Raw genomic sequence first — 279846 nt, 5'->3', positions numbered from 1 at the left:
GCTCCCGCTAGGCTGCCGGTGGGTGGGGTGGGAGGGCCTTGGACGCAGGCACTGGAGGAATGCTGTGCGTCCCTCCTGGGCTTCCGCCTGCTGCCACCCTAGGCCCGGCTGCCAGGCACATACTCTAGAGGTGACTCTCCCCATTGCAGCAAAGACTGATTGGGGGCACTGTCTCCAGGGCCTCTGTGGCTGTTGCATGATGGACATGGCACCTTCTGAGTCCGGTTCCTGTCTCTGCACGGAGGTTGGAAGTCCACTTCTGTGTGGTTACGGCAGGTCAAACAACTGCACATAGTAGGTGTGCGATAAACGGCCCTATTGCACACAGTAGGTGCATGGTAAACTGCCCTACTCTTATTCCTCTTCCTTCCCTGACAAGGAAGTCCCCAGCAGATGGCCCTCAGGTGGACCCAGTGGCTTCTGCCCCTGACCGCCGATGCTTTCCCCTGCGGACCACTCTGTCTGCACTGGCCTTGCTGCCCAGGGACCTCGCTGGGCCCGGCAGTGGGGTCGAGATGACACCACACCAGGACTCTAAAGGTTGAGTCCCAGCCCTGGTCCCTCCACCAATTAACCACTTCTTCTGGAACGTTCTCCTCTTTCTAGACGTCCGTTTTCCACTCTGTAGAATGAAGGCTCAGATGAAATGCTCTCTCCAACCGCTGTGGTTCCAAGGGGCTCGAGAGCAAGAGCTGAACTTCTCGCCAGGGTTGCTTCCTGGAAGGGATTCCAGCCTGGACCCGCCCTGGGGGCCTTGGACTTGCCTTCAGTCCCCCTCTCTGCCACCAAAGAGTGTTCCGGGGACCATTTACTCTCCGAGGTTCTGGGTGAACGGATGGCAGACAGACAAGCAGACACATGTCTACAACGTGGTGGGAATTGTGGTGAGGGGCTGCACAGAGGACGTCTCAGCCAGGGAGGAGCCAGGGGGCTGGGGCCCGAGCAGCACTCGGAGCTGGCCACGCAGAAGAGGAGGGGCCGAGCGTGGGGGGGCAGAGGGGCGCCTTGCAAAGCCCCAGAGGCCAGAGACGGCCAGAGGAGCTCCAGGGACCAAGAGTGGTTCTACTGAGCTGGGGAAGGGGAGGCGAGGGCCAGAGCATCAGCTGGGCCAGAGTACGAGACGTGCTCGCACTGATCCCGAGAGCCATGGAGGGCTGCCAGCACGTTTTTACAGGGCCTGGGACTAGGACGAGGCCAGCAAGATGCCTGGGGCGCAAAATTTAGGAGACGCTCGCTCTCAGGTTGTACAAGTGCCTGTGTGTTTGGTGGGGGCTCTAGAAAGATGGCGCTGGTGCTGGCTGGAGGAGGGTCCGGCAGGGCCGAGCCTGGAGCCGGGGAGCAGGCAGGGTCAGAAGCCACTGCTGGAATTGAGGACTGACATGGATGTAAGAGGGTGGACGGGGGCTATGAATGGGTTTGGGGTGGTGTGGACAGGGTGACACCAGATATGAGGGTGGCCTTGGGCTGTGGTTTGGTGACGGAGAGGACAGAGAGTTCATTCTTCACAGAGACACAAACTACAGGAAGAAAAAACATGGAAGAAGAGATTTGGGGCATCGACACAGCCAGCGAAATGTGGGGCAGGTGGCTCTCCAGGTGCAGAGCTCAGGAAAGGGGTAGAAGGTGGTGGGCTGGGGACCCACCAGCCCGTGCATGTCCTCGGGACATCACTCAGGGGCTGGCAGTGAAAGCAGAAGGTCACCCAAGACCAGGTTCTGAGGAACGTCCAAGGAGGAGACTCCAGGAGGGGAAGGACCGCTCGAGCCCAAGGGGAAGCAATTCCAAGGACCGGGGAGTGGCCGGCGTGTTGAGAGCTCTGGAGGAGATCAGAAGCGCCGGACCACCGAAGTGTCCATCTGCCTGTCTTAATCACATCTTTTATCCTCTGTATCTCACGATGCTTGCTGGCCGGAGAGAGACTGTCCCTCCCCAGAGGGGAGCTGATTCCTGGAGATGGCAAACGACTTGCCTGCAAGCATGCCTTCCATACACAGACCAACCAATCCAGAGCCTGCAGCCCCAACCCATCCAACTGTCACGCACAGGCCAGGGCTCCCCCTGCCCTGAGTCCCCGGGGCCAGGTACCCGACAGCTAGGGACACCCCTGCAGCCCGGAGCCTGCCAGAGCTATTCCAACCCGCCGGTGCCAAGCTCGCCATGCCTGGCCTCCCCTGCACGCCCAGCCTTCCCTTGGAACCCACGGCGATGGCCCTGGCTCTGCTCTCCTCCCCCTCTGCTCCTGGCTGACCCTGGTGGTCCCTGGGTGGCCCTATGTGGCGTGGCATGGCCTCTCCTCTTGAAAACTCTAATAAACTCTTCTTTCATGTCATCAATGTCTCCATGTTGTCACTCGGTCACCTATAAGTTAGTCCGTCATGCAGTCATGAAACACTGCCCAGTCCACCCTCTCCAGGACGTGTGAGTGGTGCCTCCCCCAGCTTGGTTCTCACGCAGGCGCAGCCCAGACCCCACGCTGGGCAAGCAAGGGGGCCCGTCAATGAACTGGATGCAGACTACGCCCACGGCAAGGATGCGCCACTCTCCTCCACCACCCTGCCTCCCTCCTGTAGCCCTGCTGGGGGCCTGAGGGAGCCCAGACACTTACTGACTCTTTCCTGGTTTTCCCCTTAGTCTTTTGGCCAAAAAATGCCCCAGGATAATGAAGAAATCTATTTACAGTAGCAATATTCTGTCTGGTGCCTTCTGGAATGAATTAGCCACAGGAGGATTTCTGAGTGTTTTTTTTCCTGTTGGTGGACCGGTGCCGCCGATGTGGGAGTGAGCTGTTGGCCGGGCATTTATGGAGCTCCCGTGCTCTGGATCCGCGGTCATGGACCCCGCAGTGGAGCCCGCGCTGTCACCCAGACACCGCACTCGAGGCCCATGGGCCGCCGCTCAACGAGCCCGGTGCTGGTCGTTAACCGCAAAGCCACTCGATGACCTTGAGATTGCAGGGGGCCTGGCCTTCCGCTCCCTTTAATTGTGTCCCTTCGGCTGCTGAAGAACCCATGTTCTGAAAGCAAGTTATTTATATCTGCTCCTCAAGGCAGGCCCAGCAAGACGCCGGGCTGGCGGTCATCCTGGGCCGCTAATCTGTGGCCAGTGTTCAAACAGATTTGGGTTCCCAGAACAAAACAAAACTTTCTTCATTTTCGATGTTCACTAATTCAGCCTGGCTCTGGGCCACAGGCAGAGCTTCCCGGGCTTTGTCTGTGGCCGCCCTCCCTGCCCACCCAGGGCCTCCCTTCCGAGGGAGGGGGCAGAGGCATCAGCCGTGGCCGGGCTCGTCTCCTGCCTCTGTGGATGAATGTGCGACAGGAGCCCCACATCTGCCGTGACTCACTGTGCAAACATCCTCCGCCCGCTGGCCTTGCACCCCCTCCCCCGGCCTCCGGGTCCCCGTGGGTTCCCAGGCCCAGGCCATGCTTGTGCAACACGGTCCAGGCCTCGGGGTGCTCAGATGAGGCTGCCGGATGCCACGTGGACAGTACCGGGCGAGGCACAGAGCCAGCTGGCCCATCTGTTCTGGAAGCCCCTTCCGGATACTCTGAAGTCCACCCACGGCCACCTCTGCTGGGGCCTGGGGGTTCTCCTGAAAAAGTGGGTTGTTTTACATCTGCTCTCAGGCCTGAGAGAGGCCTGACTGTGGGTGGACATCCACGTTCAAGTCAAGCCCCGTCCCCATCATCAGCGTCCATAGACCCCCTGGAGATGTGTCCGCCCCGCTCTGCCTGGCTGGCCCCTTCCCCTCGACACCGCCATCTGGAGCCCCCGCCGTTTGCTGCCCGTGATCCTGCATCTTCTCTGTCCTGGCCGGCTTGATCCCTGCAGTCACTGCCGCCGTCTGCACGGCTGCTGCAGAGCTGAGGCCCCACCCTCCACCCACATCTGGGGCACAGGGCGCCTGAGTCGCTGTCCGATGAGTAACACAGCCAGACGCAACTGTGATAAGCTGTCCCCACACGCTCTCATGTCCTCCGTCCTGTCTCCAGGCTCAGAAGAGCCAGCGTCTCGGCCAGGGACTGTCCCTCCTCCCTCACTTCCTTCTTCTTTTCTTCCTCTCTGTCTCTGTCTGTCTTTCTCTCTGTCTGTCCTTCCCTCTGTCTCTCCTTCTTTTTAGGTTGGTTTCCCTAGTGTTTAGCATAAAATTTAACATATAAAACGTTCTCCAGAAATATTTGTAGAATGACCGAATCAACGAAGGGCGTCGAAGGAGCCTCGTGAGGACTCAGTCTTTCATTCAGCACATATTCAAGAAGCATCTCTTGAGTGCCAGGCACGTACGTGCCGTGCTTGGAACATGCCCGCCCTGCTCTCTAGAGTCCCCTAGGGCGTCCCTGGGTTTATCGCAGAGGGGTGGGGTCCACGTGGGCCTGTACAGCAAGGTCTGTTTTGCATAGTGGTCTCAGAGGCCATCCCCAGGCCCAATGCTGACTTTAGGGTAATTTCATGGTGGGGGAGGTGTTAGGCATCAGAAATCTTCTCCTCGTCCTGCGGGGGTTGACTCCCAACTTGGACCATGCTCTGCTGCTGGGAGCCTGGTCCGATGCGTGCACAAGTCTTGGGGGCAGCCGCCTCTCCAGTCAGGGCAGCTGTGCTGTGAGCCCGTGCCCTTCGGGGCAGCGCTTAGGAAAGACCCTCCCCATGCAGCACAGGGCACAGAGCGACACTTCTTCCTCCACAGGAGGCGTGAAGGCATCACCCATCTAGTCCAGCCAAGCAGTGGCCACAGAGACCTCATCTGCTGGATGGTGGGGGACCCAGCAAGGGCAGGAAGGATGGTGGGGTGTGGAGGAAGCGGGGGGACCTCCAGACCTGGATTTAATCCTCCAATAATACAGCACCGGCCCCCAGGAGTCACGAGGAGCGCCCTCTGTGGACATGGGGTGCACAGGGGAGGGGCACCAGCGAGGCCCATCTCAGAGGATGCTCCGTGCAGGAGCCCAGGATCCATCATCCCTCTGTCTTCCCTGTGGGGCCCCAGCCTGGCCCCCAGCACACACCTGCTTCAGCCCATGCACCCTGCACCCCAGAAAGGACAGGCTCGGTTGATCAATTCGCTGAGCACCATGCGTGCCCAAGGAGTTAAGTCTGAACCCCACCACTGCGCCCGCTCCCACCACGTCACCCTCCCAGGCGGCTGTGCTTGTCCCGCAAGGTTCCGAAATCCTGGGACTCCCTGCCTTGAGCATTACGTGAGGGGTTCCTCTCTCAAGGGCGAGAGCGAGCGCCCGGCTCTCTCCTCCATTGTTGGCGGGTTTAACTCTCACTCGTCATCCTGAACTCGGCTTCAGGTCACTTTCCAGGAAGGCTCCCCTCACCTCCTGCCCATCGGGTCCCCATTGTCCTGCATCCTGGGGCATCTGTGAACGTGTGACTTGTCAGAGACCGTCTGGTGCCCAGCGTGGCGGTTTCCCAGGACCGGTGCGTGTCTGTCTCACCCATCTTTGTATGCTGCACCCTTCCTGTTGAGAGATGGGCTGTCCGCCTGGAGGGTGCACAGGGTGGGGACATCCTGGGGGAGTGGACCTCAGGGAGGGTGCCTGAGGGCTGCCCCACGGCTGGCTCAGCACCATGGAGGCAGGGTTAAGCTGAGACGATGCAATGCCCAGCTTCAGGCGGGCCTGGGTTCACATGCCCGTGCAGCCACGCACCAGCCATTTGACCTTAGCAAAGCTGCTTGTCTGCGTCTCTGTTCTGTCCCCCATCAGCTGCAGGTGACATCAGGACAGGGTTTCCTGGGTCCACTTGGCAAGGCCCTGGAGCCCAGGGTTCCCTCGCACCCTAGTCGAGGTGTTGCCGTGGAGGTATTTTGCAGATGTGATTAAATCATAATCAGTTGGCCTTAAACGAGGGAGATTATCCTTCAATCTAGGGGGCCTGGCCCACCCAGAGCAGAGGCTTCTCTGAAAAAGCAGCAAGCCCGCCCCACTGTCCAGTTTGCCCCCTGGCCCTGTCCGGTAGATTTCCCAGTTGCCTAGCTGGCATCCTCATCCCGTGGGCCAACTCCTCACCATGACTCCAAGTCTCCTGCTGGTTCTGTGTCTCCGGCTGAACCTGGCTGATATGAGGCTCAATGCGCCGCTGGTACAAACCGTGCAGCTGAGTCCCGGCCGACGGCAAGTGCTTGCTGGGCGCCAGCCCCCTGGACTTATTGTGGCTGCATCACTTGAGGCCAGTGGCACGGAGCTCAGGGGGCCCTGCTGAGTGACGTGGGTGTGTGCACAGCCCCCGCTCAACCATCGCTTGTTTGGGAAGAGCTGATGCTCTTTCTGGACCTCTGGCCCCAGTTCTCAGCAGACGGAGGCTGCAGGGCCTGGGGCCGCGCTTCGGCTGCGAGCCAGGCACACCAGGAGCGTAGATTCTAGTGTTCTCACCATGGTCTCGCCTTTTGCCCCAGTTTTGCCCATCTGTAAACCAAGGACAGCAATGCCTGCCTGACGGGCTGGGGTAAATCAGATAAGGAACCTAAGAGTGTGCGAAGTGGCGCCAGGCCCATGTTTGGTGGGCAGGTCTGTCTTCTCCAGGGCTCCTGGGCTCCTGCGCCTGGGCTGTAGCATTTTCCTGGATTAACATTGTAAAGTATCGCCTGTTTATTAAGGGAGACCCCACTAGCAGGGGGAGAACACTAATGCAGGGCCAAAAGTGACCAGTGTATGCCAGACTCAGGTTCACTGTGGATGGTTGTGCAGGTTGTGCACTGCATGACTCCAGGGATCTTTCTGTAGACCATGATGTGACTGGTGCCCCTTGAGTTGTGCAGTGACTGCCTGCACCTCTTCAATAGTCCCCCTGCCATTTCCATCCAGGAGCATGGGAGGGCCAAGGATGGGGTTATGGACTGAATGTTTGCGTCCCCTCCAATTTCATGTGTTGAAGCCCTAAACCCCAACGTGATGGCATTTGGGTGTTGCACCTTTGGGAGGTAATTAGATTTAGATGAGGTCCTGGAGGTGGAGCACCCCTGGTGGGGTTGGTGACCTTGGAGGAAGAGGAAGGGAGACCAGAGCTCGCCCTCTGCCCACCATCTGAGGACACAGTGAGAGGTGGCCACCCACAAACCAGGAGGAGGCCTCGTCCAGAGCCCAACACGCTGGCGCCTTGCTGTGGCCTTCCAGCCTCCAGAACGGGAGGAGCAAATGTGCGCTGTCTAAGGCCCCGGGCTGTGGCGTTCTGTCACAGCAGCCCGAGCTGACCGACACGGTAGTTGTGGTGACCACAGTGCAGGCCACTCTTAGTCTCAACCTCAGTTGCTGCAAGAAAGCTGCGTGCTTGTCCCACGGCCCTTTTCTCTTTCCCCAGTAGGCTAAGATTTAAAGGGAAAGTTCTAGACTAAGAATCAGGAAACCAGACAGAACCGGAGCCTGGTACAAGCAATTCCCCACGTGTGCCTCAGTTTCCCCATCTGTAAAACGAGACCAGTTTCTCGTCTGTGGTCTCTCCTCATGCTAAAGCCCCAGCTCTGCCATCTTGGAGGAGTTGAGGATGAGTGTCCGACTTGCCAAGTGTGCGGATTTGGCTGCTCTGCGTCTTCCGGGACGTACCTGCCTCTCACCCCCTCGTGTCCCAGGTTTCTCTTTGGGGCAGACCCAGAACACGTCCCTCCCCAACCGCACCCTGGAGTCTCAGCCTGCCTTCGGATCAGCGAGTCTTCCTTTCCTCTATCTTTTCCTCATCACGCCAGGGAGGGAAACCTGCAATTTCTTTCGTCGTGCATTTGTGTAAAAGCTGCAATGATTTTCCTCCTTTTTTTCCCTTCCACCTCACACTTTTCAGCCCCGAAAACCTACTCAACAAAGCCGAGATCCAAAGAAATACACAGCCGTAATCCTGTTTGACTCCAGCCTCCCTGTGCCCATGTCACGTGAAGGGCGAACCACACTCGCGTCTCAGGCCGGGAGCACTGACGGTTCCCACGGCCAAGATGGGCTCTGCACACTGCCAGCTAGAAAGGCCACGCATGGCGCTGGAAACTTGCATCAGGCCCACGCTCTGCCCAGACCACAGAAGGACACCTGTGCCTTTGGGTTCTCTGGTGCCAGAGACGGCCCCCGTTGGATGGGAGCGGCCGAGGGCTTGTTTGCTGTGGGATTCAGGACATGGCCGCTCTGAGTCACAGCCCATGTGGGGGGTGAGCGGCCCCCACGTGTCTCCAGCAGGCAGAGCTGGAGGGCATCGCAGCGAACATGACGGCCTGGAGACAGGAGGTTGTTCCATCTGTTGGTGCCCAGACGGGTGGTTCCAGCAGAGTCTGCAGTTGTCATTAGCCCGCTGTCTCCAGCGGACACTGCCAGCTTGTTACCAGGGCTGCCTGGATGGGAGAGTCCGTTTTCCATGAGCAAGGAGGTCTCTGGGCTCCAAGGGGGCTGGAGATCCCAGGGCGCCCGGCTTGGAAGTTCGGGGGTCTGGGTGCTCTGTTCCAGGGTGAGGGTGAACCCCCAGAGGTGGCTCCTGTTCCTATGAGAAGAACGTGTAGTTTTTTCCTAACACACCTAAAACACGTGGATTCTTCAGACCCACAAGCTGGCTGCCTGGGCCTCAGCTTACGTCATGCTGCTGTTGTCTGGCTGGAGAGAGAAAGACAGACACAGACACAGAGTGAGAGATTGAGTGAGAGATGGGGGAGGGGGCGGGAGACCCAGAGACAGAGAGAGACACACAGGGCCAGAGAGACAGAGAGAAGGGAGAGACAGAGCGACCCAGAGAGAGAGGGAACATGAATATAAAGTTCCTGCTGCCTTAGGCGGGGTTCACTGAGACGCCACATCCCGTTCCACGGGACTTTTCACTGGAAACCAGGCTGTCCCACCTAACTTCTGTCACAGCTTGAGCTTCAGGTAAAAACAAGTTGTGTTTAAAAAATCAAAAGGAATCGGGAACTTAGAAAATCAGACAACCCCATTTTTGCCAGGTTGTAACATTCTTCCTTTTTAAAGGAGTGTCTGTTAGTGACGCCAGGCAGAGTGAGCTCCCTGACACACAGTGAGTGAAGGGAGGCGAGGCAGAATTCACTCGGGCGGGTGGGAGGTCAGCAGCAAGAAGGGTGCTGCCCTGCGGGGCTGGCCTGGCCGCCCTGTCAACGTCCTGCTCCCGTGTTTCTTTGGGAATGTGCGCTGGCCCCTAGCCACCCTCAGGCACCATCACCCTGGGCTCCACCTGGGGGTCCAGCAGTGGAGAGAGACCCATCACCCATCATCTGGGCTTTTCCAGCTTCCCATCAGAGTCGACCATGGGGCGGGTCCTGCCTGCAAAGCATTTGGGCTGCCATTTGTGTACAGCGGGTGTCGAGGAGCCTGTTTCCCTCAGTCTCCCTGCTCCTCGCACCGTCTCCGGGGGGCTGTGGCACTCATTCCCACGACTCACCACCGTCAGCTCCTTTCACGCCTGGCAGGGGGACAGCACCTCCTCCCACTGTGGAGTTGAGCGTGGCCACATGGCCTGCTCCAGCCAGTGAAATCCGAGGGGGAACGTCCCGTCTCACTGCTGAGCAGAGGCACCAAGAGAGGAGGCTGGTCGTTTTCCTGTGGTGGAAATGGGCAGTATTCCAGGCGGAGCCTCCAGTGGCCAGCATCACGGAGTGAAGGTGTCAGGAGGGGCCCACAGCACGAGCGAGAAGCAGTCTCTTGTTTTCAACCATAGAGATGTTGGGAGATGTTTGTTTCTCAGCATAACCAGGCCTGCACTAACAGACGCAGGGAGGACCTGGTCCCTCCCTATTAGAAAGGAGTGAAGTGGGTCTGAGAAAGGTGAAGTGATGGTTCAAGGTCACAAACCCAATGAAGGACACAACAATGCCAAGATTGACCCAAGCCTGGCCCTTGACCCAAAGCAGGACCCTGGGAGCTAAGGGGGGTTTTGGGCTGATTCGCTCTTAATTTCCTGGAGGAAACACTCAACCCCCTTCTTAGGGTTTGGTCCTCATGGGGAGGGAAAAAGTTTATTTAGAAAGGAGCAGAAATCAAGTAGGTCTCAAGATTTCTGTGCAACACGAAATGCCAACTGGAGTGACACTTGAAAGATAAAGGTTGTGACCCTAAATTCCATGCCAGGCAAGTTGTCATCCTTGTGTGACGGCAACAGGAAGACATCCTTCTAGTGGCAGCATGTCCTTCTAGAAAGATACTCCTGAAGGGTGCACGCTAGCTGTGCAAGAGAGCAAGATGTAAAGACTCACCAAGGGGAGGTCATGGGGTGAGGGGTGGCAGTGCCAAACTTGTTCCATGTGAATTCTTGCACATTTGGTTATAAAATTGGAAGATGCATACAGGTCTTCAGAAGGTCCTTAAGGAGTAAACTTAATAGTGGAAATTTCTAGAGTGATGCATGTCACGTGGTTTGTGTTGTTGGATATTCTGGGACCCCGAGGTGGGTCCCTTTTCCCTGTTGGGCCTCAATTTCTCTATTTACAAAAGGAAAACGTGGCTTTTCATCTCTCGAGGGCTGCCTTACTCCCCAGCTAGGTTGCTGGCACATCTGTCAATTCTTTGGAGAGGGGACTTTCCTGTGCCCCAACTCTGGTCTCTCACCAACATTCTGAATGTTCTGTGTGATAATTCACTACAGGGCTTTGTGTGCTCGCTTAAGGAACAGTTTTATTCTGGGAATTTCAGGACACCCCTAGAAATCCTTTGAAGCTCCTTAGAGAATTGTAGACCCGGGAGTCAACGGCCATGTTTGTGGTTTGAGACCGTTAACCGGATGAACCCAGATTTCTGGGAAAGTTGACCTGTGACTAAGTCCCATCCAGAGCTTGAAAGCCCCTGCCCAAACCCCCCAGATGGGGCAGATAGGGACGCCACCTGGCCAGCCTCCAGAGCAGCCCCCCTACGTGCCTCCGCCGACGTCCAGATGGGCCCCAAACCTCCCTCGGCTTTGACTCTGCAACTTTTTCCAAACCCGAAGCGTGATTCACATCCCAGACCAACCCATGGAATTTCTGAAAAGCCAGAGCTGAGGAATCCTCTGTGCCCCAGAGAGGTTCCCCAGCTCCCACCTTTGGTGGCAGCCTTAAAAGGGAGCTGGGAAAACATGCGCCACATTCTTCCCGGATGAAGCACCGTCCCCACAGGGGAGGAAGTGATGGCAAATAGCTTGAATAACTCTCGGCATTTCAGCTGGCTCTTTGTCAATTCGCTTAGGCGGATTTTATTTCACAAGCCCAGGAGTTATCTGAACCCACAGGACAGCTCATAGTTCATAATATTGCCATTTGCTGACAAAGACCGTGGATTATCTCTTCTTTTCATCACTGTCCCTTTTCTTCTTGGAGAAAGAAAGTAGAGGCTGGAGCGTAGGTGAGCTGGGTCGACCCCTTGTTCTAGCTACGGACATCACTGCCGTCTCCCAGCAAGGAGGGCCCCTGGGAGGACGCACCGTGCGGACCCTGTGTGCTGGCAGAGCTGGGAAAGAGATGAGGTGCTCCTGTCTAGCTAATTACGATTTAACTTCCCCATGCCAGTGAAAACACAGTGCTTCCATGAAGCCTTTTATCTGAAGTGGGCGTCACCTCTGCCCGAGAGCAGAGTAATGAGAGATAAAGGCCACAGAGAAGCATCAGTTGCCTTGGGCCTCGGAGCCATCTGAGGAGCCACAGGGCCGCCATTGTGCAGGCCACAACCGGCCAGCTGCTGTTCCTGAGCGCGGAGGGCCACGGGGGAGGGACCGACCCGAGGGAGGCAATGGGGAAGAGCTTCCCTGTGGGAACTGAGCACGGCCGGGATTCTGCTGTGTGGTGGTACAAAGGGGCTCACCTCCACGGAGGTGATGGGCACCCCAGGGGAGAAAGGCCGTCTTCCCCAGGAGATGTTCCTTGAGACCCTGAGCCAAGCTTGTTTTATATGCATAGGGTAGACACTGGGGCTGGGTAGAGAAGGAGAGAAGGAGGGAGGAAGGAAGCAGGGAGGGAGGCAGAGAAAGGGGAGAGACAGAGGAGAGAGAAAGTTCAGCGGAAGTGTGTCTTCTCTCTCCCCCTCCTTCTCCATAACTCCTTCGCCTCGTGACTTCCCTCTGTTAAAAAAGATCTAGTCGGCTTTGTTAAATGATTCACGGATCCAGGAGTAATGCATCTGCAAGCAGAGATGTGCTGATGGGTGAGGCCACATGGAAGCCTTTTATAGCAAGGAAGCCAGCACAGCGAAAGGAAGTCATCAGCAAGGAAAACATGAAAGTTCATTGGAGGAAAGTCGTAAAAGTTCAGGTGGCAACAGCATCTCATTGGCTGAGCTGTGGTTTTCTCCGTTGGCTGGGCTGGTCGCTGGGCAAGGAGGAAATCTTCCTTCTGCTGGAGCAGTAAAGTAGTTGGACTTCATGCTTGGGAATGCAAGGTGTGTCTCTTCCTGTCGGGGTCGGTAACTGATGCTTCTAACTGTCGGGGTCAGTAACTGACTGGGGTGGTAGAGCACGCGAGCTCCCTCCGCAGGCCTTCCCAACTCCAATTTGAGTGGAGATTTCTTTTATTACTTTTCACACCTTCTTGGCGTCCCCCATGCTCCCTCCCCAGGTCCGGGTCCCTCGGAAGGGTTTGTGTGGTGTTGGTGTCCATTGTGGATACTCACTGAGCCAAAGTGATTTGCACCTGAAATTAGGAAGAGCAAGTGGACGGCACTTCATAGCTTGCAGGACCCTGCCAAAGGGCAGCATGTTAGCGCCTCCCTCCCGACAGGCAGCCCTCCGAAGGAAGGGCTTTTCATCACCTTCCTTCCCCAGAGCTACCATGTTGCAGAGAAAGGTTAGATCTCTTGTCTGGGGCTAAGCTATTTCTAGGAGGTGGAATTTGCGTTGAGCTTGTCCCGGAATTCAAATTTCATTCATTCGCACTCCATTTCAGTTTCATTCTCAAACATGATTCATCTCTCACACACACACACTCACACGTAAACTAAATAGGGGTCCTCTGTGCTGGGTGCACCATACGCTGCCGCGGTAAGTGTTGTCGAATGGCTCCAGCCCGTCCCACTCCTAGTTTGGAACAGTGCTTCTGTCGCTTCAGATTACACGTGGGCATTTTCCCTGAGCTAAATCGTCCTCAAAGCCTGTTTTTTTAAAAAAAATTTTTTTAATAAGCTTTGTTTTTTCAGAGCAGTTTTAGGTTCATAGCAAAACTGAGTGGGAAGAACAGACGTTGCCCACAACCCTCCTACTCCGCTCCCCACCTCCAACCTGCCCCGTTGCCCACGTCTCCCAGCAGAGTGATAATTTGTTACAGCGGGTGGACCCACAGCGACACGTCATGACCACCCAAAGGCCACAGTTTACGTCAGGGACCTCTCTCGGTGTGGTTGCTTCTATGGGTTTGGACAAACACACCATGACACGTCTCCATCGTGGAGGTCGAGTACAGAGTAGTTTCACTGCCCTAAAGGTCCTCTGTGCCGCCTGCTCACCCCCCACCCACACCCACCCCCGGCAACCCCTGATCTTTTTAGTGTCGGCATAATTTTCCCTTTTCCAGAATGTTGTATAGTTAAAATCGTACAGTCTGTGGGCTTTCAGGTTGGCTTCTTTGACTCGGTCATACGCATTTAAGTTTCCTCCATGTCTTTTCAGGGCTCAATACCTCGTTTCTTCTTAGTGCTGAATGTTACTCCATTGTTTGGAGGGACCAGTTTGTTTATCCATTCCCTTGGCGAAGGGCATCTTGGTTGCTTCCAAGTGTTGCCAATTATGAAAAAGGCTGCTGGAAGCATTGTGTGCAGGTTTTTGTGTGGACAAAGGTTTTAAACTCATTTGGGTAAATACCAGGGAACAACAATGGCTGGATGATACGGGGAGACGATGTTTAGTTTTGGAAGAAACTGCCAGGGTCTTCCAAAGTGGCATGTTGCATTCCACTGGCAATGCGTGAGAGCTCCTATTGCTCCACATTCTTGTCAGCATTTGGTGTTGTCAGTGTTTTTGATTTTGGCCAGTCTAATAGGTGTGTAGTGGTAGCTCATTGTTGTTTTAATTTGCGTTTCCCTGAGGACATGTGATGTGGAGCATCTTTTCAGGGCTTATTTGCCATCTGTGTATCTTCTTTGCTGAGCTCTCTGTTCATGACTTTTGCTCATTTTTAATCAGGTTGTTCATTTTCTGATTGTTGAGTTTCAAGGTTCTTTGTACATTTTGGATGACAGCCCTCTATCAGATGTGTCTTTTGCAAATATTTTCTCCCAGTCTGTGGCTTGTCTTCTCATTCTCTTGACATTGTCTTTTGCAGAGCAGGTTTTTAATTTTAGTCAAGTCCAGCTTATCAATTATTTCTTTCACGGATTGTGCCTTTGGTGGTGTATCTAAAAAGTCATTGCCATCTCAAGGTCATCCAGATTTTCTCCTATGCTATCTTCTAGGAGTTTTATAGTTTCACATTTTACATTTAGGTCTACGACTCATTTTGAGTTACTTTTTGTCAAGATCTGTAAGATCTGTGTCTAGATTCATCTTTTTGCGTGTCAATGTCCATTGTTCCAGCACCATTTTTTGACGCTATCTTTGTCCATGGTGTTGTCTTTGTCCAAAGCCTTTTTTTAATATTTGATTCATCATGTCATATTCTTTGGATACACCATAATATGTTTAGTGAGTTTCTATTTTTGGATACTGATTTTGTGGTTTTACCATTTTGCTAGCGACAATCACGTTGTCACATATTTATCTATGCTTGCTATCTTTGGGATACACTTCCACAAGGGGAATTGCTGGATCAAAGTGTTGGAATCCTTTTATTGCTCCTGTTGCACAATGCCAAATTGTCCTCCAAAAATCACAGGTCAACTTACCACCAGGATGGGAAACACCCATCCACCCAAGGCTTAATCACTGAAAAAATCTGAATGAATCTGGAAGCTGTGCTCTTTTAATGTACATTTCTTTGATTTCTTGTGAACCCGGATGTTTAGTTCAAAAGCTTGTTGAGCATTTTTGGTCTAAAATTTCTTTTCACATCATTTTAAGCCTTTGCTTTATTAATCCATAATAGTTCTTTAAAGGCAAAAACACGAATCTTTGTCTCTGGCATAATTTCCATATATTTTCCCCGGCTTGCCTTTCACTTTGAGTCACCATGGTCTTTGATTAATAGAAGTTTAAATATTTTCTTATTTTGTTTTATATTTTCTTCCTTTGCTTTTTATGCTTACTCATGTCTTTCCCACCTGGAGAGTGTATAAACATTATCCTCTACTTTTAATATTGTTCTACGTTTTCACTTTTTACATCTGACTCTTTAATTTATCCGGACTCTGTTTTGGTGTAAGACAGAGCCCTAACTGACCATTTTTCTAAACAACAAACCAATAATCCAACCACGGGCTCTTTGTTGAAGAATTCTTTCTGTCGCTGCTGATTTGACATGCTGCGACTAGGGGGTCTATTTCCAGACCTTTTATTCACTTTTTCTGATCTCTGCTTGTGACATGAGCTTGTGCCAAACTTTTAAAACTACCGAGGCTTTATATCCTGCTTTAATATGCGCATTAGTCAGAGTTCTCCAGAGAAACAAAACCAATGGGATATACATAGCTATAGGAGAGGAGATTTATTACAGGACCTGGCCTGCATGACTATGGAGTCCATGCAGTCCCGGGATCTGCTGTCTGCAAGCTGCAGAACCAGGAGGGCTGGTGGGAACTTCTGTCCAAGCCCAAAGGCCCTAGGATGGAGGGGCTGACGGTGTAAATCCCAGTCTGAGTCTGAAGATATGAGAACCAGGATGCTGACGTCCGAGGGCAGGGGAAGGCGGACGTCCCAGCTCAAGCAGAGAGCAAATCCACGTCCTCCACCTTTTCTGCCATTTGGGCCCCTGAATGGTGAGAGCATCTTCTTTACTCGGTCCACCAATTCAAGCGCTAATCTCTTCCAGAAACATCCTCACAGACACACCCAGAAATAGTGTTTCAACAGCTCTCTGGGCATCCCTCAGCCCAGTCAAGTTGACACAGACAATCAACCATCACAATGCGGGACAGTGTATGTCATGACTCACTATTATTTTTCCAAAAAGGCCTTGGCTACGATTCCCACCCGTTTATTCTTCAAAATTAATTTTAGAATCACTTTGTCCAAGTGCCCCTTTGGGAAGAAAGTGGGGATTGTCTGAAGCCAAGCGACTCAGCACAAGTGGGAGCCTCTGTACCAGAAGGGGCCTTGACCATGGCGACCTTACGTGAATGTCACCTTCTTCATTCGTGGCCTGCCAGGGGTCAGAGGACAGTGAGAGGCCACAGCCTGTCCAACGAGGAGATTCTAACAGAGCCGTTTCTGCAATTCCAAAGACTCCCAGGGTGGTTAGACACACCCCTGACATACCCTGGGGCAGCCAGGAAAGCCATCGATGGAGAATTTGGCACTGAGGGGAGAAAAACTTCTCCCTGAGAATTTGTAACCACAAGCCAGCCCTCACGCGGTCTGCAGCTCGAGTCCACACAACCTGGGTGGTCCGAAGAGCCTCAACCTGAAAATTTAGTCCAGAGTGCTCATGGGTTGGCAACACTTTGAAGTACTTGACAGAAGTGAATGTAAACCCTCTCTGGGGAAATTTACCTTTAAATCAGGCCTCAAAGAATTCCTCAAATAAACCCGCTTCAAAGGCTTAGGGTCTACAGTCAAAATCACATTATGCCCAAGGAAACAGGGCCCTGCTTCAAAATGCAACAGCTGGAGGAACGAGACACACAAGACCTCACATAGTGGAAGTATTAGACAAGAACATAAGTATGTTTAATGTATTTAAAGAAATAAAAGAGGAGATTGAAATATGGATTGAAATTGAAATATAAAGTAAGGAGCAAGATAGTATGAAAAAAACCTGACCAAGCAAATTTGAAAAAGAGCCAAATATAATCACTAAAACTGAAAATCATTTTAACCAAAATTAAAAACCAATGAATGGATTTAAACCACAGATTAGACACAATTAAACAGAAAATCAATAGATGTGGAGACAGAGCTGTAGAAATTACCCTGCATCCAGCTCAGAGAGAAACGCAGCAGAAGATACAAGAGGGATAAAGGATTATGGGAATAGAGTGTGGAGGTTTAACTCACATCTAATCATAGGGAGAAAAGGCAATATTTGGTGAAATAATGGCCAAGAATTCTAAGGAGCGATAAAAGACACCAATCTTCATGATCATGAAACCCATCAAATCCAAAGCAGGACAGATAAAAACCACTCCACACCCAGAGACAGAAGGGTGAAAACACAGAGTCCCAAAGAATAAGAGAAGGTCTTAAAGGTCCCAAATAGAAAAGACAGATTTCCCACAAAGGAATGACAGTCACACTGAACCTACCTTGTCAACATCAATGGTGGAAGCCAGAAGAGAGTGGAACCATGACTTGTTGGGCAAAAAATAATTATCTGCTTTAAGAGTGGATACCCAAAGGAAATATCTTTCAAATTAAGGAGAAAACAAAAACATTTTTAGACAAACCAAAATGTTTCTACCAATGAATCTCCCCTGGAGGAAATTCTAGAGGATGTACGTCAGGGAGAAGGAAAGTAAGTTCAGCAGGGAGAGGAGGTGCAAGGAGAAATAGTGACCAAAGAAACTGGTACGTGCGTGGCAAAGGCGAGTAGACACTGACCATGCAACCCAGTAAAATACCTTATAGAGTTTTAAAAATGACAATAATAGAAAGGTCAGGAGGGAGCAGTTTGAGTTAAAGTGTTTTAAACCTTTATTGTTTGGGAGTAGGGTAAATATATTGATTGACTGAATTTTGATAAGTCCAATGTGTATGTTAAAATGTCTAAGGTACTAGTTGTAGAAATAGTGTGTATGACTATAAAGGCAAAAATTGGAAAAAAATTCAATAAACTGGAAGAAAGTAGAAGAGAAGAAAAAGAAACAAAAGAGACAAAATAAATAAAAAGTACAAATAAACGGCGGAAATAAATCCACATATCAATGATTAACTCTATTAAAAGATAAAAATTACCAAACTATATTTTTTAAAAATTCCACTATAAACTGTTTAAAAGACATATATCTAAAAACTAAGGATAAAGAAAAGTTAATAGCACAGCATGACAGTTAGCAGACAAGCACATATGAACAAAACAATGACCGAGTTGTGTTAATATCTGATAAACAGATTTTAAGACAAAAACAACTTTACTGGAATAATTTACCCCCAAAATGCAAGAATTTTAGACCAGTTTAATCCTGTTTGCGTCCCCACGTCCCCTGGCTGCTGTGGTCATATATTTTGCTTTCACCTGTGTTGTAATACCAAGAAGACGTTACCATTGATATTGTCTTAAACGATCAATATTCATTGCTATCTACCCACATTGTACCTTGGGGGCCCTCTTCATTTCTTCCTGCAGTCCTCTCATTCCATTTGGGACTATTTTCCTCCAGCCAGAAGAACTCCCTTCACTATTTCTTATGGTGTATGCATGCCAGTGACCAGTTCTGTAAGCTTTCTTTTTATTTTATGAAAACTTCTTTATTTCATTTCAATTTGTGAAAGATATTTTCACTGGCTATAGAATCCTATATTGGCACATTTTCCTTTAAGCACTTTAAAGATGCCATTCCACTGTCTGCCGGTTTCCACAGTTTTGTGGAAAAGCCGGTGATCTTGCTCACCGTCGTTCCCTGGAAGATAATATTCTTCCTCACCTCTGGCACTCAGGCTGTTTTTAAGATTTTATTTGTGATTTTTAGCATTTTGACTATAATGTGCTTGAAAGGCTGTAATCAATCAAGAATTCAGTTAAAGTACCCATTTAACTGAACAGTTGATACAGGAGGAAAATGAACTAACAAAAAAATTTTTATGGAGATTTGTAAGTTGATTCTAAAGTTTAAATGGAAATGCAAGGGGCTTAGAATAAATGGCCAAAATAATTTTGGAGAGGAAGAAAACATTGGAGAATTTACGCTCCCAAATTTCAAGACCCATCATAACATTAATGGTCCTTTGGATGGTATGATTTTGGTGAAAGAAGAAACAGGTCAATGGAACAAAATAGAGAATCTACAAATAGATGCACAAAGGCACCATCTGAATTTAGTTGGGCGAATGAAATTCTTTTCAACAAATGGTGTTGAAGTAAGTGGCTGTTGACACAGAAGAAAACAACCCTGACTTCTATGTGAACAAACATTAATTTGAGGTGGATTGTAAACCTAATCATGAAAGCTGACACTACAAAAGAGAACATCTTCATGACCGAGGGGTCGGCAACGATCGCTTGAACAAGACGTGAAAGGCACCGACCGTAAAACTAGTAATTGATATCTTGGATTTTATCAAAATTTAAGACCTCCAGCGTTCAAAAAACGCTGTAGGAAAGTGAAAAGGCAATTGACAGAGATGGAAAGAATATCTTTCCTTGCAAGGACCGCAAAGAATTTAGACCAGAAGATATGAAGAACTCATACAACTCATTCATAAAAAGATAAACAGCCCAAGTTTAAAAACTGAGAAAATAATTGACCAAACTTCCTAATAAAAGTGACCACATAGCCAATAAGCATATGAAAAGATGCTCACCATCATTAGTCACCAGAGAAGTGCAAATATAATCCATAAAGAGATGCAAATCCACCCCCGCCATCCTAATCCAGACCTGAGAAGACGCAGCCCTCACTCCTGGGTGACCAGTCGAGAGAAATGGGTTCTGAGATCCCTCTGTGCTGCTGTGACGTCAGTAGTTTGTTCTGTTTTCTTCCTGGAAAGTATTCCATTTATGAACACACCTCCATCTGCTTATTCCTTCCCCCTTAGCGGGTATTTGCGCTGTTTCCAGTTTGGGGCTACTACGAATAAAGCTTCTATAAATGTTTTGTACAAAAAAATGGGTGCAATCGTATAATTCATTGAGAGGTACCCTAAAGACTTTTGCATTTTACAGTGTTTAATTACACTTTAATAAAAATATTGTTAAAAGTTACTACTAATAATAGCACTTAAAATATAAAATACTTAGAAATGAATCTAGTAATGCATGTGTAATACTTTTTCTGGAGAAAATTGTAAATTTTATTAAGAGACTTTAAAGAGAATCCAAGTAAATGAAGAGATGTGTTTAGGAATGATAGAGTCTTGTGTCAATTCTTCCCTAGTTTATCTGTGGACGATGTGATTCCAATAAAACTCCCAAGTATGTGTGTGTGTGTGTGTGTGCAAGCCGAAAAGCTTCATATCTGAATATTTATATAGAAGATCAAGGAGCATAAACAGCAAAGACACTCCTGATAAGGAACAACTTTGTGGGAGAATTCGACTTTCCAGATCTCAGAATTATTATTAAACTAAAGTAGCTAAGTCTTGTCATGTTACTCTGCAGGAATAAACAGAAGGGCCAGCGGAGCAGGACAGGGATCTCACACATAGAACCTAAGCGTTTGGAAACTCGGTTCGTGGAGAAGACAGCAAGGCAGACCAAGGGAGGAGAGAACGGGCTTTTAAATGAATTATCCAAGGATAGTTGGCTCCCCATATAAAAGTAAAGAAACAAAATAAATGGTACTCTCCCCCCCACACACCTTACACTGAGCAGAAAAATTAATTACAGGTTGATTAAAGATCTAAATTGAAAGGCGAAATTGTACAACACTTAGAAGATAATACAGGACAATATATTTATGACTTCAGGATTGGGAGGGTTTCTTAAACCAGACCAAGCAGCGAACACCATGAGGGAAAGCTGCGTTTCACAGGCAGCATCGAAATTCGGGACTTCTGCTCATTAAACAGAAAAGGAGGGAAGAAACAGCCTCTGACGAAGAAACTCTGCATCTCCCTCATCTCACCAGAAGAGTACTAGTGCCCGAAATTTACAAGGAATTTCTATAAATCAATGAAAATACAAAAATATATCAAAAAATGGTCAAAAGACTTGAAATAGGCACTCTACAAAAGAGGAATCCTGAACGGTCAATAAGCATGTGAAAAGACGTTCAACGTCATTGGTGACGAGGAAACGCAAACGAAATCCAAATTATACGCTTCCACACGTACCATGCTGGTAAAAATAAAAAATCACCGTAATACCAAGTTTGGCAAGGACGTGAAACGGCAAGCACTCTCCTACCTACTCCTGGGAACGTAAACTGGCTCAAGGGTTCGGGGAACAATGGAGCATCATGGTGTAAGGTTGTACAGCGGGCGTCCTCTGACCCTGCAAGTCCGCATGCATGTGCACCAGATGGTGAGCTGCAGGGCCGCTCCAGGATGCACACACGAGTGCTCGCAGCAGTGCCATTCACAATGACACGTTACCAAAAGTCATCCAGATAGCCAGCGGAATGGGCACAGAACACGGATTATATTCGTGTAACGGAATATTGTCCCAGAGCAAAGTTGCACTCCACCAAACAGATGACTCTCAGAAATAAAACGCTGGGCCAAAAATGCAGGAGGAAGAGAAACACACAGAGTAAGAGTCCACTCATAAATTTCAAAAGCACGCCAATCTAAACATACAGAGGGATAAGAACGTGAGTAAGGCTGTACAGAACCATGGGAACGGTACACAGAACGCCAGGAGGGAGGGTCCCTCGGAGGGGGAAAGCCAGGGATGGGGTGAGAAATGGGTTTTTGCTGCAGCTTTTTGTTCCACGTGACAATTACCTAACAAATGCAATTTTATATCAAGCCATTATTTAATGACAACTCTGTTTAATTTATAAAGATGTAAACACGCCCCTCACATCCCCGGACGTACCCTACTTGGTTCTGGCGTGTTAATCATTTCACGTGCTACTCATTTGATTTCTTACCCTTTTTCTCTGGGATTTTTCTGTCTAAATTCATAAGTGAGGCTATTTGTTGTAAGACAATGCTTTGTAGAAATTAAGGCCACAGGCTCTGGCATGTGCCCTCCAGGCTTAAACTCTGCTTTTGACTTGCATCAGCTGTGTGTGTTTAACCTTTCTGTGCCTCAGTTTCCCTTAGGTAAGATGGACGATGATCACTTTACCTGGTTTTTCAACAGTGTTTGACCCCTAGAAGCACTCCTATGCTAGCTTTTATTTTCTATTTGTTTGATTTTGACATAAGGATCATTAGTTCCATAAAATGCATTGAAAAGCTTGCTCTCCTTTTGTGGTTTGGAACCATTTACATAGCCTGGGAATAAAGAATTCTAGTATAATAGAAGTCTAATAAGAATTCTAGAATGTTTGAAAGAACTCTCACAAAACCGCCTTGGCCCAGAGCTTTTTTCCCCTAGGGTATTACTCAGATAAGGCTTTCCCCTACCTTCTTCCCATCTTGAGGATTTCAAGCTCATTAACCAAACTGTTCCAGTGGATGCTGCTAGTCACCTGCCCATGTGTCTCTTTCTTGTCGCTGATTTTCCTTGGAGCGCAGCCTTCTCCGTGCCGTCCATGGCTCAGGGAGTGTGGCGGTCTTAGCTCGAGGCAAAGGGCCACGTGCTACCATTGCGTGTGGTGTGCAACCCCACAGGGCAGACGTGAAGGACAGGGGAGGAGACAGGATCCAGGAAGGCTCACGCCTGGTCTTAGGACAGTCACTCCAGGGAGAGAGAAGGAAGACTTTATCCACCAGCTCTGCTCCCACAGGTCCAAGTCTCACAGTGGGGCATTGACGCCCCCCACCTCCAGGTTGCTCGTGCCTGGGTACCGAGTGGCATCCTGTGGCACCCTGCTCTCTCCTGGACAGGGCAGCCCAAGGCGGGAGGAGGCAGAAGGTCCACAGCTTGGGCGTTAGGACAAGGTCAAGCTGGCCTGGCTGATGTCCCTCAGGGTCCACAGAGAGCTGGCCCGCCTGCCGTGACGGGACCAGCAGACAGGGCGGGCCAAGAGGGGACTCGTCCTTACTTTAAGCCCGTCATGGCGATTCTGCTCTTCTTCCTTGTGACTGGGGTAGGAAGGGCCATGAGGGGAATTCTGCCAGAGAGGGGGTGGAGGGGCGTTCTGGGAAAGGGTCTTACCTCTTAAAGCAATCCTCAGAAAGATCTAGTGCTCTTCTGCCACAGGACATTGGTGCGTAAGATGTGATGCCTGGGGCTGCCCGGGGCCGAGGATGGCAGCGTGGAAAAAGGGAAAGAACCCCAGCCTTGGAGGTGCCACTGAGCTGCTCCGTCAACCAGCCCTGCAGCCGCCTAACCCCAGCACTTCCATGTCCAGGGACCCTAACTCCCCAGGTCCCAGGCCTCTTGGTGGGCATTCTGTGACTGCAGACCATGCCTCCTGGTTGCTAAGACCAGTGCTCCTTCTCATGCAACCCCCCGGGCAGAACTGTCTCCCCTTCTACACCGAGTGTGAGACCCCAAGGCCCCTTCCTTCCGCCAGCTTCATCGCCTTCTGACGTCCAGGCCCCTTCAAGGGCCTGCTGGTCCAGGCTTCTTGGCCCAGGAGAGCTTATCTCAAGTTCCTGGCTGTTGATCTCGGGAGAGGCAGAACAGAACAGACCCTCCATCCCCTGTCCTGTGGTCACTGGAGACCCCAGATGTGGTGCCCTGGGAGAGGTGGAGCCAAAGGGCTGCCTGCAAAGCCCTCTCTCCTCCTGTCCTGCATCGCTCAGGCCATTTCCCTCCCCACTTTCCAACTTAGAACCAGTCGCTTTTATGAGCTTCCTCCAGGCCCGCACATGGGGGTTTCCTCGACCGGGAACACCGAGCGCTGGCTCCCCCGCCTGATGCTTCCACCAGCTGCTCTGAAGCCCAGCGGCCGGTGCCGGAACCTTCCTTGGCTCCGCTCAGCCCCTCTCATGGTTCTCCTGCCAGAGAAAGGATCTGATGTTTTCCATTTCCTCAAGTTCATCAGCATTGTTTGTCCTAAGGCATGCGGACTTCCCTTCCTCGGGTCTCTGGACGTGCCTAGGCTGCCCGGCCGCCCCGGTGACCAGGGCGGACATGGAGGCCAGGTGATTCCCATGCAGGGTCAAGCCCCTCACCTACCTCGATCACAAGGGCAGCTTGGGCCAGTCCAGGTGGCTCAAGCTACCTGCAGAGGGGCCCCAGTTCCTTCACAGAGGGAAGAGGGGTCAGACAGATTTTGGGGGGCGTGGGTTCCAGGTCCTAGAAGGATGATCCAGCTTCCTAGAGAAGGGTGTGGGGAAGAAAAATTGTGTGCAGGATGTGGCATGGAGGAGGCAGGGATGCTGGCGGGAGGGAGGCACGGCCGAGGCAGGGTGCGAGGCCGGCCCCTCTGCTCTGGGCTCCCGCTGCCACTGGCACCACGACCGCGTGTCAGGCTTTTACCGGCCCAGGGTGCAGTCACGCGCTCCAGCTATTCTGTGTGGCACCCCACCTGTGGTGTCGCTGTTCTTTCCATGGCATCTCACAGATGTGCTGGGGGGACCTCGCCGTCAGTCCTCGGTCAGCCGCAGGGCCGGGGTTCACCCAGATCTCACAGGGCACCTCACGGATCCCTCTCACCTTCTCCACCGTGGCGGGTTCTAATCATCTACGTCTCTCCTGAGCCAGACAGGAGCTCCCTGCAGGCGGGGGCTGTGCCGTGCCACCCTGCAACCCAGGGTGGGTGACAACACCTGTAAATTCCAGGAGCTCGGTAGCTGTCTGTGGCGACTGAGCTGGGTCAGGATGTAGGGGACGTGAGTGCCAGGCTAGGAGTGCCAGCCTTGTCCTGTAAGGCCAGGGCCTGGAGGGACATACAGGGACGTGGGGCTGACAGTATTTGTGGCACCCTTTCTATTCATCTCCAAGGCAATCAGCTTGGACAGGATGCAGCAACAGGATGCAGACCCCATGAGGGGGTCTGAGAGCAGTCTCCCTCCATATTGCAGGAGGCAGGTCCCCCTGGGTGTGACGAGGGCCTCCCGCCTGTGCTCCTGGTGCGGGGGCTTGGAGGAGACAGTCATCTGGAAAGAGACTCTCAGCGTTGGTCGCCCCCTGCCCACCCCCATCACAAATCACCCTTGACACTTAGGGGTTAGACAAAGTGGTGGTTCACGAAGACCAGATGCAGCCTGAGGCTCCCTGGGGGGACAGAGGGACAGAGGGGCTCAGTGGGCTCAGCAGGTGACTGGGCGCCACCCGTTGGACATGCGTCTCTTGGGCACTGGGATCCTCTTCACTCTCGGGCTCCGGGAGGAGACGTGTCCTGAGGGACACAGGGGAGCTGTCTGATGCCAAGCGCCTGTCTACCGCCTGTGCCAGCAGCTCCCCGTGGGCCATCCGCTCCCACTTCTGGGATCAGACTTGAGAAGGGCGGGGTGGTGGGCTCATTTGCAGGGCAGTATTGTAGCTGGACCCCAGAACCAGCTAATCCAATCTCCCCTTTTGTGGTCAGGAGAAAGAGGGCCCAAAGTAGTGGCCTGATGTGCCCAAGGTCCCCGGCCAGCTGATGGCTGGGACGGTGCTGGGCCTGGCTGCCATCAGGCTGAGCTGACACCAGGTGCCCAGCCTGTGTTTGATGTCCCTCCCCAGTCTTCCCACCGTCGCCTGGGCTTCTCTGGCATGACATACATTCAGGCGTCTCTGTGGCATGTCTAGCTCTTCAAACTGACAGGGAGATCCTTGTCAAGGGGCCCTGTGTCCTCTCTGTCAAGCTCGGGGGCTGGAACCGCCCAGAGCAGGCGCTGGGCTGCTGAGAATGCTAGGTGGATGCGCTGTTTCTTGTGGCCCCTTGGCACAGGAGGTGGGGCGCGTTCTGTCCATCGCTGTGGGTGCTGGGGGCAGAGCCTGCACTGCGCCCAGTGCTGCGCGCACAGTGGGCCTCGGTCAGGGCAGCTCAGGGCCCTGCAACAGGCCTGGGTTTTGGCCAGTGGAGCTCACCCAGGGCCGCCTTGGCGTCCTCTCTGATGCTGCCCGCCCACACGACCTCCCGGCCCCACCCTGGCCCACAGCTGACGTGTCCTGCCCTCGGTTGAAGGCCCCGGGCTGCTGCCTGCCTGAGGTCCTAATTGGGTCCCCGCCTCGGCAGCCCCAGATGGGGAGTCTGGCAATTGTGGTTCTTGGCCCTCCCTCCACTGACCTTCAAGTACCGGTTTGCAAGGAGAAATTTATGGCTGGGCGTGAAATTGCCATCTTGAGAGGGCACAAGCAGAGCTATAAATAGGGCGGCCTGTCCCCGGAGGCTAGAGCCCTTTTGGGGTGAGGGTGTCTCAGACCAGGGCTGTGCCTCAGGGCAGAACAGCACAGCTGTTGAGACAGGCCCCAGCGGACCCCTTGCCCCTGCAGGGAAGTTATCTTTCCTCCCACCAGATGTGCTGAGTGGTCCCTGGTTCTGATAAACCCACAGGCTGTCCTGACACTGCTGTCACATCTTTGCTGACTTTTCTCACTGAGGGGATTAACTCTGGGTACTAATTAATCCAGATTTTCCTGTCAGTTCCTTCCCACTCGCCACCAGACACCCCCTGCCTTTCCAGGAACAGAGCTGTGTCTCCAGCTTCAAGGAGGTCCCGGGACAGAGGCAACTGAGCTGAGCCCCACTCCAGCATCAGGACATGTGATCCAGGGCTGGGGGGACAGGCTGCAGTGGGAGGACCAGGGGCATTGGGACAGTCGTCCAGGGCTGCCACAATGGCGTCATGAAAGGACAAATCCACTGGTGCATCTGCCAAAGGATGTGCTTGGGCCGGACAGGGTCAGCAGACTGTGGCCCCCCGGGCCAAGTCCACCTGCTGCCTGTGTTAGTGCAGCCTATGGGCTGAAAACGGTTTTTCCATTTTTAAATGGTTGGAAAAAAAGAAGATGACGACAACTATTTTATGACACGTAAAAATTATATGAAATTCAAATTTCAGGGGCCATGAATAAAGTCTTGTTGGACGCCCGTCATTAATTATCATCTGTGGCTGCTTCCACCACAACCACAGAGCTGAGTAGTTACAACAGAGACTGACCGTAGGGCCCGCGAGATGGAAAGTATTTACCGCTAACCCTTTACAGACAAAGTCCCTGACATTTCTAGGTCACGGGTCTGAACCGTTAGGGGCTGTGGGCCCTAAGTGCATCTGCTAGGAGTAATGGTCCCTCTCCCTAGAAAATGACCTGTGTCCCCGAGATACATGTGTGCGTGCAGCTCCCGGGGCGTTGTGGCCTGCCAGGAAGGCCAGCCAAGGACCCCCCAGGTCCATGGATATCAGCGGTTCCCAAGCCAGTTTTGCCCCAGGGGACATGTGACAATGTCTAGAGGTGCTTTTTTTTTTGCTACAAATGGGAGGATGCCACCAGCGTGGCTGAAGGGAGGCCTGGGATGGTGCTGAACATCCTACAGGGTCCGGGACGCCCCCAACACAGAGTTGTCAGGCCCCAAACGTCAACAGTGCTGTAGAGAAACAGGATGCCAGTCCATGCGCGAGCCTGCAGGCCAGACCTGCCTCAGGAGCCAGCGGTCAAGATGGAGCCGGATGAGGCAGAAACGGATCATGAGGCAGGCTGGCGGCAGACCCTGTGGGGACCAGCTGTCTCGGGAGCACCCGGGTGGGGTGTGATGAGCTGACCCATGGGATGGGGGTGGTCTCCGCTTCCATCTGACGGCCACGAGCCTTTCGAGGTGACTCTCCGATGCCTGTGTGCTGGGCCTGAGCTCCCCTGAGGAGGAGGGTACGAAAGGAAGGGGGCTCGTGCTTTTGGTTCATTTTAATGACAGTTGGGGGACAAAAGCCTTGCCACTGGTGGCAGACAAGGTCCTTTGTGGTTCACAGCCCCATGCATACCTTTGCCTCCCACGGCCTCTCCATCCTAAACACTGATGCCCATGAATGGCCCTGGGAGGCCCTCTTTACCCCGTTTGTCGTGGGAACCTCCATGGGTCCTTTAAGCCTTCTGGTCGTTCATTCAGCACGGGCGTATCTTCCTCTGAAAGCCTCTGGATTGCCTCCCTCTCTCTCCCCCCCTCTCTCCTTCCCCCCTCCTCCAGCCTTCCCTCCTCCGTCCTTCCTCCCTCCTCCTGCCCTCTCTCCTCCCCTCTCTGTTTCTCCCCTCCCTCCTCCTTCCTCCCTCTCAATTTCCCTCCCTCCCTCCCTCCATCTTCCTTCCCCCAGAGTTAGTCTCTGCCTCCTCTGGGCACACACACCGCTTTGTATGAACCTCTGAGATGGAGCTTCTTGGGTGCACGGTAGTGAGCTGCTGATGGCGCCCCTCCGAGGCAGGGCCTGTTCTCTGGCCCCCTGTGTAGCGGCAGTGCCTAGCTCCAGACCTGGCCCAGACAGATGCTCTTCAGCTCTCTGATGACTGAATGGGAACCTGGAGCAATCTGACCTCATACGGAATCAGAATATGGTCACATGAGAGAGGCTGGCTATGGCTGGGAGACCACCGTGGGCTCCCCTTAACTGGGGGAAGCTCCTCGGCAAAGGTTGCCAGCCGTGGGAGGAAGGGCACAGCTGCCCTGGGCTGGACGGGCAGCAAGAGACATTCAGAGCCTTCCTCTGGGTCACACTGATGAATTTTCCAGAACTCAAATGAATCCAGAGCAGACTTTACAAACTGAATGGACAGAAATAAACATTGGTTGTGCAGAGACCAAGGGCCTGACTCAAGCCAGACTACATGATTCATTTTCAAGAACCCAGCTCTTGGCTCCCTTGCTGGTTTTCTCCATTTGAAAGTCATTTCCACTAAAGCGTTCTGAAGGGTTGAGGATATTTTTCAGGGGACAGGGCCCATGCTGAGCTCTCCGACAATTATCGCTTTGCTGAGCCACTGGGTTTAACGTGACGTGACTGGTTCCATCACCCAGTGTGGCGCCCAGAGGGCAGCACACTGCAAATTGGGGCAGAGAAGTCCAGGGTGAGTCCCTTTTGCCCGGCAAACAAGGCGGCCTCGGAGACGCAGATGGAAAGTGGACGGGACCTTTGGGTCACCGACTGCTCAGGGGCTGAAGGACCCGCGTGAGAGGGATCCTGGAGCAGAGCCCCCTGGACGGGTGGTTCCTGCACCAGCTACGGGGTCTTGGCAGGCTGTGGCCTTCAGTTGCCTCATCTTGTGGAGCGTCTATTAGTTCAGGATGTTGCTCATCAGAATCACTCAGCAGCTTCTTAAACACGTAAACCCTGGCCTCCAGGCTCTGGGCTCCTCTGAGTAGGGTCTCTGGGGTGGAGCCCAGTGATCTGCAGTTTAAAGCCGTGTCCTAGCTAATTGGAGGCCTACTGAGGTTCTGGATCAGCACTGACCGGTGTCCAATAGAACACCGTGCGTTGATGGAAACGTTCCGCACCTGTGCTGTGCAGTCGATAGCTACCTGTGGCCACTGGACACTTGAAATGTGGCCAGTGCAACTGAGGAACTGAATTTTAAATTGCATTTAATTTGAATGAATTTTAAATTGATATTTAAATAGCCAAAGGTGGGCCAGCCCTGGTGGCCTAGTGGTTAAGTTTGGCACGCTCTGCTCCAGTGGCCTGGGCTCAGTTCCTGAGCACAGACCTACACCACTTGTCTGTTAGTGTCCATGCTGTGGTCGTGGCTCACACACAAAAAAAGAGGAAGATTGGGAGCAGATGTTAGCTCAGGGCAAATCTTCCTCAGCAAAAAAAAAAAAAAAAAAGGAAAAACAAGCCACCTGTGGCTAGTGGCTATGACATTGCACAGCACAGCTGTAGAACCGCCATACTGGTCAGACCCAAGGTCTCGGGCAGCACTAACCCTCCGTCAGGTATGAAGTTTGCAGCTGAGACTCGCAGAGCACATACTCCATGCTCGGCACCAGAGAAGCTCACGGTGTGAGTTATTCCAGTTCGTCCCCACCGGTACCCAGGAGGCGGAGGCAGAAGTTCAGAGGGGATAAGGAAGTTGCTCAAGGCCACAGGGCCAGCCCAGATTAAGCGGGGGGGCGGGGGAGGCTTGTTCATCTGTCTCTCAAACCTTGGAATGCCCCCTGCAGTGTAGGAAGGCCACGGTCAGCTGTTTTACGTTTGGACATTCTGATTCTCTCAGAGAGATTCTTTCTTCAGAACCATAAAAAAGAAAAAAGTCCTCCAACCCTACAAAAGAGAATGGGACCAAAAAATCATCTGGCCATCTGGTCTACCTCTCAAGCCATCTGTGCACAAAGGGACTGTCAGCGTCCCAGAAGCCTCCACGATATTCCAGAAGCCCCATAGCAGCCACTGCATGGTTTCAGGAAAGCCAGTCCCATCCAGGCTCACCCTCTGGCATTCTACCCAAATGTTGGTCAACTTGACTCCATATTCCAGTGTCCTGTATCGCTCCAAACCGGCCACTCCCAGTTCAGGGTCTACCTACCTTGAGATCTGCAAGACCCTATGCCCATGAGTCACCAGCCGGCCCTGCTAGCGGGACTGGGATGTGAGCTGTCTGTTGACTTTCCACCCTCCAGCCATTGAAAGCAGTCTCTCTCTGCAGAGGACAGACCCCCCACTCCCCCACCTTCCCCTGCAGCACGATTGCTCATCGCTGAGGGTGACTGAGCCTTTCCTGCTGATTAACCCACTCGGCCCGGAGCGGGCAGAACAGTGAGTCTCCTCGCAAAGAGGAGGTGAAACAGATCAGCTGAGGGAATTAGGCAACCCGTGGACCGCATAGGCGCTCCTGCCTCCGAAGCTAACACTTGCTCAGATAGATCCAGCACCTCTCACATTCACACCTACATGTGCACTCGAACCGAAGCCCGCACGTTCCGTCTGCTCCAGTGGCACGGTCCCCCCTGACCCCAGCGCAGGTCAACGGGGGGTCTCCGCATGGGAGAGAACTAGTTCGGGCGACCTCGCCAATGAGGGCGCGAGGGTGTAAAGACTGAGAGGAAAAGCACAGCCGTGCAGCTGGGAGGTCTTGGTCCAGATTCCAGCCTGGATGTGTCCTTCCCTCCCTAAGCCTCAGGTTTCATCTGTGAAGCAGAGGTGACAGCCTCCTGGTTCCAGGATTGTTGCAAGAATAAAATAACGATTTTGTGTCTTAAGTACCTAAACAGTGCCTGGCAGATACCAGATGCTCAGTTCGCGGGATCTAGCATTTGGGCTCTGCCGTCACTTTCTGTGTTTTGGAATAGCCATTCTACCCAGGAACAAAGACTGTCCCAGGCGCCGGGAGCCCAGAGCCCTTCCCCTGGCTCTGCCCCACACAGCGCTGAGATTAGGGGCAAGCCTTGGCTTCCATGTGTCTTCCTTATTCTTCTTGTGAGTTTCTTGTGAAGTACAAGAGAGATGATGTGTTTTGAAAGCATTGTATAAACTGCAAACAATAAGCACGTAGAAGGAAATTTGATATTCATTGGACAATGACTGTCCTTTTTCCGTGGCATTAACTTACCATCGATCTTCAGGCAAATGCAGCTATTGCCTCCCCAAAAGACTCTTAATCAACCCAATTTTAAATCTATTGCTGATTGTTTTAATTTGTTTAAAAAGTAAACAAAACAAACCAGCACGCTTTGTATCCAGGACGTCCAGTTGCTGGTCTGAAGGAAAGCCAATAGTTCGGCTGCTTACAAACCAGCCCAGACCCCAGCGGGCAGGAGATGAGAGCCGCGTCGTCCCAGCGGCCTCGGCTGTGGGCTGTCATGAGGAGATGGTCGTCCTGGGTGTTTGCTGAGAGCTAAAGTGATGGTGTGGGCACTTGGCCACCTCTGAGAGCCCGCCCAGCTTTGAAGTTCCACAATTTGGTGCAAACAAGGGGCCTGTTGGTCACTGTACCTTGGACTCTTGCTATGGGCCAGGCCTGTGCAAAGAGCTCTGCAGGTGTTATGTTGTCCCGGGAGGACGTCTGGGTGACAAAAACAGGAGGCACTGGGCACGGGAGGGGAGAGCATCTCCTTTCACTGTGAGAGCATCTCCTTGCTCTGAAGATGAGCTGCGCTTCGAGGGATCTTCAGAAAGCGAACACCCTGTGAAGGGTCCCTCTGCCTCTCAGGCACATGTGGAAGGAAGAGGAAACTGTCCCCCAGCTTCTACCCAGTGGGCCTCTGCTCTGCCCTGGGCCTGAATGGAGTCCTTCCTTTTCCACGTGATGGTCCCTCGAAAATCTGAAGACAGCTGTTTAGGAAAGCAGATGGCCACCCCACAGGAAATCTGCGCTTTTAAAATGCATGAGGGGAAGCTCTTTCTCTCTCCTCCCCTCAGGGCCCGATACATCCCTGAGACACTTGGGGAAAGGTGGCAGCTGGCCCTCCATCTCACAGAAGGAGACAAAGTTCAGATCCCTGCTTAGGGAGACCCAGTGGGGTGCTGGTGGATGTTTAATGACTGACTCTTTAAGGAAAAAGGCCCTGATCTGTAGCTTTTGCCAGCTTCTGTGGTGTGAACACGTAGTGTGATCTTAAGAAGCACACGGCCGGCTGTTGCGAGCCGGGACAAGCCAGCTCCAGCCGCCGCTGGTCCTCTCCTAACTTCTGGCAAGCAGACAGGATTCTGGCGAAACAGTCAGGGTCAAGATTAGGTTTTAAAGGAGAGGGGCAGGCGGGGTGGCTTGGTCTCTGGGACAGTAGTAGGAAAGGGGCTCTCACCAGCCGGGAAGTTATTACCAGCCTCCTCCTGAGTGTCCCAGGTTTGCCTGCCAGCCAGTTCAGAAACAAACATGCCACCAAGAGCACGTCACCAAAGCCTGATTGATATTAGCCAGCGTGAGCTGAGCACACTCTGTGCCGGATTCTGAGGACGTGTTTTATCTCATTGAATCCTCATGGCAGCCCTATGAGGTTGCCCGGTATACAGATGAGGAAACTGAGGCACAGAGCATCTTGGCCAAGGTTTGCAATCAGCTTGCAGGAAGCCCTTCTGTTCCTGATGCCTCCCTCTCACACGTCAGGGAAAGGAGCCAGCGTCCGTCCTCTGTCCTGCGGTCAGTGCAGAGAGAGAGCAGCGAGTAGACGGTGAGCTAAGGGCGAGCTGCAGGATGGGGCACAGCGGCCAGGAGAGAGACAGAGTGGGCCCTGCTGCATCCCAGGTCTCTGCTCCCGGGGTGCCCTCCTCTTCCCCCTCCTTCCCTCCCTCCATCCCCTGGTCCAGCAAATTTGCAGCTGTCCTGCCTGGGGTGGGAAGCCAGGCCGCTGCTGTCGAGACCAGCAGGAGTGGAAAATCTGCAACCTGGATTCTGCTGGTTCCCATTAAAACAAATCTCCTTGTTGACAAAAATAAAGAGAACTGAACCGTCGCCAGCATGTGGTCAGGCCCAGCTTTCATTCTCCTGCAGGAGCTGGACCCCATGCTCCAAGCTGGCACAGGCCCGCCGGCTTCAAAGCGGAAATTCCGAACGGGGTAGGGGCTTTGGCAGGGTGCCCTGGTGAGTGGAAGTGCCTCCCTGGGTGGAGCGGCCCCCAGATGCCCACGCCCAGCATCTCATTAGCGCCCTGCTCGTTCTGTTTCATTTTCCTTGGCATGCAGTCTGGATTTTCCTGAGCTGAGAGGTGGGACGTGAGTGCAAGCTCAGCTGCAGAGCTGGCGTTTTCTGAGCTCAGGCAGGTTGACAAGTCTGACATGCCACCAAGGGGCAGTTGGCTCATGGTGCCAGGCACCCAAGAGGGTGGACCTTGCATCACCCCGGCTCCAGTGGGAATGCAGCTGGTCTCACATCTTTGAGCTTCGGGTCCTTAGAGGAGGAAGTGGGAACCCACCTTGCCCAGTGTATTCATTTCCTGCAGCCACTGCAACAAAGGACCACGACCTGGTGGCTGAAAACAACAGGAATTTATTATCTCCCTGTTCTGGAGGCCAGACTCTGCAATCAAGGTGTCACAGGGCCACACTCCATCCAGAGGCTCAAGGGGAGGGTCCTTCCTGCCTCTTCCAGCTCCCGGTGGCCCCAGGCACTGCTTGGCTTGTGGCAGCATCACTCCAGTCTCTGTCTCTGTGACCACATGGCCTCTCCTCTTCCCCTTGTGTCTCTTATAAGGATCCTTGTCATTGGATTTAGGGCCCATCCTCTCTGAGCCCGTCCTCTTCTCCCACGAGTCCAGCCCTGAGTGGCAGCAGGTGTGCAGACCTCTCGGGCTGGCACTCCGTCCCTTGCATGTTTAGGGCTGGCCCAGAACCCCTGCCTTCTCCCACATCCATCCCTTTGTCAAAGGGAGAGGACAGGTGTCCCACGGGCTGAGTCACTGGGCCTTGTCAGCTAAGGGTCTGAACTCAAGCCAGACATGCCACCTGTATGTCCCACCTCCCCTGGTCCCTCTCCAGGTGCCCCATGCTCTGGGCCTGCCCACCTGGCCTGGAGGTCTCAGAAGGCCCATGTATTAGTGTCCCATGGCTGCCATAACAAAGGACCGCAAACCAGGCGGCTTAAATCACGAAGATTCATTCTTTCACCGTTCCGGAGGCCAGAAGCCCCGGGTCACGGGGTTGCAGGGCCTGCGGAGGCTGTAGAGGAGGCCCCTCCTTGTCTCCTCCAGCTCCCAGTGGCTCCAGGTGTTTCTTGGCTTACGGCCATGTCACTCAGTCTCTGCCTCAGTCTTCCCATCGCCTTCTCTCCTGTTTGCCTCATTTAAAATCTCCCTGTCTTCTTCTTCTAAGGACAATTTCTGTGGTATTTAGGGCCCCTCTGGCTAAACCAAGATGATCCCCTTATCTCCAAGTCCTTAACTTAAGCATCTCAGACAGACCCTTTTTCCAAATAAGGTCACACTCCCAGGTTCTGGAGATTAGAGAGTGGACCTGTCTTTCAGAGCCATTGTCAGCCTCCACAGCCAGACCTACCCGGGTCCCCCAACATTAGCCCTGTCCCCACTCCTCCCTGAGGCTCCTGCCCTGGCCCACATCAAGCCCCGACGGCCAGCGAGGATCTGACAGGAACTGTTTCTGTTGGGGGGCTGCACAGAAAGAGCATGCATCCCGGGTGGACAAGCTTGGAATGGGATCCTGGCTCCTCCACTCGGGAACTCAACGGCCCTGGGGCCCATTTCTAAATGTTCTGAGCTTGAATTCTCACCTGCAAATTGGGGATGCTCTTTGTTTCATGGTGTGAGTGAGTGAGGTCAAAGAAGGTCATGCATGTCAAGGCAGCCACCCATGCCAGTGCTTCCAACATCACCGCCCCCCTCCCCTTCCCCGCCTCCTGCCATCTCGAGTCACGTGCATCCTTACAGCGGCTCAGCTGACAGACTGTGCTCACAGAGGAACGAATGAATTCGATTTCTGGGTGGGACTCCAGTTTGGGAGACTCACTTTAAATTCTATATTCCCTTTTATTTCCTCTTATGGAAGAAAATCTAGCCTGGGAGCTATTTCCATTGAAAACATTGGTTTAATGCTAAAAAGGAAAACAAATAAAACTAGCCTCTACTGGAAAAAACAACAGTCCCAGCCGGCGTTGGGCACACCCGGGCAACGTGCCGTCGCATGCAGGGCGCCACTGAGCTCCGTTGTCCTCTCGCCAGCTTGAGCCCTGCGTGGGGGACGTGCTCCGGGGACGTGGGAAAGGAGGTGGGGTTTCTGTACTTGCACCGGGATGCACAGCAGGTACCATTGACCCCCCGTTCCAAACCGTGGCTGGCTCTGGTGTCTTCTCGGCCTCCAGGTTGGGAGTGCGTGAAGACTCTGGGCACAGAGCCCTGCTGTCTTGTGTCCAGGACTGTGGCAGGTTGAATGGTGGCCCCTTGTGGGTGTGACTTTATTGGAAAAAGGGTCTTTGCAGATGTAATTAGGTTAAGGATCTGGAGATGAAGATATCGTTCGGATCATCCAGGTGGGCCCTCAGTGCCATCACAGGTACCCTTATAAGAGACAGGCAGAGGGAGATCGAAGAACAGACACACACAGGAGGAGGCCATGTGAAGACCGTGCAGAGACTGGGGTGATGTGGCCACAAACCAACGGACACCCGGATCCCTAGGAAGCTGGAAGAGGGCTGGGACAGATCTCGCCTGGAGCCGCTGGAGGAGCGTGGCCCTGCCGACACGTGGATTTCAGCTTTCCGGCCTCCAGAACCAGGAGAGGACGAATTTCTGTTGTTTTAATCATCCAGTTTGTGGTCGTTTGTTACTGCAGCCCTAGGACACTGAGACAAGGACCAAGATGAAGCTGGTGCGGCCACAGGACTGGAGCTTTTTAAAAACCAGGCTTGGCTGTTTCGAGGAGCGGGCCGGGTGTGTTTGGCCCCACCTGGACGCTATCCCCCTACGGCCGCCCCAGTTCCCCGAGAGACGGGGCCTGTGCACACGTGAAGAAAACACATCTGTGGGCTTTCATGCTAAATTAGCATCTAGTTTATTTTTCAGGTACGCCTTGGTGCCAATAAGGACAGAAATATGCATCCCACCAGGAAGTTGGGCGCTGCCCTCCCCCTGGGGAAGCTCTGGCATGCAGCTGACCTGGGGGACGGGTGGGGAGGAGGTCAGGACCACTCAGGCTCCAGTCCCACAGCCCCATATCCTCCGGTACGATGTGGCCCAGCGCCGCGGTCTCCCTCGGTTCCCACCTGTGGAGCTGGCGGGAGGGTGGGGTGAGGCAGAAGGCCCGTGCGGTCAGGATTTACTCAGAAGCAGGCTGCCCTGCTGCTCCGAGGGAAGGATCCTCAATCCCATCCGTCAGTGGTGGGGGATCTGTGGGGAGAGCAGTGGTCTGGGGTCAGAGACCTGCTAGAACGCACGGTCTGCTGGTCGCCTCTCAGGTCCTCGGGGTTTCTCCTGTGAAATGGGAGCAGGGGCCTTGACTCCTCACAGGACACAGATGATGAAGTGCCAAGGGCCAGGCAAATGGGGAGCTGGGGCGGCTGTGTGGGGGAACACGAGAAGGCGGTGCTCATGTGGAGAAACCGGAGTATGGAGCCTGCCTTCCTGGGGATGTGGCCCTGGCACTGGTGAACCTCCCCAGGCCTCGGTTCCTACCTCTGTGAACGGGCATGGACACCACACCTGCCTCATGTGTGTGATGGGGGAGTCCCCTTGTGGTGCCTGCCCCCACACGTGTGCTCTGCGGTGGTCAGCGTCCATGATGAGTGCTGGTCACGGGCGGGTCAGCTTCCAGGCTCAGCCCTGGGCTCCTGGGAAGTCCCAGGCCCACTCTAGCCCCTGCTCACCAAGTCCAGCTGACTTCACGCCCGCCTCCCTGTGTCTATCTCCATCCCCACTCTGGGCATCTTCATCTTTGTCCTGACCCGGCTCCCCACGTCCACTCTTGCCCCTCTGACCAGTTCTCCACCCAGCAATCAGAGATCTTTCTGGAATGCAGCTCTGATGTAGCCTTCTTCTCTTAAAACCCTGTACATGTCCCATTCTCCTTGGGAAGAGTCACTCCCTGCCTGGACCAACAAGGCCCCCAGGCTCCCGGCTCCCAGGCCTCCTCTGCTCTCCCTTCCACGTTGTGCACAGTGTGGCCCCTGCAGGGTGGCCCCCGAATGCCTTCCTCTGGGCCTGGGCGTGTGCTGGGCCTCTGCTCGTGCAGGAAGGTGCAGGGAAGGCATTCCTGAGAGGTTGCACCAGACCCTGAGCGACTCTTCCCGGCCCTCAAGGTCTGAGCTTCAGTGTCACCTTCTTGGGGAGCCCCTTTGCCCCCGGCAGTTTGAGCCCTGAGCTGTGCATCCACAGCAGCCTCTGCTTCTCTCACCAGGGCACTGCCCCTGAGCCCCAGGCTCTGAGTGCCCGCTGCTGCCTGTCTGCATGGAGGACTACTTAGGGAGATAGTGTCTGGGCTGCGATCCCGACTCTGAGCCTGGGGGTCCGCACACAGGGGCTCACAGGCAGGGCTCGGGAGCAACGCCTGCCTGCGTAGCGAGGGCAGCAGGCCCAGGCCAAGGTCCAGGCAGTTGCAGAAAAGGCCCTTTAGAGGCGTCCCGAGTCCAGGCAAGGCGACAGGGCCTGGACCCACCCGCCAGCCAGGCCTTGGAGTGGCCTCCCTGGCAGGGAGGGGTCAGGAACTCAGCCAGGGCCGTCAACAGCCAACGCTCCTGGCAGGAGCCCAGGAGAGTCCAATCCGAAGGGGACTCTGGGTGGCACTTCAGCGTCCACTGCAGATGGGAGCGGGAACCTCTCGCGTTTACGAGGAATTCCCCCACGGTTCACGGAGTGCCTCTCTGCCGTGTCACCTCTGTCTGTGCTCACAGACCTGAGAGGAGCCCCCAGCGCTGCGGCCAGTGGAACAGCCTGCGCTCAGATGAGGGGCCGGGCTCCCCGCAATGCCTCCACCTCCTGGTTAACTTGTTCACCCCTCTGAGGTTGGGTTCCTCGATGGTGAAGCTGAGGAAACAGGACGGATGAACTTGTCCTGAACACGTGCTCTGTGCCCAGAGCGGTCCATGCACCATCTCACACAAACCTCCCCCAGCCCACGAAGGGGTGCTCTCCTGGCGCCACCTTCCAGAGGAGAAGCTGGGCTCACAAGGCCCTTTGCTCAGGGCTCCATAGATCCTTCCACCTTCACCCCCCAAAGTGGGGGGTCCCCAGCTGGCCGGCAGGGAAGATACAATGAGATCCAATGTGGGGTGCTGTCACAGGCACCATGGAAGTTCTCTTTGAGTCTGGGGGGCATCCCACTGGCTGGTGGGGAGCTCTCTGCACCCACACAGATGGTCCTTTACAGAGGTTAACAGCAAGGATTTTTCCAAGTCACATTTTTCCTGGGCAGCAAACTCAATCTTTGTCTGTAAAACATTCTCCTGGAGGGTAACATGCCCAGCTAGGCAGAGTCTGGAGAACGTGTGTCCACATCCCACTGTCTAACTACAGACTCACTCTACGTGTCCACAGTCCGTGCGGCGTATGTCGTGGGCCGTTCTGCCTAGAAAATCCATTATTTTGCAAAGTTTGCTTGGCCCCGATAGGAACATCAAGGTTCAGTGAAACCAGGCCTTCGTGGACACGAGAGGGAAACCCAGCCGTGTGGCACGCAGCAGGGAGATGGCCAGACGCAGCGTTGGGTGGCCAGGGCTGCCTCCCCCATCACGTCACGGCCGGCCCTGGGCGCGCTCCCTGCGGGCTCTGATTTATGCTGAACCCCAGCCTCCCGGTAGACTTGTGTGTTGGGCTGAGTGACAATGGCCGGCGCCTGCTGCCTGGGTTGGTCGTGCAGGGCTGGGGGTCCTGGTGCCTCGAGCCCTGGACGTGGGCTCTAGGAGGAGAGTGGCCCCTTTGCTGGATTCTGGGATGGGGAGGCTGGAGGTGCGTGGGAGAGGAAGAGGCCTTCACTTCTCGGAGTTGTGATGTTTCGACATGGGTGGCGGAAGGCTTCACGGCAAACTGTTCGAGTAAACCCATATAATTTTGGGTGGAATCATGGGGCCCTGGAGTTCCATGTGATAAGGACCAGAGGACAAGCTTCCCCTTCCTGATTCCCTGTGCCGGCTCTTTCCAGCACAGCCCCATGCACTCTCTGGTTCACCCAGCAAATCTGGGTGGAGCACAGATGATGGGCTGGCCCGGATACCGAGATCAGCGCTAGTGGCTACCCTGCTGGAGGTGGAGGGTGACGCATACATGACCACATGGCGTTCCAGGCCCGGCTCCCACCCACGTGGATGTGCACACCTGTCACAAAGACTGCGACGCATTCCCCTGCACCCCCTGGGCACCTGGATGGGGGCTCTCCTAATGCTGGCTAAGGGGCATGCATTCACAGAAAGGGATGCTGGAGAAGAGAGGCACTCAGCAGGGCTGGACGACGGCCACAGTGAGACGCCATCAGAGGTCCCTCCTGCTAGACAGGTCCCGTCCCTACTCCCACAGGCCTCAGAATGTCCCTATTGTTCTGGGAAACAGAAGGCCTGAATCTCTGGATTTCTCCAGAAGGCCCACGGACTGAGATGTTCAAGGTGTGATGGGCTGACTTGTGTCCCTCCAAATTCGTATGTTGAGGCCTCAACCCCCAGCACCTCAGAACGAGACAGTCTTTGGTGACAGGGTCTTCAAAGAGGTGATTCATTTTAGCGTGGACCCGTCCACTATGACTGGTATCCTCCTAAGAAGAGGAGATCAGGACAACACACGCAGAGGGACGACCCTGTGAGGACACGGGGAGGAGACGGCCATCTCCAAGTCCAGGAGGGAGGCCAGGAGGGACAACCAGCCGTGCCCACACTTGATGTCGGACGTCCAGCCTCCAGGGTGTGAGAGAAGACCCTTCCGCTGTGCAGCCTCCAGCCCCTGGTGCTTTGTGATGGCGGCACAAGCAAGCCGATCCCGCGGGAGCCGGGCCGCCTCAGGAGCCGCCCTGGGCTGGTCGGCCGGCCCACCGAGCCGTCTCTCCCGTCCTCCTCTGCCGCAACAAAGTGGAATGAAGAATGCTCTGAAGACAGGATGGTGGACATGCTTTGTCCTAGGGCTTTAAGGTGGTCCATTTTCCCTAATAATTGTTCAGAGATTCCCCTGGGATCAACAGCCCCCCATTCCCTGCCCAGCATGGAGGGCGGGCCTGGCTGGCTCTGTGGGCAGGCGGCACCCCTGCTGTGCTGAGCGGTGGGCAGGGCTGAGGGGCCGGAAGGTAAGCCAGGGCAGCGCTGGCAGAAGCGGGGGCTCCTGGAGCCCGAAGGATGCTTCTGTCTGCCGACGGCTGGCCCTCAAACAACCATCTTCCTCTTTCTGGATGACAGTGTCCCATGGGGGCTGAGGGCTGAGGCAGGAATGTCTGGGTTCAAGTCTGGGGGGGCCAGACCCTGCCGTTGGACCTCTCTGACCTCCATGTCCCCTATCTCAAAGGGAGGGCGATTGCATGATTGGAGGAGACCACGCTGGTAAACAGGGTGAAGGGATGGAAGAGGCTTGGAGGGGTGGGGAGGAAGACCACCCAGCTGCAGGATGCAGGGAGCGGGGGAGGGGAGGACACTGGTCTCCTCCGATACCCAGTGTGGGCCGGGCCTTCCTGGCCTAACTTCTCATCGAAGCTCCACAGGGTCCCAGAGGTCAGACTCGTCATCCCCACTTCACAGATAACAAAACCAAGGATTGAGGGGAAGAACTCACTTGCCCAAGTTCCCCTGGCCGGGGACTGCTGCCTTGGGGGTTCTAGCCAAGTCTGTGCCCCTGGCGTTGGCCTGGTCCCAGGACACCAACTGCAGGAGGTCTGAGATGCAGGTTTGGAGCATCCTCCTTGGGCAGCTCCAAGGTACCCCCGCTTGTGTGGGTGAGTGTTGGGGCAGCTCCAGCCACTCCTCTGCTGGGTGGCAGCTCACTCAGTCCCTTCTGGGCCCCCCTTGGTGCCCTGCGGCCTGTGAACTCTCAGAGGGCAAGAGGACAATTGGTTCCTCCACCTCCTCCATGGTCGATGAGCTTCTGCCCAAGAGGGGGAAGGAGAGAGGGCCCCCGGCTGCCTTGGAGGGCTTCCCCTAGGGAACGGGTCCTTTCCAGCAGGCAAGGACTCTGGGAGTCTGGGTGATCCCTTAGGATGGGAGGGTGGGGGATGAAACCTCAGCTCACGAGAGGGCAACACGATGCTCTTCCTGGATGCTCTGTGGGGAACCACGACTGTGCCACTTAAGCAATAAATGAGAAGCTCCTACAGCACTGGAAGGAGAAGTTGGGCAGTCAGATCCCTGGTGCAGACCTCAGGCACACCTGGCCTGCCCCTCTCTCTGCTAGGCACCGTGGGAAACACACAGCCATGGGTGGTGGCGCTCACAGTGGACCGGGATGCACAGAGCCCTGGATAGTGGTCAGTGCCTTCCACGGTGGCGCCATGTGCAGAAGTATGAGCACTGAACTTGGAATTCATTGCAGAAGATGAGAACAGCGCACCTGCAAACAAATGGTCACTGGCCACAGAGGTTTTGGAGTCATTACCTAGCATTCAAGGTCAGTGCGGAGGAGACTCGAGGTGTCTTGCTCCTTGCAGGCTCCTGGAGCCGAGAGTGGCGTTGGCAGAGTACGAGCACAGTGAACAGTTTTCAAAGGACCCTCCCTTTCAATCAGTTGCAAGAGAGCTGGGGGAGGCTGGGATTGGGGTCAACCATCACCAGCCACCGGTGCACGAATCTGGGCAAGGTGATCAGCCTCTGTCCCACCTGATGGCAAACCTGGGTCAAATTCTGGCCCCACCACAGGTGAGCTCCTTCGGGTGAGTTCCTTACCCTCTGGATCCTCAATTTCCTTATCTGTAATGGGGAGAGATGCTGTTCTCCCTACTGCAGCGTGTGACCCAACCAAGTGTGGATCCATGGCCAGTTCACACGGCCAAGCACGCTAGGGTTGTAATCGTCATCTGGACAGTCACGTTGTTCTCCTGCAGTCCTGGGCTGATGGGGCAGGCTGCCCAGCTTGGGGACTTTTCTCTGAGTTTCCAGGTGGGATAGAAATTTGCCTCCCCATCCCCCTCCAGGCTTGCATGGGGTGGAAGCCCGCCTCTGTCAGCTTGGACAAGCCATCGCCCCCTCGCCCTCCAGCAGAGGATAAAATGGGTCTGCCCCGCCTGCTCACAGCTGTCACGTGCAGCTGCTTCTCATTCCTGAGGGGTCAGCTTTCTGGGGGACCTTGGGTGGTCACTTGAGGAGCCATCGGTGTTAACCAAGGCCAAAGCTGAGATGGCTGTTCTGGGTTCCAGGTGTTGGCAGGGTGGCTGACAGGCACAGAGGCACATGTGGACATCGGAGAAGGAGCCCCACGTATGTGTCCTTGTGGAAGAGCTGGAACCCTGAAAGTCTGTGCTATCTTCTGATACCTGGGCCACTGACCTGTGTCAGCACCCCGAGTCATGGGGAGAAGCTGGCTTTCCCACTGCTGGGGGCGCTCCAGGGGCCTGGCGAGGCTGGGGGCTCAGGGGGTGTCAGACGGAATTTCTCTCTCATTAAGTCGCATAGGAATGTACAGGACCAGGGGCTGTAGCTTAACCAACACACACACAACTCACACATGCACACGACTCACACACACATGCATTTGCCCTGATTGTGTATATAATTTATACAAGTTGTAAAACACATACATATAAAAACCAGAAATAACGGTTTGCCCTCCCTAATGCGTCTCGACCATCTCTCCGTGCCTATGTGTGCAGCCCGTCTCCTGTCTTTTATTTCTGTGTAGTGTTTGCTGCCCACAGAGCACCCATGGCAGATTGGAACCTAACCCTGAAGTGAGCACCAGCCACCAGCCGCCCAGCTCAGGAGGAAGCACGTGGCCATCCCAGCAAGGCTAACCTCTGACTGCCTCGCCTCCCCTCCTGTTGTCCTGTTTCCAGAATGATGAGAATTAACGAGCATTTGGGGAATGTCCCGCCCAGGCTGGAGGTGTAACTGGAGACAGGGAGCTGGGGTCCCAACCCGTTTCAGTCATTGCTGAACTGTTTGTTTAGAGGCATGGATGGCTCAGGCTTGAAAGGGCCTCTTAATTCACCTCCACTCCTTCTCTTTCTAAAAACCAGCCCTGCAGCTCTCAGAGCAAGGGTGTGGGCCGGGCTCCAGCAGGCTTTGTGGGGCAGCTTTCTGGGCCCGGGGAGCCTTATGGAAGGGACACCTACGACCCCAGCCTGGCTGGAGGCAGACCTCCTCACGGCTTAAAGATGTGAATGCAGGAAGGCAGGGCCAGGGCGGTCCCCAGGGCGGCAGGTCCCAATCCCTCACTGCCTTACCCGCTGTCAACTCCCAAAGGGGTGTCATGGCTCCTTTTGTTTGCAGGGGGTCACCAGGGAGAAGGCAGGAGTGAGGAGGGGGAGAGAGGGGTTCGGGCAACTTCGCCTGATTAATATCCCAGATGTGCAACATCCCAGCTGGTTTCGGGACCTCTTAGGAGGTTAGACGCTAACTTGGGCGCAGATGCCCAATCCGCAGTTAGGGGGAAGGTGGAGGGGGAGTCCTCTGTCCAGGTTGACATGTCGGCCACAGTCTTGGGCGCCCCGATCTGGCTGGATTGGAAGTTCAGTCTCCACCCAGAAGAGGAGCTCTGAACTCCTCCACGTAAAAGAAAAAGTTAGGCGGGGTGAGCTGTAACTTTCTTTTTTTTTTCAACCCAAAGCGATCCAACTCGGTGCCCCTCCACTCTGTTTCCCGGGGCTCTGCCAGGTGCGGGCACCGGGACGGGAAGAGCTGGGGGCCAGAGTGGGCTGCGGGGCTCCGAGGCCGGCCCCCTCTCCCATCCGCGCGCGCGCTCCAGAGAACCGGGGCGCCGCCCCCGCCCCACGTCCGCTCCCGCCCCGGGCCGGCCCCTCCGTCGCCGCGACTCGCCCGCTGTCCCCACCCCCTCGCCCGCAGCGCCCAGTGGGAGGCGGGGGCCGGCCCGGCCGAGGCCAGCGCCGGGCTCTGATTTGCTGCGGGCAGTGGGGATCGACAGCCTCCGCGGGTGCCTTCCAGGAGAGAGGGAGGGAGGAACGGGCGAGAAAAGTGCACGGCGCCCCAGGCGAGGTCCGCACTCCTCGTCCCCGCGGCTGGCGCAGGACCTCACTCGAGCGGAGCGCCCACGGGGAGCGGGTCGCGGGGCGGCGGCGGCGAGGAGGAGGCGAGAAGGAGTTGGAGGAGGCGAGGGCGAGCGAGCCGAGCGGGGTCCGGGCCGCCCCGCGGGCCAAGGTCGAGCCCTCCCGCCCGTGGTGGGCGAGCGCGCCAGCCGACCCCTGCCAGAGAGCCACCGCCACAAAGAGAACGGGCCGGCGCCTGCTCCCCATGACTTCCTGAAGTTGTGCCGTCCCCGCCGAGTCCGCTGCCCCGGCCGTGCCCCGCGCGCCCGTGCGTCCCCGCGCGCCCCGACCCGCGCCCCGCCGGCATGGACGTCCACACCCGCTGGAAAGCGCGCAGCCCGCTCCGCCCGGGCGCCCCGCTGCTGTCCCCGCTGCTGCTGCTGCTGCTGCTGTGGGCGCCGCCTCCGAGCCGCGCAGGTAAGGGCGCGGGGCGCGGGGCGCGGGGTGCGAGGGGCGCGGGGCCGGGCGCGGCTGTCATTCCCGGGCGCCGCGCCGGCCGCTTCTGCGCCTGCACAGCCTTCCCCCCTCGGCTGTGGAATGCATGGGCAGAGGCTCCGAATGCCACTACTTGGGGGCCCTGGAAGGGAAACGCGCCAACACAATACCCCGCGGGCCAAACGGGGCGGCCGGGTGGGGATTGCGTGTTGGATCAGCCAGAGGGGTTGTCCACGAGGCGGGGAAACTTTCGGCCCCAAACTTTGTGTTCTCTGTCCCACATCACAAGCGCCGGCTCTGGCCCACACAGCCCTGCAGCAGAACTTCCTCTTCTGAAAACCGGGAGGGGTCGCCCCCTAGAGTCACAGTCGGTCAAATTCGGCCCGGGCTCCTGGGCTTGGGGGCCGCTGGGGGCAGTCCCAGAAGCTCGAGCCCCCAGCCCAGGACTTCCCCCCAGGCACACTCTCCCTCTGCCTCTGGACCACACTGGCTCCCTGCTTTCCCAGGGAATAGAGTTTCTTGCAATCCTGGCCACCTAAGTGCTCAGTGATACTGAGGAGCCCTGGAGGATGGTAGACCAGCCCTGCTCCTAATCCTACCCACAAACCTCCTGAGCCCCCTGGGAGGCAGTTTTTCTTGGATTTGCAGCCCAGGGATGGGATTTGTGGAGCACAGCCAGGAGATGGGCTCAGAGTCCGGGCTGTGAGCCGTTCAGATGATGCACAGATGTGGGGCTCCTTCTGCCAGAGGTCTGCCCTTAGAAGGAGCCTTGGCCTGTGGGCGGGCTCTGCCAGGCGGGCGCTGACCTGTGGCTGCCTGGACTTGCGCAGCTCCTACTGAGCTTCCTGATGGGACAGTGGCTTTATAAGTGTCGCCTTTGGTGGTTACCCATGGGATGGGTCTTCACACACCATCAGACATTGGAGCCCGAGGCCCTGGAAGGTCCCCAGAGGCCCAGTTAACAGGTGGGGAGATGAGGCTCAGAGGGAATGACTGCAGAGGGATGGAGCAGTGGCCTCAGTGGCCAGCTGGACCAGCCAGCCGTCCCGGGAGAAGGCTCTGCTTCTCCACTCTCCTCCATCTCTGCTCCACTTCGTAATTTGAAGACATGTGGGAACAATCACTTTGCATGTTCCGCTTGCCGGTTAGGATATTGTTTCCCCTTTTCTTGGCATAGTGAGTGGTTGGTGGGACGCAGAGGGTGAACAGGAGTCAGAGTGTCCGGTGAGCCATCAGGGGATCGGGGGAGGGGAGGGGAGCCTGGCCTGGCTCCGGGGACCTGGGGTCTTATACCTGAGCTGCCACCAACATGCCCAGGCTAACTGGCTGTGTGTTTCTCCCCAGTCATTTGAAGATGGGGGACATAGAGGCCACCAGGAGACTGAGTGGATCGGGGTGGGGGATGTGCTCAGGGGACCCTCTGGTTGCCCAGGGACTTGGCCCTGTCCCAGCTCCTCCAATGGGCTTTCCCGCAGGACCTCAGGAGGGAATCCTTCAGGGGAGTCGCCTCCCCAGAAAGCTGGGGCTGGGCACTGGCGGGCAGCACGCGGAGCCTGCATTCGCCTGGCTTTGGGGCTGGCTCTTTGCTCCTCTCCCCATCTCTGCCTACCGCCTCTCGCCCCTGCTCTCTCTCTGATTTCCTTTCCCAACTGAGGGGCGGCCCCTTGGAAGTAGAAGCCTGGAGCTGGCACAGGGTCGGTCGCTGCCTGGACCGTGGCTGTGCACTTGGACATTTTGCTTATGTCAAAAAGATGTTCAGAAGCGCGTGAAGAAGCCGCATCTCTGGGTGGGACGCACAGACCTCTCCACCTCCCAGGGTGGGACCGTTTTGAAGTCATCCTCCGTGCGTGGCCAGAAGGGGTGGCTGTCCCCTCGAGGTGCAGGGGAGGCCCCTCAGCAGGCGCCTTTTCTTGTCTCCATTTTGGGATCCGCCAGATGTTTTCCGAGTTTTCTCCGAACATGGCTCTTTTTCCTACCTTCCTCTCGGCCAAGTGTGTGAAGGAATGAAAAGTTAGATTCCATTTGGGGCCGTTTAACGTTGTAACGGGCAAAGGAGAGTATGTGAAATGAAACATGACCCCAATATTTGGAAATTGAGGTCATCTCCTGGGCACGTCATTGGTCGGCTCCAGTCACGTGACTGCTTTTTGCAATAATTTGTGGGAAGAGTTGTCCAAGTTTTGTGGGACTTGACAGATACCAAATGGTTAAATTTCCTCTGACTCAATCAAGTTGGCTGGAAAGACATCCTTTTCCATCCTCTGCCCCCCTTCCCCCTGCTCCCATAAAAGAACAGTCAGTGGGAGGAGTTCCCAAGCAGCCAGGCTGTTCCCTGAAGTCCTGTCTCTCATCTGGTCTGGATTTCAGTGGCCCGAGGGCTTGGAGCTGCCGTCGCTGCCCAGCGGCTGTGACCACCGGCAGTGGCTGTGGGCAGGAGTTGCTTCTTGGTGCCAAGGCACAAGTACCTTCTTGGAGGATGTGGCTCCAGGGCTGTTCCTGGGGTGCCGGCCAGAGCCTGAGCCTGCCTGTTACCCCACCCTTCAGACATTTCTGGACTCTCACCAGGGCCACGCCCTTAGCAGACCGAGCACAGCTGATGCCGGCCTGCCCCGCCCCTGCCCTCTGGCTGTCTGGCCCTGTCTCCTGTCCCTGCCTCCTCCCTGGGTCACAGACATTGCTGGGTGGAGCAGGGGGTGTGGGGAAGAGACACCCGCTGCCCCCCCATCCCTCACTTTTAACAGAGACCATGAGAGGGCAGACCAGGGTCGAGCCCCCCAGGGTCAAAGATGAGTCACCTACGGCCCTGAGGGACTGCTGCTGTGCCCACTCCGGAGCCCTGGGTTTGCATGGAAGGAGCAGGGCAAGGTGCCTCCCCTCAGAGGCCATCACGGGTGGTGACGGTTGTCGTGGATTTGCAGGCACTCGCCAGGCCCGTGCTAAGCCCCGTGCCCACAGCATCTCATTGGGCCCTCACACGGGCCTCGGAGGAGGAGATGCTTGGAGAGGAAGTGGGGAGCAGGGACCAAGGGGAGATCTGGGGAAGCTCCCTGGAGGAGGTGATGGCTCACCTTGGCCTTCCCCTCCTCTTCCTCCCTTCCTTTTATTCCAGAAATGCACCGACATGCACCTCCCAGGCGGGTGCCCTCATCCACCTCTGGTTTTAGCCTCCTCTGTCCCTCCTTCCTGGCAGGACATCCACCCTCTGCTCCAGTGTTCTCCGGGCCGGCTTCCCTTGGCTGGAAAGCCCCTCATTAGCTTGGTTGGCGCCGCGCCCCCAGCACACGCTTGCCCGGGAGTGCTGTGCCAGCAGAAGTGGCTGTGAGAGAAGGAGGGGGTCTCTGAGGGGGACAAGTGGGAGACCGGGGGCTTCCTTAACCCGTTCACTGCCCTGGCACATGGGGTTGGGCTGTGCGGTGAGAGCAGTCTGCTCTGTTGTGCAGACAGACTGACAGACGCCAGCCGCTGTGGCGGGGGTAGGGGACCTCTGGCTGCGACTTTGGGTTCCTGTGCTGGGGGACAGGCAAGCGGGCGTGGGAGGGGACAATCCTTGGCTATCTGATTGTTGAACTCAGGGGCAGTGTGGACAGTGGGGAGGCCCGTGCAAAGTGAATTTCCTGCCTTCGAGAGATGCTCGGGGGCGGTGGGCTGGGGCCAGGGCCAGTGGCCATGCCTCAGCTTCCCTCTCTGGGAAATGGGGGGAGCACGTTACTCGCCTTGAGCGGTGGTTGGGAGGACTGGTGGAGGTGGTAAAGGAAGCAGCGTGGCAGAATGCCTGAGGTATGGTAAGAACCTGATAAACGGAGGGCCTCATGATAACTGCTATTTTTGCAAAAGGGAAATGCACAGTGCAGCCCCATCCTCTGTAAATGTGAGTGTTCCCGCAGAAGCTGTGCTATCCACAGCTGAATCAGTCTGAGCTGCTCCTTCACTGTCCCCTCGTCTGCTTGGTGGTATACTTTCCCATGTTACCTCATGGGGTCGTTGTATGGGTCACAAGAGGCAATGTATGTAAAAATGCTTTATAGGCCCATTTGAGGGCTGTACACACGTGTGTGTGTGCATGCGTGTTGGAGCACATGCATGTCTGTGTGTGCCTGTGTGTGTGATGTGTCCGTGTGTGTGTTTGTGGGCGGACACGTATGTATGAGCGTGCACAGGCATATCTATGCACTGGTACATGTGTTTACAAGGTCTCCCCAGGTGCTTCTGCATGCAGGGCCTGGGGCGTCTGGAACTTGTGGCAGGATGACATTTCTCTTCTTACTGTGACCCGCCCTGCTGGATGGGAGATGAGGAGATGGAATGTGGCCACGGAGCTCACTGCACAGCCCCGAGGTCCTGTGGCCAGGCCAGCTGGGTCCAGCTGGGTCCGATAACTTGATGCATCTTCTTTCACTCACAGGAGGGCGATCTTACCTTATAGTTTCTGCTTTCCCCTCTATGTTCTCCCACAGAATGCACTCATTTGGTGTCAGCACTTTGCCACATGTTGCTTTTAAGATTTCTGGCCTGGCTGGAGATCTGGAGACCCTGAGGGCGGCCGGCTTGGCCCTTCTCACTGGCAGAGCTGCTGCCGCCACAGGACATGGCGTGAAGGTCAAGGCGCGGGTGACGCCGAGGGGCAGGTGGCCTGGGTTCAGATCCTGGCTCTACGCCTACCAGCTGTGCATTTAACCTCCCTGTGCCTCAGTTTCCCTATCTGTAAAAAGCGGGTGATGACAGTAGCTCCTGCAGGATTTTTGTGAGGGTTCAATGCATAACGTGTGCAAAGCACAGAGCGAGCCCCGTGGGAGTCGCTCCTTCTCTCCCTCCCCTGTGAGCAGTCACGTCAGTGCCTCCCTCTCGGCTAAGCACGAGAAGAGGTGACACAAAAAGTGTTCCCTGGGGAATTTCTTGGATCACTTACTGCGACTTCTGCGGTTCCGAGCCCGAGCGTGGAGGGAGTCGTGGAGCCTGCCATGTTCAGCATGGCCCTCCCCTTCCTCCTCAGGCCACCCCCACCTTCGAAGGAGGAATTGGGGTCAGAGACAGGAATGGACTTGCCCACATCCCACCTCAAGGACTCTGGTCTTCTGCCTTTGAGACGTGACCGAGGGTGATGGCTGCTGCCCTGGAAGGGTGCCTTCCCGGGGTGGGCACAGGCGGGGGCTTTGCCAGCTCAGACGCTGTTTCTGTGCCAGCCGGCCCCAGGAGGCTGGACAGCAGTTGAAAGAATGAGTGAATGCAGGTCGGATGCGTGTGGATGCTGGTGTGGGTGATAGGGTGCTTGGGTTATATGCATCACATAGTTGGAGCCATTATCGCATCAGCTTCGACTCACCCGGTAGTTTGTCTGGCAGATTCCAAACCTAAGTAATAACTCACATCAGGAGTAGATGTCGCCACTCTTTGGTGACTCAGACCTAAGAAATGGAACCACAGTCTGACCCACTTTTCTCCAAATTTCATTATACAGACCTCCAGGGGCAGGAGCCAAGCTGGTCTCCTGTGATGTCTTTGTGCATAAAGTGGAGGGAGCCTTAATTTTCTGTTTCCTAGACCTGTGTTCTTCCGGGGAAGTTCACTCTTCTGTCCTGGTTTTTCCCACCGGCACCTTGGCAGTAGGGATTCTAATGACTTCTTTATTTTTTAGATAACTAGCACAAAATGACATCACAATGTGTGTGTGTAGGGTGAGTGATTTAAATGTAAAAACTCTGACCCCTGCATTGGAAAAATAGCAATCTGACAATGAAAAAGAGTGAGCGTTTTAACTTAAATGAAAGGTGGGGAGCGATGTCTTCTATGTTGCTGGTGGTACCTGAGAGGGCGCATGTGCTGGGCAGCGTGTGCAGTTCCTTTCTTGTAGCGGCTGCAGAGGGAACACAGCAGAGGCTGGCCCTTGCTTGGAGAAATCCAGAGTGACAAAGGCTATGCTTGAAGCGTTGCAGACCCCTAACGCGAGTCAGGGCTGTGCTGGGCACGGGGTGACAGGTGCCTAGGTGAGCAGTAGGTGAGCCGGCCCATCCTACAGGAGCTTCCTGTGCTGCGGGGGCAGCAGACCCCTGAACAGGCGATTGTATCCTGTGCAAGTAAAGCAGTGAAACATTCACTAGCTGGAAGGGACGGCCACAGCCGATCAGAGGGAGGCACCTGCCAGACCCAATGGGGAGCCAGCCAATCAGAGGGAGGCACCTGCCAGCTCCAATAGGGCGCTGACCAATCAGAGGCAGGTACCTGCCAGCCCCAGTGGGGAACCAGCCAATCAGAGGGAGGCACCTGCCAGCTCCAATAGGGCGCTTACCAATCAGAGGCAGGTACCTGCCAGCCCCAGTTGGGAACCAGCCAATCAGAGGGAGGCACCTGCCAGCTCCAATAGGGCACTGGCTAATCAGAGGCAGGCACCTGCCAGCCCCAATGGGGCACTGACCAATCAGAGCGAGGCACTTGCCAACCCCAAAGGGGCACCAGCCAGTCAGAAACCAGCCTGCTTTGCCAGTTCTGTGGCTTTTGGGGTCCTCCGCTGGGCAAGTTTGAAGGGAGATGTCCTTTGGTGGATGCAGATGGCACCTTCCTGTGTGTGTCCTTCATATTTAGCTGGACCCTGCTCTGGGGTGTTACCTGTGGGGCCCCGTAGGGCTCTATCCTCACAGGAGCCCTTGGCCGGCTAGGGTTGGCCCCATCCTGCAGACATGCGCATGGAGGCTCTGGGGCCCAGCCGCACAAGGAGTGATGGCCCCCCGCCCTCCGGTGAGAAGCACGCCCCCATTTTGGTGCAGGTCCTTATGTCATATATGCTAATGTGGTTTGCCATTCACAAAGCCCGGGGAAGGGGCTTTGGTCTGCTGTGGGAGAATCCCATGGCAGCCAGGGGCCTTGGGCATCAGAAAGTGGTCGTTGGCCCCTGCCAACTGTGAGTGGCCTTGGTGCCTCCGCCTCGGCTTCAGTGTAGACAGTGCTTTCCTTCTGAGTAGAGGGGACCGCAGCATCCCAGTTGGTTTTATGCAAAGAAGGAGAAAGGGACACTGCCTCTTCTCATGACTTGTAGACTACAGATGTCCACATCGGGAAGGCAGAGGCAAAGGAGGCTGGGAAAGGTGGGATGGAGGTGCAGGGAACAGGGTTTCTAAATGTCGTTATCTTCCAGGGGCTTATTATTAACATTATTTAGGTTCGTGGTTTAAATAATGGTTTTTTAGCTCAGAAAGTCCTGCTTGGGCTGTGGCTGTGTTTCAGTTAGCTCTGGGAACCTGAGCATCCTTGGGTGCTCTGGGATGGTACCGGCATTCAGGTGGGCCCGGGGGTGCTGAGTGCAGGGCTCACACCAGGGCGGAGCTGTGGGGTGGCACTGCTGGGTGATGCCATGCTGCTCCCGGGCACGAGCTGGAGCCAGCCGAGAGGGGAGGGGGTGAGGGAGGGAGGCTAGCAGATCATCCTCCCTCACCTGAAACAGGTGGACTGCAGGGCCTCTCAACCCAGGGTGCCTGCCCCCAGGGGACACGTGGCAATATCTGGGAGCGGTTTTTGATGGTTACAACTGGGAGGGCGGGGCTACGGTAGGCCTCCAGTGGGTTGAGATCAGGGATGCTGCCCGACATCCCACAGGGCACAGGGCAGCCCCTCACCACAAGGAATTATCCAGCCCAAATGTTAGTGGTGCTGGCTTTGTAAATCCTGGGCTAGAGGGGGAAAAGGTGAGATTTCATGGCCCCTCCCGGGGCCTATAATGGTGGCTCCCTTAGATAGGAGGGAGGGTCTCTTGCTTAGACTGGACCCTGGGTTTCTCTTTACGGTGCAGACCAGGTTCTCAAACTTGCCCATGCATCAGAAGCCCCGGGAGGCCTTGTTAAGGCACAGACCGTTGGGCCCTACACACCCCTTCCCCTTAGTTTCTGACTCAGGGGCCTGGGGTGAGCCTGGGAAACTGCATTTTTAATGAGTTCCCAGACCATGCTGATCCTGCGGGTCCGGGGACCACACTTGGAAAACCAAGGTTTAAGGTTCAGCATCCTTGATCCAGTTACTGTGCTTCGGCGTAAGTGATGGGGGTGGGGTCACCCACAGGGGAGAAGCACCAAGAGAGAAAAGAGGGAGGCAGGTGCCCCCCAGGTCCTCCCCCTTCCTTTATGGCAGCCCCACCTTCAAGAACCGTGACGCTGCCGTCTTCCTCCCCTGCCCGGGCCTGAGCTTGCTCTTCTCCAAGGGAAGACTGTTGTCCTGTGGTAACGGCATAGGGAGCAGGGAGCCTGGGAGGTGGGGAAAAGCCAGCTTCAAGAGGAGGGGCTCACCACAGGCTTGGCTCTGAGAGTAGTATTATTGTTGTTGTCGTTGTTGTTAGGGGAAATTTCAAACACAGCACAACAGGTCCCCGCAATCCACCTGGGTTCCACACGGATCCGCCTGTGGCTGACCTCGTGCCACCCAGCCTCCCCGCCCCCCCCCCACTGTGATCCCTTTGAAGCAGATCCCCGACATTACGTCACACGCAGCTTTCTGTACCATGCTCACAGCTGGAGACGGCCCAGCACGTTAAACACGTGCGCTTCCATCTTTGTGACGTGTCAGTGTGGGGGTGGGGACGAGCATCCCCTCTGAGTGACACAGAGATGGCGCTTGGAGAAGTTCACCGCCCTGAGCTGGGAGGGCTGAGCACTGCCCATTCGATTCCGGGCTCTCAGCTCCCTGTAGGGCAGGGCCCTCGCCTCCTACCCATCCCTGTGTGCCTGGGCTCAGTGCGGGTGCTGAGGCACCTAGGAGCACCCTTCTGTGCCTCGGTTTCTCCATCTGTGAAATGGGCATAATACCTGTCTTGGAGGCTTGCAGGGAGGCCATGGAAATTGCTCTGGACTCTTGCGATGCTGGCTCTTGTCACTGTTGTTGCTGTGTGTTAAAGGCGTGACATGGGCACAAGGCCTCCGTGTCGGGGGTACACGGGAGCTCATCCATGCCACATGCAGAGCTGCTTGGGGCTTGTTAAGGTGGACAGGAGAGAGCTCAGGGACCACCCTTCTTTGACCTCTTTAGGCCCAAGGAAGATGTGGAGTGGGCTCATGGTGCAGGCTCCAGCCTCTTGCACCAGCTCCAGCCCCAAGTGGGACACTCCTGAGACATGAGGACACCCCCTTAGTCTGCTGTCGGGAGGGGTCTGCTGTGCACTGCGTGACCTGCCCGTGCATGGCTCGACCACGATGAGGAGTCCCCACCTGCTCAGAGCTGAGCGGCCCGTGTCCCCGGGGGACTCAGGCTGCTGCTGAGAGCTGTCCGGGGCCAAGCAGCAGAGGGGACGACATGTGGCCAGGCTTGGCTCGGCCTGAGGCTGTGGATGAGGACCCAAGGGAGCCGAGGGCCCCATGGGGTGCCTGGCCAGGCTGTCTGTGCACCGTCACTTCAGCTGTAGCAGGGGCTCCCCACGCCCCCTGGGAATGTCCCGGCCCCAAGCGCTGGTCCCAAGACAGCAGCTTTGCTAGCCTTTGGAGAGGGTTGGAGTTCTCTGGGTCTGGGATCGGGAGCAAAGGAGACGGGGAGCAGGTCCGGTTTCCTGTGAGGGGGGCTTTGAGGGGGCTCAGCAAGGGGTCGCTGTAGACGAGAGCCAGAAGATGGAGCGGGGCCCACCACAGCGAGCCTCAGGAGCCACAGAGCCTGCCTCGCAGGTTTGGGTTCCAAGGGCCTGGGGTGGAGCCTGGGGCCTGCCCTCTGAGTTCCGATGCCGCTGACCAGTTGAGGGCACTCTGGGAAACCCTGGGCACAGCAGATGGGGGGTCTGCACATTCTTCTGGCCCTCTGTCTCCCAGCGTGGGGCTAGCCCCCATCACCAGCTCACAGGCAGTTCCTCCTTTGACTTTTGAAAGTTCAGCAGGTGAGGATGGGACCCAGTGATGGGTCAGTGCACAGCGAATAGGAGCCCAAGAAAGCAGAGTTTGGACCCCTGGCTGTGTGACCTTGAACACTTTACTTAACCTCTCTGATCTGAGTTAGCATCTCTGCAAATTGCGGCAATAGTGTTACCTGGGAGGGCCACTCTGAGGATTAACGGAGGTGGCCTGTGGCTATAATGCCCTTAGCAAGTGTCCTGCATCATGTCTTCAATGCCGGATAGCAGGTGCTGGAATCGTGTTAATAACAGTAATCACTATGATCTTTATCATTGTAGTTATTACTGCATAATAATAATAATTACATATTGTTCTTATTTTATATTATTATTATTATTACTGGCAGAGCTCAGGAAGGCGGTAGGTGTAGTTTCTATAAAGTGTGAAAGTGGCCTGAAGAGGAATAAAGCTGTTGCCTGCAAGCTTGCGCCTCCAGCTGGACCTCAGAGGAGCCTGAGCAGTTAGTGCAAAGCGCCCAGTTGGTGACTGAGGGGTGAGCCCAGGTGGGGTGGGGTGAATCTTACAGATAATACCCAGGGGGTACTGTGGAACCTCCCACCGCATGTATGACCAGGGAGCTGCCTTAGGTGCATTTCCTTCACCCAGGAGTGAGGCCCTGCGGGTGGACATGCCCAGCCTCCCGGGCAGGAATCTGTGTCTTTCCAGAAGGGCTCACGGCGTCGGTGGTCTGGTCTCTGGCCTTGGGGTCATTTTGCAGATGAATAAACTCAGATCTGGAGGACGTGGGGTTCCCAGGGTCACAGGCTGCTGAGCAGTGCGGGGACCAGACTGTGGTGTGAGGCCCTGGGCGGGCTTCGGTGCGTGCTGTGGCTGTGCTTGGTGTCTGCAGTGGGAAGGGCATCCGGGGGTCTTGGGGGTGCTGTTGGGGCCTCACAGGTTTGTGCTGAGACTCAGGCCTGGGGTATCTTGGATTCTGTCTCAGGCCTCCTCTGTCCAGGGCAGAGCTGATGACATCATCTGCCAGACACCTTGGGTCGGGGAGCTCACTCCTGTGCAGGCAGACGGCACCCAGACCAGAGAGTGCTGGAACCCGGCCTCCAGAGCCCCCGGTTTTGACCTCTATGCCCCAAAACACAGGCTTGTGCAGTTCTGGAAGGTTCCTTGCTCACTAGAAATAAGATGAAGCCGCTCCGAAGTGGAGATGCTCTCTCTTCTTCCTATCCATGCCTCCCCATCTCCTCCATACCACTAGGACTCTCGTGGGAGGAGGACGCCGGGGGCAGTGCAAGCCGGGCCTGCACTGGGTCCCCCGCATCACAATCAGCCTGTCCTCACACGCCCTGCGGCTCCACGGGCCCCTCCGCGTGGACGGGCCCCCTCCCTTCCTGGGTCAGGGCCTGTCCGATTATAAACAGCTGCCTGGCATGAGCCGAGCTGCAGACTCTGGGGACAGCTGCCGTCCAAGGGCTGGGAGGCCCATGGCGGGGGAGTTCTTCTGCCCCCTGGAGAGCTGGAAGGAGCGGGGCAGGCGGTTGGCTTGACCATCTTGCAGGCTCTCGGGCCACCCACCGCTCTGTGTTCTGGGCGAGGTCAGCTGAGGGACGAGCCGGCTCTGCGCCTGGGCGCCGAGGGGCCACTGGGCTCCGAGCCGGCCCTGGGGTCCCGACACTCTGCCAGGCCCCTCCTGAGTCTGTCACCTGAAGTGTGAAAGACTCAGAAAGAGCGTGTAACATGGGGGGCAGGAGTGTTTGCTGGAGAATTGTCTCTCAAGGGAATACGGTTCTCTGGGACTTTTCTTCTTCTTGTTTTGCCTTATCCGAAGTCCTTTCACTGTTGTTTCATCCTGATGGCATCTTTCCAAGGGAACGAGTCTCACCCTATTTTGCAGGCGGGAAGCCTGAGGCCCACAGAAGCCCCACAGCCAGTAAGTGGCAGAGTTGGAGCCTTTAAAATAGCATTTGAGTTACGGAATGTGATTTTGTCCAGCCTCTTGGGAACAGGCCCGATGCCTAGAGTCAGGGCCTTCAGAGGGCAGACATCACAGCGAGGTGGGGTGTCAGCCGCCTCGGAGGCACGGTCACGTTTTCTTTATCTCCTGGGTCTTCATCATCTTGGCCTCAGGGGACTGAGAGAGGAGGAGGTTAGTGACCACCACGGACGACCTCCCTGCCCTCCATCTGCCTCCCTGCGCCCCGGCTGGTGGCGGGTGCACGGCCCGGTTTCAGGAGGAAGCAGTGTTGTGGTCTCTGTCATTCGGCAGCCATGTTCCAAAGCCAGCCTGGGTCCTGGACCCCACAGGGTCCTCCTCATGCTTCTGGGATGAGCTCTGCAGGATTTGGCCTTGCGCCCGTGTTCAGCTGCAAGGAGAGTGTTTGTCTTAAGCGGGTGAGCTGCCCATGTCTGACTCATTTTTTCCGTTTTAGTGGGAAGGGAAGGGGGATAGGCAGGGATGATGGCCAGGTAGGTCCTGCCTGTTTAATATCAGTTGACACACGATGAAAGCGGTGCGAGGGAACCTGTGCGAGCAAGCCTGAGGCTGTAACAGATAAGGGTGGGCCGTGCTGCGAGCAGCTCCCCCTCCGAGGGCAGGGTGGGGTTGAGCAATCGATCAGATGTTCCAGCAGTTGAGCTGGTATAGCTCAGCCCTAACCTCTCTGGTTCAGGGCAGCTGGACCAGGACACGATCCACGTCTTTAAACCATCAGCATTTCAGAAAAGAAAAAGAAAAAACCCTGAGAGAAGCAATGCCAGAGGCCTGATTTCAGAGCCCGCCCTTTATCTATTAGCGAAATGCCCAGGATGTGTCCAAAAAGCCAGTGAGCAGCCGCAGCCTTGCCAAGGACCAGGCTCAAGGGTTGTCCTCATCGTTTTTCCTTAAAATGGATGAAGAATCCTAGAGGATTGTCACATCTTTCAGAAATTTCATCACTTGGGGAGCCCACCTACCTCGCTGCACGGCCCCGACAGATTCTACTGGGAAAAGTTAGGGAATTTAAATTTATTTGCAACCAAGGGAATAGAGCTTATGCTGCAAATGTGGTCCTAGGCATTTCTGGCTGGAGGGGAGGTCAGTAGGCAGAATTCGCAGTAAACAGCGGTGACGCAAGGGCCTGGTTCGCTGCCATGGCATCGAAGCCTCAAATTTCACGACTAAGGAGGGGAGGGGCTCAGCTAAGGGCCAGAGGAGGTGTCACGTCCCAGCTCTACAAAACTGTGACGATCTAGGCCAGGCTGGGGTCTCTGGTGCTGCCATACTCCCGTGGTGCCACGTCAGAAACGTCGTCTTTCTTCCGTGCCTCAGTTTCTGCATGTGTAAGTTGGAGCTGATGATGTCTACCTCATAGGTCTGTGGTGAGAGTTTAAGGAGGCATGGTGTGGACTTCCATGAAGCAGGCGGGGTCTCGGGGCCTCTGTGACATCTCACCGGGCCTGCAGCAAAGGAGGGAGGGGCTCCGTAAGAGACTGGGGGGTTGAACCAAGAGCGATTCGTCAACTCGGAGGTGTCGGCCAGTGTGTTTTGAGCTGACTCTCCAGGCAGGGTGGGCAGAAATGGGGGGGCCTGGGCTCTTCCAGGGGAGGATGAAGGGTACCCCACTGTTTGGCAGAGGTAGATACTCTGGGCTTGCTGCCCCTGGCGGGGCAAAGGGAGAGAGGGTTTGCCCAGGGTTGCGCTGGAATTGGGTCCTGCAGGTGTGGCAGAACGCCTTCCCGGGTGCTCAGCGCAGGGGGCGTGTCCAGAGCTTGCTGGGTTGGAGTCTGTGGGCTCAGCGCTCTGTTAGGTGGTCCCAGGCTGACATTAATCTGGACTCGGTGGTGTGCCACCATGCCTCGCACAGCAATCTGAGCCACCCCAGTCTCTCTCAAGGGGTCCCCAAGTAAATGACCCCTTTGCACCAGGGAGTGTGTGTGTGTTTGAGCGATGTGTACCTAAGCAGGTATGGCCACCCATCTTCCTGGTGTCCATCCATCTTCCTGGTGTCCCCGGTCCCATGGGCACATCGCTGGCCAATGCACTGAATGCATCCTGTGTGCTGGATGCTTCCAACCCAGGATTTTCACTCCACCCACAGCCTGGTGAGGTCAGTACTGTGAGGACTCGTGCAGGTGACTCGGCTAGCAAGGAGCAGACCTAAGAGTGGGACGTGGCTCTCTGTGATTCTTGAATCCCCCTCTCTGCAGCCCCCAGGCCACCTCCTCCCGCCAGCCCCTCATCCCCCTCCGTCTTCTTGGTAGTTTTCCCAGCTGTCACCCTGCTTCTTAGCTGTAATCTCTCCAGATGAGTCTTTCCAGGTCCCGTAACTCCAAGATCAATCGTCTTACCCTGTGAATAACTTCCAGAAACTCTTTCAGCCGGGTTTTGGAATTCCCTAAACGCTGCCAGCTTCTGCCCGCTCTTCTTCAGACCACTTCTTCACTTCCGAGCCCGATCTTTGAACTGCTTCTGTTCTCCAGGACTCCCAGGCCGGCGATGGGATCCTTCATGCGGAGTCAAGGATACCGCCTCTTCCCTTCCACCCTGCACGGGACTCCAGCATCCGGAGCGCTCCGTGCTCAGAGCTGCCCTGCGGGGGGTGGCTGCCCTTGCAGACCCTGGGCTGACTCCTCTGCGTCCGCCTCCTGGTTTCCATGATCCAGCCCTCCCTCTGCCGAGTTTAAGCCCTGAGAAAACTGTTAGGCTCCAGGCATGTGCCTGTCTCCGTAAACTTTGATGCCTGGTTAATATCTTGGCCAAAAAAAAAAAAAAAAAATCCTCCGGAGGGTTATCTGGTCTCTTTCCAGTCATTTATTAAAATATTTCCTGCTCTGATTTCTGCAGTTGGATAAGCAGGCAGTGAATAATGGCACCCAGGAACGGCCCTGACATCTGTGCTGTGCTGAGCAGCCACCCATCTCTGGGGTATGTCAGGCTTGACGCTTAGCACATTCTTCTCTGACGACTCACTGCCCTCCCTCCGTCTTTGGGCCCAGATCCTTCCTTTCCCCTCGGACTTCCCGGTGCCCTGGGAAGCCCTGAGCTGTTTTCACCCTGACTGTGCCAGCTGGACAGGCTTGGTTCTGCCTCAGAGTCCTCCCTGATACTGGCCAGGTGCACGGTGCTTCCTGCCCAGGGCCTTTCAAGCTTCTCCGACGGGGACATGCACATTCCTGGGGCGACGGGGCAGAGTGAGGGCTGATGCAGGAGGTGGCCTGCTTATCGGGGTCGCTCTCCACCCTCCTGTCATTGCCACCCTTCGGCCCTCATCTTTCCTCTGTCTTGTTCCTGCCTCAGCTTTCACGGCTCAGAAAGGAAGGGAGATGTGGGCGCTGCCAGTTTGGATGGGAAAGAGATAACCGGCACGAAACGCTCTGCTTGGGAAACGGGGCCCTGGACCTGTCGTTAGTTGTGTCATCGCCGGCCTACAAATTCTGCGCCCAAGTCTGTAACTCTAAACTCCAGAGCTGTTGTCGGTGGAAGAAACGTGCTGCCTCCTGAACGGAACCTTATCCGTGTGCACTGCACACCTGCTGTGTGCCCTGCCTGCCGGCTTAGGGAATGTTCTAGAAATGCTGTCTCTGAATTAAACTCTGCGGACGTTCTTGTGGGCATCTGCAATGTTGAAGGCACTGTGCATGGCTTTGCCAAGGGAGTCATTGAAGACACCGCCTTCCTAAAGTGCAGTTCAGCATTTGCCGAGCACCACTGTCTGCACACGGCTGTGCCAGCTGAATCTGGCCCCAGGGGGAAGGGACTGACCCTGAAGCCTGGGAGACCTGGGCTCCCCGTCCTGGAGTCAGTGTGGTGGCCCCTGCATTCCCCAGTCCCAGCAAGTTTCCTCTCCCTTGTGCTGTCCTGTACTCAGGACAGTCCCCAAAGGACGAAGAGCAGTGCCTGCTCAGTTCTGGGGACACTGGGGGTCAGAGGTCAGTCGGACCTGTTGATGGCATGGGGAGGGACCTGGCCCTGACTGTGCAGCTCTGTGTCCCTCTCCCTGTCCTTCCTGAGCCCTCCTGGTCTGCGCCCAGTGGCTCCGAGGCTGTGTTGGGGCCAGGCGGCTGGGCCCCCAGGGCTGTGGAGTTGGGGTTGGGGGGTGAACTCATGCTGCCCAGGGTGTCGGAGGGGACACGTTGCAGATGCTCAGAGGAGAGATGCTTGGCCAGCAGTGTGTGAGGTGGGGCTCCGGCCAGGGCCCGGAGCGGGAGGACTGTGCGGAAATGTTGGCATGCCCTGTTGGGGACCATGGCCACTTGAAGAGGGAGCATCTTTTTGAGTGTCTTCCTCTTTCTTCTTCTTTGATTATTTATATGTTTTTTAATGAAAAAGGATACATGTTCATTGTAGTCATTTTGGAAATTACAAAAAAATATAAAAGTAGAAAATAAAAATCAGCCATAATCCCCAAACTCAAACTCCACTGGGTCTGAGTACCAAGAAGAAAGATGGAGGGAAACACATCACCGTGGCTGACTGGAAACGGGGGCACAGTCCCCACCGGCACCCCTTCCCTGAAGGTCGAGGCCTGGGAGTCCTGACACTGGGGATTTGGACCTTCCTGCTTCTCCTTAGGAGGTAGCCATTCTCTTCATCCGTGATCCTTTAGAAAGCCTAATTCACTTACGGTGTCTCCTGGCGTTGGACATGTGGGTCATTTCCTGTTGTTTTGTTGCTATAAGTGACCAGGCCTTGAGGGGACGTGTGGTCTCATAAGCTGCGTCCACCACAGGCACGTGCGCTGGCCCTCGGGCTGCACCTGTGGGAGGAGAACGTCTTGGGGGTCTGGGTGAGCATCAGCGCCCCCGTGTGTGGGACATGAAGGAGGCGTGTAGCCGCTGCTCCCTGACTTTTAAGGCATGGCACCCATCGGAGCGTAGAGCTTGATGAAGGCAGCATTTCACGTTGGCTGGGAAAGAGAGTGTGAGTCATGGCTGTGGGCTGGAGTGAGGAGGGAGCATCTTGGGAAAAGCAGTTGGATGGTGCCTCCCTCTTGCGCCAGAATGCATTCCAGATGGATCAAAGATGTGAACTTCATGAACGAAACCATGAAACTACTAGAAGAAAACATGGGAGATTGGGTTTTATAGTCTTGGGATGGGAAGGCCATTCTCAGTATGACATAAACCCCAGAAATTATAAAAGAAAAAAAAATTTGACTCCATAAAAGTCAAGATTTTCTCTCTGGCCAAAACAAAACCAAAAAGCAACCAATCATCATAAGGAGAGAATATGAAAATATATGGCAGAAAGGGGATTGATACACTGTAATAGTCAGAGAAGCCCTACAGAAGAATGAGACCGGGAGTCAAACCAAGAAAATGCACCAAAGACATGACTAGTTCTTGGAAAAGAAAATACAAATAGCTTTAAACATGTGAGAAGATGTTTGACTTTACTCACAAGAAAGGAATGCAGGTGAAACCCTGGGGAGATACCACCTGTGACCTGGCCGGGTGGACGAAGGACAGACCCCGAGTACACGCACTGGGGGCCGAGTGAGGGGACGTGGGCGTCCTCACGGATGGCCCTTCGAGAAAGGCATTTGCAGCATCTATCAAAATATTAAAAAGCACATACTCTTTGACCTGCCAGCTCTGCATCTTGGAACGTTTCCCATGGGTACACTCACACGTGTGTGCAGACACCTACGTACAAGAGCAGTCATATAGCACTGTCCGGAAGAGACGAGGATCAAAACAGTCAAATGTCCGTCAAGAGAGCCGTTTACATAAGTGCCTGTGCAGCTACAGCGGAGAACGCAGTGTAGCCGCTCAGAGAATGGGGTTTACGTGACTTCACATTACTGAAATGGATCGATCTCCAAGATACGTTAAGGAAAGACAAGCAAAGTAAAGAATGTTCTTCATCATATGAATCCATCTCTATCAAAAGAAAAAAGACACATAATTCTAGGCTTGTATGTGCATAGATAATAAGGAAGGATGCCCCAAAATTGGGACTCGTGGTTTTCCGTAGAGTGGCAGCTGAGTGCATGGGGGTGCAATTCTCTCTGGCATCTTTGGAACTGGGTGAATGGCTTGTTCAAACACGTGGGTTGGTTGGAAGCTGGGCAGGTGTGTAGATAACAGAGAGGCGAGACTGGGAAGTGAGGGCTGGCTGCTCTGGGAGCTGCATGCCTTTCCTGTTGGCAGGCAGTTGCTTTTGGCTGGAATGACTTAGTCAATTAAAAAAGTTTGTGGTCCCCCCAAAAAAAAGGAAGAAAAGAAAAGAAACAAGACCAAGTCCATCCAGAAGGAACTGGCCAGGTGGATCGTGCGTGTATCATTCGGTGACCCTCTGAAGGTGGGAACATGCACGTGCAGATTTTCGGAACTGAAATTGTCCTCAGCGACCCCCATCCACTCATTTTATAGGTTGAGAAACTGAGGCCAGTACATACCTCCCTAGAGTCATGCAGCAAGTTGGGGCAGAGCTCCATAGACATTGTTTTAATCGTTTGAAGCAGGTGCTGACAATGGGTTCATTTTATAAATGAGGAACATGAAGGAAGTTGCCCAGAACCCAATGGTTGAGAATGGGGGTCTAGGATTCAGGCCGGTGCCTTGCCTGACTCTCGATGCTCACTGTGGACTGAACGCTCACACATTGTACCTCTGTGCGGGTAGCAGCGTCCGTGCCGTGAATGGCATCTGCCCATAGACCGTCTGCAGATGCTGCTTGGCAGGGCACTGGGCATTCTTAGGACCTGGGGCTGCAGAAACGTTTGCATCTGGGGCCTCTCAGGGGGTTGGTGGGAAAGAACGAGGGGCCACGGACATGACGTCTTTAACGTGGGAAAGGTTCTGTGCCGTGGTGCTGGGGCTCGGCACGGGGTAGGGTGGTGGTAGGTGTGGCCCTGTGACCTCGGACTCTGTGAGCGCCATCCCGGCTCAGTGGTCACTCATGACCCTGCGTCATCTTCCCATGCTCCCTCACCTCCTGTCACCAGGCTTGGCCCTTTCCACAGTTCTGAGTCCCTGGGGTCCTTCCAGTCTCCCTGGCTGGCCCCCTGACTCCTGGAAAAGCAGCTCAGACATGAGGCTTTGAGAGTCCCTCATCTGGAGGAGCTCAGGTGTTGACAGTCGGTGGAGGGGTCTTTGTGAGGTCAAGGGACAGCAGAGATTCCTCTGTCCCAGAAAAGAAGCTGAAGTCCCCACTTGTTCCCTAGGGCCCTTCGTGTCTCATTCTGCGAGGTCCCTGCTGGAACGTGAACTTTCCCCCTAAACGTCAGCCACTGTTCTCCTCCCGGGCAGCTGGTCGGTGCTGTCGGGACACGGAGCTGTGAGGGGCGGGGCAAGGAGCTGAGCTTGGCTTGTTCACTCCTCCATCTGATTGTGTTAGGGGTGTGCCAGGCACATTGAGTTAATGGTGGCACCGCTGTCAGAACCTAGAGGATGGAGAGGCTCCCTGGCCTCGAGTCCCGCATCCTGGTGGGATGGGATGGTGGTAGGAGTGTGTGATAGGTCTGTTTGATTGAACCATGGGAAATTGCCATTTTGTGGGCCAAAATGTTGAGTCATTTTACGTGTTTCAATCTAAAGATAGAAGAGTGAGCACTGAGGAGGCCACCGGTCCAGCTGGGGGCTTCAGGGCATCTTTCTCAGAGGCAGCATTGTCTAAGCTGAGGTCTATGGATGAGTAGGGCCTCACCAGCAGTGGAGGCTGGGGGGACAGGGGGATTCCAAGTTTAGGGAACTGAATGTGCAAAGGCCTTGACGCTGTGTCATGTTGGTCTTTGAATGTGGGGTTTAGCTTGACTAGAACATAGCTTGAGTAGGGTGGCAGGAGAAGGGGAGTGGCAAGAGAGGAGGCCTTGGGTGCCTTTAATTCGGTTTAAATTGGCAAAGGTGTATTGTCATTTTTACCCATCCATCTCTGTGTCCGTCCATACCGTTAATCCATCTATCTGTCTATCCATCCATCCATCCATCCATCTAACCTTCTAACCATCCATACAACCATCCATTCATCCAGACCATAAATCCATCCCTCCTTTTACCCACCCACCCACCCATCTATCCACTTATTCATCCATACCATGAATCTACCCACTCACCCCTCCATCCATCCTCCCATCTATCCATACCATAAACCTATTCAGTCACCCACCTATCCATCTAAACCATAAACCCATGCAATCACCTACCCACCCATCCATCCACCCATTGATCCAGACCTTAAATCCATCCACCCACCCACTGATCCATCCATTCCTCCATCACAGTACTGGGCTGCCCCTTCTACTGCACTACTTTCCATTTTTGCCTCAGGGTGATATACAACCACCCCAGACTCCTGCTGTCTACACTAGAGCTCCTTGAGGACAAGCAATGACAGACACACTTCGGCTTCTGCAGCGCTTAGCAGAGTACCAGGCACGACTAGATCCTCGTGCTGTGTTTGTTGGCTTGCACTGAGAGACGAGATCAATCCAGTTGTAGCAGCAGCAGACCGTGCAGTCAGGATAATGACAAGGCGCTGACTGCTCTTTAGGGGTTCAGAGCGGAGGAAGGCCCACGGCTCTGGGGTGGCTGGGGCTGGGGGAGGTAAGCTGGGGCTCTCAGCAGAGGTGGGCCGTGGACAGGTGGGGAGAAGCAACAGAAGCCTTCCAGTTGGCAGTAAAAGAGAAGATCAGCTCTGTCTCGGGACCTGGGAGGTGGAGAGTCCACATGCTCCAGGATATTTGGTTATTGATTCAGAGAGTCTATGAATTCTCCAAATGCCTTTGTCAACTTTTCTTGACTGTAAAAGTAAAGCATGCTCATTATAGCAAATTTGGAAAATATAAAAGTGCCTTTTTCTTTTCTTTTCTGTCTTAATCTGTTCGGGCTGCTGTAACAAAATACCAAAGGCTGGCTGGCTTATAAACAACAGACATATATTTCTCATCGTTCTGGAGGCTGGAAGTCCAGGATCAGGACACCAGCACGGTTGTTGGTGGTGGAGGACCCTTTTTCTGGTTCATAGCTGACGCCTTTTCGCTGTGTCCTCACGTGGTAGGAGGGGCTGGGAGCTCTCTGGGGCATTGTCTTTGGGGGTTAGGATTTCAGCATATGAATTTGGGGGGCGGGGGGCACAAACATTCACACTATAGCGCTTTCTTCCCGTTTTTCCCTTTACGCGGCTGAGCTCACGTATCAAAACAGTGTTGCGTCCCGCTCAGTCACAGCCGCTTCCCGGGTCATTACTTCCCAGGTTGGAACTCTTCGTAAATGTCTTCGCAGCTGCTGGGCATCCCACTGTGTGCTTGCGTTAGGGTTGCTTCCCCACTCCTCTCTCGCTGGAGCTGGGTTCTCTCTGATTGTTTGCTGTTATAAATAACTCTTGGATGAACATCTTTCTGGTAAATCCTTTCTCCTTCTCTGGTTGTTTCCTTAGGGCAGATTTCTAGACGTTGACTCACCCTCACCCTGTTAGAGCACAGGAATGTTTTAAAGCCCTTTTATTGCAGAATGACGTTCCAGCCAACAGTGGGCAATGAGCACCCGAGCTACTGTGCCCTGGCCAGCGGTATCCTCAGGTCCTGGACCCACGTGGACCCCACGTGGTGGAACTGGGGCTCCTCACTGCTCTAAGCCAGTCATCTCCCTCTTTCTGCTCCTGGGAGGCAGCAGGGATGTAATTTACTGCCTGGCACCTGGCTTGGCCATTATGGGGCCCGTGGCTCTCCCTAGGTCACTCGGGCCTCGAGGCTCGCTCCGGCTTCGTCATCTGGAGAACAGAGCAGCGCTTCCTGCCCCACGGGGTTATTCTAAGAAGTTGGGTTATTAACGACAGTTAGAACTCAGCTGTATTCAGAGCTTTAGCTCCCTCCCAGTAGTGAGATGGGTTCCTTGGACTTTACCCACTTCTAAGAGGGCTGACCGAGCTTTCTGAGCCTGTGGCTGTGAACCCTGGGGAGCCGGCAGCTGTCCACCCCCGGGGAGACTGTGAAACTTGACTTCATTAACCCACCGAGTGTGGGGTCTAGGGAAGTCAGCCGGGACTGGCGGCGTAGACCCGTGAGTGATGACTGGGGAACGTCGGTTCCAAGTTGTGCCGCTGGTTTGTGCTGCATCCTTTGGGGGAGTGTCTATGGTCATTGCACAGTTATGTGTGCATTCAGTGTCCACGTAGCTGGTCTTGAGTCATAGTTGGGGTGTTCTGAAGACTTGCATAGCTCTAGTAATTGAAAAATGCCTCCAGGTGCTGGGGGAAGTCATGTAACCTGTCCCTCCAAAGGTCAGAGTGACCCGTGCAATAGTCTTTACTGGAGTCACATAACTGAATAAAATCATTTCAGAGACGAAGACATAGAACGCACGAAAGTCCCCCAGAATCGTGCCGCGGCCTCCGCTCCGAAAGCAGCTCCCTCTGGGGCCCTGGGAGGAGCCACGTGCTGGGTGGGTGTGTGGAGGGGTTGATGGGGAAGACTGGCCTTAATTTGTAACAGGAAATATTCCTTTTAGCTTTATCTATCATGTTGTTTACTTGGTGACACTTATAGGTATTAGACATCTCTAGGGGCCAGTTCCTGTCCTTTTCTAAAGCTGTCTTTTCTAATGAGAATTTCAAGGCAAATACTGCCCGATGCCAGTGCTGGAGGAACAATGCACCAGCAGACACATGTGCCTTTTGTCCACATTTCAGTCCGAAAGGGCAAGGGTGAACCGGACGTGGGCCTTCCCAAGGGGCCCTGTGAGGACTCATGGTGTTGGGTGGCCCACTTCCAATGTCAGACTGGGACATGTAGGCATTCCTGGGAAGTCCAAACGCCGTTTTGTTTTGTAAAGAGCAGTTAAAAATTGCCTGCTTTCAGGACGAAGGCCAAAAGATCTGTGACTGTCTCACAGTTTTAGGTAGACATGGAGAGAGGACAGTGATTTAATTGTGTAGTGCTATTTCCTGCTGGACATTAACTGGCATTTATTATCCCATTAATTTGTTATAAGAGCAATACATGGACATCATAGAAATGTTAAAAGCTACTAAAAAGTATAAAGAATGGAATAAAAGTTAATCATAATCCCTTATTTGTCTAAAGTATGATGCCGATGATTTCTATTTAGTGCAGCCAAATAAATTACTAATTGAACATTTTGATGTCTTTATTTTCCAGTATCTGTTCTATGTCTGTATTTACAAAATAGGGATCATATGCTACTTTGTAATAGTTTTAAACTTAAAATAAGATGAGTAAATCTCAGGAAACTAGGAGTAAAAGGGAACATCCTCAGTCCGATAAAGGACGTCTATGTAAAATGTACATCCTGAAAGCTTTCCCCCCAAGACGGGGAGCAAGGCCAGGGTGTCTGCTCTCACACTCCTGTTCAACATGGTCTGGCGATCCTAGCCTTTGCAATAAGGCAAGAACAGGAAATAGAAGGCATGTAGACTGGAAAGGAAGAATTAAAACTGTCTTTATTTGCAGACCACATGATTATCATGTTAAAAATTCTAAGGAATTTGCAAAAAAAGCTTCTAGAACTAATAAGTAAGTTTAGTGTGGTCACAGGAGTCAAAGTCAATACGCAAAATTCAACTGTGTTTCTAGATGGTCACATGAGCAATTGGAAATAGAAATTTAAGAAGCCGTTACCCTATCATCAAAAATATAAAATACTTAGAGATATGTTTAGCGAAATACCCACACACTGAAAAATTACAAAATGTCTCTTAGAGATATTAAGGAAGATCTAACGAAATGGAGAATATACCACCATTCTCATGGGCAAGGAGACTTTGTATTGTTAAGATATTGTTTTCCCCAAAATTGATCAACAGATTCAGTGCGATGCCAATTAAAATTGCAGCAGGCTTTTTTTGCTTTTAATATAGACGTTGACAAGAGAATTTTGAAATCTATATGGAAATGCAAAGAACCTAAAATAACTCAACCAATTTTGAAAAAGAAGAATATTGGAAGGCTTATGCAATGTGCTTTTAGAACTTAACTACAGAGCTAGGTTGGTCAAGGCATTGTGGTGTTGACTTAAAGACGGGCGTCTAGACCAAGGGGACAGACGGGAGTCCTTAAAGGGACTCACACGCATATATGATCACTTGATGTTTGACAGTGGTGCCAAGATAATTCAGTGGTGAAAGTGCAGTCTTTATCAACAATGGTGCCGGGACAACTAGACATCCATTTGCAAAAAAATAAACCTGGACCCTTACTTCAAATCATGCATAAAAGTTAGGATGGATCATAGACTAAAGCTAAGATTTAAAACTGTAAGTAATAAAACAAGAAAAAGAAAACCCTTTTTATGACCTTGAGTCAGACAAAAATTTCTTAGAAAGTACACAAAAAGTAGGAACCATAAAAAAATTAATAAATTGGACTTCATCAAATTAAAAATGTCTGCTCTTCAAAAGACACCACTAAGAAAATAGAAAGATAAACTACAGACTGGAATAAAATATTTGCAAAACACACGTGTGATAAACGCATATGTCGCATGTGTAAAGGAATATTATAACTCAACAGGGAGAGAGTAGATGATCAGTTTAAAACTGGGAAAAAGAGTTGAACAGACATTTCACCAAAAAGATGTATGAACGGCCAATGTACATATGGCAAGATGCTTTAGTTTTCAGGGAAACACAAATTAAAACCAAGGAGCTACCAGTATACACGCAAGTGTTGGCGAGGACGTGGAAAACTTGTACGCTATTCGTGGGAACGCAAAGTGGTGCAGCTACTTTGGAAAACCGTTTGGCAGGTTTTTATAAGGTTAACCATCTACTTATCATAGGACCCAGCAATTCCACTCCTAGGTATTTGCCCAAGAGAAGTGAAAACGTGTTTAGACAAAGACATAGGTGTGAATGTTCATAGGGCACTTTCTCACCTCACCCTGAAACAACCCAAGTGCCCATCAGCTGGTAGATGGATGAACAGACTGTGGTGCGTCCCTATGATGGAATACTACTCAGCAATAAAAAAGGAATGAATACATGGAAAACGTGAGTACAAAAGCATTATGTTAAGTGAAAAGAGCAGGCAGAAAAGGCTATATATGATAGAATTCCATTTATATGGCATTCGAGAAAAGGCAAAACCATGGGGACAGAAAAAAGATCAGTGGTTGTCAGAGGCCAGCAGCTGGGGAGAGGGAGCTTCCCGAGGTGATGGAAATGTCCTCTGTCTTGACTGTGGTGGTGGTTACAGACCTGTCTGTTTGTCAAAACTCACTGACCTGTCGACTTACAAAGGGTGAATTTTACTGTATGTAAACAATACCTCCAAAAACCTGACTCAAAATTAAAAAACTCATAAGCAATTTCCCCATGATTACATATCCCTTTGTTATTAATATTAATGCTCACTTAATTAATTAGTTAATAACATTAACTGATATTAATATAATTTTCAATACAAATTGATGGCTGTATAGCATTCTGGTGTAGAGATGCGCCATGGCATATTCCATCCCCCCAGGTTGGAACATTAGCTTTCTTTCAGAGTTTTTGGTGTGGTGGGCATCTTTAAGTATTTATTCTTATTTCCACCTCAGTGTTGGAGGCAAATTCCCGTAGAATGAATGCTTTTAAGACTTTCAGCCCCAGGTGTCACATTGCCTCCTAGAAGGGTGTCAGTTTAGACCCTCTGTACCGAGCGAGCTTTCGCTTCCTTGCCAGAATTTGGTACGTAAAAACAATATTTTGCCGATTTGATGGGAGGCAAAGGAGTCTTGATTTAAATTGCGTTTCTCTAGCTACGAGTGACACTGAGTATTATTAATTTGTTTGTCCTGCTCCTTTTTGGTCATAAGAGTTTCCTGAATATGTACCATATATGTCACATGTATGTCTGTTAAGTATCTCCCTGTTTATTGCTTGCTTCTTGTTGCCATTCTCTGTTGCTGCATAACAACCACCCCAAAACTTAGCGTTTAAGAAAACAGCCAGCTTTTACTTTAGCCGTCTTCATTTGCTTCTGAATCTGCATTTGGGGCAGGGCGTGGCAGGGGCCATTTGCTCCCATGGCATCGGCACAATCCATTTCCAAGTGGCTTTCCCATATGGCTGGCCAGTTGGTCCTGGTTATTGGCTGGGTGCTCAGCCGAGGCTGTTGGCTGGGGGCTTGGCTGGGGTTGTTGGCTGGGGGCCTGGGTTTCTCTTCACATGGCACCCTCCAAGGGCCTGCTTGGGCTTCCTCATGGCATGGTGTCTGGTTCTAAGAAAGAGTCTTCTAAGAGACACAGGAAGTAGAACCCCAGTTTCCTAAAGTCTAGATCCGTGAGCTGGCACCATTGCTTCCATCACATTCTACTGGTCACATAGTTGCAGAGCCCACCTTGATTCAAGGGAAGGGGGGACATAGACACCCCAACTATGGCCACTTGTGTTAAAGAATTTGTGGCCATTTTTAAACCACCACACTTAAAAAATGTGTTTTGTTTTTATTCATAAAATTATGCAAGTTTTATGTGGCTATATATTTACAACATTTTTCAAAAGTAGAGGGAGAGAGAGAGAGATGAGCCGACATTCTCTGTCATGTTTCTCCCAGTTCTCAGACCCTTCCCAGACGTGACCCCTTCCCCGTTTGGCTGGCATTGTTCTGGCCATTTTCGTGTGTGCGTTCACATGACGTGGTTTCAGAGCACACAGGGATCTTCTGTTATTTACCATAAAGGGCCAGTGCTCTATAGATGTCTCTGTGGCTTGCCATCTCAGCTGTCTTTCCGTGTCCGACCATGGAGATGAGCACTTCCTGTCTGCCTCTGCAGAGTATGTCAGAGACGCAGCTTTGTGTCTTTAACCAGCTCCCCACTGATGAGCAGTTACCTTGTGTCCAGTTCTTCCCTATTACAGATGACAGCGCCTTGGACGTCCTTGCACATAGACGAGGCTTTCTGCAGGGCTCAGCCCTAAAGGGGTGATGCCAGGTCAGCGCGTGTGCAAATTCTAATTGGGATGCTGCAAAATTGCCTCTCAGAAAGGTTTCCTCTCCCACTGGCACTTACTGCGAGCCCGCTGAATCTGCCTTTCCTTCGTTTGCTCGTTGGTTGGTTTGTTCAGTCCTTGGTTCCTTCGGTCCCTGTCCTGAGCTTCTGCTCTGGCCGAGCTCTCTCCTCCTGCTCTGATTAAGGTCACCCTTGTCCCTTCTCTCAAGGAGCTCCCAGTCTGTCTGGGAAGTGGTGCATCCCTAGGAGCACTTCTTGCCAGTCCAGCGTGGGGGGAGGACATGGCATAGGCAGGAGGCAGCAGGGTGCTGGGGTGACGCAGAGGAAGTCGAGGCCTGTCACGATTTATGGCGAGGCCTCTTGATCTCCTCAAGCTTCATCAAGCGAAGGACTCCCTTTGGGCGCCGCTTTGACTTGTCGTAAGAACTCTCCAGGGAAGGACGGAGCCGGAGACTCTGATGTCATTAGTGCCACTCATTTCAGCTGCCACTCACAGCTTCCCAGGAGAGGCAGATCCCGTTGTTATCCTGCCTTCCCAGCAGGACGGGGCCCATGGCGGTGGAGCTGCTGTTGGTTTGGGGGTCTGCTTGCCTGGTTCCATCGAGCATGTGAATCTGCTTAGTTTGGAGTCTTGAGGACTCCATCAGTACGTGCAGGAAGCTCACGCTCCTCCGGGGGACCTGCCCGCTGGAGGTGCTCAGGTCAGTGCAGCCAGGGCCTCGCTTGGACTCTGAAATGACGGGGGGTTAGTCCAGAAGGGGTGCGGACCTTCACTGTGTCCTTGACACACAGTAGGCGCTCAGGAGAACATTGCTGGATGAACAAAGCCCCAGAGCAGCTCAGGCCAGCCGGAGCGACTGGCGCCGCCTGTCCGTTTCAAGAAGCCGTTTTGGAGTGTGCCCTGAAGCTGGCCGAGTTCTGTAGTTGTGTCATGGCTGCACTCCCCACTTAGCACAAGCCCCTGAGCTCCCTGGTGTGCTGGGCCTGGGTGAGGCCCTGGATGCAGAGGGCCGCCTGCCAGTGTGACCCCAGCTGGCCTGATGGCCGCCAGCCCACCCTCTGGGCCTCCTGGAAGCAGGTGGGGCCATGCGGAAGCTGCCCGTGCGAACACGGCCAACCCCGCAGAGTGGAATCTGGCGCCTGGTGCCATCCCCGCCCCTTTCCTCCAGAACAAGGAGATAAATTACCTCCGAGGAAACTGAGATTAATCGTCTGGTTTCCCATCATGCTTGCGGGCTCTGCTCCTGGCACGGCTCCTGCAGGCAGGCAGTACCTGTGTCTGCACAGCCCGGCCCAGCTCCTCTGCTGCACGCCATCCTGGCAGTTGGCTGCAGGATTAATGTCCAATCATGTTCTATTCTGTTCAGAAGCCTTTGAGGAATGATGGTGGAGAGGACCATATATACCCGTTTGCTTCTGTAAAGACAGATGGAGAGCAGCATTGACCAATGAGAGGAAGAAGGCGCTGAGTGGATGCAGGGAGAAGCTGGACACAATGCTTATTTCTTCGGGGCGGGTTAGAAGGTTTCTTCGTCCTTCAGCTGTGCTGTTTCCTCCCAGTTCTCAGTGTAGAGTCCTGGTCTGGTCTTTAGCACCTGTAGTCATAGGGACAGTGGCAGCCTCTGTGTGGCCTGACTCAACCCAGACCGGGACGTCCTCAAGCTGCACTGTTGGGTGGGTGGATTACCTGAGCCTGGAATGTTCCTTATATGGCCCCAGACAACCCAGTGGGGCTTCTGTAAGCTCCCGATGCCCTGTCTTTCTCTCCACTTCTCTGCAGGACTCCTTCCTGTGTGCTCTGCCCATGTCAACCTGTCCCTCATGTGAGTCACCGTGGGTGGCGTGACTTGCTTTCAAGTAACAGTGTGTGCGTTTTGAGGGTCATCTGCTCATTTGGAGGGGCTGCTAGGCTGGACTGTAGGCGTCCTCAGGCTGGGTGGTGGCACATACATGTGTGTGAGCCCTCCAAGGGCACCTGGCCTGCGTTTGGCCGCAGTCTGGGTGTAGGGGTGAGGGGCAGGCGCCAGGTGTCCAGACCTTCAGGTCAACCTCAGCGAGAGGTGGAAGATGGGTGGTCACAGCCCCGGGGGAGCAAGTCTCAGACCTGTCGCACCTTGACCCTGTAGACGAGAGAGTTGTCTCCCACTGCAGACCCTCCCTAGTGACGTTGTGTTCTTAGTAGGGTGGCGCCCTCCCAGCCCCCGCAGCTGAAACGTCACTGTAAAATCTCCCACCAGTGACACCGTCTGCCAAAGCTTCTCAGAGCTCTTGACTTTCTGGCCAGGAAAGGCAAGCCATCGGGCTGGGCAAGGATGAGGCGTGGGATGATGGACGCTGCTTCCCAACCCCCAGATCTGGGAGTCGGGATGGGGCCACTGGCACCTTTCCCCAGGCCCCTGCTGGTGGTGAGGGCTGGGCAGCAAGTCCTCTCTGTGGTCCATCCTCAACTCCCTCACTCCCCAGCGGGGTGTGGAGCACCAAGAGCATCTGAGCCGCTGAGTGCACGCCACCGGTTACCCCCAGGCAGGCCCCCCTCAGAGGTGCTGAGCCAGGGGGCAGTTGGCCTCTGCTCGAGGAGGCGGTTGCCATGGAATAGGACACGCATGGAGCATAGGATTTCACTCTCTGGTCCAAAAGGAAGAGCGAGGCCACCCAGGCCAGGGAGGTGGTCAGGTGAATGGTTGGTGTCTAAATCTTTGAGAAATTAAAGTTCATCAAATGAGTCTTCAAGATGATGGCATTCCTTCCTTCCTTCACTCACTTGTCCATCCGTCCATCCACGAAGTCCTTCTTCATTCATCCTTCCTTTTTGTCCTCCTTCCATTAATCATCTATCCTTCCGTCCTTTCCTCCATCCATCCATCTTTCTGATCGTGCATTCATCCTTCTGTCCATCCATCCATCCATCCATCCACCCATCCACCCATCCGACTCTCCGTTCTTCCATTTCCTTCATCCATGTGCCCTTGTGTCCATCCTTCCACGAGGGTTTACTGAGTACCCTGTGTGGCGCTTTGTGAAGAGACGGTGAAAACCAGAGGACCGTATCTCTGGGTGCTTTCTCAGTCAGTGTTCACAACAGTATTCTGATGTTGTAGAAAGTGTGACAGGAGAGGCATCTTCTGACCTGTCATTCTTCCGTTAGCCCGGGGCTGTCAGATTCTCTCTAGTCCTTATAGCTCACATGCTGGGGATCTTTTCTCCTCCCAAGGCCTTCCCCAGGTCCTTAACGTCAAGAACAGTTCTGCTCTTCCCTGGAATGAATCTCGCTTTGCCTTTGTCACTGCTCCCGCTCTCTCTGCTAGTCCCTCCCTGTAAGCAGAGTGAGCTCTGCGGCCGTTTGTCTGGTGGCGTGTGGGAAGCATTCTGCCGTCACTCTGCCTCATAGTCTAAGGGACAGAAGGAAGACCTTGGGGCGAAACCGCTGTTGAATGTCACTAGGACCTTGGAGACTGACTTAACCTCCCTCAGCCCATTCCTTATCTACAAAGGAAGGTGCCTACTCTGTGAGCTGCCAGGGCGTGTAAGCACACAGTGGGTACTCAGGGGCCTCAGCTGCCCCCCCCCCCAGGTCACGTAGGCACACAGTGGGTACTCAGGGCCTCAGCGGCACCCCCCCCCCCAGGGTGTGTGGGCACACAGTGGGTGCTCAGGACCTCAGCTGCCCCCCCCAGGTCGTGTAGGCACACAGTGGGTGCTCAGGGGCCTCAGCTGCCCCCCCAGAGTATGTAGGCACACAGTGGGTGCTCAGGGCCTCAGCTGCCCCCCAGAGTGTGTAGGCACACAGTGGGTGCTCAGCTGCCCCCCCAGGGCATGTAGACACACAGTGGGTGCTTGGGCCTCAGCTGCACCCCATGTAGGCTTGTTGCACTAGCTTGCAGCCCCAGTGTCATCTGTTGGGAGATCCCTTGGGGCAGGGCTATCAGTGGTGCCAGCTCGGTTAAGCTGCTTGCGTTCCTGGCCGCGCCTGTCTCTCTCCACGTGCTGCTCTCCTGTGGCCTTTCCAGAGCCTGCTTGCACCCTGGCTGTCGTCACCCCCTAACTGATGTTCACTCCTGTGAACGGTGACAGAGATCCCCGTTTCCTGCCGTGTTGCTGTGACGACAGCTGGAGTGATCCAATGGGACTCGCACCCTCCAGGGCAAAGACAAGGGCAGTGTGAACAAAACAAAGTTGGCAGGAGAGGGCTGGCAGGGGCCGGGGAAGGAGCTGGCGCTAAGTGCCCTGTTAACTGGGCAGCCACTGAAATGCCTGCGTTTCCCGAGGCAGAGCCTGCCGCCCTGGGACTTCTGGGCCCAGAGAATGGAGTGGGGACAGAGTGGTCAGCGTTTCTCGCCTGCTGGCGGAGGGTGTGTCTTCTCTGCGGGCATTCCTGCTTGTGAAACAGAGCTCTGGGCTTTCTGCAGGCCAGGGGCAGCCGAGGCTGGGCTGGGAGGCCAGCTCTGTGCTTTGCACTGTCTGAAATACCTTTCAGGCTTTCTACCCAATTCCTAGCTCGTTCTTCCCCTCACCTTGACTACAAGGCACCCTTAAAACGCCACCCCGATGTCACGATGAGGAGCAGGATTAAACCATTCTTCTTTCCGTCTCTGGGCCTCCTTGTTTTCTCATGGAGGGTACAATTGCTGGGACCACAGTGTGCACCCCGGCGTCCCCACCCTCCTCTCCCAACCCTGTGGGGGTGGCTGTGGGGGCCCTGGGGAGGTGCCCGGTGCTGTCTGCTGGTCAGATCTCAGGCTGGGCACAGGTGAGCTGATGCGGCCACATGCCAGGCTGCGCCCTGCACCTGTGTCGGCCACCATCCTGGTACGGGCTGCTCCTGCACTGGGTCCCTTTCACAGAGTGACAGGGAGGCTCCAGATGGGACCCACTGCGCCCAGGGCCATGGGTCTCCTAACGGAGGGCGGGGGGTCTTCCCAGTGCCCCAGGGCATGTGGCTGTGGCCCAGTCAGGCGGGCCTGCCCCGGGGGCGTTGGCTGTGCGGTCAAGGAGACAGATGCTACATAAATGATTTGCACACACAACCGCGTACTAACAAATGTGGTAAGAACCCGAGGCTGTCTCCTTCAGTGAAAACATCCACCAGGAAGCCATGGTGGTGGGTTCTCAGCTCTTCTCTAGAAACTGAAAAATGGGCCAAAAGCACCTGACAAAGCCCAGAGTTGCTGAGCGTCCCCAGGCCTTAAGCTGGGCTCGGCGGTGGCAGTTCCTCATTCCCATGAAATGGCAGAGGGGGACAGGTGGGCAGGGTTGACGGAGAGAGGCAGGTGGAATTTGCGTGTGTGTGGCGGGGGGGCGAGGCCAGGCAGGCCACTCTCCTCCATGTCTGTGTGTGGCCCTCAGCGCACGGTGGGCAGAGCCAGGCTCGAGTCCAGCCCTGTCCAGCTCCAAAACCAGTGGTCTCTGCTACACCATGCCTGAGTGGGGCCCAGGGTGCTAAGGCCTCGTGGTGTGTCCCTGGGGCCTTGAGCGCGGCAGTTGCGCTATGCACTGCACAGTTCCAGGGGCACTCTTCCCATGGACCATGTAACGCCCTGGCATTGGTGAGGGGATGGCCGGGGAGGGCGGGGTCCCCTGGGCAGGACTGGGGCAGGGGGAGGGTGAGGGTGGGGCCTTGCTGTCGGCAGAGGAGTTGCAAGTTCTGGGGGATGGATGCCACTGAAGAGGGTTGGGGGTGTTTTTAGGGGCACAGGGGACCCCGTTTTCCCAATGTGGCAGTGAGCCTGGCCACAGGCCCCCAGCGCTCAGCGAGTTCAGGTCTGTGCCCCCATGACAGCCCCGGGGTAAGCCCGAGGCGGGAGGGGGAAGACCTTCTGCGGCTCCTGGCTCCTGGGATGGCTCCCCGCCCACCTGCCACCCACTGCCTGGCCTGCCCGAGGCCCTCAGCACATTTTCCTCCCTGGCCTCTCTGCTTTGTTCCCATAGTTTGGTCATTGAAGAAGAATTTCAATTGCAGCCTCTGAGAAGGCCTGTTTGTTTTCCAACCTGCTGGGCTGACCTCGCGGATGGCGCCCGCGCCCTGCAGGGCTGGCTGGTGCAGAGGGGCCTCAGCCACCGGGGAGGGAGCCCCCCTTGCTGGCCCTGCCCTCCATCCTGCCTGAGCCATGGATCTTCTTGTTTCCAGGAAGTGTCACACAGGAACTAGGAAGGATGGCAGTAAGAGCAGGTGCCTTCCACGGGTGGCCCATGCTGGGTGCTCTAGGGCAATGGGAAACGCAGAGTTCGGGACAGTTTCCATGAGTGTCTGTAGGGTCCAGGACCCTGTGGGCCCTGGGCCTCTGCCCTCCTGAGGTCCACAGCCCAGGGAAGCCTGTGTTTTTGTACTTAGAGAACCACAAACGCGATGGGAACAGCGAGATCGGATACCCTGCTGCAGTAGGCATCCTGTCATTAGCTCCGTCTTTCGTCTACCTGTGCCAAGGTGGAGGGACGTTCAGGATTGGGGTGGATCAGAAGCTGAGGATGGCTCCGCTGCAGTCCCAGCTCTGCACTAGCTCACTGTGTGACCTTGAGATGGTCACTCCCCTTCTCTGTCCATTTCCTCTTTCAGAATAAAGGTCATTAGCCTTGATGTTACTTATGACCCCTTCTGGCTCTAAAATTAGTCCTGAGAATTTTGAGGACTTCAACCTTGGTGGCTATTTAGAGGGCTCTTAACATTTTCTCTTGAAGATAATGATGTTGACTTTGCGGGGGCTAAGAGCTCCTCTGGCCCCCCGCCCCCGCCGTTGGCTCGTTCCCTCGGGTTCTTCTGGCTCCCTCTGCAGCCACGGACACTGGGCAGGGCTGGCCCTGGGCTGGGCCCTGGAGGGCTGGGGGCTGTAAGTGTCGGGCTGTGACCTTTGGAGGACGGGCCGTGGAGCGCTAGTGCTGGGGAGGCGTGGGGATCCCGACATGGTGACCACGTGCCCGCAGGAGGGCTCAGCATCTTTCCTGCGGACTCAGCTTACCCAGCAGTGCTGCCTGGCCCCGGGCTCCTGAGCGTGTGTTAAGAGAGCCACGGCCTCCCTTTAGTGGTGAAGGCAGCGTGTGGACAGGGGCTGTGCAGTTGACCGTGGGGAGAGTCAGCCACTATGGAGGGACAGGGTGACAGTCACCCTCTAGAGAGATAAAGGGGATGTTAGTGCTTCACCTCGTCCCTCCGTGTGGCTGGGGTCTGGCAGAATCCTCCTATTTGGGAAAGGACCCGGGGCCTGGAGATCTGGCAGGTAGATGAAACGGCACCATGAGAAGCACCTCTTGATGGTAGAGCAGCCTTGGGCACTGCTCCGGCTTAGGGGGCCACCTGGACTTGGGGGGATGGAGAGAGAGCTCGCCTCCCACTGGGACTCCAGTCCTGAGGGACCTGGTGGAATCCAAGACATGTGATGGATTTGAGACCGAGAGAGCAGATTCTGATGAACCTCCTGACCCGTGCCATGGGGACGGAGGGAACAATGACCCAGCACGCCATCTGGCACGGACATGGGGCCTGGACTTCAAAGGCACTCTCTACTGATAGCAAGTGGTGAGGAACATGCGTCGCTTATTTAGAGAAAAGCAAAAGAGGAGTGGAATTCCAGCAAAAGCCCAGGCACAAGCCCTGGCCGCCCTCGTACAGGAGGCGTGACTGCCTCAGGGCCTTCCTGTGCGGATGGAGTGGCAGCTTGCAGTGCTCCGAGTGAGGCCACTGTGACACGGTGCCCGTAAGGCAGGGTGCCAAGGTGAGGTGGTGCTTTTATTCACAGAAATAGCAGCAGGACTCAGTACTCAGATGTCATTTTCCTCCTTGCCCCTGCTTGTCGTATGTAAGTGCTGTAGGTTCACTCACTCAGTCATTCAACAAACGTGGCTGGGTGCCCTGTATATTCAGGCTCCTGCACCAGTGCGGCTCTGGGCACAGCTGATGACTAAGCCCCACCCACACGAGTGGCTCCGCCCGCCTCCTGCTGCTGTTTTGTATCCCTTCTCCGTCAATTCCTGCTGGGACCTGGGGCTGAGTAACTAAACCTGGAAAGTGCACCCCTACCACGAGGCCTTGGCGCTCAGCTGGGTTTGTTCAGCTGAGACATCTGTCCTGAAGCACCCCGTCCCTGGACCCCTGCACCAGGCCCTGAGGGCTGGGGAGGGCGGGGGGAGGAGGCGCTGGCATCAGCACTTGGGGAGGGCCCCCTCCCTGTGCATTCCCCTGTCCTGGGGCTGGCAGGACGGTGGCTCGGCAGTAGCTGGTGGGAGTATGCTGATTGGGTCCTGACCAGCATCCTTTCTAATGCACGTGGGGACCACAGGCCCTCCTCTGTTCCCCTCCTGGAAGCAGGCCGTGCAGAGAAGTGTTCTCCATGAGGAGTTCCAGGTGCAAAGCAAGGGTGTGGGCCCGGGATGGGCCCTCAAGTCAGGCAGACGGGCGCTTGGCCACTGTCACCTCTTCCTTGTTCTGAGCACCACCGAGGAGGGGTGTCCAGAGCTGCTTGCGTTCCACGAGGAACCAATTTAAATTCCTGCTAAGTGCAGCCGGCTCTTTCCATCCATGGCTCTCGTGGGTGCTGGGTGCCTGAGCCCACCCCAAGAGCTCTGCTGGCCCCGGGGAGGGAAGCACAGGGAAGCTGCCCGGCTGGTCACAGGCAGGCTGGCTGCTGAGGTTGGTCCTTCTCACGGGGCTGTGTGCCACATCCTTGAGGCTCACCGGCGTGGTCTCAGCCCCACCATCTCTGGGTCCCCACGCTGGGGTGCATGAAGCAGCTGCTGGTCTGGCCATGAGTGCCCGGCGTGCTGTGCACGGCAGCCAGTCTGAGGGGTACCCTGGTGCCTCGTGTCCAGCAGCGTGAAATGAGGGCTCCAGGTGATGTGGGCTGCCTTATTCCAGGTCTGGAGTGGGGGGTCACGAGGCTCCCCACTCACGGTGGTGCCACCCATAGTGAGCTGCCACCCAGACTTCAAGAAGCCACTGCTGTGAATGCTGCCGGGTCCCCATGACGCTGGTCTCGGACCCTGCAGGGTGGACCAGACCCTCCCTCTCATATCCCAGCTCCGGGAGACTCTGAGTGGCAGAACCTAATTTGTATCCCGAGCCCTTTCCGAAAGGGGATCTGGGAAAGTTGTTCTCCATTCCCCAGGCTCTGCGGGACAGGAAGGCACCAGAAAACCCAGAAAGGAGGGTGGGCCGGAGCCTGCATGAGCCGAGGTGGGGTGCCCACTGCGCCGGGGCCTCTGCTCCCACGCCATGGGTGATGCCCATCACAGCTAGGGTGACGTGAAGCAGCCAGGCTTTGGAGTGCCCTTGTCCCCATCACCGGTCGTTCTCAGGCACAAAGACTGGCCCCTGGTTGGGTGCGGAGGCCTCACAGTCAATTCCTTTGCTGTTTTCGCTGAGCCGCTGGGATGCACTGTGAGCCCCGAGGGAGCCCATGGGATATTCCCAGCTCGGCCCTCAAGGAGGAGAGAGCGAGAAGGGCAAGCTGTTTGTGGAGCTCCGAGGGGCCTGGAACTGGGCTGGGGGCGTTCTTCACTGTGGTAGCTTCTCTCACTGGCCTCAGGGAGGAAGTGACCCCAAGATCTTCTCCCTGGTGGGCTGACGCTGGGCTCAAACCCACCCACCTGTCCCCAAAGCTGGTGCTGTCTCCCAGTGACATTCTCATCCTGATGGCGAAACTGAGTCCCGGTTTCTCAGGGAAGTGTTTTTGGAGGGAGGGCTCCATGTGGACGAGAAGGAGAGTCCACAGGAGTCCTTCCTGGCTGATCCTCCCAGGCCCTTGCCACACCTTTTATAAAACTTGAAAATAGATTTTTTTTAGCTCTGGCACAGGGAGCTCCTGGCTGGTGGGGCAGGTGGCGTTGGGCCTGGAAAGGTCTGGTGGCCTTTTCAACTTGTTGCAACAGCGATCTATAAACATGTCTCCGAAGATTCCTGGGAAACAGCTCTCTGGGTCAGCAATCGAGAAAACAGCTCTGCAGGCCCGCGCAGCCGGGAGGGGCACCACGGGTCCTTGGCGTGTGAGTCCCAGAAACCGCAGCCGGGATCTTTGATCCGTCCCCTGGCCACTGCCGATCTTGGAGCCGAATCTCAGAGATGAGCCAGCGCTCGGCGCTGTGTCACTGTGGCAGGTGAGCTGGCGGCTGGCACGGCCATGTCTTCCCACAGCCGAGTCCAGGCCTGGGGCTGTGCCGGGCACCTGCGCCTGGCTCTGCTTCTGAGGTCAAGTACACAAGCGTCCAGCGAGGGCTGTGGGGGCTGGGTGGGAGGGGTCGCCGGTGCCGAGGGCTTCAGGGGTGCCACAGCTCTCGGGGGCCGGGCTGTGGGTAGGAGCTGAGAGCCGCTCAGGAACATCAGAGACCATGGGAGGCAGCGACTCTGTACGTGGGCAGAGGCCAGCCTGGACAGAGAGTGCCCTGGGTCCCCACGCTGCCCCTCCAATTGCCGGTCCTGATCATGTCCCTGCAGAGGTGAGAGATCCTCGTCCCTCATGTTTCCGGTCCCTCGATTAAAGTGACAGAGGACTGCAGTGGAGCCGAGCTGTAGAAATGGCCCCGCTGGAGGCAGGGGTCTCAGAGATCTGGAAGCTGCATAGTAGGGCGCCTTGCAGGAAACTCTTGGGGGGGGCGCGCACTTCATGATGGAGAAGAGCAGCGTCCCTTCTCTCCAGCCCCTTTCTCCTCGGAGCCTGGCCTAGGCTGCTGTCTTGCCCTCACTCCCATCTCACTGCGGCAGGGTGGCCACAGGGCACCGTCGGCACCTCCCCCTGGCGCCGTCCATGTGGCCTGCCCTGGACGCCCTGGCCCGGCATCTGCTCCCCTCTGGGCCTGCCCTGGACGGCACCTTGTCTGGGTGGTTCTCTTGTTAGGAGCTTGCTGGATAGGCAGTGAGGCCACACGGCCCCCTGGGCCCCCGCCCTCTCCTGTCTGATGGTTCCGTTGGGCTCCAGGTGCAGGAGCTGGCTGCAGGAGTCCTCGGAAACCAGCCAAGGGGAAGCCAGCCTCCAAACCTCCCGCCCTTGTGAAAAAAGTGGGACTTTGCCTCTGAGTCCCAGGCATTTAATAACCCCTCTGGGGAGCGAGGCCGACGAGCCGGGAACCTGAATAGTCAAGGAGGGCCGGAGACGCAAGGGCCAGCTTGCGTCCATCCTGGGTGCACCCAGCCGTGGCCGCTGGCTTTGTAGTAGCAGGTGTCAGAATCTGACCCAAATTGCCATGAGCATAAGGACACTTACTGGCTCATGTAGGTGAGCCGCCTTTAGGCACAGCTTGATGCAGGAGCCCGGTGTGGCCCGAGTCTGTCTCTCAGATTCCCAGACAGGTGCTCCCCACAGCCCTGGGGGACGGCTGCCCGTGGCTCCAGCTTCGTAGCCCATGCTGTGGACTGTGGAGCCAGCAGAGCAGAGACGATTCCTCTTTCCCAAAGGAAAAAGCCCCAGGATGGAGCTTCGTGGCCTGGCCCGGTCACATGCCCACCCCTGAACCAACCACCTGGGACAGGGCGGTGTTGTGCTCTGGCCACATAGGGCCCATGTGCCGCAGCAAAGTGTCCGTAGCTAGCCCCACCCACACCCGTGCGTGCAGGCGGATGCTGGCCGCTGGGTTCGGGGGGCCCCCGGGCAGCCCCCAGCTCCGTGCTTTGGCTCTTGTCACTTTGACTCCAGGTTTGAGTTTATTGTCTCTGCCTGGCCTCCCAGGGGCCTCCTGTTTGTAGTAACACGAGCTGAACTTTCCACACGAAACTGGCCTTGTTTAGGACAGGCAGGCGGATCCCAAGCCTGCGGTCATCACAGCCTGGGGGTCTGGGGTCCTCATGATGTGAGGGAGGGAGTCATGGGCACATGGCGCCATCCTTTGCGTTTGGGGGGCGGCCGAGGCCTCCAGTGAATACCCCGGCTTCAGTCGGAACGCCAGCTTCTCCCCTGCCCTCAGGCGCAGCTGCCCTTCTCTGCGGAGCCCCTGGATGGGGGGTCAGGAACTTTCCAGAAGGCATGCAGGGACCTCCTCCTCCTTGTCCTTGGCTCTACACTGTCTTGCCCTGAAGGCATGGGTCTTCTGGGGGCAAATGGAAACTGGGTGTTTGCTGTGAACGGTTACAGGAAAATCACATTTTGATCGGATAGCGGTGGGGGACAGAGTGTGCCAGCAGCGTCCCGCCCTTCTCCTTCGTAGCGGTGCCTGAACTCGGGAAGCTGCGTAACAGACTTCACCAGCTGTCCCTCGATCCTGCTTCCTGAGCCCGCCCTCTGTGAGGCTGCGTCCGTCAGCCACGGGGTCTCCCACTGCCTTGCAGCTTCGGTCCGGGGCAGGTGTTCCTGGAACACTGATGAGAAGGCGTGTCCAGGAGCCCGGGGGTTGTCCAGCTCTTGCTGGTTGAGGACTTGGGAGTGAAGGAGCAGCGTGAGTGCAGACTCAGGACGGGAGGCTGTCAGGCGGGGCAAGCGAGGGTTTGCCCCTGGCGTGTGGCTACTTGCAGGATCTGGGACCGGAGTGTGGTTCTGCTGAACTACATGTGTGCGTTTCTCCAAAGTGGTCCACCCCTCCTCCGCCGGGCACCTGGTTTCCTGAGCGGGTCCTCAGCATCTTCCCAGTGTCAGAAATTGGCCATGGTGCGGGTGGGGGGAAGAGGCGAGGGGTTGGTTTCCAATTCTTGTGAACCCTCCGGCGTGCTCCCAAGAAGGCGGGCCTGGGCTGAGCGCTACTGCTCTCCTCTCTGGGGCTAACCGCGCACCTCCTCTTTGTCGTTTCAGCTCAGCCAGCAGATCTCCTGAAGGTTCTAGATTTTCACAACTTGCCTGATGGAATAACAAAGACGACAGGTTTCTGTGCAACGAGACGATCTTCCAAAGGCCCGGATGTTGCCTACAGGGTCACAAAAGATGCTCAGCTCAGTGCACCCACCAAGCAGCTGTACCCTGGTAAGAGATGTCCGTGTGTGTGTTCTGGATGGTGCGTACGGCTCCACCCTCCTGCCTCCAGCCGGGGAGCAGAGCCGGAAGCCTGCGTGGTGGGGAAGCAGCCTCGGTGTTCCAGGAAGCCCGGCTAATGAGCCCGGTTTGATCTCATTATAGTGCAAACACAACCCCAGCAGCCATCACCATCCACCACCAAAGTCGGGTGCGTGAGGCTCATCTGTTCCCATCGATTCTGCAGGCAGGTGTATCTCCAGCTGTAGACAGGCTGCCAGGACTCCAAATGCAACAGGGAGATGGATGGTTCCCTGGTGACAAGGTTAAGAGAAATCTCAGGGTCACGGGAAAGGAAGGGCTTCCGGAGAGAAGCTTAATTGAGGGCAGTGACATTAAGAGACGCATGAATCAAACATCATAGCTCCCAGCTAGAGAGCGCAGGCACACGATCAGAATCAATTGCCAGGCGCCACATCTCTGCTTTTAATCACGTACCCAGAGTGGGAAGCGACGTTAGCTGCTAAGATGCAGCATCCACATTGTCCCTGTCACCTGGCCCTGGGGTAGGACATGACACCCCCTCCTCCCACCCTCTGGGCTTATCTGGATGGGCATAAATACGCCCACGATTGATAACCTCCCCTCTGTCTTAAATGAGCTCCTCGTTGTGATTCAGATCAGAAAGGGACCAGGGGCCCGTGGGCAGGTGAACTCACCTCAGGATTGTTTTGTGATTATTAGAAGAAGACCGTGCACCATCCTTTTGGTGACCCGGATGTGACCCTGACATTGAACCCAGAGTTGGGCAATCTTTTGACAAGTTCTGGCGTCTCTGTTCTCCCACGGGCCCCCTGTGTCCCCGAAGGACACACTCTCAGGGGCTGCATTTCTGCTTCCTCTGACCTTCCACCCATAGCTCTGTGCTTCACCCCAGCTGTTTCCCAGCCTTCCTTGAAACCCATCGGGACTTGTAAAAGTTCGTCTCTGAGAGAGGTGGGGTCACATCATGTCAGGAACATCATTTTGGGCTGATGAGATCGCTCAGAGGCACCGAGTACCTGCAAGGTCTCTTAAGGAGCCCACTTTTGGGGGCCGAGTCCCCCTGGGTGGCAGATGCCCAGCCTCAAGAGCGTCTGACTCGCCCTCACAGACGGAGCTCGCTGCGGGGCTCCCTGCTTCACTCCCACGTGGGGTTTACTCCCCAGGCATCCAGAGGAGCCTTCCTCAGCCTTTGCGATGGATGTATCTTTTAGAATCACCACTGGATGCTCACTTGCATCTTGTCCAGAAGTCGCCTGCTTCTCCCCATGTCCCCGGTTTAGAATTCCTGTCGTAGAGATTCTGGGGGGCGGGGTCCAGGGAAAGACTTGAGGGAGCTGACTGCTCAAGAGCTTGGTGACCCTGTGCGCTAGAATAAATGCCCACCGTACCACGTGTGCATAGTGTCGTCACATTCAAAGGCCGTGCTTGGAAATCAGGAGTCCTACCTTGGAGGGAATCGGTAGTCAGTTGCTGACATTTAGTTTAGTCTGATCTCTGTCACCCAATTCAGGGTCATTGGCACAGCAGACTCGCTGGAATTCGGGTCCTTGTATCCTCTTTCCCCTCTCATTACCCTGTGGCAAGAAAGCGTAGGCTGTCAGAATGCAGGCTCGTTATTGGAGGTCTGGGATGGGTTCCTGAGCAGTAAGGTAGGGAATTGTTTATAAGCCCACGTTCTTCCCAAGCTCTCAAGTTAGTACCTTGATTGGACAAAGAGTTTAAATGGCTCTTACAGGGCCTTCTGGTCGTAATTAGCTCATGTCGTAGCGTGGGTCCATATATAACCATCACCTCATTAAAGCTGAATAAAACGAGCTTGCTGTGGGGTGAGTTAAATGGGCGTCTCTGTGGAGTCCTTTCTGCAGGTCCCAAGGCGTTGAGTCAGTGCCAGCTGTCAGGGGACATTCTTAGAGCTCCTCAGCGGAGCGTGACGCTGTGTGCCTTGGATCTGATGACACAACACGGCTTCTCTGTTCCTCCGTCTCTTGGAAACCTCTGAATGAGCACGCTGCCTGTCATCATTTTTGTTTTGAGGCCCGTCTCCCAGGGAGTGGCCGTGTCCGCCTGCGTTTTAGGTGCCCGTGTCTGCTGGGCAGCTGCCGAGGGAGGGCTGGTGTGGTCAGGTGGCCACGGCAAGGCTGGGGGCACGGTGGCCTGAGTTGAGCACAGATATCTGTAAACGTCTCTTGGTTCGAAGGGAAGCCCATGTGCAGGTGACTTATTCCCATAAGGAGAAGGTCCCCGATTCCTGCCCAGTGGGCTGCTTGGGGTCCCTGAAGATGCAGGCGCCCCCTTCGCAGGTTGAGCGGGCCTGGGTCATGAGTGCTCAGTGGCCAAGGTTGAGCAGGTATTTGGGAACCTTTGAGGGGACGTGTCCGCCTGTCCCCAGCCCAGGCCAGACATGAGTGAACCTCTGGCGTCCACGCACGTTGGCCTCCCCGCTCGCTGATCCTGCAGCTTTGCGGGAGTGGCCTGTGGTCTCCCTTCTCTTGACTGGACAATCGAGGCGCCATGGCTTGAGGCTCTCCCGAGGAATCCTGCCCTTCCATGAGGCGAAGATGAGCAGTTTGTGTTCTCTGCACTTTCTAGCAAGACGGCGACTGGCACTCCGCCCTGATTCTAAGAGGGTTTTCTAGTCATCTGGGTTCTGAGTCAGTGGGACCAGGGAGCTCGGCTCCAAGCCACTGACTTTCTCAGCGGCTGGCACTGGGTGGCCCTGACACCGTGTAAACTAGGCTGTAAGGACTAGAGCAGAACCCAGCACTGATGCTCTGGGGGAGCGGGCACTGTTGACAGAGTAGAGAGGGCTGCACTGCTTGCCTTGGGGGGTCCCCAGGCCTTGTCACCCTCTGCCTGCATGGGGGACATCATGTCAAGGTAAGACTGGCCTGAGACCCTGGAAGAAGCCTTCAGGGATCCTCCTTGACAACAGGAGGCAAGTGTGTCCCCTGAGGAGGCCCTGGCTTCCTGGGAACCCCCGTCTGCCCCAGGGCTCCCATGCTGGGGCGCTGCTACCTCCATCGAACCAGCGCCACCTGCTGCAATCACTCAGGTCCAGGGGTCCCCTCTGGGGGAAACCAGAACAAGGCAGGCTCCCCTGATGGTCACCCGGTCCCCTCTGTTCTCATGCCGACGATTGGGGTCCTCTCTCCATGTCCTCCTGCCCTGGGGGTCTTGGGGCCCCTGAGACCCCCCTCATGATCAGGGTCTGAGGTGGGGGTTGGATGTGACGATGTCCCCCCCAACCCCATCACCTTTACCCCAGGCCTTCCCTCCATGGCAGGGTGTGGGCTCCAGAATCAGCCTCCGTCCAGCAGAACATCCTGTCCCATAACTGTTGGCTTAGTCGGATTCAGTTTAACAGCAGACACATTGATTAAACTCCTACTGTATACCTAACTGCTCTGGTGCCTTTGGGCCCGAGGCTTAGTGAAAAGGAGACGATGCAAGGAAGTAATTGGGCCTCTTGCCAAGCCCACCCCTCAATCATGACTTTGTTCGGAGAAATAAAATATGAAGTGTGGGACGACAGACTCATTTCTCCCCGACTGCCCAGACATTGTGGATTATAAAGTGTGCCGGCATCCTGGCTCGTGTCACGACTAGAATGGACCATCTCTAAAGTGACAATAAATCCATTGTTATTTTGCCAGGAGAGAGATTAATGTTAAACGTAATTTATTCTTTCAGGTTATCTGAGCAGAGAAAATTTGTTACCAGAGAGATTTAAAAATTGGGAAATAGCATCTTACTGAGCCGGGAGAGACGGTTTGTGGTCCCGGGCCACGTCTCACGCTGGAGAGAGTGGGCCCTCTCACTTCCCGGGCTCTTCATTCTTCAAGACAGGACAAGAACTGTCAGTGGCATGGAGTCCTCATGAGATGGGGACATGAGGCAGGTGGCCCTTTGAAATGAGTGCGAGGGAGTCACTGACTCCTCATAATTGCCCAGTCCACCCTGGATGTGGACAGCGAGCTCTGAGATGCTTCAGGACCAACACCACTCCGGCCCTGCCCATTCATTTCCTCAGGGACCAACTGGGCCACCAGGTCCTGCCACTGGCCTGGCGTCTGGGGTCCCTCCTGGGGCTCCCACTCCGTGGCTGTACAGCTCAGGCCATGATCTCTCATCCCCCCTCATATCCCCCCTCACATTTGGAGGGACACAGTGAAGCCGATGGCTGTGTGACAGTTGTGGCCTCAACAAACCTCTTCCCAAATGGCTTCCTGTCCGTAGAAGGACAGCCTGACTCGGTTCCTCAGTGAAACTGGCCTTTCTTCAGACAGATGATCGCACTGACCACCGTCACCTGCCTCCTGGAGCTGTCCCCCTGCACTTGGGAATGGGGGCATTGAGCTGGTCCCCTTGGGGGGTGGGCGGGGCCCTGGCGCTGAGCCCAGAAGCAGACCCCAGCACCCAGCTCCTTAACACGGGGTCCTGAACCCCAGCTGGGAGCCTTGGGCCTTTCCCTACGGGCACCTTAGCCAGATGGGCTTTTCCACCCGCCTCTGTCACAGCATGATCTCTCTGTCAGCCTTTAGAGGCTGGGGGTGGCTTCACCGTCTGAAGCAGCGGTGGCCTCTCCTGCCCTCCCCAGCAAGATCCCGCCCCTCTGGGTCCTACAGAGGGCGGTTTTCTCCTCCACCCCCTGGGAAGCCTCAGGATGCTGTTGTCCTGGTGCCCTGGAGGCAGCTTCTCCCCAGCATGCCACCTGCGGCGCTCTGCTCCAGGGACCAGACGCCCAGGCCAGCTGCCAGGCCGCACGGCGATTCCGTCAGCAGAGGGCGCCCATGGATAGTGTCCTTGCTGGAAGCTGCTCACATCTCTGTTCTGTCACCTGACAGCAAGGCTGGTGGCCTGCTGGGCCATCTGGTTGACCTTGTTGCAATTCTGAAGAAGGGATGGGTCTGACGATGGGTTCTGTTCTTATCCAGGCCCCTAAGCCAGATTCGCAGCCTCTGTAGCGCTCCTGGGCGTGGGGCAGCTGCAGCCTCAGGTCCGGCCCCTTCCTCCAGGCAGAGGTTCCACTTTGACCCCTCTCTCGGTGCAGCTCCTTCTGGCTCCTTCCGAGAAGCACATTGACATTGGCTGAGCGTTTCTGGCTGGCTCGACTGTGCTCGATTGGCCCCCAGGCTCTCTGCAGAATTGTGGGTTGCAAGCGGTGAGAGATGATCACTGACTTCATCTCCAGGACTGATGGGGAGGGGGTGCCGAGAGTGCCTGTCACGTCCCGGATGCAGGGCGCGCCTGTGGAGTCCGGACGTGTAGAGCAGACCTGGGTGCGCTCGGCAGGGCTAACCTGGGTGTGCTTTTTAATGACCTCAGATTGTTTCCGGTCTGTGGTTAAGGAGCGTTCCCTCCTGCCAACACACCAGGGTTTTGTTTTCCTTTTAAAATTTGGATTGGAGTCTTTTGATTTCTCTCTACTTTTTCTCTGTTTTGCATATCAACCAAGAAATGGCAAAAAAAGGTCCAGTTCTAGTCATGCCCCCTGCCTGCTGCCTTCCTGCCCGCTTCTCTCTCCTCCCCGCATCCAGAGGGTGCTGAATGAGACACGAGCTGCTAGACACAACCTGAGGCCCTACAGAGGGTACAAAGATGCCTCGGAAATAGCCCCTGCCCGGAGGAAGCTCACAATCTAGGAGGTTCTAATTAGGATTTATACACAGGTGTATTGAGGTGTGGGAACTGAGAAGATGGCATTGAAGGCTCACAGTTGGAAGGACCAATGAGGTTTGCATTTGAACTGAGCCTCCAAGTGGATAGGCTTGGCCATGTGATGCTAGGAAAGGGCTGCAGGAACTGTTTGATCAAGGTGCAGATGTGCAGCCATGGCTGTGCACATGCAGCAAAGGTTGTCAGATATCTGAGCTGGTTCGGTTGCAGAGACCTGCAGCTGGACACAGTTGGAGATTTCCTAACTGCTTTCTTATGTCTATCCTCTGTTCCAGCATCTGCATTTCCTGAGGATTTCTCCATTCTAACCACTGTGAAAGCCAAGAAAGGCAGCCAGGCCTTCCTGGTCTCCATTTACAACGAGCAGGGCATCCAGCAGATCGGCCTGGAGATGGGCCGCTCTCCTGTCTTCCTCTACGAAGACCACACAGGGAAACCAGGGCCGGAGGACTATCCTCTCTTCAGGGGCATCAACCTGTCAGATGGCAAGTAAGTGAGCACCACTCAGCAGCCCGATCCTTCTCCTGCTGGAGGGGCGGGGCAGGCCACCTGAAGCCCGCTGGCCGGATGGGGATGTTGTAGCAGGGGGTGGGCGCCAGCCCAGAGAGAGGCCTCGGGGGCCTGAGGGCTGGGTCCCTGTCTCGGGTCATCCTTCGTGGCTTTGGGAAGCCCTTTCTTCCCCGTGGACGTCCAGTTCCCATTTGTAAGATGCACTGACGTACATACGATGGTAGCCTCTTGGTGTCAGAAGGGACACAGGAGATCATGCGGTTGCAGTCAGCTTGTTCCAGAAAAGACTTAAGGATGCTTAAGGATACAGACACATGAGATGTGGGGGTGAATGATCAAAACGAAATAAAACAAAGGCACGTCTTTCCAGCGTTCTCTACTGGGTGCGTACCTAAAGCCTGGCGGTTCGAGCGTGGCCTCTCTTGTGGCTGACAGGTCTGAGCCACGTGCAGTGGTCTTTGAAGACCTTCACGACGTGATTCCTGTGTTTTCTCACTCAGAGTTTCAGATAGCTCCATCGGTCCCACCATTTCCCATCAAAATCGGTCTTCTCCAGCAGCCTTCAGCCTGCTGCTGGGGGTTTGGGGGATACCCACCAGGTGGTGCTCCTGTCCCTGCCTGCACTTGGCCCACTGGCCAGCCCACGCCGGGTTTCAGAGCCTGTGCTCAGGGCTTCCCACTGAGTTTACAGGTTCGGACAGCTGACCTCGCCTGAGAGACGAGCAATCTGAGGTTCCCAGAGGTGCAGTGGCTCTCACAGTGGCACGCGTGTGGCTGGGGTCTGTGCCCAGACCATCTGATTGCAGAGGCTCAGCTCCACCGTGGCCGTGCAGGGAAGAGACGGTCTTTCTGCGTGTCTGTACCTTGCAGCAGATGCCTGTATTGCGTCCTGTGATGCACGACCCTCTTCACCCGCCCGGGCTGTCTGTTTCTTTGCAGGTGGCACAGAATTGCTCTCAGTGTCCACAAGAAAAATGTCACCTTGATCCTGGACTGCAAAAAGAAGACCACCAAATTCCTGGACCGCAGTGACCACCCCATGATAGACGTCAACGGCATCATCGTGTTCGGCACCCGGATTCTGGATGAGGAAGTGTTTGAGGTAAGCAGGAGGGCCAGGCCATCCCACAGGCCACCTGGAACAGACGCCAGTGAGCGGTCACTCCTTGGTTAGAGCCACTGAGGCTGCTGTCGGCAGGCCTGTCTCTCCATCAGGGCCAGGCTGCTATTCCGACGTGGCCACGATTTCTGTCGGTCACTGCTGCTGTCCCAAGGGGTGTCTGTGGCCTGTGGGAATGGAGAGGCCATGCGAGGACAGTGGTGGCTAACTCTTCCATGGGGCCCAATACACGTGTCTCCCGGGGACCACCTTGGGCAGGACACGGGGCTTTGGTGAGCCGTGACCCAGGGCTTGTGGAAACAGGCAGATTCCTGCCATCCGATGGCGGAGGGCCATCCTGCGAAGAGGGGACAGCTGCCTTCTGGGTGGCCTTGGAGGCAGAGCTTGGCCAGGGAGTGGAAGCTTCAGGAAGGCACGCACCGCCACAATTCAGAGACGTTCTAAGTCAGTAGTGCCCAGTGGTGTCCAGCTTGGAGCCTGGCTTTCCTGGGAATGCCGGAGATGGGGGACTGAGCAGACTGGGCCCTGGGAACCCCACTGCAGCCCGCGGGGCCCTGCGTTCCTCTCTTTTGTCGACTGGGGTTCAGTGTAAGTTAGCCTTGGAGAAGCAGGTCACCAGGGAGGCCCCGGCGGGGTGTCGGAGTCACCTGGAAACTTTACAAGTTCAGCTTCCTGTGGCAGGGGCCTGGGGGTTCGGGGGTACCCACCAGGCACTTCAGGTCGCGGTTCCTCCCTCTGGCTCAGGCTAGGTGGCGGCCAAGGCCCCTCGGTGGGCTCCCTTTCCTTTGACATAATCAGGCTTTGCAGAGGAAGATTTGGGCCCGCCAAGGGCGCCGTGGCTAAAGCGTGTTTGGAAACCCCCCGGCTGGATGGTCTCTGAGGGCTGTCCTGGCTCTCTTAATTTCACCCTTGGGGTCCCCGGAGACGGAGGACAGGATGAGGCAGCATTTCCTTCGGAAATTCCCGAGAGCTGGCGAGAGTTCCCCGGAACCCCCAGCTCCCCTCTGGGCGGTGTTGGACCGGCCAGCCCCTTTCACCAGTGCTCAAGCCTGGGGTGGGCTCCCTGGGGCCTGTCTCTCCTCTGTGACTTGAGTCCCGCCAGGCCGGACGCGGTTTTGGCTGGACCCCAGCGGTCACTGAGCGCATGGGGGGTGAGAGTGTGTGCCCGTCACTTCATTCTGTCTTCATGGCAGCCGCGATGGCTGCCGGTGGGCAGGGAGGACGGGCGAACAGGCAAGTCTCTTCTTTCTGTGAAGTCGGAATGGGGCCGTGTGGCCTGACTACGGAAGAGAGGTTCAGGAGGGTGGCGGCCTCGAGTCAGACTCTTCGCTCTGTCATGGCCTGGATTCGGGGCCTCCGGCAGGTGGCTCTGTCCCTTCTAAGCTTCTGCTTCTGCTTCTCCACCTGTAAAAGGGAAGCAGAAAGGCAGCTACCTCGTGGAGCTGGGAAGAAAATTCCATGAGGTCGAGTGCTACGAGCAGCAGCATGTGACCTCTCTCACGGTGATGTTTGACAAATGGGAGTTACTTGTCCTCGATGTCAGTGCAGTGTCGCAGCAGGTGGACAGGTGGGGCAGCAACCGGGTGGTCCGATGTGGATAAGCAAGGAGAGATCAGAAGGTGGGAGCAGGCCGGGCCTGTTAGGAGAAGGCTGGGGGCCAGTGTGGAGGGGGGGTCTGTGGGTCCTGCCAAACCGGGCAGCCCTTGTGTGGCCGGAGCAGGTTTCCAGGACACCTGCAGCCTGCAGGACAGCGGGAGGCCTGGGCGCCTGCATCCTGCTGCCTCTGCACCATTTGCAAGTTATGGAGACGCACCCTCTGACCACACTTGCCCAAAGACCTGGGATGAACTGTGGACCTCTGGGCTGTCCTCTGCCCGGCAGGAGGTGGCTTAGGGGCTCTCCTGGGGAGCTGGTGTCAGAGGCTGGCTTGGGGGTCGTGCAGACTGGGATGGAGTTTTTGCCGTTGAGGGCATCCAGGTGAAGCAGGCGACGTTGGTGAGTTGTAGGACTCTCGTTTGTAAAACGTGGGTACCAGTGATGGCGCCTCGAGAGATGCTGGGGGCTGACCAGGGCCCACCTGTGGAGCACTCGGCTTGGATTCCTGCTCAGCGACCCACAGCCAGAGTGGCAGCAGCTGCCCGTTTTCCTGTGGGTTGAAGTTCTGAGCTGCGAAGGTGCGTGTGCTGAGGCTGGGCAGCGGCATTGGGGGTTGGAATTAATTTATTGCGCAGTAGCTTTTCTGCGTGGTACCAAGTCTTTGTAATTTCTGGTGCCTTTTCTGTGCTTACGGTGTGCCTTTTATTGTAAAGGTCCAGGAAAAAGCTTTATCTGTCTTAAAAAAAAAATCAGGATCTTAAAACAAATCCTGCCTCCCTGATTTTCTGACCGAGCCAGAAAAGCTGTTTTCCCATGAGCACAGATACATGAAGAATGCATTGCTGTTGGGCAGCACCGGGAGGGTCGGACTGGTTTTGAATCCCAGCTCACTGTTTACTGGCCGTGAGATCCTGGGCGAGCTGCCCAGCCTGTCAGAGACTCAGTTTTCCCCACTGTGAAATGGGGACAGCCATAGTGCCCAGCCCGTATTTGTGTGTGAGAGGCAGAGGTGAGAGTTCATGCATGTGCGTGGACCCCAGCCGGCGTTTCACGACGTTGCCTACCTTTATTATTAAAGGATGAAACTTATTTAAAAAAAGAAATGGGTCTCCGATGAATAGCCCTGTTTTCCTTCTCCGCTCCTCCCAACAGCGGTGCAGGCCTTGCCGTGTGGCTGAGGGTGGGCAGGCGTTGAGCGAAACAGCCGCTCAGGAATTTGTTCAGAATTGTGGGGACCCATTCTTTCTGGTCATGGCGTTTGATTTCAGCGGGAGTGGCTTCCAGGAAGGAGAGATTTTTGTTGATCACAATTTCGTCACGTTCTGAAGCAGGTTTTCCTAGCCCTGGACGTCCCTAGCTGTTAGATGTACTCCTGTTGGAAAATGCGGCCTGTCGTTCGTAATGAAGACCAGCAGAAGGCGGTGATGTTTTCGGCGGCCCCCGAGCCTGTTTTCCTTTGCTTTTTTCCTTCTCAGTGCGGTGATAAAGTTGGGTGGGTGGGCCTCCCATTCCCAGCTGCCCTTTGTCTCGTGGGGAGCGAGACAGAATTTTTATTTCTTTTGAGATAAAAGTGATTTAGCACTTTGCTTTCCAGCAGGTTTCAAATAATGACACTTGCCATTTTAACCACTTGGCTGCTAGAGAAGTCTCTTGAAAAGGAGGGGGCCGCACCGTTGAAAAATATTTCTCTTGCAGCCACATTCCTCCTCTGGAAGGATGGCTTCCCCTCATTAAAAGCCAATTTGTCCCATGGCTCTGAGAAGCGCTGGCTGAGCCGGAAGGATTCTGGGCACTTTGGGTGGATGGCCAAGTCACTGCTGGCACACACATGCTGAGTTTTGTGCTCAGTGCTCCTTCAGAATAGGGACTTAGCGAATTCTAGAGAGTCTGTTGGGAGCGCCGGGGTTTTTCCTGGGGTGTGCGTGGCCCCACAGAGGCCTCCTTCGTCCCCTGTGAGGAGCCACAGAGGAAGCGAACTGGGGATGGAGACCGTCAGGGCCGAGATAAGTGCTTCTCCTGCAGCGCGGCGCCTAGTTTTAGCCAGACGGCATGGTGCCCGGGGCCCCCCTGGGTGCAGACCCTGGGCCTGGGTGTGTGGTGGAGGCGGGCGTCAGCAGCCTGCGGCTCCCTCGGCCTCCCCAGCCCTGGGGTGAGCCTGGTTCTGACGGGGCCACCCTGGAGGGGTCTGGGGCGTGGGACGGGGTGCTCGGCCTGGGGAGGGCCTCTGTTTAGGGCTCTGTGGTGGAAGGACTGTCCTTCTGGGGGGAGCCGTGTCCAGGAGGGGGGCTGTGGAGCAGAGGAGAGCCGCCCCAGGGGAAGATCTGGGCCTGGAGCCAAATCTCCTTTTAAGCCGTTGAATGTTTAAAGGGGCTACAAGACCAAACAGACTAAACTGGAGCTTTCTCTGCGAAATCCCGGGTGCCGGTGGGAGAATGATGTATTGCGTCCAAGTGACGGTCGTCCGGTCTGCCTGCCCGCCTCTGAGTTGTTCAGAAAGACCCCGTGGCTTACCTAATCGCTGATCCCCTTTTTCCAGGGCCCTGGCTTTTCCACTGACACTTCTTCCTGGAAGTCAGCTTTCCTGGGGTGGGAATGGGGCCTCTCCTGAGAAGGGGCTTTCTTAGCTGTCCACGGAGGCGGCCTGGGCTTCCTCTGGGGGGCGCAGAGCTGCCCTCCCGGGATGTGGATGGAGAATGGCGCCGTCAAGGTCTCTAAGGCCAGAGAACCGTGAGCTTGGCACCAGAGGCCCAGGTCCACGTCCTCATTCCCACTGCCCAGGCCGTGACCGCTGAGCCCCCAGACCCCTCCAGGAGCCATCCTGTCACCTGCTACTTGCTGAGGGCCTCCCTGGGGCGGCCCATGCTGGAGATCACACAGGGCTCAGGAAACCAGAGTCTAGTGGGCTCCAGAGGGAAAGGCTCATCACTGGGCAACGAGGGGCTGTCGGGGCATGAAGAAATGCCGCGGAGACGGCAAAGTGCGAAGGGTTTTGGACGTGGTTAGTGAGCTGCAGGACTGGGGACGAAGGACACTTCCTGGGTGCCCAGACATCTGGGGACTATTTGCCGGAGAAGATGTTCTCTGTGTGGTGGGGAAGGAGCGTGCTCTGCAGCATCTGGGTCGTCCACCTCATTGGGACTATTGTTACTCCATCTCTGACAGCCTCTTCAAGGTTTTGTCAACTTGACCCAAACTTCTCTGTGGAGAGGAACCACAGACACCTTCCAGAATGTGCTTTTCCCTTCTTTGGAAGGGACTGAGGGGCTCATTGGTGGAGCTGGCGGCCAGGGGCTGGCGGGGCCAATTCTGAGTTCCCCTTCGGCATTGAGTTCAGAGGCAAGGCAGATGCTACAGTGGGACAAGGCTGCCGGCGGTGGGCGGCCCTGGGGCTCGCTCAAGCTGTCTCTGTGTCCTCTGTGCTCACCCGTTGATGGTGTCCACAGGCCGGGTGTCCCTCTCGGGTCCATGGATGCTGTTCCAGCAGGTGCTGCTAGTTAGACCCATGCTGGGGACAGGAGGAGCCCAGCTCTGGAGCCTGCTGGATGGGAACAGCAGCTCTGTGTGGAACACCAGCCCGCACGATCCATCCCACGGCTGCAGCAATGAGCAGAGCAGCCCTGGAAGGATCACGTCCTGCCTCCCGGCTCTGTCCCATGAGCCACGTCCGCCCCAGCCGCTGCTCTCTCCTCGGAGTCCATTTGTGCTTTCCCTAGAGGGCCTCCCTGCCGTGCCAGGCCATGCGGGGTGGCCCAGCGCCCAACAGGCAGACCCCTAGGGATGCAGAGGGACATGAGAGAGTCAGGGTCAGAGGCGTCTCGGCCGCCAGGCCCTCAGCTCCGCCTGCTTTGCAGGGACCTTCTCCAATTCCTGGGATGGACAGGGATGTTGCAGTTCTATGAGTTTCGTGTGGCTGGTGGAACAAATGTCCGGGATTTGGTGGCTTAAAAAGACAGAAATTTACTCTCTCCCAGTTTGGAGGCCAGAAATGTGAAATCAAAGGGTCAGCAAGGGGGCCGGCCCCGTGGCCAAGTGGTTAAGTTTGTGCACTCTGCTTCGGCGGCCTGGGGTTCACGAGTTCGGATCCTGGGTGCAGACCTACACACGGCTCATCAGGCCATGCTGTGGCGGCATCCCACATAGAAGAACTAGTATGACTTATATACAGCTGGGATATGCAACTATGTCCTGGGACTTTGGGGAGAAACAAAAGAAAGAGGAAGACTGGCAACAGATGTTAGCTCAGGGCCAATGTTCAAAGAATAAAATAAGAGGGAACCACCTTAAAAAGGTAAAAAGGTGTCAGCAGGGCTGTGCTCCCTCTGGAAGCTCTAGGGGAGAACACTTCCTGCCTCTCCCGGCTCCTGGTGGCCCCAGGTGTCCCTCGGCTTGTGTCCACATCACTCCAGTTTCTGCAGCTGTCTCCACGTGGCCTGTCCTCTTCTCCCTGTGTCTCTCCTCTGTGTGTCTCTTACAGGACACTTGTCATTGGATTTAGGGCCCGCCCTAATCGAGGGTGGTCTTATCTGGAGACCCGTAACTTAATTACGTCTCCAAAGACCCTGTTTTCAAATAAGGTTGCATTCCCAGGTTCCAGGGGTTAGGACCTAGACCTGTCTTGTGGGGTGACAATTCAACTAGAGACCCACACCAGTGTGGAAGGGGGTTTTTCTCCCTGTTAATTCCTGCAGGGTATGTGTGGTTAAGTAAAAGCAAGTTTCTGGGCATGAATCTTTGGTTGGTTTCAGATCAGAGTTTTCTTAGGCTGCTGAGTTGTGTCTGGCAAGGAAGGAAGGAGGGTCTGCTCCTCCCAGCTGAGCTGGACGGGGTGGTCAGGGGCAGCCGTATGCACAGGTCCGAGCGTGGATGGGGGCTGACCGGCCAATGAGGACAATGTGCAGGGAATTTGAAGTGTGTTTTCGTTTCCAGTTCGGGTCCAGGAAGGGCTGGGCAGTGGGTGAGCGTGGGCCTGGCCTCCTTCCTGGTACGGGTGGCTGGCAGCCTGCAGGCTGGGAGCCAGTGACCAGCTGGGCATTGGGGAGGGTGTGGCTGCTTGGCAGAGGCAGGAGCATGTGGCAGTGGCAAAGAGCATGGTCTCAGCTGATGTCCATGCCAAGGGGCTTTGGTCTGGCATCACACCTTGAGTGGTCAGAGGTTTTCAGGGGTGCAGGTCAAGCTCTGAGGACGTGCCCCTGGAGGTGGCCTGGGTTGTGCCAGGTGTTCATGATCCATGTTGAGCCAAGTAGCCCAGAGCGGACCGTCTCTACCTGGGGGGTCTGGCAAGGAGGGGTCCGAGAGAGCCTACAGAATCAGACAGGCCCTGCTGCAGCCCTCGAGCTGGGGACCGGGCCCCTCCGGCTGCCTGGCCCGCGAAGGCTTCAGGTTTGTTCCATGGAAACTGTGATCAGCAGCGCCCGTGCCGGCCCAGACGGGCTGATGCAACGCTGGAGGCCCAGCCTGTGCGATGACCTCATGCCGGCCTACAGTGGACTTTCCGATCTGTGGGTCTCCTGGGAGGATAGGCGCCGTGGCTCCAGAAGGGAATGTCACTGCGCGTCGACCCGCCAAGCTGCAGCGGCTCCGGAAGGAGGGCCCCGGGGACGGGCCGGGTCACAGCCAAGGAGGGAGGAGGGTCATTGGCTTTCCTGAAGGGGCATGGCGTTGTGGCGGAAGCTCCTGGGTGCCGAGTCCCGCCGTCCTGCCTGCAGTGGCGGGGCCAGTGGCCGAGGGAAAGCCACCCGCCCAAGCTCAGGGCTCCTGTGTGGGCGCTGGAGGGCGAGGGGATCCTGTTGCGTTTGTGGGCTTCCTTACCATGTCCAGCCGTCGGGGGATGTGGGGGGACTGCAGCCGAGCCCTGGTCCCCACTTACCTTCTGCGCGGCCTTGGACAAGCCTGGGACTCAGTTTCCTCATCTGGAAAATGGGCTGTAAGGCTTGTGGTGAGGCTGGAAGGAGGCAATGCCTAACAAAGCCCTTAACACGGGGTCCATGACCGGCGAGCCAGCCCGAGGCGTCCATCTGCATCCAGGGATACTGTCTGAGGGCCGCTGGGCATGGGCACACCCATCACGGCCCGTTCTCTGGCTCTCTTGCCCACTCTGGGGAGGGTAGGTGCTTACTATTGTAATGCAGTCGTGATTGTTGTTCCTGCCGGCTTCGGGGAGATTCAGCAGGGGCGTGCAAGGGCCGCACGCTCAGCTGGAGGGTGGAGGGGCTGCGTTCAATCCTCACCTGCATGGTCCCTTGTTCCTGGGCTGCTGTTGCGAGGCTGTGGGGTGCGAGGTGCCCCCTCCGAGGGGCAGGCCGCACAGGAGGGCGGGGAGGGGGCCCTCGGCCTCAGCGTCCCTGTGCCTCCAGGGTGGGAACCACTGGGAAGCCCTTACGTTGCCTCTGGAGACTGGAGGGTGGGCTGGCGGGTGCTGGGTGCCCGGCCCCTGAGCGCGTGTCCCGGGGTGGGAGGGCCGGCGGCCGGCTGACGGCTGTGCGGAGCACCCGCAGGCGGTCTCTGACGCTTTGGCTCTGAGTCTCCGTTTCGGAGAATGTGGACAGTCCATCCTGGGCTCCTTTCCAGTCGGCGCCATCCTGCGTTTATTGGGACGCTCTCTCAGCGCTGGGAAGGGCAGGTGCTCGTGGGGGCCGCACCGGGCGGCCTCTGCTCCCTGAGGAGCCCCAGCGCTGGGCCGGTCAGGGGGGCTGGTTCAGAAAGCCTGAGGCCCCGAGATGGGGCGGGGGGCGGTTGCCTCCACAGGTAATCTCTCCCTTCTGTTTGGAGAAGCAGAGTAACAGTAACGCTCCCTCTTGGTGTCGAGGACGGTGCGTTCCGCCCTCACTGCCTCATAGTCCGGTCCTGATGGTCGACTGGACAGTTCTTCCCAGCAGCCTGTGAGGTGTGCATTGCATTGGCTCCGCAGTACACACGGGAGAACCTGGAGCCCAGAGAGGGAAAGCCACCTGCCCAAAGTCACGTAGCAGGGAAGTACAGGGCTGGATTTTGGGCCCAGGTCTGGACCTTTCCCTGGATCAGGAGGACGTCTTGATTCTCAGGTGAAGGGATGAGGGGCATTGGGTCCCTGATGCCAGATTTCCATCCTTGTCCCTTTAGGCGTCTGCCCTCCAGCCTGACAGAGCCCCTGCCTGCTCACTCCCCTCGCGAGGGTGACCCTCCAGCTGGCCCCTGGGCTCTGTCCCTCCCAGCCCCGAGGCCATGAGTGTCTCCACTCAGAGTGACCTCGCCTCCCTCCCGCCCCTCCCACCCCGGGCCCTGGCACTTCTCGCTTTCCACCTGGAGTCGCTGCCCTCTTCAGTCCCTGCTGGGTTTTCCAGGCCTCCCCAGCCACTCTCTGTCCAGCTGTGGCCAGTCCAGATGGTCTTGGTCCATAAGGAGGTCCTTCAGAAAGGTCTTGGGGTGACCAGGCGGCAGTCAGGACTCGAGGGCCCTGGGAGGACTCTTGACCCTCATGGGGGCCTGGAAATCTACCAATCCGACGTTTGCAGAGCCGAGAGGCCTGCGGGCAGTTAGTGCTTCTGGGAGGCTGTGTGTGTGAAGCCACCTTCCAGAAACTGGGAAGTGCAGATGGTCCCCACGAGTTAGCTGCACTGGCTCACCCCGACCCTCTTGTGTCCGGAGAGCGTTTGCCGTCAGGGTGGCCTGGGGTTGGGGCACAGCCCAGGACCTTGGCCGGGCTTGTGCCACAGGGCCTTCCTGCTCACGATAACTCTGCCTTCTCCATTCGGCTCAGTGCAGAGTCTGCTCTGAGGCGGAGCCGATGGCAGATAGAATTTGGAGCAGCCTGCCTCTAAAATCAGCCCCCACTGCTGCCCGGCCCCCCAGCGGGATGTGCGTGTCCTGCATGCAGGGGGGAAGCCTTCCGCTGGTCGTGGGTTTGCAGAAAGACCCCGAGTCAGGTCTGACTGTCAGCGAGGATGCCAGTTACTCTCCTCTTGACAGAATGAGACTCAGAAAGGTCTTTCAGGCTGGGACCATGTTCTAGAGCCAAGGAAATGAAATTCAGTAAGGATAAATGTGAATTTCTGTAGCTGGGTTCAAAACGATCAATTGTGCAAGTGCAGGGTGGGGAGATGTGGTGGTATATTCTTCCCACGGAGAATGTGGGGATTTGTGGCTGTCCAGCCCGTTAGTGACCATGCTTCACATGTTAGTCATGCGGCTTCACAGTCATACATTCAGAACAGAGGGCAGGATGATCGAGGGTCTGGACCTTGCCCTGCGGAGGCTGAGTTTCAGACCTGAGGTCTGAGTCTAGGATGGGGAAGGCAGGAAGGAGAGGGAGTTGGTGCCCGAGGGTGGAGGGCCTCGTCCGGGGGGATGGGGATGAGGTGGTGGCAGAGTGAGCACCACGAATAGGACCTTCATGAATGTGAACCTTTAGCATCCACCTCCAGGGCCGAGCTCTGAGGCCTCCCCCTCCAGGATGCCTTCCTTGACCTCCCCAGGCAGAGTCAGTTACTCCGTCACCTGGGCTGCCTTCAGAGGACGCACTAAGAGTTTGAGGCTTGAGGTTAGGGATGCTGATTTATTCATCTTGGTGTCCATAGGCTCGTCCTACAGGGGCTAAAAGTGCTGATTGAATGGGAGAAAGAATGAACAGTCACAGCTGACTGCCTTCGTTTGGGAAATGCTTTGGCAGAGCTCGAGAGCTGATGGTGATGGTGATGACGGTGGTCATGGGGGTCGTGGGAGAGTGATGATGGTGATGATGCTAAGAATGATGGTAATGGTGGTGGTGGTGATGGTGGTGATGTTCATGATGGAGATGGTAGTGATGATGATAGTGGTGGTGGTGGTGTGGTGGTAATGGTGGTAGTGATGGTCGTGGTGATATTGCTGATGGTGATGGTAGTAATGGTGGTCATGGTGGTCATGGTAGTGATGATGGTAGTAGTGGTGATGATAGTAATGGTGGCAATGGTAATAATGGTGGTGATAATAGTGATGGTGATGGTGATGATGGTAGCAATGGTAGTGACGGTATTAATGGTGGTGGCAATGATGATAGTAATGGTGGTGATGGTGTTGATGGTGGTAGTGATGATAGTAGTAATGGTGGTGATGGTGGTGGTGGTGATGGTAGTAATGGTGGTCATGGTAGTAATTGTGGTGGTGATGGTAGTAATATGGTGAAGGTAGTAATGGTGGTGATGATGGTAGTAATGGTGATGATGATGGTAGTAACGGTGATGATGGCAGTAATAATGGTGATGGTAGTAATGGTGGTGGTGATGGTGGTAATGGTGGTGATGGGTAGTAATGGTGGTGGTGATGGTGGTAGTAATGGTGGTGATGGTAGTAATAATGGTGATGGTAGTAATGGTGGTGGTGATGGTGATAGTAGTGGTGGTGGTGGTGGTGTAATGATGGTAGGTGGTGATGGCAGTAATGGTGGTGACGATAGTAAGGGTGGTGGTGATGGTGGTAGTAATGGTGGTGATGGTAGTAATAATGGTGATGGTAGTAATGGTGGTGGTGATGGTGGTGGTAATGATGGTAGGTGGTGATGGCAGTAATGGTGGTGACGATAGTAAGGGTGGTGGTGATGGTGGTAGTAATGGTGGTGATGGCAGTAATTGTAGTGGTGATGGTGGTAGTAATGGTGGTGATGACAGTACTCATGGTGGTGATGGTGGCAGTACTAGCAGTGAAGGTAATGATGGTGGCAGTGATGGCGGTTGCTCCTGATTCATCCAGCCCTGACTGAGAGCCAGACCCACCAAGCGTGCCGTGCGTACCGTCACACTTGGTGCTCAGGACACTTCTGTGAGGTGGATTTTATGATTCTCTTTACAAATGAACAGATGGAGGCCTGGAGAGATTAAGTGATGCACTTAAGCCCCCACAGCTGGCAAGGGAGGGATCTGGCACCTAGGCCACTTGTGGTCAATGCCTCACCCCTCTGTGCAGTGGCGCCCAGGGTCCATGTGCCCTCCTCTGAGGAGCTTGTCACAAAGCACGTGTCCCTGTGCTCGGCGATCTCCACGTGCTCCGTATTCAACCCAGTGTCCCCAGGCTTGCTGCTCTGAAAGTCTGGAGGAGAGGAGGGTGGGACAGCTTCACTCATGTGCTGCCCAGGTGACAAGTGTGGACCCTTGGACCTGGGACTTGGCTGGTCATCTAAATGTCCAGAGTGACATCGCTAGAGCCACACAGCTGATGGGGGAAGGATGTGAGGTCTGTGCTGTTTACAGAGTCTCTTGGGTTTTGGGGGAGGTGGGCCTGTCAGCCTGGCCCCTGCCGCTGGCTCTGCTGCCCTGTCCCTTGGTCTGGGGACAAGGTGTCCCCTGTGCCCCTGGCCCTGTCCTGGAGACTCAGGTGTGGGCAGTAGTCATGGTGGTGGTGATGGCAGTAATGGTGGTAGTGATGGTGGTAGTAATGGTGCTGATGTTAGTAATGGTGGTGGTGGTGGTTGTGATGGTGGTAGTAATGGTGGTGATGGCAGTAATGGTGGTGGTGGTGATGGTGGTGATGGCAGTAACGGTGGTAGTGATGGTGGTGATGACAGTTGTCATGGTGGTGATGATGGCAGTAATGGTGGTGATGGCAGTAATGGTGTTGGTGATGGTAGATTAGACCTGCGTTTGACCTGCACAGCACAGGTGTGAGCAGACTCGAGCCCAGACACCCTGGAGCAGCACCTGGCTGGTGGTGCAGGTGAGAACTGGGCTGGGACCAGAGGCGGCCGTGTCGTGGGGGGAAGGTCACAGACGTGGACTGGCGAGGCACGACCTGGGGTGGGGGCAGCAGGAGGTGGTTTCCGACTACGTGGACATCTTTCTTTAACACTCACCTGAATAGTGTTAGACTCGCTCGCAGACTGTGGTACACGGAAAATCATGGCCTCAGTGGTCTCGACCTCCCCTGCCTGGAGGCCCTTCCTCTTCCGTTGTGTGCTGCCTGGATGAAAATCTCACAGCAGGATTTCAAATGTGATTTGTTTGGGCCTCAAGAGCTTGCACAGGGGAATTGGGTGGCCTTTGCTGTGTGAAGTCTCCGGGGACATCAAGGAAGCGACTCATAGAAGGGCCCCCCAGCATCCCCCTGGCCACTGCAGGCTGGTCACGTCTGTCAGAATCCTCCATGTTCCCCGGGGAGGAAATCTTTGCCGGGTGGATGGTGACGGTCCGTGCCTGTGCGCATCCCTGGTGCTCTGCGCATGTGTGAGCTGATTCCCCGGTCCTTCTTGGGCAATGCAGTGCTGCCCCAGCTCCTGTTCGTGGGACCACGGCAGCTCCACCCTCCCCACAGCCCCCCAGGCTGGCGTCACCTCCCCCTTGTTGTGCAGACGTGAAGCCATGGCTCCACACCTTTTGGGAATGCGCCTAAGTTCCTCTGGTCTGGGTGGAAACCCAGGTGTGCTGCCCCCAGAGCCCCGGGGCTCCCACCACCTTCCTCTGCCTGTCTGGAGAGAGCCAGCCAGGGAGGCCTGCACCCTCTCTGAGCCCTGCCCAGGGCACACCGACTCGGACTGGCTGCCTTTTTGCACATCGGTGCAGATTTGTGGCCAGACCCCACGGGCAGCAGGAGAGTCGACGCCTCCCTCTTGGTTCTGCTCCACGGATGGCTGGCTCGCTGGCCACCTCTGCACCCCCCACCCCGCCTGCGCTGCCCCCGGCAGCCTCGAACAAGAAGCGTCTGTCTTCTCGAATTATCTCTGTGTCTCCATTTAGGAGCGTGCCGTGCGCTGGCTAAAATTAGACTGCAGAATCCACGGGAAAGCCGAGCGTGCGGCGCGGTCCCTGGGGGCCTGTTTGGGTTGGACCAGGAGGGTCGTGGTGCCAGGCGGCAGCGGCAGGGCTGGCTTCCCCAGGGACCCGCGGTATTTTTGTTGAAGGGAGGAATGCAGCATCAGATGGCAGGGAAAGGAAATGAAGAGCCGGCTGGCCGTCAGAAGGGGCAGCCGCACGCGCTCGCGGGGCTGGCATATGCCGAGCGAGCGCTTCCCTCATCTGGATGAACCCGACGTTTTCCAGCTCCGCAGCCCCCGAGGTTGCAAAGCTCTCCAACGAAAACTCTGCAATTTCCTCAGCTCAGAGCAGAAACGCGGGCCGGGTGAAATCTCATTATTGGAAAAGGCAGAACTGGTTCCTTCCCCAAAGTGCTCCCGGCTCAGCGAGGGCCAAGGACAACACGCGCCCTGCTGCGTCCACGTGGCTGGTGGCTTCGCGGGCCACCTGGCCTGTCCTCAGCAGGAAGATGGAGGGAGCGCCGATTGCCGCCTGGGGCATCGAGGCCGTGCAGCAGAGCGGAGTGGCTGTGTTGACCACCAGGCATGGTGCAGAAGCTTCTAGGGGCCCAGCAGAGCTTTATTGTCCTGTCGGGGCAGAAATCAGGCATGTGAAGGGAGAAACCAACCCTCCTTAGAGTAAGGATGGAGTTAAACAGCAGGCACCTGCTTCTCTGGGCAGCAATTTGGGCCCCACGGGGGAAGCTGAGCAGGGCACTGGGTCTGGGGCTTGGCATTAGAGCAAAACTGAGTGGCTGAAGGGTCTGGCTTGGAGTCCGAGGCATGGATTCAGAATCAGCCTGCGTTCACGAGGCTGGGGTCTGGTACCTGCCCCCACGGAGGGCTGCCTGGATGAGGTGACAGCGTTCTTTATGGGAACTGGAAGCCCGAGGTGGTCGTATGCACAGGATATGCCACTTGAGCGCCAAGGAGACCATGCAGCTCTGGGGTGGGACCTGCAGCGTGGGGACCCAAGAGCCCCAACTCTGTGCCCGTTGAGAAGGACGCTGCCTCTCTGGGCCTCAGTTTGTGCCATCTGTGAAATGGGGCTGAGAGAGGGGAAATGAGGCTCGGCTCCCTCCTGGAGAGGCTGTGAGTGTGGGCAGGCGCTCACCCCTGTGAGCACAAAGGAGGCAAGAAGGAGTCACTGTCCCCGAGATGCAGTGAGGGCTAGCACCGTGACACACTGAGGCACCTGGCGGGCAGCACAGGCTGAGAAAGGGATCAGGGCGGTACAAGGAGCTGTAGGACCTGGTGGGCTGTTGCTGAGGGAGGGGACTGAGTCCTAGCCCCCTCACTGTCACCCCAGTGCCCTCCGTAGGTCAACAGCCCCCTCTGTGCTGGGGCCCGTATGTGACCTCATGGAATCCTGATGTATGTGGGAGCCAAGACGCCTGTGGTCAGGCGATGAATCGGGCCTGAGTGCCTTCCTGCTCCTGGAGAGAGAAGTGGCGCTGCCAGGAGGCTCAGGGCTGGTGGGAGGAGCTGCCTGCACACCAGGCAGGGAAAGAGCAGCATCAGCGGGTGCTCGGTTGGGAGTGAACTGTAATGTGCGTGCTCACTTTGTCCCGAGGGTCCTCAAGCACGGGGGCCTCTTTCTGTTGCTGTTCAGATGTAGGTCACCCAGACCAGCAGGTCACACAAAGGCCGTCCTCTGCATTGCACGTGCACACTTGCACACATGCATGCACACACACATGCATACACATATGCACACAGGCATGCACACAAGTACACACATGCGTGCGGGTGCACACATTCACGCACAGGCACGCCAGACAACCCCAGATCCTGCAAGTGGGCCATGGGTCTGCGAGTTTGGGGGTTGCTAGGCTGCCTCTGAGGCAGGGAGCAGCAGGCTCTTCCAAGATTGAGGCCAGGTTGCTGGAGGGTTCCTTGGGGTCAGGGCCTCCCCACCCAAGAGGGCTGCTGGATCGGAGAAATCCTGAGGTGCCCTCAGTGTCTCTGGAAGGGCCAGGGTTCTGCCCGCCAGCAACTCTGACCTGTGGCCAGCCTCACAGAGCTGGAGTCCAGCTCCCAAAAGGCCCAGGTGGGGTCCTGAGAGGCTGCAGGCTGGTGCTGCAGGCTACTTGCTGTGTGTGGTCCTTGTAGCCACAGGTGCCCACCCCGACCCAGCCCCGGCTCCAGGCTTCTGCCCAGTCCCCCCAGAACACAGACACACCCGAGCCTGGGGCTGGCCTGCTGACTGTGCCCACTGGTCCCTGATGGGCTGCGGGCTGTGGACAGCAGCGGCCCTTGTTTCCAGGTCCCCAGCACCTCCCACCAGCACCACTGTGAAAGACTCCCTCGGGAGACAGGGCTTGTTGAGTGAGTCTCAGGGTCTGTGGTTTGGAGCTTGGTTGCACGTCACACAAGCATCCTGAAAATGCTCTCAAAACACTGTCACAGAGTTGTGATCCATCCTTTTCACATTTGAAAGGCAGTATGGACCAGAATTAGGGGCCACCGAGGGGGTATGCTGTCTCGGAGTCAGGTGGTGGCTCCCGGAACCCTGGGTTCAGAAGAATTCTGAGGTTGCATCTGGGCTTGACAAGAAAAAGGACAGTGAGAGACAAGCTCTCCGCACAGGGCACACAGGCCTCCAGCCTCCCCACCCCCCAGAACAGACTCCAAGTCCAGGGGAAGTTGAGTTGAATAAGCAGAGCACGCGTCCTGGCTCTGCAGCATCTTGGCAGCAGGGTATTCTCTGCCTGGTCCACACGGGGGTGGAGGCGGCCGGGGGAGGCTGGGGTTCCTTTGGCTCAATGGGGAGATGAGGCTCCCAGAGGCTGCGGCCTGTCTGGGGCTGCTCGGCTGGTGGATGGCTGGGCTGGGACAGTCTCGCACCTGCCCCCTTGCTTCAGAGACAAGTTAGCTGGCTCTGAGTTGATGTTCTAGAAGGAACAGTGCATGCCCAGGAATTCCTGCGGCCTCACTGGGGACGAAAGGATGGTGCTCTCTGGGGGGCTGCCTTTGGCCCGAAATGTAGGGTCAGAGCTTGTCTGAAGACTGTAGGGGCCTTTCTCAGTCCTGCTGCACCTTAAAATGATCAGGGCTCCATGGATCCCGAACCCTACGCTCCGCCCCAGAGCCCGTGTGTCGGAGTCTCTGAGAGGGGCCTCGGTTCCACGGGGGTCCACTGCTGGGCATGGGGCAAGAGAAGATGGGACTTCTCTCTGCCCTGGACCCCTCATGGCATTTACAGGGTCAGTGAAGGTCACGAGTACCCCCTTGACACCTCCTCCAGGAGCGCCCAGTGCCCCCCGTGGTACCCCACCCAAGCATTAACGGTGCCCCCAGCACCCCGTAGTGCTTTTGGGTCCAGCAACCATCTCATCTCTATCAGAACAGTTTTCATCCACAACTGAGGTGAGAGAGCTGGGAGACTCGCCGAGGTCCCACAGCCCCAGGGACAGGGCGGGAGTCGTACCCGGCTCTCTGGCTTTGTGGTCCTCATGGAGCATCCAGGGTGCAGGGCTCCTGTGTGCAGGGAGGAGGCGGTAGGTTGGCTGGAAGGAGCTCTGGAGGAGGCTCTGGGTCCAGAGCTGACCCAGATTCCTTTGGGCTTTGAGCACGAGCCTTAACGTCTGTGCCTCAGTTTCCCCTTCTCCACCATGGGGAGGGGGATGGATAGACCCCTGCCGTCTGAGGGACACGCCCAGAGAACAAATGGGCACGTTTTTTGGTGTGAGACCCCACTGGAGGATTTCGGGGGATTTTACACAGGTCCGGGCATTTGCAGAGGACAGTGAGCACTGGAAACGAAGGGGGCTTCTTGCTTGCATGGGCGGCTGCGCTGGGTCCTCCACTGAGCCCGGTTCACTCTGCTGCAGTCTGGGGGAGTGCACGGCACAGGCAGGGCCCCGGGGCTGGCCGAGAGCTGGATCAGCATGAACGTGCACTTGGATTCCAGAGCCCCGGGGTGAGTCTGTGGGAAGCACCCTGCTCCACGCCCGCCCATGATGTTTATGCCCCAGCCTCTAGCCGTGCTCGCCGCCTGATGTGTGGCAGCGTGTGCCACCTTGTGCAGGATTTCCAAGGTCTGGCGCTGGGTCGGGCGCCCCGGGATACAGGCCGCAGAGATTTGTGGGCACGTCCACAACCCGGGGCTTTGGGCTTTCTGGGGAGCCAGGCCCTTTACCAGACAGGGGTATTCCAGCGTGCTGGCTGCTCGGTCGAGGGGCATCGAGTGCCAGCAGCCCCAGCTGCTCCCCAAATGCCCTGAGCATCCTCTTCCTTCCAGCAACTGCATTTGGAGAACATAGATTCAAATGTCAAGCTGCCAATTGAAAGGAGAAAATATTTTATTTGAATTGGAAGAAATTTGAACTGGAAGTCATGTTTTTTAATAAAAATGTGTGGTTTTGATTCACTATCCTGTCATATGGTTCTCATCTGCTGGAGAGTTTAAAACGTGGGCCAGGAGCCTCTGACATCCAAAGGGAAGAGAGGGAGAGAAGGAGAGAGAGAGAGAGAGTGAATGAGTGGCTCTGCCAGTCAAGGGAGATGGAGAGCATCATGACCTTGGAGAGTGAAGCTTCTGGTTTGGGTGCTGGCCTGGGGAGAACACGTGAAAGGCTTAGGTGTGGGCGAGTGCGGCGCCTCTCCTGCTCTTCCCCCGCATGATGCCCCCAGTTGGCTGTGGTGGGGCCCGGGGGCCAGGGGCAGCAGCAGGCAGCTCCTGCTTCATTCCCACTCTTCCTGAGAGGGACAGGACTAGAGGCAAGATGGCAGAGGGGCTGCAAACTGTGCCCCGTGCGAGCTGTGGCCGGGCTGTGGTCCAGGGACACTGACAGAAGGAGGGTCCGTCTGTGCGCATGGCCAGAGGCAGAGCTGGACGTGCCGGCTGACCCTAGAAAGAGGAGCTCTCCACTCCTCAGAGCCGTCTGTGTGGAGACAGGTCTGCCTGGGGCATTCGGAGCTCCTCGCTCATCATTGGGCGTTTCAAACCTGAGTTGGGGGCCCCATATCTGGAACCATGTCTCAGGATCAGGTAGGAATGGGCCTTTTCTGGACTCGAGGATTGTCACCCAGTTGTCCTGCCGAGTCACCCTACTTCACCCCTTCTCTGGGTCAGTTTTCCCACAGAGCCTTTGGGAGGCTGAGGAGGGTAATGGGTCCTGTCCCCAGAGCAGTGCACACCACCAGCACCTTGTTTCACAGACCCCAGGAGGCCAGTTGGGGACCCATGCTTAGTGACTTTGGATGGCACGCCCCCCTAGCCGTGGTCCAGAGATGAGAGTCCACATCTGGTCCCTTCCTGTGCCTCTCTCTACCTTCCCGGCACAGCCCAGGGTCTGGCACAGAGAAGGGGCTCGCACACCTTCAAATGAAAGGCAGGGAGGATGCAGCGTCCTTGCTGCGGCCTGTGGTTCTGACGTGCAGTATGGACACCACCTCCTTTGGCTCAAGCTCACGGGCCCTGCGTTCTCTTGCTCCACTTGTGGCTCTGCCTTTCAGGAGCAGTCCACGTCTTTTGCTGGACCATGGCAGAGCAGGGCCAGAAAGAGGTGGTGGACTTGTGGGGGCATCAATGAAAGCCAGATGAATACATGGTCTGGGTATGCATGTGATCTTATCTGTGGGATACAAGTTAAGCCCAAGGTGCTCGGGAGAGTGTGGGCACTGCCAGGCAGTGTTCTGGGCCATGACTGCATCTCCCGTGTGTGATGTAGTGGCTGACACTTAGTAGGTGCTCACTAATTGCTGTTGAATGAGTTGATGGATGGTGGGTGGATGGATGAATGGAAGGATGGTTGGATGGATGAATGCGTGGATGGATGGGTGGGTGGGTGGATGGATGCATGGATGATGGGTGGTGGATGAATGCATGCATGGGTGGATGGATGCATGCATGGGTGGATGGATGGATGGTAGATGGATGCATGCATGCGTGGATGGGTAGGTGGTTGGATGGATGGAGGGTGCGTGGATGATGGATGGTGGATGGATGCATGCATGGATGGATGGTGGGTGCGTAAGAAAGAGCTGGGCTCTTTGCCTGCAGTAAACATGCCGGCCTTTTCTCCCCTCCTCGCATGCTGAGAGGCATTTCCTGTTGAGAGCCCTCTGAGCTCCTCTCGCTGGCGCCTTGGCCTCCCCCACTGGCGCCTCCTTGTGAGCCCGTTTGCCTCTCTTTCAGAAGTGTTGCCCTGAATGCAGTGGTCTCCTCCCTTCCCTCCCCACGTGTGTGCTGCCAGGTTCCCGCTCCTCATCCACCTGGGAACTCTGCAGCCTCTGGACTCCTCCAAATCCTCTCTCCCCTCGAGACTTTTTCTGAGCAGCCTGCCCCCCTTGATCTCAGTATCTTTAATCCTTCTTACTGAGCACCTTCTGTATACAAGAGTTTTGCCTGGGGGACTTTTAGCCTCCTCTACTTGGTGAGGTGGATATTACCGCTTTTGTGCTCATTTTTCATGGAGAAAAAGCAGAGCTCAGAGAGGTGAGCAGAATTACTCTGGGCCACACAGCTAGGAAGTGGCTGTGTGGACATGCTCTTGCCCTGTGTGCCCCTGTGGGCTGGGATTCCCTCTGCCCTTGGCAGCCGTTTCATATGCCACGTCATCCCTGGTCTGTCCGGTGGGCAGGTCTCCCCTTCCATCCAAGGTGCAGCGCTGGACCCAAATCAAGGCTCTCCCTGGAGGAGAGCCGTCCCCAATACAACGACTGGGGTGTGCAGACAAGGCTCGCAGCAATGAAGGTCCCCCAGCCCCGCCCAGCCCCTCGCACCCAGGGCCCTAGGCATGCAGGGTGACTTGACGGAGCCGGGAGCACACAGCAGGAAGCTGCCTCAGAGCTTCCGGGTCCGCGAGCCAGAGCAGAGGAGTCTTCCTGGTGGAGGTGAGTCTGTCACCAGGTGCCAGGCCCAGAGGTGGGCCTCTGTGAGGCCTGAGTGAGTGAAGGTGCAGATAAACCATGAGAATGTCCTACCTCCGGGTGCAGCCCGTGGCGCCTTGACCCCGCAACCCACTGGGTGAGGGTTTCACAGCGGCATCAGGGCCTGTCCTTTACTGTCACACATAACGTATTCTGGAAAAAGTGCATGCACGGTGAGCAGCTGCGTTGAGGCGGGCACATGGCGGGACGGGCTCAGGCCCAAGGAATCGACTCCTGGCACAGCTCCCGATCACCCCCGCCTGGGGCCCCCTCTCTGAGACTGAGTGCCAGCAATCGGCACGTTCTTCCACGTTGTTTCCTCCTTCGAGCTCAGCGGGCCATGCAGTGATGGGTGTGTGCGAGCTGCATCAAGCTGGCCCCGCCCAGCTGCTGTGTGACTGCAATGCTGGGCAGGTGACCTCTCGGGGCCTCGGTTTTCTCGGCTGCAGAATGGGAGTTAATAGAACATAATTCATAGGGTTCTTGTGGGCACCAAAGGATGACGGCGTGCACCTCCCTTGCCTCGTGCCTGATCTTTAGTAAACACCATCTAAACGTTAGTCATAATAAAATCTTTACTGTAGCAGTTGGTTTATATCCATCTGATTGGGCCCAAAAGCCCCTCTGCCTCGGGTCTTTGAACGTTTGGTGATGCTTATGAGACCCGGGCTCCTTAGTCCTGGTAGAAGCCCTTTCATGTCTCTACTGTCTGCACGTCTTGGTGAGAGCAGATGGAATAAAATGGTTGCATGCTCTTCCTAGCTGACACGTGGGACTGTTGGCTGCCAGGAGACTGCCTTGAAAAGAACCAGAAAGTTCAGTGGCTGGTGGTGTGGGTTCGTCCATGTTGTGGCGTGTGTTGGTGCTTCATTCCCTTTTACGGCTCATTAATATTCCGTTGCGTTGTCGGACGACACTTGTTTATCCCTTCGTGTGTGGATGGATGCTTGGGCTGTTGTGATTAGAGCTGCTGTGAACATGGGTGTGCAGGACTTGTTGGAGTCCCTGTTTGCAATTCTTTTTTGGGTGAACTCATTTGAGTGAATTGTCCAGGTGCCTGTCTTAGTTCTTAAGCTTGGAATTGCTGGGTCATAGGGCATTTTACTGCTTTAAAAACACACAACGCTCGCCCGTGGTTGGGGGTGATGGGGAAGGAGGGAGGGTACCTCCAAGCCCTCACAGTTTAGGGTGGAGGAGTTCACAGGCTGCGTTTATCACCCATGGTAGACAAAAGGTCTGAGCACTGGCCTGGCACCTGACAGGTGCCCAACAGGCGTCTGATGAAGGGATGGATGGGTGGTTGGGTAGGTGGATGGTAGATGGATAAGTGGGTGGATGGATGGGTTGCTGGCTGAGTGGATGATGGATGGATGGGTAGATGGATGGATAGGTGGGTGGACGGATGTGCAGGTGGGTGGTTGGGTAGATGGATGGGTGTTTGGGTGGGTGGGCAGGCCAGCCTGGCTTGAGTGGCTCTTGGAGCCAGCAGCTCCTGGAGAGGAAGGCTGGCCATCGGGACAAGCTCCTCTGGTCTCCTGGGCCACATGAGTCCACTGTGTGCTGCTTGTTCAAAGGCTTTTGTTCTTTTCCAGGGTGACATCCAGCAGCTGCTCTTCGTCTCAGACCACCGGGCAGCTTATGATTACTGCGAGCACTACAGCCCCGACTGTGACACTGCAGTCCCCGACACCCCCCAGTCGCAGGACCCCAACCCAGATGAATATGTGAGTGAGCTCCAGCTGGATTCCTGGTGGGGGCGTCAGGCAGGCAGGGTGGAGGTGGAGGGACACAGAAGCCGTGGGACCCTTGTCTTAAATAAACGCACTGGGCGAGAATATGAGTTGACCCAGGAGACAACTGCGGGGTGCCTGACTCACTTTCCGAACCAGTCTGTGCTCCCAAAGCGATGCAGGCACAAAGGATATTTGTAAAGAGCCTTCCACACGGGTTTCTAGATGACGAGGGCAAGGTGTCTCTCTTACCTTCTGGCTCACAGCCTGGATGGGGGCTTTGGAGTGGAAATGCCATGGTGTCCTCGTGGACCAGGTCTGCTGGGTGGCTTCTGGAGCTTTCCAAGTAGGGAGGAGCTCAGGACTGTTGGTTGCAGAAGGATGGGTCCTCTGATCCCCAGCGCGGCAGCGCCTGAAGGACAGCCCGCCCCGTGTTCCAGGAGCATGTCCAATACCTTCATCCTCTCACCGTGACCTGCTGTGGCCTGTGGGGCAGCCTTTCTCGTCCAGCTGCCCCCACACACCAGCAGACCCTAGGCTCATTTTACTTGTAGTTCTTTCTGCCGCTTTCCAATGAAAATCCTCTCCCAGCGCCTGCTCAGATTTGACTCCCCTTTCTTTTGGGTAGCGTTCAGTCCTGCTCTGTACCTCTCCTCTGGGCCTCCCTCCTATCGCCCCGAGTCATGAAGCTGCAGGTCCACGGCCCAGGCACGTCCTAGCAACCCCGAGAATGGGCCTGGCTGGTGCGCCCAGCTGGGTTCCTGCGGCCGAGGCCTCCTGGCCGGCCCCTCCCACTTCCTCCAATGGAAATGGCTCTGAGGGCGAGACCTTCTCCTCTGTCACTATGAGGTCCCTCCTGTTGTGGTTTGGGGCTTCAGTGAAGGTCAGGGGGGTATCCTTAGTGACAGTGGCACTGCCAGCGTAGCCCATGGTTTGGCCAGTTGTCCGGCCCTTGGCTCTAAAGGGTCCGAATGTCTGGAGCTTTTAGGACCCAACTCTCCTTGAAGGGGACCTAGGGTCCCCTGTTTCCTCCCCTGGGCTTCTTGTGGGGCTGGCTCAGCTTCCCGAGGAGCTGGAGGGGGAAGAAGCCCATTCAGGGCCTCCTGGGGGACTCGTGCCTGCAGCTGGGCATGACTTTCTGGTGTCTGCTCTTCCCGGCTAAACCCGGAGGGTGAAGAAGGAAGCAGCCTGTCTGTTGATGGAGTCTGTCCTTCCTCACGTGGCCCTGATTTACTTTCAGTACCCGGAAGGAGAGAATGAAGGCGAGACCTATTACTACGAGTATCCCTACTATGAGGACACGGAAGACGTGAGCAAGGAGCCCCCCCCAACCAAGACGCCTGTGGAAGCTGCTAGAGAGACCACAGAGATTGCCGAGGTCAGGGCCAGGCGGGCTGCTGGTCCCTGGAGGCCAGGGTGCGGTGGGGGAGGACAAGAAGGAGCAATGGCGAGGGTGTGGGGGCCGTTTGGTGATGTGTGGAGACTGGGAGGAGGTGGGTGGGTACTCGGCAGGGGAACGAGTGACCCAGTGACCGAGTGACCATTTGTGCTTCGGGCCCCCGGGGAGATGGCTTTCCACAGTGACATGTGACATCAGGAAGCAGAGATGTGAAGGAGAGCAGTCCCCTCCCCAGAGGGTGGCCGGGACACTGGCCCATATTGCTCCAAGAGTCTGGAATGTTCTGTTCCTTTTGTTTTAAATTTCGAGGTACGGTTCACTCTCTGCAAGTGCATTTTGCAGGGTTTCATCCAGGCCCAGCTCTCTCCAGGGCCCACAGTCCCCAGGGCTCCCCGTCGGCCCATCGTTCCGTGCTCGGCCGCTCCCTCTCCAGCCGCAGAGCAAAGCCGAGCCCTGCTACCCGCTCCCTCACCGCCTCTCTCTGCCTGGCTCTCAGGAGCTGACGCTGCCCCCCACGGAAGCCGCTCTGGTGACCGACGCCAGCGAGGGGCCTGGGAAGGAGGACGACGTGGGCATAGAGGACTATGACTATGTGCCCAGCGAGGACTACTACACGCCGCCCCCTTACGAGGACCTCAACTACGGCGAGGGCCTGGAGAACCCTGACGAGAACCCCGACCAGCTGCCCGAAACCAGGGCCAGGGCCGAGGTTCCCACCAGCACCGTCAGCACCTCCAACGGCTCCAACGTAATTGCCTCCCTTCCCATGGGCTTGGCCTGGGGAGGGGCCGGAGGGTCCCCTGGGCTCTCCTCCTCTGCTTCTTGCCTTGGGGATCCTGGGGTGGCTCCCCTGCACCCCGGCCCACCACACCCGGGCCCTTGGGGCCTTTGCCGCTGGGCCGTTGACATGCTCCGCAGGGATGCTGGGCCATTTTGGAAGCCCCGACCTGCCGAGTCGACCTCAGGGTTGTCAGTTTTTCATCTGCAAAATGAGTAGAGTAAGCACCCCCCCCGCCGAGACCGAGATCTCTTAGGGTTCCGTTAGAGACGGATGAGGACATGCATGTTTGCAGACAGTGTCCCTATGTGTGGCCAGGAGGGGTCAGGCTGGGCAGGTACATGAACTGGGGATCTGAGCAGGCGAAGGAGAGGTGAGGTGGGGAGCCCTGGGCCCCACCACGGGCCTTCCCGCCAGGCTCACCTGCCTTGAACTCTCCGCCAGTTCCCTGGAAGGTCGAGTCTGCCTCTCCATCTCGGTGTTCTCCTTATGGCGTGGCGCTAATGACATCCGCCTCTTGGGGCTGTCGCCAAGTGTGCAGACTAGGGAGCAGTTTAGCACAGCCCATTGCACGGAGTGAATGCTTAAAAATAGCCTACGTGATGCTGAAGTCTTGAGGGCCACAGAGCAGACACGCTGGGTCCAAATGGGTCCAAACCCATCTGTCAGCTGGGAGGCGTTAGGGACACGTCACTCCCAGGGTGGAGCCCCTGATGGCGCTGACGTCCCCAGATGCACCGTGCAGCCTGGTGTGGTGTGCCGGTCCCTGTGTAGCCCTAGTTTGCCACGCGGCCTTGGAAGGTTTGGGGTGACACTTTCCTCAATGTGAGAGGAGGAAGATGTGTACAGAGGCCACCAGTGGCCCCAGGACCCTTACCAGCAAGTTAGGCTCCAGGCTCCAGGAGGCCACTGTCCCTGGAGACCCGAGGTTGTTCGGCCTGGAGCCCGAGAAAGGAGGGACGTCTGTGTCCAGTTGCCTGGCGTCCTCCAGTGACGCCAGCTGCCCCCTCCCTCTCAGCCAGCTCCGCCTCCAGAGGAAGGGAGAGATGACCTGGAGGGTGAGTTCACCGAGGAAACCATCAAGAACCTGGACGAAAACTACTACGACCCTTACTACGACCCCACCGTCTCCCCGTCGGAGATCGGGCCGGGCATGCCTGCAAACCAGGACACCATCTACGAAGGGGTGAGTGGCTGGGAGGGTGCAGGCTCAGTGGGGCTCCTTCCAGGGTCCCTGGAGGGTGGCGCAGCTCTCCTGGGGCCCAATGGCAACGTGGTAGCCATCTTGCTCACCTCCCTCTCTGGGCCTGGGGAGGGGGGCCTGGCTGTGAGCAGCCCCCACTGAGTAAGCAAGGTGACTCAGACCTTCTGTTTGCTTCTCTCCCTCTCATTCTCTGTCCATCTGTGTTTGACGATCCCCAGATTGGAGGACCACGGGGCGAGAAAGGTCAGAAAGGAGAGCCCGCTATCATCGAACCAGTAAGGACCTTTCCTCATTCTCTCTCTGAGACTGGCCAGGGTGGGGGTTGCAGCCCAGGGGATGTGCCCACACCTGTGGGACCCCTGTCCCTCTGTGCCCCGGGGCCACTGTGAAGAGCCATGTGACCTTGTGGACTCCACTCGCTGCTTATTGCTGAGAGTTTGGAAAAGCCCTGAGGCTGGGGGAATGTTCTTAGACGTTATGGAGGTGGTGGCTGTGTGGCACGAATTGACCCAAACTCTTTGCCCTGGACACTTAAATCTGAGCGTTGCTTTGCCTGTTGATTTTACCCTGATAAAAAGGAGACTGGGAACTCTGAAAAGGGGGCAGAGTCCCTCTGGAGGGGTCGGAGGGGGCTGGCGGGCACGTGTTGCCAACGGGTGCTACGGATCTAGAGTCGGGATGGTTAACTGACTCTGCTCTCCGTGGCCGCTGTGTAGCCGTGTGGAGCAAGTTTCTGAAACAGGTGAAACATGGATGTGCTTAGAAAACCAAGTCAGGGGAATTTAGTCAAACAGCCCCACGCTGAAGCGCCATTGGGGTAAAACTCGACGATGCTGGGTAACAGGGTCATGGGTGAGCCCAATAGGTACGACTTGAGCCTGTCGTAAAGTGCAGGCCACAAGGAGGAGGCTGCCTCTCGTGGGTCCGTGGGTGTGGGTGGGCCCCACTCTGGGCTGCAGCGTCCTCTGCCCCAGGGAGCTGTGCCTGGCAGGTAGCACCAGGGTCCACCCCGTGGCCTGAGAGCTGCTGAGGTCAGGGCCCTGACCCCCTGGTGGGCGAGGTGCCAGGCAATCGGCTGGGCAGGGCGAGGCTGCTGTAGCCACATGTGGTGGGCACTGCAGTGTGGGCCAGGGAGTGGCTCTGGCCACAAGAGGAGGGGCTGGCTGCCGGGGCCCCCTCTGCCACGTTGCCCAAGTGCTGAAGGGAGGAGGCCGGTGTCCCGCACCGCAGCCGGACACAGGCTGAGGCCGGCTGTGGCTTCTGCTGCCAGGGCTCCGTTCCTGCGGCTGACTCAGGACATGGTCCTGGGGCTCCCAGCACCTCCTGCTCTCGGGGTTCAGGGGATGGAGAATTGCGGGGATCTCCATCCGCCAGGGGAGCTGGGAAGCTTCTTGGAACCCCGACGGGTGGCACGTGGGAAGCGCTTGGCTCCATGGGGAGACCTGAAGCCCAGGGTCCCAGGCAGAGAAGACGTGTCCCATCTCTGGGGTGGAACTCCCAGGGGGCAGAGGTTCAGCAGAGCTCTCCCAGCTTGGCCCTCATCCCCGGCCCGTGGAAGCATCTAGATGACTGCAAAGGCTTGTGTGGCTCTGTGCTCTCCCTCCAGGCCTGTCCCAGGGGTGTGACCTGTTGGCTCCCACTGGGCCGTGGCCACTGGATGCATGTGTCCTTTCCTCAGGCTGGGAACACCCCCTTCCCAGTCCTCTCGGCGGGTCCAGGGAAGACAAGGCTTGTCTGAGGGTGGAGGATGGTGGGTGCAAGAGTGCTGAAGGGGGTGCTATTGCCAGGTGGCCCCTTACTCTGGAACATGAGAAGTCCCCACAGCAAGTCCAGACACAGGGAGAAGGGCCACCCATGGGGGCAGCGAGGTGCAGCCGGCAGCTCGGGTGGGGCCGTCCCAACAGCACGAGGCTGTGGCCGGGACTTGCTCCAGTCGGTGCACTGGGGCATTTGCAGAAGGCAAACCACCTGTGTCGCGTCTCTGTGGTCCGAGCCGTGCCCAGCTCGCAGGGTGTCAGGTCTGACTGTGACATTTTTCCAGCCGCTGACTTGGGGTGTCGTCCATGGTGTCCCCATCACTTCCACGAAAGGGGCGTCTTGCCTGGGAAGAAAGTGGGGCAGGTGGGTGTCCAGGCTCTGTGGAGTCCCGATGCCATCCCCTCGGTCTGGGAGGGGCTAGGCTGGTGCCTCTGTCCGGATAAGCTTCCTGTTCACTCACGTCCCCCAGACTGAGCTGACCCTGTGACCAGAGCTACGGTGTCCCGGCTACGGGGTGGAGTTGGGGTGTGGGTGTTACTTAGGGTGCCCCACTGCCCAGTTTCCACTGCTGAGGGTGGGCCCGAGAGGAGGGCTGAGGACTGAGGAAAAAGACACAGTCCAGCACAGAGAGCCTGTCTCCAGAAAACCCGCCTCATCTTCGTTGGGGGAAAGTGAGCCATGGGGATGCAGTTAGGGAAGTATTCCGCCGCCCCCCCCCCCCCGGCCCTGTTCTGGCCCCGGTGCTCACTCCCACCCGGCCCCAGCCCATTCGGAGTGTCAGGGGGCCCTTGACCAGCCCCGCTGGAGACATCATGTAAACAGTTGAAATGTCTCAACCTGGAGCGTTACCAGCTGTCCTCAAAGTCTTAGCTTCCCATAAACAGATGGCTGAGTCCTGGGAGACGGCCACCATGGGTCTAACCGCTGACCGCGCCGGTGTCCTGGCCCCGTGGAAGTTGGGTGACTGTTTCCTCTGTCCCCCAACCTACCCCAGCAACCTCCCTTTGGGGAGATGTCGCTCGCTGTCAGTTGAGCTCTTGGAACCAGCTCCTCCTCTCCATCCTTACCAGGGCCACGGCCGGCTGTTTCCCACTCGGGTCCGGCACCCTCTGTAATCCATCAGCAACATCAGAGGTTCCTTAAAAGGACAGGAATCCACTCAGCCGAGAGGTTTCAGTTTATCAGCCTCCAGGTGCTCCCGGCGGCCCTGGGACCTCAGGGACCGGGAAGTCCCCAGATTCAGTGGTTTCTGTTGCCTGGGAAATGTCCGTCAGAGATGCAAGATCACACCTGTGGTTTAAAAACTGTGTTTTGAACGTGCTATTTAGCAGATGGATAGACCTCCCCTAAGAACTGTCTTGCGTTCAGTGAAGGCTGAGAGCTCTCCTTGCAGTTCCTCTGCCCGGCTCAATTTCGAGACTGGCGTCTGTACCCGGTGGGGTATGGAAGAGGGCTAGCACTCCGCAGGAACGCCCCTGCTCTCAGTTGTCGTAGTGGGTGGTGGCCATGGGCGCCTTCCCGGCGATGGCTTTGCCTGGGAACGTCCAGGCCTCCCTTCCGCTGGGCTGGCTCATCCAGCTGTTTCCAGCTTCCTTCCCATGCTGACCTGGAATGATCCGGGTTGGCCCTCCCATGAGATCCCTGCCTGGCATCGCCCCAGCTCCCCGAGAACAACAGTTGGTGTGTCTGGGAAGACAGCTGCCATCCCCCAGGCCTTGCAGTGGCCAGTGGCCTCTCCCTTAATCCCAGCTCAGTGCTGAGCCCCCTCGGCTGCCTTTGTCAGAGAACAAAACGGGAAAGCTAGGATTTGGGAAGCTGCTGGGATGAACTCTGGGTAGGTCTCGCGTCCAAATATTTCTCTGAGTGCACATCTGTGTAAACACAGAGTACATCTTCGCAGCGACTGGGGAGCCCTGGTGGGGAGGCTGAGGGCAGTTGGAGGGGCTTTGCAGCCCCCTGAGCGGGTGACTCCCCCAGCCTGATGCCCGACACCTGTGCTGATCTGCGTGTCTTCTGGGCACGTCCTCTTGCTCCTAGGAAGCAATTCCAGGTTTTGCAAGAGGACTGTTCACTTTCGAAGAAAAGTCCAGGGCACTGTGGCCTTGATCGTCCCTAGAGAGAGGTGATCCGTGCTTTCTTGGGTCTGGGCGTTGGAGACAGGAGGTCCACCCAGGGGCCAAGGACATCCAGCCCCTCACCCCTATCCCAGCAGTCACGGAATTAACAGGGAGGAGGGCGTCGCTGTGTCCACTGGCCCCTCATGTGGCTGAAACCTGCCCAGCAGGGCCGGACAGAGCATACCTGGCCCTAGGGCCCCCAGATACTGTCCCCGCTGCCTTCTCAGCCCACAAACCCCTGCAGGGAGTGGGAGACCCTTTACCCCCCGGGAGGTTGTGGCTGCCTCCAACCCCACTGAAGTGGGCCTGACCCTGCGTTGATTGCACAGAAGTGGCGAGAACAGTCCTGTGCTGGGAAGGGGCTGTGCTGAGAGTGGGGAGCACCCCAGGCCAGGGAGCTCTGTCTGGCAGAGACCGGAAGCCCCTGCCTCCCTTGGCTGTCCACATCACCTCGCTGAGGCCCAGGCTGACAGAGGGGCCGGAGGCCTCATCCCATTTAGGGTAAAGACAGCGAGGCCTCAGGGGACCAGAGGCAGGGCAGGCCTCGGCCCGGTGAGTCGAGGAGCTGGAGGAGCAGGATGGAGGGGAAGCGTTTCCCACCTGGAGGGAGGCGGGCTGGAGGCTCAATGTGACCTGTCTGAGCAGAGTCGGGCCCGACGCTTCTCGGGCTTCGGCTTGTGGTGCCTCTTTCCTCCTGTCCCCCTTGTTCCCTGGGCAGCCGTCCCTCCACCTTGACTGGCCCTCATCCCGGGACCCACTCCTCCCCCAGGCAGGTGTTGGGGGAGGAGAGACCGCAGGTGGGGCCAGGAGCTCTGGGTCTCCCTCTTGCCTCTGGGTGTGGGCACCGTGGGGCACTTCTCTTGAAGCTGCTCTGGATGGGAGCCTGCGGGTTGCTGTCCAAGCCTTGTCGCTGAGCCTGGAAATGCTCGGAAGACAGTCACCGTGGCCCTACCACAGCACCCCATCACAGGCACTGCTGCTCAGGACCTCTGCCAGGATGTAGGCGCTGATCCAAGGCCCAGTCTGCGGCCTCTGGTCCACCCACCTGGGCGACTGTCCTCACCGCCTGGGCCTGGCGGGGCCCGGGATCCCTGCTGGGGTCTCGGGAAGGATGAAGCCTTGAGTCTCAGATGCTCTCTTCTTTCTCTTCCAGGGTATGCTGCTCGAGGGGCCGCCGGGCCCAGAAGGACCTGCGGTGAGTGTCACGTTTTATTTTCCCATGACATGTGGGACGTGCTCGGGGTGGGGGTTCAGTGATGCTCCTTACAGTTCCTGGTTGCAAAAGAGGGGGCGCTCACCACCTTTTGCAGACACCCCGGGGCCCAGCACTTCCCCGGCCCCACCTCCTCCCTCCCCTGGCTAGGTGGGAATGGGGTATTGCCCTATGGCTGCAGTTCTGAACTCTGTCCTGATTTTATTTTCAATTCTAGGGTCTCCCAGGACCTCCAGGAACAACAGGTCCCACTGGCCAAGTGGGTGACCCTGGAGAAAGGGTAAGGGGTGACTCGCTCCCTGGGATCCCAGGCTCTGTGGCTTGTCCGTGCATCCTCTCTGCTCTGTGACCAGCGTTGTCCTCCCGTGTACAGATGACAGCTGGCACAGTGACTTCCTTCTCCAGATTGCTCCTGACCCCATTCCATCTCATACCTCCCCCGACTGCATCCAGTCTCTTCACAGATTTAGGGAGGTCGACTGTCACCGGCCCTGAGCTGGGACAGGAGGTGCCTGCAAGAGTAAGACCTGGCTGGGGCCTGTGAGTCCCTCAGAGACTGCAGTGGCCCCTCACAGTGGCGCCCTGCGGCCCGGCATTGATGTAACAACAGCTGCAGGCTGCAGAGCTCCGTGCTGTCCGTGCATCACACAGAACCTGTGTTAGTCCCTCCTCAGGAGGAGGACTGCCTTGGCCTTGACTCCCCCTCCCTCCACCTTGCTTGTTGGAAATCGAGCAACAGACATGGGAGAGTTTGCTCTGGGTCAAAGGGACGTATCCTGGGGTTGCCCTAGTCAATGGGACGTGTCCCGGGGTTGCCTTAGTCAATGGGATGCATCCTGGAAATGCCTTGGTCAAAGGGATGTGTCCCGGGGTTGCCCTGGTCAATGGGATGCGTCCTGGGTTGTCCTGGTGAAAGGGACACGTCCCGGGGTTGCCCTGGCCAAAGGGATGCGTCCTGGGGTTGTCCTGGTGAAAGGGACACGTCCCGGGGTTGCCTTGGTCAATGGGACGCGTCCTGGGTTGTCATGGTGAAAGGGACATGTCCTGGGGTTGCCCTGGTCAAAGGGACAAGTCCCGGGGTTGCCCTGGTCAATGGGTTGCGTCCTGAGGTTGCTCTGGTCAAGGAGACATGCCCTGGGTTGCTGCAGGATCCAGGAGGGCTGCACCCGGCACCCTGCAATTGTGTCCTGACACCTAGTGGGGCTTTGGGGCATTGCAGCCTGTGGGTTCTTGAATGGCTTGGCTTTTTTCTTTTTCTTTCTTTTCATTTTTCCTGCTGCTGGAATGAATATTGATGTGAGCACAGCCAGGTTAAGAGCTAGTAATCGGATGGCTAGGTTGTAGATGAGAGAAACTAGGGCATGTGTGTGTCTTAGTGGACGTTTATCCCCAGGGCCTGGCACACTGCCCAGAGCAGATACAGACCTTGCAGTTTTTGGGTGGGTGGATGGGTGCCCGCTGGGTGGGGTCCTGTGGAAAGGTGGCTGGGGTCTGCTTCCGAGGCAGTGCGGTGGGGAGTCCGTGGGGGTCTTGTCTGTCAGGCACTGGGGGCTTTGGAGCGGTGCTCAGGGCCATGTGGTCGGATGCCCGCAGACAGAGCAGGTGTATGTATGGAGGGTGACCTTTCAGACTGAACAGCGTGGGTCGGCAGTGGGAGAAGGAGGGGCTGTCCTCGTTCCTCGTGGCTGGATGACCTCAGAGAGCAATCAGATCAGCTTCTCCATTACGGTGTTTCTCTAGGGCTGGTGGCTTTGTGGGTGCAGAGTAGGCGGCCAGGGGACCCAGGGGCCCCTGGAAGCCTTGGCCTTCCCACACTGCCCTGTCTTGGCAGCATGCCGCTCCCCTCTCTGCCATAGTTGAAATTCTAGACAAGCGGGTGGGGGGCCACTGTTCTCCCCTCACCCCAGGACCAGCAAAGCTCTGCAGCGGGCTGCCGTCTCTGACCCAGCTCGCTCCGGAGGCCCTTTTCCTGAAGATCTGTGTGAGATGGGGCGACGGCCACGTCCCCCCACAGAGCTGTCATCAGATGGACCCACGAGATTGACTGAGTCCAGACGTCACCGAGAGAGGACCCCATGGCAGAGCAGACGTTGTTTACTCTCTTAGATGTGGGATAGGACGCTGTTCTCAGTGTGCACGGATATCGACTGACCTCCGTCAGCCTCAGGGTTGCTCCGAGTGTCCATCTGTCCACCCATCACACAGATGGTCACTGAGTCCCCATAGTACTAGGACTGGTCCAGCACTGAACGTCTAAATATTTACAAACCAGAGGGACACTTCTCTACCTGGTCCCTGCCTTCGGGCTGAGCCTGGCTCAGGGCCAGTGGGGGGTGGCCCTGCCTGTGCCTGTGCACTGCGGCCTGAGCCAGCGGCTCTGCTGGAGGAGCCAAGGCCCCTGACAGTGGAAGGTCATTGCTTTAAGCAACTGGTGTCTCTTCAGTTCAAGCCAGGGTCCAGGAGCAGAAGGACCGGGGATGGGGTCAGCAGAGAAACCAAGTCCTCCCCCGGGGGAGGGGGGCTGACTGTAGGAGCTGAGCAGTGACCACCCCTCTGAGCCCTGCTTAAGCCAGCCTTGTCTAGGAAGTTGACCCCGCTCACATCTCAGCATCCCCTCAGTGACCAGATCTCCTGGGCATCTGCCAATGAGCTGTGAAAGGACCCTGGATGCAGAGTCTGGATCCTACACTGCCACCTGCCAGTAGGGTGGCCTCAGAATCCCTGTGTAGGGAAGGAAAAACTTTTCCTCCACCCTCTTAGGCTTAACAATTGGGGCCTGCGAATTAAATTGGCAAAAGACAGATTAACAGGAGAAAAGGCATAGAATTTTGTTAATATTTTTAATTTTACATATTCAGGGGCTTCGCAGAAAAGAAGTGAAAACCCAGAGAAGCAGTTAGATTCTATACCATTTTAACGAAGGGCAATAAATCGTGGAGAAGTAACTAGAAAGCATATGGGGGAAACTAATGGAGGATAAGGGTCATTGCAGTAAGGTCTGTGCACACACAGTCTTCTCAGTGCTGGCTCTCTGGTTCCAGTGAGTAGGGTCGCTCTCTGCCTCCTGATCTAGGTTGGGGTGGTGGAGAATTCATGCCACCGTCACAAGGGGAAGCGCGTGCCCCGCTTTTAGGCAGAGAAGGGGAGGGCAGAGAACTTGCCCTCCATCTGTTGTTTCTCAGTTGCCTTCAGCTCAAAATAATCCTTCTGCCAAAGTGGCGTGTTTTGGGGTGGCATGTTCTGAGCCTCTTCACCTGCTCGGCCTCATTGTACGTGAGAGCTTTTCACTGGGTGATCTGGAAGGATCCTGCCCTCCTCCTGCCCCAGCCCCACCATCCTGGGACTCTGCCGTCCTTCCCATGTCTAATTCCTGATTGCATCTTGTTGTCTAACCTTCCTTTCTTTGAGCCTTTTTTCCTAACTGGACGGTGAGTTCCTTGAAGTTCCCCACACCTGCGCTTCTCCTCGCGTCCCCCTCCCTGTGCCATGGATGCAGTGGGCATACCCAGGGCAGCTGCGGGCAGGTGGCTGTGAGCCTGACCCTGTGCCCACAGGCATCACGTTGGGGCAGACGTTCTAACTCCTGCCCTGACCGCCCACTCCAGCCCAGCCAGCCCCATGCTTCTGCTGGACCAGACCCTGTGGCCGCTTCCGTCTCCTGCTCTCGTGCCCCAGGCTGCCCACTTTTCCGGCTGGCCTCCTTGGACCTGTGTTCTGTGCCACCTCTTGGCTGCTCGCTCCTCAAATGCTTTCTTGCTCTGGGACAGTGTCAGAGTTGGGAAGGGCCTGAGCCCCGGAGTTGACAGATGGGCAGGCCCAGGGTGGGTGAGGGGACTCGTTAACGGGAGACGGAGCAGAGCTGGGATTGATCTCCTCTCCCGCTTCTTTCACTGAGGCTCAGAGGAAAACCAAAGACGAGAGAGAGCTGGGCGTCCCGAGGGAGCTGCCTGAGCCACCCAGGGCTGGTGGTCTTCCAGAGCCCCTCGCCAGCATCGATTCTGTGAGGTCTGGCATCTGTGCCTCTTGCTGGTGCATTTTCGTGGATTCCTGGCTCTTTGGGCCTTCCTGGGATATTGTCGACAGACTTCAGTGGGTCTGAAATCCCTGGGGCTGTGCATTCTCAATTCACCATCAACGTCTGTGAACGTTCCCGGTGATTGGATAGCAGCAGAGACCGGGTGCTGAGCATCACCTGCCCCACAGAGCCCTGCCCGGGGCTACGCTGAGCAGGTGGAGGAGCTGGTGGGGGAGCCGGTGGGGCGCACCGTTAAAGATTGGGGCCCGCCTGCCTTCTGTGGACTCCCAGGGCTGCCGGGGCCTGAGACCTGTACCCGCTGGCCTCGATGGAAACACCTGGAAGGCAGGGAGCTGCTCTGTGCTGTCACTGGCATCCCCATGTCCAGCAGGGTGTGTGGCCCAGATCTGGTACTCAGGAAGGGTGTGTGGCCAGAGCGTCTTTGCGTGAATCCCTGCCCTTCCCCATGCACCTGTCTGAGAGCTGCCTGCTTCCGGCGCTCCTCTGTCTCCGGGCAGCTCTGTGAATGCCACCTGAAGTCACAGTGGATCCGGCTGCATTTTAGGGGGCGCTGTGGCTAAGAAACTCCTGACACTTTAAAGTTTTCTGTTAGAAAGAAGCCTATTTCCCTTCTAATGGACTCCCAGGGGTTCCAGCTGGGGTGGGCTGGCCTCCATGACCTGTGACCCTCGGGGTAGGTTGTGCACAGTCTTTCCATTTGTGACAGACTTAACTATTTTCTGTTAAAGCAATCCTCGGTGCTGTTGGGTCTGTGGATGGCTGAGGGGGAAGGTCCCCCCCCGATTAAGGCCTGGGTGCTCCTGGAAGCCTCAGGGGTTCAGTATGCAGGTTTCCTTCCAAGATGCTTCACGGCCATGTGAAGGCCCTTTCCCACAGGGGTGCCTCCCTCCCTGCAGAACCGATGCACTTAATACCCTCAGGGCGGGAGCAGCAGGGGAGGCCCACACCCGCCAGTGGCCGCTGGGTGCCCATGGGGCCCGCAGGAATGACCTGCCTGGCCTGTTCCACCAGCCGTCCTCCCCTTTGGTGGGGCCTCCTTGTGTTTCCAGGGCTGGACATCCCTGGGATCTCGTGTGAGTGCATTTTCTGTGCTTTCAAAGGCTTGGAAGCCATGCCCTGAAGAACAGCGGTTCCTAGCCCACACTCTAGAAAGCATGGTCCGTAGGTGCCGATGTTGTCTCCCCAGGATCCGCCTGGGAACCATGCCCTGCCGTGTCACCACTTTCCCTCCTGGCTGGCTGGATTACGCCCAGGGCCAAGGGAGCAGGCACAGGCCAGGTCCCTGGCGACTTGACCAAGAGGTAGAGTCCGCCGGTGCTTGTCTCCTGCTGCCCGGCCTGGAGGAACGCTTCGAGAAAGGCCGCTGTGAGTGACGGTCACGCAGGCTGCAGCGCAGGGTTCACTGGTTTTTCTGTCTCCCCTCCTCCCGGGGGCAGGGCGTGCGGTCCCTTCTCTCCATCTGAGAGCTGCTGAGAATTCAGATCCTGTCCTTTATGGGGCCACCATTCAACCCCCGACACAAGGCTGTTCATAGGCTCCACATAGCTGGGTGTCTCTGTGATGTCCTGGCGACAAGCCGCGGTGACGCAGCCCTTCTCTGAGTCTGATGGAGCCTCGTCCTGTCCATGACTCGATCGTCCGTCTCTGTGAGACGTCAAAGCTTGAGTCTGGGCCTCTTCTTCATCTCTTGAGCCCCCTGGAAGTCAGAAGGACCCTCTTTCATATTAGGGGCACACGGGGCGAGGCTCCTCTTGAGAGCGGGGACAGGGCTGAACATAGACACAGGCCTCAGTGGCCCCCGCCCGTGTGTCTGCCATCCAGGGCTTGGAAAACCTCAGTGAGGGCAGCGCGGACTCCCGTCTGCTCCAGGGCTGGCCGAGGTGGGCGGGTCGGGTGGGGTGCGTGGGCAAATGTTGGCAGCTTCATTCGAGGCTCTGGCGCCAGCCGCAGGCGCAGTCGCTGAGCCTGGTTTTCAGATCTGCAGCGAGAAGTGACCACTAAGAGCTTTGCTGGCCACTCCGGAGCTGTAATTGCACGGGAGCTGAGCTAAAACGGAAAAACCACTGCATGTTGAGGCTCTAGAGGGATTCATGCCACGCTCTCTCCTTTTCTGGGTCTTTGTAAGAGCATAGGGTAAAATATCTCAGCGTAAAGACTCCTCTGGTCTTCGGGGTCCCCCGCACCCCGCTGTCTTTAGTATGAGAAATGGCTCAGGCTTCTGCTTACTACTTCAGCCCATGTCTCGGCCTGGAGGTGGGCCCAGTGCCTCTCACCTGATGCTGAGCCGAGGGCTCGTGGGTTCAGCTTCTGGTCTGAAGCTGCCGCCACAGCCGATGGCCGCTTTGCCCAGGGTCCGAGCACTGCCCTTCATCTCCGGGCCAGAACGACGCCAGGGCGGCCTCGGACAAACCCCTCATTAAACAGCAGTGACTCCTCAGTGTGAGGTGGGAGCCCCCCTTCTCCACCTGGTCTGGGTGTGACAGCCCCACTCTGCCTGCTGTGCCTTAAACATTTCTATTTTACCAAGTTAATTGGCCCCCACTGATTCGGGGGCCAGCTGGTCAAGTAATACAGAAAAATGCATGAAGGCCAGGCAGCATTTCTTGCTTGACCTCTAACCCGAAGGCTGGAGTGGAGTGAGGTCCTCACGACCTCCCCACCGGACTGCTGGAGCGTCCCTCGGAGTCTGACGCAGGCTGAGTAACAGAGAACCAGCCACATCATTAGCCCGAGTTCAACGTCCTGAAAAGTGGGGTGGCGGCTTTGAGGGAGCCCCATCTTCCAGCCCAGGGGACGGTCTTTCTGTTACACACCTCGGTGCTTGGCAGAGGTTTACTGACAGTTTCATCAAGCTGCAGGAAATGCGGGTTCAGCTGAGCGGCGATGCAGGACTCAGGACAAATTTTGAAACATCGGAAGGACCCATGGGGGTGACTTTTCTCCTCCAAACCGTCCCTTTCTTCCAGGGTTTCCAGGTTTTTGTTGTTCATCTGCTGTCACGCTCTTAGAATCGTTCTGGCTGCAGTTGAGAGGAAGTGCCCCCTTGCAAGGGTGAAACTGAGCTCACAGCCCCCGAGGCTGAATTCTCACCTCTGTGCCTTGGAAGGAGCAAGAGGAGGGATGCTGAGATGAGGCTCTCTGAGGATGGAACAGCGGATGAGGGGCTGCCCTGGCTTCCAGCGCCAGACACATGCACAGACACCACGTGGACGCGTCTGTCCCTGGGAGACATGGACCCTAGGTTTTAAGTCACCGTTGGATTTGGGATCCACTCTGAGGCAGGAAACTCAGCGCTGAGCAGCTCTTGGCATTGGATCCCAAGAGGAAACCTGGGCAGCAAAGCATGTTCTGGATTTTTCTCTTCTAAACAAGTTTTTATCTTCCAAGATAACTGAAACCTCGGATAAGGAGAGGCTACCGTAACTACCGAAGAAAAGACAGGCAAGTGTTAGTTCAGGCCCAGACGGCTCCACACCCTTCTGGATAAGTGCCAGGAAAACCACCAGGTTCTTGGTCTTCTTGGCCAGGAATCAGAATCCGTCTCGTGTTTCCGCGCTGCGAGCATCGAGCTGCGGTGGCGTTGGCTGGCTCGCTGGAGTGTGCCTGCTGTCGGTGCAGAAGACGAGCTGGCAGCCGTCAGTGACACCGCAGTGTGGCCCCTTGGAGTCTCGAGGACGGAGAACTTCCATCTATGCACCGGACAAGCCTCGTCCGCCACAAGCTGGCTGGGGGTCTGCCTGAATTAGGGAAAAAGCCGAGTGGTAAAACAGGTTTTGAAAATAAACTGTGTCACTAGTTTTACACGCATATGGTCCTGAAGCTGGCCAGAGTCACTCCAGGGAATCTGTCGAGGGATGTCTGTCTGGGACCTGCTTTAGGGACCAGATGAGCAGAATTTGTGGAGGGTGTAGCATCATCTCTGTACAAACAGGTTCTAGAAATTGCTCGAGAGGAGTTGTGTTCCCGTGGATGGTCCTCCTGCTTACTCGGGTCCCTCGTGTCTGTGCAAGCAAGCGGGCACTTGGACCCGTCTGTCTGAGCAGCTGTGTGCGCAACTGGGGGGCGGATGGGGAGCGGCATCTCACTGGCGGCGCAAGGGGAGTGGGCCTCTGAGTGGCCAGTGGGGGCCTCCTCTGGGCTGCCCCGCCTGCTTGGCTGGAGACTCAAAGGGCCGCTCCTGGGATGGTGGCAGCCCTGACTCCACCCTTGCCCGCCTCCTGGAGACTCACCTCTGCCCTTGCGGATTGCGATCCCCTGCCTTCCCGTCCCTCTGAATTCCTCTGGATCTAGCTCCTTCCTCATCCCTTTCCCCCAGGAGCCTTTCCTCATCCTCAGCCCCCAGCGACGCCCATCCCTTCTCTGGGCTTGGGTTCTGGAACAGTCCATGCCACAGGGTCTTGCATTGTTCTGTGCCTGTCCAGTGTATTTCCCGACCCCCTCATCCCGCCACAGCCCAGCTCTGTGCTTGTGCACTCTGACCCAGCTCTCTTGGCCCATCTGTTCACAGGGTCCCCCTGGACGCCCAGGCCTTCCGGGTGCTGATGGGCTACCCGGCCCTCCTGGAACCATGCTCATGCTGCCTGTGAGTGTCCGAGGTTGTGGGGGTGGGTGGGCTCAAAACGTGATGGGGAGTGGGCCCTGGGGTATTTCCAAGGGGGGCAATCTCCTGGCCACAGACTTGCCCCAACTTGGGCCAGCCGTCCCGTAGAAATAGGCTTCTTCGGGGATATTCCACAGACGCAGCAGAGTGGACAGTGTGGTCAAGGTCTCCATCTGTCCACCGGCATCCAGGGCTGGCCCATCTGAGAGGGAATCGAGTTCTGGCTCTCTGAAGGAAAGCTGTGTGGCTTTGGCCTCCGTTGTCAAACACCCACCGTCACCACTCGCACCCCAGAGTGGGCATGCTGCCAGCTGGTCCCTCCTTAGGCCTGACCTGCCCGTGACCTTATAGGTGAATGTCACGGGGCCATCTCCTTCACAGGGAGCCCAGGCCTGGGAGGGCGACTAAGTGGAGTGCTGGTCTGGACGTCAGTCTTCTGGCTGATGTCAGTTTTCCCGTGAGCCCCCACTGCCTGCCTCTGATGCCCGGGAGGCTGTGCACAGCTCAGGGAGACCCTGCATGGACCAGGAGCATCCGTGCGAGGCCTCCTCAGGGCAGGCATTGGCATTGGGCCTTTGTATTTTCCTTGCAATAAATAGGGGCCATAGGGTCTCAGGATGAGTTGCTGCAGGTGCTGGAAAGGGCTTTCTGAACAGAGGGAGGATCCCCAGGAGGCCCATGGCTGAAATTGGCAGGTGGGGCTGGGGCAGCTCTGAGCCGGCAGAGTAGGGTGGCGTGTGCAGAGAGGGACTCTGGGGCTAGAAGCTGCCCAACCAGACCCTCCGAGGCTCTGCTGCCACCAAAGAGGCTGATGGGTGCCACCTTGGCCCTGGGGTCCAGCGGGGGCACCCATGTTGGTGCACCCTTGGTGACCCTTATCTTATACCCACAGTTCCGCTTCGGAGGGGGCGGCGATGCGGGCTCCAAAGGCCCGATGGTCTCAGCCCAGGAGTCCCAAGCTCAAGCCATTCTGCAGCAGGCCCGGGTGAGTGGTGCCTGGGCCCCAGGGGGCGGGGAGGGGACAGAGCCCACCATTCTGCAGCAGGCCCAGGGGAGTGGTCCCTATGATGGGGTCTGGCCGAGCTGCACACCTCAGAGAGAGAGCCTGTGGGCCCCAGAGCCCCTTGCTCACCCGGGGACCCCGAGGAGCGTTTGCCTCCCTAGCTCTCTGCTCTTGGCAGATTAGCTGATTAGTGAATTGCGTTTTTAATTGATGAGGCTCCAGATTGCTGATTGCCCGTGATAAGAGCCATCGCCACCGGCAGAGTGAGGAGGGTGATCCTTCAGTGGCACGCCCTTAATAGGGCATCGCAAGGAGCTGCTAGGGAACCCCTTGTTTAGCAATATTTATGCGGCCCTGGCGCAGCAGAGTAGATGTTAGTGATCAGCATGCACGGCTAATTGCAGGACGTTTAAGTGTCGAGCTGTTGCAATGGGACAAATGGCCCGCGTGATGCAATACAGTGCGTATCAAACTCCATTACCTGCCTCTGGATTTATTGACCCAGCCTGCCTGGCTGGCCTTTTAATCTGTATGCATTTTAATTGAATCCAAGTGGGTGATGGGCTTATAAGAAGATTTTATAAGGCAAAAAAATCTTCCAAAATTTAAATGGCACCGTGCGGGGGAAGTGGAGTCATACAACGGGGGCAGAACTGAGGTTCTTGAAGAAAGCAGGTTGAACTGAGCTGCGGCAAGTGGGGGCCTCCTGTCCTCCAGGCGGGGCCTGGGGGACAGAGAGCCAAGGGCCGTATAGGTGGGCAGGTGTCGTGTGGGGTCCGTGTGGCTATTGCTCTGACAGCTGCCTCTTCTGGGGCTTGCTTAGTTTACCCTAGGAGGGCCCCCAGATAGCTCCCGAGCCCCCGGCAGATGCTGGAGTTTCCTCCTGTGGGAAGTAAAATGTTCTTCAGCATGAGCGCCCACATACAAAGTACTCCCCGTCCAGGCCCAGAAAAGGAGGCCGCATTTCCAGCTGCCGAGGGTGAAGGGCTGAGGGCAGGTGCGGGCGTGGGCTCGGGGAAGGTCCTCAGGGGGCTGGAGAGTGGGCCCCCACCTGGCTTCACCTCCTCCTGCTCCGTGCCGTCTGTGGTTGGCTGGGTCTTGGCTCGATCTGACTCCTCCTCCAGAGGCTCCTGTCCTCGCCTCTCACGTCAGTCCCTTCCCACCTGGCCGCATCTTGCCCGTCAGGACCAGTCAGCCAAGCGTTTCTGACTGTGTCCTGTTTTCTCTTGCAGTTGGCATTGAGGGGGCCGGCTGGCCCGATGGGTCTTACGGGGAGACCCGGCCCCATGGTAAGTCGTTGGCCAGAGGGAGCGTGATGGGGAGCAGGTGGCCCCCAAAGCCCGTCACCCTCTGCCCTCTAGGCTCCAAGCTCACCCCAGAGAGGACACACTTTAAGGTGTCATCAACCACCATTTACATCTCTGGCATCTCATCGGGGATGGGGGCCTGGGCAGGAGGGGGGCCTGTGGTGGCCAGGGGGTTGGCTGTGTGATTTTGCCTCATGCCCCGGGGCTCCGACCCTCTTTCTTTCTGGCATCATCATTCTTTACAGTCATGTCTCCAAAGCCAGGCCGCTTCAGTGTGGGGGTGGCCCTAGGATGCCCAGGCTCCCCCGCACCAGCCCCATGTGCGGTGTGTACCGGGCACTCTCAGGGCGGGCAAGTGGGATCTCCAGGGAGAGCGAGCGGTGCTTACAGAGTGCAAGGAGACGGAGGATGCAAACATCCCATGCCCCCACGCCCGTTCCCTGGGAGGGAGTGGGCTCAGCCACTTGGTCTGCGTTCAGTGCCTTCCACATCGGCGCTGGCTCAGGGCTGGTCCCCGCATCTGGGCCTTGCATGGTCCCAGAGGATGTACACACATCGCCCTGAGATGTGGGCTGTGACAGACTGTGGTCATATTCATCCTAGAGAGAGAAACAAACATGGTCGTGAGCTTTGTGGCTTGTGCCCTCACTGTCCAGAAGTTCATTCAAAACTAGGAAGACATCCATGCAGCTGAAAAGTTACCACTTGTCCCTCGGGTTTGTCCGGGGTGGGCAGGCTGGGCTCCACCGGCCGGGCAGAGAGCTCAGCCCTGCCCCTGGGGCTGTCCACCCCCTGCAGCCTTCCTGTGCTGAGCATCGTTAACCCAGACCGTGTCTCCGTAGGGCCCCCCCGGGAGTGGAGGCTTGAAGGGCGAGCCAGGAGACATGGGGCCTCAGGTACGTCGCACTCGCCTTGCTCTTTGAAGGGGCATCTTGTGTGCGCTGGAGGTCGTGACTGCCTGCCCGGCGGTGCCCAAATGCGGCATTTCCCCAAGGAAGTTAGTGGGAACTGTCGCTTTATGCACAGCTGGCAGCGGAACAGAGGTCACTCTGATGCCTGCGGCAGGACAAGCTGGCTGCCCTGTTCTGGGCCCCGACTCAGGGCGGCAGAAACTGTGCGCTGTCCGGGTGCTGCCCACCGTTTGGCAGCTGGGACGGCAAGCCACGGGCAGGTTGATAAGCACGGGGATAAGGCTTTGCTTTTGCCTCTGAAAAACACAGACAATGCCACTGACCCTTTGCCCTCTGATCCCGGACAGGGTCCCCGAGGTGTGCAGGGCCCACCTGGCCCGGCGGGAAAGCCCGGAAGAAGGGTGAGTATTTTGCGGCTCAGTGATGGATGGCAGGTGGGTCACCAAAGGGCCCGAATCTGCAGTGGGTTTGCCCCCTAATGATGAGCGGGCTGCAGAAAGCCCCTTTACTCCCTTCTCTTCTCCCCCTCCCAAGGGCGCGTCTGTCTCCGAGGCTGGGTCCCCTTCCCCGGGGCAGTGAGGCGAGCCAGCTGCCCAGGTGGGTGCTGTGTCCCAGGGCAGAGACAGCTCAGCCGCCTCTGCCAGGGGCCTCTGTCCTGAGCATGTTGATTTTGTTTAACAAACGTTGTTCATTAAGGCAATTTCCCAGGCCCTTTGGGAGTAAGCGTTTGAGAAGACAGAGTTATCAGTGGGCCTCATGTCTTTGGGGGCAGCCTCTCTTTTCCAGAAATGGCCTCAGTTTGGGGGAAATGGCCGGCCCGCTGGTCTGTTCTCCTAGCCACCTGGACTCTTGGCTTGGGATGTAATTCCCAAACAGTGGATGGAACTACTTTGTTTCCGTGCAACCAAGGCTCCTGCGAGAGGGCCTGTGTTTGTAAACTAATATAAATTAATGAACGCCACCCAGACGAGCTGGGGAAACCGGAATGAACCCACATCACGCTCTAACAAGTGGGTCTGTTCAACCAGTGCATGTTTTGAGTGAGTGAAAAAAGAATTTGGTCTCGTGTTGTGTTTGCTTAAGAGTGAACCTCCAGGAATGTTGTCCACTTAGGCGACCAGCTCCTGCTCTAGTTTCAGAATAGACAAGGCAAAAACGAGCGATTGCTCGGTGGTTCTGGATCCTCTGGCCCTGCGTGTTAGCTGCAGCTCGGGGGGAGGCGGCAGGGCCAGCCAGGCACGTGCGGCTGTCTCGTGTGGGCCCATCACGGCCTCGGGTCCACATGTCTGTGGAGCAGATCTGGACACAGACAGGGGTTGGGCACGATGATTCTAAATGGCCACCAACACTGGAATCTGGTAATTCTTGGTCGACAAGTGGTTGATCTCGGATCCGATTGCGAAAGTCTTTTATTTTGTTGTTTTTTTGTGTATCTCCGTGGACGCTTATTGTCAAGTTTCTCCAGAAATGGTTTCTCAGTCAGGATAAGGTAAAAACTGAGAAGAGAAAGGTTTGCGGAGTGGTTTGTAAGGTGACTAATTGCAGAGTTCAGTGGCATCAGGGCCGTGACAACGCCTGTGTTTTAAGGAAGGACATTTTCCCCAAAGATCCCCTGGAGTAGAAGAGGTGGCGGGCGAGGGGCCCGGAGCTGGGGGGTGCTTGCAGTGGTCTGCACATCTGTGCCTCTAGTTCTTTGTCAAGCAGGCTGCAAGGAGCCCATCATTGTGTCATAGAAGCGTGCGGACGTTTTGCTGGGCATGTCATGTTGTGACATCGTGTGAACTTTTCCGACGAATTTCCCTTGATTTCTGAAAGTGTTTGGGAATCTGAGGAGAGGCTCTCAGTGGTCCCTCCGCTTGGGCGCCTTTTCTGAGGTGACTTTTCTTCCCCAGCAGCTCCTCGTGACCCTTAACCTGGGGGGCACAGACCATCTCCTGTGGTCTGTGTGGAGCCCCCTCTTCTTTCTTCCCTGCGCTTCTCTGGTGCTGTCCTCATAGTCTTTGTTGTACTTTGAGACCAAAACCTGCTGCTCTCCCCATGTTGCCTCTGCTTGTCGGTGAGTCACTGGGTCATGGCCTCATTTGGCCAGGCGCACACGCGACGTAGAGAAGACAAAGCTGTTGGTCTGGGCCAGCCCTTTATACTCGGCTGGCTGACGTTCCTCCTTAGCGAGTGGACGTCTAGCCGAGTCCCTCTGTCTGTTCGGGTGGCCTCGAGCCTGGTGGGGCCCGCCTCTCGTGATCCTGGGGCCTTGAGAGTGGACCCCAGTCAGTCCCGGCCCTGTCCTTCAACCCCATGGCGTCAGCTGGGGACCACGGGCTTGTCCTTGGCAATTTCCCTAGCTGGACATACTAGGCGCGGGAGTGGCCTACAAGGGTGGAATGTCTTGTCCAGACTGTGCCTCAGGGTGGCTGTGTGGCCTTAGTGAGACGAGCCACCGCTCTGGGCCTCTGTTTCATTCTTATCAGTTGGACTAACTGGCTGATTGCTCCCTCTTGCCCTGTGGCTCCCTGGTCTTTAACTTGACTTCCAGATGGTGGACAGGGAACGTGCTGCGTGTGGTGTCAGGGGCGTGCTCTCTCCTGAGTCCGAAGCTAACAGTCCCACAAGCTGGCACAGCTCCTTAATTTCTCTCCTCCAAGACAGCCACATCTGCCACACGAGGCCACCATCTCCAAACACCGAGGGGCAGGTGGCATAATCCTCATTAGCAGTTCATTAGCAGATGGCGAGGCTTGGAAAGACTAGAAGCATGTATGAGGTGGACAGCACCCCCAGCACACAGGGTCTGGGGCCCCTGGACCAGCCTGACCGCACAGGGCTGTGGAACTCTCCACTTGGTTTCACAAGAAGCCACTGCTCAGAGGTCTTGGTAAACTGGCCACTCCTTTGTCCTGACAATGTGCCTTCCTCTGTTTCAGGGGCGGGCTGGGAGTGATGGAGCAAGAGGGATGCCTGGACAAACTGGCCCCAAGGTAGGCTGCTACTCACCGCCTGCCGGTGTCCTGGTGCTGTGATCACCATTATTGCTATTGTCATGTTGATGATGCCGCCAACATCCTGGTTATATGATGACTATGGTCATGATGACAAGGACAGTCATGTGTCGCTTAACGATGGGGGTACATTCTGAGAAATGGGTCATTAGGCGATTTCGTCATTGTGCAAACATCACAGAGTGTTTTTACATAAGCCTGGATGGTACAGCCTCTTACACACCTGGGCTTGTAGTACTAATCTTATGGGACCGCTGTTGTGTGTGTGGTCCGTCACTGACTGAAACATCATTATGTGGCGCATGACAGTAATGACTTGTGACATTTGCACCCATGTGGGAGTGGGACCTTGGGGGTGAGGAAGGTTCTGTTTGTATCGGTCTCTCTGGCATGTTGACATGAAGATGGGTTGGTGGGGTGAGTTTCATGAGCAAGCATGACAATTGCAGCTAATTTGCATAGGGGGCAAACTTGCTCCTTTCAAGTGAGTGGTGAGTGGGGGGTTGGAACCCCAGCTATGAAGATCGCTCATCCATGTTCGGACGTCAAGATCACACACACCGGGGCCAACCTGGAGAATGTGTGGCCGTGAAGTTGTCGTAAGTCCATGGGGCAGGAAGTCTTGTCCAGATTTGGGGTGTCAGGGCTCCTCGGCATTGTGGGATAGACGTTGCAGTTGGGTGCGTGCGGGAGCTCAGGTGTGTGCAGGAACAAAATCGGCAGAGCTCTCTTGCGTCCCGGCCGCCGAGGTTCACTATGGCCTCCCCTCGGCTCCCCGTTCTTGGTCCACCTTTCCTTCTCAGCTCTGGGGGAGTTTTAGTCCAAGGCCATACAAGTCGCCAGAGCAAATGTTGACCTTCTCTAACGAGGAGACCATGAGGGGGACAGCAGCTGTTATCTGGAAGGGGGAATGGAGAGTGGGCCCCCCCAAAAGTGGGCCAGGTGTCCTCTACAGCTGTTCACTGAATAACTGGCATGGGTGAACTTTCAGGTGCTCCCCATGAGTCCTGAGCTGATGAGAGGCCCTGCTCCTCAGTGGCCTGGGGCCAGAAGGAGAAGAGAGTCTTAATGAGTCTCTCTCAGTAGACTGTGGGTTTCTTCCAACAACAGAAGGATTGAAAGCTGAACTAGCCTACCCTCAACTTCACCCCACATGGTCTGCAACATCCCCGAGTCAGGGCTCTGTCCTGGGCCCCAGGAGGCAGAGGCTGGGGTGGCAGAAGGAGGGCTGGCCCGGGAGCAGGATGCCTGAGAGACAGCCAGCGCTCGTCCCTCCGCCAGATGAGGTTGAATATGTACCGTGTGCCGGGCTGCACTTGGCCCTGAGAGCGTAGAGACGAGCAAGACAGGCAGACAGCAAACACGCACATGCCAACAATGCAGTGGTCACCCGAAATACCGCGGGTCTCAGTCCCACCGAGGCTCTGCGTCAAAGGTCACCTCTCTGTATATAGCTTGTATTGGTGTTTGGGGGAAAAGAGGCTGAGAGTATGGACCCAGCATGGTGGACCTGATGTGTGGTGAGGGGTGGGCCGGTGATCACCACGTGGGGGTTCAGGGGCCCCGGAGACATGGACACTGCAGGAACCATGGCTCAGAGAAGGGCAGCCCTGCCGTGTGCAGGCTGGTCTCTGAGCAGCTCTCTGTCCTCACAGGGTGACCGCGGCTTCGACGGCCTGGCTGGGTTGCCGGGAGAGAAGGGCCACAGGGTAAGTGTCCCCTCTCTGAGGGATTCGGGCACCACAGGGGTTTCTCGGGAGGCCCTTCCAGACAGCCTTAGGTTTCCTGTGTGGGGTCAGGTCCCCTCCGTTCCAAAGCGGTCGGGGAGTGGGAACGAACGCCAGCCTGATGTCTCTGTTGGTGGAAGATCAGGCCAAAGGAAGCGGGTTTCTTCCCTGCAGCTCATGATGGAGGGGCCAGCGGGTGCACTCTCTCGAGGGCATGAAGGGTGAGGAGTGAGCCGCTCCTTTGGGAAATCCTCTGTCTGTTTCATGGGGCCTCCCACACCTTCGGAAATCCAAATGGCTACCGTTTCAGGAGCTGCTGAGCATGCTTTGCACCGCTTGAGTGGTGATTCTAGGAGGCTGGGATGGTCCTGAGTGGCTGCTCCTGTTGAGGAGGGTGTGTGGTGGCACAGTCGGCCGCCCGCCCTGGTTTTCTCATGGTGTTCGAGGTGCTCTCCATGTGATGGCTCTTTGCAGCTCATTGGATGTTCTCTCCCTGTTGTCTTTGAAGTAGACAATGCTGCTTTTGTGTTCTGGCACCTTCTGGACGTGCAGGCGCCTGTGCATGTGTGTGCATGCACACTCACACACACACGTGCACACGTGCGTACACACATGTATACACACATGCACACATTTGTTGATTTGGTCAGTGAGGTCTGTCTATCATGTTCCGTGAAGCTTCGAGAAATGGCTTTTGCAATTTAGCTGCAGCAGCTTCCCACACATTCTAGGGCAATCATGTGAGAGCTGGAGCAAAGGCAGTCTCCGGGTCAGGGCCAGTCCCTTTGATTGACTGACGAGCATGTATTGAGCACCGACTGTGTGCGTGCCTGAAGACGCAGGGGTGTGAGGTAGACCGGTGCCATCCCTCACGGCGGCGCTCACAGTCTGGGGCGGGGGCCCTTTCTTGGGGGCAGTCCTGGGCTGGGGTTATGCTCCAGCTTCATGCAGAGAAGTCAGCAGGGTGTAGCTCAGACCCCATCCCAGGGTCCTGGGGCGCCCCGCGTCTGAGGCTTCCGCCCAGCCCTGCTGGGTGCCCAGTCTGGGCAACCTGCCTCCAGGTGACCGAGTTCCTGGGGCGAGAGTCCCTACACCCAGCCACGAGCCCAGTCCTGTCAGCATGCGCCATCTCCCAAAGGGTCTTCTCTGACTCCAGGGAAGTCTGCAGAAGGGTTGGGATTTTCAGTCTCCAAGCTGGACAGAATGGGGGACTCGAGACAGCCGTGCATGACCTGCTCTGAGTGGCTAACACTGACCCTGGTTGCTTCCTAGGGTGACCCTGGCCCCTCTGGCCCGCCAGGACCTCCAGGAGACGACGGAGAAAGGGTACGTATCCCACCGGGTCTCCGGCTACACCTGCCTGCCCATCTCCTCAGGGAGTTTGGGCAGGAAAACGGTTCCTGAAACACCAGTGGCAGTGAGCCTGGCGCCTGTGTGTGGAGGGGGTGCAGGGCAGAGGGTCCTGAGGGCAGAGCGATGGGATGTAGGGACACAGGCCGCACAGAACCCCTGAGAAAAGCACATCAAAACATTTATGTTGACTCTATGGGCCCTGCTGATGGTCGGCATCCGGGAGTGGCTTTCACCTGTCACAGGTCTCAGAAAGAGCGCCTCTAACTGCAGGAGACAGGGAGACAGGCGCCCCGTCACCCTGGGAGGAGCCTATGTCGAGAGAGCTCCTGAGCTCAATGTCTCTGCTGATCTCGTCGAAATGAGGCGCAGACTGAGGTGGCGGGGTGGTGCAGCTCGGGGACCTGGGGGGAGTAGGGTGGAGGGTCTAGAAAATGACTATCTTTGCCCTGGGGTTAGGGAGAAGGTTGAGGAGCCCTGGGAAATGAGAAAGAAGAGCAGGCAGGGCATTGGAAGCAGGCTGCGGCAGCGTGGCATTGTCAGGGCAGCTTCTCCTCTCTGGGCCTTAGCACAGTCCAGTGTAAGATGAGGAAAAAGTGAGGGGCCCTCTAGGTGTGTGTGCTGCTAGCATCCGAGGAGGTGTGTGCTCCTGTGTGTGTGTGCATGCAGGGCTGTGTGCATGCATATGTGCATGGGTGTTGCATTTGCTGTGTGTATGTGTGCACACACGTGCATGCCTGCATGCTTATATGCATTATATACATTTGTATGTGCATGCATAAGGTGTGTGCATGCTATGTGTGTGGGCATGACGGTGTGCATGCATGCATTTGTGTGCAGGTATGGCTGTGTGTATGAGTGTGTGTTCATGTGCATGCACAGGGTGTGTTGTGTGTGTGTGTGCGCACGTGTAGTGAAGGGAGGAGGAGGGAGCAGTGCACTGATGGAGAGAAGCAGAGTGTTGACAAGCAGCTCCTGACCATGAACCAGCCAAGCCAGGGCAGCAGTTCCTTCTAGAGCCAGAAGGAAAGACTCATCTTGGTTTGCTCTCCCGGCTGTGTTTAGGACCCTGGCAGACATTGGGCTCCCTCGGGGCTGGCTCAGGGGACCTGGTGATTCTCTCAGATTCCGCCCCAGCCCCCCGTCTAACATTCACATTCCTGTCTGTCTATCATTTATCATCTATCTACCTATCTATCATCTATCTGCCTATCTGTCATCTGTCATCTATCTATCTATCTTTGTTTAGTTTCTGTCCATCTTTCTCTCATTCCTCTCTGTCCTTACCCACCCAGGTAGCCAGATCTTTTGATCACGTGATTTTTCTGCCCAGCTTTCCCCTCATTGGATCTGTGGTCTGTGAGCTCCTGAGCAGAGTGTCCCAGGGCCCCAGACCTCACCTTTTCCCTGCAGCAGCTGCACACCTAGCAGCTCTCTGGGAGTGAGAATGTTCTGGGCTTTTCCTGCTGGTACAGGGACTAGTAGATCTGGCAATACCCTGAGGCAGCCCCAGGCCAAAGGATCCTTCTGCACTGCTGAAGGGAAAATCATCTCTCTGGTGTCCAGGCTTTAGAGCTTGTCCCTAAACTCCTGCCTCTTTTCTCCCTCACAGGGTGACGATGGAGAAGTCGGGCCCAGAGGGCTGCCCGGGGAACCTGTGAGTCCGCTCACCGGGTGGGATGCTGTCTCCTCAGCACGATGACAGGCTGCAGGAGGAGGCTGCCTCCCGGCAGAATTGGGGGTTGACTTGGAGCATAGATGAGAGAGGGGCTCAGCCTTGAAACAGAGACAAGTCTGGGGATTTCCCTGGAAAGAAAAGGAAGAGCACATGGGGAGGCTGGCAGGACGTCTCTAAGGAGTCAGTCCGAGCCTTCTCCAGGGGAGGAAGCTCAGACCTCCTGAGGGTTGTGGTTGGGACTCCAGGCTACGGTCATGGTAGGTATCCAGGATCCATGATGGTGGGTGTCCAGGGTCCATAATGGTGGGTGTCCAGGGTCCATCATGGTGCGTGTCCAGGGTCCATCATGGTGGGTGTCCAGGGTCCATGATGATGATTCTCCAGGGTCCATGATGGTGGGTGTCTAGGATCCATCATGGTGGGTGTCCAGGGTCATCATGGTGGGTGTCCAGGGTCCATCATGGTGGGTGTCCAGGTCCATCATGGTGGGTGTCCAGGGTCATCATGGTGGGTGTCCAGGATCCATCATGGTGATTCTCCAGGGTCCATGATGGTAGGTGTCCAGGGTCCATCATGGTGGGTGTCCAGAATCCATCATGGTGATTCTCCAGGGTCCATGATGGTAGCTGTCCAGGGTCATTATGGTGGGTGTCCAGAGTGCATCATGGTAGGTGCCCAGTGTCCATCATGCTGAATCTCCAGGGTCCCTCATGGTGGCATCCAGGGGCAGTTGTAGGGCCTGAATCAGCCACAGTTTGCCATCCTTTCTGATGGCTGCACTTCCTCAAAATGGAGCCTTCCAGCAGCGCGCCCCTGCCCAGGGGTCCAGAAGCTCTTTTCCCTAAGCTGACTTCTAATTTGGGCCAAAGCAAATTTCCTCAGCGACAAAAGGATATTAGTTACTTTTCACTTACTGCTACTTTTCAAATGTCTCATTTTGTTACCCACGTCGGTGCGGCCGTACGCGTCTGGCGATGTTAATTGAGGAGAAATACTGCAAACGCTGCTGCGTGCGGGAGAGCCCGGGGTGGGCATTTGCACTTTCATTTGGCACTGAATTATACCCTAGTCGTCTGATGAGCCACTAAGGAGAGCTCATCAACACAGCTCTCTCCTTAACACGTCTAAGCGATACCTTCCGGGTTATTAACTTCCAAAAAACATTTCTATGACTAGGTATTAAAATAACGAAGGGAGCATTTAAGTGGCAATGAGTGTGGGAAGGATTCCTCTTCCACTGCCTCTGAAAAGCCTGTATCAAAATTAAGGACCCTTGAAATCACTGTGCTCCGGTCGCAGGCTGGATCCCCCCCGGGAGGAGGGTGGGGGCCAGCGGTTCAGATGTGGGCTGCTTCCCGGGCAGGCGGTGACTCTGTCCGGTGCCTCTTGAATCCTGTGAACCATCCTGGGGATGGTTCTGCCTTGGGGCTGTGCCCCTCTGCGTGCGCGTGGGGCTGTTCCCACACATGCCCCTCCCTGCCAGGGGAGGGACTGAGCTCTGGGCCGTGGTGGCCATCCCAGGAAAGAGCCGAGCTCCAGGCTTCCTCTCCGTGCATTTAGTCACGATGTTCCCATCAGAGACTTAGTTTCTGCTACCTCCGTCATCCCTGCACCTGCAGATGGATGTCAGAAATACAGTCTCAGGTCACGTGCCAAGGGGCTGGAGAGAGACAGAAGTGCTCATGCAGCAGAGTACGATGGTGGCCTTCTCTAGAGTAGCTTTTGTGTGAACCTGCCCTGAGCGAGCGTGCGAGGAAGGCTCCCTTTCCCCGAGGGCGCCCCTTGCTCCCCTATCTGAGCCCCCCGTTGATTCCAGGCACCTCCACCTCTGCCTCCCAGAGCCGAGGTGGAGAGGTGGGGTGGGGCGAGGAGAGGAAGCAGGTGAGGAGGTGTCGGCCACGTCCCTGGGAGACACGGAGACCTGTGTCGCAACAAAGGCTCTGGGCAGAGTGGGGCCCAGGGGGTCGCAGCATTTGCCTGGGCACAGGGCAAGGGGGGCCGGGCTTCCTGGCTGAGTTTGAACCATCCCGGCTCTTTCCTCTTGCAGGGGCCGCGTGGTCTGCTGGGGCCGAAAGGGCCCCCGGGCCCTCCTGGACCTCCCGTAAGTCCTGTCACGTCTTTGCATGTCTGTCCCCATCTCTGCCCATGAGATCCCACCGCCCAGCTTGTGGCCCACTTGGGCCTTCAGGCAGCTCGCCGCGCTGACCGCTGTGCTCACTTGCCTGGCGCTGGTGTGAGACGTCATCCCGGCTCTGATGCTCACACACACACGTAACTGTCCAGCAGCTGTGTGTTTGCAGATGGGGGCACAGAAGCCAGCTGGCTTTACAACTCTCCTCTTTCGGTTGGCTGCGTCCCGTTCCTACACACAGCGTGTGCTGTTGTAAACAGTAACTGGGATGCCAGAGTTCCTCCCTTGACAGGACTTCCAGCAGCTTCTGTGAAAGTTCTGGAAGGAGGCAGAGGCCTGTGGTTCTGCCGAGCTGAGTCCAGGGCACCTCTGGCCCCTCCACCCTTCTCGGCCCCTCTGCCTTGCTCTCAAAGACATGAGAGCCTGCCCCGCACGGTGCTGAGGCCTGGCAGCTCCATTAACCCCAAGCCGATCGAGCCTTTAGGATTTATTTGGGATCCAGCCTCTCCCCGCCCCTAAAGGATGTGCCATCCCCTGACACACTGCGGGCAGAGGCCAAGCCGTGTGGAGTGGGACTGTCCTTTTGAGCATCGTTAATTCTTCAACATTCAGTCTTTTTTTCCCCAATCTCATCTAGGGTGTGACGGGTATGGATGGCCAACCAGGTCTGAAAGGAAACGTGGTAAGTCTTGGGGGTCCCCGTGCCCTGGCCTGGCAGCAATTACCCCGGGCAAGCTCCTAGCCAGACGAGGTCTCTGGTACCCTCAAACCCAGACGGCGGTGTAAGGCAGCGGCCACAGGCCCCGAGCCTGGCCCCCGTGTGGGGAGCCCTCCTGTGGAGCCCTCTGGCTCCTGCCAGAATCCCATAGCCGGCACATGTTCCACCGGGAGCTGGGCCCCGTCAGTGCGGGCATGGAGGGAGGTCACCTTCCTGCTGTGCAGACCGGCTGGTGATGAGCACGTACTGTGAGCAGTGCCCGCGGAGAGAGAGAGACAGAGACAGAGAGAGAGAGAGAGACAGAAGGAGAGAGAGAGACAGAGACAGAGAGAGAGAGAGAGAAGGAGAGAGAGAAACAGAGACAGAGGGGCCACCTGCGTTCTCCCACCTGGGTGTCCTCTGGCACTTGTGTCGGGCACGAGAGCAGAGTGGCACCCCTGCCTGCCCCCCTGGAGCCTCCTTCAGTGCCTTCTTCTTGTTCCCTGTAGGGTCCTCAGGGAGAGCCCGGCCCCCCGGGACAGCAGGGTAATCCCGGTGCCCAGGTAAGTGAGCCGGCGGGCTCCTGGGCCGCGGGCAGTGGGGGGCGCAGGTGGTCAGTGTGGTGCCCTGGGTGTGAGCAGCCACCGAGGGCTGCCCTGTGCTGTGCGTCCGGCCCACAGGTCCTGCAGCCTGGAGGTGACCTAGAACCTGGGTGGGTGCCCGGGTGAGGGAGAGAGTCCAGGGAGGATGGACGGAGGGCAGGGAGGGGTTCTGAGCCAGCCAGTTCTCTGACGCTTCATGCCCGGCTCTTCCCTCTCTTAGGGTCTTCCAGGCCCCCAGGGTGCGATCGGTCCTCCTGGAGAAAAGGTACGTGGGCTGAGCTGGGCGTAGGGGCCACCGGCCCTGGGGAGCGCGCTCCTGCTGGCGTCAGGCTGGGGATGAGCGCTGGCCATTGCCAGCCGTGACGCGTGCCTTAGTCCTCCCTCAAGACAGGGAGCTCAGGTCACTGCGCACTGAGCAAAGAAGCTGAGAGGAAGACCAGGGGTCTTTGTTGCTCATTGATTGATTTCTTCCTTCCTTCCTTCCTTCCTTCCTTTCTTTGTTCTCTAGCTGTGTATTGGTTTATCACGTTTAGGAAGAAAAATAAATATAGGATGCCCTGTTAAATTTGAACTATTTGTCTGAAATCTAAATTTAATGGGGCATCTTGTTTTGCTGGTGTTTATTTTTGTTTTCGCCAAATTGGGCAACCCTAACCCTATCCTTGGCGCCCACTGAGTCCTAGATACTGGGGAGAGACCTGGAACACTGCAGCCTTCCGGGGCTGTGGCTTAACCCTCCTCAATGCGCCTCGTGGGGATCAGCAGAATTACCACTAAGGGCAATTCTCAGCGCGTTGTCCATCCCGCAGGGCTTTGCTGAAGCACAGGGTGCCGGGTGCTGCGGGGCCCGGGCCTCCATTGAGAACCACTCCCCTCTTAACTTGGTGGGCAGTTTTGTTCCAATAGCAAAACCTGAAGGCGCTGGAAACAGCCAAGGGAGAGGGCCCGCCTCTTTGGGTGCTACAGGTGGCTGGAGGCTTCCAAGCCAGGGGAGCAGAGCCCCTCTCAGCATCCTTTTCAACAAATGTTCTTTGAGCAGAAATGTTGGAAAGTAACCTTGGGGGCATATGGGGGAGCGCGGGCAGCCCAGGGAGGCCCCAGGCGTCTGCTCACAGAGCCTCTGGTTTCTTCTAGGGTCCGCTGGGTAAACCAGGCCTCCCAGGAATGCCTGGCGCTGACGGGCCCCCGGTGAGTACCCCTGACCCCCTCTCCCCTTCACACAGCCGCCCCCTGGGCAGGCCTCAGGAGTAGGGGCTGGGAACCCAGGCAAACCACCGCCTCCCTCCCTCTCAGGACGGCGATGCGCGTGTGGCCCTCATTTCCTCCCCTGCAGCCCCGTTGATGGAGACCCATTTGCTCGTGAGCTTGATTGCTCAGTAATTATCGGGTTTTGGGTTTACGCTTTCAAAACACGTTTCAATCAAAGGGCGGTGATTGCGTGAATGGGAGCATTTGCTGTTTCTTAGGGTGCGCTGTTTAACGATCAGAACTCAGCCTGGCGTTCTAACTGTAAGGAGGGCCGGGCCGGGCTCCAAGCCAGCGCACGTGTCACCGGTGTCTGAAGGGCAGGGCCGCGTGCGCCGAGTGTATTTTTAGAGCTCGCACACGGAGCAGGGAGGGTGACTAACAAGTACGTTTGCAGTGAGTGAGCGCACAGCTGTGGAGCCAAATTAGGTACCGCCTCGAAATAGCGGGTTTGTGACAGATGCAATCTGTGGCTGAGCCGTGTGCAGGGGGAGGATGGGGAAGTGACGAACACTCAGTGCGTGCCTGTGTGTGCCAATTTATCTGCACACACCACCCTCCTCTTTGTAAGCTGCTATTGAGGTTTTTTTTAGAGTATTCAGTTGATGCTGAATAGAGAGCCTATTTCGGAAAGCAAGATCAGCCAGATTAATTATTTCAGACACAGTGTATTTCATTGTTTTAATAACACCGTTAAAAACTAAGCAAGAAGTTAACTATGTGGACCATTAATTGGTGACTGTTTAACATGCAACTATCTATCTATTTCCATTTTCGCGGCTGAGAACCCTTGTGTCCCGCGAGCCCAGATCCCAGGGCTTCTGTGTTTGTCTGAGCCGGCACGCTACCGTCGCGTCCGTTCCCACGCGAGCCGCTCTGGGGCCTTCAGTCTCCTCGACTTCTGGGAGTTTGGAGACGAGGGGATGGAGATTGTGCAAGATGTCATTTACGTGTTTTAGTTCCCATTTACACTTAATTGCATTTTCTAATTATAAAATAACACATCTTGTTATGGAAAATTAGGAAAATAATTGAAGTGACAACAAAATGAAATCCGTCCCGAATCCATTGCTGTGGGTTAAACCACTGATGGCAGGTGGTCGGTCATTTTTTCTTTCCTTTTCTACAATGTTGAATGCGAGTGGAATGTTTCCCACAATATGTCATGTCAATAGCCAGGCCCGGGCCCTGCAGGAAGGAGCCGGTGTCCAGGAGAGGGGTGGGCACACGGCCCTCGCCTCCACGACCTTACCCGTTCCACCCTGGAATGCCTGGCCTTGCTTGCATTGAAACTCCGGGGCACCAGGGTCCCTGAAGGGTCACCAGTTTCTGTTCAGATTCCTTAGGGAAAGAGGGGCTTTGCGATACCCCTTGGCCCTGGAGCCGGCAGGCTGCCCCTCATAGCCCTTCCATTTCTCTTCCCTCACCATTTAAACCTTAAATATGAATGTACCATGCACTTGTCTCAGTGTGGCTGTGCTGGGTCGACACTAAAGACATTTCATGCAAAAGATAAAAAGGGAGAGCATGCACACCGCGGGCCTAAAGAAGCAGAGCCAGGTGTCTTATGTGAATGTGGAGGAAAAGAAAGGTTTAAAAGTATTCTCCTGGGGGTCAGCCCAGTGGCGTAGTGGTTAAGGTCACACACTCTGCTTTGGTGGCCTGGGGTTTGCAGGTTTGGATCCCGGGCACAGAACTATGCACTGCTCATCAAGCCATGCTGTGGCGGCGTCCAACATACAAAACAGAGGAAGATTGGCACAGATGTTAGCTCACTGACAGTCTTCCTCAAGCAAAAAGAGCAAGACTGGCAACAGATGTTAGCTCAGGGCCAATCTTCCTCACCAAAAAAAAAAAATAATAATAATAGTAAATAAATAAATATATAAGTAAATATTCTCCTAAACAGAGGCAGCAGCACATTGTTGATCAGCCTTAAAGAGAGGGCTTTGCTTCCTCTTTCCCTTATATTGGTTTGATTTTGGCTTAAGAAAGAAAGGAAGGAAGATTGACAAAAAACCCTTCAAGGAAGGTGAGGAGTTTCCAAATGTATTAAGTCATTCCAGCTCGCACATGATAGGGAAAGGGGTAAATGAATTATGGTTCGAAGGAATATTACAGAGCCAGTAAAAATCAAATTTCAACAAATATTCAGTGACATGAGAAAAGGCTCATGGTATAATAGTGAGTTAAAAATATATCATACGACGCCAATCTTGCATGCATATGTGCGGAGAAAGGCGATTAGAGGGACTATCCACACAGTTAGCTGTGGTTGCTGTGAGTGGCCAGGTTATAAAGGATTTTCATTTTCTTTTCCATTTACCTAATATTCTACAATGAGCATATATTACTTTTTTAATCAGAAAAACATCAAATACAAATAATTTAAGCTTTATTATTTTTCCATTGTAAAAGTAGCATTAGTTATAGAATATTGGAAAAATGCAAACAAGTAGAGGGAGAGAGAGGAAAACGGCCTGGCCTTTCACGGCACAAAAAGCAATCATGCTTATTGTAGTAAATTTCCTTTCAATGTTTTTCTGTGCAAACATTTTCAATAAGTGAGCCTTGTGTTTTCCCCCCAGCCCCCCAAAAAAGTTACTCTCATTCTATAAATACAATTTAAAATGCATCTAAAGCAGTTTGGCCTCGATTCAATTGATAGTGGTAATTACGATACTTGCTGCCATTTGCCGGTCACTCACAATGTGGCCACAGCCCGGCGCTTCGTGAACGAGCTCTCTCACCTCCTCGGCCGGCAGCTCAGTGCTGTAGGCCTGTTATATGCATATATAACGCCACCACGTCAGTGAGGGCATTACCCCACGGAGGGGCAGCTCGCATCCCTCAGTGACCAGGACGTGGGGTCTGCCCGCTGTGTGTATCCCTGGGAGCCTGGGGCTTGACCACCCACAGACATTCCCCCCACCCAAGCCCCTAAGTTCCTAAGCAGAAAGATGTCTGCAGTTGATGGAAGTTGCAGTAAAGGCCCCCAAAAACCCATGTGGGAGAGAGGGGCAGGTCACTGTCACTGAGAGGCCCCACCTGCACTGTGTCACACTCCTGAGGATGCTCCCACCGCCCATGGCAAGTACGGCTGACCTCTGCTCCAGAGCAGGTCCTGAGTACTAGGTAACCGGGCTCATGTGCAGCTGACCTTTCATTGGACATTTGTCACTTTCAGTGTTGGGGTTCTCTCACTTTAGAGCCAGTGCATTTGTTTCAGACCCCAAACATTCGTGGGGCCTCTTGGAAAGGCTGTAGGGACCCTGGCAGTGTTGGCCCACCTGTGGGGGCTCATCCTGGGTGGCTGGGCCCTGCCCTGCCAGCATCCCCACCACACCACCTGGCCTCTGGTTCCTGGAATCCTCACGGGTGGGACTCTCTTTGCAGACAGCGAATACTTCTCTTCCTGCTTTTGTCATCTGTGTTTGGCTTGTGACCTCTAAGGCATGCAACCCAGCGAGCAGCCTGGGTTGGGAAGTCAGAGAAGCTGGAATTCCTGCGAGTGGACTTGGCTGGGGCTGGGGTGGTCAGGGGTGGTAACCAAGGGGCCATCACCATTTCTGCTGGGGCTCAGGCCACGTCTGGCATGGGCTGTGGGTCCTTACCTTTGCTCGGCTCCCCTCTCCGTCTGTGTCGTCTGAGGGTTTGATGCACCTGTGTGAAGACCTGCGAGCACCCTGGGACCCTTGGAGGTCTGGGCCATGTCATCACTCGTATGGCCACAGATTCATTTGCTGGGTGACCTCGAGCAAATGTCTGGCTGTCACTGTCCCTGCTCACCCACACTCGAGGGCAGGCGGGGCACCAGCTGAGTCAGATGACATGGCTCATGGCCGTGTGGGAGCCCACCTGTGGTTTTGAAGCCCACTCCCCGCTCTGGCTGTCACTGTGGCCTGCCATTGCTCCCGTTTTACAGAGGAAGCAGCCGAGGGTCAGGGGCGGGAGGATCAGCTCGGAGCACTGGCTGGGAGGGACCGAGCGGCGCTCAGCTGCCTGTCACTTCCAGGGCTCTCCATCTTCATTTTCCCGGGAGGCAGGAGGTGGGCGGGAGCCGGGCCCTGCTGTCACATTTCTGGGGAGGTGGGGGGTCAGCAAGCCTCCCTCCTGAGCAGCCCTGACTGATGCCGGTCTTCTCTCTCTTGACAGGGGCACCCTGGCAAAGAAGGCCCTCCAGGAGAGAAAGGAGGCCAGGTGGGTACAGGCCGTGCCCTTGGGCCCTCCAGCATGTCCTCAAGGCGGTCAGGGCTGTTGGCCCCGTCTCTGCTCTGGGCACCCCATTCAGGAGGGAATAAGCAGGAGCAGCCGCCCCTTCCTCGGTGTCTGGGGAGTGGGGGCCTCCCCCCGAGAGAAGCCGGGCCCTCCCACCCCATCTGGGTCCCTGTGATCCCAGCCCATACTCGTTCTGCACACGGGGTGCAGGGGCAGCCCTGACCTTGGCCGCACGGAACTGGGCGATGGTGCAGGCTCTGGACCACAGGCTCCTACTGACCCACTGCCACTGTGTGTTCGGGGCCCAAGATGTGGGGGTTTAAAGCTGGGTTGGTTTCTAGGCAGCCTGAGACCCCGGGGATCTTCCTGCTGCCCTGTGTGTGGCTGAAGTCCCGTGGCTGCCTCCCTTCCTACTCCTGGCCTCCCCAGGCCCACACTTGCTCCTCTGGGGAGCCGTGGACAGTAGGCAGCAAGGCCCTGAAGCTGTCAGAGGCTGTCCTTTCCCTGGGTGGTCAGCCATGTCCCCTCCTCCCAGCGGAGGCTCTCCCGTTTTACTCCAAGGTCCCTAGGCCGGAGTGCATTTCGTTAATGGCGGCTCGGCCCCTCCGAAGCCTCAGAGCCCCGTTCCCCATCCCCCAACCCCATACTTCCTGCGTGACCTGCAGTTCACTTGGTCGCGGGTGTTCTCACTCATTGTGTGACATGAGCTGTGCCTTTCCCAGGGGGCTGGGTACAAGAGCTCCTGGGACTTGGCCCCGTATGTCTTCCGAGGGGCTGACCTGGGATACCCGCTCTGCTTGTAGCAGGAGGGGATTTGCTGGTGGAACGCGAGCTTTCTGGCTTGTGCTGGAAGGTCCCCCGAGTGGACTGGACTCGATCATGCGCCGCCCACCGGAGACGGAGCTAATGGTCTTTCCCCTTTGGTTTCAGGGTCCGCCTGGCCCCCAGGGCCCAATCGGCTACCCGGGTCCTCGAGGTGTCAAGGTGAGATTCTTGCAGCCCCACGTCTTCCTGGAGGTCAAGATTGGGACTGTGGGCCGAGGCTTGATGAGTTTTAGGGAATTTCTCCGTGGTTTAACCTCCCTCCTGTCTGGACTGGAGAAGCCCTGGTCCTCCCAGCCTCCTATGTGGGAGGTCAGGTCCCCGGACAGGGGCCTGAGCAAGGCAGGGGGTGACCAGCTGGAACCAGGAAGGGCTGATGCGGAGCAGGGGGCCGTCTCCAGTGTGTCTGTGACAACACGATGCATGATGGTGGCCATCTGTCAGGACAGAGTAGCGCCTTTTCCTCACGTGACTTTTATTGTCACTGTTTGTCAAGTTCCCTGCTGCTCCCTTGGGCCCCTCGCACACAGCGGGTCTCAGCCGAGGTGAGGAGCTTGGCGCTCTTTCCTGAAGCTCAGAGACATTTCTTCCGGGCCATTTGCACATTCCCAGTAAGGAAGAGTCTGTCCCCATCCGTGACGTCTGGGCAGGCCTGAGCTGTCGGGAGATGAGGTCGTGGGAGCTGGCCATTTATTCATAATCATGTTTCTGCCATCAAAAGGCTCCCAGAACCTCGTTAAAGGGACCCAGAGCTCCAGAACCATATCTGAAACACGGGTCCCATCCGTCCCGTTAGAGCTGACTGTGTTTGCCGTGAGCTGTGTCCAGTTTCGCTGCCCTCTGGGCGCGTCGGGCACCTTTACTTGGAGAGGGACGTGCCCCGAGGAGTGTGCCAGGGGGGCACCCTCCTTTCTCCGAGTGGGGACGTTGTGGTGTCTGAAATCTCCCAGCCTCCCATCCCCAGGAATGCTAATGGTGGTTCTTCCCTCCAAATGACTTTTACGCCATGTGAAGGGAAATATATACGTTTGTAAATAAGAAACAGTTGGTTTAGCTTGAGGGATTTGCATGAACACCCCTGAGCTCCTGGCCCCCAATTCCATAGCCCACTGGTCTTCATACTTTCAAGCAGAGGTGTGCGGCTGCCCCGTGGCGTGGATGATGGAGACCCCGAGACCTCAGTTTTCAGTAACTTGCCCCAGTTACTGTAAAATCAATGCTGCACTCAGGACTCAAACCCAGACTTGCTTATTGGTAACCAAGGGCCCCATCCTTGACCCCTAGTGGCCCCGACTTCCATTTCCAGCGGGTCAGGTGTCCCAAGGACAAGAGCCCCACAGAGACTCCCCCACATTGGGAGCCGGAGGCCGGCCAGGCCTCTCTCCAAAGCAGACTTTCCCCGGCACAGGCCTAGTGAGTTTTATAAGGTGATAATTTAGCAGAAATGCTGATTGTGTGAGCTCTATGCACGTTTATTTTACAAGTTCTTGTCACACAGCAGAAGCCTCTGCCAGCTACGGTACGTGGCTAATTGCATAACGCTGCTTCTGCCGGCTGAAAAGGTGTTTGCTCGAAAATGTTGTGGAGATGCTCTTGTCCTGTCTGTCCGATTAAAATGCATTCATGGCATGAGCCGTCCAGGCAGACCTGGAAGGAGTGGCGAGGCTGGACACTGTTTTCACTGGAGAAATAGACTTGCATCCCCCGGTGCACTGGGAAATGTAAGCGGAGCCCACAGCCTAACCAGCAGCAGCCCCGGAGGGAGGGGACGGTGGGGGGTGGCAGTGACAGCCGAGCTGTCGCCATTGGAGACCCACAGCCCTTGGGAAGGGAGGCTTGGCTTTTCTCCACCGAGTCCTGCCTCCTCCCTGAGAAGGGGCTTGGATCTTTGAATCACTGACCTTGGAGCGTCCTTGGGGCTGCCCTCCGTCTGCCCCTGTCTGAGGGGGCGTCTGCTGGGCTTGACTGTCAGTAAAATCACTGCCGCCCCTCCCTGAGCCCACGGGCGCTGGGGGGGCCGGCAGAAGACCCCAATAGGATTTCACTCAAGGCCTTGGGCAAAGGCACATCCCTCCTGGTTCTCACGTCCGCTGGTCAAGCAGCTTCCTCCGCTCAGCTGTCCTGTGACTTCTTTGCTCTGCCTCCCCACAGGCCGGCCCACCGGGGCCTCAGTGGATGCTCTGGTCCGGTGGTTCTCAATCGGGGCCGGTTCTTGCCCCTGGGGACGTCAGGAGACATTTTTGATTGTCACTGCGTGGGGGCGGGGAGCTACTGTCATCTAAGGGGTAGAGGCCAGGGATGCTGCTCACACCCTGCAGGGCGCAGGGCAGCCGCTCAGCAAGGAAGGAGCCGGCCCCAAATGCTCTGTCTGTCCACTCCGTCCCATACCGCTGGCCTCTGACACCAAAATGGGAAAATTTAGGCAGGATTTAGAATTGAGGTCTGGGAGGGATCTTCGCGCTTCTGTCTTGCCCTTGCAAGCAGGAGCAGAGCCGGTGCGAGAGCCCCCATGGCCTGAGAGTTTCGGGCACTGTACCTCTCTCTCCTCTGTCCGGAAGCTTCTCTCTGGGGCTGATGGAGTGGAGCTCAGGGTGCTCCTGGGGTCACGGTCCCCTCCAGGCCGAGGTCGCACTCTCAGCGTGTGTCCGTCTCTGTCCCTCAGTCACTGTCCAGCTTCTCTCGGGCTCCTTTCCTTGGTCCCGGGGAAAAGGCTCAGGCCTGCAAACTGTGCCCAGTTCCTTCCACAAATGGGCAGCTGGCCGCCTGAGGGGCTCGGAAGTGGCTCCGCTGTCCTGGCTGCAGCCTCGGCTGCAACTGGTCTGGAGGTCTGGCCCCTCTCAAGGTCCCGTGGGCAGGTGCCTGAGAAGGCCTCTGGCCATGGGCGGTCAGTCTCTGTCCCTTGCTCGGCGGGTGCAGCATGTGGCTGCTCGACCCTATTCCAGGGATGGGTTTTAGACAGTCTGGGCGGGCGCCCGCACAGTGAGCGGAGGGGAGGGCACATCCCGCCCTCGGATTCTGCTTTACACGGAGACCAGACACGTCCTGAGCCAGTTAGAGTAATAGTAATCATTGTCGCTGTTGGTATTATTAGTAATTAGTAGTGTTATAACATGTTGTCACATGTTAATAGCAACAATAGAGAAAGAAAAGAGTCAGATGGGCAGAGCTACCGTTGGGGGCGAACCTCCGGTGCCCCGGGCACTGCCTCGAGGCCTCATGGGCCTTCCCCTGCCACCGGCAGTGATGGCTTAAGGGTTGTCATCACCTCTGCTTTCCCAATGAGGAAAGCAAGACACGCAGAGGCCTGGGGCATTGTCAGAGGCCGCGGAGGGGGGCCCAGTCTGCCCCACTGACCAGTCTGAACCTGTCTGCCTGACTGAACCAGTCTGCCTGACTCTGGAGCCCATGCTCAGGCCTCATGTCCCACCTGCTCCCCAGGCCTCAGAGAGATGGATGTTTCTGAAAGAGGGCAGGTGTCAGTGCAGGCTGGTCTGGGAATCGCTGATGCTGGGTGTGAGGACAGGTGGTGCCTCCGCGAGCCCCCGGGCTCTCTTCCCTCTTCCTCCCGAGAAGCAGACACGCCAGAGGGAGCTGGTCTGGGGGCGAGTGCCTGGGCTGGTGGTCAGCTGCCAAGAGCTCGCCTTGCTCCATGTTCAGGGCTCAGGTATGTTTCTTGCGAGAGCTCAGGAGAGGCTCCGCCTTGTGACTGGTCCCTTTTCCTTTTCCTTTGCACAGGGGGCAGATGGCATCCGTGGTCTGAAGGGCACCAAGGGCGAGAAGGTGAGTGTCCTTCCTTCCCGTAGCGGTGGCCCAGCCGCAGCTGGATCTGGCTGGTGGGCTCATCGGGAACAGCCCTCCAATGACACCCGCTGAGGCTGATGTCGCCTCTGAGTATGGAGGGAATTGATGCCACCCTGCGGGACAGAGTGTTCTCAAGAGGAAAAACTAGTCAAGGAAGACAGGCCTTCGGAGCCGTGGGTGCGTCTCCTGGCAGAGCCGGAGGTCAGGGGCTTTGTGCCCCCTGCCCAGGGCCAAGGCCCTGGCCCTGGGGCAGCGCACAGCCCCCCACTCGCCCACAGAGGCCAGTGATGCCCTGTGCTCCCCTCCCAGGCGGCCGCCTCCCAGGGCAGCTGGCAAATGGTCCCTTTGGTTGTTAGATGTTCATCCTGGTCGCCCTTCCAGCTGCGGCAGAGCTGGACGAGGAGCGAGAGAGGGTGCCCTGGGGGCAGAGCGTCCCTGGGTGCCACCAGGACCTCCAGCTGTGTCAGGCATGGATGCTTTTGTGTGGAATCGGCCATTGTTGAGGTGGCTCGAGTGACCACGCTGGACCGAGATGACACAGCAGCTGGACCATCTTTGCCGTCTGCTATGCGTCCTTGTCCGTAGTCTTTGTTCTCAGCGGGCTTCCCTGTGGAGCAGAAGCAGAGAGGCACACATGCTGTCTCGGGTCCCTCCGTGGCACATCCAGAGCAGGGCAGGAGCCCTGCGCTCAGCGACGGCTTCCGGGGGGCTCAGGAAGCACGGGGACTGAGGGCGGGTCTACCCCGAGGACACCGCTTTCTAAAGGGAGCCCATCGGGGTGAGCGCCAAGCACATTCCCCACGCTGCAGACGTCGTCCCAGCTGTCAGGGTTATTTGTAGGCTTCTCATCCCTAAATCCTGTCCCATTAGTCCTGGGACCTTTGTCCTGCAGAAGATGGCTTCCCAGAGCCCCAGGTTGGCCATATGTATCTTGTCACATTTGTCCTTTAGCCAAAGACATGACTGCTTGAGAGAACATTGATTGGGCTGCCGGGGGTTGCCTCTTGGCCAGGAGAGTTATTGCTCTGTCCCCAAGGGGCACAAGGCAGCCTGAGCCGGTGGGGGGTGAGGAGCTGTCTCCTGGACTTTGGCATTATTCGTGGCCACTGCTGCTAAGATGCCAGCACTTAACTGAACACCTCGGATAAGGAGCACGGGCCTGGCGGCTGGCCAGAGAGAACCAAATTCTTATCACATCTCGGAGAGTCGCCTCCCTCCTTGTGCGAGCTCCCGGCCAGCCTTGATGTTGCCAGCCTGGCTGATTTTCCCAGGTCCCCTCCTTTCTGTCCCCTTGGAGTGGATGAACGACGCTGGGATGCAGACCCTGGATATTAAGAGGGACAATGCAGCCAGGGCCCCTCTCCCGGGAGCCCAGGGGGCCCTGTGTGCGGTATCTGAGGATTTTCTGGCTGAAGAAAGTCCAGGCTGGAGGCTTGAGAGGACAGGAGGCCACTGACATTGGCGAATGCCCCAGTTCACAAATGGCACTAATGTGTGCAGCTTCCCCGTATGTCGCAGGATGCGTGCCTGGGGCACCTGCTCGGCCGAGGCCCAGCCCTGTAGACAGCACCATGCCCTTCCCTAAATGCTTTCTCTTCCATTTTCCTTCCCTGCTCTCACTTGCAAGGACAGTGATGGCAGTCCAGTTTCTCTTGGGGGCATTTGCTGTCCGGCTCCCCCTTCTCGAATGCTTGCCCGTCATCTGTTACTGGGCCCACAGTGATGCGTGGACAAGACAAACCTGCTCCAGGAAACGGGCACTGGCAGCCCAGGCGTTGGGCTGCTCACTGTGCAGCTGTGCAGAGCTTTCAAATTCAAGCCGGGTCAAGCAGATGGGCGACTAGGGCCACAGCCCTCCAGCTGCAGGCTGCTGAGCCAGCCGCAACCGCAGAACTTTCTGTCCATGAATGCCGAGGGTTAACGGGAACACACTTCACGTGGGACAGGGGACAGAGCACTCAGAATCCTGTGCCCAGCGTGTCTGGCGCTGGTGTGGTGGCCCGGAGGCCCTGGGTGGGGACCTGGGAGGGAGGTTCTTTCACGTGGACCGAGACTCTCTCTCTTGTCCCTTGTCCAGGGTGAAGATGGCTTTCCTGGGTTTAAAGGAGACATGGGCATCAAGGGCGATCGGGTGAGTATTTCGGGGCAGGATGGGAGAGCTGGGTGCACGGCCCTGCAGGAGAGTCTGTAGGAGGCTCTGGGGGTGTTTGGGGCCACAGCACAGCTGCTCAGGAGGGAGGTGACGCCTCTGACGAGATCCGGGCAGGGACAGCCGGGAGCCCCACGGCCTCACTCGCTCTGTCTGCTCCTCAGCCTGCAGCTCGGAGGCGAGGGCGGCAGTCAGCTGGTGTTAACCCCCTGGGTCCTGGGGTCACCTTGTGGTCACCTGGCCCCTCAGCTCTGTGTCCTTACCCCGGGTGGGTGGGTTAGTGGGGATGCGTTTTTTTCTGGCCTATACACTGGATGGCAGAGCAGTTCATTTGGCTCAAAGGAGGATGAGAGGTGCCTGGGAGAGAGAGGGAATGGGGTGCTGAAACGATCCGGTCCAGCCAGGAAGCGGAGCAGCCTCCAGGGCCGCATGGCCAGTCACCAGCTGGGCAGCACCCTGCGAGTGTCTGGGGGTCCCTGCCAGCCCTTAGAGCATCTTGGTCCCCCAAACGTCTCCTTAGCTGCTCTTTCAGACCCCCAAGTGGTCCCTCTGGTCTCTGATCACCTGCTGGGCTGTCAGGAGAAGCTGCAACAACCTGGCTGGTTTTTGAATGCGTAATTTATCTCAGCTCCAGAGAGAGCTTGTCGAGGCTGGGGGACAATGGGGTTTGCTCACGTGGCAGGCCCTCCGCAGAAAGCCACTGGCTGTGTTGTCATGTAAACGAGGACAGGGTGATGCAAATAACACTGAAGCAAGTTTCTGGTGAGTGGGCCAGCTGCCTGCCTCAGGCGGGCAAGCACTTTGAAGTTCCCCGACAACTTCTTCGGGAGGAGTTGAAGCCCAGGCAGGAGGAAATGAGATGCCCACCCCCCCCCCCGGGGGGGGCACAGCCGTGGCGGCAGCAGCTGCACGCACACCTGGACAGACAGCTGTCGGCTGGAACAGGGCTGTCACTTGGCTGCCGTAATTACTCCCCGATAAGGCAGATCTGCAGGCGTCTTTTCAGAGCATGCCAGAACCAGAGGGCCCTGTGCGCTCGGCGCTTTGTCCCAATCTTGAAAAGGCAGAAGCGATCTGTGCTTCTGTCAGAAGGAAGGAAATGAAAGAGAGGGATTCGTTTCACAATTATGTCCCAGTTATGTTGCTGCCAAAAACAGCATTCTAGAACTTTCTCCATAGTGGCAGGACCGTGGCTTCCCACCTCTAAGGGGCCTCTCTCAGTTTGGCTGGTGAAAGTCCCTTTTATTCCGTCTCTCTGACAACTCAAAGCACACATTTGGGGTCCATATGAGGAGGGCACGTTTTCAAAAAAGATTGCACCGTCATGCGCCTCTCTTGAGTGGACCTCCTGTTGGATGAGGATGGGACGTAGGAGCTGAGACACCTCCTCAGAAAGGGGACAAGGGCCATCAGTCTGATTTCTCCCAGAGAGGGATCTCTGCCTGGAGCTTGGCATTTCCGGGGTGCTCAGTAAAAATGCAGGGTATTGTTTTGTTGAAGGAGAACACCACTTCTTAAGGACAGACAGTTCTCGTGCGATGCACATTTTTGTTGGGGGGCTGCACAGCTGTCCTGCAGCTGCTCCTGGGAACCAGGGGTCAGAGGAGGTGAGGCCGGGCCGGGGGAGCTGCTGTTGACCTGGGCAAACCCCCAAGGGCCTCCTCCTGGCCTGGCCGGGCCTCCCCATCTGACACTTGGAGAAGCTGGATGAGGCAGCATTTGGGCCCTTTCCATCCCTGGAACACATCCTGGGGTCCCCGTGTGCCACTTGCACCCAAGCAGCTGACCGGTCCAGGGGCTGTAGTCCATTTCAGCACCCCCTGGGGTTTCAGGAAAAGAAAGCTCCTCTGGTGCTTTCTGGGTGATTCTGCTCCATTTGGGGAAACGGCAGTTCAGCCTACTGTTGTTAGCCAAAATTCTCTCATCCAAGAGGCACTCAATTCAGAGATGGTAACTGGAAGTTGGAGTATGTGGCCTCGAGAAAATGGCCAGCCCCGCTCTGTGCAAGGGGGTAGCGTGGCCGCTCAGCAGAGCCCTGTAATTTGCTGCACGGTGCTCTGGCCTTGTTGGTGACACGAGGATGTTTCATCTGCCTGAAGGAGCCGGAGTCGGCCAGCTGGCCAAGCGGCTCTTACCCCGAGAGGCCAGGATCCAGTGCCCACTCCCAGAAGGCTGCAGAGTCGTGTGGTGGGGGGTGGAGACTGGGGGCTTCTCCCTCACCTTCTCTTTTCTGACTTGTAGGGGGAGATTGGCCCACCTGGTCCCAGAGGGGAAGATGGCCCCGAAGGCCCGAAGGGTCGTGGAGGTCCGAATGGCGATCCCGGTCCACTGGGCCCCCCAGGGGAGAAGGTACGTGACACAGGATGCTTGACTGCTCCAGAGACGGACCCTTCTCGATGGCATCGGGAGTCCAGGCGGCTGACGGAGTCAGACTGAGCCCCCTACATGGAGGATGGTGTGACTCCTGACATGGGTTCCTGTCCCTTTCATTCCGCCCCCCGGCTCGCTTGCCAGCCCTCCCAGTGAATTTGCTGACAGATCAATCTTTCTCTCGTCCTGGGTTTGGTCTTTCTGAGTGCCTGGCCAGTCCCTTGGGAGACCCCCTTCCTCCAGTGTTCACAAAGCTCTGGGTCTGAGCCCTGGCAACCTCGTGCATCGTCTCCTGTCCTTGCAGGGACTCCTGTCCTTGTCAAATTCCCGCCTCTACGCTGGGGGTCATAACAGCGTCCCCCACTGTAGCCCAAAGTTGCAGGAAGCTAGCATGAATGAAGGCTCGGGTGTGTCGGAGGGACGCTCCCGAAATGCAGCTGTTCTTACCCCTGCCGTTTCCAGCTGCCGGAGGCTTCCCACCCGCCCTTCATCTTGTGCCCGCACGGGAATGGGGTCACAGAGTGACGCAGCTCCTGCCTCGTCTTGCCCACGGCTAGAACTCTTTTACGAAAGCGTGAAGCAGGATCTCACAGATAAAGAATTCTTTTACTCAGGGCATTTACCTCCAACCACTTTGGCTTCCTCAGTGGGACCTTTGCTTTTAAATCAGGGTGGGGGTTATGGGGAGACACCATCCCAGAAGGACAGGCAGGGGCCTCTCCACGATGACCGTGTCCTTCGGAAACTGTGTCCGACTCCAGTCCCCGGCCGACACACTGGTTTCTCTCCCCTCTGAGAAAATGGATGAGCAATACTGTGCTGACCATCTAATGCATCTCCTTTCTTTTCCCCAGGGGAAACTCGGAGTCCCAGGATTACCCGGGTACCCGGGAAGACAAGGGCCAAAGGTAATTTACAGCTGTGTTAGGTTTTATGACAGGATGCTTCACCAGCCCCCTGCCGGCCCAGCACGCGGTGGTCCATCCTGCATTCCTAGGGTGGCTGCTGTGACAACACGGAATGTCACATTTGCTGTGTCTCTCGGTTCTGCCCTGTTCGCAGCCTTTTGCATTACTTTGGCTAGGCTGGAAGGAGACACTTGGACAGTTAGTCCAGCCTTTCAGAGAGGGGGCAAAACCAGCCTGGCCATGGGCCATGCTTCAGGGTCCTCACCGCCTGGCGCCCTGTCGGGGTTCCCTGTCCACTGGTTTCTCCACATGCAGAACTCATGACACTTCTCTCACCTCTGCCTCACCCTGGAGATTTGAAGGTTATTTGCTCTTAACTGAGTATAAAAGAAAAAAAAAACCCTTCTCATGAAATCACGCTCTGCTTTAAGTGAAGCAGCCCCTTGCGGCTTTGGAAATCATTTAGAACATTTTTTTTGGGAATCTCACCTTTGATTATTCAGAGTTCTTCCTTAAAAGGGACCAGCTGCCTGCCCTAGAGACATAATTAACAGCCAAGGAGAGCTCCTGTCCCTCCCAGGTTTGCACCTCCACTGTTTTCTGCCGTCCTCCAGCTCGGCGCCTTCCAGATTTGCCTGCTCTGTCTTGTTCACGGAGGGAGGGCCGTGAGGGCTGGGCAGCCCCTCTAGGTTTTTCATTCCGCTTAAGGAAATACGCATCCCATCCTCCCCATAGAAGGCCTGTGTCCACAGTGGCCGTGTAGACCCACTCCCAATGCGCAGGGGGCAGCTGGCCAGGAACAAAGACTTTATTGACCATCTGACAGCGATGCATCGAGCACAGCTGAGACATGGCTCCTGACCTGCTGACCACGGTGGCATCCACAGCACAGCGGTTAAGGAGGGGCTGATGTTCATGTTTCTCTCTTGAAGTCCATGTCCCTTTGCGGGAGGGCGGAAGAGAAGAGGAGACGTTTGGGAGAGAGGGAGAGTTATATAGGTCAAGTTCAGGCAGCTTTTTGGGAAGGCGAGGGCAGAACTTGGAAGCTGCTCGGGCAGTTTGGAAAGTCCTGGGGCAGCGACTGGCCTTCACGCACGGTGACCCAGCTTGTGCACTGAGCTCTGTGAACCTGCGCTCCAGGCTTCCTCGGTACCGTCTGCTGCCTGGACTGGCCGGTGGGCGTCTGAGTGGGCTGGCCAAGCTCAGCCCCCTGTGTGAAGTACAAGGTTTGGAAATTGGCAGACTTTTCAAGGTCTAGGCATACATTCAGGTCAGGATTTTAAGCCACATGGAGAGTAGAGACTTGCTGAAGACAGTAAGCACCTCCGTGGGCGGGTGAGGTGCCTCCGACCGTGTCACGGGGAGCTCACACAGGAGGTGTTTAGATAGTCGCCAAATCAAAGTCCTTAGGTTCATTTTCTGTCTCTGTGCACCTCGTTGATTTCTAGAATTAAAGAGCTGTTAAAGGCTACAGTTGGTGCATGAATTTGCATTCATTTCTGACTTTACAAACCGCCATGCTTTATTTAGAGGTGTTCTGGGAAAGTAACGAAACATGACAACAAGGAGCAATAAACAAACTGTCATAAATGTGAGCTTCATATGTCATCTCCAGTTAATCTTAGTCGTATGCATTCCCTTTTCTCCCAAAGTACCGCCATTTTGTAGACGTGAGTGTGTGAAGAGAGGGTATAGAGAGGGAGAAAGGGGAGCCATGGTTAAGACTCAGTTTTGGTTTTTAGATTTGGACTCTGTGAGATGCTCAGGAAGTATTTATTGAGTGGATGATGGGTGGAAGGGTGGATGGTGGATGGGTTGGTGCGTGGATGGATGGATGGATGGATGAATGGATGGATGGATGGACGGTGGGTGGGTGGGTGGATGGGTGGATGTGTGGATTGATGCATAGTGGATGGGTGGATGAGTTGGTGGATGAGAGGGTGGGTGGATGGATGGATGAATAATTGGGTGGATAGATGGATGGTGGGTGAGTGGGTGGATTAATGGATGGATAGATGGGTAGGTGGGTGGATGGATGGATAGTGGATGGGTGGATGGGTGGGCAGATGGGTGAGTGGGTAGTTGGATGGATGGATAGTGGATGGATAGATGGATGGATGGATGGATGGTCAGTGGGTAGATGGATGGACAGTAGGTAGGTGGGTGGATGGATGGATGGATGGATTGATGGATGGGTAGATGAGAGGATGGTGGGCAGATGGATGGATGGATGGATGGTGGTTGGATGGACAGTAGGTGGATGGGTGGATGGATGGATGTATGGTAGGTGGATGAATGGATGATGGGTGGGTGGATGGATGGATGGTGGGTGGATGAATGGATGATGGGTGGGTGGATGGATGATGGGTGGATGGATGGATGGGCAGATGGGTGTGTGGATGAGTGGAGTTTGTGACAGAGCCTGTGAACTCTAACACACTCCTCCTGCAGCTGGCACATGCAGCACAGCTTGTCCTGCTGGCCCAGTTTTCACGCTTCTTCCTTAATTAACTCTCTTTCAGGGTTCTATTGGATTTCCTGGATTTCCCGGTGCCAACGGAGAGAAGGGTGGCAGGGTAAGCACAGCCTGACCTCTGGGCAGACAGCTTGTTCTGCTGCCTGGGGATTTAGCAGGAATATCCTCCAGTATGTCCTGTTTATTTCTCACCCACTTTGCTGCCAGAACTCCTCTCCAGATGGCTGACTTTAAGCTCGTGGCCTTTAGCACTAAGCGCTGGTGACTTTTCCTGAACGCTGGGCTGGGTGGTGATGCGACAGGAAGGGGCAGCAGGCGGGAAAGGAAAGCACGTAGGAACATAGAGCTTTCTGATAAACGCCACCATCTCAGCAGGTCATTAGCGAAACCCAGATTCTTCTCTTTCTACCCAAGTGACATTTCCTCCAGGCCAATTTTATAAGGAAGGGAAAAGTAGGAGTTTTATTTTATATCTCACTAACTCCCAATGCGGGAAGCTTCCCTCCCTTGTTGTTCCCAAGCTGCCGTTGTCACAGAACACCCACCTGGGTGTGATGCACTTGTTCCCTTGTTGTCGCCATGAACACAGGTGTTCCACAGGGCCGGGCTGGGGGAATCGTGTTCCCCCACCTTCCTGAGTCCTCGCTGGCCCAGGCCTTCCAGCAAGGACTGCCCCGGCCTCTGATTAAGGAAATCACATGATGGTGCCTGAACATCGCCACTCAGGAAAACGGGATCAAGATGGTCATCTTGGGCCTTCGACTCTGAGCCGATCTTGTCCCCAGGCATGTGGGGGACAGAGCGGCCGGTCTGTGGGGTGCGTGCAGGGCCCCTTCTGCACAGCAGGCCCGGGGAGGACCTCGGGCCTCAGGAGGACTGCAGCTCTTGCACGTGCTGTGACGGACCCAGCCCATTGGCTCGGCCCCAGGCTGGCTCAGACGGCTGGGCTGCGCCTCCTCAGACGGCTCGCTCCAAGCTCACGTTACCGTGTTTAAGCAGAGATGGTGAGCTCTCTTGAAAGCAGGGAGAAAGACTTCCAGCCGTGTGGACAACTGTGTCTGCCAGGTTCACGTAGGAGAACGGGAAGTGTTCTGAGTGCCAATCAACAGCATAAACACAGGGAGACTGTTAGCCGTCTGTCTGTCTGTATCTGCATCTGGATCTGATCTGCGTATGTATCTGTATCTGTGCATCTGTGTGGACATCGTATCTATAGTGCTCCTATGTCTGGGTCTGTCTGTGTGTCTGTCTGTCATGTATCTACCTGTCTGGTTCTTCCTTCTGTCTCTGTCTGTCCATGTATCTATCTGGGCCGGTACTCTGGTCTGAGCCCCTCTCCCTTCTCAGCCTCCCCACCTCTGAGCTGAGAAGGTTGGACAGGTGCCTGGATACCCGCAGCCCCCATGGGCCATTGTCCCAGCGCATCAGCACCGTGGGTCACCAGGGGCCCCGTTGAAAGCAGAGGTGGTTGGAAAGCAGGGGAGCGTGGGGCCAGGGCTGCTCTTGGTGTGACATTGCATGTGGTTCCCAGGACCTGAAGCATGGACGGCAACCCGAGGAAACATCTACTTTGGGAATTTATAGGGATTTTCCAGATTGCGTGTGGCCGTGTATGTATCTGGTGGCCACCTCAGTGGGTGAGGGACCGCTGGCACTTAGAGGGGAGATGACACAGGTGTTGACTTTACAAAAGGGAAAGGTTTGGGCAATGGCCAAATATAAGTGGAGTGCACGTCTGCTCCTGGTGGGGGCAGTTGCCTGAGCCCGTCCTGGGTGCTGGGGGCCTGGAGGCGAGCAGAGGCCTTGGAGCCTCGGGGAAATGGCCACGTCTGTCCCGGGAAGCGCGGTTACCCAGCTCGTAGGGCCCAAGCTCACTGCCGCAGGTTCATCAGGCAGAAGGACGAGACCCTGATCCGAGGCCCGGACCACTCAGTCCTCGGCTCACGGGCTCCCACGGCCCGGTCCCCACAGCGCCGCCGAGTGAGAGCCCGCGTCCCTGCCCCTGCAGGAGGGTTGCGAGGCTCTGGACCTGCAGCACATCTGCCGTCCTCCCCTTCTGAGAGAGACGCCTTTATTCTGGAATCTTCCCCATGGGAGGGAAGAGGCCTCCAGAGGGAGCTGTGACCGTCCCCAGCCGTGCCCGGTGGCTTCGAACTGCCCAGGGTTAGGGCCGGGCCTGCGCTCTCACCGTCCTTTCAAACCAAGTGACAGTGTGGTTCTTTGAATCATGTCACTGTGTCCGTCCATTCTCTTCTGCCCCTAGGGCCCAGGGGCTCTTCCAGCCCTGGGGACCCAGCAGGAGAAACCCCATCCCTGCCCTCAGGAGCTCACCTGCTGCAGGCGGGACGATGAACAAATAAATATAAGTAAAGTAGCGCAACGGAGGGTGGCCCGTGCTGTGGGGAAAAATGAAGCAGGACGGCGGGGGCTGGGGTTCTGGGGGCCACTGCGATTGTAGGCAGGGGCCAGGGACAGCCGGCGGAGGAGGCGGGGCAGGCCTTGCAGATGCCTGAGTGGGGTCAGAGGGCAGAGGATGGAGCGAGAGGGTGGGGCCCGGGGCGTGGGGTGGGGGTGGGGAGGAGGGCTCAGGTCCCCAGGGCCTGATTCAGGGCCGTCCCTTGAGTTGGTCAAGTTTCGCCACTTCACTGAAGGCACTGGCTGCATCTAAAATTCCAAATGGAAATTATTGAAATTTGCATGTGAAAGTGGGGAAGGTGATGAGAAACAGAATTCCTGTGGCCTCCGTGCTGGTGGCGCCTGACCACTGACCACGAGGAGGACGGCTCCGCTGAGCTGACCACTGAGGGGCCACGAGATGGGAGTCCAGAGTTGGCACAGATGCTCCTCGGGGCCTCCTGCACCCCATTCTTCCCGTGACTCCATCTTCAGGGACAAAGTCTGGAGACCAAACACCAAACTGAAGTCTAGTGCAGACCTGCCAGGCATCCTGCAGGCACCGAGCGCCCAGCCACGAGTGCAGCCCTCTCACCTCAGGCATCTAGCGTCTGGCCCGGTCGACAATGTTCAGTCCGCTCCGCTCTGCTTCGTGCTCTTGGCCGGACACACGGTGTGGACTTCAGGCCGTCCTTCCTCTCGAGTGCAGCCATGGGGCTCGACACACCATGAGATGGAGCCACTGTCTGCCTCCCCGTCAAGACGAACCCGAGCCTCCTGTTCAGGAGCCGAGAGCAGCTGTCACTGCACAACCAACTGTTGAAATACTGGGGCGACTTCCTTGATGATGGCACTGCTTTCTACCAAGCTTGGCGAGTGACGAAGGATGGGGGCCGCTAAGTTGGGCTGGCCCTTCGCAGTTTGACAGCTGTCCGCAGGGGGCCGGGCGCTTGGGTCCTTGCAGAGGGGCCTGTCCTCTTTGGTCCACCAAGTAAAGCATCCGGACACGGGTTCGTCCTCTGAGCCTCGGGGACCTGATGAGCCCCCAAGCACCACTGGGGTGGCTGTCCTCATCTTGCCCTTGGCTTTGGAATTCAGAGTGGCTGGGGTTTCATTTGGTGACAGCAAATGCTCCTAAAGTGCCTGCAGAGCCCCCGGCCCTGGGGCCCCTGCCGTCCAGGGAGGGTACCTGGCGACCGGCTCTCAAGAGTGATGAGCGTGAGGAAAGAGGGCAGGGTGAATCAGGTAGAGTTTTCACAGGAACCAGAGCCTAACCCGGGCAGTCAGGGAAGGCTTCCTGGGGGCAGTGACATTCTGTGGGACATGACGAAGGGACAGAAGCTGGACAGGTGAGGTGGGGAGGGTGGACAGGGCTGTGGTGGGGGAGGAAGAGAGAGGAAGGGACGGATGGCTGGTGTGTGACTGAGCTGTGCAAGCCAAGGCCTGGGCAAGGGATGCGGCTGTCAGGAGGGGGTGGCGACACCAGAGCCTGGCAGGGGCCTTGTGCTCTTTCAGGGCCAGCTCTTTATCCCAAGGTGGTGGGGACCCGCTGCAGGGTTTCCTCGGGGGAGTACGATGGGAGATGCTTTAAGTGGCTCTGGTCCCTGGGTGGGGAGTGAACAGGAAGAGAGCAGGTGGGCTGTACTCCTCCACAGAGATCTTTTTAGTCTCCTTTTGGATATTCTGGTCAGATGGATGCTTTTAGGTGCTAGGACACTGGGCGTGACCGCCCAGGAAGAGCCAAGCCCTGTAAAACACCACCGGCAACCCGAAGTGCCTCCCACCTGCATTTGGTTTCTCGGTTAAAGTGAGATATTTCTGGGCCTGCCTGTGCCTTCCCCGTGAGGACGCGAGGACAGGTGCTCACGGCACTTCGCTAAGGAGACTGCGGGTGAGGGCACTTTCTGTACAACAGTCAGTCACCGGGACCCGAAGCGCTGGCTTGGGTTCATTTACCAAGAAAACTGGTGGGCAAGGTGCCACCCTGGCGGCCCAGACGGAATTTGCGGCTGGGGCTCCCTTCTGCTCCCTGTGCCTCGGGCGCGGTTAGTTAGATTGCAAGACTACGACAGTCCGCGTCCTGGTGGTGCTAGGTCAGGGCCGAGCGGGTGGGTTTTGGTGGAGGGTGGGCGTGAGGAAACCTGGCAGCTGCACGCACCCACAAAGACCAAGAAGTAACCAGGGCCGGTCCTGGTGTCTCCATGGGTAAAAGTCCATCATTTGAAGAAAGCAGATGTTTCATTAATTTTTGTATGCAAATATTTATTTGAAGCCAAAAGATATTGCCGTATAATTAAAGCAGTGGAACCAGAGTACGTTGTTAAAAAGGAAGCTAATTACCTCATCATCATGAGCGGTTTTATTAAATTCATTTCAAAATGCGAGACTCGGGAAAGCAATTTTGATTCTGGCAGCCAATGAATGAAAGACGGTGAGAGCAAATTTATCAGATCCATCTTGGCTTTATCATTAGGAAGCAGAATAAAATTCCAGAAAATGCGCCGAGAAGTGGGGATGCAGGGGCCGCCCTCAGTCCCTTACTTCCACATGCTGCAGCTGAATTGCATTTACCAGCTATTATATCTTTGCTTCGGAAAAAAAAAACAAAACAGGGTGCATTTGTTTTCTGTGGTTTGGAAAATGCAAAACAACAAGCAACAGAAAAAGGAGTCTAGATTCTATTAGAAGAAAAGCAAACGACTCTGGGGTTTCATATATCATATATATATGATTTATATATTAAATTGCAAGTTTGCTCGTCTCAGAGCCTGTTGAAAATTTAATGGCTAATATTCTTAACTGTAGCAAAAGTAAATTATGTATGAAAGGGGTTGACTTTCTTCTCTTTTCTTGCAATAATGATTTCCTCCCCTGCTGTGAGAGAGAGGCAGAGAGAGATGCAGAGGGAGGGCTGGAGAGAGGAGGGGAGAGGGAGGTGAGATCCTTTGAGGAGCGAAAACCAGATAACAGTGGTAAACATCTGTCAGGCTGCAGGAAGGAAATTGGGTCTCAACAGGCCTTGTGCAGGAATACGAAGCTCTGTGTATTGACTGCGCAGCGAATTCTCTCACCCTGAGAAATCGCCCGTTAAAACAAAAATAAGAAGATTGGTCCTTCTAGCTTCTGATGTCAAGCGGTCTCTCCATGAGCCAGGAGAGGGCCGCCACCCAGGCAGTGACAGGTTTGTCTAGAGTGACTGACCAGGCCCCTTCTTCTCTGACTCTAGGGCACACCTGGGAAGCCCGGACCACGGGGACAACGAGGCCCAACGGTAACCACCCTTTGGCTTAAGGGCCGCCTTCCAGAATCGGGAGCACGTTGTAGGGCGCATGCCAGGTGGGAGGGGAAGGAGGTCTCTAGGAGTCTGGAGGATTAGAGCTGACCTTTCTTCTCTCCCATCTGTCCAGGGTCCGCGGGGTGAAAGAGGCCCCCGGGGCATCACTGGGAAGCCTGGCCCCAAGGTACGTTTTTGGTCTCCTCTGTGGCCGGAACCAAAGTTGCAAGCCAAGCACCTGAACGGGATCCGTGGCCTTTTTCATTTGAAAAAAAAAAGAAAGATGTTTTCTTGGGAGTGTTTAAGAAGGAGCCGGTCCCCCAGCAGCCTTGGATGACTTAGATCGTGTTGAACCACATGGCTGTGGCTCCCTGCAGGGCAGGGGCAGACCGGCCACCCCACATTGGAACTTTCAAGTCCACAGCCCCGTGGCCCTAAGAGGCCAGGACTGGCTGGACTTTGGACAAATGTCCCATCCGGCTCTGGTGGGCAGGGCTTATTTCTCTTCTTGGGAACTGCAGAGAAATCTTTGCCAGGAACCTAAAGAAAGTTCTTTCTGCCGTGGGTGAGTGCCTGAGCTTGAATCACCCATGCTCTCGTCTCATCCGAGGGTCTTTGGCACAAACTCCTCCGACTGGCAGTGTAGAAACAGCCTCAGCCAGGCAGGGTCTTCCTGCCCTGTCCAGGATGTAGTTCCAAAGTTTGCTCCCACCAAGGAGAGGGGCCTTCTGGTTGGCCGAGGTGCAGAGCTGGCCTGCCCCACGGCTAACCCGATGTCCCACCCTGGAAGCTGCAATCCGTTCTTCTGTGCTGAGCTCTGGGGTGCATGGCGCGTCCCCCATAAACCGACTTAACACTCACCTGCCGGAGGTGATAACGTCACGGCACAGCTACGGCCTCGTGTCGGGTGGGCCCTGGAACAGATCCCTGTGTCCTGTCTTCTTGTGAGTTTTTGACGCATTTCTTGTTTGCCCCGCAGTCTTTGTACCGCTGCGGGAGACTCTTCTCCTCCGGCAAATGTCACAGCCCGGTTGATATCAGTGATAGCGTGCAGTGGCTAGGGAACAGGCGACCTTGGGGGGCCACGGATCAGCAGCTAGTGCTCTCTGCTCTTGGCTGGGAATCTGGGTGGTGTAGAGCAGTGTGCACCTGTGGGATGTGACCCTGAAGTTCTGATGATGTCGTGGGCCAGAGTCTTCTCGTCAAAAATCACAGTAGTACAAAGGCACTGAGTAACAAGCCTTTCCCGCTCTCTCTCTCCCTAGGGCAACTCTGGAGGTGATGGTCCGGCCGGCCCTCCAGGTGAACGGGTGAGCATCATGAACACCGGGGCCATTGTGAACATCCTCAGGAAAGCAGGCTGCCTTATGTGTCCCCTCCCCAGTTCTTCCTGGGGTGGGCTGAGGAGAGGGAGGCCTGCTTTTGACCCCGCTGAAGGAGAGGGTTTCCTAAAATCTGAAGGTGGGTCAGTGGTAGCCTTCCCTGGGAGTCGAGCGTTCTGCTGGTTGAAGACAATGGCCCCATCCCCTTGGCCCTGGTCTTGGGTTTTGAGAGTGGCTGAGATGTCGGGAAATTGGATCCTCAGCCCCATGCTGCCCCGAGGGACCTTGCTCTGGGACCTGGCCTCTTCGGCGCCCCTGACTGGACCTCTTTTTCGGATCAGTGAGGGCGGGGGCTGGAATAAATGAAGACAAGGTCCTGGGAGCTGCCAGGCTCCCACATGCGAGGAGAGGATGTCTTCCTCAAACTGGCCGTTTTCTGTCCCTAGGGACCCAACGGACCCCAAGGACCCACGGGGTTTCCTGGACCAAAGGGCCCCCCTGTAAGTAACCCATTTTCCTGGTTGGGCGGCTTGGCTTGGCCCCTCTGGAGGTGCTTGTCTTTTCCCAGGGGCTCCACACGGCCCCTCACAGCGGGCACAGGAAGGAGGGAGGCTGTGGGGGAACCCTGGCTGGAGAAAGCCGCTTTGTGGAAGCAAGGACCCCGTCCTCATTTACACCGTCCTTGTTTTCTGCCTGGGTACGATCGGAGTGCCGTAACAAATTCCCACTAACTGGGCCCCTTAAAACAGCGGAATGTGCTGTCTCCCAGTTCTGGAGGCCGGAAGTCCAAGATCAAGGGGTCGGCAGAGTTGGTTCCTTCTGGGGGCTCTGGGAAGATCTGTCCCATGAGCCCTCCCAGCTTTGGTGGTGGCTTCTGGCAACCTTTGGCCTATAGACGCTGCACCCTGAGCTCTGCCTCCGTCTTCACCTGGCCGTCTCCTCTCTGTGTCTCCAGATCTCTTCTTTTTATCAGGAGACCAGTCATTGGATGAGGGCCCACCCCAGTGCAGGGTGACCTCATCCACAAACAACATGTTTCCAAATGAGGTCACATTTGCAGGTTCCAAGGTTAGGACTTGAACCGATCTTTTTAGGGGACACAATTTAACTCACAACAGATACAATGTATTTCCTCTAACACCCTTCTAGAATGAAAAACACCTGGCAACGGGAACTGTTGCCTAACGGGCAGCCCTGGAGGACAGCGGTTAGGAAGGAGTTTGACTCCTGAGCCAGACAGGCCCGGGTCCTGGTGCCACTTGCGCCTCCCACTGGCTGGACCTCAGGGAGCTGACTGACCTCTCCCTGCCTCAGTTTCTCCTCCTGAGAGATGAGGGTGACAGCAGTGTGACCCTCAGGGAGCTTGTGGGGGTTCGCGGAGATGATGTGCTGGTGCCAGGCCCCACGCAGGACTTTGTCGCCATGACTGTTGCGTGATTACTTTTGAAATGAAATTCTAGTTTTTGTTGCCTGGTGTGGGCTTAAATCCCAAAGGCGTGTGCTTCTCAGAACTGAATGAAGCTTCTTTCCTTCGCTTCTCTCTTCAGGGTCCTCCGGGCAAGGATGGGCTGCCAGGACACCCTGGACAGAGAGGCGAGACCGTGAGTGCTTGGTTCTGGGGGGCGGGGGCTGGCCTGGCCTCTCCCTCAGCCCTGCCCCGTCGGCTTGGGAGAGAGCGCTCAGCCTCGGGAAGGGCCCTGAGGTCCGGCCGTCCTCACTCACTTGGGGCGAGGCCTGTCTGGGGAGAGCCCCGTGCAGGCCAGTGGTACCTGTGACGTCTGTGTGCAGAAGGCGGGGGCCAGCTTCAAGGCTGTCCCGGCAACTTTGCTCCAAGGTCACAAGTAAAACCATTGCAACCCAAACAAAATGCCACTGGCATAGCGAAACCTTGTGCAGCCAACCTTCCCTTCTCCAGAATAATTCTGAGTGTGACCCAGCTTGAAGTACGTGCATTCGAATTGGAAAAGTGGTTGGAAAGGTTTGTGTTGCCTGGTGATTTCATGCCATGAAGCCCCCAGAGAAGGGACGGGGCCTTGCTGCACCCCCAGCCGTGTCCGTTCCGGTCCTTTGCCGCGGGGCTGACAGTGGGCTCCTTCACCTTCTTCTCTCATGGTAACGAAGACAGGTGGCTGGTCGTCTGGAGTTTGGGTGCACAGCTATGCTCGTGGTCAGTGCTTTGCCATCACAGGCTCCTTTCGACCTTGTCCTTCCCTTTAGAAATGCCCCTTACAGACTTTGTCCTCTGCATGTTAAAGGACTCGAATGTTTTTAGCTGGAGGAAAAAGCGTTTATCAGAAATGTGATCATTTCCCCGTCCTGTGAGCTATTTGGAATTTGGCCCAGCTTCGTGCTGTATCCACTGTAGGCATGTCACGGGGAACGGCATGGGCACGCCTGTGACCTTGGGCACGTCTGTGACCTTGGGGCTCCAGGCTTCAGACAGCTGGGGACTCACAGTGTCTGGTGACCTCCTTGTCACCAGACCCGGGGAGGTTGACGGAAAGGCCCCTTCGTCTCTGCAGCCAGTTTCCACGTGGGCAAAGGCCTCTGAAGGACTCACAGAAAAAGCAGTCACCGCCTGAGACAAGATTCGGAAGGCCATATTTAATATATTCTTGGTGCCTGCTTTAAAAAAGAGTCCCTTTGTCTCTGGTTTGCTGTGATGAAGCCTTTTAATTCCTCCCGCCCGGTGCCCTGCCGCACGGCGCGGTGCCCGATAAGCGATCACTTTGCTCTTTGTTTATGGAGAGAGATGAAAGCCTTCCGTCTGAGGGCTGCGTGTGTTTCTCTAACGCCTTTCCGAGGAGACGAGATGGAAGGTTTTGCACAGTGGGAGCTCTTCTCCCTCTGAGTTACTCCAGAAAGAGGCTGGCAAGATAATGAAGCTGCTTGTCTTTGCTGGGGAAGTATTCCAGCTCCTTCCCACTCCCTCTGCCACGCCCGGCCGCCCCCCAGACACAGGCCCCCGCTCCCATCTGTAGACCACCGGGGAGGACGTCTCCTCCATGAGGAGTCCAGACGCGCCCTCCAGAACGTCTTCCCTGTGGTGCTGGCTTTGTCCTCTCTTTAGAAAGTGGAAGCACAGAGGAATGTGAGCCCCAAGCCCATTTCTCAGCAAGGGGCGGAGACGAATCTATCCTCAGCCGCTGTGCATGGACCGAACAGGGGCCTTTCTTGCCGTATTCTCAGGCTCCTGCCTCCACTGGGGCATTTCCACCTTGGCCCGCTGAGCCAGGATGCCCTCGACCTGTCCACCGCCCTTGTCTCTGACCCTGTAAATGCTGCCCACAGAGAATACTGCATTAAAAATGGCCATTCTAGCCTACGGCCTGCAACTCAGCCGAGCCTAAAGCAGCGAACTCTCCTGGAATTTTCAGAGAAGGTGAATCCACCACAAGTTGGCATGGTCCAGCGGCTCAGCGCAGTGTCAGTGCCTGCACATTGGTCGTCCTTACAGGGGAGCAGTGAGCTGCCCTCACTCACTGGCCACACCGGCAGGTCCTCTCCCCTCCGAGTCTGCTTGTGGCCTTGAAGCCAGCACTTGCCTCTCCAGACTCTCAAGTTTCCGCTAGAGGCCTCCGGGGTGTAACATCTGTGCATCTCCCCGGGTCACGTGGCACCTGCAGATGGCACCCCGTTGGCACGGGCCGTGCTCTGTGGATGCGCCCGGAAATTAAGCTCGCGTTGCTTTACCATTGGCTTTCTCCTTGAAGGAGAGTGTGTGCAGAGAAGCCGATACTCAAAGTGAAGCAGGGCTGGTACACACATGCCAGCGTACCAAGCAGGAAAGAGAAATGCCTGTTAAGTCAAGCTAATAATACATTCGAGCTCCCGGGTTATGAAAGCAGCATGTCCTCACTGTTTCCCGATTTCAATAAGGACAGAGGAGCATGCTGGGAAAATCTCCTGTCGTGCATCAGAGACATCAGCGACACGAGCAGGACAGTCACCACAAAGTCACTGAGGACTAGCAGCCCAGGAGTAGCTCCCAAGTCTCACTTCCGGTGGCTGAGAAATGGGACCAGGTTGCTCGGAAAATGAATGCTTCGTGGCATCATAAAGATTAGCGCTTTTAAAATATATTTCTCAGAATGAAAACACAGCAGTGGAAAGCAGCTAGTGAGACTAACTTGTCCAGGTTCATTACCTTCATGAAATTAAGGCAAAAAAGGGACAAGAGAAATGGACCTTCTCACCTGAAATCTGGAACATCTGCTACTCGAGGCGCAGTCGGGGGGCGGGCACGGGCCCTCTCCTGAGGCCACAGCGGGCGGTGGCAGTATGGGCCGCTTCGGCTGTCTTAGCCTGACCACTCTCTCTTCACAGGGTTTCCAAGGCAAGACCGGCCCTCCGGGCCCCCCGGGTGTGGTCGGCCCGCAGGTGAGATGCTGCATCCCTGGGTTTCACTGGTCATCCTGTGTCACCTGCCCACATGGGAGACAGGACCATGGCTTGGGGTGTCACTTCCCCCAGGATTCTGAAGGTGTGGGTGCAGAGAATCCTGAGTCCTAAGTGCTTGTTAACACTAGGAGAGGTGCTCTGTATGGGAAACCAGATGGAGAGAACAGGGGATGAGCTGTTGGACACCTAGCAGGAACCAAGCAGGCAGAGCAGAGATGGCTGCTGAGGCCCGTGAGGCGGCTGGGCCCAGACCCGGGCCAGCTCAGGAGTTTGGCTTCCACCCCGTGGGCGGGGACCAGCTGTGTCTGCTTTTCCCTGCTGTTGGTGTCCACGGCAACCTCATCCTGCAGCTGGATCCTGTCAGGGCCCACAGGCCTCCTGTCCTAACCGAGAGGCTATCAATGAGAGGACAGGCTTGCAGCCAGGACTGATGGCCCAGAGCAACACAACCGGGCAGCCGTCACCCTTTCCTTAGAAAGTTCACACCTAATGTAGCGGTAAATAGGATATTGACCCTCACGGCCCTCGCTGCAAGCCACCCCTCGCTGCACTCATTTCCCACGACATCCCGGGAGCGCGGGCCTGCCCACTTCATCAGAGAACCAGCACATCATGGGGCCAGGCGGGGCACTGGCTATCAGCAGGACCCAGCCTGCTTTGGTCTGTCCCTTTCTGGATTGTTACTGGAAGGAGAAAACGTGCAGAGCCACGTGGAGGTTTGGTGGGCACACAGGGACCCGTTTGCCCCTCCTTAGATTTAGAAAGAGGGGGCCCCTCCCTCACACGTCCTTTGAAAATATCTCATGGCTAACGCTGAATTTCCCTGTAGGGTCCCACGGGAGAAACTGGTCCAATGGGTGAACGTGGCCACCCTGGGCCCCCGGGCCCCCCTGGTGAACAGGGGCTCCCAGGCGTTGCCGGAAAAGAAGGGACAAAGGTGAGTTCCTCGACCTCCCTGCCAGGCCGACTGTTGCTAAGGGATCATTCTGATGCTTCGAGGGTGTGTTTTCTCTTCCTTTTTTCTCATGAATGGATGATTTCTCAAATGATGCTCTTCGTGCCAGTCCACTCCTCAGACTGTGAACTTAGCCCCCCTTTGGCTTGATTTGAAAGACGGCTTGAGCTGACCCGCCACTCGGGTAGATGTGACAGGGCTGGGATGACCTGCCCGGGGCCCCGTCTTGCCGCCGGCTCTTTCCCCACCTGCTGCCCCACATGCAGGACACACTCTGACAGTAAAATGAGTTGAGCAGAAAGGGACTCTTTTAAAAATTCCCCACCATAAGAAGCTAAAGAATAAATAACTAAAAATAGAAGAAGATGCGTTCATATCCTGCCTCCCGGGGCAGCTCTGCATCCCCTCTGTTCCTCGAGAAGCTTCTCCCCCAGCCCAGCCCGAGAGCCCCAGGTCAGTGGTGTAATTCCTGTGCATTAGCATAAAAATGGCTAGTCCTGCCCTTTTCAACTTTTCAGTTAGAGACACAGGGAATATAAGCTCTCCAGCCTTTTATTCGACCTCACGTGAGAGAGTAAACTTGAAAAATAGTACAGTAGAGCCAGTAAAGAAATATTGCAAAAGTTACACACGTGTGTGTCTATATATGCATATATGTACTTGAATGCATGTATATGTATTTGAAAAACATGCGTGTGTGTCCGTGTCTATACTACATAGATACAGACGTGGACGTGGGCGTATATCCCAGTCACACAGAGAGCTCCGAGATTGGCAAGGAGGCCACGGACATGCTGGTTTGGAGACCCCCATGCTCTCATGTTGGACCCCAAAGAAAATTCTGCGAGATATCAAAGCTTTAATGTCCCTTTAATATGCTCAGATGGAGCATCTGTTCAGAAAATGTGGTTTCAAGATAAGAGTCTTGAGTGGCGAGTCCATTCAGGGCAACACTTCCAACGCTGTGGCCGCCGGTTCTTTTATCAGAGCGCAGGCTTACGAGGAGCCCCAAGTGTCTGGAAAAGGTAGATGTGAGGTGGAGCAGCTGCCTGGCCCTCAGCTCCCGCTCGGCCCACTGTGGCCCCGAAGGACTTTGAGGGGGCCTGGGGCTCCATGGAGCACGGCTGGAGGGTCACAGGTGGAGTCTGTCCCCGGAGCATGCACAGAGCCAGCCGCCCCAGCTGTGAGCTCGAGCCGCGCTCCAGTGCATGGAGCTGCCCGTGAAGGAGTCCAGTCAAGACTCAGAGGCTCCTTCAAAGTCAGGCACTGGGGCTGCTCCAACCTAGATCCCGCAGGGAGCTGGAAGAGAAGGCCTGCCCCAGCTCCCCGTAAACCCTGGTCTTGGACATCGCTCGGAAACGAATCTGCACTCTGATTTCAGGGTGACCCAGGCCCCGCTGGCCTCCCTGGGAAAGATGGCCCTCCAGGATTACGCGGCTTCCCCGGGGACCGAGGGCTTCCTGGTCCAGTGGTGAGTGAGGAGCCAGGCGGGGGACGGAGTTGACAGTGCACAGCCCACGGTGCCCCTGACCACGTTCTCATTGCTTCTCAGGGAGCGCTTGGACTGAAAGGCAACGAAGGCCCCCCAGGCCCACCAGGCCCCGCGGTGAGTGGTCCTGGCTCCACACAAGCCTTTTATCCATCCTCTTCCTCAAAACCTACTCTGCAGGCAAGATCAGGGGGTCTCAGGGCCTGGGAGAGCTCGCACGGCTGCCCCAGTCCCGCCGTGGTCCTAGGATGGCCAGGGTGGAGGAGGCGGACTTGGGGGGATGTGGCCGGTGTATCCTGAGCTGGCAGCCAGGGTGACGAAGGGCCCAAGGGGCAGGTTGCATGAGGAACTGGAGAGCTGGGCAGTTTGGAGGGAGGGCTGAGTGGTCCCGGGGTGCTGGTGGAGGAGCAGGGAGCCGCTGACATGCTTAGTGCAGGTCTGGGCCAGGAGCAGCCCCAAAGGGAACAGACACAGATCTCCGTGGCCTGTAAGCGTGGATTCTCCATCTATGGTCGGCTGTCACGTGCCCAGAGCTGCCCAAGGCCAGTGAGCCTGCAGGGTCGACGGGTTCCTGCCTGTGCGCCTGTGAAACTAAATGACCCTCCCAACCTCGAGATGCCAGCTTTCAGAGGCTGAAGTGCAGTGTCCCCAGACCCTCCGCTGTGGTCTGGAGGAATCGGGGGCACATGAGGAGGCTGCCCCGCTCCCGGGAGGCACGCCCACGGACCCCTGTTCCTGGCTCACCCTTTATGGAAATGGAACATCTGCTTTATTTCCCTCGCCCTTCAAGTGACAGCCCCTGCTCAGCCGCATGGATGTGGGGCTGCGGGAGCTGCCCTGACCCCTGGCTGATTGTGAAAGTGGGCGCAAGATAACACCCTCTTTCCCCCAACTGAACTATGGGCCATTTGAGAGAGAAATGATGACAGAGAAGTCAGGTGGAAATGAAAGTGTCGCCTGTCCTTCGCAGAGAGGCCGGGTGCAGGACGACACCCTGGGTAACAGCGGCCGTTCCCTGCTGACCCCTAGAATTAGGCCGGAATCCCACTGGTCAGCAGTGCTCCAGGGGCGGAGCCTCCCCTGTAAAACGTACAGCGTGGAGGAGCAGGGCAGAAAGTGAGCTCTCTGCGGGCAGGCAGACCCCAGAGGGGAGAGGGAGCTCCTGGGGGGGGTCCTTCAAGCGAGCACTTAAGGAGGATGTGTTCTCAGACCCTCTGAGGGGCAGGTGTGTGCTTGGAATTTACGGGAGGGGAGGAGCTAAGAGGGGCCAGAAACACAGAGCCTCAAATGCTGAGCTGTGCTTGCAGAGGGCCCTGGGGAGCTATTGGGGGCTCTAGAGTGAGAGGTGAGTGGTGTGACTAAGTGGTGATTTAGGAAATGCTATCCAGGCAGTTTGAGAGCCTTTGAAATGAGCCATCTTCTTGTCCCACCCTAGGGGTCTCCAGGGGAGAGAGGTCCAGCCGGTGCTGCTGGGCCCATCGGAATTCCAGGGAGACCTGGGCCCCAGGGACCTCCAGGGCCAGCTGGGGAGAAAGGAGCTCCTGTAAGTACTGCCTCGGAGGCGCTGAGGGCCCCCACATGCAGCCTTGTCCCCGGCCCTGTGCTGACCCTCCCATGGCTGTTTCCCTGGGTGTTTGCAGGCCGGGGGTGGTGAGTGAAGTCTGCAGCTGTCCTCCAGGGAAGCATGTGTGTCCTCAGGTGTCTTGACTGAGGTCCAAGGGGCGGGTTCCCAGTGTCAGCCAGCTTCTTCCAGCGAGTCGCCTGAGCTCGCTGTCTGCTCGGGGTGGATCCTGGGCAGGCTCAGCCTGTCACACCTGCACATCTGCGTGTGCAGACAGAGGGAGGGGCCGGAGACAGTGTGTGTCCAAATGTGCCCTCGGCCTTGGTCTTGGCCCAGGCTCTGGGGGCCACGTGTGGATGGGCCACAGCCCCTCCCTGCTGGCCCAAGCCTGTGGCTGGTCTTTTTATGAGGAAGATGGATATTTGGGATGGGTGCTTCCTTTGTTGGTCTGGGGGCAGCATGGAGAAGAGATGTGATGGGACGATGAGAAGCTTCTTCCTGGACCCCCGACAACCATCGTCTCAGTGAACCCGAGTGTGGAAGCTTTGTGAGAGCTCAGGGGTAGGGGATGGAGTCTTGAACCTGCCCCAGTCTTGGTTCCCATGAAGGGGATTATGGAGTGTCCTTCTTGTCTAGACACTCCTGGGAAGCCAGCCCCTCCCCAAGCTCCTTTCTCCCAATAACTCACGAAATGCCCCCTACTGCCTGACATCCTCTGGCCCGACCCACCCCGTAGGTTCTGCTGCAGGATTTTGCAAACTCCCACCGGCCCCGCATTTAAAGAGCCGTGGAGACAAATTGTAGTTCAAACTTCCCTTCCAAGTTCAGAATGTCAGAATGAGCCTGAGCTCTGGGGGCACGAGCAAATGTCAGCGTAGACACCGCCAATGGAGTTAGGATGCCTGAGCTGAGGGATTCCTGTTGGAAGGACCTAGTTTTCCTTGTGGGTTTTGCTCTCCGAGGCTCCTGGGTAGAAAGAAGGCCCTGGTCGCCTTCCTGGTGCAAGAACTCCCCGCTGAAACCATGTTGGGAGCATCCATGCCGTCCAGAATGCATTCAGGATGTCACAGGCAATCCTGACAGCATCTGATCATGTCCAACGAGCCATCAATTCCGCTGAATTCTGCACCAGAGACCTGACTCCTGTCGGGCACTCAGTGCATGTGGAGTGCACACAAATTTGATTGGAAATGGTCAAGATTGTTGTTTGGAGAGAGTAAATATTTGAGCAGTAACCTCTCAAGAGTTGCACCATCTGGTTAAAAGCTTGTCCATCTCCCAGAATCACTCCAGAGAGCAGAGGAGGCCGAGGAGAGGCCATGTGTCTCCAAGCATTGCCGGCCTGACCAGTAATGTCCAACGGGGAGGTTCCACGTGAGCCACAGTCAGCCTGGGCGTCTCCTGGCTTACTTAGGGAAGAATTTACATCAGGAGGAACTAAACTGAGGACCAAGAAGGGAATCCTGCAGGCAGGAGAAGAGAAGATGGGGCAGTGACGTAGGAGCAGATGCTGGCCGCGGTTAGATCCAGACACTGAACGTGCACTTTCCCTTCCGAGCCGTCTCCCCGGTGTGCACACCCTCATTCTGTGCATCTGTTCCGTGCATCTCCAACAAGCAGATCCATGTGTTCGGCAGGAAGGGTGCTTGCAGAGCACTGAGAGTCAGAAAGTTGTGGAGCCTGGAGCTCAGGCCCTCCTGGTCTCTAGGCGTCGATGATCCCCAGAACAGGCTCAGGAATCTGTTTGGCTGGGTTGGAATCCTGGCTCTACTGCTCACAAGCCGTGCCTCAGTTTCCCCATCTGTAAAAGAGTAGCCCTTCCTAGGATGGGCGCAGATTAAAAGCCCTGATGCACAGGAAGTGGGTGGAACGGGTCGCGGCTCAGAGTCACTCTCAGTGCACCTGGCTGAGACCCGTTAGGGCTGTGAAGATGTAACTGGCCACAAAGGGGCTCCTTCTGCTCGTGGCAATCCGGTGCCAATCAGTCGCCAACGAGCCAGTGGCTGAGAGAGGAAAGTCTGTACGGTTAGCCAGCACCTTCGGGAGATGGCGGACTGTGTCCTGAAGAACCATCTTGAATGATACAGCACCTTGAGGCGGTTATATAGGGGAGATGGGCAGGGAAGGAGGGGGGTTAGGGACGTCGACCCTCCGGTGTGACGAACTTCAGGGTGCCACATTACCTCTTTCTTCTGTTATTTGTGATGGGTACCGAGGCAGAGTTTTTCTTTCTGGAGGGCGTCATGTTCCTGGGGAGAACAAAGTTATCGTCTTATCACAGCTGGGAGACACACGTGAGCAGGAGTCCTAGAACCAGCAGATCGTGTATTTTGTAAAAGCGAGAGGTGCTTAGTCATCCGGGCTGTGTGCAGGCTAGAACACGCTCACAGAGATCAGTGAATCAGGGCCATATGTAGTTACAATGTGGCTTCCTTTCCCTGAGATACCTTCCCTCATGCTAACTTAGGATCTAACTGCTACAAAGACGGTGGTGATGGTCGCTCCCCAAGAACTGCTGGCTCCCCACCCGGGAGCCCCTCTCTGAGGCGACGAGCTGGCGGTGGGATGTTCCCACAATGGAGCTGCGTTTGACCTGGCTTCTTCTCTCCTTGTTAGGGCGAGAAAGGTCCCCAAGGCCCAGCCGGCCGAGATGGTCTCCAGGGTCCTGTGGGGCTCCCTGGTCCAGCGGGCCCTGTGGGCCCCCCTGGAGAAGATGGAGATAAGGTAAGGAGATTTGGGAGCTGTCCGCCTGAGCTCGAAGGGTACACGGCCACACTTGGCCAGCGCCGGCCGGTCATTTTAAACAGAGGGGTGTGGGCGACACAGGGGCTCAGGTGGCAGAGTGACCCCGTGCCCGCTCTGCCCTCCCGGTGTTAGAGTTTGATCCGCAGTAGCTCACAAGTAGGTGCTAATAGATGAGAACCGCTTTCCTCTCTTGTCGTCGTTTTGACGTTGCTCTTAGGAGCCAGAGCGAAGGAAAATGCTCCCTGCTCCCCCTGAGTCCTTTCAAATTCCGAATCTGGGGCCTGAATTAATGAGGTTTGACTCAGTATCTATTTTTAAATGTCTTCCCCTGAATTATCAAGGCACTCTTTCATTAGCGCGTGCTTTATCATTCTAATGCTGTTACTGCACTAGCTTGGATTTAATGAAGACAATGAAATTTAGCTCTTTCGCTTTCCATTTATGGTGACTCTCCAGTGACATTTCCGACTCTGTCACCTCTGCGTGGAGGACGCCTTGCCTCTCAGGGTGGCAGATAGCCCTGCAGAGCGAAGCACCAGAGAGGTTTTAATAACTTCTCTGGGAGCCCGGTAATTGACTCGTCTATTATCGCATGGTCATGTCATCCAATTTGACAAGCAGAGTAAATATTTTCATTATGATTTCTACCACATTTTCAGATCTACTAAAATTCTACATAGCGTAAGATCAAGGCCTCGTTCCTTTTAGCTCTCATATGAAAAAAGGAAATCAAATTAATACATGAAAACGTTTCTTCTTAGGAAAGTTATACGGCCCCCTGGAGACGAAGATTATTCTTAATCTCCAAGAAAAATTAATTATGGGAAGCAGATAACATCCGAACGGTGATTGGGCTGTCTAATGAATCTTCCATGTCTTTCCGCAGGGAGAGATCGGGGAGCCGGGACAGAAGGGCAGCAAGGGGGACAAAGGCGAGCAGGTAAGGGGCCATCTGGGCGAGCGGGCAGGGCCACCGATGGCAGGGGGGCCACGTGCCTGGCGTGAGGCACAGTCGTTGCGACACTGATAACTGTTGTTAATATAACCACAGTCATAACCAACAACCGACAGGACGCGCTGAGGGGTCTTCTTTCCTGTTAAAGTCTCGTGTGTGCGTGTGCACGTGCTTGTGCAAACGTGTGTGTACACAGACGCATGCGTGCAGATGTGTATCTGTGTATGTCTGCAGCTGTGAGCAAGTCCTGCATTAGCCAGCATACAGGAAGCATTCACAGACTTTGTAAAACAAAGCAAACTGAGCATTTTTATCCTTGAGGTTTTCGGATCCACAGACATAACCACCTCTGATGACAGAAGCAGCACTGTGACCAAACACCTCTGAATTTTCCCGTTTTTTTCCTTTTCAATCTGCTCAGAAACACTAGTATGTTCTGCAAAAGCCCTGTCACTGGGCTGCCGGCTCCCTCCCCGTGGCTGGGGGATGCATCTGATCTGCTGTGCAGCCGGGCCTTTGCACCGGCTCTTTCTAGTCCCAGGCAGTTAGTGATGGCGTCCCTGTTGGGGCCTCCAGCCCAGTGCTGGTCAGGCTGCCGAGGACAGTGGTGCCCAGTTTGCCCGGCTCCCTCTCGCGCTGTTGGCACATGGGTGCAGAGTGTTAGGGTGCCAGGCACAGACTCTGGAATCAGGCCCCAGCCCAGCCACGGATGAGCTGCGTGATCTCGATCCTCGTTTTTAAAATGGGGCCTCTGGGGCCCATGTCGTGGTGCGTGGCGGGAGCTAAGGTGATGCACCGTGGCCTCCAGTGGGAGGTTGGTGGCAGCCACCCCTACCACCTGCGCCGACATGCTCAGGGTTGAATGAGAGCGTTGCCAATTCCAGAGCCTGCAGCATAGCTTGCACTGGTGCTTGGCATTCCTTCCTGTGACGGCCACACGTGGGGACTGAGCTGATGACCTTGGACCATGGCCCCCGGTGCTGACAGCCCCTCTCCCTTAGCCTCGCTGTGATTCAGGGAGCAACTGTGTCTCTGTGTTTTCCCCACAGGGTCCACCTGGGCCTACCGGTCCCCAAGGCCCCATCGGACAGCCAGGCCCCTCCGTGAGTATCTGGGGTTAAGGACCCTCAGGACATCCTGAACCCCTCGAGCGAGTGTGACCCACGAACCGCTCCTCACCCATGGCTCAATTATGTCCCTGCAGGGAGCTGACGGAGAGCCAGGTCCTCGTGGCCAGCAGGGCCTTTTCGGGCAGAAAGGTGACGAAGGTCCGAGAGGTTTTCCTGGCCCCCCCGGGCCCGTGGGGCTGCAGGTAACTGCAGAGTTTGCACACTAGCAGCTGGTCTGCCTCAGATGGTTCCTGCGTCTTTGCTGGGCCTTCCCCTCCTCTCCCTCTCCTCTCCTTCCATCCCGTCCTTTCCTACCCCCTCCCGTCCCCTCCCCTCCTGTCTCTGAGAATGGGGAAACAGACTAAGCTGCAGATCTCCCGGGGTTTCCCCATCCAATTGGAAATGCTGCAAATTCCCCTAATTCTAGACGTGCCTGTATTTTCTTCTCCTAACCAGTGACGTTTATTTCCATGCTTATCGTGGAAAGATTGGAAAATACTGACAAATTATAAGAAAACAAAACAAAAGTGACTTCTAACCCTACTACCTAAGAATGACAGCTCTCAGCAGGGGCACATGTCACTCCCACACCTCTTAAACATGTTTGTTCACATGCACACGTGCACACGTGTCATTTTATTTGGCTCCCCAAGATCTCAATCATGTCGCGTGTGTGGAAAGGGTGTACCCAGCTTTTCCCATTTCATCTTACATTACGAGTCGTGTTGAATGTCATTCAATAGTCTTCGAACGTGTCACTTTTATTAGTTTTGAGGGAATGATTTTTCGTCAATGTGTAGTATTCCAGCACATGGTGGGGACGTGGTTGATTCAAGCGTTTCTGTGCTGTGGGCTCATTAGGTTTTATGGGACACTGCAGTAAGCACCTGTGTCCATAAGTCTTTGCTGACGTCTCTGGTTTCTTCTCGGGCAAATGCCGAGACTTGGGACCATGGGGGTGCCCTCGTACGTAGCTGTACGCTGAGAAGGACGTTGCAGAGGCCTCTGGTGTTCGGCTTGGCACCGTGTGGGGGAGATGGGAAAGCTGCATGTGCTGGATGGAGCACTGCTGGCCTGCTGAGCCCTGCCGATTCCTCCCGCAGGGTCTGCCGGGACCTCCAGGAGAGAAGGGAGAGACTGGAGACGTGGGTCAGATGGTAAGTGTGACCGGGACGCTGAGACCCAGCTGTGGCAGCTGGTTTCTATTTTGGTGAAAATGTGCCTTTTGTCCAGGCTCACTGCCTCTTCTTCTCCTAGGGCCCTCCAGGTCCCCCTGGCCCCCGAGGACCCTCTGGAGCTCCAGGTGCTGATGGGCCACAAGGTCCCCCGGGTGGAATAGGCAATCCTGGTGCAGTGGGAGAGAAGGTGACTCACGTTCCTCAACTGTTACAGCGTCCGACGTGCGAGTGTGCGAGGAGAACAGTGTGTGTGTGTGTGCACGCGTGTACAGGTGCATTGCTGAGCTACTCCTGTCACGTGCACTTTGAAATGTCGAAGGTCCGTGCCGTGGAACTGGGCACTGTGACCTCGTTATTGACGACAGCCTTTCGCAGAACTTCCAAACCACACACCCGCCAGCAAAGGCCCTGTGGCCTTCTCCAAGATGTGGCTCCAATAGACAGAGTTATCCATTCCTTGAGGTGCTGTAGGTGCTGTGTTCACAGTTTTCGTTTCAGTTGAGTCCCATCTTCTCGAAGCCCAGGGTCCTCTTCATCTGATCCGACTCATTTTAGGGTCCGGGCCCCGGCCCTGGCAAAGTGAGCAGGAAGGGCTTCTGTGTGTGCTCGCGCGTGCCTGTGTGTGTGGGCTTGCACATGCACATGTACAGTGGGCATAACTGTGCCAAGATCTGACTCGACTTCCGTGTTCGTGAGCCTGCCTTGATTTAAAGCCTTCATCCTAGTTCCTGGGGACAAAAGGAAAGAAATAGATGGACACCATTTCCAGAACCATTAAATTGCAAGAAGTCTTTGGTCACTGCTCTTTTTTTACAATATGAAAGTTAGAGAGACACATGCCCTGCTACGACCACAGATTGATGATGCACAGCTTCTGCTCAGAGAGGTCTTTCTCTCGGAGCCCGCGCCGTAGGACACACGCCCTGTCCTCGCTTCATCCACGGCCACGGCACGCACGTGCTTGCTGCCTCCGTCCCGTCGGCCCCTCCCCGAGGATATGGGGCTGTTTTCTCTCTGCCTTTGCCAGGCAACCCCCCGCCTGCAGTGTCCCCCTGTTCCCTTCCCCCGAGCTTCTCAGATTATCCTCCAGAAGTCCCCTGGAGCATCTCTTCCTTGGGGAGCCGTCTTTGACACTCTGATGTACTGTACACGCCCCCTCCGTGTGTCCATCACAGCCAGCGCACGTCACTGTCACCGATTTTTCCCTGACCATGACGGCTGGATTCCTCATGTGCCTCCCTGCCAACCTGGGAGCCGTCAAAGGACAGTGACGGCTCTTGTCCCCCAGGTCCCCCCTCCCCCCAATCCCCTGGTGCCGATGGCAGCAAGGATTTGGTAAATGCTGGATGCTGCAGCCACTTGTTCTCATCACGGCCATAACCACATCGCGTTTCCTCCTCAGGGTGAGCCTGGTGAAGCTGGTGAACCTGGCCTTCCCGGAGAAGGAGGCCTCCCGGTGAGTGGAGGGCTCCGGGGGAGGGGAGGGTGTGGCTGTGGACAGGTGCTGGACGGGCAGCTCCTGCTCTGCCTCAGTTTTCCCATCCATGAAATGGGAGTCAGGTCTCCTCTGTGCCTGCCTCACGGAATCACTGTAAAAAAGAGGGCATGCGATGGAGAGCGAGCATGTGTGTATGTGTGTGCATGTGTGTGTGTGTGCAGATGTTAGCAAGGAACACCCACAACCAGTGGCTGCGAGTCGCTCGCCATCTGTGGAGTTCGAGGCCCTTTCACGGCTGCTGTAAAACATCTGGGGGCAACTGTCAGCCCCGCATAGTCTGCCCAGACTGGCAGTATGGAGACCTTCGCAGGTCGGATGAGCATTCCCACCGGGCCTGCCCGCGGGCGGCTGTTGGGCCCAGGAGGCGGCTGGTGGACAAGGGTCTCCTGGGCTTCTAGCTGCTCCCTCTGCCTGCAAACCACTGAGTGAGTGGGCAGCCTGGCTTCCTGCAGTCCCTCAGGGTTCCTGCTGCCTGCTCTCTGGTCCTGGAGTCAGTCCCTGCCGCCTAGAAGCCGAGTCCTGTGGGCTCCTTGGGCCCGCCTGGTGGTGCCGGGGGTGTGGACGCTCGGAGGGAGCTGCTGAGGGTTGGGGGAGCGCGAGCAGCTGCCCAGCGCCTGGCCCAGTCTGCAAATGAGGGGGCAGCTCAGCCCAGCTCCTCATTGTGCAACAGAGGTTGGCTCTGAGAGCAGGGACCCTGGCCTCTCTCTGCAGGGACCCAAAGGAGAAAGGGGAGAGAAGGGCGAGTCAGGCCCTTCTGGTGCTGCTGGACCCCCTGGACCCAAAGGCCCTCCTGGAGACGACGGTCCCAAAGGCAGCCCCGTGAGTAGCTCTGAGACGCTGTGGGGCCCCTGAAGCTGGGCGTGGGGGGCTCTGCATCCCAGTTCCTTCTTGTCCATCGGCAGTGCGCTGAAGATCCCTGGCCGTTTCTAAAGGTTAGAGGTTTTCACTCCAGCCACTGAGCCAAAGTCATGGAGAGGAGAAAGGCAGTGTGGGACAAGGGAGAAGGCCTCGGGGGCCCTGTGCTCATACCAGGCAGCTTGCCAAAATGGGCTCCATGCGGATGGCCCCGTCCTGTGACCTGCCCCGGTTTTGCATCAGGAGGGGCTTCAGAGCGTCACGTTCTAGAAACCTGAAGGTCCAGGTTCCAGTCTCGCCTGGAGCTCCAGGAGTGGAAGCGCGGGCAAGATGCCTGCCCTTTGGGGCCTCCGGAAAGTGAGGGGACCGATGCCGCCTGACCCGCTTCCAGGCCTGCTGTGCGGCTCAAATGAGTTGATGTCCGCAAAAAGGGTTCCTGGCTGCAAAGTGCCAGTGTCAGAACTGTTAGAATGTTCTAGGGGCTGGGTGGCGGCAAGGAGGTGGTCTAGGCAGCATTGCTGCAGGCCGGGTTGCTGAGGGCCTGCGTGTGCCTCTTTCTCTGTTCCAGGGCCCGGTCGGTTTTCCCGGAGATCCCGGTCCCCCCGGAGAGCCTGGCCCTGCGGTAGGTGTTGGAGGTGGCAGAGCCCCTTGGGCCCCCCACAGTCCCCGCCCAGCCTCTGCCAGCAGCGGTTCTGTGCTTCCTGGTCGTTTCTTTTGTATGAATTACCTTGTGGTCACAGTGCTTTCCCAGATGGCATCCCCGCTCTGGGATCAGATGGAGAAAATGCATTTCCCACTTTTGAGCGCACTGTGTCCCGCCACCACTGGGGACCCGGCCCGGTGGGGTTCCCGGGCTGGGACTGGGGGTGCATTGGGCACATGAACTCGGGGTGCCGACCAGGAGGCAGAGGAACTTGCTTTTGTCCCCACAGGGTCAAGATGGTCCCCCTGGTGACAAAGGAGACGATGGCGAGCCAGGGCAGACGGTGAGTCTGCTCACGACCTCTGGGGGTCCTGACATGGCCTCTTGGGAGGGTGGGGGTGCGTTCTTGGAATTTTCAACTTGCTGGTTCATTTCTGAGGCAAACACGAACCCAGTTACCTCACGATGTTGATTCTGCACCACGACGGGGCCCTGTGCCCCCTCTGAGGATGCAGGGGAAGCTGGGGACACGCTTCCAGGAGGAGAAATGCACGTACAGCCCAGTAGTTTTGCAGACAGTGGAGGGACGCCCCCCCGCCGAATGTCAGGACCACCTTCTTTCTGCCCAGTGGGGTCCCATGCCGCTCCTTGCCGGGCTCTGTCCACGGTGGCCCCTGAGCTGAGATCACGCTGGGTGTTCCTCTCACACCTGACGTTGAGTTTTTGAAGCACGGCTTCAAGCCAAGCGAGCAAGCCAGCTTGGGGCTGGGTCCCCAGAGACACATCTGCGGTCCCTCTGCTTCCCGGCTGAGCCTGGGGCCGACACTCATCCTCCCCGTGCCTCGGGGCTGCCTCGGCAGAAGGGGACGCCTGCAGGCCATGGTGGAGACTGAGTCAGGGGTCGAGCATCAGGAATGATGGCTGTGCCGCGGGAAAGCGCTGGTCCCAAAGGCACGAGGCTGCTTACGGGAGGCAGGTTCCCCGCGCCGCTGCAGCTGAGCGCCGAGCGCAGGGGACAAAGTAGAGAGTCCCAGGACGAGCTTCACTGGATGTCTCGTGCCAGCTCTGAGGGAAGATGGAGGCAGCTTCCGGGCTGGTCAAGGACACAGTAGATTAGAAACTCAGTGTGTTCTGTAGCCTCAGACCAACCCGGACCTGCCATGCCCCATTCTAACGGACCCTGAGTCCTAACTATTCTTCTCTCTGAACCCAGGGATCGCCGGGCCCCACTGGTGAACCAGGTCCGTCTGGGCCTCCAGGAAAAAGGGTAAATGCTCCTGTCAGCTTTCTGCCTGAAGACACCCCTCCCCTCCCACCCTCGGCCTGGACCCAGCGGCTCTCAGCGGCACCAAGGAGGAAGGCGCCTCTGTTTGAAGCATGCTCTCCACTCAGCTTCCTGCCGCGTCATCAGATCCCAGACCTGCTAGGTCGATGTGCTGGCTCCTTTTAGGATCAGCCAAGTGCTGACACCGTCAGTAACGCCTGTCGTGGGAGAAAAACACCCACAAAGCTGAGAAAGCTCCTTTTCTCCGGGGTCAGAGCTTCTGAAACGTCAGAACAAGCTAAAAGGCATTTCTCTGCACATTGAGTGATCCAGCCTTTTGCTGGTGCCACGATAAACGAGCTGCTTGGCGTGTGACCAGGAGAAGGGGCCCCCCAAGGCTCAGCAGCCAGAGCTCATCCCCGGATGGACCCAGAGGTCTTCATCCAGAATGGGAGTCCCTGGGACTCGCTCTAAGGGCCTTCTTCCATGCTGGCCAACCCCTCCCCGGCTCCCCCTCCAGCCAGGCCTGTCCCCCTGCAGACGCTGAGCTCATCACTCTGGCTTCCACAGGCCAGCTCATCACGTGCTCTCTTCTTATTCCAGGGTCCCCCCGGCCCCGCGGGCCCCGAAGGCAGACAGGGAGAGAAAGGAGCCAAGGTAACGTGCTTCGGGGCCTGACCGTGCTGCCCTAGGGCTTCCAGAGAGCTGGTTGCACGCTGGCTGAGCTGGGTGGGATGTGGACACGTGTGTGACCAGGGGAAGGCCACAGAGGCAGCGAGGAGCCGCGGGGCCTCCGAGGGAGGCCTGGCCCTCACTGTAAACGGGGCAGGAGCATCAGGCCTCTCCGAAGGGGAGACAGTTTGGCGTGCCCTCCGGTTCTGGGGCCCAGATTCTGATGCCACAGTCCGTCTGCCCCGCCAGCCTGAGGGAGGGGAAGCGGGTGCTGGAGTCAGGAGGACCAGGGTGCTGGGTGACTCTGGGCCTGGTGTTTGACCCGGAGGTCCCTCAGCTGCCTCACCTGCAAAGCGAGAGTGGCCGTGCCCATGGTGGGACCGCAGAGAAGGTGGAGAGGCAGTGCTGTGCACTCCACCCGTGACCTGGCGCCGAGCACTCGAGGGGCACTTCTTCTGGTGACTTGAGATGGCGCCATATGCCTCCTCCTGGAGACACCCTGTCGTTAGTTGAGGCAGCAGTGGAAAGGGTCCAGCCCCGTGCCTGCTTGGGAAGTGGCAACCTGTCCACCGCTAGCTCCATGCTGGCCGTCACCATGGTGGCCATGACCATTGGGAGACTAACTTCCCACCTGGCTGGGGAAGTTAGCGGGATGGAGAATTGGCCAGGGCAGTTTCCATAAGGAATGTGGAGAATTAGGGTGGCCCCCAGGTATCTAGGGGCCTTTCGGGTTCTCTCCGAGGCTCCCTGGGGTTTCCAATCAGCGGTCCTGGGCCAGGGTGACCAGACACACAAGCATCTGGGTCCCACTCTGTCCTCCTTGCTGCCCTGCAGGGAGAAGCTGGCTTGGAAGGCCCTCCTGGGAAGACTGGCCCCATCGGCCCCCAGGGGGCCCCTGGGAAGCCTGGGCCCGATGGCCTTCGAGGGATCCCCGGCCCTGTGGTGAGTGGACGTAGGAGGCCTGGGAGAAGGCGCTGCTGTTGAAGGAGGGGCACAGGGATGAGGCAGGCCATGGCGCAGCTCACGCGGAGGGCTGGCTGTGTTTCAGGGTGAACAAGGTCTCCCGGGATCCCCAGGCCCCGACGGTCCCCCCGGCCCCATGGTGAGTGACGTTCCAAGGGGTGACCCCCGGCAGTGGGTGGGGGCAGGATTGGGGATGAGAACTCTGACCCTGCTGCCTCCTCCTGCAGGGTCCCCCAGGACTCCCCGGCCTCAAAGGAGATTCTGGCCCCAAAGGGGAAAAGGTAAGATTGACTTCGGGTGCCTCCGTGGCTGTAGCTTGGGACCCCTCAAATACCTGTGGTTTCAAACTCAATGAGATATTGATCCGTCACCCGAATTTGTCAAGTGTCCGGAGTGGGCACTCGAGAGGCTATGGGAGAAGGAACACCAATCTTTTGTTCTGGGGACCTGGTCCTGCCCTCAGCTGGAGACCCACGGCCCGTGTATGATCGATGGAACATGCCAGCTGGGTGCAGAGGTCCCCGCCGACGGGCATCCAGGATCCAGGGAGCGGATGCTCGCTGTGGACACAGCGGCCACCGACCCTCCCTGTAGCAGTGGCAGGGGACCTGCATGGGGAAAGCCCTTCCGTTTCTTTAATGGGGGGACCTTTTTCTCCTCGCCTTGGTTTATCACAGACTTAAGCATGCTCACAAGCCAGTCAAAAAGAAGACAGCATGGAGTCTCTTTCCTTCCACTCCAACACCCCTCACCACCACCCACCCCCACCTCTAAAGTGTTGAACGCTGGAGGAACCCTTCCAGAACTTTCTATGGGCTCCGATGAAACAAACATATATAAAAGCATATATAGAGAATTTTTCTTTTAAAAAAATCATAAAAGTAAGTATAGTATCTATAACAGTCTTTCCCTGTAAGTCCATAAATGTTGGTACATGTTGGCCATAGAAAAATTGGAAAGTGCATAGAAGTAAAAAGACACACAGACATCGTCACTCAGGAACCCCTTCACCTCCTTTGTCTACGTCTGGATCTGTGTCTGCCTGTTTCCTTAGTGTGGTTGTCACCAAGGAGGGGCCATCTCAGGCCTCCTGTTTTGTGCCCCACCTGCCTTTGGGGCTTGTTCCCATTCTAGGAGCTGTCGGCTGGTGACTCGGGCCTTCCTGTGGCCTGGACGCGCTGCCACGTCCAGCTGCCACTGTGGTTGGATGTGAGGCGCTGTCACCACGAACGTGCCTTCGTGCCTTCGTTTTCCAACAGGGTCATCCAGGCTTGATCGGACTCATCGGACCTCCGGGTGAACAGGGTGAAAAGGGTGACCGTGGTCTCCCGGGTCCCCAGGGCTCCTCCGGCCCCAAGGGAGAACAGGTGCGTGAGACGCTGGCAAGAAGCACCTTAGAACCTGGCTCATAGGGTCCAGAGGACCGAGGCACGTTAGAGCCGGAAGGACATCCTCACGTCCATCCAGTCTAGACGGGAACAGCTCAGGGGATGGCTCACCCAGGGGCACAGGGAGCGGGGACACGGCTGCAGTCCAGCCCCGGGGCTTGACTGGCTATGGCTAGCAGATGCTCCCTCCTTGCCCTGGTGGCCTCAGAGGTGAAGGCCATTTCAGTGCTTCTATCTGCAAGTGTCTCTGACCCAAGTAGTTGCTCAGGACGTCACTGGCCATTCTTGGCCGTGTTTACCAGTGGAACAAGGCAGAGCGATTGCCCATTTGCATCCTCACTTCCACCCTGATCTCGAATGTGCACACCTGGTCATAGGCCTCCTGAGAACCGTTGCAGCTAACTGGAGTTTGCAGCCCCCAGCAGACCACAGCGGAGGAAACCTTGGCCCGAGTTCTGCTCCACGCTGCACTTGAGCCATTTGAAGCGGCTGCCAGCAGGCCAGGGCACAGGGTTGCATGGCCGGGGAGGAGCAACGTGTGCTGTGGGGCAGGAGAGGGGTGTCTTTGCCCCCTCCCCATGTCAGCGTGTGAACCTCCACTGCCCAAGCCAGCTGTGACAGGCTCCCATGTACCCCTGAGCTTTGCCCACCTTGGCCATCGCCTGACCTGGAAGGGGACAGGGCCTGTGAGGCAGGGAATGAAGGTTGTCAGATGGCGTCCTTGGGGACCCCTGCCTTATCCCCCCTGTTCTCCCCGTGGCATTGACCATCTTCCCACTGCCCAGTGTCCCCAGGCCACCATGGCACTCTCGGACAAGGTCACCCAGGGTGTGGTACCCCAGTGACCTTGAGAATTAGAAAGATGTCCAGAGTCCCTGCCACCCAAAGGAGAGCACCCCTCTGTGCCCTCACTCTAAACCTCTGCTGGCAGCACCGCTGACGGGAGGTGCTGGCTGACAGTCTCTGGGATTCTCACAATGACCCAAAGCTTGAGCCTGCACGACAGAGGCAAAGGGAGGCAACCTCTCCTCCTGGAGGGACACTTGCTCCTGGTACCCTCCGCCCGCTGTAGCCTAAGCCCCCGTAAGGAGTCCGTGTGGACTCAGGGTTCCAGGGGAGGAGAGCTTCAGGGTCCTGGCTGCTCGGAGGGAGGGTCAGGTCAGAGGCCACAGTCTCCAAGGATGAGGAAAGCACAGTTAGAGGCTGGACAGGATGGATGGAATAGACTGGACCCTGGGACACTCATTGTCCCTCCACAGGGGGCTTGTGCTGGTTGGGGGACCCACACTGAGAACAGAAAACAGCAAGAGGGGATGAAGCCAGGGCTGGATGTCAGAGCTATTGTTTCTGTCTTTCAAATTAGAAAATTAGAAGAGAGATCTTAACGGGAAGTCACCTCCGGGTGCCCTCTTGGTGCCAGAGAACTCCTTCAGCCGGGCCAGCAGTCCCGGACAGGGTCAGCTTCAGGGTGGGCAGCCAGGCCCAGCCAGGCCCAGCAGGGGTGGTGGCTCCTCTTTTGGTGCAGCCGGCCCCGTGTTGGAGGGCGGCCGTTAGGGAAGCGACTGACGAGAATGGAGAGACGTGGCTGCGTGGACAGCAGAGCACGTTCCTGCAATCCTTTGTCGTCCAAATGATGCTAACGGCGTTTCTCCTCCTTTGCAGGGTATCACTGGTCCTTCTGGCCCGATCGGACCCCCGGGCCCTCCCGGCTTGCCGGTGTGTATCTGGGAGCGGTGCGTGGTTCCCCGCGGTTCCTGGGAGAGCCGGGAGGCGGGATGGGCCTGGGCGTTGGGCCTCAGTGTGTGGCGGGAGAATGACGGGAAAGTCACATGAAACAGCTGGGACTGAGGACCGTAGCTGGGGCAGAGATGACAGCCCTGAGTTCATGTGTTCATTAACTCAGCACCAGGGCTCCAGGCAACAGAAGCAGGGAAGAGGGTTCGCTGGGCCCCGGTTTCGGGTTGGGGGAGGCAAAGGCAGGGGAACCCCCTCTCTGGGCATTTCAGGGAAGCTGGACAGTCCACGGTAAGAGTCCTCGGGAGGTAGGAAGGCAGTGGCTGGCTCTCCGGCCCCCCATCAGCACGAGCAGGGCCTGCCTGACCCAGCCTGGAGGAGTTGGGGTCCCATCCTCTAGGCACTCAGCCTGGGCCCCCCCCATGTTGCTGGGAGACCCGCTACTCCAAAGACATCCCCCACGACCTTGAATCTCTACTTGCCCCAACCCAGTCACCCACCACACCCCACTTGGGCTGGAGTCCATGTGGCCAAAGTGGCTCCTGGCAGTCTGATGCTGGCCCCTGCTGTGAGCTGCTGGGAGAGCGTGGAGGGGGCTCTGTGTCGGCTGTGAGGCCACAGGCCCGCTTTGCCCTCGGTCTCTGGCTGCCTGAACTGTGACTTCCTAGCAGGGGAGGGTGGGCTTGCTGCCCTGGGCCAGACAGAAGACCCTCCCTGCCTCCATGTGAGTGAGTGCCAGCCGCCCCAGCCTCCCCCACCACCCCACTCCAGGAAGTGCAAGCATGGGCCCCTGGAAGGGGGGACACCAGGCTGGGCCTGAGCGGGACTGTGGGTCCAGGGCAGGCACCCGGAGGTGAAGGGGCTGGCCGCCTGCTGATGCTCTGCCCCTCTCCACAGGGTCCTCCTGGTCCAAAAGGTGCTAAGGGCTCCTCGGTAAGTGGTGTGCACCCCAGAATCAGCCCACGCCGCTGAGGGGGAGGGATGTGTCCCCTTGGCTGGAAGCCACCCTGACCCCCTCCCTTCCCCCCGACCCATGGTGGTCCCGTCCGCTCGCTCAAGCTGCTCCTGTCTTGCTGAACTGTCTTGAGCATGTCTCCAGCCCGAGTCGTCTCAGACCGAGGCATTTGGGCTGTTGCTGCTGCCTCCCAGGAAGGACTCTGTCCCCTAAGTTCCCATCTCGGGGACGCCTAGTCCTTACATCTGGGCTGGGGAGAAAAGGGGTGTCCACACCCTCCCTGGACACGTTAGACTTTGTCCCTCCACCTCCTCCGCACAGGTCTCTGGGGATTGTTCCAGGCACAAGGGGCGTATAAGTCACGTCAGGCCTCAGTGCTCAGATGTGGTTCTCTTTCCTTTCTTCCCAGGGTCCAACTGGTCCGAAGGGTGAGGCAGGCCACCCAGGACCCCCTGGCCCGCCGGTGAGTGGCCCTCAAGGACGGGAGTGGGGGTGAGGGTCCTCCTGACGCTGGGGGAATGGTGGGAAGCATCTGTGCTTGTGGTGGTTCACTCTCCAGAACCGTGAAGTCTGTGTGGCATGTAGGGGGCAGGGCCTGTCCCTTGGGATGGAGCTGAGGGAAATAAGTCACCCCAGGCCACCTCTTTCTGGGAAATCTGGTTGGCCAGAGAGAGAGGGAGGGAGGAGAGAGAGAGCACGTGCATCTTTCTGTATATATGTGGGTATCTGTGCGTGTGCATGCGTGTGTGTGTGCACGCGTATGTCAGGGTGGGCCGCACTAGACGAGGCCCCAAGGTGCAGGATGGAGCCCCGTGATATGCCAAGGTGCAGTGAGTGCTCTGTGGGACGCCCCCCTGTGGTGGTGCAGCTTCTTGACTCCTGTCCTCATCCTTGACTGGGGCCTCCTGACACAGCCCCAAGGAGGGCAGTCTCCCCCATCAGCAGGTGTTATTGTGGCCCCAGTGTCTGCGCCCAGGGCTGGGCTGCAGAGGCCAGAGGAGATCTGGTCACTTTGAGTCTAACTGAGCCGCAGGCCCAGGCTGTGAGGTACTGGCACCTCTGGAGAGGCAGACAGGCGAGCGAGGCTGGGCGTTACAAGGGCTGGGCCTGAGTGGCACATGGGACATGGGTTCGAGGAGGAGGGAGGTGCTCAGTGAGGGCAAGGCGGGGCAGTGGGGATGGGTGTAGAATGTTCCGGAGGCAGGAAAGAGGGAAGAAAACCGTGCTCAGGTGGATAAGTGTCTGCAGCCCAGCACGCACAGGCGGAGGGAGCCCTGCAGGCGCAGCCCTGGCGGTCCCTGCTCTGCTCCCGCCCCAGGCCCCATCTAGTGCCCTCCCACCCACCGCTGCCCCTCTTGCATTCAGGGCCCCCCGGGCGAGGTCATCCAGCCTCTGCCGATCCAGGCGTCCAGGACCCGGCGGAACATCGACGCCAGCCAGATGCTGGACGACGGGGACGGCGAGAACTACATGGACTACGCGGACGGCATGGAGGAGATCTTCGGCTCACTCAACTCCCTGAAGCTGGAGATCGAGCAGATGAAGCGGCCGTTGGGCACGCAGCAGAACCCCGCCCGCACCTGCAAGGACCTGCAGCTGTGCCACCCCGACTTCCCAGACGGTGGGGCAGCCGTGCCCGGGCCCTGGGGCAGACTGAGGGGCGAGGACGGGCACCCGGGCGTGGTGGGAGGCCTCAGGCCGCATTGGCGTGCCTCACTCAGCTCTCCCCTCTGTCCAGTGGGGATGCAGGGGCATCTCCCCCTCGAACCTGACGGAGACATCCCCATAGGAGATGAGGAGGTCCTGGCAGGCCGGGGAAAGAGGTCAAGGCTCTGAGGTCACACAGAACTGGGTGCTAGGCTGGCCTTAGCCATTGTCCAGCACGTGACTTGCTTTACTCTGAGCCTCATGTTCCTCATCTACAATGATGATCTATAATGATAAATGGGAATAAAAACCTCTCCCTACTGGGGGACAGAGTGCAATGGGACATGCATCAGATGCTTAGCATAGCGAGCTGCTGCTGTCAGTGTCAATATCAGCATTAGACACTGTGCTTGGGAAGCACCCTTTAGACCCTGGCATGTCATAAAAACCCAGATCACTCCCATTCTCACCATGTTAAACCGAGCACTGCCCACCTATTGAAGAATAGGATCGCGTTAGCGTGCCGTTTCCCCTCTGGGAAGTATGAACGTTTCTCCTATAAGACTTGAGAGCTGTCTGGGGTTCAGGCGACTCGGACCCCAGGTGCATGAACTTCCGGGTTCGTCTGGAGCGTCTCTGTGTTTCCATGCACCCTCCAGCGGGCCGGGCCCTCCCTCCCCTGTTCACCAGAGATGCGCCCCGTGCACCTCGTGCTCCAGCTGCATGCATGGTGACAAATCTGCCCCTGTCTCTTTATGGGCCCAGCAGGAAAATCAGAATGTTATCAGATGAACCCCAGAAAGGCCACGCTGGTGGTGTCCGGCCCTGGCCGTGTGTTTTAACTGCTGAACTTACATGTCACAGCTGCTTCTTGAACCATCCGGGGCGCAGCGCTCACGGCCCCGCCACCCTCCCTGTCTCTTCCGTCCAGGTGAATACTGGGTGGACCCCAACCAGGGCTGCTCCCGGGATTCCTTCAAAGTGTACTGCAACTTCACGGCGGGAGGGGCGACCTGCGTCTTCCCCGACAAGAAGTCTGAGGGGGTGAGTACCGCCTGCCGCAGCTGCCTTCCTCTCATGGCGGGCCAGGCTGAGGGTGCCAGACGTTTCTCATGTGTACAGCTTTCAGGATGAACACCAGGGGTCCTGCCCAGTGGCGTATTGGTTAAATTCACGCACTTGGCCTCACCAGCCCAGGGTTTGTGGGTTCAGATCCCGGGCATGGACCTACACACCACTCATCAAGCCGTGCTGTGGTGGCATCCCATAGACAAAACAGAGGAAGGTGGGCACAAATGTTAACTCAGGGACAATCTTCCTCAAGCAAAACAAAAAGAATGAACACCAGAAATTGGCCAGTTTCAAAATCAAGGTTTTTCCTCCAGAAGTGCACCTTCCTTAAGAAGAATGTTAAGCGGTGGGATTAGTGCAGCCTCGGGTTACGGAGGGTTGAAGGATGCCTGGCTGGTGGGTGTGTTTCCGCCTGCCACCCCCAATGCTGGCATTTCCACCTCTGCTTGGTCAGGTCCTTCCTAAAATGACTCTCTAGCTCTGCCCTCAGGCCAACCTGAAACCCCCGGAAGGACTTTTGGGGCAAATGCATCTTTGAGAAGCTTCGCCTCAGTTCTTAGCATCAGCCAGCTTCCGCGACGCTCGCTCCTGCCTCTCCGAGTGCAGGGCGTGACGTTCAAGTCTGCCTAGTGAAGAAGTTTGGTTAGCGAGGCTCTGATTCCTTGAGATTTTGTGGAATGCCAATGTAATGTCACCTCTGCGGTCTTCCACGGGCCTGCCCTCTGTAGTGGGAGTTTCTGTGTGTGCGTGTCTGCAGACAGGCATGTGGATGGCGTGTGTGTGTGCATGGACCGGTGTGTGCTGCTTTCTCTCAAGCGTGTATGTCTGAGGCTAGGCCCACTTTGGCCCAGGGCAGGGGAGGAGGACGAGGTCTCCAATTGGGAAGATGACGGAGACTCTGGCCGCAGTGCCTCTGCATCTGCCTGGACAGACCCTCCTCCATGTTGTCTCTTCAACGGCTTCCCCTCTTGTGGCCCAAACTAAGGGCAGCCGGTTCCTGGAGGCAGCGGCCGTGTTTGCTGTGCAGGCTCAGCTCTGGCAGGCGGGAGGCAGCAGCCCGCAGCCCTCAGCTTCCTGGTGGCCGTAGTACCCAGAGGCAGCTTCCTCTGGAGGGAGAGCGGCTGTGTTCTCCGGGGCACGGTCCCCATCCCTGCATCTCACCGTCACCGTGGGGAGCTCCAGCACCCCCGTGGGCCCGAAGGCCCAGCTTTCAGGAGCAGGGGCTCCAGGCTGTCAGGGATGACTTGGGGGCCCCTGTTTTCTTTGCACGCTCTCCTAGCCTGGAATTTTAAATACTTGGTAACCTGCCTGCCCAGCTACGAACCCTTTGTGGTTCAAAAAGAAAACTCAAACTTTAAGACCCTTCCATCTGGCAGAGGCCCAGGAGGAAATTCATGTGGAAACGATACTGCTTCCCCTCCTTTTTGTCACTGTCTGTCCTCTGCAAACGGCCTCCCTGCTGAAGAATTAGCAAGACTCCCCCAGGAGCCGCAGCGGCTCCTGACAGCAGGCTGGGGCGCTGAGTGACCCCCACTGCTCCTCTCTCTTCCTCTGCACGGGTGCCAACCAGCCAGGCGGCCACGGCCTGGGAGCCTTGGGCTCAGGCCACGACTGCTCAGCCACTTGCAAGTAGAGACCCTCTGCCCGGTTGCCTGGGCACTGAACCCCTGCCTGTCGGGCAGCTGGAGGGCCAGGGGTGTGAGGCCGAGGGCTGGGGTGAGGTGAGCACCTGTCTGCACCCCTGAGCCTGTTCTCAGAGGAGGCCGCCCTCGTGTTAGCTGAGCATGGCACCAACAGTGGCAGATTCAGAAACCAAAGGGAGAGGGCCAGAGAGTCCTGAGGGGCAGGAGGCAGGCTGGACACCCTTCTCCTCCAGTGGGGCCCCTTTTTTGGCTCTCCTGCCTGAGGCCGGCTCAGAGGAGAGCCAGGGCCTAGGGACCAGAATTCAGACTTCTGCTTCCTCACTGCGCAAGACTGGGACCTGGGGCCCAAGCAGAGGCCCGCGGACGGCTGAGGCCAGGCTGGCCGCGTGGGCTCTTCCCTTCTGCTCCAGGTCTCTGCCTGCAGAAGTAAATTCACAGGCAGCCTCGGCCGGGAAAGAAGTCTCCGCTTCTGGAGCCAGTGCAGGTCTCCTAAAGGAGGGGATCATTCATTCATGCATTCACTCATTCCACAGCGTTACTGAGGCCCCACTAGGCCCACCCTTGGGAACTGCGGCCTTGGCCTCTGCAGAGAGAAAACTCCAAATGGGGGCCCCCTCCCCTCCCACAGGGGGACAGACGCTGCCCCTCCCGATGATGCCTCTGCTTCGTGCTACGTCCTCAGGGAAGCCCTGGAGGGGTCTGCTACCTGGGCCACAGGACAGATGGTGCTGGCAGGGGACCCACCCTCCAGGCCACTTCTCCCAAAGAGAAAGCCACCACACACGGACACACACACCGTGTACCCCACAGCCACACCCCACACAGATACACACACAGACACACACGTCGCACACAAACACACACACGCACACCTCACCCCTCGCTGGTCCAGCCGTGTCACAGATGCTGGGTGGACCCTGGCAGGGTCTCTGGCCCACCGCATCCCCAGGTGGAGGCCATGGAGACATAGCCTCACCCCTCAGCTCAGAGGATCAGAGGAGAGGATGCCCACACGTCCTTCCCTCCGCCCATCGGTGAATGTGGGCTCTTATTATCATCATCTTCATCACACAAGATGAGCGAGCGTTCATTCATTCATTCACTCATTCACTCAAGAAGCGTGTTTCAGCATTGCTAGGTGCCAGGCACTGCGCTTGATGCCAGATATACAAAACCTGATAAGACTTGCACTCGACCCTGCATGTGGAGCACGTGTGGGCACCTGGAAAGCGCGAGGGCTCCTCTCGGCCTCATCGTGTCCCATCTGCCCTGGAGGGAGCTCCTCAGCTCTCAGGGGGGAGATGGAGGCACGAAAGGCATCCGTTCCCGGTTGGCCACGCGGGCGGGGAGAGCGCGTGTGCAGGACGCGGGGCGTGTCCCGAGGAGGCGGGAGAGTAACCTGTCCTTCTCTGTTTCTCTCCCTCCCCGCCTCCCCTGCTCCATGTTTAGGCCAGAATCACTTCTTGGCCCAAAGAAAACCCAGGTTCCTGGTTCAGTGAATTCAAGCGTGGTAAACTGGTAAGGCCGCCCCTGGCTTCTCTGGGATTGTCGTTTAAACCCACCCGTTTCGTATCTTCCAGAGTAAAATGGCCCGCTGGCCCAAAGAACAGCCTTCTACCTGGTATAGTCAGTACAAGCGAGGGTCCCTGGTAAGTGGCCGCTGGGCGCTGCCTGCTTGCGGCACGGCCTGGCTCCTGGCTCTGCATGGGACTAATCGCCACCGTGCGCCCACCTGCTCTCGCCCCTTTGGCCAGACCGCTCCACGGCACATGAAGCCAGACCAGCCTCGGCCCGCTCCCACCACGCCCAATGAGGGTTCCCTTCCGCCTGGGAGCAGGCGCCTGGCTCTCCATTCAGATCTAGGATGGGAGGCTTGTGCTCCGGGCGCCCAGAGCCAAGCTGGGCACTGCCAGGAACTGAGACCAAAGGCACCAGGAGCCGGAGGGTTTGTTTTGCTAAGTTCTAGCTTGCAGGTCAGATGAAATGGGTCCTGGACCACTAAACTAGTCAGATTCTTTCCAGGACCCATCGCACTAAGCCCTGAATGCACACCGGGCTGTGGGCCTCTCAGTTGCATCCATCCGCATGACTCTGTGAGTCCTTGTCTTAACTTCTGGGGAGCCAATCTGAAACAGCCCATCCCAGGAGGGGAAAGGCTTCAACGTCTCCTGAAAGAGACAAATGTGTTTTCCCGGCAGGCATGGAGCCGAGAGCCGGTTCACACTCCTTTCCGTGAGGCCGCCGGCCGCTTCTGCACGGCGGAGCATTTTCCCTGAGCATCTCAGGAGTTTGAGGGGGGCCCTTTTCTGGAACAAAGTACAGAGTTCTCGTCCCCCTTCCTAACAAGTTAAAGCACTGAGCTTGTAGAACATGTCTGTGTGACAGGTGCCGTTAGAGCCCCACTTTGCTTCCTCGGATCTAGTTACCCCGCCCAACGCCCTAGAAGGAGGCCCTTCTCACTCGGAAGCCAGCTCTTGGGTCCCGTGAGTTCCCACCCAACCACCTGCCATTGGTTCCTGCCCCCCAGCCTCCCCGGGTGGGCACAGTGGCCACCTTCCCCTCAGGGACTTACGGAGTGGTGGATGCCAGCCGGCCTTTGCCCTGTCGCACCTCTGAAGACCCCTCGTTCCTGAACCTTGACGCACTTCGTGGCTAATTATTAATACCTCACGCCCTCGATGTTGTTGATTTCCAAGTAGCTCCGGCCCTTTGCAGACCCTGGCGGTCCGCTCACTGCCTCCTTTGGAGGGACCTCCTTTGTCCTTCTGTGTGGACCTCAGGCACTGGCCTGCTTCCTCTCCTGCCGTTTCTCCTCTCCTTCACCTCTTTCTTGCTCGCCTCGGAAAAGAGCTACTGGCACACAGAAGGACCTGAGGGGGACACGCCCTCGGGGGGCCCCCATGATGGGGTGGCTTGACTGGATGACAAGGAGCGGGGCTGGGGGGTGCAGGGGTCAGGTGGGAAGGAGCTGGAGAGGTGGTGGGGTCCTTTCTGTGGCCGTGGTGGTGGCCGCCTGCACAGGCCCTGCCCTCTCCGGACAGCCCTTGCGTCCCCAACTCCTCATTCTGAGGAATGGGTCGCAGAGCACTCATGTTCAGCCACCAGCCCAAAGAGTCCACCTCCTACTTCTGTCCTATTCCGAAGACAGTTGCCCAAGGATAGAGGTGAAGGGGCCACCCAGGGGAAGTGTCACCTTATCTTTTGACTTTTCCCACTGTGTTATTGCCAACGCTCTGTGACTGTCATGAGTGAACAGGATGCAGATGCAAGTCCCTCCTCGAAGAAATAGGCTCTTTATCTGGGCTGGGCTGCCCTGGATGTGCCCCGTTAAGATAATACTGCACACACCTCTCCCACCGGAAGGACAGGGTCACACGGTGGGACTCTGGGATTCCAGCACAGGGCACGGGGCTCGGCCCTACTGGGCCCTCCTACCACCCCCTCAGCACTGGGGGCTTCAGGTCCTTCTGTGTCCAGCGCCGCCCACTGGCCTCTCCCCGTGCATGCGTCCTTTCTCGAGTCAGTCAAGTTTCCTCCCAGAAGGAGCACCTGATGGTCCAGACTGCCGGTTGGTATTCAGTCTTTCTCCTCAAGGTCCAACTGTAAGGTTTCCGGTCACTGCGTGGAGAGCTGGAGTTGGCCGGTGGCTGTGTGCTCTCCCTGCCCTGGTGGGAAGGGACATGCCCCCGGGCCGGACCCACCACCTTCAGCTGTCTTTAATTATATATACAAAAATACGTGGGCGATCTCACTTTAGTTGTCCTTCGTGTGTTCAGACGGCTCTTTGGGGCGGGCTGGGGGCAGCTGTGGAGCTGCGCAGGGCGGGGAACCGCTGGTCTCAGACCCTGACGTCGTCTGCTCCATCGTCCGGCACGGAAACACGCCTGGCCACCCTTGCTCAGCCAGCGTCTGTCTGCGAGGAGAGCCTGGCTCCCTGGCCGAGAGGAATCCAGGGCAGGGAGGGAAAGACGTCTATGTCTTAGTTAAGAAGCGTCCGTGTCCCTGTCAGTGTCCACTGGTTCAGCAAGCTGGGGTTTGCAAAAGAGACGCAGAAGCTGCGACTCGTCTCTCTGGACGCCCCGCCCCAGCCCCGCACCTGGCTGAGCCGAATAGCCCAGTTTGGGGATGTCCAGCTGGTGACTCTGGAGCAATCCCGTGAGACCCAGCACACCATCTTTCCCGGATGCCTTGCCCTGGGTCTGCTGCCAGAGAGCGAGGCCTTTCAGCGATGGCCGTGTTGCCAGAGCGCCCAGCGTGGGCCAGGCGAGCCCCCAGGCCACAGCTGGACTTGCTCTGCTCTCCCCTGAATTCCGTGCCTGGGAACAGGCAGGAATGGCCCTTCCTGAGGGCCATCCCATGGCTCCCTGTGCTTCCAGGAAGGTGCCCAGTCATGCCAGCCCTCTGGCTCTTGGCCCTGTGGCCTGTGACCCTCCCTCAGGCTGGCCTTCCTTCCTGCTGGTCCGGCCCCGCACGCCTCGCTCCCAACTGGCCCGAGTTACTCTCCGAGGCCTCCTGCCCTCTCTCCCCTTCTCGTGGGCTCCCTGGCCAGGGCCTTGTACACACAAGCGCTCAGCTGATGGTTTTCATTTCATAATCTAATGAGTGCCTTCCTTTTACCAGCCTTGGGGCACAATGACAGGGACATACATGCCAGGCCTCTACCTTCAGGGTGCTCACGGTCCAGGGAGGGCTGCCGACCAGGCACCTATAACCCAGGGGTCCAGTGCTGGTGTGGAGGGACTTACAGCCTGGTAGGGAAAATGGGCACTGAGCCAAGCCAAGATGGGCAAGGGCAGCTAACCCAGGCAGGCTTCCTGGAGGAGGAGGCACATGAGCTGAGCCCTGGAGGATGAGTAGGGGCCAGCCAGGCAAAGAGGAGTGGGAGGGTTGTTTAGGTCCCTGAAAGAAATGAGGGGTGGTTCACTCCATCCCAGAGAGCCCCCAACAAAGCCAGTGCACACTGGCTTCGGGGGACCAGGCATGCGGCGTGCTTCCAGGTGGTGCCCTGGGCGAGGCTCACCCTCCAGAGGAGACGGTGTGTGGGTGAAGCTTGTGAAGCCCAGGCCCTGAGGATGGGGGTCTTTGTGGCTGTGGTGTGTCCCTTCACTGCTGAGCGCCCCCTCTGTGCCCTGCAGCTCTCCTATGTGGACGCGGAGGGCAACCCGGTGGGTGTGGTCCAGATGACCTTCCTGCGGCTGCTGAGCGCCTCTGCACACCAGAACATCACCTACAACTGCTACCAGTCGGTCGCCTGGCAGGACGCCGCCACGGGCAGCTACGACAAGGCCATGCGCTTCCTGGGCTCCAACGACGAGGAGATGTCCTTTGACAACAGCCCCTACATCCGCGCCCTGGTGGACGGCTGTGCTGTGAGTGTCCGCGGCCCCGCTTGCCCCTCCTGGGCTGCATTCACGCAGTCAACATGAGTTTACTGGGCACCTGCGATGTGCCAGGCCCCGAGCCGCATGGAGGATGTGGTGAGGGCCCCAGACGAGGTGGGCTGCCAGGCTGGCCCCTCACAGAGCACAGCCGACTTGGGCAGCCCCACGCCTGCCAGAGACGTGGAATACCCGAGCACGGCCGGAGCTCCAGGGCCTCCCCGTGCGGCTGTGGGTGAGGAAGGGAAAGCTGAGACCTGACCGGAAAGGAGCCTGGGCCCATGACCCCTCCCTGCTGTGCCGTGGGTCAAACACGGAAGGCCTCTGGTGGGTCCAGCTCGGACTTCGAGACCCCCTCCCTTAGACGGGTCTCTCCTGGGAATGGCCAGGACTGAGCTGGGATCAGCTCCTAGGACATGGCTCTGCCAACTCAGGGTGACAGCAGCCACCGACCCCCAGGACAGCCCCACCCAGTTAGGTCATCTCCTTGGACCCCATGCTCCCCTCACCCACCTCCCCCACCCGCCAGGGGCAGTTCTGTTCCAGGCCCGAGAGGCTTGCCCAGGCCACACTGTGAGCCGGGGCTGGAGTTGTGTTCACTCTTTGGCCCCTTGGCCCCCCGTATGCTTGCCCTCCTCTGCTCCCCACCATGTGGCCCCCAGATTGAGGCCTGGGCCCCCAGCCGAAGGTCGGCCCCTCGGGACTGCACCCCCGGGGGCTGCCATCTGCTCTGGGCAGCACACAGGTCTGAGCTGTGTCCTCTTGTCCTGGGAGATGTTTGGGGCGCAGCTGTGCACAGGGGCCCCATCCCGTTAAAATCCTCTGACGTGTCCCTCGTGTGGCCTTTTAGAGGTTGGAGGTGGGCAGAGGTCACCAAGAAGGACTGCCCCTGTGGGTCTTACTGTCGAATCCCCATGTCCAACCCCTGTTCTCTTCACCACGTGTCCTTCGGAGACCTGCCCGTGGACCCCGCCCTGGCGAGCTCCTCGGGGACAGGGCGAGTGTGGGCTCCACCCCTTGCTCGGTGTCCAAGGTTGGCCCTGTGTGGTGCCTCGCTCTAGGCCGGCACCTGGGGATGCCCCGCTCTGGAAGGCACCATGCCGGTCATCTCCTGGGTCGGGAAGCTTTTCCGTACCTCCCTGCTCCAGACAGGGCCCCTCCTGTGGATGTCCGGTTGGAGTGACCACCTGTGGTCCCTTCCACCAGTCGTCTCCCGCCCTCTTTGAACAGAGTACCCAGGGCGTTTGTCAGAGCTGGCCACAGTGTGTCCCAGGCCAGGGAGAGGCGTCCCTGAGCTCTGAGCCGCCCCCGTGTGCGTGCGAGGAGCCAGCGCTCCTGCCTGTGGGTTGTTGTCCCTGCCTCAGGCTGCCTGCTTTGCTTGTCGCTGCTCCTATTCTGTCAACCGCATGTGGGATTTGAGGATTTCCCAGTGTCTGCTGAGATGGTCTGGCCCCATTTGGACCGGGCCAGAGTGGCCTGAGGTGGTTCTGCAGGGCAGGCTGGTCAGGCAGGGAAGCCAGAGGGTGGTGCTGACCCACAGGCCTGGGAGCAGGACTCGGGGGGGCCCAGGTTCAAATCTTGCCTCCTCCCCTCCCTGGGGCCAGGACTCCCTTTAGCCCTGGGAAGCCCCGTTCCTTTTTCCCACAAAAGGATCTGGTCATAACCCCAAGGGTTACTTTGTGGGTGAGGGTGAGTGTGTGCGGGCAGGTGGGAGGCCCGGGCCCGGTGAGCAGCCTTCACGGGAACACCCTGCTTTCTTCCTGCTTCCGTGGCCCCGAGAACCATGTGGTCCACACTGCAGGTCCGCCCTGGATGTGCAGAACTTGTCCTTCTCTAAGGTCAGAGGGATCCGGTTCCCTGGGGAAAGGGATCCAGAAACATCAGGGGAGCCTCAGCCATCCAGCATCTGTTCGTGTTCCTGACATGCACCCCGAGCTGCTTCCAGAAGGTCGTGAGGCAGCCTGTAAAATTATCGCTTCATCTCTCTCTGCCTCCCCCAAGCGAAGATAATAATAGCACCCGCTTCACAGGGTGGTTCCCGGAGCACATCCAGTCTTGCCTAAAAAAAGCTCAGAATTGTGTTCAGCCCACCATAAGCCCTGAAAGAATTTCCAGCTCCTGTGAGTATTTTGAGACAGCACGGGCCCACCAGCACACGGCAGCAAAGGTGGAGACGTGACGAGAGATGAGGAATCCTGTAAAGGAGAGGCAGGACCTGGGGGACACAATTTTGATTTTGGCTTTGAGCTTCCTGGCTTCCATGGCAGAAAGGGAAACACTTGGGTTGGCCCAGTATATGTGTGTCATTTGGTAAAGGGAGCAGACTGGTTTTCCAGAAGAGGGCACCGTTCTCTGGATGAGAATGCTGGAAAAATGTATCTTGTGGAGGACCCTCAGAGGTTAAAGGGCAGGCCACCCCAGCCCCCCCTAATCCAGCTCAGACGGCTCCACCCCTCGTAAGAGCTTCCTGGGAAGATCCAGGTGTTTCCATCCGTAGCCTCTTGAAGCCCCCTCCCCTGCTCCTTTCAGCGGCAAAGCTGGAGCCCCCGGAAGCTCCCAGCACTGCTGTCTAACTCAGAGCTCGACTTCCTGGCTCTGCCTGAATCCTGGTCAAGGTCAAGCTCAAATCCTCCTTAATTCCACAATCAGAAAGTCTGTTCCTCTGGCCCCGTGTCTTCTGGGGATGAGGGTGTGCTGTTTGCCTGTGGCAGCACAGCCGTTGGTGGGGCAGGTCTCTGGGGCGTCACACGACATCGTCCTCCGCCATGCACCAAAAACCACTGAGCATTCCCCGCTTCCAGGACAGAACTGCTCATCTGGGTCTGCACTTTGTTTTGTGGATGCCGAATCTGAGGCCTGGAGAGGCCTGGTGACTTGCCCAAGGGCCTCAGGGTTTGGCAAAGCTGAGTCTCCTAATTCTCACCCTGGGGTCCCTTCCTGGCACAGCTGCACCTTGAATGCCCCCATTGACCGGGAGCTCACTACCTCCTGAGACAGCCCAGTCTATGGTTGCAAAGTCTCGGTGTTAGGAAGCTCTTCTGAGAATGGAGCTAAGATCTGCTTGCCCACAACTCCCACCTGTCGCTCCTCGTTCCGCTCCCTCAAGTCATGTGCTGAAAACCTGGTTCTTGACCAGAGTGTCTCAGCCTTTGGGGCCAGATCATTCTTCGGTGTGTGTGGGGTTGGGGTGGGGGAGTCGTGGGCATTGTAGAATATTGAGCAGCGTCTCCAACCTCAACCCACTAGATGCCAGGGGAACCCGCTCCGCCCAGTCGTGGCAACCAGAGATGCCTCCAGACATTGCCACATGCCCCCTGGGGGACAGAATCGTCCCCGATGGGGAACTGCGTTCTACAGAAAGGACAGCGGTTTGAAGGAGCTCCCGCAGCTTCCTCTCCCCCACAGAGCCAGGGAAGCCAGGCCACAGGGCAGGAGGATCCTGCGGCCAGGAGCCCTGGAGCTGAGCTCCCAATGCAGTTATGATCCAAACCACAGTCTTCTCTGTTAGGAAAGTCGCCAGTGCAAGTTTAGGCAGCTGCCCAACACTGTAGGGAAGCAAGTGCCTGGGCCCCGCAGCGGTCATCGCTAAGCTCCGGGATCGTCCTCCAGGCAGTGGCAAGACTTAGGATCATGGGAATATCCAGACTGGATGCTGGCCAGGGAAGGGGAGGGAGCTCTCTCTCCAGACACATTTACTTCCAGAAAGAAAAGATGTTGTCTTTAAAAAAGTGGAGAGAGAATGGCTCCAGACAGAATAACACAGTTTACGAGGAACTTGACTGTGCAGGCGGACTGGGGAGGGCATTCGAGTGGAGGACCGGGCGGGAAGGACACGGAGGTGGGTTTAGGGGCTGCTGGGGAGCGGCGTGAAGCGAGGCTGGCCTGGAGGGCCCAGCGCTCTGCTCACCCCAAAACCCCGAAAAGCTCAGCCACGACTTAAAAGGTCACAGCCCTGCCATGTAATTATGCAGGAGGCCCTGATGCCCCCCCAGAACATGTGGCCTGCCTCAGCCCCCCAAGGCCTGCTGGATTCATATAGTCATGAGGGCCCAAGAAATTGGGATTCAGACACAGAGCATCGTGTGGTTGTGTAGCTGATGGTGGGGCTGCCAGGTGGGGCCCGGCCCTGCAGAGAGACACAAATCACCAGGCAGGAAGCCCAAGGGGCCACGCCACATGAATCCCATGGCTTGTGCAGCTTTGTGCCCCCCCCGGGTGCCATTGCTGGCTGGTAGTGGTTCTCGATGCCCTGGAATGACGGGGTGGCAGAGCGGCCTGCACACATGGCACCCTGCTTACGTTCACCCCTCTCTGAGCACCCTGCTAGTTGAGCGCTGGGCCCTTCAGTCTGGGAGGAATCACCCTGCCGGCTCGGCAAACGCCGCCATCCCTTGGATGAGGGAAAGAGGAGGACGCTGGCCGGGGTTTCGGACTCCGACTTCTCACTTTGTCCTCCCGTGATGGAGAGAGAGAGCTGGCTTCCCGGCCGCATCTCATCAAGGCCGGGATCCCGTTATCGAGGCTCCACCCTCGGGAACTGATAGCCTCCTGAAGGCCCGGCCTCCTAAGACCCTCACACTGGGGATGGGACTTAAGTATCTGGATTTGGGGGGACACAAACATTTAGCACCAGCAGGGCATCATGACACCGCCGGCTGCTGTGGTCCGAGTGCCGGCCGGGGCCGGGAGGTCCCCCTCAGTGGGACGCTTGTGGGGCTCTGCCTCACCTCCTGGCCCTTCCAGAGGTGGCTTCTCCAGAGGAGAGATCCCGGGGGCAGAGGGGGCTCAGGACAGAAGCCACATATCACAGCCTAATTTCTGAAGTGGCACAGTGCCCCTCTGCCCACTCCTGTTGGCCACAACCCTGTGCAGGGAGGGAGGGGACCACCCCCGTGTGATCCCGAGAGGCGGGGTCCCCGGGCCTTCGTGGAGACAGCCCCAGACAGTGGAGGTCACCTCACCAAAGCTCAGCTCACCGAGAGCTTCTCACAGGCCGTGTGAGGCTCCCGGTGCTTCTTGGGATCCTCCAGGTGGTCTTCCGGCCTCCTGAGAGGGACGCTCTGACCCCGCTCTGCAGGAGGGGAGGTGCTGCTCTTGGTCCTCCTGTCTCCAGGGATCCGGTGGTGGAGGGAGACCCTTCCTGGGGCGGGATCCCGCTCAGAGCACGGCTTGGGTCTCTGGTGAGGGAGGGAAAGCCGCTCGTCCAGGACAGGCAGCAGGTGGGCATCTGCCACGGTTCACGGCCACCGACATCAGAGACCCTCCTCTAGGGGGGAGTTGGGGGGTGGGGCTGGTTTAATCTCACATGCAAAAGTGTCCTGAACACTCAGAGCCGAGGTTGGGTGGCTTTCCAGACCCGGGCAATCTTGCACGTTCACTTTCCGTATTCCGGGAGACGTGGCCCGGCAGGGGAGGGAGGCCGCCTCTCCGGGACATCTCTGGCACCTTTCTGAGACCCACTCTCCTAGTTGGTAAGGCAGGCTTGCATTCTACCCCCGGGGGTGAGCTGAGGGCGAAAGGAGATGCTAGTGGGGATGGAACACATGGTCTGAGCAGAGCAGGGGTGCTGACTCCTCCAGCGGCCACTCCTTCACTGTGCTATCCCTTGCCCTCCGTACCTCAGTTTACCCAGGACTCCTGGGGAGCAGATGGTGGGTAAGAGTCCCTTCTGTTCTCACACTTGTGAACGTGGAATCCTCTTACGTCTGAGTGTGACTCAGTCTGCTGATTGCCAAGGGCAGGCCAGCAGCCTGCTGTTGCTGTCTTGGAATTCTTAATTTTTGCACAAGAAGCCCCTGATTCAGACATTTCGGTGGAGCCCACAGTCCTGGCGGGGCTGCTTTGGGCAAATCCCTGTGGTTAAGATGGGAGGTGTCCCAGCTGGCAGGGGAGGAGGTGGGCTCGAATGGGCTGCGGCCCCTCCGTCTCAGCCCACTGTGGGAGGATGGAACGGGACATCACGGCAGGAAGCTGCGTGCTCTGGTCTGTCACATCTCCTCCTCCCACCGGCCCGAAAGAAGGGGGCAAACCGGTTGCCTTTGTGGGTTGTCCTGCCGTGGGGGGCGGTGTGCTTGGTGATCAGCTACCCCGAGAGGCCCTCGCCCCCGTTCTGACCCATGTCTGCCTCTCTCCCCTTCACAGACAAGGAAAGGGTATCAGAAGACCGTTCTGGAAATCGACACTCCCAAGGTGGAGCAAGTGCCCATCGTGGACATCATGTTCAACGACTTCGGTGAAGCATCACAGAAATTCGGATTCGAAGTGGGGCCGGCTTGCTTCCTGGGCTAGGAGCCGCGAGCCCGGCCCCCAAGAGCAACCTCGTGACCTCAGCGCGCCGTCTGTGGGTGTCCTGGACAGTGAAGGCCCCTCGTCCCTCCCCCGCCCTCGTCTGCGCCTCGGCACCGTGCCGTGCCAGACCCCCAACCCAGAGAGAGCAAAGGGAACGAGCCGTGTCCCCCACCCCGGAGCCGAATCACATGACCTAGACGTCCCACAGCCGCGGGGCCGGAATGCCACCACCCCCGTTCCGTCTACACCACACTCCACAGGGAAGGAACGGGGCCCACACTTCTTGCCACGGAGCTCGCCAGCCGCGTTCGTGGAGAGTTCGCAGGGCGGGGGTGGGGCTGCAATATTGAGAGATCAGTTTTTTTCTTTAATTCAACTTGAAGATGTGTATTTCCCCTGACCTTCAAAAATGTTCTGAGTCAAGCCTTGTAAAGGTCATCCCCGCCCTGCCAGAGCCTCGTTCTCAACATCCATTCGCAGGCCCAATGTCGCTCTGCATGTGCCTTTCCGATGGATTAAAGGTGCTTTTGTTTTGTGAGTTTTAAGTAAATATTTGTATTGTATTGTCATAAATGTTCAGTGTCCCTGACTTTCAATCATGCATGTCAACCCAGCCTCAGTCCCACCGGGAGAATGGGATGTGGCGTCCATTCTGGGATGCGGTCCAGTTCTGGCTAGAAAGGGGAAGCCCCGCTGCCACCCTGCTCAAGAATGTGCAACAAATTGGAAATTTACCCAGGGCAGCAAGAATTCACGCCGCCCCTGAAGATGCAGGTTCCAGTGCCCTCTTACAGACAATTTTTTGATTAGCTCTGGATTTTTTTTTTTAATGTGGAGGAAAAAAAGGATCTTATACTTTGCCTTTTCTACATGCACTTAGATGAAAACACAGGCTTAAATCAATTTTAATTGCTTCCTTTTTCCATTTTTCTTCCTGCAGAGCCTGATGGGAGAATGTCCAGGGCAGGGAAACCACATTTTCTGTAGATGATAATTAAATGAAAATTGGTGCTTATTTTTACACTTCTCTTTTGTGGTGCTATCTGTTTTAAGATCTCCTTGAAGGCGACACTGGGGGTACCTGGCCGTGCCTCATTCTCCCACCTTTCTCGATCCAGGTTTTTGCCAAGGACATTAAGATAAATGCACGTCGCCTTCCTTCCCACTGGCCCGCTCGCTCTTGCACCCCTAGATCGCAGCGAGGCCGCCTCGAAGCCTGTTAGCAGTATTAGGGCGCACTTCTGTGATTTGAAAACACACACGCAAAGTACAAAGACGCTTCCCACATTGTCCACGGTGTGACGATGGCAGGTTGTATTCGGTGGCTGAATGTCTGTGGTGCTAATTTCTGTGTTTGTTCCAAGAACTGAACTGAGGCCGCGTGTGCTGTCTCTGCTGGGCTCCTTTGACGCGGCCTCGGCAGACAGAGAAATGTGCAATGAACTCTGGCCCTCTCGGGCCTACCAGCAGCACTTCCTTCCCAGGTCAACAATTTGGATTTCCATCCGCCAACATCCTGGGCTCGGGTCTCAGCCGCCCCGGAGCTGAGGGCCAGCGCGGCTCCGTCTGGGTGTCATTCCTTCTCCTTGAGCAATGGCGAGGGGATGCCCCCCGTGGGCGGAGGACCAGAGGGGCCGACAAGGAAAGGCCAACCCTTTACTGTGAAAAGCTGCCCCGGTCGATGCCCTTTCCTTCCACGATGGGAGAAGTAAGTTGGGCCCCCCACGGCCCTCGGGAGGAGCTGTGACAAGTCACAGTTCTGGTGCTGTCCTCCACCCGCCCCACCCCGTTGGAACGTTGTTCCAGCTTAAGAAACCACAGCAAAGCAACCCAGGAGCGACAAACACCACCCACAAGGATTTCACAAATTCCCGTGGAAATTGTATCTCGTTCTTGCCAAAGAAAAGTCTGGCTTCGAGACTCTCTCCAGCCAGGATGCCAGCGTGCGCCAACGACTTCCACCTTCATCTCTTCAAAAGAAAAGCCATATCCGGGGATGGCCCGGGTGCCCTGTGGGCTTTGTCTAGGTCATGTGATTCTGTTTTGATTTCTCACCCCTCCTGAGTTCTCCTCCTCTTCTGTCTTCTTCCTCCGTTGGTCCCTTCAAAGCTGTTGCAATTTGTACTGAAGTCAAAACGTGTCCCGTTCTCCCCAGACCACTTAGCTACGGTATATTTGCAATAAAATTACTTCTTATATTTGCAGAAATTCTTTTGGCGTAATTTTATTTTTTCCTCCTAATAGATATAATTGGACACATGTTGAAAGGAAAGAAAAAGAAAACAGTAAACAGAAAACCTGTGATAAAAAGATTCTAGGACATTAGGCCCTTCAAAAGAGAATGTCAGATGACCCCTTGTACATTTCCTAAAAGTCCAATAGACACATTCATAAGTTTTAACTGTAATGCCCAGGAAAGGGTGTTTTAAAATATTTTAAACCTGTGTAACAGAGGAATAATTGTAATAGTTTTTCAATAAATCGAGTTTACTGTTTCCACCGTAAACAGATGTGATTGGCTGTCTTCTTAAGTGTGACCAGGGCCTTCCCCTGCATTAAACCCCTGTGTGACCCCAATCACAGGACAGTAGAAGCTCCCCAAATCCTGGCGGTGGTCACAGACAGAGGAAGGATGGCATTGCCCGGGCTGCCCTCCCAGGGAGGCCTTCCCTGGGCAGCAGTGGTGGCGGGCAGACCTGCCGGTGGACAGAGCTGTTCCCTGGAGTGGCGTCAGGATGTGGTCAGGCACCAGCCTGAGGGGCCTCCTGGACGAGTTCCCATGACTCTTGGGCTTCCAGACCTTGACAGTGTGTGGGCCTCGCTCTCACCCTGGCAGTGGGTGCCCTGGGGCAGCATGTCCCCGAGGCTCTCCCACTCTGGGGTCCAGCTGTATAAGGGGTGGTACTTCGAGGCCCCTTGGGGAGCTGGGTGGGATGTGGGGCTCGTCCCAGCCGACGACCCTGAGCAGAAGTGACGCGTGCCTCTTCTGGTCTGAAGTAGTGGTTCCCTCTCCGATGTCACCAGCCACATCTCAGCGAGCAGCTGCATCCCCAGCAGACTCCTGCAGGGGGTCCCCAGCCAACCTGCCATGAACTTGGATGTGGCACGAGTCAGAAACACATTTTTGTTTCTTTAAGCCACTGATTTCAGGGTTGGTTGTCATTGCAGCAAAACCTAGACCAGTGGTTTTCCAAGTGTGGTCCTTGGACCAGCAGCAACAGCCTGACCTTAATGAAATGCAAATTCCTGGGCCCCGCTGCAGGCCTGCTGAGTCAGACACTCGGGGAGGCGGGGAGTCTGTGTTTTGACAAGGCCTCTAGGTGGTTGCGATGCCGGTGCGGGTTCCAGATCCACTGGCCTCGGGGATGCTCAGGCAGCTGGGACAGTGCAACTGAAAGCGGGAACTGCTTTCACAACAGCAAAGACACGAGCGTCGGCAGTGTTGGCAACGCCACCGAGGCCGGACGGTGGAAGCTGGCGCTGTCATCAGGATGGAAGGCTCCCTGTCACCAGGGACAAAGCATTTGGTCAGATTGTCGTCTGCCCTCTGTGGGGGCTTGCAGACAGGCTGTGAACTGACCACAGGGAGCCCTGGGGAAGAGGTCGGAACTGGAAGGACATGAGGCAGGCCGGCTGCTCCTGACTGTGCTCGGCAAGGTGCTGCAGGAAAGAGAAGCCCTGGAAGTGACTGGCCAGGAATCAAAGGAAACTGAGCCACAGATGCCAGGACTTTCAGGGCTGGAAGGGACGACCATTTCTCAACATCGACAGTTAAAGATGACGTTGAGAGATGCTTTGAGGGACAGATGCCAATCAAAGCTCAGCCATCGCTGGTGTGAGCAGCACATCCATTGCTTAAACCTTGGCACAGATCACAGCGGTGCCTAATAAATGCTTAGCAAATGGACACTCAAGATGTGGCTCTCCCATCAAAGCTGGACAGGTCTGACGGCAGCTGCTGTGAAATCAGGAGGGAGAGAGAGAGGCAGGCTGGAGGGTGAGAGCCGTGGGCCTGAGCTGCTGGCACAGGGAGCTGGCTGAAATCCAGCGGGCGGAAGGCTGCTGACCTTTCTGAGAGAGGCGTCCTGCAGAGCGAGCTGCCAGCCGGGCCTGAAGGAGTCGGTGACCCTCAGGCCCTGGAACCGCTCCAGGAGCAGTACCCCATGGGTGTGGGCAGGGAGGCTGGGAAGAGGAGAGGCCGGCCTCCACCTCCTTGGAGGCAGGTGCTGTGAACTCAGCCTCAAAGGTGAGCAGACCGAGCCCCAGGAAAAGGGCGGAGGAGAGTAGCCATTGAGACCAGGGGCTCCTGAGTGAGACCCACCCGGGAGAGTCCCACGTCTTCTTAGTGGGGAGCAGGGGGAGGGGCAGTGTCAGCGCTGGGGCTCTTCCCCTGGGAGAAGGCCTCCTGTAGGAAGCATACTCCCCTGTCTGCCTTCCTTGCCCCGACCTCCCATTCTCGAAGGTTCTGCTACCAAGCAGTCATTCATTCACTCAGCCTTTGATGACAATTTGTTGACTGCCTTCTCTGTGCCAGGCACTGCCACCCAATAAAGGGGTGACAAGGACCTCAAATAGAATGATTTAGAAGTGCTGGCACGCAATCGTGGTAACATGGAAACCTGGAACCAGGAAAAAGCAGAGCCTGACCACGTGTGTCAAGATAGGTACACCGCTGCACCCAGCCCTGAGGACCACACGTGAGGCACACAGGCGTGGAAGTGGTGGCTGTTTGTCTGGGTTTCATCCAAGAAGTGGGCCGGGGAGGAGAGAAGGACTGGCTCGCTTCACCACGGCCCCTCTCCCCACGCGCCCCTGCAGCCCATCCTGACCTGACTGCAGCCTAGGAAGGGACGTTGCTCCACCAACAGAATTCCTCTGGAGAAACACGCTTGGGGAACACAACCTGGGACCCTCACTGTGGCCAGGTGTCCAGTAGATCCTGAGGCCCAGAAGACCCCACACTTTGGCCCAGTTCTGGGGCCATTCCCATCACTCACTGAGCCCAAAGAAGCTGATGGGCTGGTGGGAGCTGGGGCTCATCCCTCTCCTTCCGGCTCACCTGCCACGCTTGTGGCTTGCAGGCTGCCACGTGCTAGCTGGGGAGATTGGCAGGGCTGCCTTGCTGAACCCAAGTTGGGCGTGACCACCCACCGGCCTCTCTGGACGTTGTGGTCTGTTTTTGTGCCCCAGCCAGGAAAATATCACTTTCCAGTAACCTCCCAGGAGTAAACACTTCAACAATAGCCACATGCACAAAACATCCTACTTTATTGTTTTTTTTCCCGAATAGACAAATGGATAGCACGTAGATCTGAGAGAAGCGCAATTCCCAGGCACATGTCGGGAACTGACATGTTCGACAGTGCAAGAATCTTGCTACCCTTTGGGACTTTCTCCAATTCACTTTAAAACTAGAAACCACTAGACTGAGAGGCATTAATGGTTAGGACTATTGAAAAGACTCTAATTACGGGAGTGCTCGTTCACAAACTGGCCCCCACACGTGGAGGGCAGGGAGAGACCGAGGAGAGAGGCAGAGCCCTCCAGGTGGGTCGTGGCCGGTGTGAGAAGCAAGGGAAGGCGTTTCCGCGGCTTGTCTCAGGCGCCGCGAGACGAGTAGATCTCTGCACTCACCCACAAGAATGTTAAAGTTTAGGGGCCGGCCCCGCGGCCGAGTGGTGGAGTTCGCGTGCTCCACTTCGGTGGCCCAGGGTTTCACCCGTTCACATCCTGGGCGCAGACATGGCACCGCTCGTCAGGCCATGCTGAGGAGGCGTCCCCCATGCCACAACTAGAAGCACTCACAGCTAGAATACACAACTATGTACCGGGGGGCTTTGGGGAGAAGAAAAAGAAAGATTGGCAACAGATGTTAGCACAGGTGCCAATCTTTGAAAAAAAAAGGAAAAGAATCTTAAAGTTTATATGGACTCTTTGCCGGGTCCCGTCACGTCACCCATCCAGATGGTCTCAACAGCACCTTACACTCTCGAGGCTGCGTCCTTGAGACTGCTCCTACTGTGGGAACGGGGGGCAGAGCGTCCATTCCAAGGACGGGGAAGAGGGTGAGGAACCCCCAATTGCCCGAGTCCAGCTCACAGGTCAACTGGTGGTCACCTCCTCTCAATGACCTCCTCCCACAGCCCATCCCTCGTGACCGGCTCCCACAATCTCGTGTGCCCCCTTCTCCAGTGCAGCCTGGGTCGTGATCAGCAAGGGGTCCACCAGCATGGAGGTGTCTGTTTGGCAGGTGTCTGGCTGCGGTGGAGGCAGACGCCACAGCAACAGTACACTCACATGCAAGAGAAAACACAGATTAAGATAAGGATTCCCAGTAGGAGCAGCAATTTTCCCCACCAAGAGCCCCATGATCCAAACCACTCATTTACTAAGTCCCCTAGGCTGGGGGTCGAGTCCCTCAGGGCATTCACTTGTGTCCTCATGGGATTTAATAAAGATGATACATTAGCCGACTCATCAGCTGTGAACACACAACTCTGTTTGGATAATGGCACAGGTGCCTCCTTGCAAGGCGCTGATAATGTCCAGGCCAGCCTGTCCGGGGGACAGCTTTTCTCATTAGAGATTTCAATGTTCAGTGAAGACAGGCTTTGTTGGCTATTGTTTAAGGCTTGTTGGGTGAACTTAGTAAGGGCTTCTGTGTGTGTTATAACGTCCTCCAGGCCAACGGAGGGAACAAAGATGGCGGCCAAATTATGGTACCACTGGAAAGCAGAACATGCCCACCTGGCCTTGAGGAGAGGTAGGCTGGCAGCGTTAGGAACTTGATCTAGTTGTGCATACCACACATGTTGGCTGGGGGAGGCAGCACTATCAGGCGTGTGGAGAGGGACCGGTGGCAGGGTATGCTGGACCAGGACCCCACCTTCTCCCCTCTCAAAGATGCATGTTCCGTCCCAGGTATAGTGCATTTCCACAGGTCCAGCTTGCAGCAGGACAGCTGGATCCCAGTGGGGATGGAGTAGTTCCCTCTCACTAAGGGGTGCAAGTTAACTCACCCATCCCGGTGGGACATCTCATTGCAAATTCCAGTAAATGACGCCCCACCCCGGTGTGAGGGGCTTGGTGTTCTCAGCAGCATAGGACGTTGATCCATGGTGAGAGTCTGGGCAATGGCTGTCTCCCAGGATTTCCATGGCTTCACAGTGTTGGGTGCCTCGGCAGGGATGTCCAGTTTGGCACACGGGACAACAGGCCCTGCTGGTTGATCACTCAAATGTGTTGAAGCCTGGCACGGCACTCTAGTCCCTCTGGCCAACGTGGTTTTACCTGTTAGTGATTTAATCTGCTGCTTTAATCTTCCCCTTTTCCTTTCTACCAACCCCGCTGCTTGCGAGTTATCGGGGAGATGGAACCTCCATCAGCGTCATGTTCTTCAGCCCGGCCTTGTACATCACGACCTTTGAAATGTGACCCCTGAACACTGTCTATTTGATGAGGGTATCCATACACGGTACTCAGCTTCTCTGATCTCATAATGGTGGCAGCCTGGTTTGCACTAAGACAGGAAAAAGCTTGGGTTAGACCAGTTGCAGTGTCCATACAAACCAAGGCATATTTAGAACCCTCACTCAGAGGGAGGGGATTAGTGTAATCAACTTGTCAATCTGTCGCTTGTTGGGAACTCGGGTGGATGACCCCAGACTCCTTTGGCAGTTGCCTTGGGTGTTGTTGAGAATACACAGGACATGCTGTGACTGCATTAACAGAGGCTAAGGCTCGTACCCGTGCTGGAACATCAGCATCCTGATTGCCAGGGAGTGTCAGCGCCCTATGAGCCTGAACGTGGAAGACAGTGAGGACCGTCTCAGGTGCTTGCAGGTGAAGCCAAGTGTCTTCCCACCTATCCTGACCCCACAAGGGCTTATTCATGATCATCCACCCCTCGGCTTCCCGTTGTCCAAGCAGTAGGGTTAACTCCCTTAGAACAACCCAACTGTCAGTGCAAAGGGTTGACGGCCAGGGCTCATGGTGTATCACCAGCCAGACCGCTCTGAGTTCAGCCCACTGGCTGCTGTGGTTCATTCCTGTTTCCAGGCTTCTAGGCATCAGCGGGAAATCGCCCCACTCCCTCTCTACAGGCCGCAGGAACCGCGACTGGAATGGGGCGGGAGCACTTGGAGGATCTCCCTACTCTACAGGGCCTAGTAGCACCCCCATTTCTAGAGACAGTGGGCTGGGGGACAGGGTGCTCCTCTGCTGTAAACAGTCTTGCCACTTAGTCAAAGAGGGAGTCTGAGCCATGGCAGAGGGGTGTCAATGGAACATATTCTCAAGGTACCCCTCGACCGGAAGGGAATTTCTGATCGTGACACACGGTTCCTTCATGAGAGGCTGTACCTAGAGGAGTGCTGTGTGCACTGCCAGGAGCTGCTGCTCCATGGGGTGTATCAGGTTTTGACCCCCTTCCAGAACAGGGACCAAAATCCTAGGAGCACTGTCTCCTTCTGTCTCTGCCACAGTACCCAACCCACACCTTCCAGAGCCACAGAAACATTTCACCCAAATGGTGACCCAGCCTAGGAGATGCCCAGAGCTTTCATCTGCTTCATTTGTATTTTTGCCTTCTCGAAGACAGCTTGCCGCTCTGATCCCCAGCCCCACACGTGCCCTTTCTTTACCAGGCAGTGTAAGGGGCAGAGGCACTGTGCCCGGTGGGGAATAAAAGTCCTTCAAAACCCCCAAAATCCTTAAAAGGTTTGCACCCTTTTCGCGTTCTGAGGGCCTGGATAGGGTTAAATCTTATCAGTCACAGCTTCTAGAACAGCATGCATCTTCCCTGACCCAATGACTCCCAAAAGCTTTATGGCAGGACCTGGGCCTTGAAACTTCTGTGCGCTGACCACCCATCCTCTCCCTTGCAGATGTTCCAGCAACGTCTGCAGAGCGTCCCGCAGCAGAGGCAAGTCTCCACGCGTTACCTCTGTCTCCTCAACGAAATGGGCCCATCCTACCGTCGTGGGAAGGAGAACAGGGACAGATCCTGGGCTACCGATCCGTGACACGCTGTGGGGCTGTGCACGTGGCCTTGGGGAAGCACTTGAAAGGTCTGTGATTGGCCCTCCCACGTGAAGGCAAATTGGCCTTAGTTGTCAGAAACCTGTACTTGTCCAAGCTTTTCCACGAATCTCCTTGAAGATGAAGCACTTTCACAGGAACACTTTTGCAAAAGCATTGGAATAAAACAATAATTGTCTTTAAGTGACAAAAGACTTCAAAATGGCCATGGTTAAAGATCTGATGAGAGTTCATTATTATGCAATTGACAAAGAAATTTAGATATTTCTGTGACGTACATTTGAGAATTATGACTGATAACATTATACCAGGACATACCAGATTTTTAGGAGATTCATACAAATACACCCTAAAGAAAGTTTAGCGTCACTTCTTATTTCACAGTGCTTCCCGGGAAATTTAACATGTCAAATAAGCCTAATTAGTTTATCATCTCTGTTATATGAAGAGAGAATATATCTTTTGAGATGTTCCAGAGGCCCTCTGGAAAATCTTAAAGTTAGTTCAAAGTCAACAAGAGTTCATTTAGAGTTTGACTTTTAAGAAGTTTGTCAAACATATCAGAAGATTTAAAACACAATTAGATAAGGTCGTAGGTCACTGTGAAACAAGACTTAGTTATCCATTTAACCAAAGTGACGATTAAAGTCTTCCTAGGCAAACACAGAAAGTTGGACAGTTGTAAAAACCCCTAGCTCTTTTCATAGAGAAGACTCCGTTTTCTTAAGTAATCAAAGAGCTGATAAAGACAACATGACGCACAGAAAATTATTTTGATAAAAACAGAATCTTTGGGGCCGGCCCCATGGCCACTTCAGTGGCCCAGGGTTTCACCGGTTCGGATCCTGGGTGTGGACATGGCACTGCTCATCAGGCCATGCGAGGCGGTGTCCCACAGAGCACAACCAGAGGCACTCACAACCAGAATATACAGCTATCTACTGCAGGGCTTTGGGGAGAAGGAGAAAAAAAAAAGAGTGGCAACAGATGTTAGTGCAGGTGCCAACCTTTGAATAAAAAAACAAAACAGAATCTTTGTTTTCTAGGTAGATTACTTAAAAGGTAAAGAAAAACCTTTCACGATCTTATCGAGAATAGACTAATAGTCCAAGAAAACGTCGTCCTTTTATCAGATGAAAGAAGATGAAGTTTCAGTTTTACGTAAGTACATTATTGATATTAAAGCTTATTTTTCTCTATGCCAATTAAATAGAGCTCTTTCACAAAATAATTTTGGCAATACCCTCTGGAGGTAGAAAAACGTCATATATACATAATACATACCCATAGACATGACAAACACATAGATAGACACAGTCAGAGACCCCACGCCTTTCATTCCAAAACTCTAGCCATGAATCGGGTACAACAATACAAAACTCAGTATTTTATAAAACAGTTGAACCCAAATGTGTCTCTGGCAGATGGAACAAGTTAAGTTTACCCACCCTCATGGCTAAAGCTTTTTCCTGGTATTTATGGAGAAGACTTTGGAGATTTGTATTTGCCCTAGTGAAGGCTGTGGACTAGATTTTGGGCAATGGAGCTTCTATAGAGTCTGTATTGTGAAAAACCTCTTCTCCCTTTTTTTCCTTTGGTCTCTGTGGGCAGAGTTTTGGTTATCTCCTGGGGTGTTTAATTTCAAAGACATAATATTTACAACTTCAAGGGATAGAGAAAGAATGCAAGTATTCTTCTGGGAGTTTGGGGGCATATTTCTAGGGTAATTGCTAATTAAAATTTCACTTTGTACTCGGGGTCAGATGGCATAGGGCACTCCTCCTGTCTCACGTCAATCAGCACATCTTCCACTTTGCCCTCCTCACGTTCCCAAGGATTCCACCTCTTAGCGTCCTTATCAGCCTTTGTCACAAGCACTTGGACCTTAATCTGTGGCAGCTCATGCCTCCTAGCTTTGCAAAACAGCACGCTGATGTCTGTAACGTATTATTCTGCTCTCCCGCCTTGTCTGCCAGCCCTGAAGCTGGCAGAGTAGTGGACACCGCACATCCTGCTCCGACTCAGCTCTTCTTCCCACTTTCTAACTTGAGCTTCAGCCTCCAGCTGGGCGTTGGTGGCCAGCTGAACTGCCCAGAGTGGAGGCCAGACGCCTGTGCAGCCATGTGTTTCCCTTCTTCGTTACAATGCGGTTTCTCAAAAAAGCACATTAAAGCAGCCAGCATTTTGGGGGGCATCCCCATACTCACGTTGTGGTCCACAAGCATCTAACATACAGGCCGTCCTCCCCCACACACACACAGGTCAATGGCCGACTTGGGATCTTCCCCATGGATGCTTCTTTCTCAAGGCCCACTTCTTCAGTCTCCTGGCCGGCTCACCAACTCTTGGTTCCTAATCTGACTTCTGTACACAGAGGGCAGGGAGAGACGGAAGAAAGAGGCAGACCACTCCAGACTTATAGGTGGCAGGTCAAGGGAACTTATTTACAAGGCTTGTCTTAGGAGGCCATAAGATGAGTACATCTCCACACTCGCCCGCCAGAATCTTAAAGACTTATCTAGAACCTTACCTGGATTCAGTCATGTCTACTGTCCAGATGGCCTCAACACCGTACTCTCAAGGCCACATCCTTGAGACTGCTCCCACTGTGGGAACAGTAGGCAGAGTGTCCATTCCAAGGACTGGGGTGAGGAGAATCTGATTTCCTGGGTCCAGCTCACAGATCAGCCGGGGTCACGACCTCTCAGTGACCTCCTCCACAAGGATGAAAGTTGATGAGTGGAAAAAGATACACCACACAAACAGTCACCTTGAAAAATGCACTCTGAATATCTTCCGCCCATTGTCCTGTGTGTTTTGCAACACCCGTTTCTCTTCCCAGGGTCACACGCCAGGCTGCCTTCCCCCTCAGTGTCCCTGGGGGTCAGGCAGGCCTGGGGTAGAGGGCTGGCCAAAGGAAAATGGGTGAAAGGGTGGGAGGCACAGGCCCTCCAGGCCCGCCGCTGCCCTTGCAGCAGCCTCTGTGCTCTGTTCCACTCAGGCTGCCTGGAATGAAGATGACCGAAAGGAGAGGAGCCGTGTGTGGAGGGTGGCAGCCACATGCTGGAGCAGGTGTGGGTCTGGAGTCCCTGCTGAGAGGAGAGGTGCCGGCCCGGAGCACCCACGTTGGACTCTGATGACTATGATGCGTGAAGTCGCAGAGATCTCAAGCTTTGTTTCCATCTGATTAACCGTGAACCCTGCACTCTGTTTATATACTCTCTGTAGCGCACATTCCTTTCTCAAATTATACCATATCGTATCACATTCTTACTAAATCTTTGTGTCACTTGCTTATTTTCTCTCTTCCCTCCATGAAACAGGTTCCGAGAATGCAGGGACCTGTCTGCTGTGTTTCCCACTGTGTCACAGGGCCCAGCCCAGTGGTGGCACATCGTAGATGATTATTAAACATCCCTCTTCTCTCTTGCTTGTGAGGCCAATAAACCAGAAGCCAAGTCCCCTGTGTACTGGCCCAGAGGATGGTTCTAGAGGGCCGAGAGTCAGAGAAGTCTGAGATTCTGGAGCAGAGATACAGGGCAAGGGCAAAGCAGCCAATGACAGGACTTTAATTTATGATCCCTGTCCGTGAGTCGAACCTTCACTTGCCGCATGAGTGATCTGCCAGCTCCAGTGGGAACCTCCCGAGGGCAGTTGGGAATGTCTGACTCCTGTGCAGGGGTAAACGGATGAGGGTTGTGCGGTGAAAGGAGCACTGGACCAGGAGCCCAAGCACAGTGTCTAAGCTCCTCATGGGGGGGGGGGGGGGGCGGAGACCTGTGTCAGGAGTCAGAGAGCAGGTTCTGGAGAGCTGGGACAGAACAAGGCAGGGATGGAAGGGAGGCAGGAGGTGGACGCACGAGCATCCCCTGCACCTCGAGGGAGCTGAGTTCTAATCCTGCTCATCACTAGCAGGCCGTGTGGCCCCCAGGCAGCCTCCTTCCTTCTCTGGGCCTCAGTTCCCATCCATAACAGACAATGCCCTCAAAGGCACAGCCGTGAATGGTCCCTGAATCTTTCTTTTTCCTCTGCAGTGTTTTATCCCTAAGTGGTATTTCGTTTCTTGTGCATAGAATATTAGTCAATGTGAGACCATATTTTAAACTTATTCAAATTTAATTTGTTCATTTATTAAGATTACAACCTGAGAAGTCCAGTGCTTCCTTGAGCTTTTAAGTTTGGTGCATAAACTTTATTCTATACGTCATAGGGAAATTTAGTGACTCTCTTTAAGGGGCCTATGAATAATCCTGGGTCCATTCACTGACTTAGTTAATTCAACAGCTTTAAACATTTTAATTGCATTTATATATACTCAAATTTGTATTTTAGCATTTCACTTGTCTACTTTAAGACAACTTCTGAGTATAAGGTAAATTTTAGAAAGCTTATATTGTAAACATGTAACTGTGATGAACCTAGGGGTCTCTGAATTGCTCCAAAACTATAAATGTTACTGCACAAAATTGGGATTCTCTTGCCCAACATGCATTTAAAAAGCCAATGATTATGGCTCAGCTTTTGGGAAAATAAATCAGCTTTATTGCTAGATGGGTCTGCAAGGAGACGTGCATGTGCCCTCGGACACGTCTCCCCGATCCAGGGCCGGGGGCTCCATCTGTGGGGTGGAGAGTGGGGGGTCTGAAGGACAGGGACAGGCGATCGGAGGCGAGGAGAGGGGAGGTGACTGACGGTCTGTGCCAGCTCCGTCAGACTCCACGCCTCCTCACAGGATGTGTGTTCACACAGTGGCGGCCTTCCCACAATCCGGGGGTCAAGTTTTCAGACCTTTGACATCAAAAAGGTCACTTATCGGGCATCTGCGCAGGCCCAGCTGATGGGCTGGTGGTCTCAACCGGCCTGAACTAGACAAGGGGTCTCAGTTCCTGAAAACCATCTTAAGGACTCTGTTGATCAGATAGGATCAGCTGAACTGGCCCTAGAGGGCCTGCAGTTACATAAACACAGCAGGATGTCCACATAAAATCACTAACTCCTTCCACTACTCAAGTTCACGTTTTTAACTGGATTATCAGGTTGATACTCTAATAGGCCAAATTCTCGTAAATATTGCCCATGTTCAAAACATGAAACTGATGCAGACTTCTTTGTGCTAAGCTAGTAAGACCGTGAGGTTCAGTCTCTCGACCTGTCCACACTCGGTGGGAAGCTCACAGCCACTGGGGTAGGCCAGTCCCCACTCGCATCGTCCAGACTGCTAAGGACCAGGGCAGCCAGGAGGATGCGGTGGCTCCCAGCCTCAGCTCCGAGGGGTCTCACCGGGCATTTGTCCTGCCCCCAACTTTGAAAGAAGGCCCACGAGAGAGGCCACATCCCCGGGTTCCACACACGCCTCTCCCAGCGAGTTTGCCCCGTGCTGGGTGCAGCCCCTCCCAGGTCGTGAGAAGCTCAGGCTGAGGGCAGCAGAACACGCACCCCAAGATCTGCTGCTCCGGCACGTTGGCTGTTTTGAGCCAGGGCGCTTGGAAAATGGCAGACGCCGGGCAGGCCGCCTCTGATCGCGCTCATCTGCCTAAAGACGGACCCTCCAAATGGGCCTCAGGGGTCCTCCCTTCCCTGGGGGTTTCGTGAACCAGGAGGACCAACTCGTCCCAGAAGAGACTGGAAGTCGACACCGCACCCAGAAACACTGTCACCAACTGTCGTACGTCCCGTCTGTCCTTCCAAGGCCAAGTCCCCTCCCCTATGAGGCTGTGCGCCCCCTTCCCCCATGACGATGGTCTTTAGTCCCAAATTCTGAGCCTCCTCGGGGAGTCACTCATCTCCTTGGCAGCCCCCTTGTGTCCACGAGGTAGACGTGTTAATAAACTTCCCTTTGTTTCTCTCTCGTTAATCCACCTGATGCTGCAGGAGCCTCAGCTCAGAACACGGGTCGAGGGAAGTTGATGTTTCCTCCCCTGCAGGTACAGGCCTTGCAACAGGTGTTTTCTGGGCCCGTGCTCCCGTGGAACCCAGCTTCCCACGTGATGGTGTCTGACGCAGGCTCGTGGTTCTCACACCACACCTGGACGGGGGCCGGAGGCCAGTGGGGTTGGGGCACAGACCTGCCGCCCTGTCTCTAACTGGACTCAAGCCCAGGTGACAGTCTGCTTTGAGATTTGGCTCTTCCAGAAGGTGTGGAAAAGCATTGAGACTGCCCGTCCTGGCGGTTCCCTCCCCCGGGTGGGAGGCAACTGGTCCCGGGGGCAATTTAATGCAGTGTCCTCCTCCACTCCACGCCACCCCCGGCCCGCAGCCACGTTCACACCGTGGTCTCGCTGAAGTACTGGCTGGACTGGCACTTGTCAAGGGGCCAGGCGCCGTCCCCTGCGCCATGCTCCTGGTCTGGCGGCCCTCATTCCTCTCCCATTGTAGGTCCACTGAGGTCAGAAGCCACCCCCTGCACGCTGGTGCAGGGAAATCTCCCCCTGCAGACCTTCTGCTCTCCTCCCCCACCTCTCTTACCATCCCAGACCAGCTTCTGCAGACCCGAAGCCCAGGAAATGCAAATGAATTCCTCAGGTGCTGGTTCTGTGAGCACCGCCCTCCTGGGAAGGCCTCGGGGTATTGTCCAGGCAGCTGGGCCATGAGAGGGGGCGGCTGGGCTTTTCCTAAAGACACAAACAGGCAGGCTGGCCCTTCCTCACATAGGCCCTCGGGGAGCTTGTTGCTGGGAAGGAAGTGTCCTTGCGAGGGGAAATGAGGCCCATTACAGAGGAAGCACCTAAGTGGGATGCTCACCAAGCAGGATGTGGGGCCCTGGAAAAGAACATTCTCTGAGGGAGTCTCCGCCTCCAGTGGGTGCCACAGGCCTGGAGGAGGAGGTGACCGTCCCCACTGGGGGTGGGAAATAGAGCCAGAGGTGACAGTGGGCGGCCTCAGGCCTATAAGAGTGGAGGAACCCCTTCGGCGACAATGACCAGAGCAATGGAGAGGAGCAGAGCAGCCGCGGCCATGGAGCTCGCCGTCCTGGCGATGGCCTCCCTGTGCGTCGTGGCCTCGGCTGCCGACACCTGTCCAGGTAAGTCAGAAGCCAGGTGAGGAGGACCCGACAATGATCAGGTCTGACAGCTGACAGCCTCCACTCACTGACCACTTACTGAGCACCAGGGCGCGCCCTAAACCCTTCGTGAACGTTGTTTCATTATTCCTGGTGACAGTGTGTTTCAAGCATCATTTTTCAAAAGAGGAGACTGAAGCCTAAGGACGTAGACGCAGCCTCATGCAGAGGTTGTGGGCGTTACTCTGAAGTCAGACAGGCTGGGCCCAGACCCTGGCCCTCATGGTCAGCAGGAGGACCGTGCCCGGGATCTGTCGCCCATGGGCCCCGGGGTCCTCCATGGAAGGGCAACCAGCAGCGTCCCGTCCACAGGTCGTGTGAGGAGCAAAGCGCATGCAGGATACCGCCCAGGTCAGATTTTGTGCAGTTGTCACCGACTCTGGGAGATGGCCAGAGACCTCCCACCCGGCGCTGTAGGACCTTCCATCTGGGGTCTGCCAGGCTCTGGGGACAGGGGATTCCCACTGTGTCCCTGAGATGGTACAGCTAGGTGACGTTGTCCCCACAGGCTCCTTCCCCTCCAGCAGCTCTCACCTGCTGCTCCCCCCATCGCCCCTGCCCCCCAGGGGAATGTTCTGGCCCAGGTGGTTCTCTACCTCACTGGAGGATAAGGAGCTAATCTAAGAAGCGGGGCTTCCAAGTGTCCTAGGGGCACAGCTGTGGGTTAGAGCGGGGCCGGGAAAAATCATTTATGATTCGTTACTGCGGAGAAAGGCCTGGAATGAGTTAGGGAGGAAATACACATGCCCTTTGCTGGTAATATTGTGGGTGGGTTAATATTCTTCCCTAAATGTGTCTTATTTTCTAACTTGTCTAAAATTGCCAGATACCCCTTGTTAGTGAGAAAACTTAAGCAAATTTAAAAAATGAAGTCTATGCTGCTCTGACCAGCCAGGACCCGGTGAGGATGGACCAATATACCAAAGACGGGAAGCTGCCCGTGTCCCCAGTGAGGCATCGCTCATTTCCATATATTCTAAACTGTTTCTCAAAAGGATATTTTAGGTTTATAATAAGTATAATTAAAATATATTTTCAAAAAGTAAATAATTCCTTGGTTCCAGTCCGGCTGGAACTTGCTCTGTGTCCTTGGGTCAAACATGTCCCCTCTCCAGGGGACCCACACGGACCCCTTCTGAGCCCTTCTGGCTCAGGACTCCTATAGTCACCTAAGATCTGAGGGTGAAAATGCTACGTTGACCCAAATTCCCAAAGCTTCTTGTAAATATTTATTGTTATTATTTATTGAAATTACCCACTGTTGATGCAGCTCTTTTCAAACGCCTTGAATTATACCAGGATTTTTAAAATTTGCATCATCTAATCTAATCCTCTCCACAGACCTATTCCTGTCCTTCTTGGCAGTTCAGAGGACAGAAGCCCAGAGGGGTTGAGCAACTTACCCAAACACACACAGCACTGAGGAACTGGGTTCCCCTTAGGCAGCGTGGACTCAGATGCCAGGGCTCTGCCCTGCATCAACTCCCCTCCTGACCAGCGCCCACCAGAGGCAGGAAAAGCTCACTGCCAGGCTGACCCTCAGCTGAGGCAGGTGACACTGGCCAGAGCCATCTGCCCAGACCGGAGGTCACTGCAGGGGCAGATCCCCTCACGTCGGGCGCCTGTTGCCAGCTCTGCGGGGCCCTCGGCCCGGGACGAGCGCCCTGACTGGCACTTTGTGCTTCTCTGCAGAGGTGAAGATGGTGGGTCTGGAGGGCTCCGACAAGCTCACCATTCTCTGAGGCTGCCAAGGGATGCCCGGGGCCATGGGGCTCAAAGGAGAGAGAGGTGCCACTGGAGAGAAAGGTATGTGCTCCGGGATGGGTGGGGGGTTCCACTGAGTTCTTGCTCTTCTCAAATGAGACCCCAAGGTGGGCAACACCACACACGGTTCCCAGGTCGGGAGGTTGGGTCTTGGCCCTGCTGGAGCCAGTGTCAGAAGCCCACTCCCCCAGGCCCACGGGGGCTTCTGAAATTCCCTAGAGGGAGCTGGTCTCTGAATCACCTGAGGAGCTCTCAGTGCATGCGTTTTGGCAGAAAATGTGGTTTCTAGCCCTGACTCACCCTTGCTATTTGTGGATACCAGCAAGTTGACTCCCGTGTTCCTCTGTAGTCCATCCTGAGCTCTGGGTTTGAAAGTCTCCAGAGACCCACTTTCGATGGGGACACTGCAGCCACGGAAATTAGGAAAGTTTCCCAGGTTGTCACCCCGGTGAGGGCTGGGGCTGGGACTTGAAGCCCTGGTCCTCCAGGAAGCAGCGCTGGTCTCCAGATCCTGGCCTCTCACCTGGTCCAGCCTCCCCTTCCTTCTGGTTCCCACGCATCCGACCCGGGGGCACCACATCAACAGGCCCCCACAGGAGCAGGGGTTCCCAAGGTGGGTTTTCCGGTCTCCGGCTCTGGGAGTTCTGCTCAATGATGTGTGCTGGGATTTGCAGGAGAACGAGGCCCCTCTGGAGTCCCTGGGAACACAGGCCCACCGGGGCACTTACGATGCGTGAAGACCCACAAGCAGGACCACCAGACCCTGCCGTAGAGAAAGAGGAGAGGGCACTTCTGGGCTGTCACATGTGTCATTTCTAAGCCACCGACCCTGCCCTAAACAGGACACGCAGCTCAACCTGGGCCTGGGTCTGTGGGCAGACACCCGACGCTGCCCAGGGCGGGAATCTGCACCACAGCCCAGCACTGATTTCTGAAGAACCCTGGCCGTCAGAGCAGGGGTCTCTCCACCGTTTACCTGCCCCCTTCCCCCGACCTCGCTCCAGCCACGGGAGGGGTTTGGGGGCAGGACGAGTCCTTCTCTGGCTGACCAGGTGTTCTGGGCCTGAGCCGTGCCCCGTCCCTCTGGGTTCTGTGCTGACCCTTCTCTCTCTCCAGGAGACCGAGGGGAGAAGGGCGCCCGTGGAGAGAAAGGTGAGCCTGTCCTGCCGTCCTGCGATGACTCGGCCGACACCGTCCAGGCGGTGGGGTCCCAGGGCTTGGAGAATCGGCAATCGGGGTGGAAGCCCACGCCTCCCTCCAAGGCAGAGGTGGCCTTGCAGGGGGCAGCAGGATGGGGGTCCACACACCCCTCCAAGCTGGGACCAGCCCCCTCTCTCCTGCCTGGGCCTTGGACCCCAGAGCAGGGCCCTGTCCTGTCCTCTCCTGAATTCTCTTGCTGGAGTTGTTGTAAATTTGGGGCAATGTTTAAAAATCTAAGGTCGCCCAGAAGTGGCAAGGAGCATTGGCAGCCAGCTCTGTTCACAGAAGGGATGTAAATATATAATATAGACATTTAAATATATATGTAAATATAAACATGGACACGAATATAATGTGAATATGTTTATATGCTATATAGGCCTATATTTAATTCATAAAATATAAAATATTTTCTGATATATTTCCTTGCAAAATATTCATAAAAATCAGAGAGCTGTGCACCGGGAAAGGCAGCCCCCCGAATCATCCCTCATTTAACCTGAGAATATTTACGCTCTGAAAACCCCATGCTCAACCGCGCATTGAGTCTAAATATACAAAATGCCCGGATGATGCTCAAACCCCCAAATAGCAGCCCCCCCCCAATCCCGTGTCCACCTGCAGAGACAGGCTGTTCTGGCCCCCGCAGACGAGGCCCCTCTCTTCGGGATGGAGCAGCTTGAGGAAGTGGACGTTTAATAAAAACTTAGTGACTCAGTTTTCCCCAGGAGCAGAGGAAGGGCCACCCCAGGTAGCCAGGGCCAGTGTGGCTTTTCCAATGGGTAGCCATCGCCACTCTGGAAAGAGCTAGAACGTGCCTCTATTTTCTGCTCTGTGTTGGGGGACCAGGGGTTGGACTTCCCACCTCTAAAACCTGTTTGTCCGTCTGTCCCCTCTTCAGGAGAGCCTTGGGAACCAGAAAACTGTCAAACAGGTGGGTGAGGGCCCCGACCACCACCCCAGCCAGGCCTGTGGACCCCAGCCTTGCCCCCACCCATCCAGCAGACCAGAGGCTCCGCCTGTCCCGTGCTTCTCCATTAGCCAACTACCTAGGCCAGCAGTCAGCCTGGCCACCTGTCACCTGCCTGCAGAAGGACCAGGGATGACATTCCTAGTTTCATGCCCTGAAAATGTTAGAATCAACCTCAAAGGCCAGGTGCCTGGGGACTAATGTGGGGGCAGCCCGGAAGGTGGGGACGGCAGGGGGACTGGGTTTGGCCGTCACAACTGGGTGGCCTTGGAGGGCCGCACCTCTGCCCCGGGCCTCGGAGTCCCCTCCACCCATGTGGATGCCCCCTGTGCCTGCTTCTCCCTCCTGCCCCTCCCCTGCGCCCGCCCTGCCCAGGGCTCCCTGTCCCAGAATCCATTTCCCGGGTTCCGTCCCCAGGACCTCGGAACTGCAAGGAGCTGCTCACCAGTGGCCAGACTCTCAGCGGCTGGCACACCATCTACCTGCCCGACTGCCGGCCCCTGACTGTGCTGTGTGACATGCACACGGATGGCGGGGGGTGGACGGCGAGTGTCAGGATCTCCGAGACACCGCGTGGCCCTTGGGCAGAGGGGGCTGTGCCTGGGACTCTCACAGACCGAGTTCTACGCCTGGCGGAGAACTCTCTCTGTGGCCTTTGTGAAAATTGTCCCTGCAGCCCCGGGCTGGCCCTTTCCTTTCACTGAGGACGGGGAGAACGGGAAATGCGGGTAGGTGGTGAACCCATGTGGGAGGGAGTCCAGGCCCCGGGGTGAGACCAGGAGGAAGCCCGCTACTCTCCCTCTGTGTGGCTTTGAGCTTGTCGCCTACCTTCTCTGAGTCTGCATTTCCTCCTTGGTCACATATGGGCACCCTCCTGACAGGCCCTGGGGTCTGGGCCCAGGATGCTCTGTGAACTACAAATGTTGCTCCCAAGTGTGGCCGAGGTCCCCGGGGGCTGCCCTGGTCTCCCGAGCCCTGTCGTCCTCCACAGGTCTTCCAGCGAAGGAGCGACGGCTCCGTGGACTTCTTCCGGGACTGGGCAGCGTATAAGCGGGGCTTTGGCAGTCAGCTGGGAGAGTTCTGGCTGGGGAACGACAACATCCATGCCCTGACCGCCCAGGGTAGGGCCCGTGCCGGGGGCTTTGGTGGTCTCGGGGTTCTGAAATCCACATGCCTCTGACCTTAGACTTGGGCCATTTGGGACAGAAGACCCTGCTCCTCCTTGACCCACGGGGTTAACTCCGAGAGCAGGAGGTATTACTGTGCCAGCCTAGGACGCACGTGCCCTGCCTCCATCTCTCCGAACATTAGGGTTGGGGAACTTTATGAACCTTGGAGAGAAGACTTCTTGCACCCATGGGCTCCTGGCAGCTTAGAACCCCAGACAGGAGGGACAGGGAGCCCCTCGGGGTTTGGGCCCCACCCCCAGCCCTAATTCCACCTCCCACTACTTCTCCTCCCCTAAAACTGCTGCCTCAGGGGAAGAGAGCCCCGCCTGCGCCCTGGTCCTCTGTCAGCCCCCAAGCAGGCTGACTCTGCAGGGGTCTGGAATGAGTACGGCATCTTTACTTTCTGGCTCACCTGCCCAGAGTGTCAGCTGGTCGTTGATCCTGGGGAGACGGCAAAATCGCCCCTCCTTCCTCCTTCCTGAGGATCACATGCCCCTCTCCTAAGACAGCTACTCTAGCGGGCACCGCTCGTCCCCAGACGAAGGAAAGACTAAAGCAGTTCCCCACCCTGGGCTGTGCATGACTTCACAGCCCACTCCAGGAGGACGGCTGCGCTGAGGCAGACACCGCCGCGCTCCATCAGATGAACGCGAGCGGGGAGCCCGGGTGCAGCCGAGGGCCGTGGGCAGCGGGGCTCCACAGTCCCTAACACAATCAAGGACTTGCTATATGGACTTGAGGAAACTTCCCCTTGGAGGCCAAGCTCAGACTTCCCCTAAAAACCCACCCAAACTCCCCCTTGCCATGCCTGGAGCCAGAGGGTCCCTTCTGCTGTGACCTGAAAGCCTTTCCCCCCAGGAACCAGTGAGCTCTGGGTCGACCTCCTGGACTTCCAGGGAAACCGCCAGTTTGCCAAGTACGGGTCATTCAAGCTGGCAGACGAGGCGGACAAGTACAAGCTGGTCCTGGGAGCCTTCGTCGGGGGCAACGCAGGTGAGAGTCCGCACCGGGCAGAGTGGCCTGGGCTTCAGAGCCAGGTTGGGGGGCAGAGAGAACTGCCCAGGGTCCCGGCTCCGTCTCCCCTGGGTGACCCTGGGCTGGGGCCTCCTCTCTCTGGGCCCCAGCCTCTCCGTCTGTAAGTGCAGACACGAATTTCCACGTCTCTGTGTAGCACGGGGACCAGTGACATAATCAGGTCCTGCACCCAAGGCCGTGTCTGCGTGTTGTGAGTGGGGCCGGACGTTACTGACCCTCATCCCTGCTGACACCTGCAACACGACAGTCATTCCACATGGGGTCTTAGGGCCCTGTTCCCAAACTGTGTTCCACGGAACAGGAGCCCTGTGGGATGTTCTCTGCCTAGAGGCGTCTCTGGCCACGTGACCTGGGGAGGCGTTCCCTACGGAGCGTCCTCTTGGGAAGCCCAGCGTGCAATGAAGGCGCTGAGAGCTGCTCCAGCAGGAGCCCGTTTACCTGTGTCGCACCCAGAGCTGCAGAGAGCAAGACACTCCCTGGGCATTTGATAACGGGAGCCTTCAAGTGTGTGCCCCCGACACGCACGACCTCACTTGGGCCCTCCAGGAGGGAACGGGGCAGGGCCCATGGTCCCATTTTGCAGGTGGCAAAGCTGAGGCTCGGGGGGGCGGGAACGGCAGGAGCCGGAGGTGAGCTTCATTCCCAGGGCTGAAGATGGAGGGGGGCCCCCGGATGAGGGCGGTGCTGTCCTCATCGGGCGACCCAGAGATGGGGGACGGAGCCCAGAGAGGAGGAGCAGGCTAGGAGGGACTTCAGGGGCCAGAACAGGTCTGATGGTCTTGGGGGAGCCTGGAGGAGACAGGTGATGGCTGGAGGAGGGAAGCAATGCTCTGTGTGGAGGGGGTCCTGGACCAGGAGCGGGTCATGGACCTTCTGCTCCCTCTGCCTCAAGACCCAGGCAGGCCCTCCGTCCTCGGGGCTCGGTGATGCGTCTCTCCAGTGAGGGCGGCGCTAATGAGGAGCGGGAGGCAGGGCCCGGTGCAGGACCTTTTCTGGCACCGACACCACCCTGTTTCTCCCTGAGCAGGAGATTCCCTGACAGCCCACAACGACCGGTTCTTCTCCACCAAGGACCAAGACAACGACCGGAGTTCTTCCAACTGTGCTGAGGTGTACCGGGGGGCCTGGTGGTACGACAACTGTCACTCGTCCAACCTGAATGGCCAATACCTCCCCAATCAGAGCTCCCAGAACAGTGTTACCTGGAGTTCTGGGAAAAACTATTACAGCTACATGGTGTCGGAGATGAAGGTGCGGCCCTACTAGCCCGGGCAGCCGCCCCGGAGCCTCTGCCGTCAGGTCCTTCCACATGCCATGGCGGGTGGGAGAGCCTGTCCCCAAGCCCTCATCAGGAAGGGACCTGGAGCTCTGGGTCACTATCCTCAGCGAATGGAGGGGCTTCCTCCAGGCCCCTCGGCAGGGCACCTCTCAACTTTGTGCCTTTGACCATCTTCACCCCTTCTCTCCCATCCGTGACCATAAGAGTGACTGTCACACCAGGTCTCGTCAGCAACACGTATTTGCAACAAAGATATTTGCTTACTCTAAAGGCAGACACGGGATGCCATCATCGTTTGCATTGCTCTGATCCCTGCTTGTGTTCCCATGTCTGCTCGCCTGTCTGGGCCTCCCCGTGACTTGGCACTGTAGGTGCCCTTTGGGCTGAGGAAGTTTCTGATGGTCTCAGACAGGAGTCAGCAAGGCAGGGCCACACTGTCCGTGTGCCAATAAACTTTTATCGCTTCCCCATCGTCTGTGTCTGCTTTCTGTTCTCCCCGGCAGTAATCAAGCTACAGGCAGAGTAGAGTAGGAGACAGAGACCATAGGACCACAGGTCCTACTCTAGTCAGCCCTGTAAGGAAAGTGGTGGCTGACCCCTGGCTCAGAGATGAAGTGGACTGTCCAGGTCCCCCCCTCTCGGCACCCCCTCTCCCCACTAACCCACACCACCCAGGCTCCTGGGTTCCCATGGGACTCACGCAACCCATCCTCAGGCATCTTACAAAGGTGATTGTATGCCTGTGAATCCCACACCAAAAACAGAACTCAAATGAAATAAGGCGGCGGGCGTGGCTGCTCCCAGCTCTCTAGGAGAGGGGAGAGACTTCACTTCACTGAAGTGTCCAGGGCGTAGCTGCCCCACAGCTGAGCCAGCACAGACGCGGAGTAGGGAGAGACACCCCTTTTCCTGACCAGGCCATCTGAGAGATGAAAGTGACATTAGCCTGGGGACTTGTGTCTGCTGAGGAGGGTGCCAGGCCTTCTCGCCCTGCTGCGCCCCCCATGCCCTGAGAGGTCCCTGTGTCCTCAGTCGGGTCTGCCTGTCTGGGCATTGGCCAGTCCCCCAACCCCCTTATGACTGTTCTGGCCTCACTGTCTACTTGGCGAGCATCTAGAAGGGTCTAAGGTGGCTACTCCCTTCCTTGTGCTCCAAGAGTCCCTCAGACGGGTCTTAGCTGGTTTAAGAACCATGCAAACCTTGGAGAATGTGGTGTGTCCTGGGACTTTCTGGGAGAGCGCCCACGGTTTTCTCTCCTTTCCCGGAGGATGCCGCATCCTGAAGAGCAGGAACCACTGCTCCCGGCCTCATGCTCCCTGACCCCATCCCCGCTCTTGCTCCTCGTGCTGGCTCTGAGGCCCGGACGAGTCAGCGCAGGACCAAGAGGGACAGGCCTGGGGAGTGGCCGCAGGAGGGAGGGAGTGGCCCTTCCTTCGCCCTGGGCCTGGGGGCAGAGGCCACATCCACTCACTCATTGGCCCTGATGGATCCCCAGGACAGAAACTGTCAAACTTTAAAATGCAATTTTACAGTTTATTATTTCACTGATTTTATGGTTTATTATTAAACGAAGGGCATAGCCACTATAAAATTATACCCAATCATTTCTCTTTTCTCATGGACCTGGGTCTTTAATATTTCAGCAAGATATCAAATAATTGATGGTGCTGACTCTGCTGTGGAACCCGGCAACTCCTCACACTGAGTCCTGTGCCCTGAGGCTCAGTCCTTGAGGGCAGCAAAGAGCTCACATGTGACCTGGTGTCAGGGACTCTCCTGTGTGCCCCCACCCCCATTTTTGCACATTTCCTCTCCATTTTACGAGGACAAAACCTCCAGCAGCAAAGAAAATGCCCAACTCACATGGTTGGAAAAGGTGAACCGGGAATTTCACCCCACGTCTTGACCTTTCAGCCCTAGAAACTGGGTTCTCCTGGAAACGATCCTCTCTTTGAGAAGTCATAATTTTGAAGTTATAATTAATGTTGTGAAATTAAATCTTGAGAAATTCTTCTTGAGAAAGAACTTTCTAAGTGCCATGTCATTATTGTGGAGGGGAAAAATAAAACTATGAAACACAGAAACATTTTTAGCCCGGCAAGCCAGAAATTTTTTTAAGTGTTGTTTTAAAAATCTGCTTAATTAAGAGATGGGCTAAGAGCTAAAAAATAATTTTTATAAATATTTAGTTTGAGCCTTGCTGTAATTTATTTGAAAATACTCTCTTGCTTTCAGGACTTGATAAAATTAAATAAAAAAGTACTTAAAAATGCAAAGTAGGGCTGGCCCTGTGGCAGAGTGGTTGAGTTTGTTTGCTCTGCTTCGGCAGCCCAGGATTTCACTGGTTTGGATCCTGGGCACGGACATGGAGCCACTTGTCGGGCCACGCTGGGGCAGTGACCCACATGCCACAACTAGAAGGACCCACAACTAAAATATACAACTATGTACTGGAGGGCTTTGGGGAGAAAAAGCAGAAAAAAAAAAAGAGATTGGCAATAGTTGTTAGGTCAGGTGCCAATCTTTAGAAAAAAAAATGCAAAGATATTTGAGAGAAAAAGGAGACTTGTATAATTAATCTAATGTAATAATAAACTTATCTGCATTATATATGCATACGCATTGTGTCAACTTAAAAAACAAATTCGCCTGTTATTTTATCTTCAAAATGAGTTTATTCAGGAATAATCAAAAGAATTGCAATTCGGCACGTGCATGCTATGGCCAACCACAGGCAAATCCAGAGAACACAGGAGGGAGCTGCTTTTATAGAGAAAAGGGGGAGAGGGGGCGGGGCTGCACTAAAGGAAAGTCCATTGGGGAGAGGGACAGATCAGGGTGGGGATGGCTCCTCATTGGCTGGGCTGTGGCATTTCTGATTGGCTGGGCTGCAGCACTTCTGATTGGCTGAGCTGCAGCATTTCTGATTGGCTGAGCTACGGTGTTTCTGATTGGCTGGGCTGTTGCTGGGTGAGAGAGAAGTCTTCCTTCAGTAGTAAGTAGTTGTACTTCCTGTCCAACATGCAAGCATCTGTCTCTTCCCATTTGGTGTAACTGATGTGCATGATAGGGCATGAGAGCTGCCCCTGCAGGCCCTCCCAATTCCAGTTTAGTTGAGGTTCCTTTTATTAATTTCCACAAATGCACTACATGCACATGCATGTACACGTGGGGGCCTTGAGAAGATGTAACTGGCTGGTGGGCATCTGAAGGGCTGTGCTGCCCAGGCTGCTGTAGGACCTGCTGGTCCTGGGTGGGCACCTGGGAGCTTCAGGTGCCTGCTCTATCCCCACCCTCCTGGGAGAACTGGCGTCTCCGGGCCACCAGAACTGCTTCAGGGCATCTGGCTGCCTCCCAGGAGCAGAGGGTGGAGGCCAGCTGGAGCCTGGGACAAGGCCAGGCGTGTCCCCTGGGCTAGGCTGTCCCCTGTCCCTCTGCTGGCCCTGCCTCCCTTCTTGCTCCTCTGAGGGCTCAGGTCTGTGCTGTGGGAAAGGGAGGCAGAGCCTGGTGGGGTCCTTAGATTCCTATCTGTGGCTGGGACCTCTGTGGTCACAGGAGGGCACAGGATCCAGCCCGGGGAAGCCTTACTTTGGAGGGAGTGACCCCAAATGACTCAGAGAAGTGCGCCCATCCTGCCCAACTGAGATAGCGTTTATTTGGAGGGTCAGGACAGACCATGCCCCGTAATTTTGGGAGTTCCACCTCTTCACTATTCCAAACCTAGAGGTGACCTTATTCCTTGGTCCATGCCCAAGAATCTTACCCTCCCCAGGCCCCTCCTGTTCCCCAGGTGTCTGCAGGCCCACTGGGCACCAATGGCCCACAGGCAGTGGCCATGGAGAGGGCCAGGCTGTGAATCTTGGCTCATTGCAAACTCAGTATGTGACCTCAGCCAGGCCCACCGCAGGCTGCACTGATGAAGATAGCTGAGAGTGAGTAGCTGCTCCAAGGAGGGTGCTGGGAACTTGTGCCCTGGGGTGGGCTGGCTGTGCTGTGTGCACAGAGCCAGGATGGGACGCGGTGCCACCTTGAGGGGGTGGGGCTCTGCAGAGGCTCTGCCCTTCCATCACCTTCCACTCACACTTGCCCAGGGCGTGCTCTGTGGGGTCAGAGGTGAAGCCAGGCTGTCTGTCCTCTTTGCCGTCAGAATCCACTAGCAAGAACTGGCTCGTCCCTCTTTCTCCCGACCTGAGGAAGACCGCCCCCTCCCTCCAAATGAAGCTGACCTTTGGGAGCTGAGGCTGGCTTCGAACCCCAAAACCAGCCCCAGCCCACCAAACCCACTTGTCCCAGGTCCCTTCCCCTTCTCTTCATCAGGAGTTTACAAGTTCCTCCAATGATCCGAGGCCTTAAGACCAATTTACAAGAGAAGGACTTGGAAGGGGCCACCTGGTCAATTTCAGGCTCAATCGGATCCAGGTGGAGCATGACATTGCTCACCAGAAATGAGACGCTGTTTTACGCTGCGTTAATGAAGACATAATGTCTAGAACAAGGGAGGAAACAGCCACGCTCCTCTCTGCACAGGTCAGAACACACTCGTGCCTTGGTCCTGAGTTTTGCACTTTAAAGCAGCCAAGGAGGGGGCCTGGGAATGGGAGCGAAAAGCCGGGACGACGTTCTGAGAGACAGCTGAATGCTGGGGGAAAAGAGGAATGAGCAAAAGGTGCAACCTGCCACAGAGCAAGAGCTGTGCGTTCTGGGAGGGTGACGGCATCCTAGGAGCACTAGGCCACTGGGGTTCAGGGGCCCCCTCCACGCCTTCATCCCTCCACACCCAAGTGCCCCCACCCATTAGGCTTCTGTCCTCTCCCAGTAGCCTCCGGTCAGGAAGAATGGGTGCCCAACTTGTCCTGGTCACCCTGAGACTTCCCAGTTTTAACATTGAATATCCCACATCCTGGGAAACCCCCAGTCCTGGACAAACCAGGATGGTTGGTCCCCCTGAGAGGTGGCTCAGTGGCCTATTAAAACTGCAGCCCTAATCATTAGCCGCAGAGGAAGAACCTCCAACCGGGCTCCCCTCCCCTCAAGGCCGGGGAAGGTGTGGACTTCCGGAGTCCAAGGCGCCCGGACTGACCTCTGTTTTTCACTAGAACAGCTCTCCTTACGTGGTCAGTGAGGAAAGACAGACCATGAGCAGACCCACGACCCCTCATGGAACATCCACGGGGCAAAGCCCTCAAGTACGGGCGAGCTGGTTTCCACTCGAGCATCCTGCCAACTGCCTTGTAGGGGTCAGGGCTCCCTCAGTCATGTCCTCACTGCCTGTCCGGCCCGGGTGCACTTCCATGTTGAAGGGCAAGTCTGGATGGAATGCTGACAGCGGTGGTGCAGACCCCTTGTAGGACTGGCCCCCGACACCTCTGATCAGTCCCCCGGTGCAGAGCCCGAGGCCCTCGGCCAAGCTGCGTGTGCACCGCATGCAGCGTCACACCGTGATCCCGCGATGGTTGGTCATGGCAGCCGTCCGCACGCACGCTATCTCAACAGCAGTTGGTCTCAGAGGAGTCTAGAATCAGTGGCCTGGCGGCCGGGAGTGGGGGTGGGGGGATTGATGAAAGTGTTGCCTCCAATAACTTGAAAGGCGGTTCCGTGGACACCCTTCATAGCTCCAAGGACAGGTGGGAGAACCAGACGTCCAGAGGCGTGTGTCCGTCTGTGTTGCCGTGTGACTAGATGTTGCAAGGGGAAGGGCTGCTTAGAGAGAAGTGAGCTGTTTGCTAGCAGGAAAAAATGGAATAAAGAGTGTGGGATTTGAGGTCTTGCAGAGTTAGAAAATACCTGATTTTCTAGACCCCAAACAGTAAGAGATGGGATATTTTGAAAGCCTTTGAGTAACAAAGACCAGTGAGGTCGTTTTTGGAACAGCGTGACTCAGCCGTGTAGGTCCCAATCCTTTCTACCCAAGCCTGAAAGGTCTAAGGGAGCTTCCCTAGGAGGATGGGTACTGGGAGGGGTGGAGGTGAGCTAGCAAGAAACCCAGCGTGCGAAGTGTTTCAGGAAGGGGAGATGGGGGACCGGACAGCAGAAGGGGCCTGGTCTCCGGATCACGGCAACATTGGCCCCACCTGTGCTCATGCGTGGACGGTGACCTGGGCAAGAATCAAGTTTGTATTGTATTGCAGCCCTGAGATACGACCATTACTTGTCAAAATTGCTACCTGTCACTTACCTTCTCAAAGAGGCGTCCCTGGTAAGAGACCAGGCGCGGGCAGGGGAGAGAGGGAATGTATGTTCCCATCCTGGTCCTAAAGCATGCTGGGCATGGAGCCAGCTTTGCCTCCTATCCATTTCTTTAGCCACATGGGAGCTACTCAATTCGGTCGTCATTGTCACAGTGACTAATCAGCCATATGGGTGGGGGATGGCCAATTATCTGATTCCTGGGGCTTCACAGGAGGCTGAAGCCCCACCCGCCCACCCCAATATGTGGCAGAAGTCCCAGCCAGGAAGCCACAAGAACCAGGAGCCATCTGGAAATGTCCATCTGTCCCAAAGCAGCAAATACGACCCTCCCAGAGTCCTACACAGTCCATGACAAGAGGGGTATTCTAAATTTTAATTGGGGTTGAAATTTAAATCAAGTCAAGAATTGGAAAAGAAGGCACAGCTGCTCTGGTTCGTGCTCTCGTACAGAGAAAGCATCAGCGGCCCCCTGCCCTGACAGACACCCAGTCAGTCTTCTCCCAAAGACCTGCGGGCTGAAGGAACTCGCCGTCATCTCGGACTAGTGCAGCGTGGCCCAGGACAGTGGTCCGTGGCATCCGGAGCTCTTTCTATTGTCGGATTTGGCCCAGCTGCGGCGCAGAGCTCATCTTTGCAGCGACCAAGTGAACTGTCCAGCAGGAAGTCCAAGATTGTTTCCCCAACATCCTCAGAAAAGGCCTCTATCGGGCTGGTGGCCAAGACATGGGGACCAGGGACAGAATGCATATTCAGAAAACGGAACACACAAAAAGAACCCAGACCACCTGTAGATGAGAGGCTAGCTCGCTCCGGAGGCAGTGGCCTGCATATCTAAGGAGGAGGTTCTATGTCTGAGAAGCTGAGGATCGTGAATGGCCCGGATGTCACCAGGTGCCTCGGCTGACGACGGGTCTGGCTCCGCAGCTCGGGGGTTTCTGGCCTGTGCGAGTGTGGATTCTAATTGAAATGTGTTTGAGGCACTTTGCTTTGCTCTCTTTCCCCCCCAGCACCGCTGTCTTCTTTGACACGAGTTTTGCTCTGCTGAGCCAGAGGGTCCAGGGCTTTCATGCGTTTGCACGGAAACTGCCCAACAGCATGCTTAGCTCTCTGAAACCGGCACAGACTGTCCACCAGAACCGTCTGGGAAGGCTCCCAAATAAGTACATTCAGGGAGCCCATCCGAGACCTGCAAACCAAAACCTCTGTGGGCGATAGCCGGACTCTGTATGTCTGGAGGGCTTCCTGTCAATTCCGATGATCGTGTGGAGGGCGCCTGCGCGGCAGGCAGCACATCGAGTAGACGGAGGTGGCAACCAAGCTTGGGTTCTATGGACCACACATCCGCGGTTCCTCCAGCCGCTCGGCAGAGCACAAGGCAGGAGTGATCCAAATCAACAGAAGATTCGAGTATGTGAAAAACGCTGAATTAGGATGAAATCAGTTACAGCAACTATTGACATGCCTTGAATAAATTGTTCTGTGGTGGGGTGGTATTATGATTGAGTCTTTCCCGGATAGTGTCACTTATCTAAAGAAAAGTTTATACCCTTTGAATCAGTAAGCTCACAAGGGGGCTTACTTCTAGAGAAAATTCCACAGATGAGGAAAAGACGTGGACGTAGACGTGTTCATGGCAAAATCATAGATGTGAAATGCTGGCTGGAATACAAGTTATTCAAGAATAGGAGAATGACCATTTCCTCAAAGGAATATCAAGTGATCATTTGAAAAAATGCTAAATGTGCAAACTCTAGGAACACGGAAAAATAACTATAAACAGCAAGTGAAGCTGGAAGCACAGATTTCTGCTTCCAGTAATGGCAGGTTAGGTAACAGGGGCCAATCTTCCTTTAGAAAACAGAAAGAAAGCTGGACAAAGTTCAGAGATTCTCTTAAGCATTGAAGACGATCAGAACAGTGAGGAATTACCAGAATAAGACCGGGCAGAAATAGAAACCCAGACAGCGGAATTTGCAGGGTCTTTGCTGGGGTCAGGTACCAACCAGAGAAAAGATTTCGGGCCACGCAGGGGTTTTGACAGCTTGGCAGGGTGAAGGGCTTTGTGGGCGAACCGGAATAGAGATCAAGAGAAACTATCCAGCCTGAACGTGGGGGGAAAAATAAGAATAAAGATATAGAAAATAGCACGAGAGACATGGGACAAGGGAAAGGAAAAATTGCTTGACGTGTAATTGAAGTATTTGAAAGAGGAGAAAATAGATTCAAAGAAAATCGCATCCAGGCACATCACAGTAAAACTATCAAGGCAGAGAGAAAACCTTATAAACGGCCAGAGGGGAACAGCCACGTTACCTTCAGGGGAGCCACATTAAGACTTTCCACAGATAATAGAATCTAGAAACGCTGGACACATGTGTTTGCCGTGTGGGAAGGAAACACCTGCCAACCTAGAATTTTACACCCAGTGAAAAGACTCTTTGAAAGTGAAGCAAAATAAAGATGTTTTCAGAAAACAAAAATGGACAGAATTCATCGCCAGCAGACCTACCTCAAAAAAAAAAAAAAAAAAGAAATGAAAGGGAGTTTGTTGGGCAGCCAGACAGTGATCTCAGACTGAAAAAGGAGATGGAAGAAGAAAGAGGGTGACAGAAAAGGGTAAAATCACAGCTCCATGAAGATGAACACTGCCGGTCCTGAGCGGTACTCATGACAAGGTCTTGCCGGGGTTTAAATAAGTGGATGATTAGAATGCCTGACACGAGGATGCAAAAGGCAGGAGGGGTCGTGTGGTTCAAGGGGGTTAAAAGTCTTTGCTGGGAAAGTGGTGGAAGGAGTCATTTGTCTCAGGCTGTGAAAAGTCAGGGACCCAAGTTGCAGTCTTGAGCATAAACAGCAAAAGAATATTCAGGTTATGAGCCAATGCTCAACGAATACAAAAGATGGCCAGCGAGGAGAGAGGAGGTCAAGAGAAACAGACCCGGCCAGCCGGCGACATGTTCACACCCTGCTCGGGAGGGAGCTGAGGGAGGACGCTGAACCCAGAGGAAGAAGCGTTGTTTCTCTGAGCTGTCTCACCCTGCAGACACCAGCGTGCACCAATCCTGACAGTCGCTGGGTTTTGCCAATTTGAGTCTCAAGAGGCATTTGTGTTTAGAAAAAGACTCTTCACAGGTTTGCTTTGCATTTTAAAGTTAATGTTTGGTTTTTGAAAGCTACAAATTCACAAACTTAGCTCTTCCTCATCTTTAAGTTTTCCTTATGGATCTTGTTTTCCTGTTTGTAAGACCTGCAAGTCTTAATGGTCAGTTTTTAAGGGCCTTTGATTAAATGCCTTCAACACTTTAAATTGCAATGCTAAGTGTAGTATATTCAAATTTCTTGTTAATTGTTTCAATTGTCTAATGAACAAAACCTTCTTAGTACCAATTCATCTTTAGAAATCTAATAATTGTACTTTAGAAATGCAATGGACCTGAAGTCTCTTTCGTAGTCCAAACTGTGTAAATGCACCAAGACTTCCGGGTAAGTCAATTAGTTAATTACACACTTAAGACTGGATTTGTAGAGGCCGGCCCCACAGCCCAGTGGTTAAAGTTCTGTGAGCTCCGCTTCGGCAGCCCAGGTTCACAGGTTCAGATCAGGACGAGGACATATTCCACTCATCAGCCATGCTGTGGAGGCATCCCACATACAAAGTGGAGGAAGATCGGCACAGCTGTTAGCTCAGGGCTAATCTTCCTCACCAAAAAAATAAAAGAAAGGAAAAAAGGAAAAAATTTCATAATAAAAAGTCAAAAAAAAGTAAATTAAGAAACAAAAGATTGGGCTTGTGAGATTCTTTATAATATGCCAAATTCTTTAAACATTATAAGACTATGAAATATCCACCCTGTCTAGAGTCCTTGATGCAAAAGTGGTAGTTCTATGACTTTTTATTATATTAACCATTCTAGGCTTAATTCTAAGTCTTCCTGGGTTTGTCGGATGCTGACCTACTAAGGACGAAAAGCACCACCCCAGCGAAGAGACCTTACTTCTGACCAGAGAGGGTGGCCAGGACCTGGGGGGATCTGGTCCCCCCCGGTGGGCTGCAGGGACCTCTCTTCACGTTGCTGAGTCAACGGCCCCAGACGTCAGGAAAAGATGCCCGTGTAGCCCACGTTCCTGGATCTAGGGTGTGCCCGTTCTTTAAAAACAGTTTTAAGCTAGTGAACATAACATGGACACAAAATTGCATAAAAGGAAAAAAGCAACATAAGTGTTTTTATCACCATGTCCCAACACACTTGTAACCATCACCTGGGAGAAGAAGTTGGGCATGCCAGACCCCAAAGGGCCATCGGTGTCCCTTCCCAGTCACCACCCCCTCCCACCCCCAAGTGCAGTCGCTTCCTTGTCTTCCTTGCAGGCCGACCACCTGGTACGCTTCCCCAAACACTGGAGGCATTTTTACTTTTGAAAACAGCTTCCATGAGGTGGAATCAACAGCGCATTCTCTCTGGACTTTGGCTTCCTCCACTGTCACCTTTGCTCGCTCCGTTCGTCCCGAGAGTGGTTGCAGCTGTTTAATCTGCATCACTGCGTGGAGTTCTGGGGAATGGAAATTCTTGCCTTTTTTGCCTTTTTTTCTTTTTGCTGAGGAAGACTGGCCCTGAGCTAACATCCATGCCCATCTTCCTCTACGTTATATGTGGGACGCCTACCACAGCATGGCTTGACAAGTGGTGCCATGTCTGCACCCAGGATCCAAACCTGTGAATCCCGGGCCAAAGCCTGGGGAACTGAACTTGACAGAAATGAACTTGACAGAACATGTGAGCTTAACTGCTACACCACTGGGCCGGCCCCGACATCCTTGCATTTTTATCCGTTATTTTCCTCATGGTCATTTAGGTTGATTCCCCTGTGCGGCTACTGTGAATAGTTTGGCTGTAGGTATTCTTGGCCAGGCCCCCTGGGGGCTGTGCCTCTGACAGTTATTTCCACATCAGGAAGTGGAATGGCCAGGTTATGGGAACATGTGTTCTGCTCTCTTAGTTAACACAAACCATTTTCCAAGTTGGCAGCATCAGTTCGCATTGCACGGCAGTATGTGAAAATCGCCCTCACGCTGCGGCGCCCCGACCCTTGGGGCTGTCGGCCTTTCTCATTTTAGAGTCATAGTACCTCATTTTGACTATAATTTGCACTTCCCTGAGAACTAATAAAATACAAAGTCTATTTCTATTTTATAACTGGATTGGTCCTCTGGATACCATGTCTTCTTCGGTGTCTGTTCAGATCTCTTACCCTCTTTTTACTGAGCTGTTATAATTTGTTTGTTGATCTGTAGGAGTTCTTAAATATTCTGGATGTGAGACTGTGGTTTTTTTTTTAATAGCTTGTGGTAGGCAGAATAATGTTCCCCCTGCCAAAGATTTTCTGCCCTGGTCCCCAGAACTGGCGAGTACATCACCTTACATGGAAAAAGGGACTTGGCAGATGTGACTGAAGGAAGGACCTTGAGATGGGGGACGACCCTGGGTTCCCCGGGTGGGCCCCCCGCGATTGCACGGGTCCTGCAAAGCAGACGAGCTTTCCCGGCTGAACTCAGAGGCAGACACAGCGCAGAAGCAGGGTCAGAGACGAGCGCTCAGACCCGCCGGGGAAGGCCCTAGAAGCTGGAAGGGGCAAGGAGACAGATTCTCCCCTGGGACCCCAGAAGGAGCACAGCCTTGCCAACAACGGGCTTCCAGCCCGGGAATACCCATGTTGACTTCAAGCCCGCAGAACGCTAAGATAACACATTTCTGTTGTTTTCAGCCACTACAGTTTTGCTAATGGGTTGTGGCAGGAGTAGGAAATGGGCGAGTATGTGTTGCAAAGTGATCCCACCCCTCTGTGACTTGTCTGTTTCTCTCTTAAGGTGTGGTTTGATGAACAGAAGCTCTTGATTTTAATGTGCTCGCATTTATCCATCTTTGCCTGAATGCCTGGCGCTTCTGAAGTCCTAGTTAAGGAATCCTGGCTGGCGTGAGGGATGAAGAGCACGCTCCTCCGTCGTCTCCTATGAGGCTTGCCTGCTGTCACCCTGGAGCTGGGGTTGGTGCTGTGTGAGGTCAGGGCCCAATTCTGCGTTTCGGATGTGGGTAGCTGGCTGACCCCACTCGGGCGAGCCGACTCGGCAGCCATTTCCTCGTGGATCGGTGTTTGCGTTTCAGCTGTTCTCAGGGGACAGCTGGCCCAATGTATCCATTCTGTGTGACTGGAAACAGAATGTCCCAGTTTGACTTTTTTCCCTTTTTTTACGAGAGTTTTCTAGGCCCAAAGTGACCTTCTTAAAGGGGTGTGAAGACGCTGTGAGTGAGTCATGAGGAGTTGCAGGAGCATTTGGGGGGAGAGAGGCCCTCCCATGCTGTCAGTGGAGGAGGCTGCAGGCTGGGCTGGTGGCCCTCGGGAAAGCCTCTTGCCCTCTCTGGACAGCAGTAATTCCATCTGCGAAATGAGCACCCCCACCCTCAGCGACAGGTGAAGAGGGACCTGCTATACGACGGCTATGGGGAATGCTCACAAGGACGCGTGTTCAACGCAAATTAAAACTGGAAAACAAAAACCATCAGAAAGCAAACACTTTGAAAATTTAATTCTTCCTTCTGGTGAGGCCATGGGGCGTGTGCGTTGGGACACACAGATGGCAGAGAAGGGCTGTGAGCGAGGGTGACACAGAGCTGAGAGGCAAGGGGTCAGCACGGGACCGTGGGAGCCCCGCCGTTCTCTGGGGACAGCCGAGCTCTCGGATGCAGCCGCACTGGGGGGTGAGCAAGCGCCCGGGTCGGGAGGCGGCCGCCGGCTAGCTGAGCCGCACCTTCATCTCCGACGCCTTGTAGCTGTAGTTGTAGCCTCGCCAGGACTTCCAGTTGATGCCGTCCGCGTAGCTCTGTTGGGGGCCCCCCAGGTAACGGCCATTCAGGTTGGACAAGTGACAGTTGTCGTACCACCAGGCCCCATGGAACCTCTCAGCACAGCTGGAAGAACTCCGGTCGTTGTCTTGGTCCTTGGTGGAGAAGAACCGGTCGTTGTGGGCTGTCAGGGAATCTCCTGCTCAGGGAGAAACAGGGTGGTGTCGGTGCCAGAAGAGGCCCCGCTGTCAGGGGGCCCTGCCCTGGACCCTGCCTCCCGCTCCTCATTAGCGCCGCCCTCACTGGAGAGACGCCTCACCGAGCCCCGAGGACGGAGGGCCTGCCTGGGCCTTGAGGCAGAGGGAGCAGAAGGTCCATGACCCGCTCCTGGTCCAGGACCCCCTCCACACAGAGCATTGCTTCCCTCCTCCAGCCATCACCTGTCTCCTCCAGGCTCCCCCAAGACCGTCAGACCTGTTCTGGCCCCTGAAGTCCCTCCTAGCCTGCTCCTCCTCTCTGGGGTCCGTCCCCCGTCTCTGGGTCGCCCGGTGAGGACAGCACCGCCCTCATCCGGGGGCCCCCCTCCATCTTCAGCCCTGGGAATGAAGCTCACCTCCGGCTCCTGCCGTTCCCACCCCCCCCCGAGCCTCAGCTTTGCCACCTGCAAAATGGGACCATGGGCCCTGCCCCGTTCCCTCCTTGGAGGGCCCAAGTGAGGTCGTGCGTGTCGGGGGCACACACTCGAAGGCTCCCGTTATCAAATGCCCAGGGAGTGCCTTGCTCTCTGCAGCTCTGGGTGCGACACAGGTAAACGGGCTCCTGCTGGAGCAGTTCTCAGCGCCTTCGCTGCATGCTGGGCTTCCCAAGAGGACGCTCCATAGGGAATGCCTCCCCAGGTCACGTGGAACGCCTCCCCAGGTCACGTGGCCAGAGATGCCCCTTGGCAGAGAACATCCCACGGGGCTCCTGTTCCGTGGAACACAGTTTGGGAACAGGGCCCTAAGACCCCATGTGGAATGACTGTCGTGTTGCAGGTGTCAGCAGCGATGAGGGTCAGTAACGTCCGGCCCCACTCACAGACACGCAGACACGGCCTTGGGTGTGGGACCTGATTATGTCACTGGTCCCCGTGCTACACAGAGACGTGGAAATTCGTGTCTGCACTTACAGACGGAGAGGCTGGGGCCCAGAGAGAGGAGGCCCCAGCCCAGGGTCACCCAGGGGAGACGGAGCCGGGACCCTGGGCAGTTCTCTCTGCCCCCCAACCTGGCTCTGAAGCCCAGGCCACTCTGCCCGGTGCGGACTCTCACCTGCGTTGCCCCCGACGAAGGCTCCCAGGACCAGCTTGTACTTGTCCGCCTCGTCCGCCAGCTTGAATGACCCGTACTTGGCAAACTGGCGGTTTCCCTGGAAGTCCAGGAGGTCGACCCGGAGCTCATTGGTTCCTGGGGGGAAAGGCTTTCAGGTCCCAACCTTGAGTCCTTCTGCCTTCAGCGAGGGGAGATGGAGCATTTGGGTAAATTCTTGAGGGATGTCTGAAGTTGACATCCAGGGAAAGTTCGACTGGGACTATATGGAAATCCCATATGGATGTGAGGACCTCGGCAGTGGGTCTATTTCTAAATTCTTCCCTGTATTCCGTAAGCCGTGCCTGAAATCCCACAGTTAGCGCTCCTTTGATGGATTGAAGCACTGCTCTATTTTGAAAGTGTAAATTCTCCTGCAGATGATTAAGCTACTAACATGATGGGTTGAGAAACTATTGTAGTTTCTTTTTTAAGAATTTGAGGCCTGTGAGCGGATGCCTTCCCGGTCGCCAGGGGGTAGTGGATGCAGGAAAAAAAGGGTCTACAATGTGGCACTTCACCTCGGGACCAGCGGAGAAGCTAATCCTGTGGGATAGAGAAATGGGGGTACAGTCCTCTCTCTCTTGGGGTGCGTGTGGCTGTGTGGGGACTGTCACATGTGCTGGCCGGGGGAGGCCAGGGAGGGGTCACGGTAGGGCTAAGATCCCAGTTTCAAGACCGACAGTCTGAAGTGGCAGGGGGCTAACCCGAGACCTCACGGCCTCCTTCTCACGCCGTCCTCTCGGCAGGTATAACTGGCCCTGAGGCCGGAAGAGGTCTTCACCCCAAGAATCCCAATTCCTCTGATTCTAACATTTAGAGAGTCTAAGAGAACACACGTCCTAGGTTGTCACAGTTGTTCTGCTCTGAGAGTTAACCCCGTGGGTCAAGGAGGAGCAGGGTCTTCTGTCCCAAATGGCCCAAGTCTAAGGTCAGGGGCATGTGGATTTCAGAACCCCGAGACCACCAAAGCCCCCCGGCACGGGCCCTACCCTGGGCGGTCAGGGCGTGGATGTTGTCGTTCCCCAGCCAGAACTCTCCCAGCTGACTGCCAAAGCCCCGCTTATACGCTGCCCAGTCCCGGAAGAAGTCCACGGAGCCGTCGCTCCTTCGCTGGAAGACCTGTGGAGGACGACAGGGCTCGGGAGACCAGGGCAGCCCCCGGGGACCTCGGCCACACGTGGGAGCAACATTTGTAGTTCACAGAGCATCCTGGGCCCAGACCCCAGGGCCTGTCAGGAGGGTGCCCACATGTGACCAAGGAGGAAATGCAGACTCAGAGAGGGTAGGCGACAAGCTCAAAGCCACACAGCTGGAGAGTAGCAGGCTTCCCTCCTGGCCTCACCCCGGGGCCTGGACTCCCTCCCGCATGGGTTCACCACCCACCCGCATTTCCCGTTCTCCCCGTCCTCAGTGAAAGGAAAGGGCCAGCCCGGAGCTGCAGGGGCACACATTTTCATGAAGGCCACAGAGAGAGTTCTCCGCCAGGCGTAGAACCCGGTCTGTGAGAGTCCCAGGCACTGCCCCCTCTGCCCAAGGGCCACGCGGTGTCTCGGAGATCCTGACACTCACTGTCCACCCCCCGCCATCCGTGTCCATGTCGCAGAGCACAGTCAGGGGCCGGCAGTCGGGCAGGTAGATGGTGTGCCAGCCGCTGAGAGTCTGGCCACTGGTGAGCAGCTCCTTGCAGTTCCGAGGTCCTGGGGACGGAACCCGGGAAATGGATTCTGGGACAGGGAGCCCTGGGCAGGGCGGGCGCAGGGGAGGGGCAGGAGGGAGAAGCAGGCACAGGGGGCATCCACATGGGTGGAGGGGACTCCGAGGCCCGGGGCAGAGGTGCGGCCCTCCAAGGCCACCCAGTTGTGACGGCCAAGCCCAGTCCCCCTGCCCTCCCCACCTCCCGGGCTGCCCCCACCTTAGTCCCCAGGCACCTGGCCTTCCAGGTAATATTATAAGCTCCTTCAGCAGAATTGCTATGGAATATTCTAGAGTTATCCAGGCGATCGATGCCTATTACTTGAGTAATTGAGGGAGTAAAATATGTGTAGACAGTGTATTGTCCTTGGGCTTTGGAACTTGAGCCTGTGCTGCTGGCCAGCGGGGAGCAGGTCCGGGCTCAGGTACCCAGGTCAGTGGTGTGGTCAGTCACCTGTGGCACACATTTGAGGCTGCCCAGGGTCTCCTGTGTGGGTACAGAGGACACACACGTCACAAGTCTGCAGATCAGAGTCCCTGACCCCTCCAGCCCCAGTTGCTCCACGGACATTGAAAGGAGAATGGAGACAATTATCCAGATCCTTCCAGGTGGGATGGGATCCCTTTCTGATGGGTGGCTCCTAGACTCTACTTCTCTGGAGCGTGTAGGGCAAACCTTCATTTGCTCGGCCCCCTCCTGCCTCTGGCTTTGCCCGCAGGGGACGGGGACAGTCAGCACCGTCGCTCGGGGGCACTGACTGGACTGCTGTCCTGGTCATCGCGTTTGGCCCTCACGGGCTCAGAAGCAGAGAACCGACCACTCCGGGTCTGTCACGGTCAGTCCAGCTCAGCCCAGCCTCCCCCTCGGAGTCTCCAGGTGTGGAGAGGATTGGGGGGCGTTTGGTATCTGGGTCTGGGCCCCAAGCTTGCATTTTTTGCTTGACGACAGAGAATGTGACTATGTCTTAGAGTTTTCTGAGTTTTGCCTTTTCTGATTTTTACAAATTTTTTTATAAATGAACATAAATCAGAAAAAGAATAGACTAAGTAGAATGTCCACATTCATGCAGTCATGTAGTCTTGCCAACCATTGGGTCCAACGCTGGCCGAGGCTGGGCTGTGAGCTAAGAGAACCCCCCAACCCGTTGCCTGAACAGAGGGCACTTGGGTCTGAGACCCTCCCCACGGCATGGTGCTGGGCTTGACCAAGGCCTCTGGGACCCCTCCCCTGGACAAAGCCTGCCGAGGACCCAGGACGGCGGGACAGGCTCACCTTTCTCTCCACGCTGGCCCTTCTCCCCGCGATCTCCTGGAGAGAGACAGGGGAGTTAGGACCGCTGATGGGGAGAACGGCTGGTCCCTGGGACACTGACACCTGCTCTGCTTTTCAGGAGGTCGGCTGGGTGGAGTCCCAGGCTGAGGGCTCTGCACGCTACCTACGCATGGCTCTGTTGGCTTATGATGGTTTTAAAGCACCAGGTCTCAGGGGAGGGGAAGGGGACTCTGGGACTCTTCCCCTGGTGAGGAGGGGTCACTCTGGACCCGGGACCCTGCATTTAGGACTCAGTTCACACACTATCTCAAGGCTCTTTGGAAATGGAAAATGTGACAGGGTCCCTCTCCGTCCCTCTGTCTCCCTCTCTGTGTCTCTCTTCTTCTCTCTCTCTTTCCACCCTCCTCCTTTCTCTCTGTCTCTCTCCCTCTTCCCCCTGTCTCTCTCTCCCTCTCTTCTATCTCTGTCTATCTGTCTGTCTCTACAGCTCTCATTTCTCTATAGACAGACCTCAGGGTCCCACTCAGGGGTCTTCACTCTTTATCTAAAAGGTGGCATGTACCTTTAGGCCCAGGTGGTCCCGCCTTCCCAGGGGCTCCAGGGGAACCTCTTTCTCCTGCAAATTCCAAAGATACTTCATTGAGAAAAATGCAACCTAAGCAATTCTACTTGAGAATCTTTGCTCCAAGTGGTAAAGCCCCGACCCGTCTTGCTCCAGCCGCAGTGGTCTGCAGAATCACGGCCCCCGGGACTTAGCTGGCAGTGACTGCAGACGGTGGGGACGCAGCACCCACAGTAGCACAGGTGCAGCCCAGGCTGGCACCTGAGCTCAGGCCCCAGGGTTACCACTTGGCTTCCAGCCTCCACTGATCTCTGTGGAGCAGGCCCAGGTGCATGCTGATCTGACAGAGCTCGACTGTCTGGTCAGGGGCCTGGGACAAGGAAAACGTCCTCCAAGACCCTGTCACACCAGGTCCCCCAGGAGATGGAGAGCCCGAGCCTGTGGACGCAGTACAGGTCGGGGTGCAATTACCTGCCCCTCCTCGTGGAGAGAGGAGGCGTCAGGAGCCATGTGACCTCCCAGGCCGGCATTATCTATGCTAGCAGGGGGCTAGGACAGGCCAGCTCCCAGCTTCCACACACCACATGGTCCTGAGCCCAGAGCAGGGCCCTCCCCTCCCCCAAAGTCATCCCAAGCGATGGGTGGGAGGGTCAGGAGAGGCCCCCAGGCTCCGCTCAGCAGCCGCACATCCCCCAACAGGCTCAGCATCCCGCAGCGGGCAGGGGTGGAACAGTGGGGCTGGCTCAGCTTGGGGGCAGATTACCCACACCCACCCGTCGAAGCCTGGTCCAGGGAGGTTGGACCCAGACTTGCTTCTCCTCCTTCCTCAGACAGGAGCTCCTCCCCAGTGTTCCTCATCGAGCCCATCACGGTGAGCACACACAGCCCTCCCAATCCCAGGACTGGATGCAACGTCGCCACCAGCTGCCGTTCGAGCGTCCACACACACACCGCAGGCCAGGGGCGCTCTCCTCAAAAGGCAGCACCTTTGTTGACCTTTTGGTGCACACCTGCCCTCTGTACCGGGCTCGGGGACCCAAAGCCATGCAAAGCGGGCCACCGCCGTGGTGGGAGAGGGGCCACACAAGAGGTCCTTGCGCAGAACCCACTGGCGGCCTGCAAGCCGACCTGGATGGAGGCCCAGCCCCAGGCCTCCCGATGGGAGACGCAGGAAGCTGCTGACTCCTTGAGCCTCCGTTTCCTCCTCTGAGGTGGGGACAGAAGAAAGTTGTGGCCTCAGTGTTCAGATGAGAATACGGAGGATACAAGACCAGAGCTCTTGCCAGTGGGCACGCACAGCCAACACTGGATCAAGGACCAGGAAGCAGATATTCCATAAAAATATGCCCAAACGTGTGCTCATAAAATGCTTCACAGACCAGCTCCCTCTAGGGAATTTCAGAAGCCCCCGTGGGCCTGGGGGGGGTGGGCTTCTGACACTGGCTCCAGCAGGGCCAAGACCCAACCTCCCGACCTGGGAACCGTGTGTGGTGTTGCCCACCTTGGGGTCTCATTTGAGAAGAGCAAGAACTCAGTGGAACCCCCCACCCATCCCGGAGCACATACCTCTCCCTCCAGTGGCGCCTGTGTCTCCCTTGGGCCCCGCGGCTCCAGGCATCCCCGGGCACCCTCGGAGAATGGTGAGCTTGTCGGAGCCCTCCAGACCTACCATCTTCACCTCTGCAGAGAAGCACAAAGTGCCAGTGAGGGCACTCGTCCCGGGCCGAGGGCCCTGCAGAGCTGGCAACAGACGCCCGACGTGAGGGGATCTGCCCCTGCAGTGACCTCCGGTCTGGGCAGATGGCTCTGGCCAGTGTCACCTGCCTCAGCTGAGGGTCAGCCTGGCAGTGAGCTTTTCCTGCCTCTGGTGGGCGCTGGTCAGGAGGGGAGTTGATGCGAGGCAGAGCCCTGGCATCTGAGTCCACGCTGCCTAAGGGGAACCCAGTTCCTCAGTGCTGTGTGTGTTTGGGTAAGTTGCTCAACCCCTCTGGGCTTCTGTCCTCTGAACTGCCAGGAAAGACAGGAATAGGTCTGTGGAGAGGATTAGATTAGATGATGCAAATTTTAAAAATCCTGGTATAACTCAAGGCATTTGAAAAGAGCTGCATCAACAGTGGGTAATTTCAATAAATAATAACAATAAATATTTACAAGAAGCTTTGGGAATTTGGGTCAACGTAGCATTTTCACCCTCAGATCTTAGGTGACTATAGGAGTCCTGAGCCAGAAGGGCTCAGAAGGGGTCCGTGTGGGTCCCCTGGAGAGGGGACGTGTTTAACCCAAGGACACAGAGCAAGCTCCGGCCAGACTGGAACCAGGGAATTATTTGCCTCTTAGATTTGAATTATATTGATCACAAAATTCAACTATCCTCACGAGAGAAAACTTTGAGGAATATGGCATCGTGTCATCAACTCCGGAGGAGGCTGGACTGACCCGGGAGCAATCCCTCTCCAGGCGTGGCCCATCTGCCTGCCTAGGATGGGGAGGGAGACCACTCTCTCTTTGAGCCCCTGGATCTGCTGAGTCGGACCCTCTGGGGTGAGGGCCAGCAGTCTGTGTTAACAAACCCCCGGGCAGGTGGGGGAGCCCCGGGTTAGAGAACCTCAGAGCGCCTCTCCGGAACCCCATGAGCAGACAGAGACGGTGAAGGGGGTTTTCCTCCTCCCCAGCGAGACAGTCCAGGCCGGCTGTGAGGCTCCGTCAGTAAACCGTGGGCTTGGGATCCAGACCCCAGAAGAAGTCCCTGCTCCTCTCCTTCCCACCAGAAGCATGCGGGCCAGTTGTCTCCTCGCCAGAGGATAAAGTTGAGCAGTTGACAGTCTCCAGAAGACACGTGTAAAGGGTTTAAGCGGGGGCTCCGTAAGTGGTCAATGAGGGGCCAGTTATCAGCTTTCAGGGCCCAGAGAACTCAGGTCCGTCTCACCTGGACAGGTGTCGGCAGTCTGGGCAGGCAGGGTCTGGATGCACAGCAGCAACAGGAGCTGGCCTCCAGGCCCCAGGGCCATGGCAACTCTCCTCGGCTCCATGTCCTCTGGTCTCTGGCCTTGAAGAGGCTCCCAGCTCTTATAGGGCTGCCCAAGCCTGGGCCCGGAGTTTCTCTGCTCCCCTGGGGACGCCCACTTCCTGTAGGCTCTTTGGTTGCACCAACAGGAGGTACGAGATGATCACAGAGGGTGTTTCCTTCCCCGTGGGCCCCACCAAGCTGCCCGCTGAATCAGGCTCACTTCCTCCAGCAAGGACACCTTGTCCCTAGTCAACTGAGCTCTCAGGATGCCTCTGCCGGCAAAGGGTCTGCCTGGCTTGTGGTTTAAGGAAAGCACAGTCTCCAAGCGCCTTTTCATTACCCAGGATCCCCAAAGAGTGCCCTGAGGCCCTGAAGGGTTGGCTGAAGATAACTCCCTCATCTGATCTCCAGAATATTCAGGGTCTGAGCCAGTCACTGACACTTGACATAGGGGAAGGGAAAAAACTCTGGGCTCCTGTCATATGCTAAGTTCTACTTACACCAGCTCCATCGGATAGGAGCTATTATTTGAATTTCACAGGTGGAAAAATTGAAGTCACACAGCTAGAAAGAGCCAGATGTGGTGTCAAGTCTGCCTGATGCACTGAGGACCACTGGTCCATTCATTAGACCTGAAGGTGAGGACATGCCTTGTCCTGCAAATCCCTGAGGCATCGTCCATGTCTGGTTCTGTGGATCACGCTCAGCATGAGCACGTTGTGGGTGCTTTGGGAAGGGGCTCTGCAGATGTGTGGAAACGCTCACTGAGGAGACAAGGACGGTGACACGTAGGGAGGAGCAGGGCGGGGGGACATTCCTCTGTGACTTGATGTTTCTCCGGCAGCATGCACGGGCTGGCGTTCTGAATGCACCAGCTCCCCAAGTAGGAAAGAATGGTGGGACGGCCAGACCGAAGGTTCAGCAAAAGGAGTGGGCTGTCCAGGGGGACATAGGACCTTAGATCCCTCTCTATCGGGGCTGCAATGATACTAGACTTTGCCAATTTCTGTGCAGAGGCTTCAGCCTATGAGACAGAGGAGGCAGACAGGCTGTGTTGCCTCAGACACCACTTAGCCTCCCTGAGCCTCTGGACCAGGCAGCCTGCTCCCACAGCACAGGCGTGGGTTTCAGGGGTGCCACTTTGTCTGTTGGGGAGCAACCACAGCAGGAGCACTCACCTGGGGTGAGTCAGGACATCGAGAGAGGCAGCAGGTAAATGTCCCTCAACTCTATCAGCAGGTGACCCCCTAGGGACCAGAGTGGTTCCTTTTCTTTGCATTTTCAGTAGAACAATTTCAGGTGAGACGTCAGCAATCCAATCGGATATCCATTTAATGTTCCTAAGAGGATGTGAGAATGAAAGATTCTGTCAAGTTCAAATATCTTAAAGTTGAATCAATAAGAGACATTTGACTTCTGGCAATGGCAGGTGAGGTATTTTGGGTCATCCATCCTACTAAGGAAAAACAGACAAATAATTAAAAAAGGTATTTGCCTGAAGGCATAGCCAAGTGAACCATCTAGGAAAGGGTTACCTTGCCGAGTCAGCCATCTAGGAAAGGGTTACCTTGCCACACCCTTGGGTACACCAGAAGTCCGGAGCAGGGAAACCAGGACTTGGGCCTCTTTGCCAGGGGTTTTGCCAATCCCTAAAGACACCTGAGAAGCTGGTCGGTTTCCTTGACAATTTTGCAGTGCTAAAGGTCAAAGGTTGGGGTCTCGGGCCTCTTGAGGGTGTGAATTTGGGCTTGGGATCCAGAAGGGCTGCTCTAGGAATAAGGATGAAGCATCAACAGCCAGCATCTGAGCGTCCCAGGAAAAGCATCTCAGCTCCTGAAATTCTAGCAAGGTCTTTGTAGATGCTCACACCCTCAGGCTTCCAGCTGAAACCAACACAAATCTTCTCTGAAGGAGAATAGCACTGTTGCAGGACTTACATCATTTCTGCAACTATATACATGTATTTTTGAATTAAATGTTAGAACATTGTAAAATATCACCAGCTTCAGGCGGATAAAAGACAAAATGTGCAAGAACAAATAGAAACAACAGATTATAGAAGCAGACTCCCAGAAGCTGCAGACACTAATGTACAACGTGATTAATGGTGAAAGTTGAAAAGCATCCTCAGAGACTGAGAACAGACGAGGATGGTCAGAATCGCCACTTCTGGTCAACGTTGGATTGGAAGGCAGAAAAAAAATGTAAAAGGATTGGAAAAGCAGACACAAAATTATCATTATCTTCAGAAGATATGAGTTAGTATGCAGAAAACTCAAGAGAATCTAACATTAAATTTTTAGAATGAATATGCTTAGCAAAACTCAATTGTGTTTCTTAAAATTAGCCACAAAGTATTACAAGGTGAAATTGTAAAAATTTTCAGTAGCAACACCAAAGTTCAATAACCATGAATAAATCTAACAAAACGGATGCTAGACCTCTGTGCAGAAAACTATTAAATACGAAGAAAGAGACATTAAAGGGCATAAAAATATTTGGAAGGATAGTCTATCCTGGGAGTCTATGTTCATGGATTAGAATGTTCAATATTGTAAAGATGTTAATTTCCCTCTAATTGATCTATAGATGCATTGTATTATCAATTCAATGCTCATTTTATTGCAAAACTTGACAAGATGAATTTAAAATTTGTATAAAAGGCGAAGGGTCAATAGCTAAGATGCTCTCGAGCAGGGACGAGGAAAGCTGACTTGCTCTGCCTGATGCCGATGCTGTCATGAGACACAGGAATTAAGACAACCTGGTACTGGCTCCAGGACACAGACCAAACTGATGGCACTGAACAAAGAGTCCAGAGACACGTTTAGGCATACGCTGACCCTTGACCTAGGACAGTGGTGGCTCTACAGAGCAATGGGGAAAGAATAAGCTTTCAGTAAATGGTGTAAACTACTGGGATTTCAAATGGAAAAACAAGAAATGAAACTTGACCCTTTTCATAGAACAGAAAGGTGATGGTCTATTATTAGAGGAAGAGGGCTGTGCAATAAAATTAAAACAGGAAACCCCCGCTAGGCTGGCCGCTCCCACACCCCAGGCAGAGTGCTTGGGGCCCAATGACGGAGGACCGTGGGGGAGACGCTTTGCTGTGCCCCGCCCGCCGTGGGCAGCCAGCGGGGTCTGGCCCTCTCCCTCCAGGAGGAGACCACAGGGGGGCCCGGCTTCCCCAGACCTCCGGCAGGCCCTGTGTTCCTTGCTGTCTCTAGGAACTGAGAAAGTCCCAGAGGAAGTCCCAGCTGGTTGACGCTGTGCGTGGGGCGCCCTGTGCTGTGCTCACGTGTGGGAGGAGTGGTGCTGCCAGACCGTGTCATGAGGGGTGGTCTGAGGGGGCTGGGACTCCCACACGCCCACCCTCGGGGCCTGGGTGCTCCCTCGGAAGAGCCGTCCTAAGGGCTTTACGGCAGGAGGGCTGGCAGAGTGCGTCAGGTGACGCTCACTCTCCAACTCCCCAAGGACGCCCGTGAGAGCTTAGGTAGCGAGGCGGCAGCGAGGAGGGGGTTCCATGGTTGAGATCTCGAGGTCTGGGTCAAGGCAGGCCTTGCAACAGGGCCCGGGTCAGCGGATCACCACGTCATAGTTTAGGACTGGTCGGCACAGCAAACGGAGGACTTGGAGCCCAGAAGCTTCCAGTCAAACCGCTGATTTCCATCGCTGAGTTGATGGGTCTTTGGGGAAATCCCTGCTGTGAGCACTGAAGTCGTTTGCAGCTTTCATCGTCCTGAGCAAGAGTCTCCAGGAACTGCAGGGCACCGGGAGCAGCAGGCGCGCCCTCCCGCACCTACAGAGAACTGGCTCCTCCGGGCCACCAGAGCTGGCCTCCGTGCGTCTGGCTCCCTCCCAGGAGTGGGGCCTGTCCCCTAAGCCAGGTTGTCTCCCGTCCCTCTGCCGGGCCACCCTCCCGGCCTGCTCTTCAGGTCCACAGGCTGTGGGAAATGGGGCCGCTCGCCTGGCTGCAAGCACTACACCTGGGAGTCCCGGCAGGCACCTCTGGCTGTGAGGTCCGTCTACACCCGGAGCCCTTCAGCCCGGGCAGAGGCTGTCAGCCACGCCCGGAGCCCAGAGCCCAGGAAAGGGGCCCCCACAACTATTTGGGCATTTCTATTTTGCGGAGGAGGAAGCAGGGCCTGCTGTGAAGGATGCCATGGGCAGCACCATGCAGACCTGGGTTCTCCTGATCCAGGCGGTGTGACCTCGGGCCAGACACTTGACCTCCCTGAGCCTTCTTTCTCTTGTGACTTGGGAGAACAGGGTGGATTGGAAGACCCCATGGAGGGAGGATGATAAGCAGGAAGTGTGGGGTCTGCAATAGACTCAGGGGTCAGTGGCCTCTGTGTCTGCCCTTCCCCAGCTGATGCAACCTGCCTCCCAGCATCCTTCCCTCCCGGCTTCCAGGGCTGGCCCTCCCTGTCCTGGCACCGTGCCGATCAGGCCTCAGTTTCCGTCCGGTGTTTCACAACCTGGGAGGAGGTGCCCGCTGGCTGCTGGGCTGCTGTTGTAAGCTCCAGCTCCCCAGGGCCTCCCACCCTCAACTTCCATCCCTACCCCCACCCCTCCCTCGGCTGGGCCAGAGGTGCTGCTCCATGGAGGGCTCGGGCGCTGTGCCCTGTGGTGGGCCCAGCTCTGCTGTGTGCGCAGAGCCAGGAGGGGAGGCCGTGCCACCTCGAGGGGGTGGGGCTCTGCAGAGGCTCTGGGGGCACCGTTCTGACAGCCCGTGACACATTTAGGGGGGTCACAAAAATGTTTTTGATTTCTTTTAAAATCAGAAGAAAAAGCAAATAAGATTCGGCCCAGACTGTATTCATTTTTGAAACTCCATGGTTGTAAAATATGACTTCTTCTATTTTCTGTGGAGGAAGGGCCCCACAAAGACAGACGTGCCCAGGGCCCCCCAAGAGGCGCTCCCCCTAGGGACCCTGCTGGCACATTCCGGGCAGCGCTGGGCGGGGTCCGCACCGCGGCCAGGCTGTCGAGGTCAGAGGGTGTTTTTCTCTCTCTTACTCTCACTGGCCTGAACCCTCCGCCTCCCACCAAAAACAAGGTCCCGACCCAGGCTTCCTCAGCCTCGGCCCCAGCGACATTCAGGGTCAGACGATCTCTTGCCCTGGGGATTGTCCTGTGCACTGCAGGATGTTAGCGGTATCCCAGGCTTCTACCTGCTAGACACCAGGAGCACCTCGTCCTCCCTGAGTCACGGCAACTGAAAAGGTCAGCAGACATTGCCGAATGTCCCCAGCAGGGCAGAATCACCCCCCATTGAGAGCCATGCCCCGTAATTTTGGAAGCTCTATCTCTTCACTGTCCCAAACCTAGAGGTGACCTTATTTCTTGGCCAACGCCTGAGAATCTTACCCGCCCCATGCCCCTCCTGTTCCGCAGGTGTCTGCAGCCCTCTGGGCACCAATGGCCCGCAGGCAGTGGTAGTGGGGAGGACGAGGCTGCGCATCTTGGCTCATGGCAAGCTCGGCGTGTGACCTCAGCCAAGCCCCCTGCATGCTGCACCGGTGAAGACGGCTGAGAGTGAGGGCTGTCGTGCTACACAGAGGGGACCACCCTCAGGCTTCAACATCCCCCAGGGATGAGGCTTTTAGAGACAATGGCAAGAGGCCCTGATGGAAGGCGAGAGACTGGGACCCACCAGTTCCGAGGATGGTTCCAAGGGCGGAGAGAGAAGACGAGGTGGGACGAGAGCCCTGGGAGGCACCACGGGGCACAGGGGGCCAGCGCATGGGCACCTTTCCCTGGACAAGCCGCAGAGCCAGACCTGTGCCAGGAGGGAACGGGGCCGCTGCCCCTGAACTCCTGGTGACTCGAAGGGCCTGTGCCTCCGACCTGAGCCCTCAGCGCTCACAGGAGCTGGGACTGGACCTTCACAGCTAAACCCCGCAACTCTGAGGGACCGGGTCTTCAGCCGAAGGCCTCGTGGGGGAGATGTGGGTGCAGTGGGGCCTTTGAAACCCCTCTGCAGTCAGGGCTGAACTCCCACCTGGTCCAAGCATTGCTTTCTCTCTACCTTCCTCCTTTCTGCGCGTCTCCCCAGCAGAGGAATGTGGTCCTCCACCAGGGTATCTGCCAGCAAAGGGGAGCCCCCGGAGGGAATGCCAGGCTACTTTTGGGGCATCCAGGAAAGAATCGGGGGACTCGGCCCTCTTGGGAGCCTCCTGGCAGGTGTGATCAAGGGTAGAGAGAAGGTACAAGGATGGTCAGGGGCTCTCCAGACACCAGCAAAGGGCAGTGAACTGGAGAGTTCGTCCTCCAGAGTCCCTGTGGGTACATCACAGCCCACCTCTCATCCTCACGGACCCCTCCCCTCTCTGTGTCCTGACATCCCCACGCTTCCTCCTCTTCTCCGCTGTAATGTGTTCAATGGATATGTTTTTATTTTAACCAAGTTCTTGCAAAGCACATTTGTGTGTGTGTGTATTTTTACTTTAGCCAAATGGCATCTCTTGTATCTCATTCTGAATTCTACTTTCTCCACTAAGCTTGCATTGTGGGTGTGTGTAGGTGTGTGTGCATGCGTGTGCGTGTGTGTGTGTGTGAGAGAGAGAGAGAGAGACTTTTAGGAACATCCATCTTCATATATATATATATATATATATATATATATATATATCTACATTTAGCCTGGTGCTTTCAACTGCCAAGTCACCCTCAAAGGTGAGCCTCGGTCATCTTTGACCTGTCCATGTTGCCGACATGGTCATCCAGGTGGCCTCCAACCCCACCCCCCACACCCCCCACCCAAGGCTTCCATGCAGTCTCCCTGGGGACCCACGGGAACATCTCCCTGTGCTCGCGCCAACTGTGGGGTTTCCGGGTCGTGTGGTCTACAGATCCCTAACTTGACTGAGTAACAGTGTCCTGTCCTCCAGAATGGCCACGCCCCCAGTGGCGGCCACGCTGCTTCCCACGCTTCCTCACCGACTCTTTGCTGTCTCTAGCTTCCTAACTGCTGCGGGGGAGTTTGAAGCGCTGTGCACACGTTAGCCTCGAGGCTGTCCTCTCAGTACACTGCTCTTCTGTTGCCTGTGCCTGTTTTTCTGCGATTGGGCTTGCTGCCGTCTCACTGTGTTTTCTAGACGTTAATCGTGTGTTGGTTTAAAACACTGCAAATATCTCCTTCCATTCTATAGCTCTACGTTAACTTTGCCCTTATAGTTTTTTGAGCTTATGATTTTTGCTTTTAATGTTTTATTTACAGCGTCTTTCCTGCCCCAAGTCCCACCGACTAACTTTACTGGCATCTTGTTTACTGACTTTATTCTACTTTTCCTATGTGGTTCTTGGTTCCACACAGTCTTTTTTTCCATGTAACTCCCCCACATACACAGCTTCATTCTTATCCTCCATCTCGTGTGTCCATTTCTAGAACCATCTACCGAACCACCGTGGTTTTCCCATTGGACGTGTGGTGCCACCTTTGCAGTGTTTTAAGGTCCCACACGTGGTCAATCGGGCACGTCCCTGAGATCTCGGTTCCAGTCTGTAGCTCTGTGTCGAGACCACATGGCGTTCCTTTCTGTCCCTTTGCAGGATGTCTTCGTGTCTCATAGGACGAGTCCACCTTCTTTGCTCTTCCTTAATAAAATTGATGTCACTGTCTGTGGGCCTTAATCCCTCCACGTAAATCTGAGATCACTTTTGAGTTCTGCAAAAAATTTTGATTGGAGTCGCACTGAATTTAGGGGTTAATCTAGAGAAGCTGACGTCTTTACGACATCAGGCCTTCCTGTAGGAGAGTGCGGTGTCTATTTATTCAGATCTGTGTAAATATCTCATATCAGAGTTTTAAATTTTTGGTTAGGTTAAATTCTAGCTACTTTATGGTTTCTGTTTCTACTGTGAATAGCATCTTTCGAAAAATCGTATTTTCAAATTGATCACTATTGGTGAAAGTAAATGTTATTGAGTTTTGTAGGTCCAATAGTCCAACAGACATACCCAATATGTCCGTCGATCCTATTGGTTTTTTCTAGATAAATCATTCAATCAGGAAAATCTCAATGACCCACTAAAGCGGAGCTGAGATAGACCAGTTCCCCTCTTTATAGAGTAAGAACAGCTCCTTCTTCTCACACACACGCACACGCATGCACACACACACACAGGCACATATATCCCCATGCATGCATGCACACACACACACAGGCACATATATCCCCATGCATGCACACACACACACACACATGCATGCATGCACATATATCCCCATGCACACACACACATGCATGCATGCACATATATCCCCATGCATGCACACACACACATGCATGCATGCACATATATCCCCATGCACACACACATGCATGCATGCACATATATCCCCATGCATGCACACACACATGCATGCATGCACATATATCCCCATGCACACACACATGCATGCATGCACATATATCCCCATGCATGCACACACACATGCATGCATGCATACACACGGGCACATATACCCCATGCGCACACACACACGCATGCACACACACAGGCACATGTATCCCCATACACACATGCAAAAACCACCAACCTCTCTTCTCTCCAGCTGAGTCCTGTGATCCTGCTTGTCTTGGTGACACGTGTCCCATCAGCTGCACACTCTGGGATGCAGGGGTCAGCTCCTGCTCTCCAGGAGCTCGGGTCTGCTTGGGGAACTATGACATGTATTCAGAGTCATGGTGGCAAAGGAACACCTTCTACCCGGCGTGTCCTCCTTCCAGCCTCAGCAGCTGTCACCTCCTTTCTCCTCCCGGAGTGGCAAGGGGTGGGGGCTGCCGAGTATGAGAGGCAAAAGCAGACCTCCTCCCCAGACCCAGATGGCAAAGGTCTCAGAGAACAGGCCTCCTTCTGCCAAATCAGCTCCTCCGCTCCAGGTCCTTTTGGCTTCCGGCTCATCTGCAGCCTCAGGGACACCCCTGCCCTCTCAGAGCCTCAGTTTCCCCATTTACAAGGAAACATTTGGACCGGATGTCCTTCCAGACCCTTCTTTGCTGAAGCTGGCATCTCCCCCCTCTTGACCCCTCACCGGCTCCACACTCAGACCCCGGGATCCTGGGCCTTCTGCCGCAGAGCTCTGCACGGCTTCTGGTTGCAGCATCATGACTGGAGCCTCTCAGGACAGGCAAGAGTGCCCCAGCTCCTGAGTCACGATTCTGTCTGGGGTAAAAGATCCTAAATTCTGTAGGAGCCGGATCCAGCGGAAGATGCCCTTGACCGCAGGTCTCCGTACTTGAGGCGAAGTAGAACCACGAGAACGCTCGGCGTGAGGGGAATGTGAAATGGGGCAGCTCCTGGAGCACAGAGCAACCATGTGACCCAGCGGTTCCACTCCCAGGTGCACATGTGCCCAGAGGAAATGACATGGCCATCCACACAAACTCATACACCCGTGTTCACAGCAGCACCATTCATACTAACCAAAAGGTGCGAACCACCCAGAAGCCCATCAGTTGAAAACAAATAAACAGATTGTGGTCTGTCTGTCTAATGGAACACCATTCGAGCATGAAAACGGATGAAGCACTGATGCTCTAAGGAGTATGCAAAGCTTCCCAATATGGTCCAGAAGAAGCAAGCCCACGAGGACAGAGAGGAGATCTGTGGTTGTCAGGAGCAAGGGAGTGAGGGGGACAGAGGGGTGAGCTGAAGGGTATGGGTTTGCTTGGAGGTGATGACATGGTCCAGAACAAGAATGCGGTGGTGGTGGCACAGCTCTGCAAATGTGCTAAAAAGCACTGAACTGAGCGCTTTAAGTGGGTGAATTCTATGGAATGTGAATTTGCTCTCGATAAAGCTGTTAAAAGAGAGAGAGTGTTGGGAAGAAGGTGATGGGTGGGGCTCTGCCAGCACCCAGGACGCTAGCTAACAGGTCCCTAGACGTAGGGGGGCTGCCCCTGAGGCCTGGAGGGGAGGTTTCCTTCTGCCCATGGTTGCAGGGTGCAGAGGGACCCCCGGCTTTCTCAGCACAGCTGCCTTGCTCCCCCTCCTGTTCCTTCCTTTCTCTTGTCCTCCCCTGTCCAGCTCTGTCAGCCTCCTCTCTGCCCGAGCCCCAGGCACTAGGCTTTAGGTGGCCCCTCTTCCAGCTACAAGCCTCCACCCCCACCCCGAGGTGCTCAGCAACCCTAGAGGAAGCTGAGGGTGAGAGCGGACCGTGTGGCAGGCCCCAGAGGGAAGGACACTCCTAACATCCTGGAGACCAGCCGGGAGGGGCAGCCATGCCTGGGGCTCTGACAGGAAGCTGCCCTCTCCTGCGGCCCCACTTAATTTCCCAGAGATGATAACACCAAGCAGAGCACCTGCTGGGCACCCGAAGACGGGCGACCGGAGTTTGCAGGGTAATAGGTTGTGTCAGATCATCCCTACAGAACTCTCCAGCGTCCCCGGGACCCCAGGAGTTTGCACAGTGCTGCTCGCCGAAGACCGGAGCAGAGACCGCATCCCAGAAGAACTCTGCTCACCTGTCTGATTTTTAATGTCTTAACTGAGTTGACAAGCCCGAGAACACCGGAGAAACAGGTCACTCAGTGTCCTTCTCTCGATTTGCACAGATTAGGGTCATTTTCACCTTCTGGAAACTCAGGGAAAGTAAATCGGGAAGTAAGCATTTTTTGTTTTATTCTGGTTTGGGGGTGGTTGTTCAGTTTCGTGTGTTTTTAATCTTGTGAATAGACGAGAACAAATTCAGGTGCACGTTCTCCCCTGTGTTAAGCTAGTTCTTAGAATCCCTAATCCTTCCGCTGTTTCTTGCTCCCGGGAACCAGCACACAATCTGCTTTGCTCTTGATTTAAACAGGCTGACAAGCGGCTGCCGCTTGCTGGCTCAGTGGCGGGGCTGGATGGGGACCGTCATATATAATGCATGAAACAAGCCGCCGAGGGAACAAAGCCGTGTTGAACGCGTGAGTTTCCAGCTCTGGAGCCCTGTTCCCAGAGCCATTGTGCAAACATATTTGCTCCGTGTAAAAGAATGGGCTGAGGCTGCCCGCAAGTTGTTCATTGCAGTGGATTCAGTTTTTAAACCTGCATCAGGACAGGATTAACCTTGCTGAGGGGTATGGAGACGTAGGTGGAATGCATAAACTAATCCGGGCTGTGCGTTGCTATGGGAGAAGCACGGGGTGGAATTCAATATTTATTGCACATAAATACCTTCTCCTCAGCGCCCCTCATTGCTGTGCAGTCACGTTGCATGGCAGGTTCTCTGCCCGGTGGAGTGGGACACAGGGCCCACGGCTCAGGCCTGGACATACAGCTCTTCCTTCCATTCTCCAAGCATCCTTAATCCTGGTCATCCCAGAGACAAGAGATGGCCGTGGGCAGGTGGGTGAATTTGCAGACTCATGCAAGCACACATCTGGTGACGGTCTGGGTTCTTTCTCACCTTCTACGGAGAGCAGCTTTCTGGAAGGCAGAGAGAACCCAGCCTTGGTCACAGAGGGGTCACCATCATCCTCCTCTGCAACCAGGGAAGCAAGAGAGAGGATGACCCAGTAATTCCAAGGGAAGAATCCCAGGGAAGCTTCTGATTGGTTGGCCACCAGTCAATCATCCTGATGGAGGGAAATCGGGGTGGAGCTACTGGGCCACGGCAGGGGACCTTGACCAGGGCTCAAGCAGGCTGACCAACTGGCCTCTTCTGCCTGGGACTGTCCCAATTTCAGCAAAGTTCCATGTCCCAGAAACCCTTTGGTCCTAGGTAAACCAGACAGTTGGTCACTCTAAGCTCAAGAATCCATCTAGAAATTTCCAAACCTGATTAGTGAGTTGGGTGAGCAAGTTATGACCTATTTCCCAACCATTGCATTTGAGTGATTGCCCCATAAAGTGTTTTAAGAAGAGACATTTCAAAAGGCATGACAAATAAGGATGGAAACAAGGTCAGAGGGCATCCCGTGGCTTTTTCCTCGGCAGAATGCAAAGCCCTGTGTCATCTCGCGGTTGAACTGAAACTGCCTTTTGGGAACCCCTACAGGTTCCTCTTTCGAGTGCTGCCCACCCAGGTCCCTAGCTAACCAGAGCTGCTCAGGTGATGTTTGGGGTCATTCACACTTTGGTATCAGGTGCAACAATTTCCCCACTGCCTACAAGTCCTCCTAAGAGAAAAATCAGAGAAGAGGTCCTAACAACTCCCATTCCTGATGGAGACGCTCCTGGGTCTCAGGGCAGTGTGGACATCCAGATATTTTAACTTCCCTTCCCGTCAGGACAAAGGCCTGAGCAGCCTCCTCATCACCCCGTGAGCTGCACGGACAGCAAGGAGAGGGAGTTTTGGCCACCCCGGTCCCTTTGAGCTTGCTGATGGCAGGAGTGGCCCCAGGGCCTTGAATCACCTGGGCATGCTTTGGACATGAGGCGCTGTGCAGTGGATGGCACACAGCTGGGAGCACCATCCACGTGCAGATTTCAACCATCTTTGGTGTAAAGGATGTCCACAATGGCATAACAATAGCAGGTGACGTTCACTGAGTGCTGGCTGGGATGGCCAACAACCTCATCATGTTTCTTCATCTTCGCAACCCCCTGGAGGGTGTCCTCATTCTGCATCTTACACTTGTGGGGCCCGAGGCAACCTAGTACAAATCACAGAGCTGCTGCAAGCAGGGAGGCGTGGATGAGCGTGGAGGGGAATTGAACTGCAGCTTTGCAAGGAGGGAGATTTTTGTCTTTTCTGGGACAGAGACACTGCCCGCCAGCCGCTAGCATCCTCATGGGGTGCTCCTCCTGTGAGGCTCAGCTTTCAAATCCATTCTGCTTCCTCCTATCAAATCTCTCTGGTTAGCTCGGCTAAAAGGATGCAAGAGATGACCCCAGCCCTTGTAGAGACTGAGAAGCTGAACCTGTCAGGGAGGACCCCCTTTTCTTTTGAGCGTGCATCAGCTACTAACTGGACGGTTAGTCAGGGAGTTGACTGATTAAATCAGGACACCTTGTCCCCGACCCTTGGCGGATACCTCTCTCCTTCTGCCTCCCCCAACCCCACAGGCTGGAGGAGAGCAGTCTGCAGGGGGCGTTCAGGATCCTGGAATGTTGCCAGGCCCCACCCTCCGGTTTTGTTCCCTGTGGTCCTGGTGAGTGTGGTCACTGATGACCTCCACCTGTTTCCTCCTTGCTCTCTCTAGGGTGGGCTGCTGTCAGCAGGAGTGTGGGCTGCCCTGGGCTGCTCAGGAGTTGACAGTGATGGATATAGTGGGAGCGGGAACCAGACAGTGATGCACTGAGGCTCCCACGCTGGTCAGCTCAGCATCTCTCTGCCCTGCCCCCGGCTGCAAGTCCACACCTTGGGCATCTCCACCTGTCGCATGTCTGCAGAAAGGCCCAGAGAGGTCCACGGCGGCTTCTCACTGCTGAGGCCAGAAGAACAGAGCCTCTCCTTGCTCACAGAGGGGGCGGGCCCCAGAAGTGCTGACAGGTGTTCACGGGGGGCCACTAAGGGCAGACTGTCTCAGGCACCTGAGCCGACGGCCTTTTGTGAGCACCCGTGATGTGGAGGGAGACTTTGACCCACATCTCCGCACGACAAGTCTTCAGAAAGGGAAGAGCCGGGCCCGGGGCTTATCGCCTCAGCATAAGCCCAGGACCAGGGTTTCGTCCCTGGGGGCTAGCTGGAGGGAGTCAGCTAGAACTCCACAGGGGGAGCAAATCCTGGAGTGTCCACGATCCCGGCCCTCCACCGGCGTTGGGACGGCCTCTCCGAGAGCCAAGGGCACTCTCAGCTGGCTCAGGAGGAAACAGGAGCAATCCTATTTTTTCATCACAAGCTAAGAGCCATTTCTGCCTCTCCCTGCTCTGCCCTCTCGGACCCCGCGAGGCCTAGCTCCGTTGGAAGCTGCTTTGCTGTCTCTCGTTGTATAAAAACGCTCCTGGAGCTTTGCTGCTGCTGCTGCTGCTGCAGACAGCTTTGATTCTCCGCCGAATTGGTACCGCAGCCTCCAAAACGGGACCAACCTCCCGAGAGCAGCACGAGGAGGATCACTGTGTCGTCTCTGGGTAATGAAGTCGCCACGCAGTTACAGAACACGCATTTTACGATGATTAATCCCCGGGACGGAGAGGATATTTTTCATCTTCAAAGCTCTCCTTGGTTGCTCGTTAGTCATCTCAGCCCCTGGGAATAGAAGCGCTGGTTCTCTTCTCAAGAGTGAGGAAACTGAGTCAGCTGTGCCTACCCCCACCCCTGTCGGAGTGGATATGGCCTCAGTGGGCACGCCCTTGGGGGCATCTCATCCGTGTGGTGTCCGCTTGCCTCTGCAACCTCACCTGAGCACGAACGCCGGAATCAGTAAAAATGTTATTTTAGATGAAAAGGAAGCCGCCTAGGTCTGCTCGGGGCAGGGCTGTCATCGAGCACCTCTTGCTTTCGCTTTCGGTCATCTTTTTCTCCGGAACCTGCGCATTTTCAGCTCACAGCCTCCCCTGGAACGCGGACTGTCTTACCATTTTCTCAGTGAGCAGTTTAAAGGAAAGTGCTGTTTGGCTCCCAGATGCCTTTCTTTCCAGTTGGGACGAGCTGCTATAGATACAGCACATCCTGTTTTGCATTCAAATTGTTGTGAAAGTTTAAGGCTGTAAATAATGTTCTCCCAGTGCTCAAGACAGAATTATTATTATTTTTTCCCCAGGTTTTGGGACAAGTGATAAATTAAACATTCCTTTTGCGCCCCCCCCCCCCCCCCGCCGAACACACACAGCTGGCAGAATATGGAGCTGATTGCTCTGCACCTGCCGTCAAGGATTAAAGGTGACCTGGGTGCCGTCGTGAAGCCTGGGAAGGAGGACTAGACTGAGCCGGGGCGGGCGGGCGTCCTCAGTGCGTGGGAGGGGTGCTTTTCTGGAGTGGGGCTTCTGGTTCATGTTTTCTCCGGGCAATCTTCCAATAATGAAGAGTTCATCCTCCGAGCTCCGAGGTTGTCATCCAAGCTAGTCATCTTACACAGGGGGAAACTGAGGCAGGGAGGAGCTTTCTGGAGTGAGCCTCTCTTCTCCTCACACACTGTTCTCGAACACAGTCTGCCCAGGGTCAGACTGGACACCCCCTAGGTGGCCTCACCCAGATCCTGGGAACTGGAGCTTCCCCTGTAGGTGCTGGGCACGGCTCGCGGACTTGGGAGCAGCCGCTGTGCAGGGGTCCCTCCTGGTGGAAACAAAGCCATGGGCGTCTTGGATACTAAAAGCCCACGGGGCGGACCCCCTGGCCTGCCTCCCGCCTCATGGCATGATCTTGAGCACCTTCTGGGAGTCTCGGTTCCCTGGCCTGTGAGTGAGGATGACAACAGCCGGACCTCAGGAGGCCACAGAGGGCTCAGTGAGGTATGCAGCTCATAAAGAACAAGACGGGGCGCCCAGCCGGCCCCCTTCCTGGCCTCCAGCCGGGGACAGCGCAGACCCTCCCCCGTCCATGCCAGCTCCGCCATCTGTCTCGAGGACGCTGGGGGTGGGCAGGCTGTGCTGTCCACAATGATAACCACCCACCTGCATGCAGCTGTCGAAACGCTCTGCCGTGTCGGTCACCTCCAGCCCCCCTCAACAGCCCCGGGGAAGGCAGGCTGGGGGCCTTGATGGTCGGATGGGGAACGCTGGCTTCAGGAAGGAGGAAGGGAACGGGGCCCTCCGAGTGCTGGTAGCTGCCTGGGTGCATCAGAATCCCCAGGCACATTTCTTAAATTCAGACGCCAGAGCCCACACAGAAACCTACTGGCCCAGGGACTCCAGGGCAGGGCCAGCAGGGCAAAGGGTTGCATCCCTTGAAATGTACTAGAAGATTCTTCTTGCCCTGTGGTACCCCGGGGGCACCCTTGGCCCCAAACTGCCCAGCGTGGCCACTTGATCACCTGCAGTGGACCCTGGCTTCTCCAGCAGCTCAGGGGCCTGGCCAGGCTGCTGTGACACTTAACGCTGGGTCAGACAGATCACGGTCCTGGAAGATTCAGCAGAGTTGGGAAAACAGCACACCCCTGCCCTGCCAGGTGCAGTTCTAGAACCTTCTTCACCAGCATTCCACCTTCGTCAGACGAGGCACTCAGGCTGGTCTTCATCCTCACGGCCTGGAGAGCTGTCCTGCCCCACTGTCCCTTCAGCCAGCAGGGTGGACAGGAGGCTGACCAGCCCCATCTCACAGAGGAGGAGGGAAGCCTTCATGAAGCTCATGGGTAGCAAGTCACGGAGCCGCGGCGTGGCCTCAGGTCAGGCGGGACCCACCCTACCACATCTGCCTTGGAGCCCTTCCCAAGAAGGCAGAACTGGGAGTTTCAGCTCCCCCCAAGTGCTCCCCTGGGGACACCCTTGCCTCCCCCACCTTTGGGCGTCCCCAGGCCTGGCCATGGCAGGGCAGTAGGGGCAGACAGGGCTCTCCAACCCAGCTCCCTGGAGCCCAAGGGGCCCATCCCTGGCTGCTTCTCGGGGTCTTCTCCTGGAGCGCATCTGCTGACCGGTTCCCTGCCCACCCTCTGAATCCCCCCGGGGCCTTTGCACACGTTCGGTCTCGGCCACCGTGTCTTAGAATCACGGCTGGTGCTGCTAACGGAGGTTACATGAAAAGCCAATGCATGACCAAGAAGTATGTTTTGTGGGGACGGGCTGCATGACCTGGGGCAATGTCCTTGACCAGAGCCCCCGCTTCCTCCTGCGAAAGTAGAGGTAATGAGGAGAAATACATGCCAAGAGCCCAGAACAGGGCCGAGCACAGGGCGACGCCCATACAGCGTGGCTCTGACACATGTGGCTGTGATCACGATGATTTGCTCAAAGTTTCTAATTGTATAAGGCATGCATGCTCAACATAGAAGTCTGCATAAATGCAGAAGAATCAAAGAAGAGAATTAAGAACTACCCAGAAATAACCAGCGGTGGCATTTCAGATCCTTCCGTCCAGTCTTTTTACTATGCACACCTGGGCCAGCGGCCATCGTGCTCCGTCTTGGGTCCTGGAACCCACGCCCCTCCTTCCCAGCTGGACTCTGGTGCAGACCGTGACTCCTCCTGCTCCCTGATGGCAGCCGGCCAGGGTCTACCGGAGCTCCTACGATGCTGGGGGACATGCACCGCCAAGCCCCTGAACTGCACTGCTGCAGGGCCCCTCACCATCGCCCCCTTTATCTGGGCAGAAACGTGAGCTCCCCCTTTCCCACCTTGCCCAGGTGGGATGGAGCTGTCTATCTGATGTGGGAGGCTGGGCTCCGACCCCTCGGCCTCCTGCTCCCTTCTCATCCTGGGGCGCAGGGGCTGGTAAACATTGCATGAGCTTTAGGCAACCTCTTCCTTGTCCAGGAGTTCAGCGGGTGCATGAGACAGAGGCCAGGTTCTGGCTCTGACTGCGGGCACCCGGGGGCATCCTCACACTGCACACACGCAGTCAAGCCACATGAAGCTGCTGCTGGCCTTGCCCTTGGGTTACAACAGTGCATTCAGAGCATCCTCTGCCTCTGAGTAACAGGAAGCCAATGATATCACAGGTGCCTATGGCACCTCTAGGCCACTCCTGCCTCCTGCCCACCAATGCCACTGCGGTTGAGATCATGTTCTGCTGTGACAGGTTCCCCTAGAAATCTACCAGTTTACAGCATCTGCAGCTGCCTTTCAGAGTCCCGGGACCAAACTGTATCAGAAGATAGCAGAAGCAACAACAAAATCTTATTTCTCCAGATGGTCTGGAAGAGGCTTGGGAATTTGGGAACTAAAGGCCATCCTCACCAGGAGACTCATCCTCGGGGAGGCCGTGGCTGGCCAGAGTGCATGCTGGTGAGGCTAGCCCGTGGTCACCCCTCTCTGGTCCCCTGTCACGGAGGAGATGCCCAGTCGTCGGGGCAAGCAGGTGCACAGCTTTCTGAGACTGTTTTCCTATGAGCGCAGAACTGACGGGTGCAGTTCCTCCTCCCTCACCTTGCAGGACTCAGGGCTGACATGGAAGCCTCGCTGAGGACAGGGAGTGACAGGAGTCGCCGGCTCAGGGGCTTTGGGAGCGCTGGGCTCTGCTGCGATTTCCTCCACCAAGCGGTTCCCTCGCGTCCCGTAGCCGTTCCCTCTCTGGGAGGATGTGGCATCCTCTGCTCTGACAGAGCAGTGTCGGGTGCTGGGCACGACCCTCCTGGAGGCTGGGCGCGGGCTGCCTGCCTCCTCTCATCCTCCTGATGTCCCCCAACTCCAGCTGGCTGGGCTTTGATGCTGAGGGCTTGGGTCATGAGGCGCGCCCCACAGACGCATGGACCACCCTCCAGGAGCCCATGCGCAGCCTCCAACACGGTTTCCTCGGGCCAGAGTCAGCACAGCGGACGGTCACCGAAGCAGAGACATAGTTGCACTGACTCTGTGCTCCTGGACTGGGTGTGGAGATGGGGGCCGCCTCCCGCAAAGTGACACCTTCTTCAGTCACCCAGGCCCACAGTCTCCCCCGACCCCGTGCCTTTTCTTCAGAGACTCTCGCTTACGGATGTGTTCACATGTTCTTTACCTCCCCGTCCCCGGTGAGAGTGAGTCTGTGCCTATCCTGCCGTGGAAGTCCATTGAATGAACAAACACACCATTAGGGCCCTTCTCCGTGCCAGGGGCGGAGTGAGGCACGGGACCACAGACACGGCCAGGGGCCTGGCCCTGAGGCGTTCACTTCGGGGGACGCATGTCCCCACTCAGCCGTTCTGCTCTCGGGCGTTGACCCGGGAGAAATGGAGACCACGTCCACGAGAAGACACGGCCAGGAATATTCACGGCACCTCTCTTCACAACAACCCCGCTCGGAAAAACCCAGAGTCCGGCAATAGGATAAACAGATTAGGGTATGGTGGTGCCGTGGGACAATCCTCAACGGTGGAAAGAAACATGCCACGGCACAGAGGAGTCTCAGCTTGATGTAGAGCAAAATGGGCCAGATGCGAAACGCCCGTGCAGTGCCGTTCACGCGATTGCTAAGGACAGGCACGACCGACGGTGACAGCCGTCGACGAACGGATGCATTGCAGCCACAAGGGTGACCGGAAGGGGCTCCAGGGAACTTTCCAGGGTGATGGGAACATTCCATAGGTTGGGGTATGGGGTGGTGGTCACCTGGGTGCCTACAATTGTCAAAATTTATTAAATTAAAATCTGCAAATTTTTTTCAGAAATTTTTCTCAAACAAAGGAAAGGAAAACAGAGCACACTTTAGCATAAATGTCCTCCTTGCTGTCGCTCTGGGACTGCACCTCCAGCCCCTACCCCCTACCTCCAGGGGGATCTTGCTTCCAAATAGACTTCGCCTTGACTGGTCATTTGAGATTCTGGCCAGGGGTGGGTATGGAGTCTTTTTTGGTCACTGGAATTTTTAAAACAGGTTTGTTAAGATATAATGTGCATACTGTAAAAGTGACCCATTTAAAGTCTACAAGTCAGCGGTTTTTAGCATGTTCACAGAGCGGTGCGGCCGTCAGCACATCTAACTCTGGAACATGTGCGTCACCCCTGAGAGAGCCTGTCTCATCAGCAGTCCCTCCCGAGCCCCAGGCCTCACTAACCTGCCATCCGTCTCCACGGATTTGCCTGTGCTGGAGCCTCGTACACACGGAATCATGTGATCCGTGAGTTTTGTGACTGGCTTCTTCTACTCAGCATGATGTTTTCAAGGTTCGCCCTTGTTGTGGCATGCGTCAGCTCTGCGTTCCTCCTTTTTGTTGGGCAGAATAATATTCCATTGTACGCGTACCACGTTTTTGTTTATCTGTCTGTCAGTTGATGGAGTTTGAGTTGTTTCCGCTTTTTGGCAATCTTGAACAGTGCTGCCGCGAATGTCTAAGTCCTGAGGAGCTCGGCTCCCGGTTGGACCCTCTGTGAGTCTTCAGGCCCCACCACAGGTGACTCTAGAGGCTCCACCTGGGGGACCTCACCCGGGACGCTGCCCCTCACACCACACTTGGTGACAGCGTGTACTGCTGTCTCTGAGGGAGCTGCAGTCAAGGACTCAGGGTCCCCAGCCAGCTCTGCTCTTTCACATGTCTGCATCGCCAGCCCCGGCATGTTCAGTCCCAAGTCTCTTTATCTGCGGCCTTGGGTGGGGTCTCTTCAGGCTCCTCTGCCCAGACTTCCTTGTCGGGGACGGAGAAAACTTGAAGACACTTTCCCCACTTCAACTCAGTACCCGGTACCCCTCCATTCCTAGCTCCCCCTCGCGCACCCCAACCCCAGAGTCCATGAAACTGGCAGGCCTTTAGTTCAGGGCTCCCTGACCGCTGCGCCCATCCACCAGACCCTCGCCCTGTGCACGGTTCACGGGGGAACGAAACAGGGGGAGTCGGCATTTGCTCCATTTTTAGACTCTCGCTTAGCTCATCGAGGTTAGTGATGAAAGGCTGACCTCTTTCACTTACGGTTTGTCACTGTCATCGCTACCCCGACTCCCGGCAGCTCGGCCCTGTCTCCTTCTCCAGATCGGTGAGCTCCTGACATGCACACGTTTTTGTGTGGACACATGTTTCCATGTCCTTGGGCATATTCTAGGAGTGGGATGGCTGGGCCATATGGTGACTCTATGTTTAAACATCAGAAGAGCTGCCAGACCATCACACATGGCCACCAGCAGTGCATGAGGGCTGCAATGCCCACATCCTCACCAACACACATCATTGTCTGTCTTTTTGATCGTAGCCACCCTAGTGTGTGTGAAGTGGTGTGTCACTGTGCTTTTGGCCTGCATTTCCTGATGGTTAATGATATTGGGCATCTTTTCTTGTGCCTATTAGCCCTTTGCATATACTAGTCAGAGAAAAGTCTATTCAAGTCCTTTGTCCTCTAAAAAAATTGGGTTATTTCTCTTTTTTATTATTGAGTAGTAGGAGTTCTTTATATATTCTAGATACAAGTCCCTTGTCAGATATACGATTTGCAAATATTTTTTCCCACCTTGTCAGTTGCTTTCTCTTTGTGTGTCCTTTGACGTACAAAGGCTTTTAGCTTTAATGAAGTCCAATTATCTAATTTTTCTTTTGTTCCTTCTGCTTTTGATGTCATATCAAAGAAACCTTGCCTAAACCAAGGTCATGAAGGATACGCCTCTGTTTTCTTCTGAGACTTTTATAGCTTTAGCTCTGGTGTTTAGTCTGGATACATTCTGAGTTAATTTTAATGTAGGCATTAGTTTTGGAAATGCATATGGGTGTCCAGTTGTCCCAGAACCATCCGTTCTTCCCTCACTGAATTGTCTTGGTTCTGATGGAAAATCACCTGCCCACAAACATGTGGGTTTGCTTCTGGGCTCTCAATTCTATCCCATTGAGCTCTCACTGACTCCACCCTATGCCTACCACAGTCTTTGTTGTGGCTTTAGAGCAGCATTTGAAATCAGGAAGCGTGAATCCAACTTTGTTCTTCTTTTTCAAGATTGTTCTAGGCTATTCTAGATTCCTTGCATTTCCACGTGAATTTTAGCATCAGCTTGTCTATTTCCACAAAAAAGGGCAGCTATGATTTTTCTGGGGATGAATCTGTCCACAAATTTGGGGAGTTTTGCCGTTTAACAACGCTAAGTCTTTCGCTTCAAGGACGCAGAATGTCTTTCCATTTATTTAGATATTCTTTCATTTCTACCAACGTTTTGTAGTTTTCAGTGTGCAAGTCTTACACTTGTTTTGCTAAATTTATTCCTAGGTATTTTATTCTTTTTAATGCTATTATAAATGGAATTATTTTCTTGTTTTCATTTTTGGATTGTTCATTACAAGTATATAGAAACAAATTGGGTTTTGTATATTGACCCTGTATCCCGCCACATTGCTGAACTCTTCATTCATCCTAGGTTTTTTTAGTGGTTTATCATTGTGGATTCCTTGGGATTTGCTATGTACGAGATCACTTCATCTGCAAATAGAGATAGTTTTACTTTTTCTTTTTCTATCTGGACATTTTTTATTCCTTTTTTCTTGGTTAATTGCTTTGGCTATTAAGTATCAAACCTCTAGTGCAATGCTGGATAGAAATGGAGAGAGTGGACATCTTGTTCCATATTTTAGAGAAAATCATCCAGTCTTTCTGCATCAAGTACAATGTTGGCTGTGGGCACTGTGGTTACTTTATTTTATTTTATTTTATTTTTTTGTGAGGAAGATTTGCCCTGAACTAACAGATGCATCAATCTTCCTCTCCTTTGTATGTGGGCTGATGAGCACGGCTGATGAGTGGATTAGGGTTCCACACCCGGGATCCAAACCCGTGAACCTAGGCTGCCGAAGTGGAGTGCACGGAACTTTAACCACTCGGCCATGGGGCCGGCCCCACTGTGGTTATTTTTAAATGGTGCCTAAGCAGAGTGTTCCTTTGCTTTCTCAGCAAAACTTTTAGAAACAGAATCTCCAGAATCCTTTCTTTTTCCTCTGCCCCTGATGCTCACCCATGACCCTCCTCCGTCCTCACTTCTTTAAGATTTCAAATAACACCCACCAGCTGCTTCCTACACTACTCTCAATCCTTCAGCTAACGTTGGAGCACTCAGTGCCTAGGTCCTTGAGGCAAGATAATCTGCCACCCGGCCCCTGGGTGTCCCTGGGAGGAGCAAAGGAGCACCAGGCAGATGCCAACAACAGACATTCAGACGTGGCCTCCTTTTGTCCTTGTAGCTGCCACAGATCCTTCAGGAGCGCACTGTTGGTTGGATGGGCGGGTGCAGACAGAGAATGCTTTCTGATTTAACAACCACCAAGTGCCAGGAGGGAGAAATGGAAGTCTGGGAATAAAACTGACTGTGGCAGAATTTTTATTAAAATTCATGCAAAGTTCATTTATTCAATGAATATTTATTGAACTTCTGTTATGCGCCAGGCACTGGGGAAACAGGAATGAAGGAGACGGAGAGAAACCCCTTGGCACGTAAGCCTAGGGGGCTCAGAGGTTGGCATCCAGCAGGTGATGGCTGGTTCCTCCCCGTGTGAGCGAGGCCATCCAGAGCATTTGCATTAGTAGGCACTCTGCCAGGTGTCCATGCCTTCGAGCAGTCTGGACACTGACCTTGGGACCCGTGTTTGAGAGCAGAGGACAGGCGGCTGGCAGAGTAAGGAAGAAAGGGGGCCCACCCCTCTCTCTTCCATGCTCTGATGTGACCTGGCCCTGGAGCTGGAGCGGGGTCTTCACTGGAGCAAAGGCTGGGGGATCCCAGAGCCCTGAGAGCTGTGGTTCCGAGCACCGGCTTCTGTCACCTGGAAGTGACGGTGTCAGAGGAAAGTGAGGATTAAACATGGTTCATTAAACATAAACACATATTTTTCTCTGTCAATCTGGTCTTTAAACAAGCCTCCAGATTCATATCATACTATTAATTACAGGAGTTTCCCATGGAGCCTAATAAAGGAAGTGCACACAGGCTGATAAATTATGGACGAAAATTGATTCTGGGTGCAGCGGTACGTAAGCCTGTCTTGGTGCCTAAAGCCCACGTGGGAGGCAGGGCTGACTGACGGGTGTGGGCACCTGCAGAATGATTCCTTTCTACCCTGGGGGAGACTCCAGAACCCTGGGCTGTGTGCTCGCTCCACTGGCACAGCCCACATTGCAGTGTTGCAGCCTTCCCTGTCCCTCTGGGCCCGCCAGCCATGGCAATCTGACAGCTGTGGCCAGCCAGATGGGGCGCCATATGCTTCTATGCCACAGCTCACTTCTCTCCACTTGGGCTTTGCTGTGGAAGGAGCTCCCAGGATGGAGTGATGGCCTGAGCCAGGGACATCCGTGCCATCACGGTTTGCAGCATCCATGCCATCTCCCGGCCAGGAAGCTGGGAGGCAGCAAAGAGGCAGCCCAGAGGGGCCCAAGGGAGATACCTCCCACACCGTGGGCCCCATGAAGAAAGACCCACGCCTAGAGAAGACCTATGCTCCAGCACGGGTCGCCACACCACCAGCAACTCAGACCTTTGAAACTCCACACACTGGGATGTCGTGCACATTCCAGGTCTCACCCTCACCATCTGTCAGTGGCAGGGTACAATCACATTTTCTGAGATCCTTTTCCCCTCTTAAAGTTTCAAAGAATCAACAAGAATGACAAGAGTCCACCAGGTTGCCCTAAAGGTGCCATTTTTCCTGGTATTGGGTTAAAATAGCTAAATGGGGCTATAGTAAGCCTTTCCATCTTTACGTGTGTCTGTCTGTGTGTGTGTCTCTCTCTGTGTACGTGTGTGTGTCTGTGCGTCCATGTGTGCATCTGCCTGCGTGTCTTATGTGTGTATATACCTGTCTGTGTTTCCGTGTGTGTGTTTCTGTGTGTGTGTGTGTTTCTGTGTGTGTGTGTGTGTGCATGCACACACGCGTGCTCTGGTCTCCGAGCCTCGCCCACGTGGTCTCGATTTGACCAGATAAGCTACTGCGGCTCATCTTCGCTTCTGCACACGGGGGCCTCGTCCCTGCATCCTAAGGGGCGGAGCCAATTCTGTGAATTTCGTGGGGTGTCCTTATGCAATTCTTTCAGTGGAAAGTCTGGCTGGCCTCGGACATGGTCACCGTTCCACCGGTGACTGCTGCACAGCACAGAGAACTTCTTCCTGTTCCTCTGGGACTAGGGGAACAGTGCTCCACTATGTAGGGAGGAGGTTTGTGTGAGGCTTTGATCAGAGAGGCAGAGCCACCGGGAGATGGATTTAAAGGGTTTATTACCTGCACTGGCCCTGATGCAATCGTGGGAGCTGGCGCACAGCCTACGGGTGGCTCTCGCTTCTGCGTCAGCTGGTGGGGCCTGCAGTCAGCAGGGCAGCCGGTCGGGAAGGAGAGATGGATGTAAAGTGAGGAAGGAGGGACAGGCCGGAAACTGCTAGGACGAAGGGAACCCAGGGTGGTCTCATGCCACAGCCTGCAGCTTCCACGCAGGGGTGTCCTGCAGCAGAAGACAGAGCCCTTCATCGGGAGCTAAACACACCTGGCCCAGGAGGTGGAGAAGCGTGGAGGAAAAGGGCAGGCGCTGAGGTTGCTGCCACGCCCACAGGTGTGCAGCAGACAAATGACAGTGAGAAAGAGCTGCAGCAACACCTCTGCCAGCTCTCACCTTGCGAGCACAGAGGTGGCCACGCCTCTGCCTTCCAGATGCCAAGCACAGCTCCTCTTGGGGGTCAGACTCGCCCAGGGCTGTGCCGGAAAGGGAATTCAGGCAGTGATGTGGCTTGGGCAGGTGACACAACAGAAACCCTCCACAGTCCACCCCTTGTC

At 56.0% G+C, this 279846-nt stretch overlaps 3 protein-coding genes across 7 annotated transcripts; 2 read left to right on the top strand and 1 right to left on the bottom strand.

Moving 5' to 3' along the window:
• The first annotated feature begins 44298 nt into the window (after positions 1-44298).
• On the top strand, positions 44299-212768 carry COL5A1 (collagen type V alpha 1 chain). 3 transcript variants are annotated; one of them, XM_014863321.3, is made up of 66 exons: positions 44299-44547; positions 83942-84109; positions 90094-90307; positions 91268-91430; positions 113247-113378; positions 114625-114762; positions 115280-115531; positions 116580-116747; positions 116984-117040; positions 121794-121835; positions 122071-122133; positions 130397-130471; positions 131382-131474; positions 132725-132781; positions 133642-133695; positions 134058-134111; positions 136632-136685; positions 138362-138415; positions 139706-139759; positions 141396-141440; positions 143509-143562; positions 144230-144274; positions 144799-144852; positions 145112-145156; positions 146026-146079; positions 150292-150336; positions 151285-151338; positions 154912-154956; positions 157055-157108; positions 159368-159475; positions 160351-160404; positions 162927-162980; positions 168501-168545; positions 168682-168735; positions 169814-169858; positions 170317-170370; positions 171418-171471; positions 174197-174250; positions 175101-175208; positions 176608-176697; positions 176779-176832; positions 178151-178258; positions 180893-181000; positions 181908-181961; positions 183026-183079; positions 183181-183288; positions 184189-184242; positions 184343-184450; positions 185666-185719; positions 186473-186580; positions 187185-187238; positions 187549-187602; positions 188473-188526; positions 189127-189180; positions 190030-190137; positions 190244-190297; positions 190386-190439; positions 191418-191525; positions 193209-193262; positions 194178-194213; positions 194645-194698; positions 195601-195856; positions 196814-196926; positions 200177-200245; positions 203732-203965; positions 210116-212768. In XM_014863321.3, the coding sequence occupies exons 1-66, from the start codon at positions 44436-44438 to the stop codon at positions 210260-210262; spliced, it is 5532 nt and encodes a 1843-aa protein (XP_014718807.3). In that variant the 5' UTR covers positions 44299-44435; the 3' UTR covers positions 210263-212768. The 3 variants fall into 3 exon arrangements, with proteins under 3 accessions (XP_014718807.3, XP_070374514.1, XP_070374515.1); XM_070518413.1 differs by lacking the exon at positions 200177-200245 and adding an exon at positions 200046-200114; XM_070518414.1 differs by lacking the exons at positions 44299-44547; positions 200177-200245 and adding exons at positions 57669-57689; positions 200046-200114.
• Positions 212769-226117: 13349 nt separating this feature from the next.
• Positions 226118-234244, top strand: LOC106845339 (ficolin-1-like). Of its 3 annotated transcripts, none has more exons than XM_070518412.1 (8): positions 226118-226322; positions 228054-228167; positions 229242-229277; positions 230227-230259; positions 230713-231023; positions 231287-231416; positions 232323-232457; positions 233527-234244. In XM_070518412.1, exons 5-8 carry the CDS (start codon positions 231018-231020, stop codon positions 233763-233765), a joined length of 510 nt encoding a protein of 169 aa, XP_070374513.1. In that variant the 5' UTR covers positions 226118-226322; positions 228054-228167; positions 229242-229277; positions 230227-230259; positions 230713-231017; the 3' UTR covers positions 233766-234244. The 3 variants fall into 3 exon arrangements, with proteins under 3 accessions (XP_070374513.1, XP_044634368.2, XP_070374512.1); XM_044778433.2 differs by having other exon boundaries at positions 228800-229277; XM_070518411.1 differs by having other exon boundaries at positions 228800-229277; positions 230227-230457.
• Positions 234245-246533: 12289 nt separating this feature from the next.
• On the bottom strand, positions 246534-254936 carry LOC106845337 (ficolin-1-like). The gene is made up of 9 exons (XM_014863318.3): positions 254609-254936; positions 253249-253362; positions 251683-251736; positions 251121-251156; positions 250302-250334; positions 249725-249852; positions 249145-249274; positions 248117-248251; positions 246534-247005 (listed from the first exon to the last, which is right to left on the bottom strand). The coding sequence occupies exons 1-9, from the start codon at positions 254709-254711 to the stop codon at positions 246758-246760; spliced, it is 981 nt and encodes a 326-aa protein (XP_014718804.3). The 5' UTR covers positions 254712-254936; the 3' UTR covers positions 246534-246757.
• Positions 254937-279846: the final 24910 nt, after the last annotated feature.

Source organism: Equus asinus, chromosome 10 (genome assembly GCF_041296235.1).
Source record: "Equus asinus isolate D_3611 breed Donkey chromosome 10, EquAss-T2T_v2, whole genome shotgun sequence".
In the NCBI taxonomy this organism is placed as follows: domain Eukaryota; kingdom Metazoa; phylum Chordata; class Mammalia; order Perissodactyla; family Equidae; genus Equus; species Equus asinus.
This window is presented reverse-complemented; position numbering and strand designations above follow the sequence as displayed.

Bases quoted from the DNA above. Each gene is read 5' to 3' on its own strand.
- LOC106845339 (XM_070518412.1), top strand. The intron at 231,417-232,322 runs GTAGGGCCCGTG...CTTTCCCCCCAG, and splicing joins CCATGCCCTGACCGCCCAGG to GAACCAGTGAGCTCTGGGTC. The intron at 232,458-233,526 runs GTGAGAGTCCGC...CTCCCTGAGCAG, and splicing joins CTTCGTCGGGGGCAACGCAG to GAGATTCCCTGACAGCCCAC.
- COL5A1 (XM_014863321.3), top strand. From the start codon at position 44,436: ATGGACGTCCACACCCGCTGGAAAGCGCGCAGCCCGCTCCGCCCGGGC. The intron at 130,472-131,381 runs GTGAGTGTCCGA...TTATACCCACAG, and splicing joins GAACCATGCTCATGCTGCCT to TTCCGCTTCGGAGGGGGCGG. The intron at 181,001-181,907 runs GTAAGGAGATTT...GTCTTTCCGCAG, and splicing joins CTGGAGAAGATGGAGATAAG to GGAGAGATCGGGGAGCCGGG.
- LOC106845337 (XM_014863318.3), bottom strand. From the start codon at position 254,711: ATGGAGCCGAGGAGAGTTGCCATGGCCCTGGGGCCTGGAGGCCAGCTC. The intron at 253,363-254,608 runs GTGAGACGGACC...GCTTCTCTGCAG, and splicing joins GACTGCCGACACCTGTCCAG to AGGTGAAGATGGTAGGTCTG. The intron at 249,853-250,301 runs GTGACTGACCAC...TTCCGTCCCCAG, and splicing joins GCCTCAAATGTGTGCCACAG to GACCTCGGAACTGCAAGGAG.